The sequence below is a fragment of the Chamaea fasciata genome, unplaced genomic scaffold (genome assembly GCF_029207755.1).
Source record: "Chamaea fasciata isolate MVZ Bird 193981 ecotype frontalis unplaced genomic scaffold, bChaFas1.0.hap1 SCAF_7, whole genome shotgun sequence".
NCBI lineage: Eukaryota > Metazoa > Chordata > Aves > Passeriformes > Sylviidae > Chamaea > Chamaea fasciata.
Genome location: NW_027094092.1, coordinates 45,923,805 through 46,212,162, shown reverse-complemented (window position 1 = coordinate 46,212,162; position 288,358 = coordinate 45,923,805). Strand labels below are relative to the sequence as shown.

At 39.5% G+C, this 288,358-nt stretch overlaps 5 protein-coding genes and 1 long non-coding RNA gene across 11 annotated transcripts in view; 1 reads left to right on the top strand and 5 right to left on the bottom strand.

Annotated features, from left to right (window-relative positions):
• Positions 1 to 20,349: 20,349 nt before the first annotated feature.
• On the bottom strand, positions 20,350 to 31,901 carry CALM1 (calmodulin 1). Its single transcript, XM_066188651.1, has 6 exons — positions 31,770 to 31,901; positions 28,805 to 28,835; positions 27,694 to 27,837; positions 25,569 to 25,675; positions 23,951 to 24,086; positions 20,350 to 23,718 (listed from the first exon to the last, which is right to left on the bottom strand). The coding sequence occupies exons 1-6, from the start codon at positions 31,770 to 31,772 to the stop codon at positions 23,690 to 23,692; spliced, it is 450 nt and encodes a 149-aa protein (XP_066044748.1). The 5' UTR covers positions 31,773 to 31,901; the 3' UTR covers positions 20,350 to 23,689.
• A 31,303-nt stretch (positions 31,902 to 63,204) lies between these two features.
• Positions 63,205 to 93,314, top strand: NRDE2 (NRDE-2, necessary for RNA interference, domain containing). The gene is made up of 14 exons (XM_066188650.1): positions 63,205 to 63,422; positions 66,227 to 66,335; positions 68,396 to 68,614; positions 71,375 to 71,524; positions 73,940 to 74,402; positions 74,596 to 74,998; positions 78,572 to 78,705; positions 80,784 to 80,904; positions 82,941 to 83,116; positions 83,813 to 84,199; positions 84,559 to 85,487; positions 87,670 to 87,808; positions 90,122 to 90,193; positions 90,845 to 93,314. The coding sequence occupies exons 1-14, from the start codon at positions 63,344 to 63,346 to the stop codon at positions 90,968 to 90,970; spliced, it is 3,507 nt and encodes a 1,168-aa protein (XP_066044747.1). The 5' UTR covers positions 63,205 to 63,343; the 3' UTR covers positions 90,971 to 93,314.
• Positions 93,315 to 94,393: 1,079 nt separating this feature from the next.
• On the bottom strand, positions 94,394 to 101,671 carry PSMC1 (proteasome 26S subunit, ATPase 1). The gene is made up of 11 exons (XM_066188649.1): positions 101,593 to 101,671; positions 101,152 to 101,205; positions 100,228 to 100,324; positions 99,755 to 99,879; positions 99,099 to 99,284; positions 98,774 to 98,902; positions 98,516 to 98,612; positions 98,141 to 98,330; positions 96,955 to 97,106; positions 95,492 to 95,646; positions 94,394 to 94,718 (listed from the first exon to the last, which is right to left on the bottom strand). Exons 1-11 carry the CDS (start codon positions 101,593 to 101,595, stop codon positions 94,584 to 94,586), a joined length of 1,323 nt encoding a protein of 440 aa, XP_066044746.1. The 5' UTR covers positions 101,596 to 101,671; the 3' UTR covers positions 94,394 to 94,583.
• Positions 101,672 to 148,761: 47,090 nt separating this feature from the next.
• Positions 148,762 to 198,628, bottom strand: KCNK13 (potassium two pore domain channel subfamily K member 13). Its single transcript, XM_066188648.1, has 2 exons — positions 198,289 to 198,628; positions 148,762 to 150,522 (listed from the first exon to the last, which is right to left on the bottom strand). Exons 1-2 carry the CDS (start codon positions 198,626 to 198,628, stop codon positions 149,630 to 149,632), a joined length of 1,233 nt encoding a protein of 410 aa, XP_066044745.1. The 3' UTR covers positions 148,762 to 149,629.
• A 2,894-nt stretch (positions 198,629 to 201,522) lies between these two features.
• Positions 201,523 to 247,136, bottom strand: TDP1 (tyrosyl-DNA phosphodiesterase 1). Of its 5 annotated transcripts, none has more exons than XM_066188644.1 (16): positions 247,064 to 247,136; positions 245,607 to 246,157; positions 244,621 to 244,664; positions 243,903 to 243,958; positions 241,865 to 241,961; positions 240,743 to 240,777; positions 239,576 to 239,668; positions 237,806 to 237,976; positions 236,154 to 236,232; positions 233,202 to 233,387; positions 232,404 to 232,452; positions 229,411 to 229,477; positions 224,395 to 224,502; positions 222,789 to 222,891; positions 212,684 to 212,798; positions 201,844 to 201,998 (listed from the first exon to the last, which is right to left on the bottom strand). In XM_066188644.1, exons 2-16 carry the CDS (start codon positions 246,151 to 246,153, stop codon positions 201,925 to 201,927), a joined length of 1,824 nt encoding a protein of 607 aa, XP_066044741.1. In that variant the 5' UTR covers positions 246,154 to 246,157; positions 247,064 to 247,136; the 3' UTR covers positions 201,844 to 201,924. The 5 variants fall into 5 exon arrangements, with proteins under 5 accessions (XP_066044744.1, XP_066044741.1, XP_066044743.1 ...); XM_066188646.1 differs by lacking the exon at positions 247,064 to 247,136 and adding an exon at positions 246,927 to 247,011; XM_066188645.1 differs by lacking the exon at positions 247,064 to 247,136 and adding an exon at positions 246,912 to 247,005.
• Positions 247,137 to 286,921: 39,785 nt separating this feature from the next.
• Positions 286,922 to 288,358, bottom strand: part of LOC136291800 (uncharacterized) — an 11,602-nt gene continuing 10,165 nt past the window's right edge. The window contains exons 3-4 of one of the 2 annotated variants that reach the window (XR_010721736.1): positions 288,075 to 288,358; positions 286,922 to 287,207 (exon numbers count right to left, since the gene is read on the bottom strand). The exon at positions 288,075 to 288,358 is cut by the window's right edge and continues 432 nt beyond it. This is a non-coding gene — a long non-coding RNA (uncharacterized lncRNA). Of the gene's footprint in view, positions 287,208 to 287,983 lie in introns of those variants that run through there. The other variant, XR_010721735.1, reaches the window with a different exon arrangement.

Below are 288,358 nucleotides of genomic sequence, written 5' to 3'. Positions count from 1 at the left end.
AGTCCAGCTGATTCCAGCTGTGTGGATCCATGATACATTCTCTCACCAGAGCTGGGGGTGAAAGGAGGTAATGGGGTATTTATTTTATTTTTTTTTTTCCTAGTCAAGTAGTGCTGATCCACCGGAAAATAAAAAAAGTTCAACAGAAATATGTTTGTGTTGATGAGGCATAAGTTCAGGCAAATGTTGGCTGATTAAAAGGGTTGATATTTGAGAGTAAGACTCTGGGCAAAGTACAGCTGTCTTGATCCAGCTCTCCTGCTGTTTGGCTTGGCATGACCAGCTCTGCCCTGATACACTGCCTGCTCTGTGGATGTGGGGCTTCCAGCTATTCAGCTTCTCCATCTCACAGCTGTGATGCAAGACTGAAACCTGTGGTTTGCAGCATGGACCAGTGGTTTAACCTGTGCTGGAGCAGACATTTGATTGCAGAACAGCCTCCTTTGTGTGCTCGTGTAGACACTGGACAGCTGCAGTGTGCACAGTCTGTGGCTGGACCAGCTCCTACCACCTGGAGGGAGCAGGATCTCAGGGTGAGGCAGTGGCTTCCATGAGGAAAGTATTTCGACATGAATGCTGAAGGCTCTGATAACTGTCACATATAGCAAGAGTGTGCATTGGGACATCAAAAAGATAAAGGTGAAAGAGGAAACAAAAATGAGAGAGCTGAGCATCCAGCTGCCACAGACAGCAGTGGAGTGAGCCAGCAGGCTGGATGGGGCTCTAGAGCAACCTGGTCTAGTGAAAGGTCTTCCTGCCCACAGCAGAGAGATCAAGATGATTTTTAGGTCTCTTGAAACCTAAGCAAGCCTATGATTCTGTGATTCCATATGCCAAGTTGGACTTGTGAAATCTGCCCTTACCAAAACATTCCTTTCATCCTACAGCTGCTTATACCTTAATGCACCAAATGAGGACGTCACAAGACAAAAAATCCCATAAGCTACCTGAAAACTAGAGCTGGTGTGCAAAAAGCATTTGTTTCTTTTAGAAAAATACTGCTGCATGTGAACCATGAAGTGTATTGAGTTGGTATCAGCTGGAACAGTGAGTGAATAATAAGGAAAAAAAATAGAATTATTTGTATTAAGGAACAAAATCCCTGTTCACTATTAATATCAAGTTATGTAGTTAACTTGCATCTAATGTAGAAAAAAAGACTAAGCAGATATGGCACTTCAGGCAAAAAATATTAGACTTTAATTAAATGATGTAAACATCTCATTAAATGTCTATTTTTATAGACAATAATGAACATTACTGCCAAAGGGGCAATGGAAATAAGACAATGAATATGTTAAAAAGTATTCCTTCACAATTTTGAGTAGTAAATCTTTCCTGTGATCTAACTAGGTACAATAAGAAATCCTACTGTATTAAAATACCTCTAAGAATGTAAGAAAGCTGATCTCTGAGCAGTAATTTCTTCTCAGCTAGAAATTACACCACATATTTCCGCTTGGTTTTTTCAAAACTCCTACTCTGATTATAATGCACCATTGGAGAAGATAGCATTATTTATTTTAAGATATTTCACACCAGAAGAGCAGAAGTTTTCAAGGAAACCTTGAAATAAGTATGGACCTTTAAGCAAAAAAGACCTCCATTTTAGATGTTTTCTTTGACTTCTGCTGACTCTTTTCAGGCAGAGTAGCATACCTTTTTTCCTACGTCTTCTCACAGGCTGCATGGTGAGATTTGTACTCACCATGTTCCGTTTCACCTGTGAAATTCAGGGCACAAAGTATTTTTGCCCAAAGTCTGCCTGATACAGAGCTGGGCCTTTCAAGGTTCTGTTTCCCCATCAGTTGTGGGATAGGGTTTATCCCTCCTCATATCTGGTGTCTCCACCAAATTTGAGAAGGGCTTTGCTCCCCACCCAGGCTCTCTCCTGTCTCTTCTTCCTTTCCTAGTTTCCCTTTCCCACCCTTCCTGCTGTCCTGACATGCCACCAGATGAGGAAGCTCCCTGACTCTGCCCAGCGCAAAGCATTCCAGTCTGGACTGGACCAGGGCTCTTTCACAGCTGCTGGTACCTTTTCTCCTGCTCCATCTGCTTTCACCTTTATTTTGCTCCTCAGTTGTAGGGAACATGACTTTTGCTCTGCCTGTTTTTCCCACATCATACCCAGCACTGTTCTCTGTCAACGATTTGAGAGTTTCCAAGGAGTCAGTGACCTCTCTGCAAGCCTGAGGAGCTCCAGGAGCTGCATTTATCCCAAAGCCTTGCTGCAGGCAGCCAGATCTCCTCTCCCTGGCAGGCTGCAGCACCACCAGTTTCAGCCCTGGGTTTTGACCAGCCGTAATATTCTGTTCAGGAGGAGGCACAGCTTTGGACACAAATCTTGCACCGCTCATCCAGGAGAGCTTGCTTGTGTGGTCACTGGTTATTCACAGGAGACCCTGCCTTTGTGTCATCCCAGTGCTGCTTTTCTCTGAGGTATTGGATATATGGCATTTCTGGAGGCAAGATGCCCAGTGTGGGTGATCTAACCCTCTTCACTTCAGCCCTGGAAATCAAGATCACTTGTGGCTTGTGGTCCTGTGAGCCAGATGGTTAGCAGGCCTGTTGGATTCATTTCTTGGTGTTTCTGTACATAAATCTAACAAAATGGTTGTACCTTCCTACAGCTGGCACATGTGCCTAACGATTTGATCTTTTGCATTTTAAATATTTATTCAGTATTTAATTTACACCCCTGAGACTAATAGTGGTTCTTTAACTTAACCCTCAACTAGTTTCACTGAATCATCTCTATGACAATTCAGTGATTATCAACAAATTGGCTTTGTATATTAGCAGGGCCCCATCCTTTCTTTATTGGTATTATGGGGGTATTTTGGAAAGAACTACTGGTGATTTTTTTAAGTATTACAAGGCATTAAACTGTTGTTTCTGTCTTTGAAATTATAGATGGTCTCCATAGAGACACTGAAGTTCTACATTGCTCTCTTGAATTGCCTGAAGAAGTGGCACTTAGAATTACATTCGAAACAATGCTAATTAGCAAATGCTGAATTTTAAACAAGCTTCACAGCAAGGTTTTTGTTTGATAGGAGCAGCAAACCAGCAACCGACTGACCAAACTGACAAAGCTGAACTACAGACAACATGCTATTTAATTATTCATTAGACATTGCACAGGGTTAACTACAATAGGCACCATTCCCTTTTTGAGGAATCACCGAGCCAAGTGTAAGTGCCTTAGAAATCCAGCATAATAAAAAGAAAAAAATCAGCAAAATGAAATCTGCTTCCCAAGTTGCAAGGAGGGGACAGGCACGAACAAACCTCTGCAGCCATTTGATGAGAATGACCCAGCATATGCACGGAATGGAAATAACTTCTCAGGACCCCAATCCTGCAGACAAAGCTACCATGAGAGGGTTTGGGTGGAGGACAAAACAGACCTTGTCCATCTAGGATTAGGCCTGGATGGTGTAAGGTGAAGGAAGATGGAGCAGAGCTCCCCACAGGGCCCTCAGTCTCCCCTTTCTGCCCAGAACATGGGTGTCTTTGATTCACATGTGTGTGTGTAGGGCCATATGTCTCACAGGGGTGTGGGGGCCTTTCGAGGGCTGCCAGGGAGGTAAAACCAGACAGATATTTTAGTCACAGCAGAGGTTGGAAACTGGCAGTAGCTGAACACAGAGGCCAGATGTTGCTAGAACTCATTAACCTGGCAAGGTGCAAGTAGGGACAAAAATAAAGCTTTGGAGAAGGCTTTTATTGTAGCTAAAATCTTGCCACTTGCAGAATTAGCCATAGTCAAAGAAAATGATTGCAAGAAGGGGAAAGATTTGTGGATCCATGCAAAAGCCACAAAGTGTTGGGAAACATTTTGGGCAGACACTGATCTAGGCTCACATAGACCTATAAAAATGGAGTCTGAAAATATGTTTATTCCACTATTTGGTTTTGATCTGTGTTTTTCTCGTGTTAGTTAAAGCAAAGTCCTCGTCTGCTGCAACAAAGCCAGTGAATGAGGACAATGTTCTGCCTCTTCCAAGCCAAAGGAAACGGAAAAGGAAACACTGCTCACTGTAAGCAGCACTACCAGAACTAACCCAGGTACTGATTCAGGTGGCTGTAGTTACCTGCAATTAAATGATGCATTACGGACCAGGTAAATAATTCTGGGCCACACTTTGACAAGGTTTATGCTTGGAAGAGGATAGGAGGACTACTGGCATGCTGTGTTGTTTCTCTGGATGGTAGGGCAGCAAAAATTGCTGGCATCACAGGCAGGAAGCTCAAACAGCATGGTTGTAAGTGTAGGTCAGCGTAACTGATGACTGCAGAGAGCTCTGATCCTTAAACTGAAAAGTATTTGCAAAGGGTAACAACATGATAGTTCAGTTTCAGTAGTAATGTCGTGCAATCACTTACCATCCTGTTTCATTCTCTGTTGTGATTTTATTACTTATGTGGGAAACAGTGAGAGAATTATCATCTGGGATTATCTCTAATGATCTTGGTTTGTGGAACTAAACCTCCTTCCCTTAAAGCCTTTAATGTTTCTGTAACTCTCTCAAATGCTTCTCATACATCAGACATGGCACCACTGTTAATGAAGGATTCAGAAATGGAGAAATGAGCAAATCAGTACACCAGACTTCACCTCACAAACACATCTGTTAGCCCTCCATGCATATGTTCAGCATTGCAACAGCCATCTACCTACCACCTGCTCTGTGTGGGGACAAACACAAGTGCAAAACAGGACAACTTCAAAACAGTTCTGCTCCTTCGGCTGGGATGATGCTTTGTTTCAGGTATTTGTATTAGAGGATTATATTTTCTGAGATGAGACAAACAAGTGAGTAGGATGAAATCTCCTATCTAATCAAATGGAATAAAATGTGACTGGTAATCCCATTCCCAGCTATGGTGATACTTCATCCTACTTATTATCGCTACCTACATATGGGCTAAAACTCAGCATTATAAAATCTTTCTATCTTAAGTGGTTCACAGTCAGTAGTCAGTTATTTTCCTGCTACCACTTTGTCATATCAGCAGTAACTGCACTTGCCACGAGCATTTGAATGACCTGTCATAGGAGAGACTTGCCCTGCAAACAAGCTCTGTACTCTGCAGTCCTGTTAATAATGCCTGTACTGAACCTGACTACAAGAATGATCTCACCCTGTGTATTGTTTTCTGTGTAGTGTCCACCATTATTAAGACTGCATGTCCTAGAACCCAGAAAAAGGCTCATTTAAGGAAACAATTATTTCCCTTTTCTTTTCAGCTTGCATATTTCATTCCTGCTAGTTTTGTCAGCAGCATACAAAAGCTGGGTGCTGAAGCCTGCAGATTTCTTGTTCTCCCCTGACACTGAGTCCCACACATATCTCAGTCAGGGAGCGATTGGTCTCCTTTCATGTGTCCACTGTAGGAGTATACATAAGGGAAAGCCTGAAATAGGGCCTTTTAATTTGACAAATGGGAAGTACAAAGATTCTGGGTTGCCACTGTTGCTGGCTAAGACAGCCCCTCTCAGCAGCCTCTGGGCTGAGTTCAGCACATTTACATAGGTTTGAGTGAGCATGCAGTTTCTCCTAGTCACCAAAAGGTTCACAAATGATCATGCAAAGAGATGAAAAAAAGAACTTGTTGTTTAACTGTACCTTTCTCTCTCCATTATTTGTTACAAGCTATGTAACTACCAGCTTTTCCATGATGTGGAGCATAATCTTGAGTTAGGTCCATAATCTCGAGTAAGGTCCTGCCTCTGAGACAGCATCCGCAAGTGGATTTGCCTTGCTTGCATGAAAAGATAGTCAGACAATGTAATTGCCCCAAGTCCCCAGACTCCCGGTACTATTTCTTTTTCATGGAGAAAAAGAAAAGGCCATTTGGAGGAAGAGCTGGAGGAATGCTGTTCTGGGACTACTTGCTGAGCCTGCACTGTGCTCACTTTAAAGCAGCCTTGGTTGTGTTGCCTTGTGAAAGACATCAGCAAAGCAGTCCTGGTCCACAGGGAGCACGGAAGAGCAGGGAATGGGGGAAGGGGGCCCAGGAGGCTGAGGGCAAACACAGGTGGGGTCTGCCACAGCCAGGGTCAAGGGCTCTCAGGCTCTGAGGATTTTAAGGGTGTAAAAATTGAGACTCAGCTCCTTCCTGCAGTATTTCCCAGTCTAGGAAAGGAGGGACATAAAGTTGGACCACTGGGCGGAGTGAAATGAATAGAAATGAGAATTAAATGTTTATCAAATAGTTGTATTCACTTTAATGTGTTTTCCTGTTACCTAGAAACAAATTAGCAATTATTTCAGATCTGATACCCAAAGAATGCATCTCTGAACTGACCTGACTGGATGAGTTCTGGCTGCACCTTAATCTGCATGTGGGTTTGAGAAGATTGGTCTGTGTCCAAAAGCAATCTGAATCCCAACAGTGCTAGATGTTTTATAAGAGTGACTCTAATTGCTGAATTATACAGAAATGGGGGGAAAAAATAAAGCGTACAAAGAATTTTTTAACTGTAATAAAGCCTGTTTGATATTTCCATGTTTAGTATTGAAGTGACCCATCATGTGGATTCATCATTTCAACCTACTTTGGTCCAAGAACTATGAAGAAACAATACTTTTTGACAGAAGCTGTACTACAGTACATTAACAAAAGAGCTCACTCTCTCAGAGCTGAAGATGTCTCCTCAGACTAATGTTCAGCTCCTGTATTTTCTGGCTTTTGGTTGATTTATCCATGCAGCCATAATATCATTTTATGTTTCATTTCCTAGCTTTCTAAAGGAAACAAGAAAAATAAAAATGCAATTTAATGCACTCCACAATGACTATTTAAGCATTGCATCATCAGAAAGGCTGTCACTAACTAGTAAGTGGTCCCAATGATAAGACAGTATTACCTAGCAACTGCAGAGAAGTTATTAACCCTTTTGTAACTACTCAATCCACCACTGAGGCTGGAAATAGCTTGTAGCAAACAAATGCATATATCCAAATGCCTGCAAAAAACCCCAAAGCTCCTTCAATCTTGTGATTATGGTGTGAACATTTTTCTCTGTAATTCTGAAAAGATGCCCAGTTCCGTTCTGCAAAAGGACGTATGAGGACCACACGGCTGTGCAGGCAGAATCTTAGAGAGAAGGGAAGCATGATGAATCATTCTAGTGCTATGTGTGCAGACATAGGGTGATCAGGGTTTTTTCACTAGCCAGAAGAAGGATAACTGGTTAAAATATTACCCAGACTCTCAGGAGGTTTACAGTTACTTGAACAGGTCATGAGTCTTTGCAACGCTCCTGAACATCATCCAATGTTTTAGAGAACAAGCTATGTTCATCCTATATGCTGCAAAGCAGAAAGAGGTAGTTAGCTGTAAGCCTTAAATTTAGGTAAACTTTATGTCATGAAAGCAAAATTAAACCTAAACCCTTGTATGATTTAAATGGGAATGCGCAGATCCTGAGGGATGAAGCACCTGGGGGCTAACCTCCCAGGCTCATGTCCTCTCCTGATGAACACTCCCAGTCCCTGAGTTTGTGCAACTTCCAGAAAGCTCCTGGGATGGCTTTTACTGCAGGACTGAAATCTGAAATCCACACTGGGAAACAGAGCAAGGACCTCCACTGCAGCTGCAGTACAACAGTATGCCAGGAAACCAGCAGCAGAAGCGAGTGCTGCAGAGAGAGGGAATGTGGGAGAGGCACCAAGAACCAGGTCTGCACACTAAGGAGTAGACAGGCTCGCAGCAGGACAGCATCTCTGTGGACTGTTATCTTCTTAAGATTCAAGAGCATGTCATCTTTTCCATCTGTGGTCATGCACAAAATGTTCATGTCCAGGAGATTGCCAGACACAGAGAGAGCTCAAACCCTGATGTTTTCTGTGTGAATAAAGAGCAGAGAAAAAATGTGAGTCCTCCTGTTTCCCATGCCTCATTTGACAGGTTTCCAGTCCTCAGAGACCTCTATGGCCATATCAGCAGACTCTGTCTTCAAATACTGCCCTGTTTTTCCTTTTTGTTTGAATACATATGCATAGTAAAAACCACAACAGCCCAAGTTGTAGGGCTTTTCTTAAATTGCATGGCTTGCAGTAGCCATGAACCAAGCAAGCCAGGAGATTAAGAAAGTCTGAGGAGAGCAAGAAAAATCCAGAAAAGAGCAGCAAGAAAAATCCAGAAAAGAACATCAAGAAAAAATCCAGAAAAGAACAGCAAGAAGAGCACAGTAATTGCTTTGAGTCCCACAAAGATGGTCTGGACAAACATCAGTCTAATTGAAGCAATTCTTCAGTATTTTATTCCAAATAAATAAGCTGTCCAACTCTATTATATATGAGGTTGTGTATTTGTTCCAATGATCTTTAACTGGGTAATGGGTCTGCACTGCTTTGTGTGTTTTCATTCCAAATGACTAAAACAAGCTTTGTAAAATCTCCCTAGAAATCCATGATGTCCTGTTAAATCACTACTCCAATATGATTATAAAAAAACCTGACTCTTATTACTCTGCTAGTTTGTCATAAGCTGTAATAAAGCAGAGCAATAACTAGCCAGCACGAAAGAGTGAACATTCCCAGGAAAAGTTCAGAGAAGCAGATAGGACCTAATTTGTGTTCTGCAAAGCCTCAAGCCAGCCAGAGGCTGACAGTGTCCCTCTCGCTGACTTCATTAGAAATCTCTCAGCACCTCATAGGATTGCAGCGCACCTGGTAATATCGACCTCATCAGTGCAATTCCGAGTACTCAGTGTTCACATCAGCTGTTAACATAAGTTACAGTTGAAGGGATACAGTATTTGTAAGAGCTAATCCAAACACTAGTGAACACTTTCACTGTTTCACTGGGTCAAAAAGGGTGCACCCACTCAGCCATCCATGAAGCTATCATATCACAGCCATGTGGATCAAGCCATGTAAAATGATTTTGCAATATTTCCATATCCTAAAATACATACATACATTGAATTCACCAATCTTGTTGCCTACAAATACTACTGATGTCTAGGAATTACTAAGCCATCCACAGAGCTTTTTGAACTATCTTTAGGACCTGAGCCAAACCCCAGATCCCGAGCCTTCTTTGATGTTAGGACCACTTTTACAGAACCCAATTACAGTTGTTTCCCTTATTTTAATTTACCAATTTCTTAATAGCAACAAGATACTTATTAGACACACGTGCATTTCACTTTGAGGAGATTATTGCGCAGTTTATTTTTAAAGTTCATTTGGCCTGCAAGCTTGCATCCTCTAACATCATCCAAGTAGGCCCTGGATTTAGGGACTAGCATGGCATTGAAAAGAGGTCAGATTTTTTCCAAAATACTTGCCATTCTGCAGTTTCTGTTGTCTTTTCAACTGAGATATTACTGACTTTGAAAACCTGGTGCAAGGTATGAGTTAAACTAGATAAAATATTTTATATAACTTTATATTAACCCTAGTGTTGCACAATGAGGTGATTAGAAACTTCTCTTGGACATATCCTGGAACTTGTCCGCTTGAACATTTTGCATTTAATTTCTTTGTTAATTTTCTTTTTAAAGGAAAAAAACCCACCTATTGGTGAAGGCGTGAAGGTGATAGTCAAATTCCTCCATAACATTAATCTTGGAGAGTGACCAACCTAAATATGATTGATCCAAAATTGATGTTTCTCTTTTAATTTTATTTTCCAAGTTAAAAAGGGGTGATAAAAGGAGATCGTAATGGAAGCTGGGTTTCATTCTTGACCACAGCAGGTACTGGGAAGATCTCACCATGATTTATGTGCATATATCTTAAGTTTAATTTCCTTATCTTTTTAAATGGGTTGTGAATAATTCAGGAAATGATTGTTTGGATAACAGAGTTTGTGCACCCCTGAAGATTGAAATCTTCTAATTACCCCATAACAGCTTGGAACTCATAACACCAGGTTTGCTTATCCCACCTACCCACAGCCCAGGGCTCATCCCTATGCATGAGCCCTTTGCTATCCAGCTCCCAATTAGGTCTCAGCTTGTCCTTCAAGACATCCAACAAGCCTGACAGGGAAGATAACATCCATAAGAGGCCACTTGCCCTGGGGGAAGTCAACTGTCACTCTCAAACTTGTTCCAGCAAAAAAATTAAATATTTGGCATGTGATAATAGCGTACCTGTCATTATTGCCTCAGATCAGCCTTCAACCTCACCAGACAGAGGGTCATAAATCCTTTTGAGCTCTTCTTTTTATTTCCCAGTAAGTCCTCCTCTTTGAGCATTAGCACTTGAGCTCATTGACCAGACTACATACTCAAGAAACTCTGTTAGTTATCTAAAAAAGACAAAATGAAGACAGGCAGAAGCTGAGTTAATCACTTGGACATATGGAAATAATGTGACAATGCTGTTTATATGCAGGTAGGCAGTTCCCTAATAACATCACTGCAAAACACTCAGGGCTTTTTAACTGGGGAAAAAAAAAAAACAAAACAACCAGCCAACAAAAAACCAAAAAAACACCAACCAAAACAAAGCCAGGGACCTGCATAAGACAGCCAGAATCTGATGGATTTGATTGAAAGCTCCTCTGCTTAGTTTGCTGTGGGCATAATGAGCATGATCTGTAATTGCTACACAATATTTAAAATCTACAGCCAAATTCAAGCCAAAAAAATGGGACAACTTCTCAGTTAGGAAAGGGAGACTGGTTGGACAAAGTAAAAACAACGATTTTGCCATTTTGCCACTCTTATTGAAATGTACTGTAATAGACAGTCCTGGGTTCTTAATCTCTCTTCAAGTGCTGCAATGGAGATGACACATAGGCTTGCTTTTGGTATTTGGATCCAGGTCACCTCACAGTCTGCTCCATTTGGTAAGGCTTGAGCAAAAATAAGACTTTTTTTTTTCCTGTGGCTACTCAGAGACAGTTGGGTCCAGAACTGTGCTCTTCCAGTGCCAGGAAAACTTTCATTTCCAAGGTAGATTTACCCTGGGACCCTCCTACCCAGTTGTCCTTCTAGAATTATCCCTCGATTTAAATGACCATTCTTTTCTGGCATTTGTTTTCCTGATAATTTTTACAGACACCAATCATAAAAGTACTAATGATGTTCATGTTGATCCAGAAAGGGAAAAAGCAGGAACCACTAACTGACACGATACAAACAGCTGGGGGATGGGGAGGTTTAAATGTGTAAAATTTCCCTCTGCACATGAATATCTAATATACTGTATTTCAGGGTCAGAGGGAGATAGAAGTGTTTCATTTGGTTAACAAGAGAGAGGCCACTAATAAAGTTTAAGCCTGAATTTGCCAATTGTTTTTGATGGTTCAGGTGCCAATGTTTCATTCACAAAGCTGCGTACAGCCAGCATCCAGTCGTAAGATATTTCCTTCCCTGTATTTATATCCCAGGCAGCAGCACTGGGAGCTGCTGAGCAGAGACCAGTTTCCTCCAGTCCTTCCCACCTGCCAACATGCAAATGTTCTGTCACATTTCCCTGGGCCAGGCAGTTGGCTGGGCCAGTGAGCTGCAAGTGCCAGGCTCGGAGCAGCAATCGGATGGCCACAGGATTGGGGCCAGTGGCTGCTCTGCTCCTGTGAGCACAGGGAAGTTTTGGCTGGATGGGAAGGAATCGGCGCCATGGCTGACTTCTTTGTGAAGGACAATAAAAGCAGTGAGTGGGGACCTCACAGCAGCCTGTTTGCTTGAATAATGATATCAACAATAACAATAAATCCCCTTTTCCAGCTCAGTCCTGTGGAGCAGCCAGAACGGACTTCAAGGAAGTAATTCCCAGCAGCCAGAGCATTGTGTGGGGCTCTTGCAGCTGGTTTAGGCTGGGCTCATCAGCTGCCTGTGCTGATGGGAGCAGCAGAGTGTTTGTCATGGGCTGCTTGGCACGGGCTGCAAAACCTGCCCAGGAGGTGACTGGCACCCATCAGGAACCTGAGCCCAAGTCTCCAGCAGGCCAGCATGTGTGTCACCACAGCAATGAGTCCCTGCCCCTCCACAAATGGTGACAGTGAGGACATTGGGCCAAACCTTGCTGCTCGAGCAGCCCCTGGTCACCACTTCAACACATGGAGCCTTGGGCTCTGTTTGCAGGGTGGCCTGCAGAGCCATGTCGTTCAAAGTCACTGCTGCGTCCTCAGCCTGCTGAAAACAAGGACATCTCTTTAGCAGATGGAGTACCACCAGACCGGGAGACATAGAACACCTTGGAGAGGGAAATAGGCAACCAAAGGTAAGGTAACATTACAAGGAGGTCTCCTCTGCAGACTGAGAGCAGATATTTGCTGGCAGTAACTCAACTTGCAAGTCGCACCTGAACCGATGAACTTGGGCTGGATGTTTCTGCACTATATTCCTTTCTCTAGACCATTTCCTAAACTATTCAAAATGAGGAAAGTGCTTGCATTTGATTTTGCCACAAAGTGTTAATTTTCGACCTGCTTTGTAGTCTCTGTTCCACTAGTTTTAAAACGGGTGGGATGAAATAGAAAAATAGGGCTAGAGGTTAAAAAAGGAACTAGAAAAGAGTTTTGTCTTTTAAACCACTCATAACTGTTCCATTTATGTTTTAAGCTCTCATCTGACAGTTTTCAATCAACTAGCTCATATTCAAGCTTAGTCCCTTGCAAAGTTTTGGTCCAAAACTTCGGTCTACTAATATTTTAAAAATGGAGGAGACCTGCGTGTGGGCAATAACTGGATATAGAGGAAACACCCTAAAAATTTGTAGCCAGCTTGGAAACATGGATTGCAGCACAGAAGACAGAATCAGCTTTGAAGGCTAGGCAGAAAGCCAAGCCATCCCTAGTCATGGTTGGAACTGGAAACACAAAGGATTGCATCCCACTCCTCCCAAGTCACTCTTCCCTAAACCCTTGCTCAGCTTAATGCAGGCTGTGGCAGCTTTACCTCTGCAGCAGGGCTGCTATCATTTGTAGTAGGTTGCATCCCCAAGGCCATTTGCATGTTTCACATTTTTATCTATTTTAGATCTTCCCTCACACACTTCTGCCCCCACTTGCCTCTATTCGCTACAGGGATTCTCCCAGTGCTGGCTCTACAGAAATCTCTCATCATCCTTAGCAGAGTTCTTCTGTGTCAGTGCTTTGCCAAACACACTCATCTTTTATTACTCCCTAAGTCCATCAGTCAGGCTTTTCTACTTTTGTTTATCAGTAACACCTTTTTCCTTTTAACCCTTTCTTCTCTTTCTATAGAGAGTATAATAAAAAATTAAGTTAAACTGCAAAGCCTCATTTTATAAAAATTTGTCTGACCTAGATCACCAGAATCAAAGAAATTCTGAGCTAATGATGAATCTGCCTTGTTCAGCTAATCATGCCTAATTGCCAGAGTTCATGGGCACTGAGCTCTCAGTGCAGGAACAGAATAAAATGATCACAGAGTGGTGCTTTCATTGGTTTGTGCTGAAGAAAGTGATGGAGTTTTCTTATTTGGAAACATAAAATTGAGATGAAATTTGCTGGAAGGTGATAAATTTGCAAAATGGGTCAAATCCCAGACTGAAATATTTAACAGCAACCTATTCACTCAGCAGGAAGTATACCAAATTCGTTAGAAAATCTGCAGGTAAGAGGACTTTGCCAATCTAATAGAGTAAAACTGAAGAGATGAAATAAATTCCCAAACTAGCAGTCAACAGTGTGCAGCCAGCAATAGCCCTAAAATAATGGTTCCATTTTCTCACCAATTCAGCTGTGTGACCTAATGATGGTTCCAATTGTTATTGTATTAACTGTTCATATTAATTCAATCTAGAATTTGGTCAAGACAATACCTGGCATGTTGTAAATCACTAGAAATACCTACATTGCCGTACAAGTAGATCATATGACCTCTGGGTAGTATCTTAGGAACTAAAGGTGCACGTGAGGTTCAGTATTGTTCTAGTAATTAACAATCTGCAAACAGATAGCTTCATATTTCATCCTTGAACTAACAACATTATTTGACTTGCAGTGTGAAGTAGCTTGCATCTGATGGACATTAATTGTGAACAAGAATTTGAATTCTTCCCTGTCCTATTAAAAAGAGAAACACTAAATTACATTGCATTATTTCATGGTAAGCAATGTACTGCAAAAGCCTGAAAAAAGTACCTAGCTATATATATATTATTAGATAGTACTTTTTCATTTATACATTCTCACTAGTGGCAACGGCTTTGCTATGAAAAAGCTTTTTGCCACATCAGAGAAGGAAGGTATTTTCCCCCAAATAGAAACTACCTACTGTATGGAATCAGGTCTAATGTGTTTAAGTACAGGGTACTAAAATGACATTACTATAAATATTGCTTCATAAAACTTCAAACTACCACAATAATATCAGTGCAATCAAAATTTATGCGACTTTTTGTGCAGTCATACTTCTGCAATTGAGAGCTTCTTACTTGTACTTTTTATGTGTAGGTACTCCTGCAGTAGATTAGCAAATAGTAACTGATGTCCAAATCTAAAGCTGCCTATTAACAGACTTACCTTCAATGAGGTGAGCTTTGCAGAATAGGTAAAGTGTGTCATGACATATAGGAAGAGATGGAGATTGGGTAAGAAGGGAAGACAAAGGTGGAGGGGAGTTGGTAGAAGAGGGCTGGGAGGGATCTCTGTGTCGGTCCCTGATATCACTTTCCTCCCTGTCTCAGACTTATTCTGCACCACGTTACAGCCCTAAGTTGAGAACTCAGTGCATTGATCTCTACTGGGAACAACCCACGGGCAAAGAGAGTCTCTTATAAATATGCCATATTTTAGGTTCAAGATGGCTGAATATCAGTGGTGGATGAAGTGAATGCTTAAGTTTACATCTAGTATGATTCTGCTCGGAAATGGACAGCCAAGCTCTTCTTGAATGCAAGAAGGTATGAGAGTGGTGCAGAAGATATGAGTGGTGCACTCTATGTTTAAAAAAGCAGTAATTCTTCTGAGACAAAAGGAGTGTTTCAGGAAAGTAGTGAGGCAGAGCAGTGGACCCTCACAGCCAGCACTCATAACCAAGGCAGACTTCCAATAACTGCCTCACCCTAGACTAAGTTTCTCCAGCTTGAAGCATGAAGCAGCCTGTGCTGTATCTTTTATTTTTGCAACCACAGCTCTCTGCTGCTGTGAGTCAGGAAAGTCAGGCAAGGCTCAGATCCACACCTGCAGCCTGGGGCCTGAGGAGAGCACAGGAAAACTTTCATCTGTGCCCTGATCTGAGTTATCACCCTGCCTTAGGCAACACAGAAGATAAAGTTCTTTGGTGAGAAATCAACTAATTAGAACCAAAAGTTGTGGGAATGGAGATCTGGAAGAAGATATATCATTGGCAGCCCCCATTAGTGAGAGAAATAGATGGGCTGATGTGCTGGTTTGGGCTGGGGCAGAGTTCATTTTCTTCATAGTTGCTCATATTGTCCTCGGTTTTGGCTTTGTGACACACAAAAAAAAATACTGGTAACAAAGGGATGTTTTAGCTATCACTGAGCAACTGAGCAGTGGTTGCACAACATCAATACTTTTTTGGCCTCTCATCCCAGCCTACCAGCAAGCAGGCTGGGGATGCACAGAGACTGTGAGGGTACACAGCCAGGAGAGCCGACTTCAACTGTCCAAAAGGAACTGTGGATGCCCTATCCATGGCAGTGTTCAAAGCCAGGCTGGATGGGGCATTGAGCTACCCAGTCTAGTGGAAGAGGGGTTGGAACTAGATGATGTTTTAGGTCTCTTCCAACCCAAACCATTCTATGATATTCCATACCATATGGCATCATGCTCAGCAATAAAGTCTGGGAGGGAGAAGAAGGAAGGGGGGATGTTGTTGGAGTTATTGTGTTTGTTTTCTCAAATAATCATTATGTGGGGTGGAGCCCTGCTTTCCTAGGGATGGCTCAACACCTGCCTCCCCAGGAGGAGTAGTGAATTAATTCCTTGTTTTGCTTTATTTGTGCACATGCATGATCTTTCCTGATTGAATTCTCTATATCTCAAACCACGAATTTTCTCGTTTTTATTCTTCTGATTCTCTCCCTCATCTCACTGGGGAGGGGAGCAAGCCAGTGGCTGGTGGTGCTGAGTTCCCAACTGGAGTTAGCCCATGAGTGCAGAAATTGAAAAAGAGCAAGGACTGTGGGACAAGGAAACCTAGAAAAGTCTGAGAGGCACAAACTGGGCCTGACATGGGTAGAAAACAAAATGGAGAGGAAGGGACCAGGCAGTACCGAAGGGGTCAGAAGGTATGGGGTCATGGTTACAGGGGACAGGTGGAAAAGCTTAGGACCATTAAAGCACAGCCTCCTGCAGAGCCCTGAGTTGATCCCACAGTCCTGAATCCACCTTTCCTCTACAAATCTGCGGGCAAAGCACTTCCTCCCCATGTTGGGTTTGCTGAGGAAGCGGAAGAGCTTTGTTTGCTGTTCCTCTGCTACCTCAAGAGGTCACAGAGGAATGTGCAGAACCCAATGGCAGCAGCTCAGATGATGACTCACTGGGGTGTCACCATGATGCCACAAACCGAGTTTCCTGTGCTGGGGGCGTAGTTCTGCTTTCCCTTTTGTGGTAGTAAATTATAAGATTGGAACAGCAACAGGAAGTACAAGGTTATTCTGGAAAGCACAAAGTGCTGCAACTGAGGGGGTTTGCCACTTTAATTCCCCTACTCTCCTTTCACAAACCATCACCACCACCAGCAGCCCCTTATTTTTTGGTCCTAGCATGAAATCACTGTTTTCTTCCTTTTGTTCTCTTCGCTGCTCCTCTGGGCATGAATTGCTGTGATGCAATGAAAAAAGTGCTGCACAGTTGATATCTTTTCTTCTTTTGCATAAAAAAGGCAATGCGTAGTGAGTGACATGGGGGCTGCAAGAAGGAAGCTGACCTGCTGGGCAATGCAGGCCAGGACTGCCCTGGAAAACAGCAGCTCTTGGTCTCTGCATGGAGACCTGTGTGGGGTGGAACCAACTGCTCAGACTCAGCTGTCTACAGGCAGTTGCTTCTTCCAAGAACTTTAGATAACAACATAGGCTTCGATCCAGAGGCTTAGACTGGTTTTCAGATTTGAAAGATGCTCTTACTGACAAGGTGTCTGTACCACACATAAGGCATGATTATGATTATTACAAATGAAAATGCCTCAGATTGAACTCTCAGAAATACTGCTTTGAACTTCAGTGAACCTCAGCTCCTTTGGTTTGGTGAGGATAAAGAAAGTCCTCAATTCACTGTGTGTCCTTAAAAGAACGTAGTATTTGTGAAGCACTCAGACACCTAAGTGTCATAGGAAAAAGCATTCTGACTTTGGAGCAAGAGTTGGGTAGTGGGGAGTGACTAGGGTATGGACAGAATGTTGCATTTGAAAGGAAAGTTGCAATTTAATGTTTAATACACTGATGGAAAGATGCTGAGGGCAGTATAGAATGAGATAAGACAGTGTCATGATGTTTTGAAATCACATTTGCAATAGGCCAGTCTTGAGTTTCATGGATAACCTTAATTGTTTGGGTTTTTTAAAAAAAATGTTGAGTACTTGGTTTTGTAGCCCTAAGACCATTTTTTTTCCCCAAAAGTTTTTTCCATATGAGCAAGTGTTTAATGCAAAAAAGAATTTTAACCTGAATTACTTAAGAAATCACCTTCCTCTATAAATTAATTTGATGGAAAATAAATCAGCACAGTGCAAGACATCTCCTTTGGTACTAAAGATCTGTTTTACTTACTGACTTCATTTACTGATCGAATCTATTTGTCTTTTTAATTCAGCTGTGTAAGGTGGACAGCATCATACACACTGATTGTCAGGGCATCTGGTATATTTGTGTAGGAATTTTTATTTATTAATATCTAAAGAAATAAATGACCTACTAGGAAACACCCATCAAATTTTATGTCAAAACCCTTGAGAAACTGATTTTGTTGATGTTGCACAGAGTTTCCTAGACAGCTAAATACTCTGGGCTAAAACTTCACAGGATAGTCAGTAAAACTTTAATGAAATCATGGTCGTATTTTATTTCCTAACAGAATGTCTGGACGGAAATTATTCTTTTAAATATATTTTTTTAAAAAACTGAGAATAAGCAGAGCACGTTTGGCAAGTTCTGAACAGCAGCAGGCTGACAGCTTTTCCAGATTGTGTATCTTCAGGTAAATGTGAAGTTAGCATGGAGCACGGGGGAGCTATGGGAAGCCAGGAAAGTTGGACAAACCAAGTAACAGCACCACAGCTAAAAAAATAACCAGGGAGCCCACAATTAAATATTTCTAGCCTTTTAGACAACAAATACTTGGCAGGACAAGACTACAAAGCAGTCCCAGGCACAGGTATTCTTATTACTCTCCCTCCATCCATTTCTTTTACCATACCCTTTTTCAGAATACTTGCTACACTGACAGCAGTATTATTGTCAATCCCACTGCAAACTTGTAAAATGGGGAATGCTTTTTAATGCCTTTTTATGAATTACTCAGTTGATTCAGGTGGTTCAGTTGGTTCCTATTCAAATATTGTGTTCATTTTAAATGCTGAAAATTTTAGGGCAAGCATGACATTTGTTGAAGAATCCGGTTTTGAAATACATCATATTTAGAGATCTAGAAATAAATAATACTCAGAAATAATTTTGATTAATTTTTAGATGATTAGAATGGTTTTCATATTGTACTTCAACCACTGTTTTGGTTGTTTTTGTCAGGAAAACGCTGCACTATGAATAATTCTTTCAGTATTTCTGTGGATGCTGACTTCTAAGGCCACTGAAACGAAAGCAGCTCTTCAGAGGAGATTTGTGCAAGATTTCCCAGTCAGTGAAACTTCTATGAAAGATCAAAGCAAGAAGACAGCACAAATAAGGCTGTGGTACCCACTGCAAGGCAGATCTAGCTTTGCCGCTCACCTACAGGGATGCTGGAAAGGACAACTTGCAACCTCTTTTTGAGGGTCGCTGGTGGTAATGCTGGGAGATCTGCTTCTCAGCTTTGTTTCTCAACTTTGTACATGGTGCTGGTCTCCACAGGGATGTGGGAGAAATTTAGCCCCGTACTACAATACTACTTTTTGTATAAAGTGTTTGCAGGCTTTTCTCCTGAGGGCCAAAAGGGCTGTGCCTGTGGTCTGGAGTGTGCTCTGCTCCTGGTTACAGTCATCAGTCAGATAGAGAGCAATACACTCATTTACCTCAAGACTGTAGGAGGTTTTCTTGGAGTCTACCTAATCAATAAGTCTGCCATTTATTGGGATACTTATTCCCTTCAGTTCAAAACCCAATTTATTACTATGAAAGAAATTACCAACTCTTGCAAATACCCTGGGATACTCACTGATAGGGGCTCTTAGAAAAGATAAAATCCACTAAGTACATGAGCCTTCCTGCAAAGTTTCTATAGCCAGTATGAAGAAACTTTGGAACCCCAGTTCTTTACACAATTCGTCACGTAATTCATTACTTCACAACATTTTAAATCCAATTGTATTTGGATTTTAAAAAAAACCCCAACATCATTAATATTTTGGAAATGCAATGCTGTTAGGAAAAAATCTGCACACAACTTGATATGTCTGTCTTGCTGACTTTAAGGATCCACCCACTCTACTCAAAAATATTTGGTTTCCTAAATGTCATTCAGGAGAACCAGGGCATCAGCCTTCACTGCCTATGTTCACTTGACAGTTGTATGTTTGTGTATCAGAAGAACATCCTCTGGTTCTACCACAGTTCTATGTCAAATTTCACTTAGTAAATTGAAAAAAATTCCCAAATAACAATAAAACACCTTAACACAAACCAATCAAACACCACCACCCCCACCAATGAACAAACAAACCGACCAAACCAAAAAAAAAAAAAAAAAAAAAAAAAAGCCCAACCAAAACTATGAAATAAAAAGAACCCAAACCCTAACTGGATTGCAGCAAAACAAGTGTTCCTGTTAGTTTCATGGCAGGGGAAAAGCGAGCTGTATTAACTCTGGTATTTTTAAACCCCAAGAATGTGGTTTTAGTCTAGGATGTTGTCATCTGGGAACAAGAATGTGCACTGACATCACACACGTGCTGCAATCCAGGCCCCAGGACACAGCCTCACCCCGCTCCACAGTGCCCTGGGCAGGGCACAGGGACTGGCAGCCACAGCACTGCCCACAGATCAGCCCCACATCCTCATGTGCATCTAAGGCATCACTAAGTTGTAGGGTCCTTTCTTGAAGAGTTTCTTACAATGTCTGTGCTTCTGAAGCAGTGCAAGCATGACAAATGGTTGGGGGTTAAGAATTTTCTACATCAGTAACCCTCCCCACCCTTCACTCCAGCCCACCCCAGCAAACAGAACAAATGCCCCATAACTGGAGATGTTTCGATGCCTGAATTATTAATAAAATAAGCATGATAATGAATAATCTATGTTAAGCATTTTCTTACCCTTTATTTTTTCATTATGATCAGAAGAGGAATATGATTAACAGCAGTTTAAACTTTAGCAGTACAATTTCAGTATTAAATATAAAACTACACTGCAAGTTGATGTGTTTTAAAAATGGTTATGTATACTCTAGCCTTAAATTTATGTATCAAATACAAGTAACTCAATTGTTTCTTGCCTTGACAATTAACATATCTAACAGGTTTCAACAAGCCAGACATCCATCTTTTCCATTAAAAAAAAATAAGCAAGCACACCAACTCTTATTCATAGCAAGTGGGGGTAAAGACTCAACACTTTCCTGAGTGTTGTGCAAATAATAACAGGTTCAAGAAAGTCAATTAAATAAATGTAATGATAAACCTAAAGCTAAACTGGAGGACCTTTTGATTAACTTCATATTTCATATATTATTTGCATCAGTTGAGAGCAACATGAGTTACAGAACTTCCATGAAAACAAGCCACTTACAAGCAGGTGTTTAAGCTTGATCAGTTTATTAAAAGGATTATATGACACGGTTGCCTGCAATAGCAGGGGACTGGATCTGATGACCCAGGAAGTTCTTTCCAGTCCCATGTTTCTAAGCCATGCACCAAGTGTATCCAGCCCACACTTTCACATTTGGAAAAAGCCAAAGCCACACACACACACTCAAAGGGAAAAAAAAAATTTAAAAAATTAAAAAAGACCTTGATGACACCATTTCATTTTTCTAGTTATTCACTATGCAGAAGGGAACAGAGCTTAAGTCCTGTACAGAGGATACATTTACTCGAGGTTGATGTGGTACTGAAGTCAGTTAATAATTAGATACCTCCAGGCAGATTCAGTTACAGGGCATACCAACACTGCACACTGCCAGACAATTTCTAATCAAGCCAAGAACCTCTTGCAGGATGAGGTCTCTGCTAGCAAGCACAGAGCACACCGAGTAAGCTAAAAGCAGCTGTTCTTAGGTGAACTACCCTACCAACCATGAGTGAATGACAGATAGATGGTAAGAAGCATTTACCTACTAGACAAGATCTCTGCACACCCAGGCAGAAGTAATTAGTTCAGAGCTGCAACCATTGTTCCTACCTTGCCTGTCTGTTGAGTGCGTTCTCTTTAAAAGCTGGTCTACAGAATCAGTGCAGCCGTTCTCAAGCACTACTCTAAGGGAGCAGTTTGCAGCTGCTGTGCACGACTCTACTTTCAAACGGTAGTCAGACATTCTCATCATAGAGGCCAGTTTGCTAGGAAAGCATTCACAGCCACGGTAATAAGCCTTTACAACAAATTGCCTACATTCAGCCCATCTAACTTTTAGGCACTTGGTTAAGGTGTCTGGGTCCCTCGTCACCCAGAACTCCCCCCACCCCCCAGGGGAAAAAAAAATAAAAATCACTGAAGGCAGGTAGTCTCAATTGCCTTCTGGAGGTGTCCCTTGACCCCTCACTGAGCAAACCAAGTTCTTAACACACGCACCTCAGTTAGACAGGATGAATGGAGACTTGCCATCTCTTCCTAGAGATGGTATCAATACTCTCCAAAACCAAATGCAATCAAGCAATTATGGTTTGCAACCCATTACATTTTGAAACAAAAACTTAGTCAGTAATTATGCTGTAGTCCCTCCCTCCCAAGCGTAAAAGCCTTCCACATGGAGGCTCTGCTTAAGAAAAATAAGAAAAGAAAGAGAAGCATTCTTCTTTCAAAGAAGAGTGCACACAGCTGCTTTGCCACTCATTCATGGGGAAGCTGAAGGATCAGAGAACACTGATTCAGAGAACTGGAATGACTAAGCACTGCTAGTGCATGCAAAGCAGAAGTAACAAGATCGTTTTTAAATTAACCCTAGTCCTCTTCTCCACCCCACAAAATTCATGCAAGTGTTTGAGAAGTCAAGACATAATAGCCCCAGTTTCCAAAAAGGCTTAATTTGGTTTTTTTAAAATACATATTGTAAAATGTCCTTTTGTTTTCTTTCTGCGGGTAGATAAATGCATTTTTGGCATGTTTGAGAATCACAGATATCTATGAAGTCCATGCTGTCTAAATTCTTCTACTAGTTTTTATAACCTGTCAAAAAAACATAAGCAACCTATACATGTTTCCCCAGTATTGACATGCATGCTCAAGAGCTCTCCACTGTAGTGAAATGAGGTGTTACTTCTGTGCTGATAGTTGACGAGTCAGCATTACACGACTTTGAGACCAACTAAATTAACATTGTCGTAATATGAAAGGCAAGCACAAGTTCATTTATTTATAGCAAAGGTCTTGGGTTACAGGAGGTCAGTTCTTGCCATCTTGAAAAGATAGGGGATAACTTATTGCATACATGTGCATTATAATTTAGCAGCAAGTCATTCATAGAAACACTTCCTTCCTACTGCTTTTTTGGTTTATTATCTCAATTATATATATATATTTTAACTTTACAAAGCATTTAACACCACCTTTAAGTTAATGGTCTTTTATTGGAAAAAAAAGACTAGCATTTACAACTTGGAATGGACATAAATTGTAATATCTTGAACAGCAATGTTGATAGTTGTGCTGAAGTCCACAGGCTACTCCGCCAGCTCCAAGTCATGGTACAGAAGGTTTTAAAAATATGAGAGTCCAAAGATGCTCCCTTGGTGAAGGTTTCTTTTAAAAATTTTGTGAACGGTAACAGCCTGACACCCGTTTCACTATAGTGCAATGCAGACAATGTTAAACCAGTATTTTAACACAGACATGTCATCCATAGTTAAGATCATCCTATTTTTGGAGCACACTGCTACGTACAGGAGAACCATTCAACCTTTAGGGCATTTTTCCTTAAGTTTTGCATCCTTCAACCATTTTGCTGCATACCATCCTGAGGTATAAACCAATTTTAAAGTAAACCAGCTATGACAATTTATACTACAAATTGAACTAGAATCCACTGTTGAACAAGAGAGTGGATCCTTTAGGTTTTTTTCCTTTTAATACACATGTCTGACTGTGCTCAATTGTCAAGCTGCATGCATGAAAATCTGGCCAGCCCAAACAGTGTAATAGTCATTAGCAAATGGAACTTTTGAGTTCACTAAGTGCTTCCTTTTTTTTTTTTATTTTCAAGGTAGTACAATTATTTATCTTGTAAAACTGATGTTTAACTTTATCTTTTAGGGACAGGACCACCAACCATTACATGCAGTTTGTGGACAGAAGGTAATTTGACATTCAGTTTTGCTATACAGAAACAGAATGAATAAATGAACATTTTTTTTTTTTGCAAGAGGTAAGTAAAAGATTCAATTTGATTCTTCTAGAGGAAAAAAGGTGTAAAGGAGGTCTCTTCACTTTGCAGTCATCATCTGTACGAATTCTGAAAAGATAAAAAGTCACTGTGATTTACTGTCTCCAGCATACTTCAAGTCAAAAGTGTCTAAAACACAGCTGGCATAATAAAAGCACCTTTCACTGCATCTAAGGTTTTGTCCACAGAAGTGGATAAGCAAATAAACTAGTGTCTCGAAAATTATTAAAAATTATGCCTTATGCAACAGGCTTTCCTCAGTCTGAATAATAGTTTTGAGTCAAGACAAGCATCTTTTTACCTTCATAGTTGACTTGCCCATCCCCATCAATGTCTGCTTCTCTGATCATTTCATCTACTTCTTCATCTGTTAGCTTTTCTCCTAAGTTTGTCATAACATGGCGTAGTTCTGCTGCACTGATATAGCCATTGCCATCCTATGAGAAAAGAGTTGCACAAGACCATGAACAACAATCCTGACATTGACTAACTTGGAAACTACACCTAGGTTTCCAGTAACAGCTTCTGAAGCAGCTTTATGGCACTCAGGACAGATGTGCAGACCTGGCACACTGTGTATGTATCGTATGTACAGCAAACTGCAGTATGTATTAGTCCTACTGCCTTCTGAGGGATGCATGACACCATATCCTTCCATACAAACATTGTGCTGTAATAACAACTGCATGCCTGACTTGTAGTTGTGATAAGGTAGTTTTAATGCTTTTAAAGACTTTTCAAAAATAAACACAGAAATAAAACCAAAAAAGTTTTTGTTCAGTCTCTGCTGCTTAAACAAGGCCGAAAAGAGACCCACTTCCCCACCAGCAATAATGAAGTTGACTTTTCCTGTGTTAACACTACCTCTATAACCAGACTGCAGCAGGCCATGTCAGGCTTCTTGGATAAGACAACATATAACAAATCAAAGAAAGCATTTAAATGGTACTCATTAGGAGTTTTGAGAAGCTTTATGGTAAAAATTATAAAGAGAAGAGAAACTGACACTTCTAAGCCAGTGTCCCAATTTGCAACATCCAAACCTAAACCTCACTCAGATCCACTTCAGAAATTTCAAACACTGGAAGGATACGTTCCCTTAGAGCAGGATATGGCCATCACCAGTAGATAATCTACCTCAGTGGCTTTAAGCACTAAACTAGTCTGCAGAAATACCCCCACATTTTCAGCAAAGCACTAGAGACTGACACTTTTTTCCTATAAAAAGTAGTAGTAAAGTCATCTTCCACACATACATGTGCATTAGCTTTACAGCTGCACCAGCCACTATTCAACAATTCTTGTGTAACATCTGTCATATTCAAACAACCCAAAGAGGGGAACTCCTGTTCTAGAAAACTGACATATGCCCAGGTATTCCTAAACAAGCTCAAGCGAGCTGAGCTCTTAAGACTTCATGAAAGCAACCTCAAAGTTCACATTTTGAAAAGAGAACATGCAATACCTCGTGTCCCTCCAAATACTGATGACATCATCTTGACTTCTAAAGGTTCCACAGGGTAGTATAAAAACTTTGTGCATCCATGCCAATGTTTTCCCATTCCCATCAAAGTCAAAAGGTACAGAAAAATCCCCCTCCCCTTACCACACTCCTCAAAAACATCACCACCACCCCCACACCCCTGCCAAATAATTAGTTCTGGTAATCTCTGTTTTTAAGGAAAGGCCAAAAAGTTTTCCTCGTGGATGACCCTAAAGCTTAGACCTTGCTGTAAAAAGCAAGTATAACCAGGCTGCAACAGTCCTGGTTCTATATTCAGAACAATCTCTGCTATGTTTCCAATTCCTCTGCTTCTACTAGAGGACTCTTTTTCCTTCAAGACAAGAAGAGAGAAAACAGTAAGGAAAATACAGACATCATCATTGCTTTTGAAGAGCAGCTGTACTTTTAGCAATACCTTGTCAAAGACTCGGAATGCCTCACGGATTTCTTCCTCGCTGTCTGTGTCCTTCATTTTTCTGGCCATCATGGTTAAAAATTCAGGGAAGTCGATAGTGCCATTGCCTTAATAAAAAGAAACTTCCAAAAGTTAAACTTCCATGCTTTTCTTCATTACCAAACAAAAAAAAATCTGGCATTTTACTTAGCCAGGGACAAGACTGACAGATGCTCTATTAACTGTCCTTATAGACAAACTGATGCTCCTCTCTAAATTGCTACCACTGCCTTTTTTGCTATTACAACATGCAGCAGCCAGAGCAGCCACTCTGTTTCAGCACAAAATCAACTGCTGCCTTCTTTCAAGGACAGGCCACACCACTTGCCACCCAAGCTACAAGTAAAATGTCAGTCTGATGCTTCAACGTTAACCAATAACGAGACTTATCTTTACTTCAAATAACTCCCACAAAATTAACCTTTTAATTTCTTTATCTCTCAAATTTTGTGTCTTCCAGGAAGAACACATATTAAGCTGCCATTACAATCCTAGGTTATCTAATATTTGGGAACATCACACTTGACTACACTGTTCATAAATACTTTTTTCTTTCTAAAAATCAACTGCCTTACCAACCAAAGTTGCACACCACAAAAGCAACAAAACATTCTAGGGGGCAACAAGGATCTGCAAATTCCAGTGACACAAAAAAAGCTGACATTATTTGTTATTACTGATAAGCTTAGCTATGGGTGTTCTTACTGGTATTTTACTGCAAAACAGAAAATGCCTGCTGACATCCAGGCCTCACCCCTCAGATTAAGCTTTTCATTCAAAGCAAAGATTTCAATTTCAGGCTGCTCAAAACTAGGAAAAAAAGTGGTATGGTGAAGAAACTAGATTTGTATAGTCAGGATTCAGCTCTATATGCCAAAAAAGGCACATTAAGCATTTCACAAAACCACATTAAACAGTTCACTGTGCAACTAAGATCTATCCACTGATTTAAAGAAGCATACAAATTCACTACGAAACAAATGAAGTTTAAGAAAATTCTGGCATCCCAGGAATTCCAGCCTGAGACACACACAGTTATTTATCATCATGGCCAGCTTTATGTACCAGTAAAATATGAACACAGGTCTCACACTCAGTTTTGAAAAAAAACCTCAGTGAAGACGCAGAAGACTAGCAAAACATTCTGCTGTAACCCAAATTTAAACAGTTGGGCAGGCATACTTATCTGAATCCTCAGTCTCGTGTTTTAAATCCATCAGAGCAGCATTTGGTCTGCAGTCTAAAGCTACTATACACAAGCTCTACATACCACTGCAGACACTAAAGCTTTTCAGTTTCTGCAAAGACTTGGCAATTAAGGTCAACTTACACTTTTTTAAAGAAAATACTTTCATTAATATAGCCTGATAATACAACAACTTATACTCTTGCCAATACACTTTCACTCTTACAAAAAGGTTAGAGAAAAATCACTATCACAACCAACATAGAAAACTAAAGGCTTGACATCCCTGAGCAGGAGAAATATTTTTCATTTTTAAAACTATTAGCCTATGTGGAATTCAGAAGCACAATATGTGTTTCAGTATGGGCTTTCTGGTGTCCATTTAAAATAATTCTGTTAGCCTTGATATGGGAAAGGTTTTCTGCCTTTGATTCCAATAGCCTCTCTTTATCTATTAGGGATTTAATACATTAGATAGACTATACAGTCTCTTCCTGTTGTGCTAAACTTCCACTGAAAACACTATTCCACTCCTAACACATTTTTTGCCTTAGCCAAAACCACACATTGGTAAAGCTGTTAAAGCCAGCCTGGGCTAACAAAACACATACAGAAAAGCTGGATGGAAAGAAAGGTTAATGGCAGGTCAGGGCAAGTCAGATAGCAATAGGAAGCCTGTGACCCATAAAATATTAAAGACAAATAGCATAACTTTGTCTCTGCCCATTGCCTGTTTTCAGTCTCAAGAATACTGTTAGCATCCTTTGATATCCTGCTGAGTTAGAGTCTATCCAGCATTTTGAAACTGCTTTAAGAGCTCTATGGCATAGTCTTCCCTATGCAGCTTAGGCCCAGGTGTGGAAGTCACACATATGATCACAGCACCTTCCCAACACTTACCATCAGCATCTACCTCGTTGATCATATCCTGCAATTCTGCTTCTGTTGGATTTTGACCCAGTGACCTCATGACAGTTCCCAGTTCTTTTGTTGTGATAGTACCATCACCATCTTTGTCAAACAGGGAAAAGGCTTCCTTGAATTCTAGGGGCAGAAACAGTCCCAGTGTTTAGAGACATCATCAGCATGAGAAAACCACAGACTAAAAATGCACTCTACTGACAAAGCCTGGTACAATTCTAAGAAACATTTTCTCTTTTTATCTAACTGTCCCTTCATTGAGAGAATTAACACTCTCAAATACAAATAAAAAATTATTTACAATACCAACACATAATTTTCACAGTAAATTCAAACTTATTTCATGTGGCTATTTATTTGCATTACAACTCTGTAATTCATTTCCATGCATCTGCATCTTGCCTGAGGCACAGTTGCTCCACAAACAGCAGCTGTCTGAAATAAGTGAAAGGAGCCACTGGGTTCCCTTTACCATTAACAGGCTTCTAGAAACAAAAGCATTGTCATTTACCACTTATTTTTAAGTCAGCAGACAGTAAGAATTAGTGTCAGCCACAAATGGGGGACTGGTCTCCAGAAGGTCAAATAATGCTCCTTCTCCTGACCAGAGTGAACAACAAACAGCCTATTAAAAGATTTATTTAAAAGACACTGGCTTGTAACAATGTGCCAAAAAGCCATCTGAGGTTTATTTGTTGCCATTTCATTTGCAGTTTATCTTCACTCCATTAAAGAGTACCCAGGTCTGCTTTCGACTCCAAGTAGATAATTTGAGTCCAGCAATTAATTCTGTTTGCAAGAAATCTAGGAGAACTTGGCTCAAGTCTGAACATCTAAAAAAATATCATTATCTGTAGTCCAAGGAATAAGTCTAAATTAAGAGGCAATGAACCAGTAATCTTCCAGAATATTTCTGTCAGGTTTTTTTTAGTTTGGGATTTTTTTTTAAAGTGAGCGCTTTTCAAAAATGGTAGTACAGATTTAAAATTGTCAAAGATGTTTTTTCCACTATGCTTGAAATAATATATTTTCTTTTAGTCACAAGAGGTAGCAAAAAAAACCCCCAAGAAATTATCATCAAAACACTTACCAGCAATCTGTTCTTCAGTCAGCTGATCAGCCTACACGAAGAATAGAACATTTTAGAATACTGTTTACCTCTAGCTCTGTCAAGCCATGAGGCACTTCCTTTAAATTTCAGAAGTGATTTATCATTGCTTTCATGAAGCCACTTGCAAAGCCTGGAATTCTGTCCCTACAAGGAGACTGCACTCACCTACACCATGCAGCTGTTTCCAAAAGCATATGGCTAACTTGGTCTAAAACTGCACACGAAGAGCCCAACGCCATCCTGCAACTTGGTGAATCTGATCGGGTCCAGTGAAGGACGCAGGGCAGGCTCCTTGCAGCTGGTCAGACAGGCACAAAATCCCTGATGCCGTGTGTTTGGGGTTTCACAGCACATGCCACTCCCAGCAGTGCAGTGCCCCAGCACAGTGTGGGGGTACCACACAGGCGTGGGCTGTCGTGCCGCCCACTGCCCCAGCCCTGCCTGCCCTCCCCGCAGCAGCCTCCAGCCCTCTGCCAGCCCACACAGGGGGCTCTGCTGCCAAATTACATCTCCGTGTTATAGAGTTTTTTGTCACCTCTGACAAAGAAAATTACAGTTTTCAACCATTGTATTATTTTTCCATTCAGCCAAGCAGTTTAAGGTGCCTCATCCTGACATCCAGGGTGTTTTATATATAATTTTAAGTGACAAGAGTTAAAATACCTGCTTATGACCTTCTGTACATCAAGAGGCCACTGAATACAATACAGCACAGTGGGCAATCAAAAGGGCTTTCTGGAGCTTAACTGTGATAGCCACATCCTTCCAGAAGCCTCTCCCTATGTATGGATAGAGCATCACAAAAAGCTCTACTGTTTGGACTCAAAGCAGCTAACTAGCTCTTTATGGAAAAATATGCCTTCTCCTACTAAAGAATAAAAATAAAGAGGATTTTACATGCCTAATCACAGATACTGAAGAATACGAGGCACTAACTTGTTTCAAACACGTTTTACTGGACCATTTTTACAAATAGAACAGAGAATTTTGTAGGTCAGAGATGGCAGGCAAACCCTGCTTGTCCTAAAATTTTATAAAGTATCAACAAATACAATGGAGAATTAATTAGCTATACTGTGTTAAGCTCCTGTATATGGGAAAAGAATAGGGTTGAAAATCTGCTCTATATGTTAAAGGAAACACGCAGCTCTCATTTGTAATTAGGTGGGGGGTTTGTTTTAAGGTTTGTATGTAATGATTAAACAATTTCCCAGTGTGTTGGAGGAGGGAGAAAAGGGTAGAAACGCTAACAGCTAAGGACAGTCTTCTTTAATAAAGGAAAAAAAAAAGGAAGAAAAAAAAGCAAAAAGGTTGTGTTCAAACTCCAGCTCGACTTCCTGCACTCTTTGTGATTTTCCAGAAATTGCGAGGTTTCACTTAAAGATTATCTAAGGAATTTACATAACAGACTCACTGCCCTGCAGAACAGGAAACAGAGCCACACCTTGGCAAAAAACCTCCAGCCCACGGCACCAGCTCACTGCCCCATTAATCGGAGCTCGCTGAAGGTTTCTAAAAATCATATTTCAAATGGAAAAAAAGACCAATAAAACAAACCAAAAAAGCCCATAAAAGAAAATCTTCACACAGCCGGTGATGCCGAGGACACAACCCGACCCTACACTGCCAAGGGGTTCACCTTCCCGAGCAACAGGCTCAGCCACTATCCCCTAACCACAGCTACAGGACAAAGGTACCCAGCCAGGGCTGGAGCCATCACCCCACCCAGCCAAGTCATCAAATCCTGTCCTGGTGATGTCAGCCTTCTCCTACGGGAAGGGGAGATGGAGAGACAGAGTCGAGGAACACCCAGATTGCCAAAAAGCGATTAGAGGTCAGTCTGCAACTGTTTCTCCGCTCTCGTAGGAAGCGAAAAACCGCCGGGAAGATCCCAGCCCTTCCCCTTGCTCTCTTTTGCGCCGGCTGGCCGCGCAGCACCCGGCAGATGATGCGATGCTTTCCGGCGGGCATCGCCCGGCCGGCGGGGCGGGAAGCTCGCAGCCCGCCGGCGCAACAGGCGCCCTTCCCGGCCAGCAGCCACCCACTGCTGCAGTGCGTCCCCGTTTCCCCTCCCTCCCTCTCCAGCCGGCGGCCACACCACGTTCTCATCATTCAACCGGGAGGGCGCTCCGCGGCCAGCCTTCCCTCCCCATCGCCTTCCCTCCAGCGGGCGGCTGGGGCAGGAGCTCTTCCCCCGCAGCCCCCGGGGAGAGGGCAGGCTGCGCCCCTCCTGCCCCGAGCGCCCCATGCAGGAGCTGGGCCGCTTCCAACCGAGCAACACGCACAGCGCCCCGGTCCCCGCGGCCGGGGGGTGCGCGGGGGCCGGGAGGAAGAGGAGGAGACATGATGTAATGCAGACAGCGATGGGCTTCGCTGCCGCGGCTGCGTTTTTTTGGGGGGGGGACTGGGGGGGCGCAGTAGCTGCAGCGCGGTGCCCTCCCCCGGCCGCCCCCCCGCTCCCTGCGCAGTGCAGCTGGTGCCGGAGCCGAGCGGGATCCTCGCCCGCAAACCCGCGCCCCGCCCCGCAGCGCGCCCTGCCCGGCGCTGGGGCCGTGGCCCCGGGGAGACGCGCCCGGCCCTTTCCGCAGGGGAGGGAAGGCGAGGCGGGGCGGGAGGGCGCGGGGCCGGGGCGCCCGCACGGCAGGCCCGGGGAAAGGGGAAGGAAGCGGCGGAAGAGGAAAGACCGCAGTTCCGCGGCGATCCCGCGCAAGGCGGCGGGGGGTAGGGAGAGGAAGAGTCCGTAGCCACCAAACCGCTCACCCCGCGGAGACCCGGGGGGGAAGGGCCCCCGCGAAGCTCCCCCCACCCCCGCTCCTCTCCGGGGACAGCCCGGCTCCAGCAACCCGACCGTCCCCAGCTAAGCGAGCGCACTGCGCAGCGGCCCCTTTCGCCAGCCCAGGCACCTCGTGCCGCGCCCAACCGGTCGAACGAACGAGCCCCCTACCATGGCGCGGCGGCGGCGGGCCCGGCGGCGGCTGCTGCACGAACTGCGCGACCACGAGCGGCGGCGGCGGCTGCTGCCTCCTCCCGGCGCGGCTCACAGAGTGCTGGGGCTGTGAGCCTGCGCCGCCCGCTATATACGTGGGGCTGTATCCCTCCGCCGGAGCGGGGCCCTTTTCCCTCCTCCCCGGCGCGGTATGTGCGAGGTGACTGCGGCGGGCGGCCCTGCCCCCTCGGCGGCCCGGCCCCTCCCCCGCCGGGGCCGCTCCCGCTCCCGCGGCCGAGCGCCGCCACAGGGGCCAGGGCAGCGCGGTCCCGGCGGCCGCTCCTCTCTGTGGAGCTCTGGTGCCGGCGCAGCCCGCGGGGAGCTGCCTCGCCGCCGGGTCCCTGCCGGGTCCCCGCCGCTCTCCAGGCTGGAACCCCCCCGGAGCGAGGGCGTCTCGGCCAAGCTGGTGCTTTTTTTTTTTTATTTTCTAGACAGCGTTCCCGCCGGCGGGGCGGGCCTGCGCTCCCCCGGGGAGCCCGGAGCGGCACCTGGGAGCGAGGATGATGGCGCGGGGACGGCGGGGAAACGTTAATAAAGGACTCTTTTTTCGGTGAGAAGGCGTGTGTGACAGCGACTGTGAAATTAGAATGTTGAAGCGAGCACAGCTGCCTTTTTATTAATCATAGGGCTTTTGTCAAGTACCAAAATCCAGGCGACGGTAAAATTCAATCCAGAATCGGATGGTCTACAACTGAGGTGTCAGTTCAGCCTCTTCAGAAGCCTGCAACTGAGAGGCAGCAAAAGCATGTCCTGATGTCAAAGTGTTTTCTTCATTTCTTCCTCGTCAGCTCTGAGGATTTTGTCCACGCTGGTAATAAGCCAAAAAAATATTGTAGTATTCACACTGCACCTCCTTTAACAGCCATGGAAGCACAAATAAACATGGACCCACTTTGGAATCTAGGATTTTGGTTCCATTCTTGACAAGTTCCCTTAGATTTTGAGAATTGTTGTACGAGATATTTTCAGTTGAAGGTTTTATTTTAGATTGGGCCTTTCTCTGGATTGGGAGGCTTGCAGTATTTCCAGTGTGGTCATAATTCTGATAAATCTGCTTGCAGTATAGCACTAAATCTTTTGACATTCATTTGTCTATTCTGGTTTTGAAAAATCACGTGTACTTTCAGTGTTTGAAATAAAGACAAAATCAGTTTGGTTCTGTTTGTTTAACAGTTTCAATAGCTTTGCCACTGAAGTTACAATTTATTTGCTTGCCTTTCTGGAACACAGTGATAGGTTGGCAAGCACAACAGTTACCTGTTTGCAATGTAGAGGGATTTCTCAGCAAACAAAATAGCGCTATTTAATAACATATTAAATAGTGTCATAGTTTGGTTCCCAAACCATTCTAACATTTGTATAGCAACTACTGTATGAAATGGTGTCAGAAAACCAATTTGCAGCTGGCTGGTCTGCAAATGATAGGTTTATAGACAGCTTCCATGTTAGATGTGGAATGCCCAGCCTCCTATTTTTAATATGCCTTTTTTTTTTCTTTTTTTTTTTCTTTTTTTTTTTTTTTACTACCAAATTGTGATGCTGATTTTTTTTTTTCCCCTCTGGAAGAACATGCAAATAATTGATCTTTCATTTTCACACCAGACCAGCAATTTTAGGCTCTTGCTTTCCCAGTTTAATTTCTTTCTGGAAAGCATGGCACAATGTTTGATTGGTGTAAGCTACAAGAGTGTTTGCTTGGATAAGTGAATCTTCGAACTACCTGAGACACACAGGGATATGTGAAGAACAATGTTCATGTACAAATTGTTCAGCTTATTGTGCTGGTATTACACAGGTGAAAATCTCATTGTTAAAACACTGAATTCTACATAAATGCTGGGCTAATAAATTTGTACAATTATCTTGCAAAGAAAAGGTATTATCAGAAGAATAATCTTAACAACATTTAAATGTGACAATTTAGAATGTAGGTGCTTTATTTCAATCTCCCTAAAGTTAATTTTAAGCACATGTAGTATGTTCTTCCATTGATCCAAACCTTCACTTGTTAAAAAGTGAAGGGATTAGATTTATCTGTTGAGGAGAGACTATAAGACAAGTAATTAAAATTTATGTAGAGTCTCTTACAGACTATCAGCATTACAGCATTTGGACATATGTGATGAAACTTGAAAATGTGAAGTAGAAAGCCACTCAGTAACACTCAATGAATGTTGCCAAAGATTAACAGGGCCTTTTGAGTAGGATTGTTGGACATTTATTCCTATTTTTTTTTCTTTAACCTTTTGTGTCTACTTTTCTTAACTCTTGATGGTTCACATTAATAGTTCAATTATATTTAAAATGAAATTTGGAAATCAAGTTACTTTTAAAGTAGTTTGGAATATAGTTATCTTACTTTATTAAAAAAAAAGAAATCAGGATGATCAAGTTAGGTGCCACAGTTGAGTTCTGCAGTTGTTTCTATTTAAATTGCATCATTCTGTATTTGAAAATATTTCACAGCTCATGTTCCAAAATACCATTCTGACTAAGGGGATTTTTTTCCTAATTTGACATATGGCAACAATAAATGTAAACAAAACAGAAAACTAATCTTTTGCTGCTTATTTAATGCAAATAAAAAATCATCTAAATTGGCATCTCCCTGCTCCTTGTAAATTTGTTTTCACTCAGTCATACAGCTAGACCTTGATCAGTATTCTTTGTTCTCTTAAAATTTACATTCAGTTGTGGCCAGGCAAGAAATGTCCCTGTCATTCCAATGATATACAATGTCAAATGATTTGCCAGGATATTCTACAGCCTCATTCAAAGTCTCCTGAATCTCAGTGGGAGCTGGACTGGGTGATGGAATTACTTAGTGTTTGTGCCTGACACCAGAGAACTTAGCCATCCCATTGCCATAGAGGTTTTCTATGAACAGAGGGCTATGCAATGGCTATTAAAATGAATTTTGACTGGATAAATTTACTGTTCCAAATTACTTTACTCTCTAAGCATGCTCTTGTGGACTTGTGTTTGAACTGCAATAGTAAGAAAATATTATTTCATAAATTTGTTTATAAAATAAACAAAATGTTTGCAGTGGAAGACTTGCAACCATTCTGCCTAGTTTTACATTCCTAAATGTTGCCTTGCTGTGAAGGTAAGATTACAGTCTCACAGTTGGTCTTTGTTTTAGCAGAGACTTTACATGTCCAGTCTTTGGGAGCAGCCCAAGATGTAAGGAGGAATTCTGTTGAGAACCTGACAAAATAAAAAACCTTACTACTTACATTGAAGGTGTGCTTTTCAGCTTTGGCTGTTTGTTAACATGAGCACCGAAGAACATGGCCTCACACATATCAAGTTTTCTTATATTACATTTATGTAAGTTTAAAAAAACCCAAAAAATAAATTAAAACATTCCATAGACATCTGTCCTGAGAAAACAGATGTGAGAACACATGGACAGAAGTTTGTCATATCATTTCATGCACAGCTGGGAGGCTGATATTAGGGCAATAAGCATAGATAACCAGTTTATAATAAGTTAGAAGTACAAGAAGCCAAAACCAAGTATATATGTGCATGCAACATCTGGGCAACTGGAAAAAATTAATGATTGCTTTTCATGGGTATAATATTGCCAGTTACATGTGTGAGCTACCCAAACTAAATTTGTTGTACTGTTTTTCAAGTTAACTGGAATTCTGTTGGTATATCAATTTTTTACACTGTCTACAAAATTCTCATCATATAGGCAATGTTTTTTGGGGAGACCTATTGCCACAAAAAATTAATGATTCTAAATGCCATTGGCAGCTGTGGAAACCTAAGCAAGTATCTTTGTAAACTATAACCATCACTAAGATTGCAAATAAGTGGGTGGAACGCCATTGAAGCAAAAAGCTAGAACAGAATTTATTTTTACAAGAGATGAAAATAAAAGTTGCAGTCATGTTAACATATAAAGTTCCAGATCTTGGAGCATTTTAAAATGGGTACATACATATTCCTGTAGGTAACTATTTCTTTCCTGAGAGAGATTTAAAAAAACCCAAATTCCTCAATCATTTTCATGCTTGTGATTTTATTTACATTTGCCTCATTCCCACTGGTGTGCATCAATAATCACATACAATTAAGGATTTTCACTGAGCATTTAGTGTTTGAAGGCCCTCTATGTAACTGAATAATCAGTGGTTGTTACCTACGTTGAGTGCCTGTTGTGTTGCAAAGTTTCAGATGTTTATATGAAACTAATTTAACCATTAGTTGGAATTAAATTATTTATACATTGTAATTAAATTAGTGAGTCCTTTCTCATGCACCTGTGTAAAATGGCATGCTTGAGACCCAATAATTTGAAAAGTTTCATGGTTTAAACTTAGCATAGTTTGAGTTGGGAACCTTCAAGATCCTGTCTTAGAAAGACTTGGAAATACGGAAATTACAGACCTGCATCCACATAGTCTCACTTGTATATCTTGCAGATTAAACATCATAAAACAATTCTTTTAAACCAAAGGTTTTTTCCCTACTTTTTTTTAACATTTGCAACGTAAGATAAATGAAAAAAACCTCAAAACTTTTCCACACAGTCTTAAAACCCCCAACATTTCTTCATAGCCTTATGAAGAGTTCTCTAGAGACATTGGAATATGTGAAAACAAGATTTTTCCTTCTCAGTTTTTGCAATTGCCAGTTTCATAGAAAGGTAAACATTGGATGATTCACGATATAAACAATTTACTCACTCCATTTTTGTGTTTGTTACCGTTAGTGTTTTTACAGAAAAAAGCCAAATTGTATCCACTATTTTTCAAGAATCAAATGCAGAAGAGGAAAGGATATTTATGTATTGTGTGTTTGCTAAGTATTACATATTTTAACATAACGTTGTCAAGCATACCAAGGTCTTGGTTTTTTCACTGATAGACACACGTTTAAGAACTATATTCCCTGATGATGAAACCAGGTAATACATCTGTCAAAGGAAAGTAATATATTTTTACCATAAATATATTTAAAAATATTCTGTATAGAACAATACTTACAGGAATGGTTATTCTAATGATAGGAAAAATTCTGGTTTTAATTTTAGTAGACGGATTCCTCAAATTTTTAAGATATATAATGCAACAAACAAGTAATTTTTTTGTCAGATTCACCTTATTAGGAATATCTTGAGTTTGCATTTTATTTCTTAAGAATACGCTGTAAAAATGAGTGGGCCAAAAACTAGTTTACTTTATAAAATTTCTGCATTAGAATTGATAAAAGCTGAACAGCTGTTGCCATTAGCTACAGATTTTGAACTAATATATAGCTTATAATGCTACAATAAACAATGGTAAACAAATATCCTTCAGAATTTAAGTGCTGAAGCAAGGCTGGATATAATTTTGTTCATTCCCAGGAATGTTGCTCCTCATGTCAGTTTGTCCTGCTTAACATAGGAAAAAAAATCTTCATAGATATTTAGGATTGCATTTTTACATGATGAAAATTATTAAATGAGGTGTTTGCATTGTTTTTTATACCTCCCCTTTGACATGAGTAGTTAATTTTCACCTGAATACTCCTGTGAGGCAAATTGGGATATCAATTTTGCAACAAAAGTTCCAGATAAACTTAACAAATATAAGAATATATATGATATAGGCAGACAGGTATTTAAAATCCACAGGTATTTAAAATACCTCCTTTAAAGGCCAAGCCTCCTTTATTTAACTCCAAATGGTAATTTTGTCATAGGTCTATGTTAAATGAAATTTCTTTGGGTCAGGTGGAGCTGCCATAAGTCTTCATGCTACAGCTAATGATAAAAAATTCAAGAACTCCACATTTGCAGTTCAAGGGTGATCATAATTTTAAATCAGAACCATAATTTCTGGTACAGATTTTCAGCAATGTAAACATGCCCTAAAGTCAATAAATCCATGTTAATTTGCATGAGTTAGGGATTTATTCTTCTCTTCCCTTCCCTTCCCTCACACACTTGAATCGAGGTGTTTCAATAAGTTTGGGATAGAATCTCACCTGAGGATAAAAAGCTTCAAGATCAAAACCACCTGAGTTAATAATGGATGTCAAATACTGTCATCCAAGACACATCCAGCATTCTAATCTGCCATACTGCAAAGCTGGCCTGAGGTGGGAAGTATAGATACATCCCAAATTACAGATGGAAGCCAGCACCATTGCCAAATGACACTTCTTCCTTTGTCTTATATACAGGAAGAAAACTATGGAGTCGTTACACTTCTTTGGATAGCTATTTTATGTTTGTGAATGTATCAGTAATAAACCCTCCTCATAATGAAATAACTTCTCTAACTTATCAACAATTCTGGGGAGAAAGAACCCCTACATTTTTCAACAACCTGGAGGAGAAGATTCATTTCTAGTATAAAACTGTAAATTCCAATCTCTGTAGCCTATTGTCAGAGAGCCAGTAGACTGCCTCTCCCCTGGGAACGTTCCATGGCAGTACCTAGGAAGTCCTCTCCTGAGGGTTCATCCCTTTTAAAGTCTTTTGGTGAACAGGGACATCTGATGCCTCGAGAATATAGGTTCTGATATCCCCCTTAAGGTTTCTCTTTGATCCAGTTCTTTGTGTAGACCTTTAGGTTTTTAGTTTTGGGGACACTGGCTTATGTGAAGCTCAGACTGTTAAAATGTCTAACCCTCTGAGTATGCATCTCTATCCTAAAGCAACTCCCACCATTGTTGAAACTCCAGAAATTGTACCAAGAAAAGCCATCTTTTTTTTTGTAAACTTTAAAAGTAGAGCTGTCCCATGGGGCTTCATATTCTTCCCACATTTTTGTGAAGGTACAGTTCACATCAGCTACCTAATTAAGCCTCTGTTCTGCCTGCTTTATTCTGAGGCTATCAGCTTCTTTGGAATAAAAAATATGCCTAAAATCCAGCTGGTCCCAGGAATATAGCACTTCGTGCACACCTTTCCTGGCAAGCAGCATTGACCTTCCCCACATTATGGCTATTTGTTGTTATTTTTGTGGTAGGAGAAGTATTCTAGATGCTAATGAAGTACTTATATTTAGTAAGTGCACTGTTATGTGCTGGCTGTGAAGCTGTCAGCAGCGCTGTTAAAGAGCACAAGCCTAACACAAAGGTACACTGCACTGAGAATGGGGGGGTTTATGCTACATAGAAGGGAAGTACATTTAATGAGCTTATTTTGGTTAGCCTTTGGTTTCGTTTCGGGTCTGCCAATACTGACATCATTTTTCCAAGCAGGGAGCACCATCTAAGACTTCTCTGCATCACTATCCTCGGGGTGGGCCTGTGTGTGGGCTGATGCAGTGCTCAGCACTCCAGATCATTTCACTTTGGCAACCATTCTGCTTCTGCTGTCTCTATCTCCATATTCTATTTTGGGGCCTTACAGAGCACCAATCCACTCAACTAAAATATAACTGAAACAAGATATTCAGCATTAAATAAGCAAAAAGCAAAAGCCTCAAAATAGGCTATTTTGTTATTAATATTATGGGGTTAAATCACTTAAACGTAGATATCTTCCTACTCCTCCTCCTACATCTTTCTTTAGTTTGTCTCCTCTTGTTCTCTTAGGACGCATCGATGGCCCACAGGCTTATGCAAAAAACAATGATCTCTCTTCTGTGATGGGTCCGTGGGTGCCAAATAGTCATCTGCCTTAATTCTTGAAAAAAAAAAATGTTATGGCTAGAATTTTGTCTGTCCTGCGATCCTCGCGGTAAACCCTCAGCCACCAGTGGGGCCAGGGAGCATCCTTTAGAGAGCGGTCTCACATGGCAGAATTGTGTTTGCATGAAGACACAGCTACACCTGAACCTGCACTTCAGAGTGGTCAGCGGGTATGGCGAAGCAGGTGGATTTTAAAGCAGGTATACCTAGGGTAGGTGTTTGGAAGGATGTAGAGGAATACCTGTCCATATGCTGGGGACTTCAGCTTGCCAGAGGATCCAAGCTGTTTGGTAAGACACCAGGCTTCCCTCACGCCCGGCCCCTCGCACCTCTCCCCGGAGCCGCTCACACTGCGGCTCCTACCGGCGCTCCCGAAGGAGCTGCGGCGGCATCCGCAATTAACCGAGAGCCGCTGCCGGGCTCTCAGCTGTGCCTCTCGCAGATGCCCTTTGCCAGCTTGGCACAGGCAGCTCTGCAGCTCCTCTGGAGGCACTTTGGGATGCGTCTGAATCGAGGCTTAGGCTTGGCTCGGCTCTGGTGATTCTCCCGCTCTCCACGCAGGAACTGCTGATGGCGATTAACGTTACACCCACCAGCAAGGGCCCGGGCGACACAGCACAAACCGCTTCGCTTTCCCGGAGCCTCCCGTGGCCTCCCGAGGGACCCTGCATTCCCCCCCCCCGCTTTCCCGCAGGCAACGGGGCCGCAGCGGGAGGGCTCTGTGCCGGACTCGGCGGCCGCTCGCTGCCCGGGGGATGGCGGCTGCCCCCCGCGCGCTGCCAGGTGCTGCAGCACCAGCGAGTGCAGCGCTGGAGCGGCCGCTCCGATCCCGGCTCCCTCCGTCCCTCGGCGGGCAGCTCCCACCGGCGAGCCGCTGGCCGGCGCCGGGACCTATATGCTCTCGCGGAAGGTTACCGCTGCCTGGAACGGCGGCACCCGACGGAAGCGGTGCAAAGGCAACACTTTGTCAAGGAGCGCCTGATTGGCTAACGGGACTCTGCAATGGTTATCTGGCAAGAGTCAAGGCCTCTGATTGGTCGCGCGGTACCTGCAATGCGTCAAGTGAGGATGCTGGGGTGCGCGTGCCAGAGCGCTGCCGGGGGGCGGCCGCGGCCCCGCCGGGAACGGCCGCCTGCAGCAGGCGCTGTCCGCAGCACCGGCCGGCTCCGGGTGCTCTCGGCCCTTCCCGGCAGCATCACCAGTCCCAGCGGAAGATTTCCCGCCTCTTCGTACCGCTGCAACTTGCAGCAGTAGCAATTCCTTGGCTCATGAGCCAGAGTTGGCAGGAAGACGCTGTTTCTCAGTCTTTAGAGTAGGATTTCTACGTAAAAAAGCAGCAGAAAGACAAAGCCTCTTTTCTCAATCCTTTTCCACAACACAGGGTGCCAGAGGTGCAAAATGTGGCAGAACAAACCTGCTTATGCTGCCCTTGCACTGCCCGTGTGAGAAGCGTCCCTTGGACTGCTGCTCCGAGTGACAGCTTGAGTGGCAGCTGGGGGAGGATATGCACGGCGAAGTGATGACTGATCGCTGAAATATCTTGCTGCAACGCTGCAAAATCTTTCAACAGAAAAGAGATGCTTCTGCAAAATTAGCCCCGAACTGTGAAGCTGTGCCGAGGCACGCAAGGTTGGTCTGCACCCATGTGGGGCTGGTAGCCCCCCGGGGCCTGGCCAAAACCCATTACAGCCCTGTTGCATAAGGAGCTGCAGAGATACCAAAACCACTTGTGTGAGGGTTTTTTGTATGTCTCTAATTGAAATAAGCATAGATAAACCAGAAGCAAAGAAAGTCGTCTCTGCACCAGTAAGAAGCTTGCAGGACTGCTTTAAAAACGAGGGGGGTTTCAAAACAGCTAGAATTTCCTGGCACATCTGTGGAGCTTGATACAATAAATGTCTAAAGGTAGAAGTAGGTTACAGACACTCATTATCTAAATTCTTCAGTATTTCTGTTACTGGAGTGTTTTCATTGCTCTTTTTCAAAATCCCATTCTTGAAGAGTGAGTCAGCAAGAAGCCTGTGAATGTGTCAGGGAGCAGTGTTTTAAAAAGGTTTTGCTGCTAAGCAATTATTAAAGAGCATGTTTACATATGAAAAAATTACAAATTTGCATATGAACATAACAGCCCAATTTTTTCACTCTCGTGAAAGTTTTCTTCCTAACTACAGTTTTCAGGATCACATTCTTGATGTGCGAGTGTAGGGATTTTCAGTTAACTTCCTCGGTAATTTGTTTGCTTTGTTCCATTTGGTTACCTGGAAGTAGATCAGTTTTTAATTTAAAATTACCGTGATTTCCTTTTCAGAGCCCTGCTGAGTACAAACTGCTTTCCTGCTGGCGTGAACACTTCTTACTGTCTTTTTTCCAAAGAACTCTTCCAAAATATTAAAAACAATCTAACCACTTTTCCTCATAATCCTAGCCAAGTGGAGCAAGTGCAATGAACCCTTTATGGGAAAATTATATGCCTTTGTAATTATAATGTTTATGAGTCCAAGTTTGCTAAAGTGAAACATAAAAGTGAGACTGCAAACTCATTCTGTTTCTTACCTGGTCACTTAAAGTATGATAATGTTTTTGAAAAATTCTGGTTTGAACGTCTTAGGTTTAAAGCAGCTTGACATCTTAACAAATGGAAAGGAAATTGGTATAAAACATTGCTAAAGGCATCGCCTTGTTCTGGAGTATCTTCCAGAACAATCTAATATGACTCATGAAACAAATTTGTTGTATTAATTTACTATAATAATACTATAATGACTATACAAATAATAAAAGTATATTAATGTCAGAGAACCTGAAAAAAGCTTTTAGAAGTGACATCATCCTGTCATTCAATGGGAGATAAAAATACCAATTTCAGGGTAACAAGTCATTGTTGCCCCAAACAGTCTCCTGCAAAGCAGACTATTTAAAAGGTAACCTCAAGGGCTTTGGTGTGTTCAGGGCAGCAATATATTCTTAGAGTTAGCTTACAATGACCAAAGTTCTAGAATGAATCAATAGGAATAAAAAACAATTACGTGTTTATTAGAAAGGATTACATTGATCAAGTCATGGTAATTCCCAATCAATCAGCTCTGAGTGATGATACTTTTTTTTTTTTTTTTTTTTTAAATGGGTGCTTTATGTAGGCCGTGTCCAAAGCCATCAGAGTGTATGGCAAAGGCAATATGGAATAGTAAGCAGAGTTTGTTACAGTTTTAAATAGATCACATTCTAAACATTCTGAGTGAAAACATTCCACATCAATTTAAAGCAACCATTTAAAAAACAATGTATTTACAGCAATGCCATTACACCAACATGTGTTAAATGTATGCAGGTCTGCCATCTTATGGAGCCTGAACGGTACTGCTAAATAACAGAATGTGGAGCTACGTGTTCATATTAGGTGAACATTTTGAATTTTTCCTATACAGGTAACACGTGCTTTCTTCTAAAACTCGCACCATTTGGATGCACTCTTTCTATCTGATTCGTATATTTGTGGGATTTATGTGTGCATGCAAGTGTACGTGTGTAAACATAAATAAAGGTATTACGCTGCAAGTTCAAGCATATAAAAGCTGGGAAGAGTTGAAGTTAAAGTTGGTTGTTTACATTATATGTCAGCCTGAAACAACATAATCAAATGCAATTTTTGGGGGGAGCTCTGTCTGATCTGTCTGATCCAGCATTCAGGTTAGATGGTGCTATTTAGTGAGTGGCTATTCAGAATTTTGCTTTAGTCTCTTTTTTCTGGAATGTGACTGTGCTGTATTTGCTGCAAGCTAGTCAAGTCCTGTTCGAGAGATGCAATTATTAATTCCTCTATGGGCTTTTCTGCAGCTGTTATTATTAGAGTATAATATGAACAGTTTTGAATTAAGTTTGTACAGGCCAAAGCAGACAATCATCATGGCAATTTTCAGCCCAAGTGATTAAATTTTGGCACAGTTATTAAAGTTGTTAAAATGATGCTTGTTTGTTTGTTTTTGTTTTCTATTTTTATAAAAGCTGATGTCAGATAAACTTGATAAGTGACTTTTGGGTCAGCCAAGAACAAATGCACAAGAACACAAGAATGTTATAATTAGTACATCAAGTGTTATTATACATTATTTTCTGTTTTACTGGTGCAAAAATTATTTTTAGGTGAAAGGAATTCTTCAGCAAGACCTTATTACTTTGCTTTTGAAAAGTTTGAGGTGAGTTAGGAAAGTGGTTGATCTAAGTGGTTGCAATACAGTCAGATTCTGTAGTGGAACACTTAAGATAAGCAAATTGTCCAGCATTCACTGAAGTTTTACAGAGTTTTACCAGCTGCTGGAAAATCTAGTAGTGCCTGGAATCTAAACACAGAGGATGCCTGATTTTTCCCAGTTGTACCTGTACTACAAGACACTCTACATTATACTTTCTCCATTTAGTGTCATTTGCAAATATTCATTTCTACCCTGATATTCTTGCTGAGTAAAGACATTAGGCACAAACTGCCATTTAGATTACTGTCAACTGAATTTGATGATGTGAAGTACTGCTTACCACCACAAAGAAGTCTTAGTATACTTGGTTTTGACTACTTGAATCAGTTCATTATTGTCATATATTAATTTTTATTTGTGTTTCACCTAAAGGTTTTCCAGTTTCAGACAGATGTTAGGTAACCTTGGCATTTTGTTTGAGGAAGTTATCTTGTGTCTCAAAGGTCATGCCACATGTTACTATGTCTTAAACAGTACAAAATAAGACATCTTTTTTTTTTTTTTTTTTTTTTTTTTCTTGGTCAACAAGATGTTAACCTGTAAATCTGTAAACCACATATATGATAGCAGCCAATTTTTCCGTGTCCAAAATTTACATTATCTTTGAAGTGAATAGTTTTGAAGGTGTACAGACACACATTCAAACACATTGCCATATCCACCTCTCACTGGAGACCTGCTGCCAGATACCAGAGGAGTATTTCATACTATACAATTCTGAGCTTGAGGTGTGGTCAGGCAGGTGCATCCTCAGCATGACAGCCAGTGAGCATAATGTTTGCTAAGTTCATTGCTGGCGTGTGCATTCCAATGCAAACAATCTCCTGCTACTATAGGTATCCACATCTTTTTATGGAAGACTTTAGGAATGACAGCGAATTGGCATAAGTGTATGATTTTTATGTGAGTGGCACTCATCTGACAAATTCCTAACAACTGCAATATTTACTCCTTTGTAGCTGCATTTTACAACACTCAATAATATATTAAATAGTTTTAAGCCATCCTCCATTGAATTTGCCTCTTACCAAGTTAGGAATATAGTTTCTAAGATTTGTCTTTGACTATTTTCAATGGCTATCCAAATTTGATTGACCTATATATGCTAGTTAGTTGAAATAGAATACAAGATAAAGCCCAGCTGGCTTCTTGTGGTATGGTTTCAGAGGTTAGTAATGGGCACCACAGTGACAGATTAGTGTGTCACTAAAGGTGCCAGGTACCTTGCCAGTCTTGTATGGAAATTTGTAAAGCTGTTGGTAGCCAGTTTGCAGTTCTGGTTACCACAGCTTTCAATTCTTACAATATTGAGAATTTATTTGCTAGAATTTCTCTATTGAATAAATTCAGTGTTTGTGGTCCTACACCAATTCCACCCAGCAAAGTTTGCATGGTACCTCTTTTATTTCTGTATCCTATTGGCGTGTGTGTTTTTGTAGCCAACATAGAGAAAGATGCCATATTCAGCACAAGTCTTGTTCCATGCACCAGTTGGCTAAGTTCAGATTTATGTTCATCTCATTAATTTTGGAGCCATAATCATGGGCTCTCATCCATCATGCAGTTGCCTTAAATAAAGGAGTTCCTTTGTTAAGAGTTTGTTTTGCATGTTGTATAAGCAATTCTAGTTGCATGTAAGATACAGAATCAGGAACAAGTGGTATCTTTATTTTGTCCATTTGCATTGACTTCCTATTGATTATTAGCTGTGTTTATAGAAAAATTGCTGAATATTATCATGTTGTTCTCATTGCTTACAATTTGAGTGTAATTCTTAGGAGCCCTTAAAATATGATTGGTTGTCCTATGTGTCTGTAGTACCCACTTCATTTTTTTAATAAAATAATTTGCAATTTCCCATCCAGTATTACATATAGCTCAAGTAAGCTTAATTTTAGACTTAGGATTACTGTAGCATTATCACCTACTATCAGTTCTTGACCCAGAGCTTATCTGTGAGAAGGTATTTCCAGCCTTCAGGAAGGACCAATATAGTCTACTTGCTGAGTTTCTCAGAGTAGTTTACCTTCCTTGACATTGGCAGCCTGTTGTTCTTTTAACAGGTACTATCTCATTTAAAAAAATACCCAAACAAAACCCCCAAAACCAACACCAAACCCAAGAAAATATGTATTTACTATATGTATTGCCAGCACTTTTGCCACAGGCAATCATCTCCTTGCATCCCGTTGAAATAAATCATAACTCGCTATGTGTCTTAGCCATTCTGGTACTCACTTACTAGCCTTTCTCAGAAGGTACTTGAATGTTTTATATCTCTATCAATACAGATTCTGGGACAGTTTTGTGTCCTCCCATCCATCACGTACCTAAAACTGCAACTTCTTGACTTGGTCCCTGCCATGTAAAGTCAAAACACTACTATTTAATTCCAGAAAATGCTTGATGGAACACTAATATTTAATTCCAGTGAATGCTGGATTATAGCGTTCATTCTTTAGTGAACCATTTCCTCATGTACTCCAGTTAGAGTATGATCTGTATACTGTAAAATTGTTACTTTGATGGGAGGATCATTGATTCCAGCTGTTTAGCTAACATGGCACAGACAAAGATGGGGCCACAGTTAAAAGCTTGGGGTATGTGATAAAAGGTACATTGTCATTGTCTACCCCGAGTAGATGCAAACTGTGGTTTCTCTTGCTCTTTTATCAGGATCATAAAGACCATTTCTTGTGTAGCTGACACACCCACTCACTGAAGAGCATTTACTGTGCTGGGAACCAGGGGCTGTTATAGAGCCAGTTACTCCATGGAAAGCCCTACAGTCAATAGTTGTGTGCCATATCCTGTCTGTTTTCTTAAAACTGGACTGTTTCACAGTGAGCTTTTTCTATAGTACCAACTGTTTGACTTAATTCTGTCACAGGTTTTATGGCAGGGAGTTATGGCTCTGAGCCTTCTTTCATTGTGGTGCTTGTTTGATCAGTCTCAGCATGTGATTGACTTCCTGGATGTAAACTTTAACTTTATGGATGTTTGTTATCCATCCTAGAATACATTCCATGACAACAAAACAGAGCAGAGGCTCACAGGATTAACCCATGGGATAGGGGCAGGCATTTGGTGCAACTGGAAGCATCAAACTTTTGTCCCCAGACTGGTGTGCTGGATGTGCAGGAAGATACATGCTTTCACATCAGCCCTCTTATGTCACTTCTGCACCTATGTTCATGCATCATATACTGATGTTTTAACTTGCTTCCCTCATCTCCAGAAGAAGAAGCTGGTTTCATTTCCTCATATGCCTATGCTCCACATGTCACACTTCTGAACTTGTCTTGGTCCCAGAGTCTTGGAAAAGCTGGGTCTTAGCTAGGTTTCTGCAGTGAAGACGATGGTGCAGAGGCAAGAGCTGCTGACCCGGGCAGCAACAAAACACTGCCCATCAGCTGGCTGGTCTTAGCTGCTGGTCATACACAGCTCCAGGGGTGGAGGAGCTTCAGGTTGCAGAGAAACTGCTCTGTGCCAAAGTATCCAGTTGATACAGGAAGACTTCACAGTATGGATGGTTAGTGACCGCTTGGAACAACTTCTACAGTGGCAATTGCTCCACAGTTCCTGTATGTTCTATTTGTGGAGTATTATTAATACTCCACGAAGAGTGGCATGTTAATGTTATTAAGAGTGTTATTAATGTTGTTAATCAATAGGATTATTGATCTTGTCTGAATCAGAGACCACTTTAGTGCTTAAACCCTTGCTGTGTTTCTCAGCTTAAAGTGGTCAGAAGCTGGCCCCAAATACAAGTGAAAGGAGAAGGTGATGAAATTTTTGTGCAGAGTTGCTTTTTAAAAAAACGTAACTGCAGAGATTAAAACATAGTTGAGTTACTATGTTGAGAAAAAAATTCTATAAATTGGTGTCATTATTTATGTGCCTTATTCTTAAAATGGTTGTTATTGATAAAGTAAAATGGCAAAAAAAGTTAACTGAAATTGGCTTCCACTCTGTTTTCTTCAGCTCCAAAACAGCAGGGAGATCACAGGAAGCTCAGAAGTTGCTATGTTAAAAATACTGTTCCACATCAGACTGGAGATCAGACTGGAGATCAGACTGGGTGAGTATCTTTCTACATCTATGGCAAGATGGGTCCTTGAATGGAGTACTTGCTTCTGGTAAGAGGAATCAGTCCCTCCCCATGAAGGATTGTATTCTAAACTTTAACAGAAAAAGATTTTCTTTACTTTGAAGCCTGACTTGTTAAAAAGCTTCCAGAATTATTGTGAACAACTGCAGCTCCAGATAGTTTGGTATTCAGGTACATTTTTAGAATTTACCCAGGTCCTGACCTTGGTGGATTTCTGTAGCAATATGTTTCACCATGCAATTACTTATTGATTTGGCGAGCAGTAATCAAGCGCATTCTTTCTTCTACAAAAATGATGCAAGATTTTATGTGCCATTACAAAGGAGGAAATATTTCAGCTCTCTTGTTTTGTCTGAGAAACTGACATACAGCAAACTGCCTTCAGCTGGTTGTATCTTTTACATCAGATTATTTTAAGATGTCATTTTGGGATTTTGGTGTTAATTTGCAGTGTCAATGTGTCTTAGGGTGGATGCTTAGTGTTTTTCTGAAACATTATGTTTTCTGGGTTTTTTAATCATTCAAACCAGCTTTATCTAGTTATTTTCAGCTTTCATAATTATGTGTATTTTTTAACCTTCATGTATAAATCAATGAGTATCTTTTAGTCTAACATTTGGTTTACTTCTGTTTTACAATAGAAGCCTGTTCAGATGGCAGCAAAACAGAACCCTCAGACACAGTTGGATCTGTGCATTTGTGCTGATTCCTTGCTCAAGGGAACTCAGTTCAACATGCTGTACTGCCAGATCCATCCCTGCAGTCATTCTCTTGCCTTCAGTGGATGGCCACATGGGATTGCCGGTGCTATCTGGCTAAGCTAAGAGATTCTGTACAACTCCAAAGGGATCTGCTTGACAATATGAAAAAATGAAGTCTGAAGAGCATGCTAACTGTGTTGGGCTTTGGACAGTTCAACCATTTTGTTCAAAGTAGGGGCCATAAGAGCAACTTTCCATTCAGAGACCACAAGAAACAATTCCAACTTTGATTTACCTAGTGGGCAGTAGAAGATATTCTGCTCACCCTGGGTCCTGTGTAAGTGCAGACAGTAGGAGGGTCAAAGAGTTCAGCTGATTTTCTGAAGATTTAGAAATAATTTCAGAACTGAGGAAGTCATGGGGAAGCTGCTCTAATTCTGTCTGTGTGGCATCAGAAATGCTGGAAGGAAAATTTTTAGAATACAGCTGCCTACAAAAAGTCTGGGAACTACAGGCAAATAAATTGTTCCTATTCATGTAAATTTCTTTGTGCTCCATAAATCAACTTGGAAAAACAAGGATCATATCAAATTTCATCAATTGCTTTTCCTAACAGAAAAACCTTTAATGATGTAGAAATCTAAGCAACTCTTGGGGCTAAAAGGAATTGACACTTCTAGAGAATATAATATTCTACAAGATTACAACATAGGAACAGGCCAACACCTTGTTTGGGTTTATTTGGTATTGCTTATACAGGGCAAGCAAGACATACAGAACTGCAAGTCCTGAAGCTAACTTGTTTTTTTGAAGTTGTACACCTTATCTGAATGTATGCAAAGTATGAAAATAATTAGTTGTGAAATTTTGGTTACCCATTAAAGGCAAACTGCGATAGTGATTTTGTTAAAGTAAAATTACTTGTGCTCACTTGTAAGTGGGGTTGTTTTTCTATGGCAAATTATGTTCTTTCAAAATAATCCAAAATGGTAAGCACATTTATGGTGTAATACAAATAAAACAGAATAATTAGCTACAAAAATGCTATCCAGAATTAAAATGTACTTCCACACTGAGAAATGATCATAGTTTGTAGGAAACAACTGTGCTTGAAAACAGTGTTAGCACCTTAACAAACCACCAAGAAAGAATCACTTTATAACTTCAGTCGAATCCTCAGGGTCATGCAGCACAACTGGGCTGGAGCTGACCCAAAGATGGAACGCTTCTCAATTCCCTTCTCCTCCTAATTGTAATATTTCCCATTTTTCTTTTGCAAGTAGTACTTTATAGTGTAAATGCCTCACTGGTGGTGTCACCTACGACATTTTGGCCTTTTCATTCTGCTCCCACACTTTCCTCCAGAAACTGGCCAGGATTCTTGCTGTTGATATTTCAATGCTATATCCCCAGTTGCCTGTAGGAGAGTTTGTTGGGTCAGATATCCAAAGCAGATCCTTCCGTGCATGTGTATCGTATTCACCTGACCTAAAAGGCCTCCCAGAATCCTGCCTGCTGGGGATCATTTCCACATGAAGGCGCCTACAGCTGGCCTGAAGCCCAGCTAGGTTTGAGCTGTTCCTGAGGGGAAGCAATGTGGTGTGACTGCAGCATGCTGTCTGTCACTCCTGGTTCTGGGAACATGGTGAGGAAAAACTTCAGCTGTTTTTTCACAGAGGCCACTTAGGTTTGACAGGATTTATGATTTCTGGCTCTGTGGGAAGGTGCAAGTATTGTTTTCAAGCCAGGCACAGTCATGCAAGAGATGTTTGTACAGCCATGGGCTTCAGCTAATACCTACACTGGAGACAGGGTGGTTGGTTTTACATTTGTGGCACAGATAATCTGCCATGAAAATAATCTAATCATAGATAATTAGGAATTGGCTCAATGGGTGTTACAATCCTGCTCTTAGTTTTGATCTTGCACAGGCTGTTACTTTGCTGCTGTCCAGGCACCACTATCAGCATGAGGTATTCCTGCTTCCCTGCTCCTGTTCCCTCTTCTGCCTGTGGTATGCCAGCCATTCAGTTGTGCTAGCAACTGAATGTGCTAGTGATTATCACAATCAATAATTCTTTTTTAACTCCAGTCAGTTCCTTGACTTAGTGCTGACAACTTTTTAATGAACCTTAGTTAAGAAGCCCTGCAAGCAATTTTCTTGGCACAGCTGAGGGGCGCAGGGGTATTAAGAAGGTTTTAAACTACTACTGCCATTTTTTTATCATGAAACAGTAGCCACAGTTCAGTTGTATTTCTGTAATTTCACTAATTTTATTAACTATACCATTGTAAATTAGGAGTAATTGCAAATAAAACAATGCTTTCACGATCACCAAACATGTTTTGAGAAGGTGAAATAATTAAAAAAAAAAAGAAAAATTATGGTAGGTAGTTGGAGATTTGAGAGAAGGCTTTTTCTCCCTTGCCAATAAAATAATTTAGGAATGGCATCAATAAATAGAATTATTTGATTTCAGCAGATGAAAAACCAATTATCTCCATTTTAGTACTGAACTACCACTTAGAAAACTGCAGGGTTACAGAATTACAAATCACACACAGTATTCTCTAAATTAGAATATTTGATTGCTTTACTGAGCCACGTACCAGTGTGCACTTCATGGCTTGTTGGGAGTGAGAAGCAATAGAGCCTTAGGTTTGCCAGTCATCTTTGTCATCAACTTCAAAATACAAATAAAGGCTACAAATAAAGTTGCTGCAGGGGACCTCTGCCCCACAGCTGGGTGTGGCAGGGCCAGACATTGCAGAGAAATAAGTGACTCTCCTCCTTGGAGCTGCCTCTGTCATGCCACCCTGCTTGTGAGGGGGGAGAAATGTACAGGAATGTAATGGGAGGGAGACTGATGATCATCAGGCTTCAGAAATCCCTTCTAGGAGTGCCATCTGATGGGTCTAACTGTGGTTTTTGTTGAGAGGCTGAGAATCCTTGTGTGCAGAAAACATAATTGAAAAGGAAAAGAAATCCAAACAAAAGTAATAAATGCAGAGCAGGCACTTTGACAAGGAGTAAAGATTCCCTTTTGACAAGCAGCAGAAGTAATGACTGTCAAGCTCTTTCCTTGACAGGAAAAAAAGATGTCCGAATCTGCTGCTGGAGAAATCTCCTACCCAATCTGACTATCAAAACACAGCTGGCAACCCCAGGGAAGAAGATCCCTGAAAAACAGGGAAAAACAGCACATGAAAATGCTCTATTTCTTTTGACTTGAGAAGAACAAAGTCTATCACCAGAAAACTCTGGCTACAGCTATTAATTGACATTATTGGCATTTTCTAACTCTGGCCTTTCTTACTGCTTCCCTCCCTCCCTTTCCTCCTTAGTCTCTCCCAAGCACCTCTCCCCATCTTATCTGTGTTTCTGACAACTCACTAACTCACTGTGCTGACTATCTGAATGTCCTCCTCTCTGGGCTTGTCTGTGACTGCTAGTCCTAGTAATTTACCTTTTTCAAATAGTTATTTACTGAATAGCAATAAAAAGTAATTACTTCTAGCAGCCAAAGAAGAACCCTGATCTTAGCATTTTAAAATAGGATACTTTACAGTCAAGGTCTTAAAGTCTTCAGGGTTCATATTTCTGTAGAGGCACTCTAATACAGGGCATCCATTAACGATTATGGCTGTTCAAGAACTTCTATAATGTCAACATTGGAGTCTCTTTCCTTTCTAGTATAGTGTTCCTGGTTTTTTGCTAACAAATATGGGATACCAACTCACAAACTGAAGGTGCAGTGATGAACTTGGATGAACCTAGCAGAGCCTGCTTTATGTAGCTCTTCCTAAATGAAGGCTGCTCTGACAGTGTTTAGAGATTCCACGGTTCATATGAGGCTACTGTGTGCTCCTGCCAAAGGCTGTAACATAGTTTGGGGTGGAGTGCAGCTTCCCCTTTCAGTGTGAAGGTGCCAGAAGTTCTTGATTTAAGCATATGGTGTACTTTCTTCATTAAAACAGCAATGTGCTTAGCTCAGAAGTACTTAATTCTAAAACTCACTGGTAGCCTTTTGATAGCAGAGTTGATAGAATGCCATTTAAGTGTTATTTGGATTTGAGGGCCTTGAGCAGCCCTAAATATCAGGAATCAATGGTTGTGATTCCTAAGAAATACAGCTGCAGCATTACATTGCTTTCAGCACAAGATTGCCGCCACGATTAGCTATACTTAAGTTGTTCTGGATATACTGATGAACACTAATTTCTTCATCATTAATTAATTGCGTAAATTGTTATCTGCCTTTCTATTTACTTCTAAATGGATTTTTTTAAAATTGTTTTATATATATGTGATTTCTAGTTCAGAATGGTAACCTGATTGCTAGGCTAAATTATAGAAAGAAGAGTTCATATCTAACATGGATAATAATGAAAAGAGTAGACAAGGATTGCTTGTCAAAGCAAAGTGTATGGAATAAGAAACTGTCACTGAAGCATCTTAGAAGTTGTCCATATTTACATGACACTTCATGTAAATAAAGTTAAGTCATGAAAATAGGTGAGAACTCCTCTGTCCAAAATAACCTCATATAGCCAGATGGGTAGAAAGTATTTCGGATAATGGCTGCAGTTGAGAAAATGAACTCAGGGCTCATGAAAGCCTAACAGCTTTGAACAAAATTTATGATCTGAGAGAAAGTAATGAAGAATCTGTGGGGAATTAAAAAAGAAAGTAACATTTAATAAGTGAAGAAAGAGTATTTGGGATAGACAGTGAGATAAATGATTGGTGTACAATACCGGGTGTCTGGGAAAAGAATAGGAACAATGTACGCCTGGCCATTTGTGAGCAGATGGTCGTGTGTGGTCATGATCATCCTGAGTAGGTTTTTTTTTTTTTCATCAAAAAGGGAATAAATACGTATGGGAGACAGATATGTGCTATGAAGTTTTTGACAAAGGGTTGTCATCTGGTTTTGTGCATGTCTGGGTGTGGAATAGTGGTTGTGAAGAGAGAGAATTCTAGAGAGAGAGAAAATTCATACAGGGTCATAGCCTGAGTCAGCTTGGGAGAGCCTTCAGATCATCTTCTAGTCCAACCTCCTGCTCACATTGGAATGAAGATGGTTGCAAACATATTGATAAAAGTTGTGCATATTCATATTTGTGGTACAGACTATCAGATTTTTGAAGTACTCAGTTTTCTTGGGAATTTGTAAATTTCAAACTGCTCCACTCCTGTATGTATGTATAAAATAAGCTACAGAATATAAAATTGTATATATACTTTCACTCTTACCCTGATGCAGGGGTATGGGCATTCAAATTATTTTGGCTTAGGCTATTCTTATTCTTGCACTAAGAACTAGGTTTGAATTGCCATCATGCTTACTTTTCCTCCTAATACTTTTAATGAATGTACAACTGGTTCCAGCCTTCTGAGCCAAAATAACTGCTTTTATGCAATTTAATGGGTGGAGCAAAACACTAAGGGACAGGTAAGGTGAAAAAGAAGTGCATGAAAAAAGCACAGACATACCTTTGAGGACCTACCTGTGGTACTTTGAAGAAGAACCATAAAAATAAAATTAATTTTCTTTCTTCTCTACATGAAAATTACATTTCCAATTGCTGTTATAGAGCTTACCAAGCATACTTATCTATGCATTCTCCTCTTTTCAAGGTTATGTGGCATACTGATGCTTTTAGGGTAGAAAGGAACACCACATCAGCAGAATAACTGCAGTCCGTATGATAGGACCTTCACTGCTAGTAAGATAGAGGATTAAATTTTAATAAATATATAATTGATTAGTCCCAGTTAATACAGTATTATGACTTAGTGATGCCATCCATAATTTAGGTATATTAGGTTGGGTTTTTTATAGGCTTAATAATCTTCAGTGTGCTGAAAGAACAGTGTAATAGTTGAGGACAGCAGGATTTCAGGTCATTATACTGTATATTTTCTTTAACTGTATTTATCAACTAGCTTCAATGTCCATCATATCAGTTGTCTAGTGACAGCAATCAGCATTCTTGCAGAGAGGTGACATTGCATATAACTCAAGCATTATACAAATTGTCTGGTAATAAACTTTTCAATACCAATAATGGATATCTATGTGATATTATTTACAAATTGAAATTTTCTAGAAAACTGAGGAAAATTTACAGTCTCGTTGGCAGCTGAATTAATGTAATTTTGCAGCACAAATGGAAATTGGAGAAAGGAAAATGTATAGGCATCTCAGCTCAGTTGTTCACAAAACTTGGGGATGAGGAAGATTTCTGACAAGGTTGAAGAGAGATTAAAAAATGCAGTTGTACAGTGAAAAAAATGGGCTGCTAATGCCACTACAACTCAGCTACTTGTGCAAGTGACAACAAAAGCTTTTTTTATTTTTTTACTAGAAAAAATAATAAGCTTTCCTATTTTTTACAAACTGATGCTATTTTAGACTAATTTATGTAGGTAGGAAAGATGGGGAGGAAACTGGTTGTGTTTAAAGTAAAAACAGAACAGTCCTCTCTCCATTCCCACCTGGCTGAAAAATCCAAATGTAATGGAAGAGTAAACAAAACTGTTCTGACAAAGTTTTAAAGGACTTTTTTAGTACTATAAGAGCAAATATTGGTAAATTAGACATAGTAATTGAGGTAATAAATCAGAGGCTTAAACATGACAGAGATCTGGAATTTATCTAACACAGATACAAAAAATGTCTGGAATTTACATTCCAAGTATAAAAGAGGGATGACTAACTACCTTCACAGTCAGAGAAAAAACAAGGAAAGCTCTGCATAGAATGGAGAAGGGAAATGAATGAATCAGGAAAGCTATGATTTGGAGTCTTGGAGGTGCAGACTCAGGAAGATTTGCCAAACTTAGATCTAGTTCTAAGATCTAGTTCTTAGATCAGAACTAGATCTTGCAGAAGACTGAAACAAAAAGACTATTTAGCAATATAGGCAGCACATCACAACTAGCACATAAAGAAGGGAGAGCCCTAAAGGTTTTGTATAATCTAGTTGCATGCCCCAGCCTAATGAGTAATTTTTGCAGCTTTCAGAACAGACAAAGATGCAGAAAGGAAAGGCAAAGCAAGAAGACAATATACACAGAGTGAAAAGAACTGTGAGATGGAAGCTAATCTGGGAGAGCTCAACTTGTTCAAAGGGGTGGGGAGCATCACTGACTAGTGAAAAAACTAGGGAATTAACTTTTATGGCTTGTGGTAGAGACTTTAATCCACCTGTGGTATTGAGGTGGTGCTATATAACAAGCTTCACTTTTATTTTATAAACATTTGCTATATTTGCAGTTATTCTGTTAGTCTACAACGACACACAAAGCTTTAAAACAAAGCTTGAAATTAATGAACAGTATGGAAAGAAATGGTACATGGGATAAAATGCAGTTCAAGATTACCAGAGGTAGACTGTGAGTGTAGTTTAACAGCAGCAGAAGTTTTATGATGGAAACCTGTTAGATACAATTAATTTTTATCTCAGTAAAGCATTTGACAATGTCATACCTGTGAGACTATTAGGTGAAATAGGAAATAGCACAAGAAATGTAAGTAAGATAAAGAAGTGGCTAAAAGAGGGAAGAGGTCTGTGCTGGAAAGGGGATTATGAGACCAAAGATGGAATTCAGTGGGAGCTCCTTATACCAATATTTGACCAATATTATTTAACACAGGCAATGACACAAAAATAAGAATGTGCTAATTAATCTGGCTGATGGCAAAAACAGAGGCATTGCTCACAATGAGCCATATCAAAAATTTCAATCCTATAAAACAGGTGATCTATGGAAGTAAAGCTGAATTTAATACAGAATAGAAGGCTATGTCCTTAGGGATTAATAACAAAATTTTCTGCTATAATAGGGGGAATTCATATAAGAGAAGCAATTGTTTGGAAATGCCCTATTATAATTATGAGTTATGGTCATTATGAGCCACTAGCATGATTCAGCCAACTAAATGTTAAATGCAGGGCTGTAGAATATTTCCAGTAGATACTGAGAAGTACCACTGTGTCTTGAATACTGTGTACAATTCTAGTTCAGCATATGAACTGAGAAAAATGCAAAAAATTCAGTGGACTGCACAATGAAAATTTTAAAATTGCTTAATGGCAGAAAGGCTGAGTGGCATATGATTGCTGTCTGTGCATAGATTACATCCAGGTTAGCACCCTCATGAAGCAGGGAGCTATTTTAAGCCATAGGAAATTTCTGGCCCAGAAGCAGATGGATATAAACATAAATATAATTAAGGAGGAAGTCAGGATGTTTCTAAGCATTGGAACATTGTGGTTCTGGACCTGTCTCTCTACAGGAGTTGTTGGGAGGAAAGCCCAACAAATTTCAAAATTGAATATATGAACACATTTACATGGTGAGGTTTTCTGCAGAAAAGGCTGAACTCAGTGACTCAGACCATCCCTTCCAGACATATGCCCACAAAAGGTTAGAGACTAGGGATAAATGGCAGGATCAACTTTATTTTGGGGAAAAGTCTAATGAGAAATTAGCATGGATATTACATAAGAAATCATTAAATCCAGGGAAAATGCAGAATTGCTAAATACAATAGAAAATGGAAAATCCTGACTGTTGGTGTAGCTTATTTTTTTAAATACTGACTATGTAAGCAGGCTGCATTTTGAAAGATTCATTAGGAATATGACTCCTCCTCCAAATTAACATCTGATCCTATGCTCCCACGACACCAAAAAACCCACCTCATTACAGTAACTGGAAGCTTCACCTGTGGCTGCACAATGAAGCCCTAACGTCACCTCAAAATTATGCAGTAAGTTTAATGTTTTCTGACAAAATGGCATTTAACACTTGTTTTGATTTGAGAATAAAAGAAGTATGTCAAGTGCATTTTTCTTACAGGAGTATCTATTCCTCTGGTATTTTAAAAAGAAAGTTGGCAGGACTACAGGGTACAAAATATAAAAATAGGACAAAAATAAGGGTGGACGTGGGGTGGAGTTTTTTGTTTGTTTGGTTGATTTGGTTTACTTTTTTTTTGAGGACCACAATTCCTCGCCTCTTTTCTCTGCAAAAAGAAACTGGATAAAATTTTATGGGTCTGGATATGTACATGAAGTCCTGATCATTCTGGATTTCTTAAAATGTTCTAGTCTTCACCCTGAGAAGGCTTGTACAAAATGCTAATGGGCCTTTCTAGCAAACAAAATGCTGTGCTTATGTCTGCAAAATACCTCCTTCCTCTCCTACTGTGTTTTGTTCACAGGAAATGTACTGGGAACAATATCAAGACCCTCATTTTTTTTTTGAATCTATATAGAAATACAGACTTACATTCACATATGCATACATTAATACATAGCAGAACTTAAAATACTTTATGTATAAACACCTCATAGCCCTGTCTAGAGTATGGCTTTGATAGAGATTTTTAATATTAATTTTTTTGCTGTTTCTGTTTTGTGTAATGGAACAGTGTATACATATTTCAAACTTGCCTACAAGATCAATTTGACCATGGTTTCAATTTGAAATTCAAGGCCAGCACTGCCATGCAGCCTGAAAAAATCAAGTAAAAAAAAAATCCTTTAGCTTTTTGAAGTGTAGCATCAGAATGTGTATCTGAACTGAACCAATTGTCTTTATTACATGTGTCCATCACAAATATACCTGTAATAACTGATCTACCCAGCAAGCATTTGATAGCCCAGCAAGCTTTTCATCAGCAAAGATTTTACAGATAGGACTTGGATCAGTAAATAAACCACCAGATTTATTAAAGCATTAGAAAGATGGCCTGACAGCCTTTGTGAAAATATTAGCAAGAATGCACCAATCGACTTGTATATGCTTATTTTCTGTTTAATTATATCTGTTGAAGGAAAAATGTTTGCACCTTTCCCATGTAATTTTCCAGCCCTATTTTATTAATAATTTAAACTGCTAAGATTTTGTTCAGATATTGTTTATTACATTTTAAGAAGAAGGCAATAGAATTGCATTTTTATAATATAATTTTCGAAATGTCTGTGTAAAACACTCTAGGAAGCATATACATCCTGACCGGCAAAGTAGGTCCTTTGAGGAGAATATATGATACATTAAATGTAATAGCAGTATTATACAGTATCATCACCTAGAATACTTCTTGTACAGGTAATAGAGATAATTAAAACTGAAGAGAACATCAGTAATTGAAATTTGTTGCTAAATATGAGTTATTTCCCTTTAAAATACAAGAGAAGCCCCTTTGAAAGACAGATGTAAAATTATTATACCTTAGTATCCAACTATGTTTGGTTTTGATCTGTCAGTTTTGAGGATTTGAAGAATATAATTTAAGAAGAACTTTTTCTTAGAGGACATCTTCTTGAGCTGCCTCTCTCAAACAATGGCAAAGTGTGAGATGACAGAGAGCTCTACATCTTTTCCTCTGAGAAATGCCCCAGCCATGCCATGCCTGATGCTAGCAGCATGAATCTGGTTACTTGGGAGAGGAAGCAAGCAAGGAGGAGAGCTGGTGGAAGGACATCCAGTCTCTGGGGAGGCCTGTCCTCTCCCTCATGTAGTGAGCAGCAGATGTGAGAAGGGGGAAGGGCTGGGAAATTTAACAGCAGCTTTGCAGGGAAAGAGAGCAGAGCCAATCTCCAGCTCCCCACAGCCCTGCCCTCCCCAGCCACAGGCCCCTCCAGGCTGGGCATACTTAAGGGTTCCTGTCCCAGCCTGTCCTTGTCCCCAGGGTGGTGCCTGATTCCAGGGCTAGGGCTGCCCCTGGTGCTCCCAGTGTCCTACTCCTGACTGGGGAGCTCCTGGCCTGGCCCGGCCTGCACAACTCCTGGCCCCCCAGGAGTTGCCAGTCCACACAGCACCCTGACAACAGGGTAGAAAGAGGAAATAAAATAGCATCATTGAAGTCCCAAACATGTGATCGTCTTGCAGGAGATAATTTCTTCTGTGCTGTTCTCCTGGCAAGGCTGGCCATGGGATGGTGCTGAGGTTACAGCCCAGCAGCCACCCCTGGCAGAGCTGAAAGCAGAGTTCTTGTGTTTCTGCATGCTGAGTAGGTGTCAATAAAAAAATAGCCTTTGGTAAAATTACTGAGTAGATCTCAATACATCTGGGTAGTGCTGGCATAGACAAAAGCATTTTTAGTGAAAGAAACCTGGGGAAAGACTGGGAAAATGTAGAGTAAGGCTGGAAACTTAGCACACCATGAGAACAGGAACCTGTATTATTGGAAATCTTGTTATGCTCCACAGGTCCCACTGCAGGGAGATACAGCTATAGCCCCCTCCTTTTCCATTTGCATTTCCGTTCTCTCTCCTGGAACATGCTAAATGCATAACATGTGGTATCTTATGAAAGCCACATAAGAGTGAGCTGCATAAGCATTCTCATCATGATACAAGTGCATCATCACATGATGCTGGCAGCACTCAGTGCATCGGTGAGGTTTGAGAAGACTGATGGAGCAAAAGGCTGCAGTCCATCACGTAAGGGTTGTTCAGGGGACCCAAAGATGACACAAGTGAATACATCCAACTGTCCCTCTAGCTCTGTGGCCAGAATGGGGAGCTGAATTACTGCTTCACCTGGCACCCATTTCACAAATGTCAGATTCACAAATATCCACTACAATTTCATTTGAAATGTACACCTCATGAGAGGGCTTGTTTTTGCCCCTAAATATAATGCTATGATTTTATCAAAACATACGAAAGAACTCAAATCCTAAATCTACTGTAAACAATCACTCTCAAATCTGTTTAGGCAGTTCAGTACATTATTCATTGTAAAGCTTTTCAAAGAAGAGAATCCTTATCAAAGAAGAAAACTCCTTAAAATTGATTAATTTATAAAAAATTAACTGTACCAGATGTTAATATGTTAAATAGGTAGACACAATGTAAAAAGCAGACCAGAGTGTTCTTAAAGGACTTGTTAGTTCCTCTAATTGGTTAGTTCTTTCCTTCTTATTAACAAGGAACTCATTTTATATGCAGCTACTGTAGTTTTGTCTGTAATGTAAAAGGCTTAATGGTTTGCTTTTATTAGGATGGAACTGAAGAAACTGCTGAGTATTCCTTTACTCTAGACATCAAGAGGTCCTTTGGTCAGACTTTTTAGTATATCTTAAGGTAAAGTGTGGCTCAACTGCATTGAGGCAACCAATTTATTTAATACATTGCATACACTGCTGAAAACTACATGTCATCAGCATGGGCACTGCTCACTCAATAATACAAGGAAATGTTAAAGCAGGAGATTTCACTACAGAGCCAGCTTTACTAATGTTAAATAGTAACTACTTGTGCAATAATCTAAAAGCAACATTCACTCAAATTTAACTTCATTCTGATAATGGAAGATACTGCTTTCAATTTTGTGGTAGTATTAAATATTGGTAGTTTGGTTGGTTTGGGTTTTTCTTTGTCACAGTAACAAATGTATGGCAACAATAACACTGTTTGTTAATGTAACCTTCTCTTTAGCCATAATTTGGTGTAACTTTCAGGGACACGGCATAAATATGTGCTTAGGATTCTTATACACTCTCACTGTGGTTGTTTGACTTACTGTCAAAAAGCATATTTTGTGTATTCTCTTTGTTGAAATGCCATTAGCTACCATCACTGTGAGCAGCTCAGAGACAATGCAAAAAATGGCATTCAGCAAATAAACTGAATGCTTTTTTAATTAAATCTATTTAGTGTATCTTGTACTAGAGCATCAAAAGCTTGAAAGAGCTTTGAGTCTCACTCATAAAAGGAGAGGGAAATAATTTTACTTCTGTAGATAGGTGGTAGTTTTCCCATTGATGAAGTATGCAAAATAAACACATTTACAGTTTTCAGGAACTATCCAAATATGATGATACCAAATATTTCCATGAACAGGAGAGTTCTGTCCCAACTTTCTCAGTAGGTCAGTCTCCCAGTGTGAGCTGCATGTACACTGGGGTTTTACTCCCACTCAAAATACTGCTCTGAGTTCTGACCTGTTTTCATTTGATTTGCAGTAATGTAATAACCTGTAACCCTCTTTTAAATTTGGTTGATCCTGATCATGAGTTCTAAAACTACCTGGAGAAATTATGCCAGGCAGACAGAAAGACAACTGCAGCTTACAAAATTACATGTTTTCTGTTCTCATGATAAAGACTAAGAAGCTCATGTGGCAAGGTAATGATTTTTTAATTTTCTCTTCAAAATTGATAAGGTGCTTCTTTTAGATTTCTTCCCTATTTTCTGTATCAGTTCCAGGTAGATATATATTTCTATATATTACATACTACATTTTCTACATTCTAATGTTTTATTACAAAACTTCATAGATGATAACATACCTGAACAGAAACTTGCCTCCACATCAGTAGGTGAGTGTACATTTAATGGCAAACTTTCCAAGCTGGCAATCAGACCCCACTCGTTTGATGACTTCCAGACTACCAGTGTCCATGATCACTGTTTTGTTCTGAATCCTCTTCTCTCTGTACTTTCATACTTACCTCCTGTTGATGAATAGCATTTTATGGACGAATAATAAACTAAAGGTAGGAAACAAGGATTAAGAAATAGTTTTAGAATTTTTTTAAAGGATGAAGTCATCAACATCTAAAAAAAGGCCGCAAACGCAGTGACCACAGAGTTGACAAAGCGTGCAGATGGTGCAAAGGTATTCACAGCAACCAACTAGGAATCTGACTGAGAAAGGTCACTGAAGTATTTAAAAGATGAATTATAAAATTACCAAAAAATCAACTTGGTAGATGTGAAGCAGTGTGTATAGGGAAGCTAATCCTATCATCTACACACAGTAGTTACCTGTTATCTTTTATCACAAATGGTCTCTTGAGAGATACTGGAGCTCAGGAGAAGACAAAAGTCAACAGAGTGATCAGAAGGCATTGGAAAAGGAGCACAAAACAAACCAGACATCATAATTCCATATAATTCCCTAAATTCACTGTACACCTTAATCATTACGTGAAATTCTGGTCATCCATTAGTATTAGTGTAAGAATTAGAAAAACTAAAGAAATTCAACAAGGAAACTATTATGGAGTGACTTTAGCATACAAAGAAAAAAGGCAAACTTTTCAGTCCAGGAAGGAGAATACTGAAGTGTATTAATAAGGTATAAAATTTTGCAGAAAAAGTGAATAGGGTGGTTATTTTTTCCTCACAATGCAAGAATGAGGCATTGGCTAGAGAATAAAAAGGAAATGCTGTTTCAGACAATACATAATTAAGAAGCGGAACATCCTGTCCAAGAAAGCACAAAGTGTAAAATCATAAATAATTATTTTTCCAGTTCCTTTGCGGAGGGCAGGCTCACGGGCGCTATCAGACATGCTGGGTGACTCCCCGCTCAGGAGGCTGACTCACGGCCGACTGCAGGCTATTTGTGCCCCGTGCTGACGGTGCGAGACAGGCTGCCCGGGCACACGGCTCTCCAGGCGAACATTGGTTACCGCCACAAAGGCCGCCCGCTCCCTTACAGCATCGTCTTTTACACAGCTGAGCATTCCAGCCTCTGGAGACATCGCTCGGGTGTTCCGTCCCGGAATGCCTCATGAGGGATGAGGGTGGCGGGAAGGACGGGCTGGCTCTGGAAACGGCATCCCGTCTCTTTCCGCAGCAGTCCCCTGCTCCGGTCTCGCAGTGCGGCGGCGGAGGGCGCACGATTCTCTGTTGCCCACAGAAAGCCGCCCGCCAGCAGCGGCCCCCGCGCCGAACCTTCCTTCCCCCAGCCGCCATCTTGGGGCCGGGCGGAAGAACTACCGCTCCCAGCGCGCTCGGCGCCGCGGCGCCATCTTGCTGCCGGCGGCTGGGGCTGGTGGCGGCGGCCGAGACATGGCGCTGTTCCCGGCTTTCGCCGGGGCCGCCCAGCCCGGGGAGCCCCCCGCCGGCAGCTCCGAGGGCTCCAAGAGAGGTAAAGTCCTGGGAGGACCGTCTGTCCCTTAACAGCTCTCCAGCGGCCCTGGGCACAACGCCGCCAGCCCCGCTCCGGCCGCGCTTCGCCCCGGCGTGGAGCGGCGGCGGGGGCGGTGCTGCCGCGGGCTCGGGCCCGTCGGCCCGTCACCATCGCCCCCGAGGCTGCGGAGCGCGGCACGGCGGCTTTGCGTTTGTTGTTGGTTTTCTTTTCTTTACTTTTCTTTCTTTTTTTTCTTTTTTTTTTTTTTTTCTCTTTTTTTCCCCACTAGCTGTGGATAGCTTGAAAAGTGTTTTTTAATTCCTTGTTCATTAAGGCAAATCATAGTTGACTTTTTTGGAAGCTAACAAATGTGATTATGAATCATTGTGTCACATTGACTGCTGTAGTTGATGTCTAGCGAGTAATACTTCTGATAAAATAAATAATAATATTAAAGTAAATAACACTTTCTGGTGTAATGCTAAGCGGTGAAGTAGGTACTATGTTTATTAATTTACTGAACAGGATTTAAACCAACCCTTACTTTTGCCTGCCAGGTTCTACCACCCTTAAATCTGCCCATTCTCTAGATGCCACAGCAAAGGGAAACCGAAGAATTATTTACCTAGGCTGAATTTCTTGTATGTTTGGTCCAGTCGGTATGGTGCATTAGCTTCTTGTTCTAACCAGGTCTGCATTACCCCTGATGGCATAACAGTGGTTGGTACTCACTCTGCCAGTGCAGAGATGCTCTAGCTGCCTTTAGGACCCTTTCTGGTAATGACGCTTGGTGTAGGGAGTAGTGGACATAATAAGATCCCAAACTACAGCTTCTAGGAACAGAGGAGCTGCGCTGTCAGGCAGAGATACAGTAAAATTCTCTGGTAATAAGACTTTGGTTATATTTTAAAACTTTATGTATATAGGCTTTAAGGTTTTTATGGTAGCCTATGTTGTTTCAGGCCACTTGTCTGGAAGATCAGATTATACAGAAAAATATGTAAGACTGACTTTTGGATCCAGATTTTAGTTGTTAGCACTGCTTATGACTTAAATTTTGTCATACTGGGAGCTTTTTGTGTGAGAATTATTGACAAAGCTGGAACGTAATTTGTTTGGTTTGCGTTTTAATAGATATTGTACTTTGTTGTTGACAGTGACATTTCAACGTAAGTTGTAAAAATTAAATACTAACTCCGAACCACATTTATGGGGGTGTATATCAAATTTCACACATTCAACTTGTGAGAACTTGAGAACTTGACAGGCATCTATCTCTCGGATAGATGGTTCTTGGCTCAGACCTGTTGTGAAGCCAAAGTGCATCATACTACAGAGATCGCAGAGTATTTTGATTTTAATGTTATGTAAAACTAAGGTGCCTTTAGCAGACATTTAGGGGTGCTTCATAACTTTATTGTAAAAGTTGAAGTAATAATATATATATATAGGTCGTATTTCATGCAGCCAACCACTCTGCCTCATACTTTTGAAAACCTTCCTAAACCATTTCTAAAGTGAAAGTGCTATCTGAAACAGAAACAAACCTTACACTTCCTAAGCTTCCCAATTGCTGAGTTGCAGCAGCCTCTAGAGTGCTGCAATTTTGTATATGCTTCATTACAATTATGTTGTCAAGCTTAATTAGCGTTTGGTGGAAGATAAATTGCAAATTTATCTTTTCTCTTCATGAAGACAACGGTGGTAATAAGTAACCCTGCTGACATTAGTCAGTATATTGCACAGCATTATTTGCAGTCTGAACTATGCTGTAGGTCAGATGATGCAGTGAATTTTGCTGAAAGCAGATTTTCAGGATCCTGAGAGGCTTCGTGTAACTCTTAAAAATTGCCGCTGTAGACATGCACCGTAAAGCTTTAATTTTTCTTTCTGCCTGAGAAGGTATAAAGAGATTGTCATTGGATTGCTGCTGCTGTTGTGCTCACAAACAAATGCATATTATCAAAAAATAGGTCTTTTATATCTGCTCTGCAAAAATGGTAAACTTCTTAGACATTCCACAAGAAAAAAAGCCTCACAGGTGAAGAGATGTTAAATTCTCTTCCAGATTCTGTCAGTGTCTGATCTTATCTGGTGACTGAAATGCAGAGATTTAGATGCAGAATGCTTGATGCTGGCTAATGTATCTCAATTAGCATCTAATAGCTTTCTTTCACACTGTTGAAAGGTCTAATGATATTTCAGTGGTTAGAGAACTGAGAATCCAGTGACATGTTTTGGCCATGTATAAAACACTTGAGTATTCTTATCAGTAATCGATGTGCCTGTCAATAAAATTCTGTAAAGAATATTTTCCACAAATTCAGTAAAGTACAGTTTTGTTAGTTTGTATAAGCTTTATCACATTCATTAACTATACCTTTTGTTTAATTATGCCTTTCCGTAATTTTTTAATTTCACTTTTAAGATATGTAACTATTTCTATTCTATATTGCATACAGAAATTAATATATCATTGATATGTATTAGTAAATATATTATGATACAGTAGATTATCTTATACAGCAAATTTATACACTCTATAAGTATATAAAGTTAGAAGTTTTAAATCATAAAAATGAATGTTGGATGGATTCTTTTCTTATGTAAAGAGCTGTGTATTAAACATGGAATCTGCTTTCAGTATGAGCTAAATGCAAATTTCATGGAGAGCTTTCCAATATGCTCAGTTATTGCACATGACTTAGTGACATTTACTGTGAATTTAACTGTCTGCTGCATAGATTAACCCCCAACTTAAAAAAGCACAGCAAGCTAATTTATGTTGATCTCACTTTTTTTTTTTTTTTTTTTACCTACAGAGTTAGACTGGCTAAGTAACCCAAGCTTCTCTGCAGAAGATGCATTATTACTGCACCAGCGCACTACAGAAGTTGCCAATCTCATTCCTGAAAAATCACCATTAATAAGGTAGAGTGTACTTCAGTATCTTTTGAAATAGCCTCTTTCTTTTGTCCTGCTTATCTTTTGTTATATGAGACAAAATTCAGAAGCTAAAAGCTGCTTTTCATTCTAGTGTTCAGTATTTAAAAATGCCTGAACTGAGTCATGTGTAAAAGAATGAATAATGCTTCCATGTCTTTTAACTTAAAATAATAAGAAATTGTATGTATTGGCAATTACATCCCATTTTCTTTTTCTCAGAGCTGCATTTAAATGATTGTTATTTTGAAATGGAGAGGAAACTGAGCAATCATGATTCTTCATTAGCTTTTGAATGTCTGAAGTGACCTTGAAATACTGTAAAGATTAAGCATCATCTGTATGATTTCTCTGTGGAAACCAGAGAAATCAGCCTTTTCACAGTTGAGTTTCTTACTTTTTGAAAAACAGTTGCTGATGTGAACTAATGAAATATTATATCTATCAAGTTGAGTGTGGCTGTAGAATGTGCTGGTCAGCTGAAGTGGGTGATTATATCCTTTTGTAGAAGCGAGCTTTAGGCAGCCACGTTTGCTGAAGAACTGGTTTTAATACATCCACTGGACTGGTTGCTGTACTTGGCTTATCTACACTGTAACTAGCACTCAGTAGTGAATGCAATCAGGTTGTAGTTGTCAAGTTCAAAACCTTAGTCACTTTTAATTTGATACAAGCTGCCTTGTCTATGATGATTCTTGGTGGTCATGATAGAGGAAATCTTTATAATACCAAGCACACCTGAGTACATCTTTTTCTGTACTTAGTCTTGCATTTACATGCATTGTGTGTTTGAAGTGCTATCAATATTTTGTTTGTCAGTCATATATTCTACTATGTTTCTTCAAATATTTTTAGGACTTCCATGTCATAAAGCTAAGGATTTTGCAAGTTACTGTTAGACAGAATGACATAATAAACCCAGCATATGAATTTTATCTTTGAAAAAGGCTTTGTCAAAAAACTGTGCAGAAGAATGTTTGGGTGTTTGTTGTTTGGGGTTTTTTTTTTTGCCTATTACTTGGGTACTTGATTTAATAAAAACTAATTGGTTTTATCTCATGTCAATAAAAACTAATTGCTCCAGCCTAGTTGGTGGTTTTGAGAGAGTTTGGTTTGCAGAAGTGTGCATGTTTGTTTTAAAGAAGATGGTGCTTATTGTTATTCTTTGTTTTCTTTTTCCTTAGTGTCCTTAAAAAATGTGTCAGAGCTGTTGCTTGAGATGCCTTGTTTCTGAAATACAATATTTTCTTTTATTGACATATTAGGAATACTGAGTTGTCACTCCTTTCTTTTATTGAAAGATTCCAGAAAAAAAAAAAAAGTTAAAAAAACCTTGTGCTTTAATTAAGGGTTAGAGAAGAACTCCATTTTTCATTTGATTATTAAGTGTGGGAGATTTTGTGGTATGTACAATAATATACATATGTTTTGCTAAAACTATGTGTCCTTTGTGTGATCTCAATACCTTGGTTGTCTGTTGTACATAGTGTTGTTTATTACATTATACTGTATTATATGATAGCATTAATTGAGTAGTCATCAAAAATTGTTTCTTGATTGGTGGATTTGATTTTTTTTAATCTGGAAGTGATTTTAAAAGTGTGGTTTTGATACTTCTTATATAAGTCATAAAAAAACAGGGGAAAAAATCAGACTTTTTTATTTTGTAGGTCATAGTGAAATATTTCTCAGTCTTGTAGCTTGACCTAAGTTGTTTGGCAAAGTTAGAAAAGTTTATCTTCTTGGTCATCTTCTTCAATTTGTCAGTGTTAACAGATGGATATTTGTACAGATCACACATCAAAATGCCTTGATAATTAAAACATTGAGTGGTTGTCAGTAATTCCAGCAGCTGAAAAATATAGTTGTGATTTAATGCAGATTTATATCACTTGTGCTGTATATGTTACTGCTACCTTCTCAAAAAACACAGAGAGAATAAAGGTAAAGAGTAAAATGTTCTGAACTTTTGTGTGGTGGTATTTCGTAACAGTTTTACTGCTTAGCTGAATAGGGATATATAAACGTATATACTTTTTTCCAATCAGGACTTCTTCAAGATCTGAGTTCTCAGAGGAGAGTGATACAGATGAGAGTCTGAAACACACAAGTAAGAAAAGGAAAAAGAAAAAGAAAAAGCATCACCACAGTAAGAAGACAAAGAAGAAAACCAAAGGGGATTCCAGTAGCAGCGAATCAGATGTGGACACTAAGCACGTCAAGGACAAAGGAAGTGGCAAAAGTAGTGGAAAGGAAGCTGCAGCAAAGTATGTATATATTAACACTATGCAAGATATAAATTCATTGTATTCTTGTGCCTGTCTCTTCAACTGAAATTTTTACCACTGGTTGATCATCTTTTTCTAAGCTTTGTGTGACTAAACCTGCATTCAAAGTAAGGGAAACAGATTTAGAACCACTTCTTTAATGATATCAAAAAACTGTGACTGAAATATTCAGTGAAATGCTGTTGTACAGAGCAAAGCATGGTATGGTGGTTATGAAATAAATTTTTAAAGTAATATAGAGGCTTATGTTCAGTTTTTGTAACCATCTTGTTTCCTTTCATGGATCTTTTGTGAGGGTTTGGAGAGCTATTGCATTAAACATTCTTAATTAGTGGAAAAATCTTAGTATGTGGCTGGGTTTGCCATGTAAAGTAACTTCTTCCTCACAGAGTTAACGTTTCCCTTTTTTCATTTTAAGACAAAATTTGTTGTATGATTTAATATTTCTTTTATATCCACATATTTTGCTTCACACTTTCTGCTTGTAATATTTCTATATGAGGATTTGAACAATTGAAATTGTTTTGTTGAATCTTCTTTGTTAATTCCAGTAGCTCTAAAGTACTGTGTAATTAGTGGAGATGTCTTTTTTTATGGAACAAGAAAATAGGCATGTAGTGACTATCATGACCTTTGAGCAGCTAAAGAGGTTCTGTGAATGCAGTGAGTGTCCAGGTTTGGCATACCGAGCTGTGCTTTCCCCAGGCTGTTGGGTTTTTAACATTTTGAGGTGGCCCTGTCCAGTTGGCTGTGAGTCACCTTCTCCTGGTTCTCACCATGTTTGCTAGTTTGAGCAGCCATTTTGCCTCTCTCTGATTCCCTGGTTCCTGTATTCTCTTTGGTGTCAGCAGCTCTGGCTCTGATTCACCACGCTGCAGCTACTCCTGTGGATGGAATAAGGATGTGGTGACATTAAGGAATTGTTGTTACAGCTGATGTAGTCTGGGTAGTCCTTGAATTTCCCCCAGTTCAGTGCTTTTCTCAAGGGGGAAGGTGCAGGTTTGTGGGATGTGCCTATGCCAAGGTAACATTGTTTCCTTGTGGAAGAGTGGCAGAGGTACTGTAGATGTTGTCTGATACTTCTAGCCACACATGACTCCTCCTTTATGAGAACTTTCATTGCCTTGTGGGGGCTAAGGCTTCCTTGACAGGAAGGACAGTAAAAATTATTTGGGTGCTAAACCCATTCTGCTCAGTCCCATCACTCATCTGTGCTGGAAAGGTGCCTGGGCGTGGTTCATAAGCTGTTTGCTAAATTGGGTCAGCCAGCCGGTGCTTTGCCCAAATGAAAGTGTGGAAGTTCCTTCATGTTGTCTCTTTTTACTACTTTCCATAAATTGTTCATGCTGAGAGAATATTGAGCTTTCAAAAGACTGGTTTTGAAACCTGAACCACAAGATTGCTTTGAATGTGGAAAGTGTTGAGAAATTTCAGAAAAATTTTCAGGACTCTAAAACTCACATATTTGTACCATTGGAATTCAGATTGGAAATTCAGAGTTATCTGCAGTTCAGAGGCAGGTCTCAGTTTCCACTTAACAATCATTTGTATAACTGTAATCTTTAAACCACTTTGATACACACTGTTGTCTTGGTTTGGGAAGACAGGTATCTGCCAGGTAAAATTACAATCAGAGGCTCTTTGGCAAAGATTTGGGAAATAGGAATAGCAGTTCTTTACTAGTATGTAATACAAAGCAAACAAACACAAAAAAAACTCACCCCCCCCCCCCAAACAACTACAGCATTAATGACAAACGACAACAGTACCAAGAACCTTGAGGGCTTTGTTTCACAAAACCCAGGGCAGTTTGGTTTCGGTGTCCCTGCAGGATCCTCATAGCACCAAGCTGGAACAGTGGAAAAGTCCCGGGATGGCAGGGTGTCCCGGCAGGCAGGGGCAGGATGTCCCGGCAGGCAGGGAGGTGCTGGGTCACACTGTAGCAAGAGGAGCAGCGCCGAAGGAGCGGAAGGCGAGGCAGGGCTTGGACCAGCTCCCGCGGGTGGCAGAGAAAACTCCGGATTCAGGCCGGACCGGTGATAGTAGATTTCCCAGGACTGGATCCCTTTGGCCATAGTGAAACTCCTCCAGCCAGCAACAGCCGTTCTCTCTCTCCCCGAAAGCCGGAAAAAGAAAAGCCCAAAGCCCATAGCTGCCTCAAGCTCTGTCTTTTACCTGTGTTATCTCCCCCTTCCACCTTTGTCCACCTCTTTGTTTCGGTTAAGTACTCTCAAGTATCCAACACTTGGTCTCCTTGGTAACTTGTGGGGAAAAAATTCTTTAGAGAAAGAAGGAACAAACCTAACCCCCAACAACTGTTTTATCAAATGCATGGGTATAATTACACCTAGTCAATCCTCTTACAGATTAGCTTCTTTTTCTTGATCGTAACATCTTACCAAGACAAAAGTAAATCTTGAAAATAGTAATATGTGGCTTTTGGATTATAGTGTGCCAAGCAATTGATTGGATTGATTGGTTAAATCTGGGTATTACCTTTTATAATCATAAATTCAGTTTTTGGAAGTGCAAGGACTTTTGGTGTTTTGATTTGATGGTTCTATTAGTGTGTTTCTAGTTGATTTTTTCAAAGTATGGTGCTGACTTTGCAAGAGTTGATCACGTACAATGACCTTGAGTAAGTTGAATTATTGTGAACTACAGAAATGTAATGTTTCTTGTGTTATGTAAATGAATATGTGCACAAATGCTTAGAAAATCCTTTCTCCTTGTCTGCAGTCTAGGTAAGAAGGCATCAGATGTTCCCAGCAGTCGTTCTATTTGGCTTGATGACCTCCAGGCCCCCAGAGCAGACACCTTCCGGATAGACAAGAGACCGGACCCTGCAAACTGGGCCTACAAATCCCTGTACCGCGGGGACATAGCCAGGTGTGGAACGTCATTCTCTGTTGGTATCCAAACTGTCACAGTCACTTGAGTCTGGCTGCAGTGTTTTTACATAGAAGATGTAAAAAAGATAACTGAGTAGCTTATTTCAAAATTTAACTTGGTGTTGGGCCAGTGTCAGTGGCAAGTGATGTCTCTAGGGGTCTGTACTGGGACAAGTGCTGTCTAATGTGTTCTTCATCAATGACATGGGCAGCAGGATCAAGTGCACACTCAGTAAGTTTGACAAGACTAAGCTGAGTAGTGCAGTTAGTGCTCCTGAAGGACGGGGTGACATCCAGAGGGACCTGGACAAGCTCAGTAAGGGCGCCGTCATGAGATTTAACAATGGCAGGGTGCTGCACCTAGGTCAGGACAGGGGTCAACACAGGCTGGGGGATGAACAGATTCAGAGCAGCCCTGCCAAGAAGGACTTAGGGGTGCTGATGGATGAGAGAAATGATGAGAGTAAGTGGATGATGAGCCAGAAATATGCACTGGCAGCCCAGAAAGCCAATTGTATCCTGGGCTGCATCCAAAGCAGTGTGGGCAGCAGGGCAAGGGAGGGGATTCTGCCCCTCTGCTCTGCTCTGGTGAGACCCCACCTGAAGTGCTGCATCCAGCTCTGGAGTTCACAGCACAGGAGGGACATGGACCTGTTGGAGTGAGTCCACCACTCTCCTGATGGAGAGAAGGGCCACCAGGTTGGTCACAGGGAGCTGGAGCACCTCTCCTATGAGTAAAGGCTGAGAGAATTGGGGTTGTTCAGCCTGGAAAAGAGATGGCTCTGTCCAGTACCTGAAGGGAACCTACATGAAAGATGGAGAGGGACTTTTTATAAGGGCATGTAGTGACAGGACCTGGGGAAGTGGTTTTAAACTGAAAAGAATAGGTTTTGATTGAATATTAGGAAGAAATTCTTTACTGTGAGGGTGGTGAGGCACTGGAATAGCCTGCCCAGAGACATGGATGCCCCATCCCTGGAAATGTTCAAGGCCAGGTTGGAAGGAGCTTTGAGCAGCCTGATTTAGTGGATACTGTCTCTGCCTATGGGGTTGGAACGAGATCATCTGTAAGGCCCCTTCCAACCCAAGCCATTCTATAATTCCTGGATTAATGTTTTAAAAGGCAAAAGATGGCATGAAATAACGGGGATAACGTGCAGGATTTTCATTGTTTTTAAAAGCATTCTCTGTAGCAAAATACGGGGCCATCTGGAGGTGGCAGCATGGGGCAGATTCAAAGGTGTGTTTTTGAGGTCAGAAATCCCAGGTTGTGTTATTAATCTTCTTTGGGCAAGTGCTGGTTTTGGTCTCTATTGTTCTGTTTCTGTGTCTGAAAGGGAAGTGAAGGTATTGATTATTTTGTACTAAATCTGTCAAGAGATTTACTTACTTGAGTAGTGTGATACTCTTGTAAAAAAAAAAAAAAGCTACAAAAATCTTAGCAAACAGATTTCTTCACCCAGAGATTGTACCAAAATGTGTCTGTCCTATGCAATGCTCTATTTCATGTTAGTATAGATTAAATGCACGTTCAATGTCCTTTGTGAGTTACTGGTACTGTGATGACCCTTCAAAACATTTCCTTGCTTTAATACAGAAGCCCATCCAAAGGTGGCTGCAGTTGGCTTGTGCATTTTGTATGTACACTTCTTGATTTTCTCAGGAAAATAGTTTACTGTATATACAATAATACTGTATATAATTATTTGTGGAGGAGGGAGAATTTATGAGTTATATTTTTACAGCATTTTATGCCTTTGCAATAAAATTGCCTGGTTACAATTTGTTTCAATTTTCTATCACCTGTGGATTGTCAGCTATTTTCTGAGATGAAAAGTATTATTTTAGCACTGCATGTCACTATATCTGCCACTGAAATTACATTCTTGGTAATATTTGAAGATTATATTTTCCTGTCCTAATCCGTAAGATTATTGTGGCCTTTATGAACATGGCCTCTCTTTTTCTCTTCACACCCTCTCCGCTTTTTGGCCTATAAAATGGACAGAGGCCTAGGGATGCAGAAGGAAGTTACTGGACTGAACAACTGTTGTCTCATTTTCAGTTTAACATAATCTAATCTACGTAACCCTAAATAATGTCTGTTGTTCTTTCTCCAGGTTTGTCTATGTGGCTTAAAATGATGGAAAGGAAAAAGGGTTTTCTTCTGCTTGAGTATGACATATATTGTTGAACTCAGAGGAAGCTTAGTATGATAGTAAAAGTGTGATGGCACTGAAAGAATTTATAAGTTGAAGTCTTAAATAAGCAGAAAGTTACCAGGTTCTTAAACTTTTGAAGGTCTAGGCATACGTTATTTGGGTTAATTTGAATGAAAGTATTTCTTTTGGAAAGGAGGTGTCTTTTCTAATGTGTATTTTAGAAGATGTTTAATTGTATTTTCCCTTCCAAGGTACAAAAGGAAAGGAGAGTCCTGTCTTGGCATAGATGCAAAGAAACACTGTATAACTTGGGACAGTTCTGCATCAAAGAAGAAGCAAGCACAGAGTCGACCTGAGCGCTACTTTACAAAGAACAATGTGAAGATGCTGAACACAGATGGCATTCTTGTTTGTAATAAAAATTCTCCATCTGATCCACCTGCCTTTATACCAGTTTCCCAAGTGGAAACTGATGATTCTTCTGACACAACAGAAGTAAATCCTCTTGGTATTTATGATCCATCAACCACAGTGTGGCTACAAGGAAAAGGGTGCAAGAGTGCAGACAATGAGTCTGTAAATACACAGCAAACAATTCAAGAGCCTGGGATAAACATGAACTCCATTCTAATGTCAAAAGTGGAAGAATATAACAAGAAAGTCAGGGAAAACCCAAGAGATATTAATGCTTGGATGGAATTTATTTCCTTTCAGGTATGTACTCTAATGGGCCTTGTTGCTTGTTATAAGTAATAAATACATGAACATTATATTGTAACTTCATTTGTTTAGAACTGTTTATCTTTTGTAAGTGAAGAATGAGCTGTTAACTTCACAAATGTCAACATTCTTGTGATTCTAGTGATCGTTCTTCTTGAGGTTGTAATGATGTTTCTTTTTGGTTTAGGATAAATTGATGGGAGGAGCTAGCCCTTATGCCAGTAAGGGAGAGCAGGAATTAAGGAGAAAATCGCTCAAGTTAATCTTGGAAAAGAAACTGGCCATTTTAGAGAGGGCAATTGAAAGCAATCCAAGTAATGTTGATCTGAAACTTGCCAGGCTGAAGCTTTGCACGGAATTCTGGGAGCCACCAGCTTTGATCAAAGAATGGCAGAAGCTAATTTTTTTACATCCCAATAATCCAGAGATGTGGAAGAAATACCTTCTTTTCTGTCAAAGTCAGTTCACTACGTTTTCCGTTTCAAAGATCAACAGTCTCTATGGGAAATGTTTGACAACACTGGCAGCTGTACAGGATGGCAGCATGGTGTCCCATCCTCTGCTGCCTGGCACAGAAGAAGCTATGCTGGGTAAGGTTCTTTCTGCATGGGTAGGGTTCTTTCTGCATACTGTGGTCACATTGGTCTTCATAGGAGCTAACTGCATTAGGAACAGATTTTCCTATGCATTGCATGAAGCTTTTCTTCTCTTCAAAATGCCTGGCATCCTGATTTCTTAGCTGAGAATTAAAGCAGATGTTCCAACCAAATATGGATATAGCAGATCCTTCTCTTCCCCAGGAGAGTTTATGATACAACATCCATTAAAGTCTAATGTGCTGAGTGGTTTATAGTACAGTGTCAAGACTGCAGAATCACAGCCAACAGTCCGGAGATGTGCTTTTATAAAAAGGAGACTTATGAAAAAAATAATTATCTCTTGTTCAGAAGTTATACAACTGATTACTTTAATCCAGAAAAGAAAAGGAACATTAGAAGTCTGATGTGAAATTTTGTTGAGAATCCCAGTCTGTAAATGGAGAATTCTAAGCTGTAGTACCATGGGATCATGCCTTTTGTATTTCTTCTGTGCATACATCTACCAGTTTATAATTTGTTACATAATTACCACTGGAAGGAAAATAAGTCAGATAGTTAGGATGCTGGAGTGGATTCAGGGAAGAAATGAGTTCATGCTCAGTTCTGGCATGGTCTTTAAATTTATTTGGAACTAAAAGACTTAACCTATCCATTTCAATTTTACTTCCCTACCTTGCCGTGTCATTGTGATTATTAATCTGTGAATACATTGAGGAGGGGAAAATATTAGTGTCACCATGAATATTTTTGACTTCTTTTTTTTAATATGTTTTTAATCTAAAAGAGACTGTTATGGGGGGAGTCCATTTTTTTGTCATGCGCCTCATAGTCCAAGAAACATCTTGTTCTTATCCAGTCCCGTAATTCCTGTTGGAGCAATGATGTTATGCAATATCCAGTCTGGTCTTACAGATTGAGATGCTGAGTTACCAAATGAATTTCAGGTGTTCAGATCTCAAACGGTTTTTGGCTGATTCATCTTGGATCAAGCACTGGAAAAAGTGCTGCAAAGGAAAAATGCTCTGCTGGCCAGTGGATATTGTACAGCCTGATAGCTTCTAGTTGCTTCTACTGTCTCTGATTTCCAATATTTTAGTCACTTTGTACACTAACCACAATGAATGATTCTCAGGACAAAGGTTTTATTCAGATTCTGGTTTTGGAAACAGGAAAGTTTTTCTTTCATTTTGTTTTCCTGCACATATTTGAACATATGTGACTCATGAAATACAAACTCACGAAGCAGTTTGTAGCTGCTATGAGAATTTTTTTAAATAGAGTTCCTTTAGCAAGTTAACTGATATTAGATTAGATGTTTTTCTAAATACGTTTTTGCTGGTAATGTCCATAGGTAGCTTAAGATGAAAATGAACTCAAATTCAGGAGTGGCACAGAAACACAAGTAACTTCTTGTTGTTCTTTCTTAAGCCTATTGTGATTTGTTTATGAACAATCTCGAGTATTTTATTTTTCCTCTTCAGAATTCAAATGATAGGAATAGAGAAATTTCCACTGGGAGACTTCTTGATTTGAGGTTTCTTTATTAGTGACTCAACTGTGTAATTCTTGGGCTGACTTTTAATTGACAGTGTACTTACTAGGAAGGTTACCAAATTGTTCATTAAGGTAAATATACAGACTATTTCACAAACTAATTACGAGGTGAGTAGCACTGTAGATGTACATTAGGCTTCTATCTTCAACCTTTGACCTTTGCTAAGGACAAAGTGAAAGAGCTCTAATTTTAAACAGTGGGGGACTGTGCCATCTAGTGTTCAGCATGCGGTACTATCTCCTTGGAAATAGATGGGTGTTTTTTTAAAGTATGGAAAAATTTTAAAAAGGTAAAGCTGAATTTTAAATGGTAGATCAGCCTTTAAGTAAATCTTGGTATAAGAATTTATAATACTTTAAATTTACTAGGAACTGTAATATAAAGCAGATGAATGAAAAGTAGTCTTAATTTTTTGCTGTATAAAGGGAGTCCTGTTTTTCAAATTGTACCTACTGGTTGGGGAGAAACATCCTTATCTTCCAAGTCAGTTCAGCTGCAGTAGTGTCTTAGCATCATGGACTGAATAAAGTATGTATTCATGCTGTTTTCAGTTTTTGCCACAAAGAAAATGCTGATCTTGGCATTTCTTCAAATACCTTTTTGTTTTTTAAAATGCAGAAAATTTTACGCTGTAATTTATTTTTGGCACCAAATCCTGATGAAGCATTTTCTGCATTCAGAGTATTTTAATCAAAGTTCATCTCTGAAGCTGGGAGAGTAAGAAAGGACAATTTTTTCAGTGTCAGTTTGAGGCAGTGCTAAATTAGTTAAAATGCTTGGGAGGACTGTATTATAAACTTAATAATTGTTTTCTTGTTTAAATATCTTCAGAAATCTCAGAGTTTTTGTTAGCAGGAATAATCATTGACTTTGCAGAAAAAATTGGATTGAATGCCTAGTTTGTAGATTCTAGCTGAATTCAGGTTTTTATGTGTATACATCTGACATATGTCTAAATTCAGATAAAAGCAGTAAATCATTTCCCATGTATTAAATATAAGATGATGGTTAAGAGCAGTTGCTGCTAACCCATGTTGTTACATGTGTGTTTCTAGACACCTAAATATTTGAATTGTTAAAAACCCTCCAAAGCCAATGTGTTTAGTGAAGGAACAGTAGTATTTAAAGAACTGTTTTCCAAGCTGTCAGTGATTTGTTTAAGTGTTTATGATCTTGGGGTTTTTTGCAAGTCAATTATGATTTAAAGTAATTTGAACAGTTTTTATTAAGACTGGAGTGTAATTTGGTGTGATTGAGTATCACTGAAATGTCCTTGAGCTGCCTCATAATGGAAGCGTTTACTATACCTGTTACTTCTCCAACTCTTTTGTTGAAGACTCTCATTGCAAAATATGAAAAGAAACACTGGGACTCTGCTTCCCTTTTTAAGCTTGAGACTGAGGCTCAGTGTGCAGTAGGGATAATACAGTGGTTAGACAAATAAATTGTTGAACAGTGTTGGATAGGGCTTTTCCCTACTTCTGAGTAGTAATATTTTGACCAGAAGACTGGACTTCTCTTAACTCAGTTCTTACATAAAGGAAAAGGTAATGACAATTGGAATGAAAATGATATCTTGCCTACATATTATCAATGTAAATATCTCATGCAAAACTGAGGCAAAAAAGATTTTTCTTGTTATCACCTCCTGTGTGCATTGTGATTACACCCAGCATCTTCAAAGTGGGCTGTGACACAGTGACAGATGTTGGATACAGTGAAGTTCAGACCATTGTGTCTAACTTCCCATCAGTAAGGACAGTGCATGTATGGCATGAGTAAAAAGTCATCTCTGGCACATTTAAAGTGAGCAGTCTTAAAGTTCATTAAACTGTGACAACTTTGACATGCATTTAATCTGTTTACTCTCCATGTTTTGAATTTTGATACTATTCCGAAACAATTAGTTCTTCAGCAAGTCGTGTATGTATTTTTATTTTTGTGAGCTGTAATAAAATACTTTGCAACAAAATTTGAAATACTAAAATTTTATCTTCTTTTCTTTACAGCTATATTTATTCAACAATGCCACTTTCTGAGACAGACTGGCCATTCTGAGAAAGCAGTGTCTTTGTTTCAGGCTCTGATTGACTTCACCTTCTTTAAACCTGACAGTGTAAAAGATTTGCCAACAAGGGGACAGGTAGCAATTTCCATTTAAATGGGTGTGTGTCTTTATGTATTACAGAAAGTGCTGTACCAGAAAAATGTTGATGAATTTTTAAGGACATAGGGAAATATTTTGGATAACAGCTTACTTAGAGGTTCTTCAAGGTGATGCCTGCATTGAAAAAATGCTTGTGGGTCCTCTGGAACTATAGTAGACAAATGGCTACTTTTACTGTATATAATAGAAGTGTGATAACTAGGCGTTTAATGTATTTTTTAATAATTAAAAATGGAAACAATGGAGCCAGCTGATCAATGTCTCTGTCTCTTTAGCACTTGCCCTGCTTCTTTTCCCCCAAAATGCTCTTGTTTTGTTACTGGTGCTGGAGAGAGCTGATAGAATCTTTCCATTCAGACAGATTTTGCAAAAGCTTCTTAGGTTCTCTGTTACCTGTTTCCATTAATTTGATGGCTACATTAGGAACACTTTCATGCTTTCAAGTGCCCTTTATTTGACCCATGAGATTCTGTTCAGCTTATAATGGTAAATGTTGAAGTACTAAATCACTTTTCATCTTAATTTGTTCAGGAGAACATTGCACATACACCCCAGTAATAATAAGGAAGTTAATACTTAGATGCCAGTAGCATCATCTCACTGAACTGTTAAGTACTGCTTCTTTTTTAAGGAGTGGGAGAGAGGCCACCATTTAGGCAGCTGGGCTACTGTAGAGGTTAAAAATTGAATTTGCTTCAGTTATCTCACTGTCTTCCCCAGAAACTCAGACTCTAGTTCTTGCTCTCTCTATTAATACTGTTACCCACAAATGGAGCAACCTGACAGGTTAAAAAATAGTGATGTCTTCATAAAGAGGTAAAATTTAGAGTTCAGTCAAAGCTATCATGGAGGATTTGGTGTAGTTGCACACATACAGTATATATATAACTATACCTATTACTGTATGTATAGTTATAGTGACTGTATTACTACAACTGTGTAACTATACACATACAGTTACAGTTCCAATCATTTGAAAAACTGCTTGATTACCTGTAGTATTTAAAAAATCTTAGAACAGGATGAAAAGGAACCTTGATTCAAAAGGACCATGTTTGGGTTGGAAAGAGCAGTTCTTGAAAATGGGAAGATGCCAGATTTACAGCTGATCACACATTCTGCTGTCTTACAGAAATGTTGTGACTCAGTCTGGAATTACTTGTTTCCACGCTGTTTTCACAGTTCACTTTCTCACTTGCAGCAAATAATAAATCCACAAGAAGCAGAATTATATTTTGCAGTTTGCTGTAAGCCTGGAATTTTCTTCTGCATTAATGCTTGCTTTTTCTTGGAATAAATTTTATTGTTAATATTTGTATTAACATTCACATCTCAATGTCCAAGCCAAAGGTTGGTACACAGCAGAAGCATTTAATAGGTGAGAGATTGTCATTAGAGCTTGGGATGCACAAAGCAGAGGAGGCATTGATGAATCTAGAGATGACTGCATACTGCTAGTGACAAAGTCACTCAGACTAGAACCCTGAACTTCTGATTCACTGGAACGTGCCCTGAACTTTTAAAACCCTTAAACCTGAAAGATTAAAGTCCTTATGGATCTTTCTCCTCTTGTCTTTAGTCCGGTCATATTTATGTGCTACTGTAACATTTTGATTTGACCATAGGTGTGTGATTGCGTTATCGTTCCATTAGCCAAATTCTTCATGGTCTCATAGATGTTAGGGAGGAATGGAGTTTTGGGGTTCTGGAAGCCACAGCGTGGGGACTTGGATCTTTATCCTTGAAAGATCTATAAAGGACTGTAAGCACTAAAGTATTTTGCTTTATTTAAAGCCTGTTACCTTTTAAAACAAACTTTATTTTCATGAGAAGAGCTGATGACAGTCCTTATGTGCCACAGCCATAACTGAAGTGCACAATTGTTCCTGCTGAATCTTCAGCAGTATCTAACAGAGTCTTTAAATACAGAAATTACATCCAGATCTGTGCTTGTAGGGTCTGGGAAACCTAAGTTGACAGAGATAATGTCTGTACAACAGCAAAAACTATTTTTCTCTATGTTTTGTTTTGGTTGGTCCTGTCAAAAACAATAGGTGGAATTCTTTGAACCCTTTTGGGATAGTGGAGAACCACGACTTGGAGAAAAAGGAGCAAGAGGCTGGAAAGCATGGATGCACCAACAAGAAAAGGGTGGCTGGGTTGTTCTTAAACCTGGTATGTGTGTCTCAATATGTGTAATTGTATGGCTATGTGTTCTTCTAAACATTTTGATTAGAATGGTATAATCTGATTCTTGTCATGTTTCTGCATAGAAATTTTTAAAAATATTTACTGATACCAAGATATGTATATCATATTTCACAAGGAATAGCATGTATTGTATGTTCTATGTACAATACTGTTTATGGAACATTGTTGTCCTTCCTACAATGAGAATTAGAGGAGAAAGTGGCATATCCTCCACTTCATGTTGAAAAAGCTAGAGATGTGAGTACTTGTTGGAGATTCATGCCCATCAAAAGTGAAAGGAAGCTACTTCCCTTAAGACCCTGTCACCACATTAGTAAGGTGAGGTGGGATTATATTATTGTGTGACAGTTGTCTCAAGGATACCTAGATTTATGATTCTATTTCTAGAATCAGATTTCAGTTACTCAAGCAAAAGTATAGGTAAAATAGGAGGAAAACATTTCCTTTCTCTTTGTGATGCAGAAAATGAAGGAATTGTGTCTTCACTTGGCTGGAGTGCTTCTGGAAGAGCAGGGATGCAGAAAACACTCTCTGCTTCTTAGCCTCACCTTGTCTTGTGGTCTACAGCACTTCCTTTCATGTCAAGGGCTATTTCTCAAGCAGATACAGCTTGCAGGGGAGCAGCAGGCTGGAATGTGTCTGACCAAAGACGAGTGGTCTTCGCTTTTGCTGCTCCTGCTGTAGCAACTCTGATGAAGCAAGTTTGGGTCTGCTTTTAGTAAACAAAGGAACTGAAAAATAATTACGTGCCTCCCTTGTCCCCGGATTAAGATGGAATTTCCTTGGCCCCTAACTAAGGTCAGCAGTTTTATTTTTGATGGATCTAGACATTTTGTTCACAAACTGAGAAGAGTCAGTATAGAGAAGAGAACAACTGCCAGTCTTGGGCAGCTCCAGTATATACCAGTGCTTTCCCCATATGTGTCAGCCCCTGAAGTTCAGGTGCAATTTTCAGTTCAGTGTGTTCATTGAAAACTGTCAGGTTTCCTCAAACTTTGATTAGATTGTGGAAATGCTGTCCTTTTTGATAGAGTTGCTGACTAAAGGAGATACTATTGATCACAAAAATATAGGGAGAGTAATAATCTTGCAACCACCTGTTTGTTTTACCTGAAGTTTAAGAAGAACTGGGATTGGGAGTATTTCACCTAGTTATTGGCAGATGTCAGGATCAAGAAGTTGGAGGGGGTATGGAAATGGCTTGATTTTTATAATGCAGGCAACCATTAAATTTTGAGGGCTATTGTTTTCCTCAGCAGTAAAAAAAGAAACCTCTCTATAAGCTTTCCCTTTGCCTATAGGTGCTCACCAGTCTCTGCACAGAATTAATGTATTGCTGTCAGAGGAAAAATATGGTAATTTTATCCAATAGTCCAGAAAGATTATCATAAAAGTGGGATGTGGTTAAGCACATCCTTTTGTGTGTGTGTGTGCAACTATGTGGGTTGTTTCAACTGCACATTAATTAAAATGTTGAAAATACCACTTACTACAAAGCATCATGGCCAAACTTGTTTTGCAATGTTTAATTACATTAAAGTACCATTTTTTATGTACCGTGGTTTTCTCAAGATGTTTTATGCACACTGGTATTCATAGAGCATACTTGAAATTTTATGCCCAGGTATGAAGTGAAGAATCTAAGTTACATGAAAGGATGCCTGACTCTTGGCTGTTGCTTTCAAATTGCTGTTGATAAAAGTGGTCCACAGCTTGTCAGTGTTTTCTTTTCTCCTCTGTGAAAAAGTTTGGGTGCTGACACTGATTCACAGCTTCTAAAAGTTTGGAAGCTTCCTACCTTCCTATTCTTACAGAGTTGGTGTCAAAACCCAGAACATGATGTGGAAAATCTCAGCTGTGTCTTGTGTATTTTTTTTATTAACACTGTATTTATTTCCATTGTTCAAGTAGTTAAAGTGTATGTCATGCCTGACATTTGGATTTGGTGGGATAATTTTTCTTTAATAATTTTTTGTGTGTATATATTGATTTGATTTTAGATGATGAGGATGATGAAGAGCTAGATGAGGATCAAGAAATAAAAGATAAAACTCTTCCCAAGTGGCATATTTGGTTGGATATTGAATATTCCCGTGAGGCAAGGCACTGGTTACCTTGGAGGCCAGACAAAACCAAAAAGGAAACTGAAGAAGATTGTGAAGATCCAGAAAGACAGGTCACTGTCATATAATAGAACAAGGGGAGATGATAAGACTAGTTATCCTTTAATTTGAATTCATTGCCATATTTGTGGATATTTTAGAAGAGTAATACTTTTCTTTGTTTGGAAAAAAGGTTTTCCTTTGAAATTCAAAATTTGCCTGAGGTTTTGTGTTGAGACTTCTGGAAACCATGGGAAGCTCATGGTAAACTTTGGAAAGTCTGCTGGGAAATAGTCTGTCTTTGCTGTTCAGTGATTCCTGTCATCTGTGTGGAGAAATCTCACAGAAATATGTGTTTAAGAAGAGATGTGTATTAAATAAACAAAGGTTTCATTGCCTTCAAGTCAGATAGTTGGATATTTTTTATTCCTTGGGAAATAGGTCAAGTCAGATACTGCTTTTCAGATTACAATGTGTTAAAAGGCCTATGAATAAAGTCTTCCAGACCTTAATTTTGTAAGTTTTCTATGGAGGTCTTTGTTGTTCACAGGCAAAGAAATCAGTTGATAGCAAATTTACAGTCTGACTGGAAAAACAGATTGCTTGTTTAACTTGTCCATTTTTAATTTGGATGACATTTTGCTACCATTTAATGGTAATTCTAAATCCTATTGATTTTAAAAGGTTCTTTAATTACATAAATTACAGATTTGCTGCTTTTATTTGATTGCATAAATTAATGGAATTTGTTTTAATTTGGATTTTTTTAGGTGTTATTTGATGACCTTGGACCATCTTTAATCCGTCTTTCTAATCCAAAGCTTCAGCATCAACTATTGTACTCTTTTTTGCAATTCCTGGGAGTTCCATGTACAAGTAAACTCTTTCCTTCCAGTCTCTATATTGCCATGGATGAAAATAACATCTTTGACAGTGTGCTTTATGATGACAAACCGCTGACTTCTGTGGATTTTCCGCTTTCTGGATTCAACAGTATTGGTCATATGGATACAATGTCACGAGGCAGACATCAGATAGGCCAATACAGAGAAGGAGAGGAGTTCATACAGAATGTCTTCCATGTTCTGTCTCAGATATTTACAGGAAAGGAAAAATCTAACCTGGCCGTCTGTTGGCTACAGTATGAAATATCTAAGGTAATGAGGAGTCTGCATATAATCAATTTTGTGATGTGTGGCTTTCTTCTGTATTAATGTTTATATTGAATTTGGAAAAATCGTGATGAAAGTTGTCTCGCAGGACTAAGTTTTCAAATCAGGAAATGCCAGTTAAGATTGCACAAGGGGGAAAAAAGAAAACCAAACGCTCCTTTTCTTCAGTATATGTTAGAGAGGGCATACCTGTAGCAAGCTATTTTTTGAATTTTTGCATAAATGTTATTATATGATAATATATAATTTTATGATTCTATTATAGAAAACTGCTGTGAGGTGTTTCTTTTCTTCTTTCTGCTTCCATCCCTCTCAAAATATTCTCTGTTTATTTTTCCCTGCAGGTAATTCAGTGTCTGCAAGCAAAAAAGAAAAAGAAGCTAAAAGCACAAGGGCGAAAAAGTAAAAAATTGGCCAAGAATTTCCTTAAAGCTCCTGACAACCGAAACAACCTTTCTCTCTGGAAGCTCTATGCCTACCTAGAATGGCTGCTTGGTAACACAGATGATTCCAGGAAGGTGTTTGACACAGCTCTTTGCACAGCAGGGACAGGAGGATTGAAGAGTGCCCAGCTCTGCAGCCTCAGCCTGCTTTATGCTCAGCTGGAAGTGGAACTGCTAGAAAGTACAGAAGGAGCTGTTATGTCACGTGCTGTTCATGTATTGACCAAATTGACTGAAAATGGACCATATGTGCCCTATGGTGGGCAGGTGTTACCCATGAATGTCTTGAAAGCTCGTAAAGCATATGAGCATGCACTGCAAGATTATTTAAGTAAAACACCAGTTTCTGATCAGGATCAGGTCAAGGATACTGATCAGCTGGTTAACCTGGTTGGTTGTTATGCACTGTTCCAGTATTTGACTGTTGGGATTGATGCTGCAGTATTAATATATACACAGGCTTCAGAAAAACTTGAAGTTTCTGGTTCACAGAAATGTGAAAATACTGGAGAGAATTTTGGCATTCTAAATTTTCCCACTGCTCTTGAAGCTGTCACACTGCTGCACACAAACCTACTGAGATTCCACATGAAAATTAGTGTTTATCCTTTGAATCCCCTGCGAGAGGCACTAACGGAGGCTCTGAAACGGTATCCTAGCAACCAATCTCTTTGGAGGTCATACATCCACATCCAGAGGAAGTCTCACAGTGCCAGCAAAGCACGAAGATTTTTTGATAGTGTCACAAGGTCTACTAACTCTTTAGAGCCATGGCTGTTTGCAATCCAAGCAGAGCAGATGAGAAAAAAACTCACAGAGAAGGTCCAGAGGTAACACCTTGCAGCTCCTTACAATTATGCTGTTTGAATCTGTCTAATCACTCAACAGAGGAGAGAAAATGCTATCACAGTTCTCATTTTGCAAATGAAGAGGCTGTAGCTGGAGGCTTTTTGTTCAAGGCTGAACAGGGAGTCAGTGGCAAAATCTTGAACAGAATAAAAGCCCTGGGTGATAGCCTTATGTCCTTTCTACTGAGCCAGATTGTGTTTGAATTTGTTTGCTTGCTACTAGCATCAGGATGATACACATTTCTTTAAGGAATTTTTAAATAACTAAGCCTGCTTAGATGGCCAAGATAGACACTGTGAACTTGGAAACTGCTGCATTTTCGTATTACAGCAATAAAGAGCATAATACAGAGCTATGCTGCAGTTTCTGCCTGAGCTGGCTGCCCTACTTTACTCCTGAATCACAGAATACAGTTGTGGAAGATCTGTTTCCATAGTGAGTCCTTGAGAGTTCAGTTTTTGTATGGGGCTGTTACTAGGTAGAAGAGGCTGGAAATTCCATGAATTCACAGCAGTGTGGGCTCAGATTTTTTGCTCCTGACAAAGGAGGAAAGGGTAGGAGATACGGGGAACAAGGTATGTGTTCATTCTTAGAGCTTAGTCTCTTAACTGTTGTCTTCTTCTTGTTTGGAGCTACCTATCTACCTCTGCTACCTACAGATCTCCACTGACAACAGATTGGTTGTTTGTGTCTGTACATGGCAACAGATTTCTAGGAAACAGTTACCTGGAAGTTTTACAGAGCTGTAAGCTCACAATATTCATACTTGGTGAAGTTACATAATTGCCAGTATACTTTGAAATGATGGTGCATCCGCTTCTTTGATTGCTGCAGACTGGCAACAAGCATTCAGACATGGTAGTGACGTTCCTGAGCTGTTAGTCTGTGTCATCCTGAATTGTTATAAGAATTCTGTGGCCACCAAATGTAAAGGAGGATTGTAATTTGATTTACTGTTAATTTCAGATTAACACTATGATAGGTGTTCATTATTGTTACTTGGAACTGAAAATTTCAGAATTATTTTCTCTGTGACATTGAGTTCCTTTCCAGGTTGTTCACTGCTACCAAAGCCTTTCCTATAGATTATCTTTATAGGGGACAAGTTGGGTGTTGCAAGAGCAGAGCTGAACTACTGCAGCAGGGAGATAAGTGGCCTGTCAGTCATGCATAAAACTAATGTTTTGTGATGTTGTGACAAAATAAGAAAATGTCTGTGCTGTGTCCGACTATTTGATATTCTGGTTTGTATTTCTGCCTAAGTGCATGGCATTCAGATGAAAAAATGAACTCAAAGGGTAAAACAGGAACGTTTTTAAGTTGCTATTAGGTACAAGGCTTCAAATGTTGGACTCCATGCAGGGTAGGTTACAGAATTTTCCCTCATGACAAAGGTTAAGATGAGAGGGAAAATTACTTCAAAGACATATGAAAGAAAGACAGAGGTTAGGAGCCAAGTGTTAATGGTGAGTGGAACAAGCTGGCAGGCTAAGAGAACATGCACAGACAAGTGATGCTGCCATCATCAGTGCTCCAGTCTGTTTCTTCAAGCTCAAGCATCAAAAGTAAGCCAGTCTGTATCAGCTGTTGAAGGAAATCAGTGCTTTGGTGAAAACTACATACCTGCTTTTGTGTTCTGCCTGGAACTTAGGGGATTCGAATCTCTGGGTGAAAATTACTGTTGTAATGGTGGTTGAAATCCAGAGTTGTAATTTTGACCTTGATCAAAGACTAACATATGGCCTTACAAAAGTGAGGGGTAAATTTGAACAAACTTGCCTAGGCACCAGAAGATGTGCTGATCCAGACTTCAATTTCTTTTAAGCTGCTCTTCCAAGCTTAGAATGATAAATAATCTTGAAGGTAGGCTCTGATGTTTTAAGATCATATGATAGCGGATTATCATGTTCAAAGAGAAATGATTTTTGAACTTGGTAGATGAATTTTCACAAAACTAACTTTTTTCCTAATTTTCCAATTTAGAAATGTGTTGATTACATTAGCAAGTGCTAAAATCTGGTTTATAGGATGAATTACAAAAACCTGGCTATATACGGTGCTGTAAACAGAGACAGTGCATTGTTCTTTACCCTTTCTTACCCAGATGTGGTCCCTTGGCTTGGGTTTAAAGCGCTGTTGTTTCTTCTCTCCTCTGTGTTTCAGGGCAGATGTTGGTGAAATACATTGTACTATTCCTGAAACTGGATTAACAAATCGGATTGTAGCTCTATTTGAACATGCAGTTCAGAGTGAAAGTGGTACCCATTGTCCACTGCTATGGAGAATGTATTTGAACTTTATGGTAAGAAGATGAGTAGCAGGTTTTTTTTATTTTGTTTTACTGTATTTGGAACTCTCATAAACACAGCTGGAATACTGCTTAGAAAAATGAATACTAAATGCTTTCATGCCTCTGTGATTTGCAAGGTGATATATTTGACTTGTACTGCTCCTTGTTGTTGGGAACACTAAGGAAATGCTAATTCACATGGATTAGGAGTAATAGCTTCTGACACTATAGTCCTAATACAGATGCAGACATTGTGTCTGTCACCTTACATAGACAAAAAGTTTGTCATAAGATACAAGATGTCAAGCTGCTTTCCAGTGGAGTAGACCCCAGCATATACTGGTGCAGGAATTTGCACTTCTTATGAACTTCGAGGTTCGTATCAGATGATTTCTTCATCCCATTGTGATCCCTCTGGATGGCAACATGACCCTCGGCTCTATCAGCCTCTCCTCTCAGTTTTGTGTGGTCTGCAGGCTTGCTGAGGGTGTACACTGCACCATTAGCCACATAATTAATAAAGGTGTTAAATGAGATTGGTCCCAATAGTGTCCCCAGGGGTATTGCTAGTCACTGACCTGTAACTAGCCTTGTTCCACAGATCACCGCCCTCTGGGCCCAGACTTTGAGACAGTTTTCTCACTGTCTGTGCATCCAATTCTTTTGTCAACTGCTTATTTAGGAGGCTCTTACAGGAGACAGTATCAAAGGCCTTACTGAAATCCAGATAGACAATGTCCACTGCTCCCCCCTTACCCACCAGGCCAGTCATTTCATCGTGGCAGTTTATTGAGTCAGTCAGTCATCACTTTTAGTGAATTCACACTGTCTGCTGCTGATTTTCTTTTCACTCACGTGCCTGGAAATGGTTTCCAGGGTTAGCTGCTCTGTCACCTTCCCAAGGTACAAGGTGAGGCTTACCAGTAGGTCACTGGGTATGTCTTCTTCCCCTTCTTGAAAGCAGGAGTGATGGTTTGCTTTCTTCAGTCTTTGGATCCTTCTCCCAGTTGCTGTGATCAATCAGAGATTGTCAAGAGTGACCTCTCAGTGGTATCTGCCAGCTCCCTCAACACTTGAGGTGCAGTTCATATGCAAAATAACTGCATGGTAGGCAAAACAGCTATAGCTTCTATATCTTGCCTTCATTTTGACAGTCTTTTGAATCTAAAAAGCTGCATATAAAAGTTATATTAACTGGCATTGCGGTGTAATGCTAAAAAGCATCAACTTCATATAGTCAGCTTTGCCATCTTGGTTTCCTCGCTTCTCCAAAGTACAAATGGAAGATAAAAACGCTCAAGAGTAATAACTTTCACTCCCCAGTGTTACTCTTCTGTTCAGGTCCCCTGGTATTAAATAAGTTAGAGCGGGATCAGCAGTCAGAAGGCTCTGAATTAGAGAGGAGGCAGGGGAAGGAGAGATCTTGTTTTGTGTTTTAGAAGATTCCTTGTGTGGAACTGTTAATTGTGATCATTTCTACACAAATACACACTTGTAAATATTTTATACAGCTTTGTACATAGGAATGTACAGCTGAATTACTGTTTTTCTTTACAAACTAATAATGACACCCCAGTATGCAGAAATGCTAAATTATTATGTATTTTATCACTAGTGCTTCATTCATGGAAGATACTTTTTTCACAAGAACAACAAAGAGTATTTACTAGATGCTAGTAAGATAGAGGAAAATACTGTTACAGTGATAGCTTGGAATAACACTATTTAGAGAAGCAAAATAAATTAGAAACTTTCAGCTATAGTTATAGAAGAAATTGTGATTGTTCAGTGTTACCTAAGTTGTGTAGATTGCTCTGTTTTCTCTTTGCTGGTGAAACATGGGTTAGGTCAGTGGACAGGGATCTGGGCTGGACTGCCAGGCTCAAAGGCTTGTAGCCAGCAGCATGAACTGCTGCAGGCCAGCCACTGGTGCTGCATCCCAGGGATTGATACTGGGACCAGTGCCCTTTGACATCTTCACTAATGATCTGCATGAGGAGAGTCTGTACCATCAGCAAGTTTGCAGCTGATACAAAATCAAGAGTGGCCAAAGCATCATATTCTGCTCTTGGTCTGTCCAGGTTCCTTTGAATAGCCAAGAGTCCTTGTTCTCTTACTTGTATTACAAGTGAAGTCCTGAAACTCCTTAAAGACATTGGAAGAGTGTAACCTGACAAATTACATAGCTACCACAATGTGTAATAAAAAGGATTTCTCAGCAGAAGAACATTGAGCTTTTCAGCAATCATTTCTTTGCCTCAGAAGTAATTGTTGAGTATTTCAGCTATTACAGCACTGAAGTATGAATGTTTTTTTATCACACAGGCTTCACTAGGAAAAAAAGAAAAAAGTAAAGGATTGTTTTATAAAGCCCTTCAAAACTGTCCTTGGGCAAAGGTAAGCACAGAAAACAGGTGAACTTGTCATCATACTTTAATCTTTGAAGTTCTGTATTTGGAAAAAAAAGTTAATCCTTAGTAGTTGTAATGAGCTTTATGCAAATGAGAGGTTTCTGAGGAAGTAATGTTAGGATTTTCTGCAAATAAGAGATGCATCTTCAATGGAAACATGGTCAATAGTCAATGCTGTTTATGTTTCAGGACAGAAAGGTGTTGCATTGAGGCACAGCAGTAAGAAATCTTGTGTGTTCTAGAAATGATTTGAGTCTTGCAGACTTTTATCATGAGCATGTATCATTTTTTCATGTATCAGAAATACACAGCTACATGAAAATTTATTTATGGAATAATATATAGAAATTACTGAGAAGAACCTGCAACTCCTCAGGTAGTGTCTGTATATGCTGCAAATGCTCCAGTGCCTCTTGACCTCCATTTTATCTTTTTGGATAAAGTTACTCAGTAAGAGTTGGAAAAGATTTGATTAAACATTTACTTGGCTGTCACTGTAGGAGTACTGATTCTGTTTGTATTACTTAAAAGAATAGATACTTCTTATGTTCTTGCTACAGAGTTGTTGCTGTCTACTTCCTTTATACTGTGTTTCTTGCTAGAAAAGTAGCACAGAGAATGTTCTTGTTCTTTCCAGGTGCTCTATATGGATGCAATAGAGTATTTCCCTGATGATCTGCAAGAGACACTCGATCTCATGACTGAAAAGGAATTGAGAGTGCGGGTACCTATGGAAGAGCTGGACCTACTACTGGAGATTTAAAAGAAGACTGACAAAGCCAACAATTAGATCCATCTCTTTTCATACAGGAACTCTGTTGGGATTTGGGTACTATGTACTTGATATTTTGTTGCTGTTGTTAAACCTTTTCTATAAATTCCTATCAAAATGGAGTTCTACTACCTGCAAGTATTCTGGAATCAAGAACTGCTTTATGCCCACAATAATGGATCCATTTCTCTGAAGTATTGCTGGCACCCACAGAAGGAAACCCTCTTTAAATAGCCTCCTGTTGGAAGTTGCCTGCATTTCTTATTCTATTGTTTGAAATTACATTCCCTAGGGTTCAGTAGAGGTTCAGTACATGCCAACTATGGCTTGGTGAGCAGCACAGGAAATAAACATCTGCCAAATGGATGCTCCACTGTCCTCCAGTTGGCAGACTTCAGTAATTCCCTTCAGCGTGGTATGCCTGTGTGTATGTAACTGCCAAGTCAAACCGCCATTACATCTGTACGTATACTGTGAGTAAAAGCAAAATTTTTGTTTGAGCAGGCACCTATTTTGGTATGCTTTGACAGATAAATATTTCTGAAAAATATACCTGAATATTTGAAAATTCAAAAGCAACTTGTTTTTTATTTATTAATTTAATAGAACTCTGAGTGTATTAAAAATGAAAACATGTTCATAATGCATCTCTAAGCAGCTCACTACTAAGCATATTTTTGTAATTGATTACTTGCTTTGACTCGAATCCAGGCAATTGTTTTAAGACTAGAGGTTTGATCTGTATTTGCTTGCCATCAAGAAGGCACAGTCTTCTATGATTATTTAAAAAGTAGCTTATATTCCAGGAAACTTAGCAAGCTCCTAGAGAAGTAATATGAAATATGGTAACAATTTAAAGATACAGGTATGTTATATATTTATTTTGTAAAACAGAACATGCTGAAACATGGAAAGGATGGTTTAGCATCCCTACTCTTGAGACCGAAGGACTCAGAAACTGGGTTTTCATCTGAAACAAGTATACCTGCAGCCCCTGAATACCCAAAACTGCTTCAGACATTTTTCATGAGAAAACTAATTGTCACTAGTAGCACTAAAGCAATTGGGATCATCCAGCTGGTGAGATTCTATTACACATGAAACTATGTCTGGACCAAGATGTACAAATTCTGGCTCAGGTTTGCCACCACAATACAAGATAGATAGAACACACTTTAGTTCAGGCTGCATTTCATTTATTCCTTTCTAAAATGATTTTAAATATTGCAGGGAATATGTATAAATGGCATTACAGCACTTTTGAAGAGCCTTATAATATTGATGTAGTTGCAAATGATGCTGGTTTTGCTGTAATTGATTAGTCTTTGTGAAAAATATAGTTTATTTTTGAAATCTTTACTTTCTACAAAAATGACAGAGCTCCTGAATTGGAGGTAGAAGTTACTCTGTACCCTGAACAGTAGCATGACAAATTATGTCTGTTTGTTAATGCTTTCCCAGCACAGCAGAATGCCATTTCTTCTAAAGCCCTGAAAGGGCCACGGGGAGGGGAGAAGCTTGATTGTGCTCCTGCTTAAGAGTCACAGAGGAACCCAGGTTGAGAGGGACCTTGAAAGACCCCAGCCTTTTCTGGGACAGGGAACCTAGATGAGATTAAAGCTCTCTCTGCAGTCACATTTGAAAACTTCCAGTGATGGCAGCAATGACTTCTGGATCCGTCACTTTTCTGTTCTTCCATGCATCCTATCCCAAGTCTTTCCCTTTGCAGTTTCTCCCAAAGCAGCACTTGGGCTGCTTCCTTCCTTTTGATGGTCAGAGGCTTCCTGGAGTAAGTCCTGCCTTTTAATTCAGACCCAGTAGCTTTCCTGTCCTGTGCGGAATATACTTGCTGTTCACTTTCTCCTGGTATTTGCAACTTTTGTCTTGATTGTCAAGGTCAAAAACTTGGGCAAAAGTGGCAGCAGTTAAATTCTGCTGCAAAAGCTAAGGACTGAATTTTCAAACGTGTGTTTTTCAGTTCCTGTGGTGGCAGACAGGGTACTAGAACAGAGTCCTTGGGTTCATTTAATGCAATGCAGCTGTTCTTCAGGGAGATCTCTTCGTGGCTGTTGCTTTGAGCCAGCAGTAACAGCCACGTCCCAAATAAAAAGTGCCTTGCTTGCCACACGTGTCATAAAGCTCTTCAGCCCCTCAAGCAACAGTGAGATCAACTGCCGTGATTAGAAAGTGCTAAAAAATCCCAAGCTTTTTGTGACCTTTCCAAGGAGCCAGATCTCCTAAGGTTTGTAAGAATGGGTAATAAAACTTGTTTTCCAAGCTTCAGATGAAAAACAATTCTATTTCAGGATTTCTGTCATTCAGATTAAATAAAGGACTCCATTCATCTGTAGGGTTCATTTTTAACAATGAGCCACATACTTTTTACATAGAAGAATAAAATCTCTTGGCCCTGCTGCTGCCATTGTTGTTGGAGCACTGGCAGCGAGCAAAGGCATTGCTCTGGGTGTCACTCTTCACCATCTGTTACTGGCCCACGTTTGCTCCCACAGAAAGTTCCCAGAACAAAGACTGTACATTGCATAACTAGTCTGCATGTGGAACTTTTTTAAAAACCTTACAGATCACATGTGCAACATTTGGAAATTAATTACTTAGAAATTCTAAGAAGCCCTTCACAGAAGTGCACTACACAGGATACTTTGTGAGTAGTATATGCATGGCCACAACTGAGCCAATAGACACCTAGCCCCCACGGGAACGGAGCTGTAGGCAACAGAATTGTGTAGAGGGGAAGAATTCAGTTCTGCTGTAGAACACCAAGCATGGGACATGTAGTCAAAATTTCTCTGTGCACATCTGCTGTATGCTAGACCCTGCACCTCTAGCACTGTGCCTTATGTGTGTGCACATCCTGCTACGGGCAGCATGGGGCCCTCGATCCTCTTCTGCTGTGTTGGTTTTTTTCAGAGACATTCTCTAGCTTGGATGTTTATCTAATGAACTGGAAGCCTTTTGGGAAACACAAATTCATAAACTAATCTTACAAGTACCCTATCCAAACAGGTTGAGATGTTTAAGGTAAGATTACTAATGAGCTACTACTTCTATCTTGCTCTTAAAAGGTGCAAGTCCTAGAGCTGGGTACCTTTCCATATATTTCAGTGTTACTCAGGGTTGCATACTTGTCACTGATTTTCATGTATAAATGACTGATGACACTGAGGTTACTCAAAAATGAGACTTGTCCTAGTTGGCCCCTAAAAAAAGATTTAAGAAGGTAATCAAGACCAACAGCAATGCTAGAGCAGTTGTAAGAGGCTGCCAACCCTAAGGAGGACTAAGAGCAGGGCACCTGCATTACTGCCTGCCCAGGTGGTGTGGGTCACTGAGACAAACACTTGGGTCACCAGCACTTTTTCGTGAAAGTCAGAGAATGCAACAGACAGTTCCATGTTAATAGCAGGGCTTTGCCACCAAAACATTTATTTGAACTGTTTTATTGGGAAGTGAAGAGTTACACTGACTGAAAACCCATGACCCACCAGCTTTTAACCTGCTCATGAATGCAAAGTAGCTGTGTGGTTTTACACAAGACTCTCATCAACACAGAAAGTTCTGTATAGATCCCAAAGAGAGAGATGACTTAAAGATACAATCCCTCAGGAGTTCCCTCTTGCTTTTTATAGAGAACATTCTCTTTAGACTTTTTGAAATCTTCATTTGTTACTTTCATTCTCCGTTCCCTCAAAGCCATCAATCCAGCTTCTGTACAAATTGCCTGCAACACAAGGAAGCAAGAATAGTTACACTTTCTGTGCAACCCCTTCAAAACACACCCTCACAGGCAGCTGCATCTTCCTACTGCTCCAGTAACTGCAGAAGTGAGGAGTGTTAACAAAATCTGCATTCTTAAGTTTGACAGTGTTCTGTAGCACTGAAGCAGGCTGGATAAAGCCAGATGAGTGTGTCCAAAAGGACAGAAGCAGTGAAGAGTTACACTTGGCTGACAGGAAGGCAGCAAGGACAGTCACATCCAGCTGTGTCATCCTTCTGCAGGGAGGTGACAGTTGTGTCATGTTGGTTTAAGCTCATGAGTGTGGTAACTGTAGCAACGGCTCTATCTGCTCTAAAAAAGCAGACCAAATGGCTGAAGCTTCTTAATATACAGTTGCATTTTTATTTGCCTTGCAACGTAGTCTCTAAAAGTGCTACATATCCTGTACTATCTTAAGTAATGTTTAAGATACCTTGCACAAGATTCCACATTCTCCTTTTAGTTTCTACTTTGCTACTTTAAAATTTCATATTCAGGTAACACAGGTACATACTCTTACCAACACAACCAACCTCACAATTATGATTTTGATAATTTTCCATTTGTAAAGCAGAGTACCTGGCACTCATAAAAGGTATTTTAAAGCCATCCCACTGTCCCTCAGTGATGTAAGCACAGAAAATTGGTGAACAGTTCAAATGACAATGGTTTTGGATGCAGCAAAAATGAGATTTGATTTTTGTTTTGAAGTATAAACGATGGTGATGTGCACTGACCTTAATATCTGCACCACTGAGATCATCTTTGGCCATAATCAGCTCATCCAAAGTCACATCATCTGCCAGCGTCATCCTGCTTGTGTGAATCTGAAAGATTCGCTTCTTTGTCTTCTCATCAGGTAGAGGGAACTCTATTTTCCTATCAATACGTCCTGTACAGAAGAAAAGTTCAGCCTTAGGGTTTTTGCATGCAGCTGTTGGAAACAGCAGGAAGAACGCCTGAAGGGTTTGACTGACAGTGACTCTTAAGCTGTCCAGAGAGGGGCAATGGAACTGGTGAAGGCTCCGGAGCACAAGTCCTCTGAGGAACACCTGAAAAAATATCTGGGGGTGTTTAGTCTGGAGAAAAGGAGACTCAGGGATGACCTTATCACCCAATACAACTGTCTGAAAGGATGTTGTAGCCAGGTGGGGGTTGGTCTCTTCACCCAGCTAAAGGGTCGAGAGAAAATGGCCTGAAGATCACATGGGGAGGTTTAGATTGGATATTAGGAAAAATTCCTTCATGGAAAGGGTTGTCAAGTATTGGAACAGGTTGCCCAGGGAAGTAGTGAAGTCACCATCCCTGTAAGTGCTCAAAAGAGATGTCTAAGTGGCACTTGGGGATGTGGCTTAGTGATGGACTTAGCCATGTTAGCTTAAAGGTTGGACTCAATGACCTGAAAGGTTCTTTCCAACCTAATCAGTTCCATGAGTCTTCCTGCCACAATGAATCATATCTTGGAGTAGAAAGCAAGGTCAGACTATCTATCAGTTCTGGCATAGTATTATCTTCTCTGTACTCTAACAGCCCTGGGTTTGAGCTGAAGGGTCTAAAGCTAAATGATGACAAAACCAGACCAAACACATACCTCAGCGACTTCGTACTGTGGAGGTATTTCAGCTTATTCTTTTGAGCTCTGTGTTGTTTTCTACCTTCCAATATAACAGGCACCACAGACATACTATGCTTTGATACAGTTTTAGTGACCATTTAAGAATACTACCTGTGCCTGCTCAAGCTCAACTCCCTCACTCATCCCGCAAATGGCAGGAGTGTGCCAAATCAGTAAGGAGCAGCCTGCCTTCCTTGCACCAGGATCCAGGCTGTCTGTGGTGAGGCCTAGGCTCTCACCACCACAACACAGGTGGTGCTGCCCTGCCTTCCCCAGCTGCTGCAGCTGTGCTGCTGCTGCACACAGCTTGCTTAACAATTACTCAAAACGGTTGTGCCATCTTAATAGGAAGAATATTCAAACTGATTATGTATATGGTAAAGGAATTAACACATTTCTTCTCTTCCAAAGAATTTTCTCCTATTTAGAAGCTTGTGAATGGGTTCTAATTTCAACAGATGCGCCAGCATAGATGAGACGGTGAATAAGAACAAACTTGCAGTCTTTTTATCAACCTGTGTTTGTCAAGTTATGACAAGTCCTTTCACAAGTGGCTTAAGCATAAACAGCTGGGAAGTCCCTTACCTGGTCTAATTAAAGCTGGGTCCAGTGTTTCTATTCTGTTTGTAGCCATGATAACTTTAACATCCCCCCGGGAGTCAAACCCATCCAGCTGGTTCAGCAGCTCCAACATTGTGCGCTGGATCTCTCTCTCACCCCCTGAATTTGAGTCATACCTTTAAGAAAAAAAAAAGCACAGTCAGAAAAAGCACCAAGTAACCACCACAGAGGTATCAACAAAAGGGGGAGAGGGGTATTTTGTTAGTAAACATCCCTAAGGGATTTAAATAAAAAATGTAATGTTTATCCATATAAACAAAACATAGGTTTTCAGAATCATGTTGTGATATCTACGTAAGTAAAGAGACACTGAACTATTCTTGTAGCTGGGGAATGTAACAGCCATCATGTGAAGGAAATCTGGTTTTTTTCCATGTTTGTTATATATTTGGAATTATCTTCCCACCATACAGAATCAACAAAAAAGAGGGAAAAAAATCTTAAAAGCACATACATCCATACATAAGGCAGCAGCTGACACTTTGGGATGAGACAGAGCTTTAAAAATTCTCGTGGCACCTTGGGCTGGTGGCCATGTAATAAACATGTATGAGCACCTTTTTATTTATTTAAAAAACACTGACTACTTTAAAGACTATTTGCATTGGACAGTTCCAACAAACCTACAGAATTTTCAAAGTAAAACAGTTTGGATATGGGCTGAACAACAGTTTAGTGTGGCACAGGCAATGCTTCTCCATGACATAAACTATGTAACCTTCTGTAAAATACTCTCAGAGCAGAAGTATTTAGCCACCTACTCGAGAGGCAAACAACCAATGGATATATTCTATATCAAATATTCTGCTTTACCCTTGGATCACTAAAGCCAATTACTGGATACGGACTTGCAGTTAGAGGATCCCATATACACAGTGTCTCCTTCTGGTTTTGACACTCTCCAAGAGATGCTGCCATGCAGCAAGAGAACAAAGGTTCTCTCTGGTCACATCCATCTAGTATGAAAAGGTGTGATATATTGTGTTTCCACAGAAGTTATTTGAAGTGTTAACTTGTTACAAATGCTTACATTACATCAAAACAACTTATGCAAACGGAGTCTCAGTATAGCTGCAAAAGAAGTGTTTCCAGTAAAGCTTTTGTTACTCCAGGCAATGGCTGTGTGTGCGGTGGAGCTCAGCTACTGCACCTCTTTGTGCCGATGGCATCGATCTCGTCGATGAAGACGATGGAGGGGGCGTGCTCCTCGGCCACGCGGAACAGCTCGCGCACCAGCTTTGGCCCATCGCCCAGGTACTTCTGGATCAGCTCCGAGCCAACCACTCTCAGGAAGGTCGCTGACGTTTGGTTTGCCACTGCTTTGGCCAGTAAAGTTTTGCCTGTTTTTAGTCGGAAAGAAATACTGTAATTAGTCTGCAGAGAAGGGAAAGAGAAAGAAAGAAGTACCCTAACAAAACAGTTGTATGAAATTTCTGACAGACTTGGCAATGCTTTAAATACTAACCAAGTGTGAATTACTTTACTTGTGTTATCTCAGCACAGGTGTTACTGAGCTGTAAAATACCTGTGCCAGGTGGGCCATACAGAATGACTCCTTTGGGCGGCTTTATACCCATCTCTTCATAATATTCAGGGTGGGTGAGAGGAAGCTCCACAGACTCCTGAAGCACAAGAAACACAAACACGTTTTTATAACACTGAGGATACAGAAGGATAAAGGACAGCACTACAGGAACAGCAGCCAGTCCTGCTGTTCCCCTTCTCAGCTCCTAGCACAACAGTTACATTGCTGCCTTAACTGTAAATGAGTACAACTGAATACCTTGATTTCTTGAATTTGGTTGTCAAGGCCTCCAATGTCAGCGTACGTTTCTTGAGGAGCTTTTTCTACTTTCATCACAGTCACTAAAGGGTCTGTGTCATCCATCAGGACTCCTATCACAGCATGAACCTAATTCAAGAATTAAGAGTTGTCAAGGAAGGCAAACAGCATTTTTAATACAAGCTGAAGTCTAATCCCTATGCCCACTTATTTAGGTGTGTGAAATAAACAGCATTCTCTCTCCTGGGGTCTTCAGAAAAAAAAAGGCCAGTTAAAAACAGTACAAGAACTTGTAAGAAACTTGATTTTATAAAAAACAACTCACCTTATGATTTAGCAAAACAGAGCAGCCTGGCTCTAGCAGGTCCTTGTCCACAAAAGACAGAATACTGACATAGTGCTCTGACCCCACTGATGTGGACACAATAGCGTGGTTGTCATCAATGATCTCCTCCAAGGTACCCACAGACATCGGTGTTCCCCTCAGATCATCCACCTTGGACCTTTCTTCCTGTTGTCAAAAAGAATCCAAGAAACAATTGAACAACACAGGCAAAACCATTCTTGCACAACACTGGCTCAACAACTGAGACAGAACATAGCAGAACCAGTCTTTCCCATTGTTCTACTGCCCCAAAAAGACAGAGGTCAGTAACAAAATCCACTGTTAGTTCAGTCCTACCCTACGGACACCATTTATGTGGATGTGAATTACTAGAATCTTCTTTCTCTGTTGATGGACATCTGTGAGCTGCACTTTGACAGAGCACTAACAAACAACTCCCATGGCTTCATCCGTATTGATCCCTGCTTGGCCTAAAACAGTTTAGCCAATTAATTAGAAATTGTGATAAAACTGGTATGTTTGTATCAACTTGCACACCGGTGGTACTTTAGTTCCATTGCTTTGGTACGAAGTAGTTCACATTAACTACGAGCATTTACTGTAACATTAGAAATAACAGCTGACTCAAGCCTCACCTCTTGTTTTTCTTCCAAAGGTTTCATCTGTTCTTGATTTCTGATAAATTCTTCCTCCATTAAGAGATAATCTTTAATTCTCTCCAATTTCAACAACTTGAGTCTGCACTGTGTGTGAGGAGTCACTGTAACCAAAGCAGAATCACAGTATTTTAGAACAAGTTGGACGTGTTACCAACTAACCAGTAATTCACTACTAGAAATCCTGCTTTATTTTCCTGACTGTAATTTCTACCTCACATGTCCCACAGTAAGTCCAGGCAAAAAACAGATTTAATGTTTCCCCTGCATTTCTCCTCAGTTTTATTTCTCTCTCTCTTACCTGGGAATTCATAGGCTGCCTCTCGTTAATTAGAAACAAAATCACATTTGGCATAGTGTCAGTGACCTCCACAGAGGCAGATCTGGAGAAGAGCTCTGTACTTCCCCAAGAGCAGACAGGCCCCAGCTCTGCAGGGGAGCAGAATGCTTACCCAGGGGGAGTTTGCTGGCAGCATCTGGTCCCTTGGTCTTCTTTTTCTTTTTCCCCACTCTGGTTGGAACTGGAGGTTCATATTTCTTCTTCTTATCCTTATTCAAGAAAAGAATTCCATAAGATGAGAAAAAAATCAGGATAATAACAATGAAACAACCCACACAGGTGTGAAATGCACAGACTAAAAAAGAGCTCAATGCGCAGGACTTCATAACAAAACTTTCTCCTTATGATCTGTAGCAAGAAGCCCAAAAGAAACGTGACTCTTATTTTTTAAAAATATTCAAGAATTTCTTCTCCTGCTTATTTTACATTTCTCTTTCTAATTTAAACTTCTGCCACTTTTCAGTACCTATATGACATGCAAGGCTCAAGCCTAAAGCAAATCACAAACAAAACTAATAGATAGGACAATGAGAAAAATATGGAATCTCCACTTTCCTACTGCACTTCAATCAACAGATCAGACACATTCAGTTTCCCAGCCTAGACACTGCCTGTCGTGTACATTGTATTTTCAGCTCCAAGGGAGGCCAGGGAGGCCCCTGATGTCCCACAAGGTGAAGTACACGCCTACTACAGATAATTGTGCGATGTCACTTTCAAGCCAACAGTTCCTTAAGTGACAGCTTGAAGGCTCTCCTAACCCTGACACACTTATAGCTTTGTTTTTTTACAAAACAAGTCACTGTCAAGAAATTTCAGTTTAAGCTCCTTTTTTTTTTTGTTTATAAACAACACCTGTTTTCTCTAATGTACACCCAGAAAAGACATTCATCAGAGCCAGCAAGAGTATAATTTTACGTAGTGCCAAATACAACAATAATTTTTTTAAAATAAATTTTAAAAGCCTATAGCAGCCAGGCTCTGTAGCAGCACACCGGCATTTCATTCTGTAAGTATTTATTGGGGTTTCGGTTACCTTGTCATCCTTCTTGCTTCCACCAGGACCATGCCCACCACTCTGACTTTGACCCTAGGCAAAAGGTAAAAAAACAAACAACAGAAAACCTAAATATACGTACAGTTTTATGAATCGACAAGCCTACGGGCAATTCCACGTACAGGAATCCCCTAATTGGATTACTCCTGTCTAAACAAAGTGCTAAAATACTCCAGATCATTGTCCCAAAATAAAAAGAAGTATCCGGCCCGACCCGGCCCCACCGCCCGCGCTCCCCCGACCCGGCCCGGCCCGCGGCCTGGAGGAGCCGGCGGTGACTCCGCAAAACGCCGGGCGCCGGAGGCAGAACCCGAAGGGGCGCGGGGCCCCGGTTCGGCGGCGCAGCGGGGCCGCGCTGTGCTCCCCCCGAGGCCGCGCTCGGGGCCGGGCCGGGCCGGGCCGGGCCGGGGCCGCTCTCACCATCGCGCCGCGACCGCCCCGGAACCGCCCGACCGCCCCGCCACGGGCCGCGGCCGCGTCACTACGGGCAGCGGCGAGGGACAAGAGAGCGGGCGGCGCCGAGCGCGGGTGCCCGCAGGCGCACAGGTGCGGTGCCGGCAGCGGCCGGCGGGGGGCGCCGTGTGCCCGCGGTCTGTGTGCGAGGGCGCGGCGAGCCCGCGGGTGTGTGCGTGTGCGGGGCGCCGAGCTGAAGCGGAGGAAGAGTGGCAAACCTTCATACCTTGTGTTTAAAGTCACAGGGCTTTTTCCTCCTTCCATCTCTTGCGTCAGATAGTCAATATAAAAACATTTGCGTGTGTGCTGTGATTGTTTTTCTTGTGGCAGCACTTTAAGAACATGGGTAAAATTTTCAGGAAACCCCTCCCTCCACAAAAACATGACTTTTATACCTACACTTCTGGTTCTGCTGGTCTGTGAAATTCCTGGGGAAATGCGGTAGAAACTTGCAGTGTCTGCTTTTGACATTCCGAAAGGGAAAGCTCAGCCTGAACTCAAGCAGGTCCCCGATGCCGGACCAAAGCCACTTTCGGGTCACGCCTGTTTTACACCATTTCTTTGCACCAGAGGTGCCGTCCTTGTGCGGGGCCACAGCAGCTGCTCCGGGTCTGCCTGGCAGAACCAGAGCTCCTGCCTCCTCTGGGGGATCCTCCTCTGCTTTGGGCTGAAGGAGGATCACTATCAGCAGAAAGGTTACAGTCAAGATGAGGGCACAGTCCGAAAATACTTACAGCCTGCTCTCACCCAGTTCCCCAGCATGTAGATTATATTTACATCCATCACTGGTTTCAGTGTAGAGATCAGAGCATTTGTGAAAAGAGGCTTCAGTTTACAGCAGACTGTAGGATGTGGGATTGTTTTGCTTTGCTTTGATTTTTTTTCCCTTTCACACTTTCTCTAGAATTCTTGTCTGAGTAGGGAACTTTATTAATCATTAACGTAACTGGCTGAGCTGTGTAGAAAGGTGTGAGATTTTGATCATTTACTTTGGTTCTGTTCCATTTGCTCACAAGGGTTACTGTTGTGCACTGTGGATTTAATTTGACTTTTCTACTGTTTTTATTGTTTTATGAATCAGCTGCCTTTTTATTACAGTATCAGCTGTTCTGTAACTTTTAAGGACATTGAAATGAAATATAACAGGTATTCTTTGCTTTTATAACATTCATTTTTTGGAGTTTACAGTCTTACAGGATTGCATCTGTATTTCGTTAAACCTTACAATGTAAAGATTCTAGAATATTCTTTCCCTCACATGATTTTTCCTCCCTTTAACCTCTCTTTAGACTAAGATATACCCATATTTATTTTAAGTTATACCTGTAATTTGTAGTTCTGGTTATGATTGAGAATTTTTATCACATTTTTTCTTTGGAAAGCCTTATTTTAGTGTAGCTTTGCAAACATTTTAACTGTGAGGATTATGGCATAAACTGGCTTAAATGGTAGGGGTGTAGGATGAATGTAAAAGCTGAACTTTCCATTTGTAAGCTGACAGGACAAATCTGTGACAGCCTATGTGGTTTTGTAGTATTAATAAACATTAGAAAATTATATATGGGAGCAACTGTAAAAGGATGTTGACAAGATTGTCTCCCAGCTCATTCACTTAAAGACATACCGTGGAACAGCTGTGGCAGAAAACATGAACTGCAGAAGGGGAAATCTGTGTTTGGGGTGATCTGGTTAATGGCTTTCATTTCTTGGGGTGAATAGTGCTGGCAAACTGGAAGTGAAATTAAAACACAGTTCTGTAACCTGACTTCTTGCCTTAACTTTACACATCCAGAATTTTGGTTTGGTTGCAGAGTACAGATAATGTCAAATTAGGAACTTTAAGCAATAAATATTGTATAAACAATAAAAATGATCCAAGTGCCTCTGATTTCTAGGGTTATGCTTACTAGGAAAAAAAACCAAAGGAGTGAGCAGGGGTAACAGGAAGGAACACAGAGTCCTTGTTTGTTAAAGATGAATATAGCCTCAGGGGCATCAAAAAACTCTTCATATCAAAAAGTACCAACACTTTTTCCATGAGGGTGGGGGTTTGTGCTTTGTTTTTAGTTAGTGTTTTCTACTCCTCTTCTTTATTCTGCAGTAAGCTTACTGCTGATCTTTTAGGCATATTGTAAAGCCCCCAGCTCTGTTCCCAGGCCTTTGAGGAGGAAGAGGGCAGCTGAGGGCTGGGGGAATATTGGGCTTGGGATTAGTAAATAGCAAAGAAGTTTATTTTTCCTTTGCACATGCAGGAAATTACTAGGATTGCTTATGCTGTTGATGTTAATTTGTCTTTCTTAGTATATGTCTAGCTTCCTAGAGCTTTTTGAGTTTGCATAAAATGAAATAAATCTACAGATTAGAAAAATATTAATCTTGCTATTGCAGCTACATATAATGGGTTGCATTTTCAAAAGCTGCAATTTAGACTCCCTCTTTTCATAAATGGGCTTTGAACTTACAACACCTTCAATAAAGGAATAAAAATGCAAGGTTTTAAGGACCATTGGTATTTATTTTTTTAAGTGTGCATGTGTCAAAGTACCAATTTAACCATTAAGCTTCTCTGCTGCTGACAAGTTTTTCAAACAGTTTAGAAGTGGAAGGTATTCTAAAACCTACTAATTGGCAAGTAACAATGTGAAGGATAATTATTAGCAGAATACTAATTCTTGTGGGCTCCTCATAGAAACAACTCAGCAAAGATTCTCTCCCAAACTCAGAACAAGGCTTCTCATCTTTTGGAAAAGTCTTTTACTTTACATTGTCCATCCATGGAACTATGGGCATGACTATTTAAAATTAAGGTGCTCAAATAAGTGCCTGATATCATGCAACACGATTGCTTCCTCCTTCTCCCATCACCAAGACTCAAATATGGTTTTAAAAATAGGAATGTCACCTTCACCTCCACTGTTTTTCCTGAAAAAGTGACATTTGAGCCAGTTCATTTTCAAAAGGGAGTGGAAGCCCTAACTACATCAATGGCTGTTAGCTCAAACCCCTCTGATGTGAATTATTGGGTACTCACAAAGATGACATCCCTTAGAAAAGATTCACCTGATGGTTCATGACTTGAATCATCAGTCATAAGTTCTCTGGCCTTCCCTGACATGTTGTGTTTCTCAGCTGTAAGGGGCTGTGGTCCTCATGCCTTCCTGTTGTTCTGTGCCTTTCTCCCAGCGTGGATGACAGCAGCTTCAGACACCTCTGCAGTGACTCTGCTGTGTCCCTAAGGTGCAAAGAGCTCTCACCCTGCCTTTTTTCTTTGTGATGGCCAGGCTGCCACCCAAGGGAAGAGAGGAAACAGAAAATGAAGGCACCTTGCTAATTCCTCGTTTCACTGGAGAGCCCAGAAGGATGCTCATCTTTAGTGCGGCTTCATGGCTGTGGTTAGTACCAAGCAGCTGTAGCAGAGAAGGTAAGGGCTGCAGCCATGAGCTTACCCCTCTAAAACAGCAATGCATGTTCCCACCACTGGTGGCACCAAAAACTCCAGTGAGACTCTTCAGCTACTCAAATTGAAGCAATTACCGAAGTGGACAGATTCTACTGTGCATTGGAAAGTACATGCTAAAATAGAGGAGTCCGTACGCTCTTACTTCCTAAACAATTTGAAAATGACATTTTCTGTGTGCCTAAAAAATTCTGGATTAACTTCATGTTCTTGGATATGCTGTCCTCCATTTACACAATCTGAGTTGGCATTTATTATATTCCTAAACATATTTATGCATAGTTTACTGTTGTAAAATTTTATTTCTTGGCAGCAACCACATTAAAGGAACATTTAGGTATACTAAAAATTAACTGTCTTGGCAGCATTAACTACAGACTGGCTTTGAAGCTTTGATTACTACAATATTGTTTAGAACAAGGTCATATATGAAAGATTGCTGAGACCCTTCTTTAAAAGTAGCTGATGCACTTAATTTTAACAATAACTAGTTTAAGAGGTTGCTATTTAAATTTGGGGTACACTGTAACATTTTCTGTGAAAACAGAATTAAGTGTTTTTCATCCACATGGAAAGGCAATATCTTACTGGACACATGAACCTTAACTCTCCAAAGAAAGGGAGAGCTATGAAGGGTAACTTAGGAGACTGTTAAGTATCACAAACCACCTAAAGAGATTGTATAAAAACAGTAGTAGGGCTGCACGTGTTTCTTTGGTTTTCTTGGCCTTACAAGTTGTGTGACGCTGTGCCATTGGGTGACCATGTACTGGTCTCTGGAAGGCTGCAGGGTTGGGCAGACGGAAGCAGGAACGACTGTTCTCTAAACACGGAGCTTATGCACGGGGTGGATGAGGCCGGTGTCATCACTCAGAGTAACTTCCACACTGCACTGTATAAACCTGTTCCTTGTTATCTGCTGGCTCTTCTCCAAGAGCTACAAGTACAAGTATTTTTTGTCATTTTAACATATTTATTTATCACTTTAGATGTAAATTAGTTGGGGTTGTGGTTTGGTGGTGAAGGTGGCCTCATAATCTTGCAGGCAGGGCTGGTAGCGGAAAGAGACTGTCTCAGTCTTACCATCCAACAGCTGAAGTGAAGCTACTTCTCCCCTCCTGTGAGAAGTATCAGAGACACCTCATTCACCTGGTGGCAAATACATTCCCATAAGTGATGGCAAAGTTTGGCCCAAAGGATTCCAAGGAGTAAGAGCAGAACAAGAGCAAAGTGGAATCCTAAACCCAATGGAAAGTGAGTGTAAGAAGAAAATACCTTTCTCACTGTGCAGAGGTTAGCAAAATACCAGATAGTGTGGTTTATTGGTTCTCTTATTTTGGTAAGAGAAGATCCTGTCGTACTTCAGCAGTGAGCACAGAATTATGTTGCTATGGTGACTTCTTGTTGCATGGCAGGAAAATGTAATAAGAAATTAATTTTTCCGTGAAGTCTAACATATTAGCTGGTCCAAATTCTGTAGAGTTTTTGGTAGCTTTAGGAAAGCTGGAACAAAAAACCATATGATAAGAAACTTACTGTATTTGGGGCGAAGAGAAAAAGAGAAGCAATCAAATATGGAATTCTCATCTAAATGAAATACAGAGTTCATCACCCGGCTGGTTAATGGTTGCGATGTTGAAATGATACCATCACCCAGTGCTCTTCAGAGTCAACCCATTGATACACTAATAGCAGAGGACGGTTTTAACAAACTGAACATTTCTTCAGTAATTACATCAACATTCAGATAAATTAGTTGGATTCGCTTTGCAGGACTCAATCAAATGATGAAGAGATAGTGAAATAATTTTTTTGTAAAGAGAAAAACATGAAAGAGGCTTTTCCTTTCTTTTCAGAGAAAGCAGTATTTCTCAAGACCCAAATGCTTTCTAAACATTTTACTGACTACTACTTAGGCTGTGAGTCTGAAATTCCTAGACAGTAATAAATGTTTGCCAAATCTGTGTGCTCCATTGTTTTATTAACTGCTAATGTTTCGTATGTTTTCTGTCATGAAAGGCCAGAGTTGTTATAATTACTCATCTAATGATGCAAGTGTTCCTGCTTTGCAGGGAAGTCATTATGCCTGCTCCAGGTCCTCTCCTCACAGTGCAGTGCAGAGGCAGGCCAGAGGGCAGAGCACATCCACACAAATACACCAGCAAAGCCTTCATTAAAGACAGGAGTTTCGAGGAGAGTCTTGAAGTCAGAAAGCATTCAGGAACAGTCCCAAAGCTCACTGAGGTGGATGGAAAGAAAGGCTGAATCTAACAATGAAAATTGTAAGTGGGCTGAATGCACTGGAGTATTAAAGGGAGCGGAAATTGGAAAGAAGGGAGAGAACTATCATCAGTGTAGGGGAATGGGAAGTAATTGCCTGAGACATCAGAAAAACAAGGTAACCTAGGAGCCATTAGCTTCACCACCTTGCCACTGGAACTGAAGATATGCTGGCTTTAATTACTCCTCCCTGAAGTACTGGTTCTGCATTAATCTGTTGACTATAATGTAATGGCTCCTCTGTCATTTCCTGCAGCACTGTAATCTAATACTGCACAAGTGTCTCACCATGTTCACATTCTCTGTTGAGTAATTGTGGCTTTGATTTCATGATGCATAGTCTGTTCAATCAGCCTGTAATTGCAGCACTATCTGGAAGTATTGTTGATATATCTATGTAATTATGTTTATTGTTAATAATGCAAATTGAATCTGTTGAGTTAGTCAAGTCAGTCATTCTCAAGAAGCAGTTTCTACAGATGATTTCTTTAGCTGCTGAGGAGCAGGGTTTTTTAGTTCTCCTTCACTCTTTCACAGAAAATACACTCTTATTGAAAGATAAGAACCACAGCCCCTTCATGGAAGTGTCAGCATGTACTGTAGAGGTTATGCAGAAATCTTGTCTATCCAAAACATCTGGAGAATTTAGTCCAATGCATGTGGTACTGGCATGTGGAGTGACAAATGAGAAATGCAGGAATCCCTGTTTGCTTTGGATATTGCTTCCTATGAGCTTTTCTAATAATTGGCAGGGTGATGAATTTCGGAGTACTTGAAGATGCTAGTCTTGTCTGGAAAAACATAGGAGCCATGCAGGTTCTGCGGCTCTGAAGCTGTATTTTATCTTCTGCAAACACGTCTGTTAAAAAACTTTGTCCCTGCCTGATACAGATTTCTTTCACTCCCTGTCTCGCTAAAGTCAGACCTGGCAAAGGTTTTCAGATATATGTTTATAGTTGATTAAATTGTCTGTATTCCCTGCTGTAAATACAGCTCTCTGTATTTGTTTCCTTTAAGTTACTCAAATGTTACATCTATCAGGATAATATACTTAATATTCCATTCAAGGCCAGGTTGGAGGAGGCCCTTAGCAACCTAATGTAGCGAATGGCATCCCTGCTCACAACAGGGGGGTTGAAATTAAATGATTTTAAGATCATTTCTATCCCAAAAGTTCTATGATTCAATGGTTATAGTGTGAAATGTTTAGACTGTCTGCTTCCTAGTAGTATGTGGCGCATCATTTCCTCCTGTTGAAACCTGCTTTCTTGGGAATTTTTTTGTTAAAAGGAATTACTCATTTTGTGGTCTTTTTATCTCAGGATGCTCCTTTTGTAAATGAAGAATTGGTCATACAGTATGAATAACACTTGAAAATGGTCTCTTGAGCACATTTAATTGAGACTGAATATAGCACTGTTGCAATAAAATAAATTCAGTTCTGCATCCAGCAGCTGGGAACATTGCATTTTACATTATACAGTCACAGAGTTCTTCCCCCTTTTCTGCATTTAGATGGCTCTTGGAAACCATTTGTTGGTCCTGCATTGTTATTCTGGGCAACTGTATTGCCTGTGGCTCTGTAAACTCCCTGAAAACAACCCTGAGTTCAGCTGTTTACATAACGACTGTGGAGTTTTCTTAGGAAATACCCTCTGAACAGGCAAATCTCATGTGGTCCCTCCGACTGACTTGAAACATCACATTCTTATGTGATGCCAAAAGTGCACAAGACTGTCAAAGATGGAGCATTCAAGGGGTAGTGTTATTTTATGTACACACAGCTGGTAATCACCCTCAAGGCAGTCTCCCTCCATCCTCCTGCCTCACCACTGGCCAGCTGGGTGGAGTTGGCCCTGGCTATGCAGCCGCTCTGCAGAGTCTTGATGGCAGCTGTGGGGCAAGGTTATTGAAAAGGTTACAGAAAGCAATCAAGGGGAACCTACCAAATTTACTATTGGTTCCTTAGCATCACTGTCAACATTTTTATACTTCATCTTCTGTCTTCTGCTTAAGCTTTAAAGTTTCAGAGTATTTACAGAGACTTCAGGGTATTTTACCAACCAGTCCAGGCTTCTGGCTATTCAGACTGGAGCATAGTTACTACATGGTAAATTGGCAACACTTCCAAGTTGGTGTTATTTCAATTCAATGGGAAGTCTCACTGTTTCCCTGGAAGGTAGCCAAGAGCCCTCTCCCATTATTTTGGCTTCCACTCTTAGTCCACCTCCCCTCTGCTCTGCTCTGCTCTGGGAGGAGAACTTTGTAAAGACATGAAATGGTTTCCTTCTCTATAATATGAATGACAAAAAAACCCCTTTTTTTTTTCTACGTTTACATTTTCTTGGTAATAAGACACTGTTTGCCTTTTTTGCTTAACATAAGCACTATTACTCTGGAGAAACAACTGAGGCTTTGAAAGTGAGTATCCCAACAAAGGTGAAACCCCCCTGCCTGGGCCTGGGCAAATGCAAACCATTATCTACAAAGTGATTTTAGAAGAGAAGTAGGGCACTCCTCTGAAACCTAGACAGCAGTGGTGTCATCGCAGAAAGCTGGTGAGTGTCAGGAATCAGCTGTGATCAAGGAAGGTGAAAACTCTATTTATTTTGGTCCTGCTCTATTCCTTAAAGATGCCATGATTCTTCTCTAGCAGGTAGTACATAACATGTCTTAAACACTGCCCAACACTGTGAATCTTGTTTTGGAGAGTCTGGCTTTTTCTAGGCATGTCCCGCAGCCAAGTGAAGGTCATGATTTCCAAGAGGTGGCAAGAAGGAATTAACAATCATGTGATTCCAGAGGACTTTGGTGGATTTCTGATGCCCAATTTGACATTTAGTCATTTGAGAATCTAAATTTATGGCCTTACTCTCTATAGTAACTACAAACTCTCCTGTACTAGTATGAACTGCAGCCAGGCAGATGAGAAGCAGGCATGGTACTATAAGTAATTATGTTATGTAGAAGTCTTAGTATTAAATATCTGTTCTTCAGACAGAAAAATCTGTAGCATGTATAGTCATGGTGTTTTCTCTTATGCTAGATTCCAAGCTATGAACATGCTGTCTTTAAGATATAAGGAAATCAAAACGCTACCTATAAGATATCAGGAAATTAAAATGAATCTGACTCATTGCCTTGTGAGAAGCCTGTCTCTCTTCTTATTAACTAACTTCAGTCTGGGTCTCCCCAAGATATTTGGAGCAGCTGATCTGTCTTTCACCTTGTGACTGGGTTATTTGGCTGTATTCCAACAGGATAAATGGAATCAAAACAAATGGTACACTAATGATGCTTTTGTACAGTGAAAGGGACCAATATCAATCATGGCTTGTGTGGACTCCAGTGAAAGTTTTCAAACTGTTCAACATCATAAGGAAGACAAACTAGAAGCAGGAATCTCTTGAGTGGGTGGATTTGCTAGCCTAACCAGATGCATTTTTCAGAGGTCCTACTGCCTGTTAAAAAGTGATTGGCTGTGTAATTACGGATATGATTAGGAATATTAGATCAACAGGCTGACAGTGACCACGGCAGCCAAATTTTAGTCTCTGGCAGAAATGAGATTAACAATTGAGAGGTTCTTTCATGGAGACTAACCAGATTTCCTGAGAACATAAGCATTTTATATTAAGGTTTTCCAATGAAAAGGCCACAAGACTTCCTGAAATAGCAGTTTGTTTCATTGTCTACCTCTGAACAGGTCAATGCTCCCATCAGTTTGTTCTATAGACCACTGACTGTGTGTGGAATAGACACCTGGTTTGATGAGCAACCCAAACATGGCAGGGAAGGCAGCAAAGCTGGATCACTGCTAGGTGAGGTGTCTCATCTGAATCTGAGGCAGTGTGGGTTCTGGACAAGCTGTGGGAGGCTGATGGGCTGTTTGCAGGCTGTTCAGGGCAGAAGGTAGGTTTGAATTGCAGAGTCAGAAGTCACTGATTTCCACACCAAACAAGCAAAGGTTTTGGCTGAAGGCAGTGCAGCCCCCAGGCAGGCAGCCAGCACCACTCTCTTGAGTCTGCATGTTCATAGCACTGGGTACCTTCTGTTCCTGACAGTTTGCAGTGTCCGCTCTACCCCTCAAGGAGGCTAAATCCACTGTAAGAAGCTTTTCTCAGACGTTTCTGCTGCCTCCTCATGGTAATTTTTCTGTGGGAGCTGCAGATAATCCAACCCCATGCTAACAATTGCTCACTGCAGGGCTTGTGTGTAACATTCACAGCACTTCCAACCCCAAATCCCAAAGCCATGCTGTAAACACTGAAATGAGAACTGCAGTACTTTCCATGATTTTTAGAAAACATTTTAATGGTTCCTCTGGCCACAGCTTTATGACTTTACAGAGTGCACCAGGACCTTGTGTTCCAGCTTTGCTTTGCGACCATGACAGAGTACTTTATTTTATAAAAGCTGAGATTCTCCCCGATGGCAGTGACACAGGGGCTGGGAATTCCATGGAAAGTGTTCAATATGCTCAATGCATCAATAAAATCATGGTGTTTACAAATCTCACGAATATTGATGATCAGACCTTACAAGGCAATGATGCACTTGTTTAGGTAAAGGGCAACAACAGGTGACTCAATGAAAAGAGAGGCAGGGGAGCAGAGTTGCTGCCTGGCTGCTAGCTGAAGTGCAAAGGGATTTCAGCTGATTGCTGACACCTATAGCCAGAGAAGGTATTTCTGTAAGACTAAAGTAAGAGTCTGGAGGAGATGTATAACAATGAACAGAAAAAAATGGGAGCATCATTTAATTTTCATCACTAGCTTGTGGTGGCAGGAGCACTGGAAATTCACTGTTTACATGAACTCCAAATAAAAAGGAGCGTTGGGCTGGCAGAGGTCTGATATGTATCCAATTAACATAAAACCAGCAGGAATGTAATGTCTTTGTGCTCTCAAATTCCTTGGAGGAGGCAAAAATTGCTGTGAGAACCCTTAACCATTTACTTGCTTTAACGTCCTGAGTTTGTAAACAAAATGATTCCTCCCTTGGTAAAAGAGATGCAGTTTTGGTTCTGGGCTGAGATATTCTCACAATGCTTCATGTCCCACAGAGTCAACCTAGCCAGGCTTCCCGGTGACCCAGAGCTACTGGGGGGTTCCTGCATTCACTGCTGGCAGCTGAAAGCATCACACAGAAAGGATCAGGAGGCCTTTTTTCCTTCTTCTTTCCATTCTCCATGCATCATATGAGTCTCAGCATACCCACTGACTGAAGATTTCTATACAAACAAAAGACAGCCTGGATTTCATACCTACTTGTGTGACCTGAGGATATAATTCCAAACAGACAGAAGTTCAGTTTTCATGACTCTATCTCTCTTAATCCTTTACCCTCAGCTCAGGTGGTGGTCAAGCATCTCAGCAGCAAAATATCATGAGGTAGGAGCATCAGCCCCAGATGAACTAGGAATAAACAACTCACTTCCCAAAACAGTGTCAGAGGAACAACCAGGTGCTGAAATTATCTAGACTCAGGAGCTGTCTGGAAACATGTAGTGACCAGCCCAGAGGGAAAATCACAGACTGGTGTCACCCATGTGCTCCCAGCTCTCCAGAACAGACAAGTAATAAGGAGGAATGGAATCATACACAGTAGCACCTACAATGTGCCAGGAAGCTCCCTACACATGCTATTCAACAATAGACATAGATACAGTTGAACCACTTGACATATTGATTTAATTTTGAATGGGGGAACTACTAAGAAAAAGAAGATATGAGAATTTCTTCTCTTGTGGTTTGTAGCAACTGATTATTATAGCAACTCACTGTGAGCATGTGAGCTCTTTGGTACCTTTTTGGTCATCTTCATGTTACCTCTGCTGTAGCAAAGAAGTTCGCAAGTCCTTTGCCTACACAGCTAACTGAAAATTAACTTCCGCCTCTCCAAGCAAGAATGCAACACTCAGGATCAGAACTGGGTTTGGTCATTAGGCTAATTCAACTCTGTAAAAGTAAGTTTGCATCAGGGCTGACTGTAAGAGTCTGCCTGAAGTATAGGCAGTGGCCAGAGCTAAGAGCTCTGGTGGAAGTCCAGAAGCAGCAATAATACAAATACCAGAAGTTTTCTCACTAACAATTGGAGTTCTGTTAGAGGTCTGTAATTCTTTCAGTTAAGCTTAAGTGCGTGGGGAACAGAAGCATTTCATGCTGCTTGACAATTATGTCATTGAGCAGCTATTGTTACAATTAGCCTTAATAGAAATTTTTTCTGCCTTTAGCTCAGCTATTCATTTCCTATCTAGTTACAAGTCATATTTCCTCTTTGCTACAAATCCCTTGCTATTTTATCCTTATAAAGAGTTAGTCTAAATTTTTACACACTTACTGCTATATATCTAAGAAGTAAATTGCTTCAGAAATTCCCTTAGGGCAGTTTGTTAAGCAAAGCTCATTAATTTACTTGCCTGGATTGCCTACACATTTCTCTGCAGCGGGGAGTGCAGGTGCAAGCAAACACTGGTGACTGCCCTTTACAATCTAACCCTTTCCCTTGCTGGCACTGCTAAGTGAAACCTGCTCCCTTAACTCGCCAGAGTCTGCTCAAAGCAGGGCCGTGCTTCTTTCTCCTGGGTCGGCAGCTCCAGCACCCATCTGACCCGAGTCAGGAATGGCTAGGGTTCAGCTGCCTCTGTCCCCAAGATTTTTAGTCTTAGAGTCAAGCAAAACTTTATCTTGTGCATCAGAATGAAAGAGCTATCAAGCGGATAACATATTTCAACAACTTCAAAGTGCTGGAAGGGGCTGTTTGGGTCACGAAGCCCAGTTCCTATGACCTCAGGCAGCCACACAATAGAATGCTCCAAAGCACCCTCTCTGTGCTATAGCTCTAGCCTGGAAATATTTCCCCATTTCCTGTTATAAATACAACCTCTTTTGTACCCACTACCAAAAGTACACAAGAGTGTAACATGCCACAGCAAAAAGGCACAGGAGATATGGAGAGAGTCACCATCACCCCAGCCGCAGTGGGTCTTCAGAGGGTGAACATGCCAATTTGATCTAGAAACTGATGGCAGCTCATCTCTCCTTCAATCTGGGTTTTTCTCTGCAGATTCTTCCTTTTGTCACTTGGCGACAGGGAATTACAATGAATTCTGTATGCCTGTAAATTGGATGGTTTTGTTCCTGTGCTGCCATCTTTGTGCCTACGTTTCCAAGCTGTCAAACAGCTTTGTAACCAAGCATTTCTGATTGCAAATTCCAGATTGTTTACTTACACTTGATTTGATTTCTCACACAAAGTTAGAAACCATGTTGGCAAATGAGACAACAGGGCTGTGTTGCTAATTAGTGTCCTGCCAATTTATAATATTTTACCAAGCCTGAGCTCCAAGCATGCAGTCACATGCTACACTCTGCTCTAAATTTGCTTAAAATATAAATGGAAACTACAGTGATTCTTTTACAAAAAAGGCAAGTTAAAATTAAAAAGAATGTCAAAGATGCTCTGAAGCCTTTTGTTCCATTTAACAACATAGAATTCCTGTTGATTCATCTGGCATTTATGAAGCATGTCCTAGCCACAGCATGGAGAGAATCTGAAGTCTGTCAAGAGGGAACTGGTCTGTTGAAGGACCAAATGATGTCCAGAAGAGTATCAGCCCCATGTTACACAGCAGTGCAAGCAAACCTCTGGGGCACCTGTTGCCTAGGCAGTGGAGGCTGGTCTTTCAGCAGAGGCTGTGCTAGAATGATGTGGTCGGTGTGCAGAGGGCAGAGACACTCCAGGGAACAGGAGTGTCTGTAGAAACACTCACCCAGAGGAAACTGGAAGGCAATGATGAAGTACAACGAGCCAGAGGTGACATTCCCAGTCTTTCAGCTGCCTTCCTGCTTTAAACATTAGTCCTGCAAAGACCAGCCTGAGCTTCCCAGGGAATACACTTCTTGCCATAGCTGGGGTCAGGGCAGTCACCAATCTCTCTGCTGCAGCTAGTTGTCTTCTCATTAGGATGGAAAGAACAAGTGTGGTAAAACAAGGGCTTTTATGTTTTGTTGACCCCTAAATTTGCAGCAGCTGCTCCTACTGTCCTCGAGGTACTTGGAGTTAGAGATGCAACCAGAAGGGATACCTCATTCCATTATTTGGAGCAGCAACCTCCAAGCCTTCAGTGTGGAGTGAGGCATGAAGGAAGGAGCCTGCCACAGGAGAGCAGCTCCCAGGATTTTGAAGTACGAGATGCCAGTTCATCTGCCTGTCCATGGGAGGTGTGAGTGGTTTAGTGTTAAATGCAGTGAACAACCTTACATCTTTTTTATACCTCTAGAAATCACTCTGAGAAGTTGGCACAGGTGAATCCTCTCATGTGTACGTGCCTCCACTGCTCAGGGTGCCAGCTGGGGAAAGCATTTGGATTTGAAACATCTAGCAAGGACTGCACTGCCTCACAAAACTGTGACAGCAGCATGCTGTGAACATCCTGCACTCCAGGTCCCCAGCTGCTCTGCAACATCTGTTAATTCTCACAACATGATACGGTGTTGATTTTGATTTTTTTGTTTTTCCAGGAAAAACTAACATGAAGAATAGGTGACTGATCCCAGAAAGACTGTTTCGATGTGTATAATTTTACCCCGTTTATAGATAACCTTGTTAAGGACTGAAGGAAATTTCACATACTGGTGCGGAGCCGAGGAGGTGTGGACAACAAAAACTGATATCAGCAAAACAACAAACTGGTACCAGCAGGGCACAACCACTTCCCCAGAGTGCAGCAACATTGCCGTTGGTACCTGATGGTGTCATCCATTGGCACAGTGTGGAGAACGGAGGCTTTTAGAGAGAGGATTTCCCTGCTCCAAGGCAAAAGCACTCACACAGATAGCTAAAAAGAGCATTCATGTCAATCTGATGCCATTATGTTTAATGGAGCTAAATGTGTGACTTCTGCAAAAACAAAACACTCCTACAGCAGAAGGAGGAGAGAGAGACACACACATTTTACATTATAGCAGCCCCATGGGAATGAGAATAAAGGCTATAGATGCTGTGAGCCTAATCACACAGCTGTGGTTATTTTGTTCATTGCAAAACATGGGATTGATATTTACATAAATTCTCTGGGAAAGCTGTGTAAAGGCAGAATGTCTGGCTTCCTGGCTAGCATGGCCTATCAGGCACAAGTGTCCCTGGCTCCCTATTCTCTGCTTTGTGATTTCTCTTTGCTTCCAAAGTCATGCCACTACAGAAGTTTTATTATCATGACGAAGGCTTGGTAAAATTAAACGTCGAGCAGAACTTTCAGCTTCTCTCCTAAAATTTCAAAATTTTAAAAATGGATTGGTTAATAAATTGTTGCTTGTACTCTCTGGCCACACAACATCTCACAGTGGAGTAATGGTTAACCCACTAAAGGGTATTGAGCCAACACTGACCCCCTGGTCCCAGTTTTTGTCTCAACCTTTCTTCATGGGGTCAGACTTGCTAGCATGAGCAACAGTTAGATCCACAAAGGATTTATGTGCCTAAATTACCACAAAAGACCAAGGGAGAAAGTCTGAGATGTTAAACACAGTTGCTGCCCAGCCCTGGAGGTGCCTGGGAGAAGCTTCATTGTTATGTCCTCAGAGAGAGTCTGCGTAAGGAGCTGCATTTTGGCTGAGCACTTGGCTTACACTGTAGGGCATTTAGCTGCTGCAGCTGTTTCTCCTGCAGGTGTTCCTGGAGCATACCATGATTGGGCTGGGGATAGAGTGGGCCTGGGAGGAGTAGGGCCTCTCAGCTACCCCTCTTCCAAGCATGGCAGAATGTAGCACTTTGAACACATTCTATTAACACTGGTTTGCCTTGGATGTCAGGCATCTCTTTTTCGGTCTACTCCCAAAAGCTTAAAAAGTATCTGTACTCATTGAGGAGATGGTAAGAACATCCTCTCATAAAAGTTATACAAAATCCCAGTGTTTATGATGTGCAGATTATGGATATGCTGCGAGCTCTCTGGATCAAGGTTCCATTCATACCCCAGTTGTGGCCTTGTTTTAGAACCATGTACTTGGGCAGATGAGTAGTGATGATGGTACAGGGCAGGAAACATCCTAAGCTAAATGCAAAATAGATTTTAACTCCCAGACGTCTTCCAGAGTTGGATATCTGGAATCAAACCAAAAGATTGGACAATTTCTGAAGAAAATAATGTATCTGCCATCTGGTTTTGTAACACGGCCCACTGCAATCACTCTTTCCTCAGTGCATGTTTTCATTGTACCATTCATGCAAATTTTGGAACAAGAGATGACAATGTAACTGCTAGTCAGTTTTTTCCCCTCTCTTTTGCTATAATTATGGGTCTCTGTTCAGTTCCTTATTACTTAAGAAGTCTTTGGTTTTATATGACTATTAAATTGACTCAATTACTTTCCAATCTTCAGTTTCTCCACTTCTCCCCAGGGTGGGAAACTGTTCAAATAGTTTTACAGTACAAAATTCACTGAAGGTCTGACTATAGATAAGGTTCTCATCAGTGTGTTGCATCTACCACTTGAGGCTCACTCACTTCAATAACCAACAGGAAAATGAAGAATTTTGAATTTAAATGTCATTTTGATCCCAGTTCAACCAAGAAGTGGGGGGCTGGTTATTCAACAGCAGTGGTTAAACAGCCTTGCAGGCTGGGCAGCTGGTGTGGAAAGGCACATGCCCCAGTATATTCCCTGGTAACCTGCCTGCTCTGCACTGTGAAGGAATAACTGTGATGCTCATGTCATGGGAGCAAACCTGGGAGTGGACTACCAGATGTCCTACCCAACCCTGCAACTCTTCCCTTTGGATCAAAGAGGACAAACACCCAAGTTTTCTTCTGAGAGGATAAGCAATTTTTTTCTTTGGTTTTTCTTTTTTTCTGTTTTGGGTTTTGTTGTTGTTGGTTTGGGTTTTGGTTTGGTTGGTTGGTTTGTTTTGTTGTTTGTTTGGTGTTTTGGGGGGGTGTGTGTTGTTGGTTTGGGACGGTTTTGTTTTGTTTGGGGTTTTTTTTTTTTGGGGGGGGGGGGCTTGGGGTTTTATTTCTGTCATTAATACAAAGCTTCATCTTCTTTTTTTCCTCAGGGAGCTCCTCACTCAACCTTGACCAGAGATGCTGTATCAGTATAGCGTTATACCAATCAACTTGCATTTGATGACTCCTGCTCTTGAGATCATGGGTAAATGCTCTATCAAGAAAGAAAACAGTACTTTCCCCCCCCCCTCCCTTGTTAATTAATTAATGGTATGAGTTATCATGGGTATAAAAGCAGAACATTAACTGACATGAAGACCTATTGAAACATTTAATCTGTATAATGACCTAGGTGAGTCAGTGATTTTATCCCTTGAGATCTCAGCTTGACCTTTCTTGTCAAGTTCAGTCACCTCCAAGGATCATAGTGTGCTTTGTCTGGGAACTTGTTTCTCTCATGGGGGGCACCTGTGCTTTAAAGATCACAGTAAAATGCAGAAAATATACAATTAACGTACTTCATCCTGGGCCAGATCCTGCAAGGACACCATATGCTCCCACAGCTTGCTGAGATTCTCATTTTTTAAAACTTTCAGCAAAATCATATAGCAGCTGCAAATTTAGGGAATAAAAGGTCTTATCATTTGGACTCCACTGTGAACTTTTTGCAGGTCTTGACATGATTGGTCTGACTTAACTCCCCTGGTTGGATGATTCACATCAAAAAGAGAGGAGCCCTGGCACAGTGCCACTGCCAATGCAGTAAGATATATTTGGGATTTACTGGTTAAGATCAAAGTGCTCTGACTTCTGTTTGGTTACAGTCAACACACCAGTGAGGTGAAGGTCCTATAGATCAAAACAGCCCCTTCTGGAGGGCTTTCGGTTTTGTCCTGGGTCTTCCCAAACCGTCAACACCAAAGTAGCAGCTGCTATGAGAAGAGTTTGTACATCCCATGCTTCAACAACTAAGTACATTGATTCCTGAGTGAAATGGACTCAGCTGTTGATTCATGCAGTCTTTATTACTGGGTTTCTTCCTGAAGAGGCTTCATTTCCTACTCTCTTCAGGTCTATTTATTAGTCTTAAGAATCTCAAAGTCTTCAAATTGCCAGGCAAAAGCACAAGAACACACTGGAATGGAGTAGAGGTTAATATACTCTCTCAAAAATTATACTAATTTGTGAAGAAAACTTGTAATTGCTTTCAAGTCCATAAATACAGATCAAAAGCCCTTAATGCACAGCTGCAATATGTAAATGCTGTTTGCCACTGGTACTTTCCTTTTGTACACCTCATTGCATCCTACAAAAGCAAGCTACTGCAAACTATTATAGAGGTGGGGAAAGTGAATTACAGCCTTTCCAAATCCCTGCTTAGAACCAGCATTATCCAAGCAAAGTCCAGGCTTCATAAACCCATATTTGTAATGCATGAAGTACTAATCACACATAGAAAAGCAGTAGAGTTGTGCTCCAAGCCACAGATTTCCCAGCTCAGTTTGGTGCTTACTCTACTGATTTCCCAAGCCTTTGGTGCATTGGTGAGTTTGTGTGGGGAGGTGTGCTGGAAGGTGGGGGTTTGCACCTTCCCATTACTCCTTCCTTCACCATGGCCCTGGCTCCCACACGTTGTTTTAGTGAGGTCCTGCTGAGATTCCTGCTGCTCTAAGTGAATAGATTCTTTTCCCCAGTGCTTGGAGTGTGATAAGAGTCCTCCCTTCTTCTGGCAGCACGCTGTTGTTCAGTTTAAGTGATCTTGTCAAGCTGTCTCAGTCACAAATATGCCCAAACAGAGACTCTAAGAAGAGGATCCTAAAGATTATAAAATGAGACCTGGTGACTGATTATGTATTCATTGAAAAAAAATTTGAACATCTCTGCTTAAAGAACATCCAGTATTATTGGTATTGCAGGAAATAATTGCCCAGACAGGCCCAGTGGTTTGGATCAATGCAACAGCCATTACATCCCTGGGAACACTCTGTAATTATTCTATATTTAAAGAGTGGATAGAGTCTCAACCCCCCATCATCCTGATCAAAGCTACCTGCATATAATGAGGTCTCTCAAAGTCTTTCTTTCCCTACCATATGTGCTACCAGCAAGCTTTGTATTCCCATTTCTTGCAAGCCCAAGCATGCTTGGCTCTCTTGGCATCAAATAACAGGATACAGCTGCTGTACTCTGGCCTCTCCAGGGAACCCACATGAGGGGATGGTAGTCTCACATCCTTCACCAGTGCTGCACCATCCAGCTCCTGCTGCCTTTGTCACTGCACTTCACTCTACCAAACCCATGTCACCGGCCAGCTCCATTCCCCTTCTCACACAACACAGAAGTTCCTGTACTTTTTTGGACAATCAAACCCATTTTTGTTCTTACAGTATGTTTTTGGAGAGGTCTTCCTCAGCTAAGAGCCAAAAGGGATTGTGGCACTTGCTCATGATGCAGAGCCTTTGGCACACCGAGGGTTCTCTGAGGAACTGGCAGTGCTGGTAAGAGTGATAGATTTCTCCCTCCCTGCACTGAGCCCTTTGGTGCAAGTCACCCTGCTTGTGTCTCAACACAAAGACCACAGCAGAAAAGGTGATAATGCTGCTGCTGCTATCACCCTTTCATCTTTCCGGGCAGAAGGAAAGAGAGTAAGAAGCAAAGCAAATACAGCTTTTGCTGTGCCTTACCGAGGAAGCTGTCATCAGTGTAGGGCATTTGGGTGTATTTGTCTGAGGACAAGACCTCCCCTTTTCCAAATTGCCATAGAATAAATTACCTGTACTGAACAAGGGACCGTGGAGGCTTTTCTCACAAAGGGAAGACTTGCTTCTTCCCAAGCACACATAGCTTTTACCTGCATCACCTAATTAGCTTCCTGCAATCCAGTCTGCATTGCTTCAGAACCTGATATATCCCATATCCGACCAAGTCATTCCTGTTTCTATGTCATGCTTCAATTGCACCAGTTTGCAGGAAGTATTTGGATGTTAAATTTGATTTAAGCCATTATGTTTCATTTTTATTGAGACTCTTTGACTCACCATTTATTTAGCTGCTTCAGTTGCTTGTATGGCAGGTTGCCCATTGCCAAGGCATCTGAGAACCTCATCACCAGTTTAAAAATCAGCAGACTGACAAGCCCCAAATCCTGAGAGACTGGGCCAGATTTTACAGGGGATGATTTGTCTTTCAGTTGATAAGTTCCAGCTGCTGATATTGGGAGGTTTAGTCCTCTGCATTGATAGCACAAGTGCCTCAGCCAGCCTCAGTCATTTTAGGTGATACAGAACTAATGTCTTAACTAGTTGATCCCTGATGTGAAAGGGCCTGGCCCTGTTTATTGGTAATGTCAGGAAGGCTGTGTAGTCTCTCTAGTTCCACTGATAGCCCTTGACATCACTGAGAACAGCGTAGCAGCTCTGTGCCATTTTCTTGATCCTTGGTATTAAGATTAGGAATCAAGACTAAGTGGGACGGTTCTTGTGATTGAGCAGTATGTCTGGGAGCTGCCTAGAGGAGCAAGGATGGTGCATTCCTTAGAGCCTCAGAAGTCCTAAGTTAGCAAGTAGGTTGTGGGAGATCCTGGGGTTGCTTTCCAATTATCCTGATGACAGTCCCTCTAAACAGCCCTGTTGAGAGGCAGAAACATTTCACTAGGCTGTAAAATGTGTGAACAGCAGACAAGACTTACGACGTGTTATGTATGAGCAGTGAAGTTGTTTTAGTAGTTACAAACATTGTCAGATACAATGAATAACTGAAATTTTCCAAACTTAGGGTATTTTTAAAAGCTGTCCTTAGAAAGCCTCAGAACCATTACAAGGAACTGCAAAGCCAAATCAGGGACTTGGGAGAAGCTTCACAAAGCTTTAATGTTAACAATTAGCTGTTAATGTTAGCTTCACATAGCAATTAATGCCAATTTTAGACAACTATATAAAAACTTTAGATTCTCAGAATGAATGTCCTGTTAGTACCCAGGGCTTGAGGACATATTAAACAGGTGTAGCAAACACACAGCCCCTGGGCATGTGGACAACAACCAAGGGCTGCATGGCATGCAGCATCTTCAGAACTGTCTGACCCACACTGCTGGCAGGACCTTCATCCAACAAGCCTAGAGCAATGCAGCATCACAGGCCTGGGAAAAGGTAGTGCCATCCTTTATGGGCAATGCTTATGGCAATCTCCGTGAAGTTTTTTTACATCCTATGAGACTGTGCTTAACATTAGCTATAAAGCATACAGGAATATCAGCACCTAAATTGTCATACACTCTTGAGGCATTGCAGGCTGATTCCTGTTCTCACCAGCTGCTGTGATGGCTACATCAAAGCTGCAGCCCTGTATTGGGGCCATGATGTCAGCTTGAGGCTGTTCCTGCATAGCTTCCTGACCCCATGAAATCACAGAATCAATTAGGTTGGAAAAAACCTCTGATATCATCAAGTACAACCCACGACTGAACAAAACCATGTCAACTGAACATGGTACTGAGTGGTACTAGTGCCAAATCCAGTCTTTCCTTAAACACTTCCAGGGACAGTGAGTTCACCGCCTCCCTGGGCAGCCCATTTCAATATCCTCCTAATGTGCAACCTAAACCTTTCCTGGCATAGCTTAAGACTGCGTCCTCCTGTCCTGTTGCCTGGCAAAAGAGATTGACCCCCTACTGGCTACACCCTCCCTTCAGGGAGATGTCATAGGACATGCACTCTAGAACCTTCACCAGCTGTTACCCTTCTCTGGACTCAATCCAGCACCTCAATTTCCTTCTTGAATTGACAGGTCCAGAACTAGAAGCAGTACTCAACATGAGACCTGACCAGTACCAAGTACCAGGAAAAGATCACTGTCCTGATCCTAGTGGCCACATTATTGCTGGCACAGGCCAGAATGCCACTGGCCTTCTTGGCCACCTGGGCACTGCTGGCTCATGTCCAGCTGTTTTCAACCAGCATCCCCAGGTTCTTTTCCACCAGGCAGCTTTCCAGCTGCTCTGCCCCAGCCTGTAGTGCTGTGTGGGCTAGTTGTGACTCTGGGGCAGAACCTGACACTTGGCCTCGTTGAACCTCATACAATTGGTTTTGGGCCATCCATCCAGCCTGTTCAGATCCCTTGGCAGACCCTTCCTACTCTCCAGAACAATACTTCCACACAAATCAAACTTTTAAAACAAGGCTGACAAATGCATTGGGGCTGTGTGAGAGAAATTTGCGAACTGGTATTTGCATCTATGTCTCTCCAACCAGCTCTGAGCCCAGACAAGAGGCTGTCCTCTCTTCACACACCATTTCATCCCCAAGAGCCATTGTCATAGTGGAAAAAAAGTAAACAGGGCACCTGAAGTTCAGGATATGGGTCTTACAAGTCACATAAATTCATAGCCCAAATGACCACTGATGTACAAATCTGATGAACTGTATAAATACCTGCATCGATATTTTACATTATTTGGCCCTCAATTGCCTGCTTAGTGCCAAAACACTTGTCACAAACTCTGGCTTCTTTCGTGCCCCTTTTTTTACATAACAGTATTTAAAATACAAAGGAACAAGATGTTTTAAAACCGTTTATATTACTAATTGAAGCATCATTAATATTAAATTTGTGCAGAATAATGAAGGAGAGCAGAAACTAATCCTGATTTTGAATAAACTAGTTTCTTAACACCTTCAGCTGTGAAGGGAAAAAACAATTCTTTCTGTTCTATAACTTTTGATAGTGTTTTGTTCAAAATCCAATTCAGTCGCAGTTACATCCAGGCATGGAGTTGCTGGCTCCCTCCCAGGAAGGGCTGGTATAATTGGGCTGCAGGGGAAGGGTGTGCTCTTTCTTACCTTTTGTTCTTTCACCAGCTCTCCCTAGGGTAGCAGTATAATTTTTTTCCCTATGTCTTAGCTCAAAGATATTAAAGTTACCACAGGGAAAAATAATTTTATTGGACAAACAATAAATAAGTAAAGTGATTTTCTGTCTCTGGACCTGCCTACTTGCCTTCCTTAAATTAATAGCTTCTCAACTGAAATCCCAATACTTCCTAGTGTAAAAACGATCCACCCTGTTTATTTACATCTAACGGTGAATAGCTCCGTTAGTAGGCTCAAAAGGAAATCATTGTAAGTACCATCTGCAGCTGGAGAAAGGTTGCCCGAGGGCTCTCAGAAAGTCTTTCCTGCCTTTATCGTTCTGAGTCACACAACGTGCCCGAGGCAGCTGGAACATGTCTGGCAGTGGCAGAGCAGACAGGGCAGTGTTCCCTGAGCCAGGAGAGTCAGGCTGCAATTCACTCGTTGTATGGCCCGGGTCAAAGTACCTCTTGCCCTACCTCTTCCATGGGTTGCCTGCTGGTGGGACACAGCGTTTGTGAGCAGCGGCTGGATGCAGCAGAATGAGCAACAATGCCTCCTGAAACCAGGCCCGCCTTACCTGTCAGAGCTGGAGGTGGCCTCTCCATATCTTGGAGGTGTTCACTAACCAAACACTGCTTCATGAAGTGAGACTGGGGAGAACTTTCAAGTGTGCTCTAGTCATTAAAGGGCACTGGCCCTAAAAGCGAGTTTAAAAAATCCAGAAAGTTTCTCAGAACTGCACAGAACACAGATAATTAACTAATTATTTTCTAGCCATCTTTATTCACTTTAAGGTAGTCTTTCTAAGCTGTGTATTAATCTACCTTATGGTGAAAGTTTAGATAAGAATGTCAGCAGAAGATTTGACTTTCAAGTTCTCCACTGTAAGCTGAGTTGATAAAACGGACCAGCTTTGGTATGCACAAACAGTCAGTCCCATTTTGGCTGGATTTGTTGATGCTTTTATTAATGTAACTGCATCTCATCTAGGCTGTTCTGTTTTCGTGTAAGTAGGAAAGTCTGGGATAATACTCTGTTCAGAGAAAATAACACTTATCCTTGGTGTAACCTGCAATTATTTTTATTAGGCAACCTGTGAGGAACTTGGACAAGAGAACATACCTGTGTCCTAATATTCTAACAAACAAATCAGAGAAGCGGCATTACATTGTAAATCCTCACTTTTTGTGCTTTGGAGTGTCTTTTAAAGGAGAATATTTAATGCAAGTTTCATTTTAAAATACATAACTGAATGTCTACTGGAGCTGCTAAGACAAGCACAGAACTATTAGTAATTCTAGGTTCTCTGGTCATGATTTTTCTCCTGATTCAGGTGCATTAGGCCACAATTTTTTATTTTATACTAGTGTTGGGAGAGTTCAATAGCTCCAACCAGAGTCCTTTCTTTCAAATAAAAATCCAAACTTTCCATGAGTATTTATAGAAAATTTCTATAAAGACAAGCAAAGAGCAGGCCCACTTCTCAGTTCCAAGCAGATGAAGCATACCTGCATGGGTATGCTAGCCACAAATTGTGGCAAAGAAGTGTAATTTCTTTCTTCAAGAGGGGCCTTTCTAGCCAAGGGAGAAGAGGTAGAAACTATACACCTTTGCAAAGCACTGATGCCATCTTTCCACAATATTTTAATGAATAAGGAAATGTGGCCCAAATTAGACTGTTTGCAGGTGAATAAGAACTGACTGAAAACAGTTAGAGACATGGTTCACCACCAAAATGCAGGAAGAGACTTGGTATAATTCCAAATTTTCACCCGTGAAGAGGTCAGAGTTAATACACTGTGAAGTGTTCTGCACACTATTAGCATTACATGCACAGTCCTTGTGCAGTATAAACTGGGCAATCCAAAACCATACTGGGATACTGTTATATAATCTCCTCTAATTTAAAGATATTTGAGTAGGTTCTAAATCTGTAAGTTTAGAGAATCCAATTACATAAAATATTAGCCATTTTTAAAGCCACAGCGAGAAAAGTTAGGTTAATTTTTTTCCATTTTATCAGTTAGCTACTTGTGAGGCTTTGCAATCATTGACCTGACCTCATAATTTTTCTAATTGCTGTAATCACTCCTAACACCTGATACACACATTTTCTTGTATTGAAAGAAAAGTATAAAATAATAGTCTTAGAATTATTTCTGAAATGCAGGTCTGTTCTGTTTGAGCAACTGCTACCTTTACTCTCTGCAAGGCAGAAAGCCTCATGATGCTCTTTCCAGAGAACATGGGATTAGGGAGACACAGCCTGACCCCTCTCAATGCTTCTGCCCTCAGGTCATGGCTGTTTCTGCCATACACTCCTTAGAAATATTCTGTGACATCTGTAGCACTCCTCCCAGAGCTCCCCTACACTGCAGAGCTCCTGATTGTGACTGGTACACAGCAGACAGTTTGGGAACCCGTGTGTAAAATTAAGGAGGAGAAGTCCAGAGTAACAACCTGCAACACTGATGATGCTCATTAACACTCCTCACTTATGATTTTGCCTACAGTAAACTATGACACACTGCCAACATGGGACTAAATTTTAATGAACAAGTGCCAAAATCTCCCCCTTCCCTCATGCTAAAACTGGAAAGCTGAAATGATAAGCAATAAGTTGGTGGGACTCAGGGGAAACATACCACTGTATGTCTTTCCCAAGGACTGTCACAGGAGCTTAAATTCTTCTCGTTCGACTTCACATTAGTCATCTGCTGATTTCATTACCCATGAACAAAATCTGGAACAGCATGTCTTGTTGGAGTAGAAATATAAGGAGGCTTTAGAGCACAGAACAAATAATGCTGAACTGCAAATATTTTTACAAAGAATTAGACCAGGAGCCAAAGCTGAGGAAACTTCCTTGCAAACGAGATGGCAGGCTGACCCAGCACACCAGTGTTGTGAGTGACACAACTTCCAAAGCTGTGGTACCTTGGAGTGTCTCACACTACAGTGCCAGCCTTTCAGCCCCTAAATTACCCACACAGTGTGTCTGTGTGCATGCTTTTCTGTAATTCTTGACAGTGCTCAAAAGCTACCTATTTTGGTAGCTATTATTACTTCAGCATAACACCAAAGAGGGCAAAAGAGGTTCTGTAGCAGGTTACATACAGGTTGCTCCAAGAGCAATAAACACCTTAACATCCCTCTAAATGGGTCACCTGCACCCTTTTTCTGTTTGTGGAACAATGTCCTACTGTTGTTACCTAATGTATGACTGTGCCAAACAGCTTTGTAATGAAAAGTTTTTAAAAAACATTCAGGCTGAAGATTTTGCAGGGTCAAGTCCCATTATCCTCAGAGTGCATGCCCAGAGAGCACCCTGGGCTTCTCATCAGAACACTGTAGGCACTGTTCCCAACCATAAACAAGGATCTTTTTTTCTCTTCTCAAATACTGTGTTGGCAGTTCTCATCAGGAAACCTGACCAGTGGGAAGTGTATAAACATCAAAATCAAGTTCTAGCTTTCCTTAGACACTTGCAAGGTTACATCAATCAGTATATTGCTGATTCATGTACACATGAATCTAATTGTTTCATGCTCACCATTCTATTCATTTTAGGCTTAAGCTGGGACAGAATGGGAACATGCAGAAAAGACTGTTTCAAAGCAATAAATCTGTCCTTTCCATGAAGGCTGTGCATCTAGTATACTATGAGAAGTCAGAAAGCAATAACTGAAATACACAGTACTGTCAGACATCTTAAAATAAAATTATTAATAATTTAGTCAGAGTTCATAAAACTTAGGTAGTTTTTTTTATATGAAGGATGCCTTGGAAAAAACCAGTGAAATATCTTTGTTCTTTTTACTCCTGCTGCTATCAATTATTAAGTAGTAACCATATGTCATCTTTGTTACCAGCTTGGGGAAGAGCTTAGCTAAAAGGGATATAGGTGTTTACACAGGTGTAATAGAAAAACACTTATTGGAAATGTTTGAAACATTCCAGTTCTAGGAGCACAAGCCTTATTTTGCACTGTTTTTCTCCTATGTGCATTGTGTAGATGTTTAAAATGTTCTGCTCAACCCATGAAACTCATACAAGGTTTACACAAAGAACAAAGTGAAACAGTAACATCCATCTGAACACGACAATTTCATATTAGATGGGGCAATATTCTAAGCAATGTGCACTGTACTCTTCCTGGAAATAAGCTACTTTTTAAAGGAAAGACATTAAAGAGATGGCTCCCAGATAAACAAATTATTTAGTAATTACTGATTTGTAGAATTCAGTCACTCTTCTCTAAGGCATCTTGCACTGGTTACTGCCAGACACAGATATGATACACCATTCACCTGTATTCCAGTATTGTATTCTTTTCTCCCCATGAAGATAAAATAAAGTCCTAGTTGTTTATTCAGGAATTTTTTTAAGGGGAGGTCACTATATGAAATGAGACAAGGAGTTAGAGTAATTATGGGTTTTAAGTTTTTGTTTCAAGATGCTCCGTGCTATCTCTTTACTACAAATGCATTAAAGTTATGATAGAAATAGTTTAACTACACTTCAGGGAATAAAAACTATCACTACATCCAAAGAATTTCCACCACTAAAGGCATTGGAAACTGGATTTTAAGTAGCGCAGAAGAAAATTTTGATAAAATTTTCCTCTGCAAGTCTTGACATTCTTTAAAATACAAAAAGGCATTATTTTAAGAAAGAGACTGACATGACAACAGATTTTGAAGCCAGACATGCGTCTGTTGGAGTTGGATGGGATCATCATGCCCAGGATGCCTTTATACAGCTTAATTGAGTAGCAACAGAAGCAAAGCTGTGACAGGCACCAGCACTAACTGCACAAGCCTGCCAGAAAACTTTAATATTAACTCTTGCATCTAGGGCATGCCACAATGTTTACACTGAAATTGTCATTCAGTCTCACCTGGCTGAGTGGGAAGGGGATTGCTACAGTGACCATAATCACAGAACTGATAGAAGACCTCAGGATCAGTGAACTGCAGCCCTTAAAGCATGATTCCATCACGTCCAGGAGTGAATGAAAGAAAAGACAAAGCACAGGCAAAATGTAAATCAGCTTTTTTTCTACCGTTCAGTAACTAGCTGAAGAACAATTCACGAAGAAGTGGCTGTTCTGGAAGATCAGAGGCCTGAGATGTCCCCTCTGTTGGAGCTTCACCTAATTTCCAGAAGACAGCCTACTCTAGATTCAACATTTTTCTCCCTTTCTTTTATTGCAGCTGTATTTAAAAGTGTCTATATATGAAAAATGGGTTATCAGCAATATACTCCTTGGGTAAAGGAAGAAATCAATTTGAACACTTGGGACACAGGTGCAAAATGAAGTTAAACCTCTTTCAAGAACCGTATATTGCACACATAAGAACTATAAGCTACTATCAAGGCTAGCAGTAAAAAATTTGGTGGTTTTTATTACTTACTTGTGACCATTTGGTCAACATCTGATTTTTATAATTAAGACAATTAAAACGGTATTTTTTCCTTGTCAATGTACTGTTCTGTTAAGCTTGCATTATCTCAGAAGATAATTAAGGGAAAAAGTAAGTATCAAGCCCTAGATCACTGTGACACCAGGAGCTGACTCTGAGCAGAGGCAGGATCAGGAAGAGTATTCCCACCCAGAAGGAGATGTGTGGGCAGAGCACAAACACAGCAGCAGAAGTGCTCAAGTGGCCTATGAAGCTGGTGGGGTTGAAGGCTACAAATGACAAATGTTGCCAGCGCAATACAAATTAGAGGTGGGAATATGACATTCAAGTCTGGCTTAGCAACCTCCTAGTTCATACAGGGAAGGGATATAGAAAGGACTGGGAACATGTTGAGGATACAACTGGACTAAAGGCCTACTGCAGGAATGGTCAGTAGTTGGCAAGGCCAGGTAAGGTTTGAAATGTTGGCACAAGTGTAGAACAGTTGAAGGAGAGGAGATGGCACACCTATTGATTGGAACAAACTGGAACTGAAGAAGTCAGCTTTTTCACCACAGTTAGCAGAAAAATGTGTGTCCAGCTGACATCACAGAAGAAATAATATTGATCAGTAAATGAGACCTTCAAACTTGTAGTTCCAAGTTTCCTGGGTTAACCATAGACAGTCTAGCACTCACCACCATAGCTCAGCTGCCTCTATATGAACACATATTTGAAGATCCAGTTACTTAATGGAACATCCATAAGGGAGAAGCAGCAGTTTTCTTCTGAAGTGTTTGTCTGAGGAGTGCAGAACACAAGTGAGTGATATAGTAAGAGTAGAAAATACCACCCTCCCCTTATCTCCTTATGAGTTCCATTTTGTATTTATCAGAGCCAAGGTGCTCTCTGAAGGCTTGTGTCCTTTTCTCTAGGTTCAGATAATTTTCCCCATGAAAACATTCAGTTGAGCCACTTGAGACTGATGAGAATTCTGAGTCTTTTCAGGAAGAGATGTAGCTGCTATAATTGGTTAACAGAAATTGCAGAGTCTTACTTTGAAAAGCAAAGACAGTTTAGGCTGCTGGGAAGAAAAATAATTTCTATAGCTCACTGGCTTCAATATAGCTTTGACTTTTCCTTGTTTCATGATCAGAAGAGGTGGCCTGAAAAGACCTAGAGATGTTAACCAGTCCCTGTCTTTGCCGCAACATTTGCACTAGTGCAATGATTAGCACAGAGCCACTTTTCTGTTTCAAGTTCTGATTCTTGCCAACATGACCTTTAATTTTAATGTCTTAGAAGCATTTTCCTATTAACTCTCCACATCCCTACACCCATAACCTTGTCTAACATTCCCACTCACAGTCCATATTCAGTGAGTCTGCTAGAAGTGGAGTTCGATTTAATTTCCCTCAGTCTGATCATTTTGTTGGCTTGAATGATTCCCTACCAAATAGGACCACAGGTCACTCCAGAGAAACACCACTATGACGCAAATGCAAAACATTAACACACTTTATCCAAGTGTGGATGTAACTCATTACTGCCCATGCTTAAATTTGATGCCTCACTTCCTGAGAGGAGTGAGGTAAAGTGCTAAAGAGCCATTATTCTCAGAATTCTGAGATTCATTCATCAAGATAACACCCAGTGACAAGCAAAGATAAATGTCTTTATTAAAAACACTGGAGAACCACCTGTACTGTGGTGCTTTTTAAAGCAGGTGCTAGTCTAAATACTCTTGCAAGAAGCAGAATATCTAAAAATAACCTTGCAGCTTTGTGACATATTCTCAGAATTTTAGGACCATTATAGATCAAAGCTATTTTTAAAACATGGGTAGTAAAAGTAGTGCAACATTAGGGATAGTTGTGTACAAAAAGTGTCTGATTATACTTTTACTGGCCAGATGTCATTCTTTAATATTCTATTAATATTCTATTAATATTCTTTTGATATTGGAAACTGTATTTGAACTTGCTCTTATATTTTTGCTGCATGTGGAATAGCTCAACTTTGTGCTATATTGCTGGAGCTGGAGCAAAGTTAACTCCTACTGCTCGCGCGAAAGGTAAGTCCCCGATGACTGTGACATCCATGGCGATGAGCACAAAATGGGTGGACATCGATTTTTTAAAAAGCTTACAGGTAAGTGACACTGTCATCACTTTTCCTACTACAGATACTTCTATTACTTCTATCTTCAGGACTTGAAATTATAAAGTAATTTTAAGTACTTTTACCATCAAATTTGTGCGCTACCAAATCATTAAGAGGTAAAGAATTCTCAGAGTTGGGAAGAGAGATACATAGTAAAATCAGTGGATGAGTGAAAAAAATATTATCCACAGTGAACTTATTAAAATTCGTTTAGAGCTAATATAAAGTACACAGACACATGCAAGACATATAATCACGAAATTTTCAAATGCAGTTTAGTTGAATATGTCTCTGAGACATATCTCAATTATTTCTCTCACACAGTCTGGTCTGTGAGCTTATACTGGAGATTTCAGTTCAGCCTCATTTCCTGGAATATGAGAAATCTTATATATTGCTGCTGTTTAATCTATTTAGTATTCTCGTAAGCTTTGGCTATCATCCCAGGAAAAGCACATAGATAAGGAAGACATTTGCAAAATAAAGGTGAAACCTTGGAGGAGTTAATTCAAATAAGCTAAATGGGACTATTTTCTGCCAGAATCTTAGAAAATTCAGTTGCATAAATTCAAGGAATTTTAACATATAGAAATTGTTTTTACTGTAGGTATGACTACCACTTTCAAATAAATCCACTGCTTGTTGTTAATTAGCTGTCTGGACAACAATAGCAATGAAAACACAACCCATAAACACATTATCAGATTGCCTGTACATTCTGCATAGGCAGAATGCCTGGGCACTTTGTGTTTTGGTTCTTGGTTCACAATAAACTCCAGACTGCCAGGTCTTTATTCTGGTGTTTTCCCTACTGCAGTCATTCTTGAACCTTCTTACCTGCACATCCTCCAGATCTCCTCAGCATTGTTCTTTTTCCAGTTACTTTTTTCTGGAGGGCAAACAAAAATAGCCATATTTTTGAACTGTGTGCATATAGAATTGCAAAGATGTGCACACCAAAATGGCATAGACATTAACTGGCAACTCCAACGAAAAGTGCTAAACTTTTGTCTAAGGCAAAAGACTTGAGGTAAAATCCTGTAACTCAAGATAACTTTTTCTTGTAGCTGTTCCCAGAGGAAACAGAATGAAGGAGTCTGTATTTTCAGCAAGTAAAGAATGGAAAGGAGAAACATGTTTCCTTATTCTTTTTGAGGTCATATGTCCCATCATAAATTCCATTTAAATAGGCTACAAGAACCCTGGTGTAATAATCAGGGAGAAATGGAACCTTCAATCATCTCCTTTTCAATCAAACATAATAATTTGGAAGCAGAAGACTGAAGTACAGGAATATATGAAAACTCATTCTGCTCCTGGATATTAGATAACTAATTCATAAGGGTGCCACATCTGCTATATGCAGGAGGAAGAGGGAGCATCATAAAGGCAGAGGAAACTGCCAGCATATTAAGTAGCAAATTTCCATGGATGTCCTTAGATTTCTATCAATCTACATATGTAGACTTCCTCTGAGCACAGCTTCTGACATTCAGATCAAAAATTATGGTCAACAGAGGTAAATGACACTACTTGCATTTATTTTCATCAGCAACAAGTGGTTTTAAATTATCAGTGTCATGGACATGCAATGAAAACCTCTGAGACAATCAGAAGTAACAGGAAGTAAACAGTAAATTGTGGGAGTCTAAAAAGTAAAAAAGAGGACAGCTTTAGAAGGGAGTGTGTGAAACTTGACACAAACAATTCTCCCCTCAGATGCTCTCAGTGTTGGTATAAAAAGCATCTAATCAAAAGTTAGTTTAATGTACCTGACTACTCCTTGGAGTAGGAATAAGGCTTTCAGGCATGATGAGAGTAACCATATCAACTAGAAAACATATAAACTGAACAAAAAAACATCCAAAACTTGCCTCACTACTTCATTAGGACTTTACTAATAAGCACTAAGAGAAATCAGTCAACCAATAAATGTCAGAAGCAACACTTTGAATTGAAAAAAATGGCAGAACTTGTGATTATTGCAACTGAAGACTGAGATTCTTCAAACTCACAAACTGAAATTAACAAAAAAAAACCAACAGCAAAAGAGGTTGCTGACTAAAGGAATATAGGTTAGAATGCAAACAAATGAAGAGTACAAAATTCATAGCATAGCCTCTTCTATTCTCTTCCATTCTCATGGCAGTGCCCTGGCTTTTATCTGCAGATCCAATCGTTTGGACAGGCTTTCAATTCTGACCGTTTAGTTGACTGGACTGGATGAAGACCCAGCATCTGGAAGGCTGGATACTAAACTTGGGGTCTGAACATATCAAAAGGAGTAAAAGGGCAGAGTATGAATCTTCAAAACCTGTAGCTTCCCAAAAGCTCCTCTAGTCTCCTTAGCACTGACATAAAGGAAAGGCAATATCAAGCAGCTACAAGCCAGATTTATGTAACCAAAGCTCTTAACATCAAACGAGCCTGATGCTCTAGGCAAAGTGTAGCATTGTGGCAGGACTGTAAAATGCTGCCACCTTCTCAAAGTGTCTCCTTCAGAATCTGCTCAGAGCAGGCCACAGGAACAGCCATTTCAAGTCCATGCACGCACACACGCCTCAGCAGAGGAAAGACAGGAAGGGCCTCCTGTATGATATTTTCCAGCAAGGTTTATTCCAGCACACCAAAGGGATCAGGGATAGAAGACACAGACCATGGCTGCCCAGGGGCTAACTATGGGGTCAGTGGCCGATGACCTGAGGGCACAGGGGCAGTGCAAAGGGCAAGGCAACCTATAGAGGGGCATGAGGGATGAACAGTTGGGGAGGGCAGGGTCAAGTGACCAATGAAGGAAGCAATCCAGGTTAGATTTGCAGTAGTTCTGCAAGACCCCCATGAAGAAAGTCTTTTTCAGCCTAGGCAGGGAACTCTATAGAAAATCTTTCCAGGGCAAAGCCTGGAAGTTTCCATGAGGGGATTTTTAGGGTTCCCACAGTAAAGCACAACACATTCCTCGCAGAGCAGCTGGTGATTGGTATTGATTGCACTGGAAATGAGGAACAGGGAGAGTAAAACGAAAATAATACTAATTTCAAGGGTACTGACAGTCAATGAGCAAAGAACAAAAATATTCACACTGACATTTACGTGTGTTTGTCCTGTTTCAGCTTGGTAAGTACCTACCAGGCCTGCTATATTATCAATCCATCATGCCACAGACAGTGTGTTACAGTCAGGATTAAAATTGTGCTTTTTTTTTTTTCACCTAACACAGCAGTCCTTCACCACCCCAACTATTCACTAAAATACATCACATAGAACTTTAGGCCCTAGAACAAACTCTTTTGGTTAAAAGCCCTGCAAAAAGTCCATGGAAGCATCCTTAACAGACCTTTCCCCCACCACTTTGCTTAATTTTTCTTTCAAATAATTTGATTTTTTTTTGCCACTGACTAACTGGAGAAATGTTCTATACTGTAATTTTTGTAAGATATAACCTAAAGAAAGCAGATCATGTCCCTGTGACTGAGACACTAACCTGGGGTGTAGTAGACTGCTCTTTAGAAGAACAAAAACTAGGTCTGATCATTTGCTTCCAACAGAAATTTCAATCTAAATACTTGTTGTCTGTTTACACTAAGCCAATGCCAGCATTTTCCTGCAGGACTTATATTAAGCAAAGCAGGAGGAGAGTAAATCCAGTTACCAAGAACCTGTAAAACATAACCCCCAGGTTATGCTCCGAGAAAAACATAATCATTTACTGCCCATGTGGAACATGACTTCTCCCCTCACTCACCACTGACAGTGCTTGTCAGGAGCACGAACTCAGACACAAGAATAGCTTTGGAAAAAATAGAACTGGAGACATAAAAATAATCTAAATTATAGAGAGAGTTTCAGTGAGCAGAAGCATCTGCCTTTGGGCAGACAGCACACACGGAGCCTACGCGTGGGTGCGATGCCTCAAATCACAAGGGACGAATGTCTCAATCAGCCATTTGCCGAGACCATGGGAGGGCTCAGACAAGCTCCTTACGCACTCCAAAAGGGTGTTTGGAAGAAACCCCCACGTGTTTCCTAAAGTCTGCTGGATTGTGGTGTTAAGCAGGTGGTCATTTTGGCCAGTGTTACCTGAAAAAAGACTTAATCTGCACACGTGATAACATCACTGCCTTTTATTGAAAAAAAAAAAAAAGTCAGTATCTTAATTTTTTAATAACTTACAAGCCATTTCTGGACAAGAAAATAAAGGGATTGCATGCTATTAATACTCTCATAGCTTCTCTGTTTGCTGGAGACAAATCTGGTGATGATACTGCTTTTATAGGGTCAGACTTTACATTTATGGCTTTCAGTATGCTGCACCAATCTTCCTAAAAGCTGCTTGATAACTTAATATTTGTCAATGAGAAAATGTTATCAAAGGAATAGGTAATTCGAGAAATAGTGGAAAAATCACTTTGAAGTATTTGAATCTCATAAAATGTGAGTTTTCGGTGATATGTCATGACACTTGCCTATCTTTGTGAAACGCTAGCCTAATCTCTGATGCTAAGCTTATGTACCAATTCCCAGTCTCTGCATAAAACAAATAGCCATTAAATCAGAGTAAGATGATTGAATACAACATGTAAATTCAATCTAAAATGCTCATACAGCTGCATATATTAGTCATACTGTATTCGTTTCCTCACAGGTCTTTTTAATATAAATATCCTTCTACATTGTTCTCCTATTACTATTCTAATTTCTGCAATAATCAGAAATGTGGGCACTCGGGAAAGCTTTGAGAAGAGCAGGACATTATTTTAATGGGAAAGGGCTGGCCTAATATTTAGACCCTTCAGTGGCAAAGGCCAAATAATTCTTTGGTGTAAATCTGCTAGTTTTCCCACACCTCAGAACTCTCTCTGCTTCACCCTTAAACAGCTCACACCATTTAGCAAAGCTGGAAACAAACGTGGCAGTTTGCATCTAACTGCAACAAACCTGTTGCTTTTCTGAGCAGTCATCAGAAGAGTAGAGAACTTTTAAATGTATGCCATGGTTGCAATATATGAACATATATTTTGCTTTTTCAACAAATATTCTGTTATGGGATCCATACTGCTCTTACCACAGATATATTGCTAGAGTATACCAGCTAGGCTGGTGTATTTGAGCTTGTGTACCTGAGCACTTTAGTAGCATGGGAAAGGTGTTTGGGATAACTGTAGAGGCTTTGGTTATGAATCCTTAATGTCAAGAGCTAAAGAGAAAACCTTCACGTGCACTTTTTATTAAAAATTATATTTTGCAGGAGAAGGCAATTTTTGTTTAACATTATCTGCCTGGAAGAATGGAAGTCAGCAGCATTATTTTATATCAGATAACACACTTATTACTTCTGAGGACATTAATTTAAAAAATCTACTGCATTTTTACATGATCATTGTGCTGCTCTAACTAAACACAGTCTTAAAAGTGCCTTTTCCCTTTTATTTGCCTTTATTAGTAATTTTTTTTTACCCAATTCAATAGTTTTTGATGCTTTCAGTGAAGATAAATGGGTTTCAATATTTATCTGTTCTGTTTCATTCTACACAAGGTAATTTGGTCATTTTGCTGGACACCTTGGGGCCTGAGTGAGACATGTGAACCTTACTTCTGTTGCACCTGCACAGGAGGGAGCAGCTGCCCTCCTGGGCACCCAGTGGAGCTCATCCTGAAGGTCTGGCTTTTCTCAGTTATGCCCTCTGCCCCTTGCTTTTCCTCTTCTTCCCAGTCATAGTAAAAGCAAGACTTACACTTATTTTCCTGTTTCAGATGTGAAAATAGTCCTGACTTCTTATTTTCCTATGTCTATGCCTTGGACTCATTTAGGGATCTCAAATTTGAATGTTTTTTAATAGCTTTTCCTTGGACTTTATTTTTTTACCTTTGTAACCAACCTTTTGTCAAACCATTACAATAACAACCAGGATAAGGACATATATATGATCTATACAGCATAATAACACATCTTCTTTATACAGCATAACTTGTTATTTCTTTTTCAGCTGCTTTGCACCTTGTGCAGATGTCATTAAGCTGCCTTTGGAGATACAGGCCATAACTTCTTTACTTGCCTCTATAAATATCATTCATCTCATGCAATTTAACATTTTCCCTTTAAAAAAGGATTTATTCAAGTGGTTTGTGGTATTACATTTGTTAATACCACTGTTTCTGCAGTGTCTCAGTTTTTTCTTTTGTTCTATGAATGTGAAATGCTGTTCTTTGTTCAGGTTTTCTACCGACCCTGAAATATTCTGATATTCTCTCTTGAAATACTGTGATTCTAATTAGTTTTTAGACTATTTGTCCTGGCAGCTGGACTGAGTCAGATCAGATTCTTTTCCCTTCACAATACCTATTTGGTATCAGAGATGTGTCATGGTTACAGTGCCCTGCTTAAAATTTTTGGTGGTCATGAGCTCAGAATGCAACTTTGTAAGCATTTGAACCTCTTGGTTATTTCCAAACACATTAGATACAGGAGCAGAAATTGAAAAGATACTAAATTTCTGTAAATTTTGTGAAGACAAGTGCCTAGAAGAGGAGTGTGCCTGAGGAAAGGGCAGGACCAGCTGTCACCTGGCCTGTTAGCAGCCTGGCCAGCCACCACCAGCTGAGGGTGTGCTGGCCAGGGGACAGGGCAATGCAGGAGTCAGGCATTAAAAATGGGGAAAACAGGATATCACAGTGGGTTTGCTGCGCTACAGAAAGATGCTAAATCTGTCTGAGTGCTGGATATTGGATATCCAGTGAGGTATTTGATTAGGCTGTCATTGTGAACAGGAAGAAAGGAGATGGAGAACCAGCTCCAGGAACATGCAGGGGTCTCAGCACCCAAATTGCTGGCAGGACAGTGAAATGTCTGTCACAGAGTGGGCAGATGGCCCAAGGCACAGCCTTGTCTGTTACCATGGGGGGTGGCTGGGGGGTACTTTGGAGTGTGGTGCCAGGGAACCCCATGGGACAGGTGGCTGCCTGGCTGGAAAGCCTGCTCCTTGGGAAAATCAGGGCTGGATAACCATGAAAACAAGTTGCAAGGGTGGGGAAAACCCTTGCAGCCCTCATGGGATGGGTTTGGCATGCCTTGGAAACCTCCAGGTGTGAAAGGGTCCCAGCTCTCTTTGCAGAGAGGGAAGCATGTGGTGGCTGCTTTCCTTTGAAGGAGGCATTTGGGGTGGCACGGGCACATTCCCCACTTTCTGTGGAGCTGTGGTGTAAGGGACTGTTGAAGTGGGCTGGTGATGGAAACATAGCTGCTGTTTTATGGCGACCAATGGAACTTGGCTGAAAATGCCTCTATTTTCAAGCACCTAAATTATCTATATATTCTGGAAATTTTATTTGAGAGGAATCTGGTCTGTTTAAAATATCCAAGTCCTTTTCTTCCCTTTGAAAGGATACCCTGTTCCTGCAATAATAACTCAAACACTTTGATTATCATGCATTGTCCTGCTGCAGTTTACCACTACAATAGGATTACCATGCATTTGCTTACACATTTCTTAAAAACCAGGTCTAAAATTTTCCACTTTACATGCCATCAGAAAGGGGACCAGTGTTTCAAGAAATCCCAATGTGAATCTAGTCTTTGATGTCCAGTGTCACTTCCTATATGTTAGTAAGGAGGAGTATGTTTAGTCAAATCTCATCACTTTCCTTTCTGTGGTCCTGTTCTGCAGAGTCTCTATTGAGAGTTAGCGTTATTGTCCTATATTTGCCTCCACAGGCCCAATTTAGGTCTGTGCTGGAAATTGCTTACTGTGGTTATTGCTCTTGCCAAACAGTCATGGTACAACTCCTCTCATGAGCCCATTCAAGGTTTATCAAAATCAACAGAGTGATGACTCTACTGTACTGACCTATTTCATACAAAGGTGATTTTGTATGTTTAATGTGTAACCCTCTCCAGGGTTCAGAGAGGGAGCAGCATAACTTCCCCCCAGCAAGCCTTAGCTCAAGCTTTCCTGCAAGAAGGATTTGCTTATGATGGGTACCTGATGGGAACACAAAGAACATTTAACACCTTATTTTTTCTGTCAGAAGAGCATTTGTTTGGACCATAAGCCAAGATGCCTTAAACTAATGAATAATAAACTCCCTCACATTCAGCACATTCATTATAAATCCACAAGGTTTGTTTGGGAATCAAAGCATGGAAGTTTCTATCATCTGCTGGTCACACGGTTCTATTCCTGCTGTCCTTAAGGAGATCAGCAGCCTGACACATGAAAGAAGAATGTTCTTGAAAAACCTTTTTGTCACACACACAAAAATAGTTATTTTGTGATTCAGTACCCATAGCCAGTAAAGTTAAATATGTCTAGCATAATTCCACTTCAAATAGGATTTGATGTGTAAACTTAAATTAAAATAATATTTATGGAAAAGTATTCCATGCTGATGTTTGACTTCTTTTAAAAATGGATTTGAATCAACAGAACGGAAATACATGCTGTGTTTTACCCGTGTGTTGGGGGTTAGGATTTTTCCTTTTGTTTCTCTCTCATGGAATTTTGTCCCATCTGTTGCTAAGAAACAATAACTGCCAATACTTAAGAGAACAAAATTGTGGCTGGGAGGAAGAGGAGGGGGAAGGTGTAGCTGGTTACTTTCTTACCTGGGGGTTTTTTTCATAGGCAGAGTGGCAAAGATACCACGAGATTTTGGCCACGTCGTGACGGGCTGGGCTCAGCTCCTTTTCCTCTCTTGCTTTTGGCATCAGAGGAGGCACAGATAGTCTGTGGCCGCTGCCCAGAGGATTCGCTGCCGCTATGGACCTTTTGTCGTCCCATTGCTTCTCCTACCATGGGTGAGCCTTTGCTCATTAGAGCAGCTGTTGAACTGGGACCTTAGTAACACCCATTCTGACTGGGAGGGACCCTCACCATCTATTCAGGTGCCTCAGGGGAAAAACCCAGGACCCTGACCCTCTCCCCCTTCCCAGAGGACACGTCTCCCCAGCTGCTATGGAGGAGCCCAGCTGACACTGCCAAGCTCCGCTGCTTTCTGCTGCTGTCTCAGGCTTTTTCACTGCATTCCAACCCATACCCCCTGCCTGCCTGCTCCTGCTACAGCTGCAGAGTCTCTGAATACATTTCCTTTGCTACTCCGGGGTCTGCTCATCCAGCCGCTGTTCCGTGGTTCCCACTGCAGCCCATTTGGGCACCCAGCCCGCCCGCCATTGCCGCGTGAGGGAGGCCGGCCTCGCGCCCCAGCGCCCCCTGCAGGCGCGGGGGAATCACCGCACCGGCCGTGCCTGGCCAGGAGCCAGCAGCGCCCCTGCTGGCTGTGACCGGAACTGCACCGCGGGGGAAGTGCCTGCGGCCAAGAGATTTTTACTGGTTTGGTTTGTTGTTGGCTGCAACAGTTGTTGTTTGCCTTGTTACATACATATATAGTAAAGAACTGTTATTCCTTTCCCCATACCTTTGCCTGAAAGACCCTTAATTTCAAAGCTGTAATAATTTGGAGGGAAGGGGGTCATATTTTTCCATTTCAAAGGAGATTCCCACCTTCCTTGGCAGATACCTGTCTTTCAAACCAAGACATGTGTAAAAGTCAACCCAAGTCCTTCCAGGTATTGCCAAAGTTCTTCTGTATTTTTCAGACTGAATTCTTCCTGGCGATCTTTCTATTAGTTTCATCTATTTCTATAACTCTGGGGACACAAATATTTCATAATATGCAACTGTAAAAGGACAGAGTGAAGTTTTATGTTGGAGACTTGGCAAACCAAGATTTACTTTTGTATAATTTTAAAATTTAACCACTTTTCCATCAACTAATCAGTTGTGCAAATTCCCTTGGGATCTGAAACCTAAATCTTTTTTGGCTCATATCGGACAGCCTGGAATAAAAATATTGCAATTGCAGCTTACTGTCATTTACACTCCATGAAACAAACACAAAATGAGTGTAAAATTGATTGGGAAACAGTGTTCAGACAACAGTAGGTACAGACCAATAGTTTTGTTTCAAATAGGAAGAAAATATCAACTGGGTTTTGCAAAAACACTGGGCCCATGTTTTTATTACTAACTTGGGTAATGGAATACAGGACACAGTTTTAGGTCTGAAGATGATTCCAGGCAGTCAGGGTGGCAAAGATGCTGAAGGACTAGGATTTGAGTCAATATGGATATAGGAAAGAGATCTGAAAAAAACAGAAGCAATTCAATAACAGTTCATGAAAGATGGTACATCAGAATAATCACCCACATAACTGGAGGCACTATAGTTTAGGTAATAGTTTTGAAAAAAAGAATTTGACATTGATATCACATGAAAAAGTGAAGATGAATCAACAGTGTTTTAAAATAGCAAGCACCAGTCCATAAACAGGAACAGGATAGATAGGTAAGATGAGGAAAATAATCATGCTGCTCCATGCTCTATTAACAAGATATTTTCTCTGTCAGTGTATCTCATTTTGAGCACTGTACTTGAAAAGAAAAGTGACCAAGAGATGAAGCACAATCTGGAGCATAGTAGAGCAATGGTGGAAAATGTCACATAAGGAAGGGATATTTCTAGCCTGAGATAGTAAAGACTGAGATGAGATACTGTAAAAAATATCTTACTTTCTAAAAGGAAGGGAATATTCTGTTCTCCATATTCAGCAAGGCTCAAATGCAAACAATGTGCCTCAGCTGTAGCAAGGGAGAGTTCAATTAAGCATCAGGGAAAATGTTTAAAATTAAGATGCTCTGCAATAGGTTTGCAATAGGTTGCTGGGACAACTGTGAAATCTCTAACACTGGAAATTCATTAGAAGCATGACAAAGTTCTCCATTTTCTTATCATGGGCTGTGGTTTGTGGATTCTAGTTCTTGTTATTGCACAGACCTATTACATGGTGCTAAACAAGGACCAAATCTTCTGCAAATAGGATGAAACTTTTCTGTAGTTTTGGTTGTTCATGCACTGACCCTTAAAGCTTGAGGCATCCAAAGAAGGTAAAAGAGCAAAAAGCAGAGATTGAACCACGAATCAAGAAGTTAAAATCCTGGCAGATTAAAGGGATCTTTTTTTTAGAGATGCTAAAATATCGCAACACTTGCTGTTTACCCTTTGCATTTGTGCTACAATCTGAGGAGGTGTAAGCTCTGTTTGACACCTTCTCAGCTGATGGGGTATTCAGAACTCTCTGTGCCTTGTTTGCTTTTCCTCCTGACTTGCTTTGTGTGGTATATGTACCATGGTATATTTGGCTAACAGAAGAATTTGATGAACTAAGAAAAAAGATAATGTAAAGGAAAAAAAAAAAGAGGGAGAAGGGTCCTGCAGGTGTGGACTGAGAGCAAAAAGCTGAGGGAAGGAACAAGTTGACACAAGCAGTCAGCACAGAAAAAAATCTACCCTTGCAAAAACAAAACTGCAGGAATTTTCATGGAAAATGTGTTCTTTATTAGAGTTTATTCAGCTGAGGAAATGAATGACCACTAAACAATTCTTAGAGATAACAATCTGGGTACCTTCAATTTTAAATTTGTCTTCTTTACAAGTAGATTATTATTTTGTAGACCAAAAAAGGGTTCCTGGGCAATGATTTATTGCAGAACACAGCACTGCATGAGTAGAATTAGCATTTGCACAGTTGGTGGTAAAAGCAAAGCGAAAGAGTAGTCACATTTCTTTGGATTATTTTGTAAAGTGAAATTAATTCTTGTGCAAAATGCCAGAAAAAGAATCCAGAAGCAAGGTCTCCATTGATTTCAGTAGAGCAGAATCCATTCCTGAGTGAGAATGTAGCCAAATTCAATGTGTAGAGCCAAAGTGCCATGGGCTGCTTGCCAAAGAGTAATACCCCTGCCTAGGAGCCTAGGGCAGACAGACTGACCTTCTCACTCTCTGCCATCTCGAATAAGACTGCCAACAATAATGATACCTAGGGATCAAACTACCCATCTGCTATGTATGAGGCTGAGAAAAGCAGCTGTCTGGATTCTATTTACTAAGAAATGTATTTAACTTCGAGCTAAGTATTTGCCCCAGTGCAATAGTTCAGAGGAAGGTCTGTCACTTTCTCTTGGTGGGGGTGTTGTTCATTACTTCATGCAAGAAGGGCACTGTCAGTACACTGTGAAGAAGCATCACCCAGCAAGTTACAGATATGTTTACTGAGATGGGCAGGAACTATCTAGGCCTGCTATGGAAAAGGGTGACAGGAAGGCTATCCAGAGGCATCTTCCATAGTAAATTATTTTGTGAATCTCTGAACTGGTGGTTCTGGACAGCATTCTCTCCTTCTAGTTCTGGCCCTGGGCACTACGTGCAGACCACAGGACACCCAGAGGCTAATGGTCAGCAATTGCTGCTGCTGCAGCGCTAAGAACTCTTCTGAACACTACTCAGTGTCTCCCTGACCATTGCAGAGATGAGAACAGTGATGATTCCACCCTTCTGAATGCTAAGAAACTTAAAACAGCACCCACTGCTTAGACCAGCAGCTCATTGCCTCATTTAAACAGATGAACAAATACAACTTTAAAGTTCTTTAATTTGAGCTGTGACTACTCACTAATAAAACCAAACCTCTTTGGTGAGCTGGACAAATTACCCCGAGGTAAAGCTGAGTTAGGATAAAGAGGATTTCTGCAGCTCCAAGCAATACATGTAAAGGTTATGTAAGGTCATTTTCATTTTTCTTCATGAGCGTCTTTTTTTAAAGATGTCAAAAAGCAAGGTTAAGTTTTCTCAGATAAGACAAGCAGAAAACACAGACAATGTTCTATGGCTTCAAAAGGGGAAATAGCTTTGAAAACCATTTTGAAAGATAACATTTGTGAAAACTAAGCCAATCTTGCCCCTGTGAGAGCTTCTGCATGTACCTAATAGAAAATCCATTTGAGTGCAGAAATTGCATTCTTGCTTGGAAAGAGTTGATTCTGCCTTTCATCAAACTTCCCCTTTATAGAAAGCTAGGCAACCTGTGGAAAATATTTCATTTAAAACATATCTCACCATTGTGCCTCTCAAAATCTTTGCAAATTTATATTTATTCAATAATCACAAATAATTTCAAATAATGACAACTGAAGGCACATATCAGAGTGAAACTGTAAAAAAACCCCAAAACATAGTGTTTGTATGTTGTTTTTAGAGTTACTTATGGTCTTAAAAGTCTGCAGTGATGTGGTTTTTGTCTGGTTTGACATAAAACAGCTCTATAAACACAGACTATATCAAAAAGCTTCTGACTGCTTGGGCATGAAGTGACATTCTTTGTATTCACAGTTTCTCTTAAATCTAATAAAAAAATAAGACTTTGTTGGTCCACCTTGATGAGAAATGGCTTTAATTTTCCGAGTCAAATGTGGTTTTTTTTAAGCAATAAGCAGAGTATTGTGAAAATATTGTTGCCAATAGATGTTTGGAAAATAAGGGGTAGGGAAGGGATTGTATTTTTATTTCCTGGATTAAGTAAAAAACTACTGTGAACATTCTCAAGCAGACACATTGTACTTGTGTATTTGGCAGTATTTTCTGCCCAGGGGAAAGAAAACACTTGGTGATTCTCCACAGCTTGTACATGAAATTAGATAAAATAACTTTACTACTTCTTGAAGAATCTAAGAAAGTGCTGTTAGCCCAGTGTCAATAGCCTAAATTAAAAACCAGAAGATTCCAACTGTATTGCTTGGAAATGCTGACCCCTCTCTAGGCTAGGGCTCACTGAGCTTCTGTTCCCAGCGTGGGGACATCAGGGGGTCACACAAACAGTTCCACTTCCACAGCTGTTGGAGAGGAGTCATTCAAGCAACTTAATACCCTCCACCTCCAGAGAAACTTTATTCAAATAATATGTTATTCAAGAAGCTCTTTTCCCAACCTGACCTCTTTCTCTTGATCAGTTCTGTCAGACAAATGGAGCTGGTTCATTTTTTATGCCTATCCCAACCCTCTCTTTGTTCTTCAATTTGTAAATGTGTCAGATATAATTAAAACTGACAGAAGCCAAGATTAAATCAAACAAAATGTAAACATTGTTTGTGTTATTTGCTCGATGCAAAGCTTTCACCATAAAATGCTTTTAGATAAATTAATTCAGCTGTTAGAGTGCTGCAGCACTGAAGCTCTGTTCCAACTGTTTGAACTTTTCAGGGACACTGTCGGGTCATCTTACATTCAAAACCTAATAACATGGCTGGGGCACTGAAATTGCCTAAGGGAATCCAGGTACCTGACTTCAACTGAAAGTCGTTGTGTGGTGGGAAGTTGACTTCCAGTAGGAATTAAATGCCTTTGAAGAGTCTATTCATGTCCTTGCAAAATGAGGCCCATGTCCATGGAGATAAATGAATGTAGCTGCTTTCACACCTACCTACCAGCAAAATGCAAACATTTTACAAAACCTAAACTAGCAAGAAAACCCTAAGAGCTACCTCTACTTTTATTTGATTGTATTTTGGTTAGCACTAGATATTTCCTTTCAATGTAAAATAATTATACTGTTCAATAATGTTACTATTAAGTTGTGGCATAACTACAAGGTTAAATTTCAGCAGATTACTCCATTAAGGATTTTCAGTTTCAGCCTGGTAGGCTGCAACCTGCAGTTTAACCCACTGATTTTAGTGGTGCTCCTGACCTTTTAAAGTGCAGATTGAGAATCTCAATGCTTTTCCCTCAAGCATTTTTGCCTTAAAAACCTCACTCCCTTATTTCAATAGCCACCATGAAAATTCATGGCAGACAGCAGAGGAACTCAGTACTTTTGAAAACAGGTTTCTGTGTTGACAACTGAGATTTTAGTGTTAAGCAATATGGCATTAAAATTTACACTGCTTTGAAAATAGATCCCTGATTATCTCCTATAATTCCTCATTGAAACTTTAAAACGTAATGCAAGAAATATGATATTATCTGTATTTTTATTGTAATTTACTTTTCACACAGGATGGGCATTTGTCACTCCTGTGTTAAGTTCGGCTCTTTCTTTGGTATGTGCACATCTGTATCTCAACTTGTTTTGCAAACTTAATATCTTGATACTACATTATGAACAGAGCTTTTGGGGATTTCTCTCTTCAGTGCCTTTAGAAAAACAACTGTTGTAGTACCATGGGACTGTAGTCAGAATTTTCTCTCTCTGATCTTAAAAGTCCTATTTATCTGCAGATATTCTCTAAGAATTCTACAGTCTCCTTGGCAAAGTTACCTCATTCAGTGCTGAGTGCAGCTGCATTAAGGGGAACTCAATGACAAAGTCAGAGGTCTTTTAGGGACAGGATGACATCATGGTACAAGATGGCACAGGAACAGAATATGCTGGTTCTTCATCTCTGATAATTGACATCTGAATAGAGATGATTATTGCAGCTATTACCTCGTTATCTTCAGTGGACATGGAATCCAACCACAAAACCAGTGGAGAGATCTTGCTCTGGGCAGGCTTGAGTCATGAGGAAGGCGGTGACTGAGTGAGCAGAAGGTCAGGGCTGATCAAAGAAAACAGAGCTAGTGTACACCAAAGATCCCTCGCGGCCTTGTCAGGTCTCTTTGATAAAGACTATTTATTAATCCCTTGCTTTCATAACCACAGATGCTTTCAGACCTATTAAAAATAGATGACAAAGATTCCTCTGTGGTGGTGGGAAACCAAGGCTGGTAAACAGAAAGAATGGAACAGAGAACACAACTATCTCATGTCTTGAAACCATCTGAAGACCCTCTTAATGTTTGCTGAAGCAATGGGGTAAATCCTATACTATTTCTGCTGGTTGGCAGAGGAATACATTGGTAGCAATGCGGTCTTAGGGTTACACACAGTGAACAGAGGTGTTTCTGAATGAATTTGGAAAGAAGGCTTCAGAGCAGTACTTCTCTGTTATTATAGCCAAGTATTTTTATTCAGTGAGATTGAGACAAAGAAGGCCTTGGGATTAAAAAAAAAAAAAAAAAAAAAAAGGAAAAAAGAAAAAAAGTGTAACAGTGTAATGGCTTCTGGGTACTATAATTGCATCTGAAATAACTTAGTGGCAATTTTTGCTAATACATACCCCCCCCTCCCCGCCCCAAACCAAACAAAACTGCTTTTCTCACAGAAGTTAGGGTTTGGAAGCTGATTCAGAATTTACATGGATGCAAATATGATAGGATACTGTTAAGACTATTCCATTGCTGCACAGATGAGTTGACAGATATCAAAATTTGGACTGATGACTTCAGCTTTAAGTTTTCCTTTTAACAAAGAATGGCAGGATTTGACTTTATATCAGGATTTTTACCCCCAATAATGTCAAAAGATCTTGCAATTTTTCACTATTTAAGTACATTTGTTGAATATCTGGGGTTTGTGTTTTATATGAAAGGATTCCAAGCTTTTGTTTTCAAATTCAAATATTGATAAAATGATTATAAAAATGTTATTCTACAATATTAGAAACCTAAGTAAAAGAACTTTAGGCCAGAAAAAGGCTATGATATTAATTCCTAATACAAATTAAACTGAAGAGGCTATCTGCATTGTTCCATAGGAGAGAACAACATAATGATGTTGCAGTATTCTGAAAGGCTTCCAGCTGTGAGAAAACATTTAGTCCTGATGTCTACACTATTCTTTCCAGGAGATGAGGTCCTTTGTGACCAATTCTGCTTATTTACACTCTCATATATTGTTTAGCTTTACTGTGCTGCATGTTTAAAGGAGAATCAGGAATTCAGCCCAGTCTTCCTTAAATTCTTGCTAGATTTTATGTTAATTTAATCCGTTATTTCTCTAGCTACCTAATACAAAGGATGATTTCACTGTCATTAAAGATCACTTCTTTTCCTGTTCTCATGATCATCTCGCTGTTATTATTCTTCTCATTGAAATTTCCTTTCTAGTCATAATGAACACTTAGAGCATTTCATTGAGTAAAACAAGGAATTCAAACACTTTCTATTTCCCTAATCAAGACCCTGTCATTATTATCACTGAAAGCCAGAAGAATGACAGAGTTACACAAAAGAGAAAAAGGACACTGCCAACGTGATTCTGTGATCACAGTAATTTATAATAACACTCTGGATGCTGGCATGGCAATCTAATTGCATACTAAAGCCTGTTGTGTAAACTCAGTTACTAGTTGCATTACACAATGCTGATGCTTCAGTCACAATTGAAGAAACTATGAACAGAATTTGGAAAGTCTTTGATTCCTACTGTGGAATAATTCATACCACTCATCTGTATGTCAATTTTCAATTTAATTTGGCATTTTTGAAACAGAAAGCCACAGTCATTCAATTCTAGAAGAAAAAATATCCTTAGGGGAAAAAAATCATGTTTTGCAAATGAAGAAAAGAAAACAGAAGTAGGATAATTTTTTATTCTATCACTTTTGACAGTATCCTCTTATAGGAAAGACTAAATAAATTCTAAAGGCAAAATTCTCTCCCCATTCACATTACAATAGCTCCAGAATATACCTACCAACTTTCATACTATTTTCCATTAAATTAGATCTGCAGTATCACAAAGGCTGATTCATCTTTTGGTCTTAGATAAGTCACTTCCAGGAAACAGGCATGATAAGAGTAAAACAGAAAGCTCCAAACAATCTCTGAATTAAGAATGTGTTCAGTAGACACACTTAGTTTCCTCCCATCCCACAGATTTCTTATCCTGAAATCTGTGTGTCACATAATGGAGAAGAACAGGACATGGAAATTTAATCTGAAGGCTAAATTAAAATCTTCCTGCAGTAACCTGCTTGAGGAGCAGAAAGATGGAGAAGAAGGAAGGCCGGGACTGGTACAAAAACATTAAGTAACAGCCCCCCAAAAAGTAAAGAGGTCTTCCATCAGGAGGTATGCTCTTCACATCATCCCCCCCTCTGGTGGTGCTCTCTCCCTAGCTATTTTACTTGATTCACGTTGCTTCAGTACCTGTTGAAATGGTTCACACTGTTTTGCTGTTATTACTGCTACTATTTTACCTATCCACACTTGTCTCTGCCAGTCTGTTATTCATAATTGCTAGGGCTCCAACCCCACCAGAGAATCCATTTTGCTTCGAATTAGAGCTCATTTGCCTTGGATACCCATTAGCAGTTTCTGACAGCTGTTTCTGCATGATGGCCAGTGAGACTTTATTGGAGGCCAGGAAGTCTTTCATGGAGATCATCTCTCCTGACAGACGGCGTCCATCTGTGTCACTCTCATTGACAGCATCAGTCTCGATGGAGATGTTTCTCCGGCTGCGCACATTTCCTGGCATTACCACATTCCTCCGTGAACGAAATAATCTTCTTTGGCATCTGTGGCAGCACTTGCAGGCCAACTTCTTTAATATCCAGTTTATGGACTGCTTGATGACAATAGAGATCACATTAAATAAGGAGTAGATGCAGCACACCCCCATGAGTATGAAGACAAAGTTGCCAAAGCGGTAAAGGCCTTGGCTCTCATACCTGATGTTCTGGCTACTGACCAGATCACCAAAACCAATGGTGCTGAAGGCCACAAAGCAGAAGTAAAGTGAGTCAAAGTAACTCCACCCTTCAATTGGTGTGTACATCGCAGAGGCACAGCAGGAAATGATGAGGGATGCTACACATAAAATCAGCATAACGTAGTACACAGAGGGCTTCCAGCCTGCCAGGCTGTCCACCTCAGAGGTCCCCGAGCCCCGCCGGCCATTGTGAGGGAGAACCCCTTTCCTCCTCAGCTGTCTTTCGTGGCAGGACTTCATGACGTAAGCTATGACAGTGATCAAGCGCTCCAGGAACAGGTTAAAGAACAAAATGGTCCCTGCACATCCTATAAGGCCGTAAAAGATCAGAAAAATTTTGCCTCCAACGGTGGCTGGGGTGGTCATACCAAATCCTGGAAGACAAAAAAGAACAGGTGAAAAAAATAAACCTGTACTTTTCCTCAAGTGCAAGACCAATGAACTGGTAGCAAATTCTTGTGGTACAGCTCAGCTTTGAGAAAAAATACATTCTCCCCAGATGTTACCCACTTGTGCTTGACTATGTCTGAGCTGTAAGGGTAAGGAACACATGCCAGCATTTCCTCCAGAATTAGAATGAAACAAAAAGCAGAACAAAACACATGGACAGGAAAAGAGTTTAGAGGAGGTCTGAATTTTGGTCTGGTTGCTAGGTTCACTCTTTCTCTCTTTGTGCTTTGGATTGCTTCCAGGCTTTGGGGTTATCACAGCTTGTTTCTTCTGTCTGATGCTTTTCTGCACCATGGCTCTGTCCCAGGGGTGGCTCTTGCCTTCCAGAGATCCATCTGCACCAAATCTTTGGAACACAAAGTGAAATTTCTCTGAGGCTCACTTGACTCCTGGTGTTGGTGCAGTGGCATATCACCCAGCACTCAGCACCCACTGTAGCCTGGCTGTGGAGGCCCAGGCTGGAAAAACACACCAGATGATATAGCCCCTGACAGGGTCATCAGCCCCTCATGAGTGTCCCAGTAGGAGTTGAAGATGCCCTGCATCTGGCTTGGCTGTCTGTCACTCATTATCAACCCCTTTTAAAATCAGTATTGCTGAAGTTTTTCTATTTCTCTGTGTCTCACTCCACAGCTCAAGTCTGCATGTGGATGTCACCAAAAGTGTCCTCTGGTCTGACGCCCTGTCATGGGATTTCTCAGATTAGAGGTACTTTCAGTCTACTCTCAAATATTTCCCATCCTAAAGCCTGAAAATAGTAATTTTGTTTTGGTTAAAGCTGTTGATAAGACAATCTTGCTTTAATAAGGTGTCACTAAAGAATAAAAAGATGTCCAGAACATCATTGAGCAAATTGGAGTTACATTCATGACAAATCTTTGCTGGTGTTTTACCAGGATTATGAAAGGACAACATAACTGACCAACTAAACAGAAACATTTTTGTTGACAGGACAGAAAAATCACAGGAGACACTGGGTTTTTTTCTCTCTCTTTATGAGATGCCAATTACGAAATAAAGACATTAGGCTCTGAGAAATAAAGGGAAATGTAGTCAGTACGATACTCTTGTACTTCAAAGACAAGATAAGATCAATGTGAAAAGACTGAATTTCCAACAGTGCCAAACTGCACCCATCTTCCCTTCACTGCCAACCTGCTGCCAGCACAGATTCCTCTCTAACACTGGCCCTGCCTCGCATGTGAAGTGTCAGCCCTCATCCTCACCCCTCCAGCTCGAGTGCCTCTAACAACAGCTCCAAGCATGGGCTCTCCAGGGTCACTGCACTTTTGCCTGCATCTACAATCAAACATCAAGTGGTCCTACAGGAGGCTCCCGCCTTATTAAATTTCTGTGCCGGAGAGAGCTGGACTGCAGCTCTGTGGTGTGGAAAACGACATGACAAGTGACAAACCACAGACAAAATGTTCTTCACTACAACAACTTTTTCTTGTTGCCTTTGGCACACAAATATTTCCTCTTGCTTTCCACCCTCCCTTTCTGTTCCATGTCTTGATCCCTCTATAATTCTAGCTTTAATGCTTATTTTCGGTGCAGGCTGGCTTATATGCAAGTCATGACCTCCACCCTGTGGACAGACACAAAAAAAACAATGGACAAGAGGAATCTCTGCAGCTGCTGAGATCTGCCCACAGAATCTGTGGGGAGGGAAGTGAGGGGTTGCCATGCCCCTGCCCCACCCTATTCCTTGGAAAAGGGAAGCAGCTGTAGGCTGGGCAGAGATGGAAAGGTGGGGAGCCCCTGGCACAGGGTGAACAGCATTTAGGGACTGGCAGGCATCTCCTACAGCATAAAGCAAACACCCTGGAAAGAGAAATGCAGTTAAGGCTAACACTCCCAGGGCAATTTTATGCCTTTGGGCTGCTTCCCACAGGTCCTTCTCAGGATCCTGCCGCTGGCATCATGGCCAGAGCCTGAACTCCTCGGGTTGTTTCTTTAGCTGACTGGATTTTGTTGCTGGGTTTGTTCTGTGACCCACTAGCAAAGGCTTTACAAAAGCACTCAATAGGCATTCCAGGGAATCATGGTGGACTATGAATAAATGACTTAGTGAGCAATTAGAGCACCAATGAGACCCATAGAGCACAACAGCAAAAGAGCAAGAAGTTGCATTGCAGATTGGGAAGCAAATACAGAGTGAAATGATGAAATTATACAAAAGAGGAAATAAAAGCAGTGGCTGACACTTGGAGACTATTCAAAAACACAAAATTGCTTCTTGTGATGAAGAAAAAAAAAAGGACACAACTGCAGGGAAAAGTGCCAGTGATTTTATGGTATGAGAGAATGCTGATTAAGTTTAGTGAATTTTATTTTACAAGTTGGGTGACATTTCTTGAAAGTACTGTTTCAAGTAGCAATTGAGATTATAGTTAATCAAGTGGAAATCAGATCATTCTGGCTTGGGAAAATAGAATGTTTTTAAGGTACTAAAAAGTGTTTCAATCAATTTGTTAGACATGTCTGCAGATAAGGCATAGGATTATCACCACTGATAGAAATGCATGACAAATCTTAACTTTACCAGCCCAGCAATGAAGGCAGCATTCTTGGTAAAACTTTCAGGATCCTATTTCGAAATCAGTATAATACTGATTTGCCTGTGTCCCATGATCCATTGACTTCTATAAATTAGTGTGGTCTTTCTTTATATTCAGCTGAGCTGAGCAAGTACATTCCTTATACTTCAGTTTTCCTCCAAATATTGTGGTCTGGTTTTTTTCACCTATTGCTTAAACAAGAATTCTGGGGGTTTGGTTTTTTTTTTTTTTTTTTTTTTTTTTTTTTTTTTTGTTTGTTTTTTGTTTTTGTTTTTTTTTTTTTTTTTGTTTTTTTTTTTTTTTTTGTTTTTGTGAATATTCATATTAATTCCAAATTTCTCTGTAGCAGATCTACTTTTTTAGAAGTTGGAAGAAATTCAAACTCCAAGTAGAGTCAGCAAAATTTTTCTAAACATTGCATAACTCCTATGGGAAACAAATTTTTGGATTTTGTTTTGGCAGCAAAATTTCTATTATGAAGTCTGGTACTGCAAAGCACTCTAAAATTCACCTGTGTGTTCAGGTTATATTTTTTGGATATTCCAAAAGTACACACTTACATAAAAAAGCAACTAAAAAGGGAAATCACATTGACAGTATAATATAATCATGCTTCATTATTTCTTGAAGCAAGTACTGGGTCTAAATGTAGAAAACTGAGCGTATGTAATTCTTATCAATAGCCAGTTTGAAAAGAAGGACTAAGGTCCAACAGGAAGTTCTCCTAAAGCAGCATCCTCTGACAGCAAACAGTGAAGCAAATATTAATCTTAATCTAACAGTAAAAAGATTATATTGAAATCTAACAAGAGGAAACAGACATCAACTGCATATTCCAGGCCAATATTAGGTAATTTCATCTTTTCTGTTGCAAATTGCTCCAGTGCTACCAACTGTTGTAAGTGTTTCTCATGGGTCTTTTCCCACACTCATCTCCCTCTGCTTGGTGATATATGGTCTGGTATTTTGTGTTTTAATTCTGGATGTCCTGACATTCATAGGTTACATTAATTAAAACTTCAGTTTTCATTTTCTGGTGCACCTGGTGCCATGAAAAAGTATGAGAAATAGTTCATCAGTCCTAATCCCTCATGAATGAAGCCTGAGCACCCCATACAGCATGTGTATAGGGAGACTGGGGCAGACATAGATTTCACAGTTAATTTTAGATCATGCAATTGGGTCTTTCTATTGTTTTGAAAAATATCTCTCTTTTCTGAGAGGTCTCGTTTCCTTTCTGAATATGTCCAGTTCCTGCTCCTGCCCTTCCCACAAAGAGGAAGTAGGTAGAAAGCAGGTGCAACACTGCAGCAACAATGAGTCATTCATTGTGCTGTTAGAAATTTAAATACCAACACAAAGCAGCATTCCAGTTTAGCCTACAATGAAAGTTCTTTGTGATGTTGTGTCTGTATTCCTAATGTATTTTATATTTATTTCTTTTTCTCTGTCATTTCGGTTTAGACACTTACTGGGCCAATGATGAATTTCCACTGGAAATAGATAGACAATGGATCATAATTGAGGTTCATGATAGGTGTGAACCAAACTAAACAGGACAAAGACTTTCAACAGCAGTGAAAAAAATCAAGAAAATAGTAATCAGTAAAGAGAAATACAGGAAGTCTTAGATACCTGCAAAGATGTTGACCATCCTTTTTTCAATTTACACATTCTGTACTGAACTATCTACATAAGGATGTTTTATGCTTCTAAAAGAGACAGAAAAAATAACTCTTAACGGAAGCTGTACTTCAAAGACTTCCTTGAGAAAATGTCCTATTCTTCACACTGTTCCAACAGTGTACAGACACCAATATTTTGGCAAAATTCACTTGTGCCATGATAACCTCCTCTGGTGCTCTCTGAGCAGGATAAGTACTCCTAACAAAACTACTGCTGGAGTAATTCTCACCTGTAGAGACTCTTGTAGGAAGTTAAAGGACTCTCAAATCTTGTCACATTGCTGCCCTCATGACACTGCTATGTCACCAAGCTTGTAAAAGTGTCCTGTTCCAGAAAGAAAGGACATTAAGTCCTTCTTTCCAAAAAGAGAAGAAAAAGACTCATTTCTGTGAAGACTTCCACTGTATGAGAGGACACGTCAATGGAAGCAGGCATGGTCACAACTACCTGATGGTGACAAACCTGTACTTAGGTCTAATTTCTGATATGAAAAAATATGTTTAGTGTCATTGATTTTGCTAAGTCTATGCAGAAAAACACACGCACACACACACACACACACACACACACACGCATGCATGCATGCAGACACCTCTGATTTCTCATCAGTGGAAGATTAGCATCTGAATTGTGTGGCTGTCTGGTGAGATATACATCCATGCATTTCAACATCATCATTCATAATATCAACATCCTGATCTTGTCTCTTATGAGGAAGGGAGAATGAGCTAGCCATGAAACTTTCCTTTAATGCAACAATTATTTGAAAAGGAATATATTATTGAGACAGTCTGGGGTGTGGTATCATTTATTTAATTGCCAACGCTGTTTTCATGTCCAGATGGTGAAGTGGGGGGGAAAGGCTCAGCCTGCCCAGGGGGGCAGGAATACATGGCTATAACAGCATTCCTGTGTGCTCTCTGCTCTTCTGTTTCTGGATTTGTCTGCCTGAGCAACCTCTGCACCTCTTGCCCAGCATATCCAGCCTTCCAGGGCTGTAAAACCTGGAAATGTCTCCAGAGCTGAGTCATAACTGCAGAATGCTATGATGAGTGCTCAGCTGCTTGATGACCTGGGACCTCCCCTGAGGGCTGCTGCTGTTGCTTCCATCTGTGCCAGCGTGCACCTGCTATGTCATGCACAGGCAGGATGAGAGGGATGTAACCTTCTGCAGACCTCCTGGCAGGGTTCAGTCCATTCCAAAAGGACAAACACAGATGCTGGAACTAATAGTGTAGGATGTCTTGATGAAACAACACATGTATGGGATCTTTTTCCTTCTCAAACTTGTTTGGAGACTCACCACACCTGACAGACAGCACTCTTGGCACTTTCAATGAGGCTGAAGGGCTGGTTGTAGATAGTGATTTGAGGATTGCATGGATGCTGTGTTTGTTCTGTGCTATCACTGGGACAGAAGACTTGTGTAAGACATTGGGCATGATATTTCTTGCCTTCTGAGAAAAGGCTTCTGTAAACCCAACGCTGCGACACAGACGTAGGTTAATGTCACAGCAAGTGTGTGAATGGGACTTCAAGGTTAGAAATAGCAAAACCTTGGGCTTACACTGCTTTACTCTGGAAGGTATAAGAAAAACTGGGTTTGTGTTGGTGTGTGAAGCAATGTCTCTATTTAACACAGCAAAGTTCAGCTCACAGAGAGTCATTGTTAAACCCTGTCTGGAGAGCTGGATGCCTGTTACTGCCCTTCGCTCACTTCACATATGGAAATGCATGTTCTGCCTTGAACAGAAACCTACCTTAAGAAAAGCTTCCAATGTTAAGTAATCGAAAAGACATAAGTATAAGGAATGCTAAAGGGACAACTTTAAACAAACAGTGTCATCAAAAATCAGTTTTAATACCTTGAGGTGTCTGTTGACACCTCTGTTATCATGTCTGTGTAGTCCTTCAAGAACACATGACTGTAATTTTCCTTATTGCAAGATTAAACTATTGCATTAGATAATTTATGCAAACCTTGCCATTCTGTTTTATATAATTAAGGTTGTATTTTGTTTAAAATTCATACCAGGTCTTCTATAAGAAATGTACACAGCCTTATTACAGCTGCTGTGTGATCACAAATCCAGTGTATAAATGTTTTATGGCCACCTTCAGGTTTCTGTTTATAATTTTTATGCTGTTTCTGATGCTGGAGATGCTAGGCTTAGTGCCTTTCCCCTAGAAACCCCTAGAAAGATTTGTACCTCTGTACAACTTTTGTGTTACTATGGGGTAAAAAAAAGTACAGTTTTGAAATACCTTATTACTATTTTCAAACTTCATAATTTGCTGAACAGTCATTTAAAGGTTTTTATTTAGCTTTAAAACATATCTAATTTATCTAATTAAAAACATTAAAACATTTATCTAATTAAATAATATATATTGATTATTAAATACAATTTTTGTTTTTAATATTCAATCACATTTTCTTTTTAGTATGTTGTATGAAAAGGCACTTGTGGCTCCACGTGCTTGGCTCCAAGATAACCTGAAATCCTGTGCTCAAGTGTGCTTAACAGCTTCTGCCTTGGTATGGGTATAGTAGTATTGACAAGTGGTAGTTCTGTGGACAAGATTCGTGTAAATTCGTGTATATATATGTATACACACGCAAGACTGAAAAATATACAAAATTACATGTGAGTCAGATACATATACATATATAGAAATCTTCTTGTTGTTGAATATAAACATTTCTGTTGAACAGTCTACCTCACTAAAAAATAGCAGTTACTTCAAACCATAATCATCTTGGCAGAATAATAGTTTATCTGAATCATGAATCTAATTAACACTGTTTCAAGGGTTTGTTTGCAGTCATTCAGTCTGTGTAAACATAATAACCCCAACAAACATAGAATAGGAACATAATACTGTGTACTCATTAAGGCATAAGTTCATCTACTCTAAAATTTGCCTTTTTAAATCGTACAAAGCTGCCTGTATTTCAAGAATTTTCAAAAGTTAGTTTAAACTCGCTTTTTGTTACTTTACTGCTGGCGTATACAGCTTTTCTCTGGAATAAAGCTTTAGCATGTCTTCTCATTTAGGGGTAAAACTACGGGGAATAAGGCCAGGCTTTTGGCACCCTCAGGGTGGTGCCTGCTTGAATCCTCTTGGTAACCTGAGCTTGAGGACATACAGTTAGGGGCATCTCAGTGGACAGGATTTTGTAGAATTAAAGCTGTTCCCTGGCTTTATATACCAACAATTTTAAGCAACAATGTCACTTGTGATTCAACTAAAGTAAAAATGCCTCAGCTGTGAGTATTAAGCTCAAAAAAGTGAAGTAAAGAAAAAATATCTGCAATATTACAGACTGTAAGGAAGCTGGGCACAGGTAAGAACTTATTTTTGGTAAGCTGAAGAAACAGTATAGGTGCAGGTGTGTTTGTGTGCTCTTACTTTTTCCTAACCAATTTCAAGCCTTATCTAGATGTCAGAGAGCAAGTTTGGTAGCCATTGCTACCAGGACCACCATGTGCCAAGGGCCTCAGCATCGCTACTTACCAGGAAACAAAAACCTCACCCAGAAAACTAGGTTGGCCTGATGCTTGGATCCATCAAACTAAAGGACAGATCAAAAGACCGTGGCATAAAAGACAGTACAGATACTGCTTAAGTTTCTTGGAGACTGACAGAAAGCCCCAAAAAGCTAAGAATAAAGGAAAAAAGTCATAGTACTCAAGCAGGTGCTGCAGGGACTACAAATATGAGGCAAAGCCCATGAAGTCACACCATATAGAAAAGGCGATTGGTATTGTGTGTAAAAAGGATTTTGAAACATTCCATATGAAAGCAGAAGCACATATTATTATTGTAATTAAATTTAAAAAAAACCTGGCAGATCATGACGGACAACATTATCAGAGATTTCAGTGAATATTCATCACTGGACAACTGGTGATAGAGAAATGAAAAATCTGAGAGTGGTTAAGATGAACATATTATGATAAACTTCAACTTTGGTTTTAGTAACTCTGAATTTCTTATCTGTTAATCTGTGTCACAAAGCCAAGAGTTATGAAGGGGGGCCAAAGGCTATTTCTCTTTTTCTTTACATTTTGAAAGCGAACATTTATTCTGGGGTGGGGGGCACAGATAGATGTACACTTGGGGGAAAAAAATCTGAGTTTCTCAAGCAATCATAGAGTTACAGAATAGTCTAGGTTGGAAGGGGCCTGCTAAGGTCATCTCATCCAACCCTCTGTCGTGGGCAGGGACAGCTTCTGCTACACCAGGTTGCTCAGTCTGAATAATGCTGGGCTTCTCCAAAGACTATGTCACTTACCAAAAAAAGTTTTTTGGCACCAGGTGCAAAAATGTCAAGACAAACTTAAGATCCCATAACGATGGCAAAGAAATCAAAGATATGTGACAACAGTTGAAAGCACAGTGAATTTTGGCTCAGTGAAAAGAGTAAGTCATGGCTGAAACCTTATGCTGGCTTCTATCCACACAACAGCAAGGTGCGTACCTTTGTTTTTGAAATGTCTGGCTTTTTCAAAATGTAAAAGGACTGGCAAAGTCCCTGGCTCATGGATGCCCTAAATCTAATGCATGTGTCCCTTCCTGTGAGGCCAGAGACGCTCTTTTAGTGACAGCTCTAGTGGCAAATGTCTGTAAGAGAAGCATAAATTCAGTGATCAAGTCTACTCACATGATTTTAACAGGTCCAAACATTTATGTAAAACAGGACCCATTTGTAAAATATGACAGGGAGGTTCAACACTCTGCTACTCCAAATCCTCCACAGTAACTTTGGCTTGCTGTCAAATTGTTGTGCCATTGCAAATATAAAAACACCCACAACACAATACCTATTTCAAGGGCTGAATCTCTTCTCACCTATCTGGGTGATGATCAGTCCTGCTCTCTGTGCATCAGGCACATTCAAAGCCTCAGCATTTGCATTACCCACGCAAACAGTTAAGCAAGGACAAGACAGGCATGCAGAGGCGGAGAGAACTGAATGAGATTATAGCAAGATGTTAAGGAGTAGTTAGAAGCTACAGAGCTAGGCATTTTCTGGTATAACTGAACAAGTGATGTACTATGGGCATCCCAAAATCAGACAGCGGCTAAGGTTTGAAGCGACCTCTGGAGACTGGCCAGTCCAGCTCCCTTGCTCAGCAGGGTCTCCCTTGCATGGTAGGTGCCCAGTCAGATGGGAATTCATCTAAAGGATAACAGGAATCTCTGGCTTTCCAGTCAGATATTTTTAGACTTGTGGAAATAAAAAATCATACTTTAATGATGTGTGGAAACAGAAGTGTTCATATATGCAAAGATAAAACTGCAATGAATCCTTTCAGAGGTAAAATTGTGAAACTGTTTCCGAAACACTTTTGATTAAAGGTTAAATTGCCCATAATAGCTTTTGACATCTTTATTTAAATTATTTATTTCAATAAACATTTTTTTACTTTCCCTCTGCTTTATGAGATTTTCCTATGCAAGTGGGTTAACTGAATTAACAGCTTTTTTTTGGTGAGCAATCACTGCACTGTTGTAGGAAGTGTGAGCCATTCTAGAGGAGCTCTCCTCTCTGCTCAGAGGTATCTGAAGCTACTATTTCCAACAAAATATTTGAGAGCCTCCAGGGAGAGTGAGCTCTTCTCTGATGACAATCCCTGAATGGAAATGATAAGGCTGAAAAATGTAAGTGTAAAAACTTTGTGCGTGAAATGCTTGGTTGAACTTTGAAGAGCTTACATGCACTCCGGAGTGCAACATAGTGTGCTGTTCATTTTCTTGAAGCCTGAAGGCTGCGTCCTGGCCTTCATGCTAAGGAACAGGGATTTCAGAAAGGCCTGTCTTTTCAAACATTAGTGTTTAAAAAAGGAGACACATTTTAAAATGCACTAAGAGAAATTTATCACAAGAATCATCCCAGAAATTACAGATTATTTTGGAAGTCAGCTTTTCCCAGATTTTAGGAAGCTGTTAAACCTGGAAGCGGGAAGGTTCAGTGGTTGGCAGCTTATGTACAACAGTCAGCTTTGTTAATACCCTTTTCACACATGTGACATGGTTTACTTGACACTGTTAATGCTGATCAGTTAAATAACTAAATTTGACTTGTTTTTCACACTCTGCTTATGAAAATAGTGAAGCTGAGAAAGCTTTTACTAAATATGTTTATCCAAAAACACAGTAGTATCACCTGTTTAATTCATTGAGCATTCTTCCAGAGGAGGAAAAAAAGTGCCCAATTTACTCCAAATACAAATACAAATACAAATACTCCGAATACAAATACTCCAAATACAATCTACTTTTAGAAAAAGCAAGTTTAGAAGTAAGAAAAAGTGAATTTTAAAACCCGTGAAAAAATGACAAAGTCCTGGCTCTTTCTACAGGTTTTGAAGATGCCACCTGTACTCGTAATAGGTTTAAAGGCTTTCAGCCTCATAGTTGACAGTACTTCTTCCCCAGCTGAACAGCCTATTTTGCTTTGGAAAAGAAGCACATAATTAAATAACAGGATTTCTTAGGACTCTAAGTGTCCCGTGGATAACTGTGTGAAAAGAAATCTGAAAGTTTTGAGGCCATTTATCAAGTTCTTTTTGCACTAAAAGGACTCTGTGCCATCTTTTGTCTCTCTATAATGGCTTCCTGGGAGCTAAGTCCAAAACAGTTTGCCATACATGAAAAGGCAAAAGTGCTTTGATACAGCATATAATGTACATGCTGAAAAATAGGTACAAAACCTGTGCCACAAAGGATTCTCTTCTAAAATAAAAAGCCTGTTAGTGAAGTACTTGAAGAGACGGAGTCTATCAGACTTGTGAAAGAAAGGTTTTTGAACTACACAGAAAAAATTGCCCAGCCAGGAGCTGAAGAAATTAATGCTTTCAAATTTACAGCAACTTTTCTAACAAGTAGAGAAATAAGTCACATTCTCCAAAGGAGTTTTAAATGAAGAGGAAAAGATTATGGTTTTATGTGGAGTTTTCAAAAAAATCTCAACACATATGATGAAGAATGATGTAGACAGAGAAAAAGCAACCCTGTTTCAGCAGCATAGGCAGACCACAGCCACCAAACTCTCACAAGTGCAAAATATAGGAAAAAAACCCTAAAAACAAAAACACACCAGACTGTTGTCAGGTGTATAATATGACTTAAGCATATATTAACATTAGAATGTTGAATGACCAAACTAACTGGTCTAGTACAAATGTATTTTGTGAAATAACAAAAGGACCAAAAAATTAGCTAGTAATTATTCCAAAGTACTTGGCTTCATCAAAGCTATTAGAGCTCCTCAGGTGCTGATAGTTTAATGAAAACTATAGTTGACCTGGTCATGTCATATTTTGCTGTGTGCTGTGTTGCTGCCTTCCAGGATCTTTGGGAACGCATGAAAATCTGTATCACACATACTGGATTTGACAAAACCCACCACTGCCCTTTCCTTTCTGGCCTTCTATGAAATGAAAATTGGCTTAAGTACTTTTTGCTCAGTGTAATTACAAGTGTGTGTATATATATGTGTATAGATATATTTTTATATATATTTAACGCTTGACTTTGAATAAAATTTTGCTTTTAAAGTGTCACAATGAATGTTTCGTTAAAAGTGGTTAAAGAAAAACTAGCAAAAAAACCCCCAAACCAGCCACCTGCTATTTTGTAGTCCCAAGAGTGATGTTTTCCTTACAAACATGACAGTAACATTCTTTACCAGATGTGTGTCTGGGCTTGCTAAAACGTGTTTTTATATAATTTTGACGTGTTTATGGCTTTATGATTTGTCTTTTTCAAAATGCATTGCTAATAGTTCTCCTCACCGAAGAACTGGAATGACAAGCTTTAGGCAATTCAAATGACCACTTGAAAGGTGGGTCTGTGCAAACTTCGTGAAGTTCAACAAGGCTCAGTGCAATGTCCTGCACACAGGTCAGGAGGATCCCAAGCACAAATACAGCCTGGACAGAGAGTGGATTGAGATTAACCCTGGGGAGAAAGACCCGGTGGTGTTTGTGGATGTAAAGCTCAACACGACCCAGTGATGTGTGCTTGCAGTCCAGAAAGGCAACCAGATCCTGGGCTGCATCAAAACCAGCCTAACCCAGCAGGCTGAGGGAGGTGCTTTTGCCTCTCTGCTCTTGTGAAACCCCACCTGGACTGCTGTGTCCAGCTCTGTGGTCCCCACACAAGAAACACAAGGACCTGCTGGAATGGGCCCAGAGGAGAGCCATTAAGATGGTCACAGGGCTGGAGCACCTGTTCCATGAAGACAGGATGAGAGAGTTGGGGTGGTTCAGCCTGGAGAAGAGAAGGTTCTGGGGAGCCCTTACAGCACCTCCCACTACCTAACGGAGCTTACAAGAAAGCTGGAGAGGGACTTTTCAAAAGGGAATATAGGGATAGGACATGGAGGAAAGGTCTCAAACTGAAGGACAGCAGGTTTATATTAGATATTAGGAAGAAATGCCTTACTATAAGGGTGGTAAGACACGGGACAGGTTGTCCAGAGAAGTTGTGGACTCCCCATTCCTGAAAGTGTTCAGGGCCAGGCTGATTGCTTTGAGCAACCTCGTCTGGTGAATACTGTCCCTGCCCATGGCAGGGGGTTTGGAACTAAGTGATCTCTAAGATAATTTCCAACCCAAACCATCCAGTGATTCTGTGAAGTGATAAATCCTTGTGGTTAAGAAATAAAGAATCCAATGTTGTCCATGATTAAAAAGCATTTTAGAGTATCTAGTGCAAAATCAAACATAAAATCTATCCTTGTTTGAACATTTAATGACTATTCTGGTAAAGCATGCATAGTTCAGGGAAAGAAGAATGCAGATGTTTTGACGAGTGAATAGCAAATTAAACCCCATCCATCTCCGTGAACATGCACTGACAGATAAGGATATTAAGACATCCTGCCACCCAAAAAAAGTTTTCTCTTGTGTAAGATCTGTTATTATCCATGTAACACTGACAATAAGGTGTCACCAGACAGAAGATCTGAAGGTACTTGATATAATATATACTTAATATAATTTTTGGCTAGCAATGGCAACTGTTTCATGTGCATGTTATAGCCAATTTATGTTCTCTTCCTTCTGTCCTCTAATCTGCAGTTTTCAATATCATGACCTTTTCAACATCAATGTCAAGAGTCATCCACAAGACTCACAATTGACAACATAATGCTTGAAGCTGAAGATGTCTTAGCAGACCTTCTACTGAAGACATAACTTACAAAAACCCTGACACATGGACTCAAGAAGTACCTCAGGAACTGGTCCAGCTACTTGACCATCTGTGAGTCATTACCACATACCCCACAAAGTATTTGGCAGTGCAGAAGGCCTAGCAATACCTTCACCTCCTTCCCAAATCCTGGTATGGGTGCAGCCTGTAGATTATCCTGTTTAGTTAGATCTTCACTGAGCAGGTGAGCTTATTGGAAATCATATTAATTTCCATTTCCAAGTCTAGTAAATCTGTCTTGAAAAAGACCTGCTGTTGGACAAAGGGTCCACAAACAGAGAAGATGCCTTCTAACACCCATATACAATGATTGTGGATGCTGAGGGCGTGCAAGGGGAATACACTGATGGCTTTTACCAGGCTTGCATCCCCAAATGGCATCACCTCCTGCTGCTGTTGGAATGGCTAGGGGACTAAGGGGACCATTGATCTGGCTTAGCTGGGAAATTTTTTAGTTTTTATGGGAACCCTGCTTCCCTGCTTGCTCTGCTAGGATTTGCAGGTTATTCCAGCTGTGCTGTACATTCTGTCCTTCCTCCCTTTCATCTTCTCCTTTCATATTTCTATTGTATTTCTTAGCAAAAATTCAAGCTCAGAAAATCTTTTTTACCTTGTTTCATTACCTAATAAAGCATGTATATTAGAAAATAGCTACTATGAAACTTCTTAGAAACATCTCATTAATCAGCTTCCAGCATTTCATAGAGATTAAGCATGACATACTTACTAACACAAGAAAAATCACAGACATGAGGGAGGCTGGGCTGACATCATGCACATGGTTGAATTTTGGGTATCTCATCCCAAACAAGTTTTGATGTAAGAACCAAAGTGTTCTCATAAAATTGTTAAGGGATATTAGGAAACCAGATTTACTTTACTGTGTGTCAATTTAAATTTAAGAACAAGATTCTGTGGCTAAAAATATATAGTTTGAATGGCAAATTACTGTATTTTCTCCATACATTATTCAGGTACATATTTCTCTTCAACACAAAATAATCATGATTTGCATGTATTTCAGTTTTTATTAAAAATTCAATTATGAAAACACACAGTGCTTGGTAGATTACCTCCTACATGTCTTGCCACAGCTGAGGCCTTGGAGCTTGTGGGGAAGAGGATGTGCAGTTCTCCCAATCTTGTCTTTCTACAAAACATTCACAGTTTCAGTTCCAGACTTTGCCATTTTTACCTTGGATCCACTGTGTCTGAGGAGATCTCTGATGATTCAGGCAAAGACACCATTTGCTTTACAGCCCATTCAGCATAGTCACAATGGACTGATGTGAGCAGGTGTGAGGAAATGACAGATTTATTCCAGTGCTGTAGGAGTAAGCACATCCTAACAGAGTCTGCTCAAGGATCAGTCTTCCTCAACACAACGATAACAACTGAGTGAGTGCAGATGTCTTTAAAAATGAAACATGCTTTACTGCTTTGGCTTGTAAAATGCGAAAATTTTAAAACTTCTGCATTCCCCATTTTAAACAACCCTTTGCAGCAGTGTTGTCTTTGGAGTGAGCCAATGCATATGGTGCTCCCTGTACTGATCCCTGAGACCTAGGTCAGGCACACAAACAATTTGACAGGCTGAACAAATTTAAAACTTTAAACCATGGGTTCACTGCTTTGAGTAGGAAGGTATTTTATAAGTAAGCTTTTATACCCACTGCACTGGCTAAGGAAAATATAGGTTCCCACTAGTTTCCATAAGCTTCTCTTTCAAGATTTACACACCTAGTATGTATTTTCAAAGTCTCTCTAAAATCCAAGCTTTGCATGACTAATAGCAATTCACATTCAGTTTGAGAAGCAATAATATACTTCTATTTCACCATGTCTATTAGAGATCTGCCACACACACTTCTTTTCTAATTAGTATTTGGTCATGAGAACAGCAATAGTTGTAAGAACAGTAATAATATAACTCCCTCCTATTAAGATAAATTAAGGGTAATGTGCACCAGACAAGAAAATGGAGGCATTATTACCATTGACGTGGGGCAGGCTTGAGGATTTTGAAGCTTCAATGCCCAGGTTTGAGCTGCACCACTATTCTGAGTAACAATGTACCAACTTCAGCTGTTCTTAATCAGAGACCTTGCCACATACAGCCTTGTTAATTACTGTTGCAGTTCTGCTGTTTGGTTAAATGAAACTTGTGTAATCTGATGGGTCAAAAGCTACGGATCTGTGGTTTTACAAGAACAAGAGTATGTTGGGGATGAAGGAAGAAAATAAAGACAATGGATAAGGAGCTTGGCGTGAGGATAAATGACCTGATATAGAGTGCAGATCTGAGTCCAAACATCCCAACAGCAACATTGAAAGAGACTGGGATTTGAACCTCTGGGAACGGACTTGAGTGATACTGGTTCTGTATCACCATCACACACCTTGTGCCAAATCCTTTATACTTTTAGGTGATGGCAAATTTGAGTGCAGAATTCCAGTGGATCTCACTGTTAGTGGATCCCACCTACCAAGTTTTGCTTGAGCCCCCTTGCTGTAGTTATGCCAGCATCACCACATAAATGCAGAAGTTGCCAGCTACACTGATAAAAAAACCATAGTTTTCTCAATTTACACTGAAATTTGATAAGGATTTGTCTCAGTGGCAATGGCAGCAGAAGCAGCTCTTGCCCACTTAGTCCTGGCACTGGCTTTCTTGTGCCAGTGCAGCAGTAGCCCCCCATTGATCTAAAGGAGACATTAAAAATCATAGAATGATTTGGGTTGGAAGGGACCTTAAAGACTACCTCATTCCAATCCACCCCCCCCCCCATGGCCAGGGACACCTTTCACTAGACTGGGTTACTCAGAGCCTCATCCAACCTGGCCTTGAACACTTCCTGGGATGGACCATCCAGTCTCTGGGCAACCTGTTACAGTGCTTCACCACCCTCACAGTAAAGAATTTCTTCCTAATACCTAATCTAAACCTACTCTCTTCCCATTTAAAAAGGAACCTTTGTCAGAGTATTTTTAACCAGCTCAGTCTTGATCCAGCTAATTGCACAATCCCACAAGAAGCAGGCAGATGTGAGAGAGGAGATGGTTCTGGATGTGGAAGGGATTTGGGACAATGGGGAGCAGCACTAACCCTGACATCAGGGATAGTATGTTTCCACCAGAACAGCTCCTAGTAGGTAAGTGATTCATCAAATGCATTTGGTGTTGGATATGCTGCCCTCTCATTCCAGGAAACTGTGGTTTTCTGGAGGTTTGTTTCCTTCAGTCCTGCTTACCAGGGGAGGCCCAGGGAGCTGAGTTCTCCCAGTGCTGCTGCTGGCACTGTTGTCCTCCAGGGGAGATGACAGCTCTGGGGGCCTTTTCAAATGGGTGTTGCTATGGGCAACTGCATATAGGAGAACATAGGCAGAGGCTGAGAAACCCAGGGGGATGGAGCACAGTCGAAGCAACAGCCCAGCAGGAACAGCTCTCAGAGCAGGTTGTAAATGCTGATAAAACATTATCTCAAGCAGTCTTTGGCAATTCCAAAAAAACTACAGCCAATGTAGCAGAAGTCTAAAAGTTATTTTATTGCTTCTGGAAGTACACGTGAGTTTTCACCCTTCCTAAAATGAAGGCAGTAAGGATAGGGAGCAGATGGAGACGTGCAGAGGCACAGCAAAGCAGTCAGCTCTGCACCTTCCTCTGCTTTCTTCTCTCCTCTTGTGAAAGATAAGGAGAAGCGGACATCTGCCAATTTACTACCTCTACTACCTTCCTCACATCTAACAGGGTGCCTTTTTTTTTTTTTTTTTTTTTTTTTTTTTTTTTTTTTTTTTTTTCCTTTGGTAACCATTAGGGAAATTCACATTTAGGTTCTTTTAGAGAAATTTAGTTTCTCTTGCAGAGTGTGTGACAGGCATTTGTACAAGCCAGTTCAACCTGAACAGTTCAGCTGTCCAGGAAAAGAGCAGGTTACCCTTCCATGCAACCCTCTGCTGAAGAAAAATTTTCATTCCTTCCATTACCACAGAAAGTAGCAGAAACAGATGCTATACATCTGACTTTAAAAGCTGACTTCTATCTCTAGTTCTTTTCTAGCTGTATTTAGGAGTGTAAATGGACAGGTCCATGCATGCCACCATGCCTCAGCTTTGTAATCTTTCCATGGCTATAGGAGTGAGCCAGAAAGCTCTGTGAAAGCAAGGTAACAGGTATGTATATCAATGTTACTGCTGGAAACCTGTGACAGTGTTTTTCCTCTGTGTCCTCAGTTTGCCTTTTCCTGCTATCCTGGTCTCTCCTGTAGATACTGGTGCAGGGAACCAGGAGTGCAATACTGCTGCTTCCATCTCAAAGGCCACCTGGACAATCAGGTAATTGATTTTTCTTATTTTAATATTCCATCCCCTTGCTGCTTCCTTTCTTTTCCCAGATCCAAGATAAAGCTTAGATTAGTTTGCTTGCCTGTTTTATTTTTCCTTAGGCACTTCACTGACAGAAGTGCAGGCAGTTCAGGAGGAGGGGGAGGAACATTACACAAATAGTCTTTTCCTTTGTGACACACTTGTTCAGATTAGACTCCATCCACCTCTGCTTAATATGATGGCAGCTCAGCTAAATCAACCTTTTTTTCAAGTATGGCAAATTACTCTCTTTTAAACGCAAACCCAAGTAAGACTAAAGTCTCCTGGGATCCTATTCAGCCAAACCTTATTCATGTGCAGCTTTGAGTTTCATGCTTTATTAATTTATTTCTAAGACAAGAATTGACTGCAAAGATTAACAAGAACTTCTCCTGAAATTTGCAAGAAGGTCTTTAATATCATATCATATCATATCATATCATATCATATCATATCATATCATCATATCATATCATATATCATATCATATATAATATCATATCATATATCATATAATTTAATATCATATCATTCTCATATCATATAATTTATTTTATTCTTCTATTTCCCAGAGGATGGAATAAAGCTCTCTGAAGAAGTTATAGTTAAATAGTCATTGAGAGTTTAGATTTCATTGCCATTTTTTCAATAAGGGATGATTTTATCCAAGCCAAAATTCAATAAATCGAACTAAATCACATCAGGAACTGTCACATCTTCAGGTCTCCAAACATTTCCCATCATCATTAAACAGACACAGTGAAAGTCTGCTAGCAGCTCATAGAAACCTGAGACAGCTTCTAAGCAGACGTGATTCTACCTGAAGATAACATTCAACTTTCCTGCTCCTGTTTTTTTCTCTTCTCACATTTGATACAGGCATAATTTGCTAGAAATCAACAATCTCACATTATTCACATTATTTTAAGCTTCTCCTCCCTGCTATTTATGTGCAGGTAAACCAACTGGAACGTTGCAAGGGATAATTACAGCTTCATACACAAAATACGGAACAGAACAAGATTTCACTTCAAAGCAGATGCACAGCACATGCACATCCACAGATGAAATGCTGTGTTTAGCATACTAGATAAAATGCAATATTGACACCAATAATTAAGAAATAATTGCTAACCTTTCCCTCTGTGGAACAAGTGAACAGTTCCATCAATGCAAGCTTGGTCTTGCCAATTTAAAGTAACAAGATGCAGAAAATTGCCACATTTACTCTTCATAGAAAGTTAAGTATCTCTTCATGGGCAGTGGATACTTTTGAGTTCTTTGCACACATTCTAAAATTTCTCCTTTTCTGACAAAACTTTCTTCCTGCCTTCCAGGATGAATCCCACTGAGTGTCAACAAGCAATATTGTACTGCTCTGAAGGGATGCTTCGTTTTAGCTTGACAGATAGAAATTATAGCCTTTCAATGGAATATGCACAGATGGTGTGAGGCTTATGCCTTGAAAAATGTGAAGACAGGAAACATGAACTTCAGCTCTTTTAGAAAGAAAAGCAGTTGTTGATGGCATGTGCAGATAAGAAGAGAGTGTGCAACGTGCGCAGTGAGGCTGAGTCTCAAATACACACTCCCTTGAGCTTCTCACCAAAATGTGAATGACTGAAAATATTGTCACTACTTTTAAAAACTTGCATATTTGCTTAGTTTATCCTATGGTGAGATAGGCTTGAAGCCATGACAAATTGCAGGGCACGGGTCTTCACTTCGAGAACTGAATCAACCAATGGATCTGACACTCTCTTTCAGTGACACAGAAGCCCGATCTCTGCTTTTTTGCTTTTTTTTTTTTTTTTTTTTTTTTTTTTTTTTTTTAATGGTTTAAACCAATCCTGATAGAGTTATAACTGGTTCTCTCAGAGATAACATTTTTGTCTACAGTACAAATCAAAACCAACTCAAGCATTTATTTTTCTTCTTCATTGTTAATTACACAGTCATAGACTACTGAAAGTGAGAAAAACAACAAGAAGAAAGCATTTCAGTAATTGCCATCTGTGGTTCTTTGGAGGATTTTTTTAGTTAATTTGCAGCTAGTGAAAGCCAGTGAGTTCTGCTTTTACACCTGGGCAAATTCCTGGGTAGCAATATAAAATACCATAATATTTTGTCTGCAAACACTAAAAAAAAAGTGATGATTTAAAAATATTCCATTAAATAATCATCATGTCTGCTACAATAATGTGTTTATCAGCAGATGGAGTGGTAATTAAAGGCTAGGGTAAAACATTAGACTAACATTCTTTCTACTATTTAGACTTCTGTTATAGAAGCTGGAGTCAAATACCTGCCACAGAGCACCTTCTCATGTAGTTTGATGCCTAGAATGCAGAGAAATATTGGAGGAGTCAGTTTTGCCCCTATGTATCAGATGAAATCCAGAAAACGTGACAAATAAAAAAGCAAAAAACTGTTCATATTTGAAAGGAAACACGTTATATAAGATGGGAGATTATGTTTAAAACAACAAAACTGTTGAGATTAGGAAGAGTAATAGTCATTTACTTGGAATTATATCAATATACTTGCTGTCAATACTTCTTGACATGGGAAAGTAATGATGTTTTCAGCAGGAAAAAAAAAAAACCCTCTTCATAAGTTCTAAATGAATGAATCTCTGTCAATGCTGATGGACAAATTCTGCCATAACTCCAACAGCTGAAATGAACAAGACACTGAAAATCTAAGCTGGTCAAATGATACAAACCCAACTGCTAGACTGGCTGTATCTAAAATCACATTTCTGTTTCTCCTGCAGGCACAAAAGGATCACAGCCCCCTGCTTTTTCATAAATTAGAATGACCTCTATACTTTCCTTAGAAAACAAATCTCATGGTACCCTATTATTTCCATAACTTTTTCCTAAAAATTTTATCTTTTCTCTCTACTCTTTGTATATAGCTTGAAGCAAGAAAGACAAAGCATAAAGGGAGAGAAACCAGGTCTCTCTAACATATTTCAGGTGTCCTAATAAAGAAAAAAAGAAGATAAAGTGGAAAAAAAACCAAGCAAAGAAGTAGGATATTAAAGACAATCTGTCATAACAAATGTTTCAGTGGCCCCCTTTACTTACTCCCAAACCAGGTGAAGCACAGAATTTCCAAAATATTTCCTAATAATTTTAAATCTGCGTAGGGTAACTTAAAAACCCATTCCACTGGGTTAAGTGTACAAAAGCCCTGAAGTCTGGAGTAAAAGCTTGGCTTGGCTGAACTCAATGGCAAAAAAATCACTTTGAAAACTGCAGAAGCTAATGAAATTATGATTCACAAGGCTTTCACACTGGTATTTGCTTGTACTTTTCATAACTCATAAAAGCAAATAGTATATTCCATTGGAAAGGAAATGGAATGTATGTTCCATTGTGATTAAACTGACTCTCATTGAAGCTGTATTAGATAATTGCCTAATTTGGCAGAAGTTCAGAACTAAGACATAGGAGAAGCAAAGTGCATCAGCTAGTGGCAAAACTTTGACTCCCCTTTCTTTTAACAACTTGCAGCACTAATTCTTTCAGTAAACAGACATACCAGGAATATAAAACAAGTGCTTATCAGAAAAGCACATTAAAGTAGCAAAAGCAACAAAACACTGCAATTCATAGCATCTAACAAATTGATCCCATTGGCATAAGGCATCTGCACGGCCGACCTCTACTTGTCTTCCCATGGTCAAGTTACCCAACATGAGACTGCACATACACTTCCACAGCTAAAGCTGCCCTGGGCTGCTGCTGTGGGGGCACAAAGGATGTACTGCAAAAGGCCATGAACAGCAATGGCATCACATCTTCCTGGCCTTTCCCGCATTTCCAGACTCCGTCGCACGGCAGCATGTTAACCCTGCAGCCCAGTACAGGTTTGTTGGCTGCTTCAAGCAGCAGCCCCCACCATTGTGTGCTGTTCCCCATGTCAGCACCACCTCAGGACTTCTGCACTTCTAAAAGACGCCCAGGACTGATAGTCAGACACTCTGCCTGCTACACAGTACAAGGAAATATGCACCAGGGCCTCACGTCACCAGCTGGAAAAGATTGTAAATGGCATGATATAAAGGCAAAAGCATGTTTTTAGAATTCCATTCACTTCACCACTTCAGTGTTACTGTTTGGTTTCTCAGGGAATACAAATATGGCATTATGGTGTTTGTATGCCCAACATGGAGTTTCCCATCTCTGAAAATAACCAGGTAACTAGTCTTTGTAAAGGGAAGGACTGCTGCCAGTTGCCTATAAGACAATATGTCTATATCAATTAGAGAGCAGTGTCCCTAAATCGTACCTATTTACATAGCTTATAAAATGATTAACACTATTTGTATATTTTCTCACTCGCTGTGCATGGATGCTCACAGAGGAAAATTTTACAGTAGCCAGAGTTTGTCTATGCTATGTCACCTCTTTCTTATGCCTTTGTAACTCCATTATAAAAAATCTGTTTACACTGGGGAACACAATGATGAGTCAGACACCAAGATAGAAAATTTAGTGACATATAAATGTGCTGTCAACAACAGATGTAAAACTTTGCACAAATGACTCAGTATCTAGAAAACAAAATAAATATTATCTCATAAGGTTGACAAAAATTTGAGGAAAACACCAAAATCCCCAAACCATTTCAATAGCCTAGTTGAGTAATAAGCTACATAGTATTTCACCTACATTACTTTTATATTACATAGAAAGATATGAAAAGATTTAATATTCTGAAAGCTACATGTTGGACATATCTTTTCTGTTAAAATAAGGTTACATGGTATTCCTGAATTTAAAATAGGATTCTTATTATATCAAGATTTCTAACTCAATGAAGTTATTAAATTGGCTAAAATGTAACATGCAGTAGGATCTGCATAACATCTAACAAAATATCCCTCACTGACTCATAACATAATCAAAAATCTTTTCCTGTGCAAGAACTACATCTTACTAGAAGAGATGCAACATAGCTGCCTCTTCTGCTTATGGCTGAGCATGTCAGTTCTCTCAGCATCTGCAATTGTAGTCCACCTCACACTCTGCTTGGCACAGTAAAAACTTGTAAGGAAATAATAGGAAAATATTCACAAAAAATTTTAATTGACTTGCACATAACCTAACAGACAATACATGTAGATGGGCACTTAACACTAAGCATCCTCTAGACGACTGGTGATTCAGAACCACAATCTGATAACTACGGATTAATAGAATTTCCAAAGTTTTCCCTGATATATATCTTACACTTGTTTTGCTTTTTCATGTTAACTAAATCCACTCCTCCCATAAGGTTGTTCTCAAATACCTGTAGATTGTCACCAGTTTATCTTGTTCTATCAAATATTTACAGGCTGTTACATAACTGACTCTCATCACGCAAATAATATTTGTCTTTTTAAAATCCTGTCATCTATTCACACCTTGACCTGCTGGAAATTAGTGTAGCTGTCCCTTAAACTCTCTTTATTTGGTAAATTTTTGTTTACAATAAGAAAAAAAATAGTCAAAAAGCTCTGTGTGTTTACCCAGATGAAGTCATGAGAAAGCACTTCAGGCCCCCAAAAGTCTCCTCAACTCTGGCCAGGTGTGAGAAACTGGTTGTGGCTGGTTGAGGTGGGGCGTTACCCCAGCCCATCGCCCACCCTCTGTCACCATTCGTCTCTCCTCTGCCTGGCTCTGGACAGGGATGGTGGCAGATGATCTGTTTGCCCCACTGCCAAACCCTGTGCAGCCCTCTGGAATCCAAACAAGCTTCTACGAGGCTTCAAGGAGCATCAACCCGAGGGTTTTCTAGGGAGGCTCTGTGCTAGAGAGGCAGCACAAGAGCGGGCACTACCCCACTACCTAAATAAGGAAGGCAGAGTTCCCAACTGCAGACATGTGCAGAGCACGGAGAAGGACATCTTTCCTCTAGCTCCTTGTCACCTTCACAAAATTCAGTGAACTGACTAAGCAATAACTGAGTTTTCTGGTTTCTAGAAGTACAGTGGAAGTACATAACTTGACTTGCAAAAGACAATTGTATTTTCCTGGCCACTAAAGCATTTATCATGAGGACATGCCATTAGTGCTTCTAGTGATTGTGACTCAGAGAGGGAAGGGAACTGTTGGGTTCTATTTTAAAGGAAATACCTACTTAGCAAAGTGTGGGCTTATTTTTAAAGTCTGCAAAAGTCACTTTGATTCTTCAGAGCTCTTTAAAATTACTGGGATGTGTGTAATATTCATACCTACAATAATCGCATGAAGATATTTGTTAGGAAACTCATGCTTAATAAATACTGTTATTTGCTCTAAAACTCAATTTCCATTGATGTTCATGTTCTGAACAACGATCTATTAGAGTTAACTCAGGGCAGCTCTAACAAGCACTTAAGAGAAAAGTCTGTATGTAGATCCCTGTTAAAGCTTGTGGTAACTCTCAAAAATCCAGAGTTTCAGTGGCAAACAGTTAGCAGTAAATTTATCCTTCCAAATAGCCTGTGTTATAGAGTAAATGGAATTTTTCAGGGTTTTTTTCTGACGAAGACAGACTGAATTAAAACTTTATTTCTAAGCATCTATTCCAAACCACCATTCATATTTACGTGCTACAATGACTAACAAGGGCTACTTAGACTGTAGCCTTTCTGATTTCATTATATATTCTGGCCATGGGAAAAAAATTGAAGGCATATCAAATGCTAAAATTGCAATAATACAAAGTATAGAGAGGCTGAGTTAATTTTATCACTAGCAATTTTGCTGTTACTGTGGGAAGTGTGAAAGCATTCCCATTATTTAAGGCAGGAGTTTGCAGTGTTACAAGTCCTCATCTCAGAGATACATAAACCTTTTTTTCATATATTAATTACTTCTTCTATCCACCTTTGACTTTTCCCTTGTGGAAAAACATTGCCAGCCCATGGCGTCATCAGTTGCAGCCTTCAAGACAGTTTCAACACAGCACTTGGGTCTGATTCTGTCAAAAACTGCATATATGAACTGGCTCTGCTCCTGATTTTATCCTTGGCCAGGGAGACCACGATTGGACCTTGAATTTTGCCAAAAGAATAGTTCAGTAAAGAGTCTCCCTGAAGAAACAAAAGTCATCAGCACCTGGGGTAAAAAAAAGAAGCGGCATAAACTATAAAACTATTTTAATGCATCAGTGTATGAATGTCTCTTAACTAGCAAATGCTTTCTTCATCAAACTATGCTCAGCCATTCCCCAAGAGTTTAAGTCAAACTCCATGCTTCATCTTCCAGGAGAACATTCACAAAATACTTTCCCCCTAATTTTCTGGTGCACTTGCTCATTTTCAGTGGACAACTTCACATTCTTTCTGTCTTTTTATTGTCTTTAGTTTCCAAGTGATTAAGTGGGTAATCCCTAAAAAGCAAGCAGCAAAGCCATCACAACAGGTAAGGAGCAAATCTCCTAATGCTCCGATTTGTCTCCTGACCTGTTGTTTAAGGGCATGCTGTGGAAAAAAAAAGCTTCATCCTTGCATGGGAATATGTGGGATGACAAGCTCATGAGGGTGAGCACTTTTCTCCTGATTTCTTTTAACCTTGGCAGAATACCACAAATTATTTCTATTTGTTAGAGAGCTTCTCAGGAAAGCAGGGAAAAGTAACACCAGCGGACCATTAATCCCACTGCCGTAAAGGCTGAGGGCTCAAATCAACAGCATTTATGCATGTTTTAAAACATGAAGAATGTGTGTAGAACAGCTACATGTTCACCCCTCACAAATACATCATAAACACCATATACACATACATATGTGTACTATCTTATGTATCTCTTACATATTATGCCTTAAAATCATACAAGCATTTTACTCCTGCTACATTTCTGTAAGGCCAGAAGGCAGTAAGTGCATCTCCTCATGCTGAGATATTAAGCCAGTGTTTCTTCTATTCATGCATGGTTGCTGTGGAAGTGGGATGTAAAGATTCTGCAGCATTTAAAAGGTGTGGGGATGCTGCTGCCCTACCCATATCCCCACCTTCCTGTCTGCCAAGGCACTCATCACTTTCACTCTGAGAAGGGTATGCCCCAAATATCAATGTAGTATGAGATCAAATTTGGAAATACAGGAAGATCAGCAGGAAAACATCACTTCAGAGATAACTAAACACTAATTTTCTGCTACTGCTGGCAAATCATTCCTGACTTACATAAATGAGAACTCTAAGGTGACTGAAACTCAGATTATAGCATAGTCCACTTTAATGTTCAACACCATCTGTAACAAATTGACAACAACATCTTGGCTGTCACATCTGCTTAAGTGTGAGAATTAATTTTAGGGTCTAGAATCTTGCACTGATATAATCAAGTCCATATAGTCCAAAAGGGAAATTTTATTCTATTTTTCTACTTAAAATACCTTATTAGGGGAGGGATCTTTGCAAGATGACACTATATAGTAAAGATTTCAATCAAGTCACCCCTGCTCAGTCAAGCATTATCTGGCAAGTGTAGCTTGCTGATTTCTTGGCATGTTTCCCATTCCAAAGCACTGAGCCAATCTCAAGATATTTCAGGACTAAGTACAAAACCCCACAACTGACACAACTGGATGCATCAGTATGAAAATATTAAGTTACCCATTCTTTAAATACATTTCTTTCCTTCCAGATACATCCGTATTTTTAAGAACGAAGCACCACTTCTCAAGGAATATATCCAGTAATGCAGGGTTTGGGATAAAGAAAAAATACATAATCCAAACTCATGTAGCCAAGAAACTGAGATATTTCCTTTTCTCCTTATCTATTATAAACTGACTAGCAAGAAATAAAAGTGTTGCTGAGTTCTCAAATTCAGGACTTTCTAGGCGTAGGTAATTATCATCAGGCTCTAATCTAAGAAAATAGACTCGTGACTCGAAATACACTTAGTTCCCAGCGACAATCAGAGAGGTGGCACTGCCTCTATAAGAGAGGAACTAAATTCACCATTAACAGTAAATTTCATGTCCCAATGTCCTAAGCAAAAACATTACTATTGTAAAATTGCAATCTCCATTTTTCCGTAATGGCAGAGCAACTAATTTCATTGCAATAAGCCTCCTGAAGTGAAGACAGAAGTCTTATAATGATTTGCATTTCAATATGGAAACAAGAACCTGAGAGCTGCAAACTCAGCTTCATACACTCATATTATTAGCACTGCATTAGCAGTGATCTTTTCCTAGCAACTGACAAAATTACAAGGACAGCAGGCTTTCTTCCCTGTGCCTGCAATACTGTTCTTTCTAGCTGGTTTGTTATGTTTCTTCTAAATAGTGGTTTAGAAAATACACTATATTTTTAAAACTATAAATAAACCTGGGTGAATGGGTGTATTTTTTCCATTCTTTAAATTTCAGGGTTTATTATTTGTCATGGACTTTCCCTACTGGATACTGAAAGCTCTGATAATTTATGAGCCCAAGGTTTATACTGGGGGATGGAAGAGTGAAAATCTCCCCCACAGAATTTCCCTCAGCTGACACAAAGGCTGCTTTCTCTGCTAACTCTTTTCTTACAACTGCTGAGGAAGATCCATCATGCTCTTGATTTTCATTAAATGTGATCATGAGCAATGTGTAACAGTGAAAGATGATTCACTGGATTTTATGGAGGGGAGAAACACAGCTGTTCCATTTTTGTGCAGCAAGGTTTTTCATAGTCCCATAACAATGAGGAGAAATGGAATATTTCAGCAGAAAAAAAAATGAAGGTTACAATAAGGATGCCATATACTAGTTTCTAAAAATTAAAGTTTCATCTCAGTGATTTTTATAGAAGATTTCAGTTTTGTCTTACCCATTTCCGCTTCCAGCTCAGAAGTTGCTCAAGTTTTAATCCAAGTATGTGTGACTATCCAGTCTATATCCTTCCTTCTTATTCTTTCTGTTCTAGTGTATTTAGATGATTATTATTTACAAATCAAAAACAATTTTAGACAAAGATCGTGGTTTCCCTGCCTAATTCTGTCATGAGAAGCCCTCTATAATTCTGTTGAACCTATGTGTGTACATTTACATACTACATGTGAATACAAAACTATTATTTTCATGCCTAGCTTTGTATTACAAAAAAGTAATTACACCCACTTCAGAAATCTAAAGAAAAGCTTGGCATAGGAAAATCCATTACTGAGGGCATCCAAGAAAAAAAAAAAAAGGCAGCATATCTGTAGTATTACTTGGGCTTTGCCATAAAATGGAGCTTATGGGTCCACTTGCCCCCATCTCTTTGATTATCTGTCAGTTATACTCTGCTTCAGTAATTTTTGGAATTGTTGATCAGTCTCTGTCAAATCTCCAAGATAATTATGATCCTACACATCTTCTGACAATATGAGTTTAGGTGACAGACAGAGATACTAATTCATGTCGTTCTAAAACAAGAGCAGTCTGATAAAACTTCTATATATTATGTCTGACAGAGATCAGCATATTCACATTGCCTAGCATTTAGCAATTTAACTTCATAAGACACAGCACGTGCTGACTTTTGTTAAATGAAGGGGATCAGAAGATACTTAAGAGTTTCTGTAGAGTGGGTTGGCTGAAGGAATGAAAGGAATAAATCAAAGAAAACTCAGTTCAAGTAAAAATTAAATATGAAAAGAAATCTGATCAAAGTGATAAAATCTAAATCAAGTTTCAGTAGAACCTCACAAACACCAGGCCATTTGGAATGTTAACACATCCACAGTCCAGCTGAAATATAAGTTACAACCCTGCTTTCTTTCCTGGGAGTATTACCAGATGTGTGAGTGCATCAGGTACAGATAAAACTAAAATCACCCCTAAACTCAACTCCTCTACATGGACTTGACACCCATCCCTGATCTCTGTATGACTTTGATCAAGTACACACATTTTGATGTTCAATAGAGATGAACATCATGTCCTGTATTTAGATGTCCTGCATTTTGATTGCTTAACAAACACAGAAGTCAGCTACATGGTTTATATGGTTTCTACATGAAAACATCCTATCTGAAAACAGGAAAATCTCATATCAAGTACTGATAAATTTGAGGAAAAAATCGACTGTTTGGTTCATTTTTATGTACTATTTCACTTTTTTGTGTGGGTATGTAAATGAATGCAGGTCTTCTACACCATGATGTGTCAAACACACATTCACACAGAGGTGTCGGAACAGCCTGGGCAGCCCTTCTCTGTAGCTTCAGAAAGGAAGCAATCTGTAAGATTAGAAATCTTCATTTCTAAGTGCTGATGCACTGAAAGTAGTAGTTTCTGCCCAAGACTAAGCCAATTACAGGCCTGCACCTGCAGATCACCACAGTTTATAGGCATGGTGGCCTTGGCACTTTGGCTCCTGGTGACACATTCAGGCACCCTTGGCAGTGTGCTGCCTTGTGACATAAGGGCAGAAAGGCTCTCAGTTTAGACTTCACACTTCAGGCATAGACTTTGACTAATGACCATGAAACTGTTACTGCCATGGTTCATTATGTTATGTCATGGGGGACAATGAGGGTTTTTCCAGCAAAATGCTCTTAATTCAATGAAACTAAACTGGTATCAGTTGCAATACAGAAAGGTTCAAAGGAGATAATCTCTCAAACGCTGCAGGGTTGTTATTCTAATTGCTAATTTGTGCATGTTTTGACAGTAATCACTGAACTCTGTGATGGTCCCAGAGGTTCCCATGGCACTGCTATAAGAAGTTTTGGCAGATTTTGCAGTCCTGGGATCAACACTAGAAGAATTTACTCAAGAACATATACTGGGGTTTTTCCTTTACTTCACACATCAGAACTGCAAACCTATATATTTTTGTCACAGTACCTTGAAAATTTTAAATGTAAAATTAAATAGACACTAAAGACATGAAATCTAATAAATAGCTACTTTTTCTCCTGAGATTGAGGTTTTACAGAACACTTCACTTCTTCTTTTTCACTTTGCTGTAAAAAATGCCAGTATGAAGAAAATGAGCGATACTTCATTGTTCTATGAAGAAATTAATGAAGAAGAAGAGGCAAAGAAGAAATTTTAATTACATTTGTGTTTTGTGTGTAATTACAGAAGGAAAAATGAAAACTCATTTCTGCTGAGAGCTGTTTATATGTTTTACTTACCCCAAGTAAGAAAACAAGTAGTTCTGTTGCTTCAGGGCCACTACTAAGGATGCACAAGAATAAGCATTTGCATAAATTTGGACTGTATTTGAGACTGCATTTCATTGTTCCCCCACAAAGTACCCAAAGTGCCTAAATATCAGTTGCTGTGAATAAGCTACAGCAATTCAGCCAGACTATCCAAATCTTGCATGCTAGGAGTCACGTAGAGAGATGTCTAAACCCTCTTTTATCCCTGACTTATGTTTGTTGACTTTACTAGGCACTAGCAATTATGAATTCTGCTCAAAATCACTAGCGGTGTTGCCTGATTCTATTGTATTGCAAGGACTGAAACAATCAAACACCTGAGAAGCCAGAAGCTTCAACTCTAAGTCCTACTTGGCCACAGGGAGCCTTCAAGCATTGTTTTCGTACCCCAGAGCTGTACCTAAACCAACCAACTTGAACACAAGGCTGGGACTGAGCCGTTTCCGTTCCTTCTTAGGGAACCTGTGCCATGGTGCCAACTTAACAGGAGAAGACATGGAGCATGGACATAGAGCTGCCAGGGAAGGTAATGATTGTGTGGGCTTCTCTTTCATTTTACCAGTACAGCCAAGTTCTGACACTGACTGTAACCACTTACAAATGCTGGTATGGGGTCATCTTTCATCCCTGCCCTAGGAAAATTAGGTTCTTCACATGAATCTGCTTCTAGAAAAACCATTCCTGTCAGCTCCCTAGCTTATTCCACAAGACAACTTGCTCAGGTAAAAGGCTGAGGGGAGCTTCTCCAGACCTCCCTCCTAGAAAAGCACTCCTCAGGGAAGCCGAGATCCAGTTCAACACAGCCTATAATCCTCAGTTCTGCCTGTGTTGTCATCAGGGGCAAGGCAGTGCTCAGGAAAAATGAACAAATAAACAAGAGGAGGGGGAAAAAGGAAGATTGACACAACAACCACACAAAGTCTGTGGTTGTTGAAAGCAATTTTATATAAAGTGAGAAAACCATTCATAGCAGTATCTGTTGAACTTCTGCTGACTTCAGACACCAGAGCTTTACTGAATCCTGAAACTAAAAACAAGACCTAGGAAGGCTCTGAGAGGGATATGTTTCTCTGGAAAACTAATGTCAAACACAACATTGTTCATTTTAGAAATAAACTTCTGAAATTAAAAGCCCTACTGCTATTGCTGCTATTTGACACAAACTGAATTTCACTATTTTAGAAAACAAAACCTAGCCAGTTCATGTTATTTCTGAATCTGTTCTCTATGTCTGAGACTCTTTTTGTTCTACATTGCTTAGTTTTGTAGTGTCTTGCATAGATTTACTTTTTTGGATTTCCTCTGAAAGGGCAAGTGTTAAAGACAGTACACAGCTATAAAATCAGTAGTCATATGCTCCAAAAATATTTGTCATTCTTTTGATATGACTGTTATTCCTAGTACTTAAAAGCTGTCTTTGATGTAATTGAGGCTTTTACTCCTCTCTATCTATAGGGCTTTTGATCACCTCCTAATTAATGAAGTAATGACAACCAATTACATTTATATCTAACACAAAGCATATTGTTCAAGTTTGTCATTACCACTTTCCTTTTGTGCATGCTAACACAATGTCGTAACCTTAACATTTTCTGCCTCATTGCAGCTGGGAAAATTCATTAGTAAAGTTATTTATTCCATTTTTACATTTTTATTAACTGTCAATTGTACATGAAGAGATTAAATGTCTGCGTAACTCCTGACTCTCATGATGCTTCTTTCAAGCCAAGTAAAGCTACTTCTTTCATTTTAACATTTTTATTAACTGGCAATTATATATGAAGAGATGAAATGTCTGCATAACTCATGACTCCCAGGATGATTCTTACAAGCCAAGTTTACAAAATACTTAAAATGTATCAGGATCCTATTGTTTTGCTCTGGATAGAGCCTCATTAAAGCTATGGAAGGGAGCTACACACCTCTCTGCAGGTCTGCATGAATGTTTTACCACTGTTTTGAATTATCTGGTCTGAGTTAGAGCTCTGCAAGAACACAAGCCTCAGAAACAGTGGGGAAGGCTAACTTCACTTTCTTATATTCATGCTGATTAGCACTGCTGGGTTTTTTGCCAATGAAAATTTGAATTTGGTTCTGTATTAAAGGCAGAGGTTTCTGACATCCTCTATGAAACAAAAAAGTTTGTTTGCTTTCTCTGGATTTAAGTAGGATTCTCTTGGCCACCATAGATGAACTTCACCAGGCAGAACAAACTGACTTTTTACCAAGTCCCATAATAGTGAACGTGAAGAAAAGCCCATGTTGCCAGTGTCTTGATTAATTTCTAATTTTAAAAATAAAGTGTCTTTGAAAAATGAAAAACAATAAGAGAACAAACAAAGTTACTTATAATTGTTTCTGTGTAGTAGAATAAACTAGGAATTTTCTAACAAAACATTTTTTTATGGGCTATAACAAAGCTTCAAAGCCAAGTGATTCACAGAAACATTTTGGTTTAGACATATTTTTCCCAAAACAGAAACAGGATTCTGACAATTGAGCAGCCATCATCCTTAGTGGTCTTATAAAGTGCCCTGGTTTTCTTGCATGTGGCTTAGGGACAGCCCCAATCTGTGGCTTGTCCAGTCACAAGTAACTCATAACCCCAACACAAGTCTGTCACGGAGCCAAAGGTTCACGATAACCCAACTGTGCTGGCAGTTCTCAGACACACAGCACTTCTCAGGCTCCCTTTGGCATGGGGAGAAACTATCCTTTTCCCAGGAAAAGATCCTCAACTGTCCCAATACTAGAAAGGTTCCAGAACCACTCTCTTTTTCAGATTCAGCAAGTGTAGTCCTTGGAGCACTCAGCGGTGTGCAGGATCCCTGGCAATACATAACTCTCTGCCCCATACTGCTTTGAAAAATGACGGAAAAACACATATTCCTGCAGATAACTTTTTGTGTATGATCTGTAGAAACTTTTGGACTCTCTCTGTGAATGGTATCTTGAACCTGAACTAGCTCCATGAGGGCACCTGTTTCCTGTGACTCCTTTGAGGACAGTGCTATTGCAAACTGCCCTGCAGCACTCTGAGCACCAACACCGTGCCCTGGAATAGTTGCAGAGTTGAGGACTTCACTGGGCCAGTTACCAATGATTAGCCAGCTCCTTCCTCAGTAACTTGAGTGTCTGCTTTGTAAACAGCTCTGTACTTTGGTCTATATCATGCAGTAGTACTTCAGAAATTAAGTCACAGATATCCTGCAGCCTAATTTACCATTGAAGGGCAGACAAAATGATGACAAAATTTTTGGATTTACAAGAGATAAAAAGTAATACTCTTTATTCCAGGTCAGAAGATTAAATTCAGCTGGTGTCAGGAGGAGACTGCCCCACAATACCCATCTCTTTGTAGCTGGTTACCTGCATCCATGGTTTTGGCATTATAGTGGAATAAAGGGCCAGGGCCACTAGGCATTACATGGAAAATAAGACTTGCACAACAGAGCTGAAGAATAAGGAAGAAAATATTTTTGCCAAAACCAAATACTTCTTCAGCCACAAAAGGCATTATCCTGAGGCAGTGGAGGAATAGTAGGCTGGATACTGAGAGCCAGTAAGACAGATCCCATATCCCTGATCACAGAAGACTCTTACAGAGACAGTATTATATAAATGCATCTACATACTGCTTTGCTCAGGGCAGCTTCCTTCTCACAAATCCCAGGCATCAATCAAGGCATGAGGGTTCTGTTTTTCCAGTTATACAGTTTGGACACAGCTCCAGTTAGTAGACAGAGGGTGAGGAGAGGGAAAGGCAACTGCATTTCCAACCAAGATGCTATTTAACATGAAAGGTAAATAAATGATGTGATTTTAATGTTTCAGCCCAATCAGGAGTCTTCCCCGTTGTGGATACTCATTGTTTTGCTGTAAATTCATAGGCCTTTACATTTATTCCTTTCTTCCACAGCTATTTTACCTTACAGCATGTTCTGAGAAGTGCTTATGGAAGTCAGAGCAGCACTTCTGCTCACCCATATTTCTTGCTTTCATTTCTCTTTATGCTAAGGTGCTAATTATCTGTCAATTCAAAAATATCTCAAACTAATACTTAAATGTATTTCACTTTTTTCTTTTTTTAATTACTCATTATGTCAGGAGTTGACATGATTTTGTCAAGATTGCAAACACTTGCCAATGCTTCCCTTTTAATCTGCTGGGGAGGTAATTCTAGGTATGAGACTGTTGTAACTCACAGCTCCAGCAGCAAATAAACACAGAAAAATGAGCTGGTATTTTTGTATGTTTTTGAGATGCTAGATTTAGACTACTCCCTATTACTTTGATTCTTGTGAAACATGTTCTGTCGTGGAAAAAATTATCTGTTTGCAATTAAAGTGCTGTTGATATTGGTCAGGGAAAGAAAAAAATATGAAGAAACACTACTTTAAGTAATTTATTTTAACCAGCCACTTGACTTACCCTAGTATGGACAGTTACAACCCAGATGATCAGAGAGATTGCTCTACTGCAAGGGAATTTTCTCCAGAGCAGCGGAGTGGGGTGTGGATATGAGTATGTATGGGTGTCTGTGGGTGTGTGTGAATGACAGCAGGATCACCCCAGGGATCCCACTGAATCAGAGCAGTTTTGAATTCCAGCTAGGATTGCACAAGAGACTGACAAAGGATGACACAAAAATATGCAGAATCAGTGATAGTTAACACACACGTGTCCTTTCTTCATCAGCTTTAGTGACTGTCTAAATACCAATCTGGCTGTCTCAGAGTAAAGTGACTTCTTAGCCCGGAGGAGAATTTTCTGCCATCAAGATAGATCCTACCAGTGGCACTCATGGTGTAGCTGTAGCAACGTGAGTTGTATCTCTGCAACAAGGATTGTGCAGAAATCTGCATCATTTTCTCCATCCTTAGGAAGGTTCCCAGTACATTTGCCAGGAGCACAGGAGAAGGTTCTGAGCAGGAATGCCAAGTTGAAGCTGAGACAAGAGGGAAATGATATATATAGAGAGATCATGAGCAGGAATGCCAAGTTGAAGCTGAGACAAGAGGGAAATGATATATATAGAGAGATCATTTTCACCCTAAATATATGTTTCTGGATCATGTTAGTTCCTTGTTCAAGAAATTCTTACAACAGCCATAGGATGGGTCTCTCCCCTATCCATACACATAGATAAAGTTTTAAGTTCAGAGCTCTTGTTTATAATGTAATCTTAATGCCAATTTTAAACCTTTGCCAATTTTAAGCCTCTGCCACAGCCAAAGAAAACACGACCTGCACCTACTCCAAGTGATGATATTTTCTGCAAATGCTCTAAGGGATTGAAACACTTCCCACTGAAATGGTGAGAAGAAGAACAGACATTTCCTGTGTGAAATAAATGAACAGACATCTTTAATGAATGGATCCTTTCATTATGTTAAAGGTCTTTTCCTCTTTAGGAAGTTAGCAACAAAGACTCAAGCTCAAGGTCATTAATAAAGAAATTAAATGTTGAAGGAGTGAGCACCTGTGCAATGCCCTAATTGTTACCTGTAAGGAACAAAATCTATCTTAGGACTGATTAGAGAATCACAGGATCATTTTGGTTGGAAAATGATTGAGTCGAACTGTTAACCAAACATTGCCCAGGGCACCACTAAACCATTAAAGCAAGTAGTCCAGGAAGGCAGATGGTTTGGGAGCATAGCTTCATTGTTGAAAGGCAAATGTCCACATTAACATGCTCTTTATCCAGTCCTATGTCTTCAAAATATCTGAAGCACCTGTGAATGAGGGACAAAGACATTTAACCTGGATAATATTCAGTGGCACTAAAAGACGTCTAGATCACTTCAGTTTGAGCAAGGTGTAGTGAGTACTTGTGCTGCTGCTGTAGTTCAGCAGATGACTCTGTGATACTCATCCTTAACACTTGCCTGCCTACTGGCCCATTACAGGGAGGTCCTTTTTGTCTGCAGTTGCCTTGATCACCTCTACTGGCTCTTCCCTCCTAACTTCTGCCAGCTTGCTGCCCAGGCATCTGCTTAAAAACAGTGATGATACCTAGATGACTGCAGCTCTGCCTTTAATGTGGACAGAAGACTGAAAGTAGGATTTACATATTCTTTTATGATGGGATATTTAGGTTGATGAGCTTCAGTGATGATAGAAAAAAACTTTAGGAAGAGCAAATACATGAACTAGCAATAATGGATGATATTGGATTTTTTTATTTAATGGGAACTAAATTAAAAGTGCGACTTTGTTACAAAACACGATTGTAAAATCACCTAGTAAACAAAGCAGATCTGTGTGTATTTTGTGTCATCCTAATGTCTTCTTCAGGGCAAGAAGGCTCTTCAGACAGGTTGTATGAAACAGTATTTATCCCTTTGAATGCTGGTAAGATTAAAAAAATCTTAAAATTATATGCAATAAACTCAGCGCAACAATGTTCCAAGATAAGACATAGACTTGAAAGACTAAATAAAATCTTGCTTCCAAACTCAGTATTTTGTCCTTGATTTGAGTAGTGAGACACTTTACAATCCGTATAGAAGTACAGTGCAATAAAAGGCTTTTAAAGTGATTGAAAGTTCACCCACTTTGTTACTTACATGCTCAGTTTTAAACACATCAGGAAAATGGTTCAAAAGTTTCTACAATTAAACCTCATCCAGTTAATTTCTTTTTCCTGAATCAGCTCTTGTGGCAGGAGATAATTCATTCTAGGGAAGCAATAGAGAAAAAAAAATCTCTAGTAGGAACATTTCTCCTTATAAAAGGACAATTTGCAAAGAATTTTTTAATGCAGCTTCAGCTGCATAAATTACAAAACATTTAGTACTTTGTTATGACAAGCCTATTACCTGCTGCCTTCTATTGTTCTGCTCTTTTGGATTCCAGACAAAGAAATTGGAAGGAACAAATGTAGGAACATTGAAACTGTCACTAATGGTCCTCAAGAGTAACTAAAGACACCCGTGAGTAAACACTGTATTTCTTTTTGTAATACTTCAATACTATAACTTCAGAAAGTTGTACATCCTGGGGTGTCAGAGAACAGTCAGAACACAGTATCGAGCAAAACATGGTGAAAATTCCTTTTATGCACCTTTACCTGGAGGATCAACATTCAATTATGGGCAAGGCTAAAGTTTACAGCTTGTCTGAAAGGCAGCATCTCCTTCAGCACAAGGATGTTTAAATTTGTGGTGAAAGAGGAGGAAATGGCCAGTACTGCTCCCTGGAACACGCAGACAGTCTTAAGAACCTTCTCATTAAGCCAGAATCCAAACTTGGACCTGCTGACTTGATAAACTAGGAATATTGCAGCCTGATAGGGATGAGGCAGACTCTAGCTCTTTGAGCAGATGAGAATTTCTATTTAAAGCATTATACATGAAAAATGAAAGGAAGAAGAGCAGCCTGTATAATAAAATTAACTCCTACTTAGAAAAATAAGAGAAACTGGCCATTACAAAATACTTTTCTTACAACAAACGGCAAAACAGTGCCAGTGCATAGCATACAGGGAACGGAAAAAAGATGTGATGTAGGAAGACTACAAAAGGAAAATATATTAGAAAAAGGAATTACTCTGCCGTATGAAAGAAAAGTTGCATATATAGAGCAGATTTTACCCCAAACAGCACTATCCTATTTATATCTTTATGGAAATAACTTCAGAACAAAATATTTCTGCCTCTATCTGGATAGTAATACTTCTTTATTTTCCATGCCATTAATGGAACATGCTCATTTTGCTCTAAGTTGTATAAAATTTTTGAGCTTAACTATATAAATAACTTTATGTGTGTGCATTATGGTATGGAATTCAGTATTGTGCCTGTTTGGTAGGCACTATCCTCTACCAGAGAGACTCAACAAAGTTCAGCTGCCCCTACAGGCAGGTACGAATAAGAGAATCACTAGCACAAATGTGCATGAGGAACAGTCTATTTTAGCAAGAAGGCTGGACAGCTGTTGCTGTGAAATTCTGACCAATTTCCGCAAAGAGTCTTGAGGAAAAGTACAAAATGGATCTAAATACATGCTTAAAATAGGAAACTGGTATTTTTTAAGTCTGTACCTGCCTTTAGTATTTTTAAACTCTGTGTTTTGCTCGGTTTGAAGTTTTTTTACAATGTTACATTTTTACACTGAAGGAATGTATGCTTTCCACTTCTTTTAGTATTCTAATAACTGATAACTACCAGATTTTCAGCAGAACCACTTTCTGTTAAAAACAGTCACATTTAAAATGGACATTTTAGTTTTGTTAGGATAAAATCACATTCAGGGTCTTACTAATATTCTCACTGAGAACAAAACCACCTCAAACTCAAAACAGGTTTGAAGTTGCAAAAAGCCTGGGCTATATTTGAAATCAACAGCACCTACTGATATATTGAATTTTCACTTGTCAAGAAGTCTGAAACGCTTCCACAAGCCATATTCAGGCTTCAGTGGTGGTAGTGTGAAATCAATGGAACACTGAATTCTCACGAATGCTATAAAAATCTCCATGTTATAATACTAAATATTTTACCCATTAATTTTAATTATAAAATAATATCTCACTATTTAGCTACAAAAGTTTTTGGTTTTTTTTTCATTTTTAATATTGAAGCAATTCTGATTTTAAGTATTCTTAATGTGCTGAAAAAGCTTTAATACAGGAACTGCTGGTATACCAGTCACCTGAATCTTTAACAGCAGAAACAATTCTACTGGAAAAAAGTACTGTCCATGAGTAAACATAAATAGTACCAAAGTCTTTATCTTCAGTATTTTATATCCTGACCAAATTATTCTAAAACCAGTTAAAACAGTCAAAGACAGTCAGCTAACACTGGGATTTAAGTTTGTAAGTCTTACCCCAGTATTTATGATATAATTTAGAACAAATTTCTCCCTCTTTGTATATATGGGTTAATCCAACTCAAAATAATTATTTTATATTAATAACTATATTATATGCCATTATTTAAACTGACTAGTTAATTATCACTTAAGTCAATATAGTCTCTTTTTTTTCTTTCACCAGCCTTACTACTCTGCCTACCCAGACCCTCTTTGTCCATAGAATTCATCCATGGGACAAATTGAGACTGCTCCCTTAACCAGCAAGTAATTTGTTTAAGTAAGTGTTTTTCTTTTCTCCATGCAACTTATCCTACTTCATGGCATGTCTAATCTTCTCAGCCCTGATTAGGCTTCTGCTTCCAATTAAAAAAGCAAGTTTTCCTCCAGGAAATAGGAAAATTGTGTCACCACTCTAGTCAGAAAACCCTCACATGCTAAGCACTACAGTTCATAGAACTGATCTCCAGCTCAGCCTGCAGCAGGCTGCCCAGGAAACTTTTGGCTTGGAAATTCAGAGATCCCTTAGAAGCAAGTATGAGGCAGAAGTGGTAGGATTATAGCAGGGCTACCAGTTCACGAGGTGAGTAGGCTGGAGAGTGGCCTGGCTGGGGAATGGATGCATTCTCCAGTTGGCCCATCTGGAGCAAGGCAACGCCTCCTGGAGCTTTCCTTGGCCCGGTGTTTGTATGCCCAGTCTGACAGGGAGCTGCAAAGGCCCTGATCTCCTCCCCTTTCTGCCAGGGGCTGCAGTGCAATAGCCTGGGGATGAAGGCTCCTTCCCATGTCCATCCAGAGAACTGGCAACTTTTCGTTCAGACACACAGGGTTCCTACATGGCCCCTGCTGCATGCCACCGGAAGGACTACATTCAATTTTCAGCAGTGTTCTGTACAGAAAATGGACATGCTCTTTGTCTCCAAGTCATCCCAGTATTTCAAACACAAGGAGAAGTAGGTACAGCTGCCAGAACAGAGACTTTCAGCAAAGTACTTAACTCCTTCCAGGACCAAGTTCTTCAAAGTAATATTCTGTTTATTTTTAGCTGTTTTTCTTAATGACTCTTTTTCCATCCAGGTTTGTTGTTTAGTTGTTTTTTTTCTCATCCCAACAGTAAAGATACTGTTATGCCTAATTTCAGTCCTTTAACTAAGTAAGTACTTTTCAGTCCATGATCAGTTCTATTTTGGGCTGGTTTAAAGTTTATTTAATTTGAGACATATACCAAACAGGGTAGCATAATTGCACACCTGAAGGCCTGCTTGATCCTAATATTAGAATTTTGTTTTATTTCCTGAAGGTTAAAAAAAAAATCTAAGAAGTCCAGTGTAAATTTGTCAAAAAATCCTTTTTATCTGCACTCTAAAAATACAAGTAAAAAACGGCACAGAACAAGACTTTGTATGCAGTGTGATTAACACCTTGCCTTTTTTTGTTTGTTTGTTTTTTGAGGATAGCAGGAATAATGAACACACATTATCACAGAACCTGGGGAAAAAAGCCCTGGCAGAGGCAGAAAAAGGTCATCTCATCCATTCACTGCACACTGAGGTAATTAAGGATTCTGCATAATTCCTGTGGGGTGTCTGGTTAACCTGAGCATGAAACGACTCTGGTGATGAAGTCTCTGTCATTCCTAGGCAGACTGCATACTTGCTTCACTTCATTTAGAAAACTTTTTCTCATATACAGTCTGAATCCTCTTTGTTGCAGCTTAAGCCCATTCGTTTTTATTTCTTCCTGTCGTCATTCCTTTTTTAAAGACTAGCAAAATGTTTGTCATTTTAACTTGCCTGGAATTTCAAACTCTTCTATGAGTTGCCAAAGTGCTCATTACTGCTTTAGTAATTTCTTTGAATATTCTGGAATGCAGTTGAGTTAGCTTAAATTATTTAAAAAGATCTGACAGATTTAGGGATTGTAACCTGTCCTTTTACTTTCCCCTTTCTTACAAGTGTTAATTGTACCACACAACAGTTCAGAGTTGACCTTTTCAGAAAACTGATACAGAAAAAGCCATTACACATTTCAGCCTTCTTGGAATCATCTGTTGAGAGCTCTTCCTCTTTTCTATACAGCAGACCAATGTTTTTCTTAGTCTTTCCCATCACTATTGTCCTGATGAATCAGTTCACATTACCCATGACACTCCTTGCTAATAGCATAATTTTGTATCTGTTCCTGTATTTCCATTTTATTCCTTTTATTTGTCTTCACTGAGCTAATTTTCTATACATTTTCTGTATACTTCCTTCTTGTGACAGAAATTAACTTAAAATTTATAGATTTACCTTTTACTATAGTTCCTGTCCTCCTTCTGTATTTCACATTTGGATCCCTTGAGCCAGCATCATTCGTATCTTTTGCCCAGGAAACTGATAGTCCCCCTTAAATAATTTTTCTTTAGTTTTCATTCCTCTGAGATTCCAAACTGCAAAGCTGTTTTTAAAGTTTGCTCTCAAAATCCCCTGGTCGTCTGTACTTCTTCCTTTCCCTCTAAATCTCATTTAAATGAGAGAGAGAGAGAGAACCTGTGGCAGAGAAGTTGCAGTTATTATTGCCAGCAGTGGCAGGCTGATCTGGTTCTGTTGCTGCCTGGGTGTCCATCTGTAGACTGATAGGGTGGGATTTATTTCACCAAAATTTCAACACTATTAGTAGAAGTATAAATCTTTGCACTTGACACATCAGCTATTTTATTCTAGTCAGGGAAGGGGCACATTAGGACATATAAATGAATGTAATTTATTTTAGATATCTTCTGCAAAGCTGGATGATTTGCACTAACAGAAGTAAGAAAATTTACATGTGAGACTGCACCTGGCCTTTCCCCTAACCTTGTGGATTACAACCATATGGCTCAACTTTTATTTTAACCAGTGTCCAAGAGAGAACATGCTAGGCTATCACACGTGCACCTTTTTTTTAGATCTTGCTTTTATAAGCAAGATTTCAAGGTTGCTTTAATTTTATACTTCCTTTCTGACATGATTTGTTTTAAGTTTTCTACATTGTTCTGCATATAGCAGAGACTGGTGACAATCCTATCATTATAACCAATGTTCTCCTTTTCACAGATGTGTCATATATTATGGAAAGCTTCTGGTAAAGTTAGAGTAAACCATCTACTTGAGCATGTCTTTCAAAGGTAGGCAATATTTTAATTAATTAACAGATGCAATCCAAGACTGGTGGCAATTACAACTTCTGTGAGTTGCCAGCTACATGGTAGTCTCTGTAAGGCAAGTAAATGACCTCAGTTTACCTGCAGCTTCCCTAAAAAGCCTTTTGCTCTAGAGATGACTTTCTTGCTCCATTTTTGGCCCAACGGCTAAAGAAGGTGATTTTGAATTATTAGAGTTGTTTGCAGCATGTGTGCAGTTTTGGGCACCACAATATGGAAAAGACATTAAGCTGTTAGAGAGCATCTAAATATGAATATCACGAAGGGCCTTGAGGGGAACTATATGAGGAGTAACCGAGGCCACTTGGTCTGTTCAGCCTGAAAGAGACTGAGGGGAGAACCCACTGCAGTTACAACTTCCTTGTGAAGGGAAGGGGAAGGTCAGGCACTGATCTCTTCACTCTCATGACCAGTGACTGGACTGAGGGAATGGCCTGAAGTTGTGTCAGGGGAGAGTTAGGTTGGATATCAGAAAAAGGTTCTTTACCCAGAGGGTGGTTGGGCACTGCAACAGGCTCCCCAGGGAAGTGGTCACAGCACAAGCCTGACAAAGTCCAGTAAGTGTTTGGACAATGCTCTCAGACACATGGTGTGACTCTTGGGGCTGTCCTGTGCAGTGTCAGGAGTCGGATTTGATGATCCTTATGGATCCCTTTCAGCACAAGACATTCTACAATTCTATGATTCTAAACACTTCAGACATTGTACTGTCAGGTAAGGGCAGATTGTCTGGTCTCTGTGACACCAGGACTGAGCTTGGCCATGGCCCCAAGTGGAGCATTTAGTGCAGCTGCCACTCTTTGCTCAGTCTATACACAGGAAAGACAGGGTGATCTCAAGGCTAGAAGCAGTAGTCCAGCTATCTGGGTTTAACAATCTTGGTGGTTTGCTAGGCATTATCAAACACACTTTTCTTTTACACAGCTGTAACTCTACTTAGCAGGAACTGCACTGACAGGTGAAAATGAGGAAACAGGCACTTTTTAACACTTTTCAGAATCCTTTCCTTCACTCCATCACATGGCTGTAACGTGGACACCGTGGTTGTTTCACCCTATACAGACTTTTCCATTAGCAAACAACACTTCCATGAGCAACCCTTTCTAGGAGACTGCTTAAAGATGCTATGACTCCTTCTATCCCTTCTGTACAATACACCATGTGGTTCATTCATTGGTGTCTATGGTAAAAATTCCAGTCTTCACTCCAGGCAATTTTACCTTTTGGGCCTCAGGAAATGTATCAGTTGATAAACTTCTTTTCTCACCTTGTGCCAAGACTTTACACCTCCAGCCCAATTTGCTGCAACTTTTTGCAGAGAGGAAGGAAACAAATTCTGACAATTTCTCCAGAAAAATCGCATTTTGTGAAGATGATATAATTTCCTTCTTTGCCTCACTGCTCACACAATTCACACAGAGAAAACAAGAAGCAACAGGAGCAAATTGGAATACAGGAAATTCCATTTGAATAGGAGAAAAAGACCCTCTTTTAATGTGAGGTTGGTCAAACACTGGCACAAGTTGTCCTGAGAGATTGTGGAGTCTCCACCAAGAGAGAGACCCAAACTCCCAACAGGATGCAGCCCTGAGCAGTTGACTGTCACTGACCCTGCTTGGAGTGTGGGGGTTGGACCAGACAATCTCCAGAGATCCCCTCCAACTTCCAGCGGCCTGTGAAAAGCGCAGGAATATCATAAGTCAGTTTGAGAAGCTGCTTCATGTTATGTGTTTTTAACAGGATACATTTTATTCCAGTTCCCTGCTTCTTGGAGGCACTACTGTGCCGAGGCACTACTATGCCAAGGCACCACAGAAGTCCTTGGACATCAGAGCACCTGATGATGACTGTGACCCTACAGTGTAATGCTGCTGAACACCCAGAGCCTAACTACTTCTGTATGTCTCTGTATAAAACACATAAACATCCACTGAAGTGCAAGTTGGGACTTAGATCTTGTTTTATTTTCAGGTCTGCAGATACTTTATTAGCCTATGCAAAGTGGAATAGTTTCAACAGAAAACATTGAGAGTCCCACCTTAAAATTATTCCCCAGACTGGTGGACAGGGCACTCGGATGAGACACGGGAATTGCTTCAAGTTCTGACTGAGAAGGAAGTTGTTTTGATCTCACATCCTGAGATATTACTACTACCACTTGATTTCTAGGCAAAAGGGACACTACATTATGTGGCAAAGGGTTGACTGAAAGCAAAGTGAGCTTTTGGAAGAGCCCACTGGACATGTGTGGATTAGTTAGGCACCTCTCTTAAGGGGATTGAGAGGTTTTGACAGCATCTAATTCCTTGGGATCACTTCTTGGACAGTCTAGGAAGTCTCCTATTTGGGCAGGTATTCGTGGTTATGTTCTTTCATTCCTAATGTTTCTGCTTACTGCAAAGGAGACCTTAGTACTGGGTCACACTGGACATCACTGTGCAAAAGATGCATCAAGATTAGGGGTTACAGGCTGAGCACTGATAGCAATAAACACTTCTGCGGAACAAACCCTTCAATTCCTGATCTGAGAAATTAATTATTTTTCACAAGTTCAGTTCTGTTTAGCTTTGTATTTTCTTGACAAATGAAAATAGGCTGGTTATGTTTCATTTTGACCTCCTGACTTGATACATTGATACCATGTTCCAAAATCCATGTGACAAACATTTTATGTAAATCTTAATTAAAAAGACAACATTATTCCCTTAGTTACTGCAAAACTCTCTACTTTCCTCTGAAATATGTGATAGTATTGCTTTCTAGCTGAAGTACAGGAGCAGTTGATGCTACAAGTAATGTTTGAGTGAAGCTTTAGCAGTAAATCAAAATGGCTAGGTTCAGCTTATTTACTGTAGAATAAACAAATTTATTCTGGTGGAGTAGCAAAATAATTCCTATTATGCAAAAGAAAAAAAATACATAAAGTTTACAAAAGAAATAAAATTAATGTTTTTAGCAACTTACCTGCTAAATACAAAGCTTCTACACCAGCACATAGTACTGAGTGTAGAAGGTGAGCTGATATTAAGAATACGTCCTAAGCACCTATTCCTGAAAAACTGTTTTTAACCGAAGACACCAAATTTTGTTTAGCTGTAGGAATGTACACAGCCACCAGAAGTATAGACTGAAAAGCACGAAATAAGCCTTCATACCTTCTTCAGAACTAGCAAGGCTGCAGCTAGAGTAATACATTAATATTGGGACACTGTACTAGGGCATGAAAGAAGACATGGACCATTTGGAAAGGGCTGAGAAGAGAGACAAGATATTGATTTTAAAGGTGTAAAACAAAATCTATTGTTAGGATACCAATACGGTTGATACAAATGTGGTTGCAGAGCCTGCAGGAGAACATTCCTGAGTGGCACATCTGAGGAGACCTGAGAATGTCTGGAGAGCCCAGCCTGCAGCACAAGCTAAGTTAAAGCATTGCAATGCATAGTCAGTCCCACAAAGCAGAAGTTCTACTGAGAAGATTGAAAAAGAGACATGCCATCGATATGATGGAAGAGTGCAATGATGCTGACTAGATTAACAAAGAATGATGCAATTCATAAAACACACTGAGAAAGTGCCATCACTGATAAGACTGGGAACAGCAATGTCAGGTCAAAAGAAAGGATATTATGTCAACTGCCATAGTCTACAGACCATACATAGTCAGAATGGAAACGGAGTCTTGGGGATATTTCTGCAGAAACATTAAGGAAGCTGTAAAATGTGGGCGGGCAATGGAAATCAGTAAGTCATAGAAATCACCAAAGAAGTCCGTGGATAAGTGGATACTTGTGTTTCTGATCATCTGCAGTTAACAGGACACAGATATGCTTCTCTCCTTAACAATCTTATTTAAATAAAGCATACATTAATGTAGAAATACTGGGATCAGTAACACTTGTGAGAAGTAACTGTATCACTGCAAAAGGGGTTACAACACTGTGGTTTCCTGAATTGAGAGAAGGCTGAAGGGACACACACAGGCAACGGTCTTTCAGTACCTAAGAGATCATTCTCTGAGTACAAAGGATGGCAAGTCACTGAACTGCAGTAAGGCAGACATCAGGAAAACCTCAGGGTAATAATGCACAAGGCTGGATTCCTTGTTGAAGCTGTGGAATCTTCAACAGTGCAGGTTTGAAATGGCATCTTGGACAAACATCAGGAAAAAAAAGTTCCACAGAAGTGACCTCCTCTAGGCATAGAGGCAAAGCAGGTGGACTTTTGAGATCTGGTCCAACCTGATCTGATCTTTTTACTACCATTTTATGGCTGTAGGAAATGTTAGCATAAACTCTGCTTATTTATTTTGATCATACAAGAGGCACACTTCAAGGGAGATGTTATAATGGCAAACAAATGACAACAATCCACAAAAATTGGCTTAATAATGTTATAAATTACTTTAAATTGCCAGTTCAGCAGAACACTGAAGCACAGTTCTTGGGTCTTAAAAACTTTAGGTCTGAGGACACAAACCACTCAAATCTTGAAGCCCTGAGGAAATACAAAACTAGCCCAATGACACCTTTAACAACAGAATATCCCCAGACTTAAAAAAACTCAGTATTAGAGAGGGGTGTGCTGTAGGACAGGGCAAACTCTTATACATCCCACATAAAGCAAGGTATCTCTAATCTCCTCTTCAGAAAAAAAAAAAAAAAACCAAACCAAAAAAACCCAACAAAACCCTAAACCCTGTTAATGGAGATTTCTTGAAGAATTTTAAATAACCACACCTTAATGTACATTTCATTCATGGAGAGAGACTGATGTGAATTGGCTATACCATTACTAAGATTTAGTGATCCCATTTGTCACAGTGATAACTGCATAGATTGCCTGTCTTTAACTAAAGAAAGCTCCCTTCCTCCGAGGCTTTTAGCTGTCTGCAGATGCCTAAATGAAGCCTTTCTGTAGACACCCATGGTCTCCCTGGGGTGCTTATGTCAGTTCCTGGTGCTATCCCTTTTCATCTTAATGTACACCTGTCAGACTGCTTGGAATTTCTATTCAGTATCACCTTCCCCTAAAGGCTTCTTCAGTCTGAATAAACTTGGATTTATTCTCAAGTGAAATAAACTGTGCCCACCGACTTGATGGTTCTGCCTTGAAAAGCCTGAAGGAGCAAAAAGCCGAGTGGTTTGAAACCCAGTCTTTCCAAGTAGTACACTTTGCAGCTGGACACCACAAACTCTATTTAATGGTTACTGTTAAGATCAGACGATCCTCAGAAAGGGCCTTTCTGAGCGTACAGCCTATGAAACCGCCAGATCTAAGATTTTCTATAACATTTCCCAGAATTTAAAGACATACGGAATTGTTTAAAGCTTTTGGCTTTGGATGCGACTGGTCTCTCACAAAGTCTACCACCGTATCCCGAGGACAAGTTGAACCGCGCAGGCAAATGACACCGGCGAAGAGCATCCTTGTGTCCGCTGCCCTGCCTGCTCGCAGCTCGGTCCCCGGCGCCGGCCGCGCCGCCCGGTGCTTCTGGGGCGCTCCCCGAGCTGAGCGCTTCCCGCGAGAGGCGCGCCCGCGGCAGCGGCTCTTTGACGGAAAGAAGGCAAAAAAAGGAGCAGCGAAGACGCAGGACCGTGCCCGAACACCGACACGAGCCCGCTGTGAGCCCGCGAGCCGGCGAGGAGGAGAGGAGCAGCGCATCCCCGGGCCCCCAGCCCTGGCCCCGCCGCCGCCCCGGTGCCCGCCCGTCCCGCCGCTCACCGATGGTAGAAACGACGGTGCCCACGAAGTAGAAAGCACCGGTGAAATCCCATCGGGGCCGGATGTCATCGACGCGGATGCCGGCCACGCTCGCCTCTTCGTATTCCCGGAGGAAGTGCCGGAGCTCCGCACGGCTGAGGTTGTGGCGCCGGGTGAAGTTCTCCAGGCGTTCCTCCCAGCGCTCCTTAGCCTCCCGCTCCGTGGGCAGCTCGATGGCCGAGAAGACGGCGGCGCCGCACAGCATATACAGCACGATCAGCACCGCCAGCAGGAGGAACCGCGCGTTGTCCGCGTTGAGGCGACCCGCGCTGGAGCAGCAGCAGGCGCCGCGACACGCCATCCTCCGCCCGCGGGACCGGGCTGCCGCGCCGCCACGCTACGTCGGGGCCCTGCCGGGCATCACGGCGCCGCCCGCCAGCTGTACGCGGGGCCGCGGGGCTCAAGGCGCCGCCGAGTCCGGCGGCGGCGAGCGGCGCTCCCGGGAGCCGGCGGGCACCTTCGCCCCGGGGGCAGGGCGCGGCCCCGGCACGGCCCGGCGGCGGACGCGCTTCGGGCTGCCGAGCATCCTGCGGGCGAGGGAACCGCTCGTCCCGTCCCGTCTCGCAGAGCCCCTCAGCCCCAAGGCCCGCCGCGCGGGACTCCGGTCCCCGCCAGTTTCATATCCCCTTCCTGCCCCCGCCCCGAGCACGTCGGAGCGGGGCGCAGGGACAGGCACCGCCAGGCGCCTCCTGCCCGCTGGGGGGGGGGCGAGGCGGGACCGGCGGCAGCTCGCCCCCCGCCCACCCTCTTCGCCATGGGGCTCCGCCGCCCGGTGCACCGGGCCGCCCGCACCACGGTCTCGGGGGAGCCGCGGACCGGGCCGGGCCGGGCCCGCGGGGGCAGCTCCCCTCAGCAGCGGCGCGGCCGCCGCCCTCGAAGCTCAGCGCCGGCAGCGGGCAGGGCGGGCTGGCAGAGGGCGGCTGCCCCGCGGCCGCTGCTCCAGCCCTCAGAGGGGCGGGGGGCTGCCCTCCTTCCCGCCCTCAGGTACCCGTCCCGGGCTGTGGGGCCGAGGAGCGCCCGAAGAAACGGGGCCTCTTAGAGAGACCGGGCATGGAACCCGTCAGTCGATACGCCCTCCATCAAAGCCATGAAGATTAGCCTCCTTCCTCAAAAGAGCGCATCTCCTTCTCTACAGGTCTGGTTACCCACTGCCTTCCCTTGCACTTCTGTCCTCCAGCGCATGGTAGTCGAAGGGAAATTGTGTAGGGAAGACAGAAGCAGCCTCCTCCAGCTACAACGTGGTTTTAAAATGCATTATTTGCAGGTTCAAACAGCAGAGCTCTCGGTCCAAACCTTCTGAAAATACCATTCTCACTACAAGAAGATAAAGCTAAACTCAGCAATATCTGGTAGTTGCTACCGAGCTGAATTCGACTTTTAAATAATTGGGGGCTGAAATTCAGCTCTGCTAAACATAGTATACAAGCACATTCTTTCCAGGGAAGGACAACTTACATGTATTTTTCAGAAAGCCGGTTAGTAAACTGTAATATCCACTTCCCTTCTCCTCCCACCCCACAATTTTCTAATAATTGTGTTGCAGTCAAAATGCAATGGGAATGATCACTAAGATCTTAGAAATCTCCCTTAATTGCAGATAATTGTACACCCCGTGTAAGAGCCACTGATTGCCTCACAGCCTGACGTATATTTGAGTATTGGCCTGAGGCCCAAGGGTGCACTGTGGGCAGTTCCAATACCAGTGTTTGAGAAGGATCATCACCTGAGTGGCAACAACTGCTAGAGCAGTAGGCACAGGGAAAAATAAGTCCTTTTCTTATGTTGCCCAGTAAACCAGCAGCAAGGGATGAATGGGAGTCATGTTTATTTTTTTCCTATTTGTTGTTATTCATAGGTGATACACCATGCTGCAGGTTTTTATTCCCTCTTTATTAGTCTTTAGCATAGACTTTAGCATGGAAATTAAAATTAGGAGTAATACTGGAAGACATTAAATAGCCATAAATAGGAAGATGAGATGCCAGCCAAACTAACCAGACTGTGCCAAGTGCTAAAGGTAAACACATGCTTCCATAAAAAAATGCTGGTGTATCTTTAAATTTATTGGCAGTTCCTAATAGAGGAAAAAACCTAACAAACTCCAACCTACATTTCCCTGCTTTGACAGTCTTTGCTGATCAGAAGGAAAACAGAACTCAATCACTGCACTCTCAACCAGCAAAGGCAGCAGAACTGAGTGAGAACCCTCTGTCCACACCAATGGCTCCATCCATCAAGGGTGGCTTGGAATAGCACAGTTGGAAAAAGAGCCTTTAGGCTCCTTGCAACCATGACATCAATGTGATTTCCCAAAGGAATATGAACAATAACACTATTCATATTACAGAAAAGTTTTTTATGGAAAGAGTGATAAAGTACTGGAATGGTCTGCACAGGGAGGTAGTGGAGTCACCATCCCTGGATGTGTTTTTTAAAAAACTAGATGTGGTACTCAGTGCCATGACTTAGTTGAGATGTAAGGGCATGGGTTGGACTCGGTGATCTTCAAGGTCTCTTCCAACCTAGTGATTCTGTGATTTAAGATCATTTAGCCCACACATTAACAAAATACTACCAAGTCTACCACTAACCCATATCACTAAGTGTTAACATCCACACATCTTTTAATACCTCCAGGGATGGTGACTCCACCACTGACACAGGCAGTCTGTTCCAATGCCTGACAACCCTCAGTGAAGAATGTTCCCCTAATATCCAATCTAAACCTTCCCTGGTGAAACCTAAGGCTCCTCGTGTCCCCTTGCTTGTTGCCTGGGAGAAGAGGCTGATTCCCACCTGGCTATAACCTCCTTGCAGGTAATTGTAGAGAGCTGTAAGACTCCTTTCCCCCATGCTAAATATTCTTAGCTCCTCCAGTTACTCCTCAGAAGACTTGTGCTCCAGACCCTCCACCAGCTCCACTGCCCTTCTCTGGACATGTTCCAGCCCCTCAATGTCTTTCATGTCATGAGGGGCCCAAAACTGGACACAGCACTCAAGGTGTGGCCTCACCAGTGCTGAGTACAGGTGGACAAACACTGCCCTAGTCCTGTTGGCCACACTATTTTTGATACAAGCAACGTGTTCCATTAATGGGATGCTGTTGATTTTTTAAAACACCTGGTAGTACATTTGCAAGATAGAAGTTCCAAACCAATCTGAAATGTACACATTTAGAAGACAGAACAAAGGATATATTAACAAGATTGCCTTTATTTTAATTTGAATTTTACACATAATAACTTTTATTCCAGCTACTGGGGTCAACTGACAGTCTCACAGAACAGTAACTTTTAAATTAATTACAGCAAAAAAAAATGCAGAGACTCTCTGAGAACAGTTGTCATATTGAAAACCATATTAGGAACCACAGTAAAAAAAAAGCATATAAAAAGGTATTCAAAAAAGCAGGTTCACTTTTAATAATATGGTTATAGTTTCTCCAAGAATCTCTCCCTTATAAATGTTTTAATGTTTCAACTACAAATTAGCCATTATAGCAGACATTATAGCTTACAGAACTGAACAAGCAATTTTTGCAAGTAGCACGGTAGGCTCAGTGTCAGCAATAGGAACATCACAGAATACTGGAAACATTTATGATGGAACCCACATATTTCCATGTGTATCAGGGGCATCAGTGTAAGGAATATTCCAAATCCACGGCTGATCTGTAAACCAAAACAAAGACATATGTATGACAAATTAATTTATCAAATGCGAAATTTGGTTCTCTTCCTCTTTTCCCTTCGGAGGAAGAAAAAGGTCAAAATTCCCATTGATTTTCAGATAATATCATGTGCAATTTCAGTTTAGTGGAAATATTTTTTTAAACTGTAAGATACAGAGTTTTCAACAGGCTTTGCTTTCCCCCCAGATATTATTTTAAATATAGTTATAACCCAACATACTTACCAGCTGTATAAGAATTGCATTTCAGACAAGATACAAGTACAGTAATGTAGCCAAATTTGGTTTGGCTTAGCGCCAGCAAGTTTTGTGCTGCATCTCTCTTAAACCAATTGAATTATAAATAAGCACTGTAACATATTACTATTTTTTCACAGGGACAGTCAGAATTCAGTACCTAAGAATGACACTGCCTGACCTCTGAAAAGTTCACATTTACCTCTCACTTCTTGAAACATTACACCTTCAGATGAGCAACAGGTTTGCACCACACAGTTGCCTCCCTTCCACTTCTCAGAATAAAGAAGCTCCTTCCACTCTTGGGAAAGAGAAAAGGCAATACACCAGGAGTTAACTGCTAGCTCTGCAACATGCTCTATGCTCTTCCTCCTACCATACATGTGGCAGAAATGCAGCTGTTCTATGAATCCAAGGTATCATTCTACTTCTTGCAGGCTACTCCTACTGAAATAGAGAAAAATCCTTTTACCCTTTTTTCTGTTGAGTTTTCTCAATTAAGAAATTTATATAAATCTAGCCTGCTTCTTCTCTCCATGTACAAAATGAGCCCTGAAGGAATACAATGACATTAAACTGTAACATGCATAGATTAAACTGAATTGGACCAAGGATGACAGGAATAGCTACTGATTGAGATGACTTTTATCCAATTTTAAATTTAGAGGATCCAATGACAACTCTGACAATATAGGAAGTGAGAATTACTGTAGCAAGGAGAGTAAGAAAGTGACAAAAACAGTAATGAAGGGTTATATAAATTACACAACAGCACACTGACAAGTACCACAGCAATTAAACATGGAGCAGAGGGACAATTGCTACTAAGCACTCATTATTATTTGATACTAGAGTGTCCTTAATTCTCATACTGTAGTTCCATATGTTGCAATAAAACGTATCCCAGCTATACAAATGTTTTAAAACATGTCTGTTTACAGAAGGAAGAGAGCAGTAGGGTAGTTGGTTGGTATTTTGCTACAGTGGACAGGATTTAAAGCATATAAAAAATAAAAGGCATCAGAAACCAGAAGAAACTATAGCACTTAACTCACAGTGCACGGCCAAGAAAGCTCTCTGGGTTTCTGGCTCAACTGCAGGATATCTAGACTTCGAGTCATCTCTTAAAAAGAAAAAAAAAGTAGCACTAATATTTCCCCAAGCTTGTTTTATCAGTCTCCTGCTGGAGAGCCATGTGTACCTTCTGTATTTTAGGTGAATACCTTACCAGATTAGTAAACATTAACAGTTTAAAAAATGGGTACAGAATAAAGCAAATGTTGGAAAAAGCATTGAGGATTTCAAACATACATTCAGATTTGAACACTGACCTCTATCTAAGACATCAGAATAAATCCAGTCCCACTCAAGTACTGGAATCTGTCACTCAACAGTACATTATGCAGCTTAGACCTATCCCTCTTCCCTACTTCCTTACCATCTGGCAGTGACTCTGCTTAATTCAGCAGAACATGCAGGCAGAGGAAAACTTAAGATGTACAGAAATAACTTCAGACACCCCCTTAAAGCATGCTGAGAGGCCTCAATACCTAATTTAGTTCTTTCTAATTGTAGCTATCTAAATAAAATTTGCTCAAGGTAGCTATTATTGTACTTGGAACTTTGTTCCGTTATTGGGATGCTGTTGATTTTCTAAAACAACTGCCAGTATTTTAGTAAGTCGTGTATAGAACTATTGCTGATACAAATTATAATTCAGTTATTTATAAAATGTCAGGTTCAATTTAAAGTCACTCATCACTTTTAATAGGATCTATATCAGCAAGAGAAAGACAATGACTGTGCACAAATACCATATGATGGTAGCTGCTTATCGTCGCACATGAAAATGACTGCCAAGCTTCTCAAAGTTAATTCTTTTGATCTTCTTGTGGGGAGGAAACAAAAGCCTCATTAAATAATTTTTAAAGTGTCCTTAACATACCTACTTTCCATACATTTCAAGATCAGTGCTTAATTTCTGATATCTCTGCACCTCAACTGGAGTTAGTGTTATCTACTAGGCCGGTACCACAGCTTTGCTCTTGCCTCATTTACAAGCTGCAGAACTCCAACAGTAGACTCAGCACCCAGTAAAATAAATGGGGCCATTCAAGTCACATTGCTACATAAACATTATCTGAAAGCTCAGGTGGGGCATTATTTCAGTTATACTCTGATTTTTGAATATTCTCTCACAACTGAACAGACAACCACTTTTTACTTAAAGGTAGAGAGGCTCTGGAGAACAAGAAAAGTTCTTTTTGAGTAACACCTGAGTATCACTCAAAGAATCCACGCTGGCAGGCCACCTCAAGCCTTCATGTTCTCTAAAATATGACAGATGGCAGTACAGTCAAAAGCAGGAACATGCAATTGAATAGTAAAGTATAAAACACAATGAAAGCACCTTTGTGATACTTTTCCTACAGGTGTCTTTTGCACTGTGAGTGGAGATCTGGATGAGAGAATTCCTGGTTGATTTCTAAATCCAGAGACTGGATTCTTACCTCTCCCTCACTGAAAAAGGTAGCTTCAAAGCAACAAGAATTCACATATATAGAAAGGTTACAAATAACCAGACTTCGTCAACTCATTCTACATATACATGGCAAACACACTCCCTGCTGCATGAATCTGGAAAGTTCTTCCTTAATGAGTTGCAAAAAGTGCACACTACACTTCAGTCTCTCTTGTCCCCTCCCTCTGGATGAGCATGGCATTTTGAAAAGGAACTAATCTTGTTCCTCTCGATGCAAAAATCATACTTAAAGATCTCAAGAAGGAGGAAAGGCAGATGGGGAATAGATGTGGGATCTGTATGAATATTCACAAACGAAATGATGATTTCTGAAGGCCTGGACAATGACCACTTGTTTAGGAAAAAAAAAAAAAAGAGGAAAAAAAAACAACCCAGCACTGCAGTTTTAAACACAGGATTTGCTTATGATGAAGAAAAACAAAAAAGTATTTTGCATTTTCTGAGACCTCTCCCAAACTGTTATTAAAAAAAATTTGATATACTTATGATTTAGAAGTTTCAAGTTCCCTCCACAAAACAGATGATTTCCTCAGTCAGTAAACTGTGTAATATCTAAATCACAAATGAAGTGAAATTCCTCAACCACAGCAAGCAACTTGTAACAGTAAGAGAAGTAATAGCAATATTGCAACTGAGATGTGATGATGGCAGCTCAATGAGAACATAATGTTATACAACAGAATCACAGTACTCGTTTAAAAGGTTCTACAAGAAAATAGAAATCTGAGTACTATTAAAGACACAAATTTTATTTATAATGATATCTTGGTAAGTAAGATAGGCTATTGTGTGCATGATTCCCAAATACCAGAGTGGATAATTTTCAGCTCCCCTTCTAAGGAACTCAAACCATACTGCTGGCCTATAGGTTTTATCTTAGTATCATCAATACATTGAACTTTGCAATAGTCTTTTTTATCATGACAGCCTGAATCTTAACGACAGAGGCCTTCAAGAGATTGATGTATCTATATGATTTATTTATCTAGATACTGAGTAGTACTGTCAGCTACCAGAATTTTTTTTTAAATTCTTTAAATGTTTTGCCCTAAGTTACATCTCTTGCCCACAAATGGCCATCTGCTGTTCAGTTGACTATTGGAGGTGATCAACTGCAATTGCTCAAAACAGCAATGTGAAGAGAGTTAATAATGTACATGTTGCACACAACAAATGTTATCTGCTAAAAATTAATGAGGTCCCTTGTCACATCAGAATAGGAACGATCTTATTCTTTATTTTAAAACTGCCAGATGTAAAATATGCATGTTATTCCCTGAAGCAAGGAAAACATGCAAGCTATATATATATCTCATACATAATATAACTCTTTTGTGCTGGTAATTTAAAGAATTTGTGAAGAAATAGTCTAAAGGACTACTAGTGCAAATGCCCAGGTAAAAGTCCTCTGTGCAACCTTAACTCTGGTCTGTCAGGATGTCATACTGTTCATTTCCTCACACTTCAACTACAAATATTGCACTCTGCACAAGATGGCTGACATCACATATAAATTCCAAAACTAGACTGGGAATCGTGTATCTACCCTGAAAAAGAATACCCAAATCAAACTGCATTTTAAAAATCTTGAATTGACCAACCATTGAAGCAAAGACCATATGGTGAATTTGCCATCTCACGGGAGTGCTCTCATCTAATAGTCTAAAGCACATCTCCCTTATCCAGGCATAATCTTTGAGCTCAAAGAAGTTGGCTAGTAACATGTGGCAAATCAGATAGTCCTTCTGGTCTTCAAGTCTGCAATCCGATCATAACATTACACAGAAGTGGCCAAACTAAATAGTGACTCTGTAACTCAAGTTTCTTGCTCGTGCAAAGTTAACTTCTTCATGATCGTTATAAACAGCTGGGAGAACAAGTGTACTCAAATGTTACACTTGGACTCTGGGAGGTCCTCTGAGGCAGTGTCTGATGTCAAGCTGCATTATGGGAGCTTCAATCTCAAACTGCAGGTTTGCCAGTCAATAGTAATGCTTTTGGTTCTGCTGAGGAAGGAAACTGAGACCAACACGAATGAGATTGGTTCCAACCCTGGTTTCCTCATCCTGGGCTATGATTTACAATAACAATATACACTTGTTGCTTGAAAAATTGAAAACTAAATGTCTAAACCTACTCTGATTTATATTTACCATTGCTCCAAATGTTAAATAAGTAAAATGTTTTCTGTTCAATGTATTAGAATCACTAGAAACTGGACCAGCTTCTAGTTGCCACCTGCTAAGAAGAAAGGATATTCTCTTAGACTTTGTACCATACTAGGCACACTGAAAGTACTTGAAGTACTCTAAAAATTAATACAGGATGTTGCTAGTCTAGTTCTTTCAAACCCTAGAAAGTACACAGGTTTCAAGCAGCTATGCAACATTAATTAGAAAAAAAAAAGGTGGTTATTGAAAAATATAAGTTACTTTCCCAGAAGTCTACTATCTTAATTCTTCAAAAACATTTTAACTACTTGACAGAGAAAGTAGTGCAGAGCATTCGAGGACTTAGAAAAAGAAAGTGAGAGAAAGGTAGAGACCACATACAGTGACATTTTCCCTGAACTTATACAACCTCCTGAGGATACAGCAGATCCCTGTGAGGGAACTCAGAGTACCAAAGAATTCCTATAGCTTTGCTGGACAAAACACTGATCTCTTTTTTTAAGCACTGTGCCACTAGCACAAAGCAGGATAAATGAAAATTCTTTCAACTCTTTAGGTAACAGGTTAAACACAAATACACCTAAGCCTATCAGAGCTGGAGGCAAATATGCCATGAAGTCTTTCTTCCTTTTATCCAGCACAACACATTATCTGTAATAAATGAGATGCAGTGTTACTATGGTTTCCTGAAATCACTATAAATATTTATCAAATGTAATTTCACCATACTCCCTATTCCCACTCATCAGACAAAATATCAAGCACTGAGTATCTGAAGTTACAAGAAAAAGGTCAATTTGCTTTTCCATGTAAGTGTGGCAATGGAACATTGAACAGTGAGCAGGGCCCCTCATAAGGGAGAGAGCTATTCTTGTGAGATATGTTAAAGATCCTTTTGTGCATGCTTAACAAAATCACAGCTGTCAGAGGTTGAAAACTTCAGCTAGAGGACTAATGAATTAAGTGGACTGTCAATTTGTGCACAATGCCTGAACTTATATTAAAGCTAATTTTCATCTCATTTCCCCACTATTTTCCCAGCCTCCTCACCATTTTTCCAGCATGAGATTTGACAGCTTTTAGCCCCCAGTTACCAAGGGTAAAATATATTTTCTCACTGGAACATAATGAAATACATCTTAATAGATTTTTACAAGATGTGAGAATTGTTCAGGAAAGAAATCTTCAACAAAGGGCAAAACAACTAAGGTAATTAATGTAATTGGCACGTATAGAGACTAATGCGTAGCTTCACTTTAGATTAATCTCAACTGAGTTGGAACCTGTCTTATTTTCTTGCATACATATTTATTTTCTCTATACTGTTAATTAACTAATAGCTTATTTCTTTGATCTCTATATATACACTTAAGAGAAAATTAAATGAGAAACAACTTGTTTATTAGAATGCATTTACCCCAACCCCTATTTTATAGGGTTCTCTTCCACAGGGTTTAAGTTACAGAGGATTTTGAACTAAGAGTTCAGAAAAAGCTTTTATAAATTCCTGCTTGTAACCCAGTCACAACTCAAAGAATGGCTGATGGATCTATTTTTAGTTCATTCCCTTTTCAATAGTGCTTAAGAGTTCTGCAACAAATACTCATGATTAATAAATCTAAAATCTGGCAGAATAATAACACAGAGAATTGTTTCATTTGCTGAAGTCTTCCTACAAAAAGCAAAAAACAGAGCCAATTAAACAGAAATCTCATCACACTTACCCAGAACTAGAAAGTTAAGTGCAACTCACTAGGAAAAACACCAAATGAAATAGCCCAAAACTGTGTAGCAACAATATATTTTACAATACAGATAAACTAGAGATTCATTATTCATTGAGCTAATTGATTATATAATCATTTTCTAGCTATTTTAGGTCGAAACATATTTTCCCAATCATTATAGTGTTTGCTGGTAGCTTTGATTGGGTGGTTGGGTTGTTTTCAATCACTCTATGTAGTCAAAATAAGCTACTTAAAATATTCTGGTATGATTTCTCTCACAGATACCTTATAAACTCCCCACCACAACTTCAAGTGCCTATTCTGTTTCCAGCTATGGTTTGAGACTCAGGTAAATTTTATTCTTTCTTCAGGGAGATCAAATGACTCTGGCTGGCAGAAGCAGGTAGGGTTGACCTGTTCACGTATTGCACAACATGTCTCTGTGCAAGTCTGAAATACAGCTGGAAACTAAATGAAAGCAATGGCAAGATTTTAAATATCTGTCATATTATAATTTTAAATATTATGATTTCCCTACTGGTGACATCTTAACGCACATCAATGAACCCTTCAATGAGTACAGCTTAGCCTATGACTATGTTTCAGTGAGGGACAATCCATCTCTCTAGGAGAGAAAACAGTACAAATCCAAGAAGTTACCTGTCTCACAATGATCTCAACTTACACTCCTTAGAAATCTTTGGAGGAAAAATAGGAAGAAAATCTTTATGACTCTTTCTCCAAGTCATTCTATATTTCTGTTTTGCCTAAAACTTGGGTTTTAGAATGAAACCCACTGACTAGTGAGGCAAACCAGGCAAAGTAGGACAAGACATCTTTATCTTTTCCCTCCCTGTTATACTGGTGCAAGAAAAGAAGGACAGAGGCCAAATTATTTCAATACTACTGAAGTTAATGGACTTTAAAAGCTTGTGGATCAACCTCATGAATTATTATGACTGAGACAAATTATTTACATCATTTACTGGTAAGTTTATAATTGTATGTCCTGAGATGCATTTATTTCACTGTAACTGTTCTCATGGTGAAGTCCCGTCCAATAGGATAAACACCAATTAGTATGACAGAAAGTCTTTGTGACTGAATGACAAAGAATCTCTGCAATTAAATTATTTTCACAAGCTAGAAAACTCCTTTTCTTTCATTTTGTTACATTATATGATAATAGACTCCTCTAAGTATATCTAATCCATTATTAGAATTTGTTTAAATACAGGAAAAAACAACATTTTTAAAAATTTTGCAATCTTCCAAGTAGAACTTTATGGCAAATGCATGGCTCTGCTCCTGACCATCTCTTCACTATTCTGCCCACTTTTCCTTTCTCCTGCCCCTAATAGGATTTTTCTGATTATTTGAAAGTGACATGTACTTTGTTTTCCCATAGTTAGAGAATCTGAGTTCATGGAAAATCCCCCAGAGCCTTTTCTCCTTCAATTATAAGGATCAGTCACTATGGTTTCTTTGGGGAAAGGATAATTACTTGCATTTTTGCTTCTCAAGACTTTATTAAAATAAATCTATTTATATCACACTCCAGAGAGTTTGGGAGTTGACAACTGTATTGTTAAGGACAGATTATTTTATGAGTCCATCCCTCAAGATGGGAATTCTTTCAACATCTTTTCCAACAGGAGGCTGACAAACTGAAACAGAATATTCAGGAAAGGGATGTGAAACAGCATAGGCAGCTGGCTTCATTTCCACTGCCAAAGCCTAGACAACCTCAAATCTGACATCTGTGCATATCACCAGAAGTAGCTAAGACCCAAAATCAGAACTACAGTCAAACCAGTTCTCCAGAGAAACAAGTTTTCCATACAGGAAGTGAAAAAAGTTATTTGGAAAAAAATCCTTTACATTTAGTTGAAATATGCATAAAATTCACTGACAATGGGTTAGATGTTGGAATTAAACCAAGGACAATATCAACTATACAAGTATATTTATGCACAAGGAAGATAGTATATGAAATATTTGAGAACACACATGAATTCTATTAATCTTTGTTTTAAAATCTCCAAAAATTTAAGTATGACCTCTTAGAAAAATCTTCCTAAACCCACCAGTCTGAGTATTGGTTAACATATCCCAGAGCACAACAGGCAGTTGATGTAGTTGTAGTGTACTCTTACCCTGTCATTAGCCGATAAGGCCAGCACAATCCCTGCCTCCGTTCCCTGACACAGCAGTAATAGTACTCAGTGCGTTTTATACCAAACCAAACAGTCTAACAGTTTGTGTCATCATTTCTACACTGGACCAGTATTTCTTCTCTGGGAAAAAAAACACCTGAGAGGCCTTTTTGATAAGGAGTAAGCTCTTTGAGCAGAACAATCCATCTTTCCAGAGGATACAGAACATGCATCATACCAAGGAGGTGAATGCCTGGCTGGGTAGCTGTTTTTAAGGTTTGGACTTGTATGACCACGGGTCTACTGGTGAGAAGCCAGGCTTGTGGGAAGCTGAAGGGATTCACCTGCCTAAGTGGGGCATGTGTCTCTTTGCCAACAAGCTGGCCAGAACTTCAGGCAAGGGCTTTAGTCCAGATGTAGTAGTGGAAGAGGATGGAGTTTTGAGCAGCACATAAGAAGCCAAGGGTTGCTGCTGCAGTAGGAACCAACAGGAAAATACCTGTGAAATGCTGCAAAGCCCTTAGGGCTTGTTCCTCTAAAAAAGTGACATGGCTCTACACCAATGCACACAGATGGATAGCAAACAGAAGCTAGGAGCCACTGTACAGCTAGAAAGATCTGATCAGTGCCACTGAGACTTGGAGGACTGAATCACGTGGAACTTAAATCAACGGCGACAAACTGTGCAGAAGGAAGGAAAACCAGGGGCTTTCCGCTGTCTAGAAAAAAGTGGATCAACTGCACAGAGCAGTGTCTGAAAAGCAGTGATGAGTGAAAGCGTACAGGTAAAAAAACAGGTCAAGCCAACAGAGTAAGCCTCAGGGTTGGTGTTTACTACAGGTCACCTAATGTAGAATATGCTGGTGAAGCCATCTTACTTAGCTATAGGAAGAAGCATCAAGCTCACAGTCTCCTCCTGCAGCAGAGCTTCAATCACCCTGTGCCTTCACTTTTATTTACTATGTAAGACGCTATTGTAAAGCCTGTTGATTTCTTAGCTTTTAAATGTTCTTTCTCCCCACATCATTCATTAGCTCAAAGGTTTACTGAAACATTTGAGTTTCTATAAACTGTGTTGCTCCTACTTCAAGCTCTGTTCTGATGCTGTCTTTCTTAGATCAAGGCTTCTCAAAAAGGAAGTTAGTTACAATCTTTTGACATTTGTTTCAAGGACAAAAATATAAAATTTACTGTTCCCAAATATTTCAGGTTGCACGTCAACATGATCCTCCATACATTTTTATATTTTTCAGCCATCACCACACACTTACCACTTTCCTGATTTGCACGTTCTAGAGATGATCTCAGAAACTGAGACAGTTGAGATTTTGTACAACTCTTCAAGTGTTATGAAATATAGAATGGAGCAAAAGCAACTCTTCTTTTTTCTGATTTACAGCAATTCTTTCATATTTACACTACAGTACTTTTCACATTCCACTTCCAGAGGAGTTTTTAGCTCATGCCTCCTCTCTTCCAAACACTCCCTTTTCAACACTCCTTCCCCTATTAGCTCTGCAAAAAACCTTTTTGATTCCATAAAGAATATCTATTTTCTTAATGCATATAAGAATCACAAAAGAGGAATAAGAACTAGCATTGAAGTTATTGATACAAAACCTAAACAATAAAAAATATTAGAATAAAGAACCTTACAGTTGCTTTCTTTGAAGTCACAAGCAGAACATGGAACTGTTACCAAATCACAATCACACCACAAAAAAGTTTAAATAAATCTTTGGAACACAGCAGTATTCAACTGACTCAGAGTTACTCAATTAGCTTGCTTCATGTAGAATACAAGCCTACTTTTCTTCTGAAGTCACACCTTACCTTTGCTTCCATACTGTTCTGGTGGCAGGTCATATGGTACAGGAAAATACGTTGCTGAATCTTTCTTTTCTGAAAGCTTTTTCTGCCCTACATGAAAGTAACCTTTGTCCAATCCCTATGAAAGAAGGGAAACATACAGAAGAAAAGATTTATCAGTTTCTGGGGAAAAAGATAAACTAAATCTACAATATAATCTTTCTCAGTGAGCTATTTTAATCAACAAAACCTTTTACCTCCTTTACTGAGATTAAATACTTCATGAAGCACTTTCGTATCTTAAAAACTCAGCTTCTCTTACTTCTGTTATTTCAGCTCTTCTCTTTTTATTACATCCATTGGCTTGGCCCCACATGTGGGTCCATATTTGATATATTCTTCTTTCTCAGGCCCTTACACATATACCATTTTATTTCCATGTTAACTAGGTGAACTCCTTCAGTGTTTAATATTTAACTAAAGTGAAAAGTTCCAAAAATTTCTCTTTGCTGCTTAGTTTCATTCTGACCACATTAATTGGATACTCAGTATGTTTCATGGACTACACCAGAAATCACTTTTTGTTATAGAAGCAAGTCTTCAAATCTGTGCTTTTCAGACATCTTGGGTAACATCATCCACAGACACAAAAAATTAAATAAAGATTTGAAACTGCTTGCACAAAAGCTTCACAGACTACACTTATATTAGAATGACAGCATTACTGTCAAACAAGGTTAAGGACTATAAAAAGAAAAAATGCAACACAGTACAAAGGCAGAGACTTAAAGTGATTCAAGTAACTTGGGCAGACAGTATTGCTTAGCTACTTCTCCAGAGAAATTGAATCCCAACTGTAGCGAGTTACACAAAAGTAGAATCTCTTAGTTCTGAGATTTCAAATAGCTTACTGTCAATCAAGTACAGCTTGATTACAACAGACTAGAAATTTAAAGGCTATCAAGTTTTTTTAATTTATTTATAAAATATTATTGACAGCTATTTTTCTTTCTAAAAATCATAGAATAGTTTGGGTTGGAAAGGATCTTCAAAGGTCATCTACTTCAATCCCTGTACACTGGACAGGGACATCTCCCACTAGAAGCTGGTTGCTCAGAGACCCATTCAATCTGATCCTGAATGTTCCCAGGGATGGGGTATCTATCACCCCTCAGGGAAACCTGTGCCAATGTTTCACTACCCTCACAGTAAAGAATTTCTTTCTTAGATCTAGCCTAAATATACCCTCTTCTAGTTTAGAACCCTTGTCCTGTCCCTACAGTTCCTATTAAAAAGTCTGTCCCCTTTCTTACAAGCCCCTTTAGGTACTAAAAGGCTGCAATAAAGTTTCCTTGGAGCCTTCTCTTCTCCAGCCTGAACAACCCCAAGCTCTGTCTTTCCTCATAGGAGAGGTGCTCCAGATCTGACCATTTCTGTGTCTCTTCTCTGGACTCAGGTCCCTTCCTGTGCTGGGACCCCAGAGCCAGATGCAGCTCTGCAGGTGGGGTCTCAGCAGAAGAGAGGAGTAGAATCCCCTCCCTTGCCCTGCTGCCCAGGCTGCTTTGGATGCAGCCCAGGACACAATTGGCTTTCTGGGCTGCCAGTGCACATTGCCAGCTCAAGTCCAAATATTAACTTATACTTTATTCAAGCTCTATGGTCTTCCAGTCTGAGTTTTACAGCATTACTGTCTTAGGATAGTACAAACATCCCAATTACTTCTAAAAAATCCCGTGGTATTCAAACACACACACTGTCTGAATGGAGAGTCTCATCTATATACAATACTGCAAGTCTTTCTTCAGTGAAGTTTTACACCATCAAATGTTATGGAGAAAGCAACATCCACATGACCACACAAAGCATGGGAATGAATGCAGCCTGCTGCCTTTTTCTTTAATATTCCAGAAGAATAGTAACCTAGAAAAAGGAGAGCTGCCGAAGACAATGTCAGACAGCAGTTCTAACAAGTCAGTTCAAGAATCTCCTTTAGAATATAGATGCATCTTTTGTCTCATGACCCAAAGTAAGAGCAAACTATAGGTTATGATGTAAGAAACACTACATATTATTTCAAGGACTAGGCAAAAGTCACTGTGTTTAAATGAAAGAACAGAGGAAACAAACGAAGTCTGTACTAAGGACTGTGTGAAAGAATCCATTTTGAACTTCCCTTTCTTATACCCTTTAAGTCAGATATTTTGGTAAGTCTTCATTAAAAACCAGGCTACAGCATTTTGTGGAGCTTAGCCTCGATGTAACAACAAACCAATGCAAATATGCAAGATTATTTTTAAAAGCTCATAAACATCTAAGGGTTTGAAAATTACTGGAAAAAATCATAATTACTTAGACAAAATGCAACAATCAAGTTGTATAGCCTTACTTCCAATGAATTTGAATCACTCAGGGATTGCTAGAAATTTCATGTAAAAATGCAAATAACCATACTTCTGTTTGTAGTGGAAAGAACATGAAATATGCCAGGGATTCTATAGCTCACCAACAACAGGAACTGTGTAAGTGGTGGTGGTGCCAAGAGATTTTTTTTTCATAACTCACAGAGTCAGGCTGCAGTTGGTGGGAGGGTCTGGGCGGTATGTATTCCCAGATACTACTCACAAGATGACATTTAAATTGTCATAAATGTATGTGACATCTGTGAGGTTTGATTACCCAGACATCCCGTGAGCTTCTCTTCTACATCATCTATGGAAGAAATGTGGAACAGCAGAGAAGGTTTCTCTGCTGTATTGTGAGATGGTTCTTATGCTACAACAAACTTCATTTGCGTGATCAACAGCACCAAAATTACAAAGTTGCTGCTTGGCACCACCTGAGTTGGACATTTGTGAAACAAAAGTGTTTTAACACAACCTACTTTCGCCTCTACCTACAAAGTAAGCAAAGTAAGGACATTTTTCATCTGGTTTTTTTTGGTGTTTTTTGTTTGTTTGTTTGTTTTGTTTTTTCTTTTTTTTTTGTTTGTTTTTTGGGTTTTTTGTTGGGGTTTTTTTTTCTCATTATCCATTGTTTTCTTCAATCTAGCAATATTTTTGTTTCTGTTAAATTTCTTCTACACTCCATGCCCTGTTGTTTCTTCAGCATCTTTCTTTTCAGGCATTTTGCTTCCCTCTCTTTTTCTACAACTTTGCTTTTCTCTTCTTCTTCCTTAGTACTCAGCAATTTTATTTTCCTATCCTCTGAAAGACTCTGATGCTGTCCTCCAAGGCTGCTTGACTGCACCAGTTCGTCCCAAAACTGTTTTATTTGTCCATCAGAATTTAACCTATAGAGATCTTCCACTCAGGAAATATTCATCTATGAAAAGACATTTAGTTTTCCTCAAAACACCCTGGAGTAAGAGTCTAGTTTGTGGAATACATTCTTTAACAAGGCTCTCTGAGGAGATTCACATGCTTTTAAAAATAACTCATGTGTCTATCTTCACACAGAAATTGAAGTAAGTCACACACTTTGTTTTGAGTATTTCCTGAATGTTGACAGCTCTCATTGCTGTTTCCAAAAAACAAACCAGCAGGATCTTGCCTAAAATAATTTTGTCTGACTTGTAAATTTTCCTCAGCCATATTCTATTCTTTCAGAATATTTTCCTATGCAGCTTTATTTTGCTCTTTGCTGCTTACAGCAATACATTTTGAAATGTTAATAAATACATATCTCAACTGGGAAAGCTTTTTTTTGTACTTATAAAGCTTTAGGTGCTGATATGGCCTCTATTAGTGCCTTAGCATCTCACATTGAAAAAGCAGTCATTGGGAAGAATGGAAAAAAGAAGTTTAACAGCTTTTAAAATACTGCCTTCCAGTTTTTGAGGTTTTTTCCCCAAACACAAAGCAGTTCACAGGCTATTAAAAAAATCACATATGATAAAGGTAGGAATTGGTAGCCCTATTTAAGTGGGAATTAAGACTGATACTATCACAGCATTTTGATCCTACCAAAGTAACTTTTAACAGGAGACAAATGATTATCCCACAGGATGATTATAGGACTATTGTTTCCAATGCCAGTAAACAGAAGAATAGTCTTATCTGGCAAAATTACTAAAAAACTTGGTAGTTTGGGCAGCAAAGAATTAAGGATGCACACAAACTTTACAGCGGCCAGCAGAATACACAGCAAAATCCTTCCTCAACACTGGGCACAATTATTCAAAAGAGAGCTTTATTCAACCATACCAGAAGATTTTTTTTTTTTTTAAGAAACCCACACTGATAAACTCAGGTACCTAAACCCAAAGTTTCTTGGTTTGGAAAGTGTGTGTCTGGGTGTCTTTAACACTGGAATCTGAAAACTTTGTGGCAGTTCTGTGAACACTTAAAGCAAGGCTTAACATCCTAAAGTCTACATATAAAATCTTGGTTTATTTACGTTGTATTAGCTTTCCCACTCCCCTCTACATTACATGGGTTGAAAGACTTCAACTAAAACTAGAAAAAACCAAAGAAGAAAGTGGTACTACATGGCCTTGGAAGTCGGTGTTACAGTCAAAGAGCTTAACCGACTTGATTTTGGTTCTGCTCTAAGTTGAGCTATTACTGAAGGTGCCTGCCTCAGTTATTTGAACTCAGCAAAAATTTTACCTGTTCAGTTCTGAAAAATCACATGCACAATGATGGCTGCTCTCTAATCCAGATTCAGTTCATACACCCAGCCTCAGAGTCAATTACAAAACAGTACTTCACCAGTGAGTATTCACCATCAAATACAGCACTTCAGAATCTGAAATACTGTTGTTAGTTGTCTGAGTTTGATTATCTAGATATAGTTGTAGAATTTGATAGCACTAGGTAAGAAATTATGGGTGAGTTTTTGGTTTAATAGCATCTGTTATATTTCTCTGAGCTTGTACTTCTAAAAGCTGACTGAGCCAGCAACACATTCAACAAACCTCTAAAAAGATTTAAGTATTTCACAAATTTTTATACTATTTTACAGGTCAAGCTCAATTTATCTTAGCATCTTATCAGACACAGAAGCTGTGAGGAAGAACCATTTACTTAAAAGGCTTTCCATTAGTCACTTCCAAGACTTTTCAGACAAACTAATTACTGGAACATGCCGTCCAGAACTCCATGCTTTTTGGTCACTGCGCTCTCACTACATGTTTTACCTGTTAAAGATGCACTTTATCTCAGCCTCTGGAAAGGAATCCCCAGCAGCTGAAAGAGCAAGTTGAAAAAGAGAGTGTACATGTAGGAAGTGAGAAATAGAGATGGAGATAGAAAGGGAAATGTAGTTCAAACACAGGACAATCTTTCTTATAAGCATTATTTTTTACTCAATAGAAGCTTGTGATCTAATGCCAGCATCAGCTGATTTTTCCCTAAACACTAAAACTGTAAATGATAACAGCTGCTGCTATACTGAGAACAACCATTCAACATAATTCTGAGAGTCTGTATTAGCACACCAAGCCAAGACCCAACCTCAAAGCATAATTCTGGAAGCATTTTTTAAAAAAAGACAAAAACTGGCAATCAGCTGATAGCAAGTGAGGAACGATCCACTTCCAAATTTGTATTCAGCAGAAAATAGAAGGCACAAACTGCAGAGCCAGAGGCGCTCTTAAGATAAGTGACATTAAGTGTGTGCTATGCAAATACACTACGGTAGTGTGGCCAAGTAGTCTCAGGTACTGGATTAAGGCTCCTATCTCTTCTGGGACATGGGTTCAACTTCCATCACTGCCAGGGATATTTTAACGGTTGGATTACATGATCTTTAAGATCTTTTTCCAGCCTAAATAATTCTGTGATGCTAAGTCATAGAATCAGTCTAAACCACCAGAATACGTGTCATGAACTTTACGATAAAACTGCATGAAATAACCTAAAGAAACAGAACGATCAGAAACTGCCAGTATTAAATCAGCATTCTGATAGCTAGAGCATGGTAAGTCCCTTGAGGCCTAGGAAAGCTCAGTTATGTTTCAAAGCACTTCATGTAGTTTATACTTTGCTTTTATATATAGTTTATACTCTACTTTTATAACTTCTGTTGTAAACAAACTTTTCAGTTTCTAAAAATTTTAGTCTATTCCCACTCCTCTTGTTATCTTCATTTAAAATTACTCTGCCACATAGCATTCTAAAACCACAGTGAACCAGTGTGACAAGCAGACTAAGTTATCAAAGAAGCACTTTTTATGCAGAGTTAACTGCAGGGCATATGCATAAGAAATTCATCAACTAAGCAATGCAACTTGAATATCAGATGACTGCATGTACATAAGCCCAGTATCAGTATTTGTCTGACTACCTCCTTGTTACCAAGAGTCTCTGCAGGCACTTCTCAGAGAAGAAAGAAAAGCAGCTGCAGTCTCCCTCCCTGCTTTGCTCCCATATACACCATATCATGTGACTAATCAGGTGATTTGTTCTCTTCTGGATGCCAGTCTTCACAATTAATTGTCAATATATAGGAAACTGGGAGAAAAAGAACTTTCTCTTCCAAAATACATATTGTTACATTTTCTCGCAAGTTTTAAAAGAGTTTCAATTAAGTTGCACTCTGAGAGGTCTGAATAACATAAGACTATCTTGTGCACACTGACAAGTTTTAGTACAGCCATCTAAAAGCTGTAGAAATGATAGAAAGCATAGGAGCTTTCTATAATTCACAAAGACAAGAGAGGTGAGGGCTGTAGAGAGAAAGCATTGTATTCACACCATGGTTAGCTAATGTTACACACCACTTTGTAAAAATACAGCAGGCCAAACAGACTCAGTGAGGAGAACCTTGAGAACATCATTGTGTAATAGTCTTATATCTGGGTCTAGAGATTTCTCTAGAATCTTCTTTTTAAGTACAACCTTTGTCCCTCTACTTACCACCCTTCCAACCCAAATTATACAGAGGAAAAAAAAATTGAGAAAAATTGATAAAAAAATCTCCCCCCTAGGAACAACTGAGCAGGATAAGAACTCTTCAATCTAGATAAAGGTGTCTGGAAAGAAAGGTATGAAAAGGATGACTAGTGATCACATGGTTCTTGCATCTTTCAATGCAAGAAGAAAAAAACCTTCAAATGAGTAACTTTCGGAACACTGCTTCATGTGACAGTATTACATTGTGGAACTCAGCCAGAGCAGAATGTGACTGCCAAAAGCCTACAGACATTTAAGAGAAGACAGGAGATGCTCACTGAATAGGCCTCTAAGTCGTGAAATACAGAGGGACAAACTACTACATAAATGCCCGGCCATTATACTTTTCCACAAGCATCTGCTTTTGACCACTGAGTTTTGAGATGCTCCTTTGATATGATAAAGTAAAGCCTTCTACTACCCCAACAATGGCTATTTTAAAGTAACCAGAGTGACAAAAAGGGAAAGATCTGGAAGCTTGGCTGTACTTCATTACGGCACACCATGCTTTTCTTACCCAGATCCATTTTTTCCTATTTTCTATCCAAAACTTAATGGACCGTTCATTCTCCATAAGCTCTGGTTCCAAAACCAGGCCGAAAGAAGGTTACCTCAAAATGATCTCCCCACTCACCTTTCTGCCCCTTGAATTTGTCCTTCCTACTTCTTCCTTGCCATTAGCCCTCACCTGATCATGTTGAGCTGGTTCATGGAACGACTTTGGAAACCTGTCGTGTTTTGTTTCAGCCAGTCTGAGCTGGTTTAAGGGATAAAGAATCCACGGAGCACTCATGCCAGTACAACTAACGGAGTGAAGACAGCCAGAAAGTTGTGGTCAGTGGTTCTATACCCAGCTGGAGGCTGGTGACAAGCAATGTCCCTCAGTGCTGCCTTGGGACTGGTGCTCTTCAGCACCTTCACCAATAACACAGACTGAGTGCTCCCTCAGCAAGCCTATCTATGACATCAAGCTGAGTGGTGCAGTTGACACACCTGAAGCATGGGATGCAATCCACAGGAAGCTAGACAAGCTCAAGAAATGGGCCCACAAGAACCTCAACAGCTTCAACAACATCAAGAACAAGGTGCTGTACCTTGGTCAGGGCAATCCCAGACAGGAGCACAGACTGAGAGAAGCCACTGAGAGCAGCCCTGTGGAGGAGGACTTGGGGTACAGGCCAGACAGGACCTAGCAATGTGCACTTGCAGCCCAGAAAGCCAGTTGTGTCCTGGACTGCATCCAAAGCAGTGTGGGCAGCAGGGCAAGGGAGGGGGTTTTGCTCCTCTGCTCTGCTCTGATGAGACCCCACCTGAAGTGCTGCATCCAGCTCTGGAGTTCCCAGCATGGACCTGTTAGAGCAAGCCCACACAAGGGCCACAAAGATCATCAGAGGGCAGGAGCACCTCTCCTACAAAGACACACTGAGAAAGCTGGGGTTGAGAAAGCCTGGAAGAGAGACAGCTTCTCATTTCAGCCCTCCAGCACTTAAAAGGAGTCTATAAAAAAGCAGATAGAGAGAATCCTGTGTTGAATGCAAGATTCAAGATAGAATGCAAGCCAAATGTTTCTCACGAGGGTTTGAGGGAGGGGGTAGTAGTGGGAAGTGGGAGAGGGTTTTGTTATTACAATGGGGTTTTTTAAGTGAAAAGTTTGCAGACTGGCAAAATATAAGACAGGTATGGTCATTCTTGGCAAAAAGACTAATTCAGACATTCCTGATTTTCTACCCATTTGAAGTATGCACAGAAAAGCCAGTTAGAACAAGAACACTCAAATTATGTTACCTGACAGTGTCATCTGGTGATCAGTTACGTTTATACAAAACCCATCTTTTACTAGGTAAAAATATACCAGTACCATAAATTCTTTCCTTGGCAACACCTGGAGATAGCCAACTGGAAGTAGGACTAGCCAACTTCCAAGAGCATTAATTTATCCCTTTCAGGCCAGTTGCTGTTAAAAGTCAAATTTTTGCATAACTTTGTTCGCCCAATGCTTCATTATTCTGTTACTAATAGTTGTTTACACAAATGGTGTTTCCTTTTTTTTTTTTTTAGAGCTCATCGATATAAAAAACAAAGCTTCCTACTATAAGAAGCTGTAGGAATTTTCTTGTTTCACTCTCTGATAAATACATTTTCTTCCACATCAACCATGCTGGAGAAAAACATCTCTAAGGTTTATGATATCAGAGACCTCACTACTATACAAACTCACTATAAATGTCAAGAGTGAGATACAGGAGTTCTTTAGCTGCAGTCAGAAACCATCCATTTTAATATGTAATCTCAGGAGACAACAATTATCCAGTTATGGTAGGCAAACATTTTTACAATGTCATAATATTAGTAAATATTCATTTGGGACTACATTATTAATCAGCAGAAATAACAGAACATTATGTCATCATCTGTGAATGTTATCTAGGAAATAAATACTCTTCATCAGCAAAATATTTCTAAGGACTTTTAGCATACAAATACTTTTTCAGAGAAACTTGCAGTTTCTTCCCTGGAAAGAATAAATTTCACACAGGAAGAAGTTTGAATGGTTTGAATGGTAATCACAGACTAACTGCTGTTGAGAACATTTTGGCACTATCAGCTCACCAGAGAGAAGAAAGAATCAGCCATGTAACAAAAAACTTGCATCTCCCCCAGTCAGGTAATAGACAAAATCCAACCTAAACAAAGAAGAGAAGCTTTTTTTCTTAAATACAATGTACAGTTAAGGACTTTCTTCCACAGGATTTTGTAGAGGGCTAAATACCAGCAAGTATAGTTCAATAAGGAACTTGATATTAAGAGACAGTCACATGACTGCAAATGCATTTCAGAGAATGAGCAAGAACAGCAACTGGTGCAACATTAGGAATAGTTTCTCACGTTACAACGCACACACCTTACTTCAATGTGAATATGCACTTACAGCCTAGTTTTAAAAAGCACAAAAGAAGAGATTTGATCATCCTTTCCAGTAACACTTAGAATATATGTTACAATTTTAAAGTTTTATTGCCTGTCAGTAAGATGAAAAAAGTCACAGCAATACCAAATCCATACCTGCTGTGTAGGAAAACAAGACTCTATGAGTACCTGACTAATTCCATTTCCTATTAACTTTCTAATCTGGAAATGCAGAACCTATTGATCAGATTATTTAGTTATGCTTGTATTCACAAATATTTGCAGATTTTGGTCATATCCTAGGATTTGTGCTTGAACTGTGAACTTACAAATGCTGAAGGCAAGAAAAGAACTCCAAGTTCATAAGAACGGATCATCAGTTGGCTGCCATTTTTCTCCAGAGCTCCCCAAGCTGCTTTAGATAGATTGGCACTGCGAAGAGAAACAAAGCATATTAGTGAGGCACAATCTTCAGGGCAGAAAACATTTGTTTAAATAACAGTGTAGCAACGTCCTTCTATCAGGAGAACTTAAATTCAATGAGAATAGTCCTCTCACAAAAAGTGACTTGGTTGTTATTCCTTACTGCTATTTTTACAGCACAGTGGGAGCAACAGAGACAATACGTATAAAGGCATTCATACAACACATGTGGATAATTATACAAGCCTATTTCTGTCATACAGATCTACAAGACAAATTCAGCCTTTTGAATCTTCTCTGCACATTTCAGAAAAGAATTTGGTACTGGTAAATAGCTTCAATTTGATGACTTATAAAGATTAAAGGCTATGACTAGTTTCAGTACAGAGTGGGTTCGCATTTTAGTACACAGTGTTAAACAGTATCTTTTGCTCTTGGCCTTTTGTTCTTTGATCTATTTATGAAAACAAATACTCAAAGAGGTTTGGATTCAATTTGCTATTCAGCACCACGCTGTAGTTAATCTTTCATCACTACCTAGTACAAAGTAGATCAGTTTGGGAGTCAAAAAATATATGCAATTCTGTTGTCAAAACCTACTTCTACAGCACAATGCAAAATTTACACATTTCAACTGATGGACATACTGGATGCTGTTTGGTAACAGTGGAACAGAAGAAATATGAGAAGAAAAAAAAGCAACCATGAATTTCTGTATTAGGTGAAGTGAGCACATTTAAATGACTTAAAACCTTTCAAAAAGCACATTAATCACTACCACTGTTATAGCCAACAGTATCAGTGAGTGATGAAAGTTGAAGAGACCAAATATAAAAAGAAAAAAAAATTCAAGTAACTGAGCATTTAAGAGTAAGGACAGATCATAATCTGTACAACATAGGGTTGCATAAAAATCAGTTTTGGCAAAACTGAAATACATCTGTATTTTTTGCTCACAGCAAGACATTCTCCCTTCAAGTTAAGTCGAGGAGTTTCTCACTTCCTCTTTTCACTTCTTTAACAACTAAACAACAGAAATATAAAGCTTATGCTTCAAGGCAGACTGCTAAACAACTCAATCTGACAGAAGATCAGATTCCAAAATCTAGGTACCCGTTTTATAACACTAGAGCAGCCCAACAATAATTTCAGCCAACCCAAACTCTACCTATTTTGTAGAGACCAGCACATTCCTACCATACCACAGCATACCTTAAAGAAAATTAACCCAAGATTTAAAAATATTTATCACTTTAGTTGGTGTTGAATCCCAAAACTGGTAGTCACAACTCAGATGACTTCAATGTGATTATCAACAGTTCCTGACATAATCATTTCAATCTGCAGCCTCAGATGGGGCAATGCAGTGGAGAAACATTAAATATAGACAAATTCATATCACTAATTGAAGCATTATGAAGGCTATGGAAGTAACTCAGCTGGGCGTGCAGCTGACAAAAAAACCCCATATATAAAGTTCTTAAGTGAGAGCTGTACTGGTTAGATGTTTACCTTGTTACCAAGAACCATGCAATCTTCTGGAAGTCAGGAGAGAGTCTCATGTATGTCTTAATGTGAGGTATAGCATGAGTTCGACCTGTGACTTCTGCTGACCATTTGCTAGAAAAGCAAAAGGAATTCTTTTCATACAGAGTTTTATTCTGAGGTCTAAAAAATACTTGCCATACTACAGCACCATGATTTCAGGAATACTACTTATACTTGTCACACTCAATACTTATTTCTCCTAGAGAAAATCTTAAACTACTACATTTAACTGAACTGTTAACAATTCTATTAGTAGTCAAAAGGGCAGGGGTTTTTCCTCACAATCAACCCAAAGAGATATTCTCCTCAGTGTGTCAGGTTCTCCTTAACAAGTTTTTTTCAGTTTCCTCCATTCCAGATAGCACTCAAGGAACTAAGTCTAAACTTCTGGCCAATACATCTTCTTTGAAGACTATCAATGATTATGACTTCAAGCAACTGAATCTGGCACCAAACTAAACATCACAGAATTCCCCAAGTTTATTACAATTTATTATCCATGACATAAGGGCAGAGAGCAACTGGTAGATTGTTGCTGCTACTCTTCCTCTTTCCCTTTCTGTGCCTCTAAGCCACTGAGAAATTTGAGGGTTTAGGAGAGTAGAGGTCATATCTATGTGTATATTAAAAAACTACTTTAAAATAACAAGCCATTGCTGGATTAATTCAGTAAAGTTACAGAACTAAACTGTAAGCAAGCAGTAAATAAATGTATGTAACTGAAGGTATGTAGTCACGGCATTAAGCACTTTATGTTCACAGCTGTTAGTCCTCACCCAAATTCAGGAAGAAAACTTCTTAATACACCCTCCTTCACCCAAAGATACTTCTTCCCCCAGATTTGAAGGAAGTCTTTGGTTTCAGTTGTCACAATCCTGTTTCCCTAACTTAGCATTCTCCTCTAATAGACAAATCAAAAAGAATCAATTAACTCTGAAAAACTTAAGTGCACTGTGTTCCTCTAAAAGCCTGAGCACACTGACTCAGAAGGGCTGGAATTATTTACCTATGTTGACTTTCAGGACTAACACTAACATACAGTGCACTTAAAATTAAGAGGCTTTGTATTTCATGGGTGAGGAGTTAGTTACTTTAACAACCCTATCTTCCCCTATGAAGGAAAAAAAACCTCTTAGAGTTGGTCCTGTATACTTAAAGGGCAAGAGCTGAAACACTCTGCATGTTTGATGCAAACTAGACTTCTCTATATTTTGATGCAAGCTGCATCAAAGACTGTTTCTATAGGGCAGATTAAGATAAATATGATACAGAATTAGCTGACTAAACTTATCTTTCCCTATAAGCTCCACACTTTGCATACATACCGACTGTAAGGCTGAATCCTGACTGTAAGGCTGAAGCTGGTTAACAGCTTTTCTCTCACAACTGACAGTTTAGGCAAGCATCTAAGTTTACGGGACAAAAGTAACTAGGTAACTCAAAATTGTAAAAAGGAAAAAAACAGGAAAAATAGTAGAACTGGGACTTTAAAATTGATTTTTGTTAGATTTACCTCACTGCTTTACTCTGGGACAAACTTCTCCCCTCACCACTAACTGCAGTTATTTTGAGATACTATCTCAGTCTGCTGCCTTTTTGCCTCCTTATCTTAGACAGATACAAGTAGTGTGCCTTAGCAAGAGTAATACCACTTCTCCTCTATCTATTACCGACAGTACTCTAACTGCAGTTTGATTTCATCAAAAGTGATTGAAACTCCTATTTCAGAAAGTTAAAATCAGAAAGGGGAACATATATTTTGGCCATGTTTTTCCTAGTAGGACAGCACAAACATGTAAGGATTAAAAGGGGAAAATGCGTGCTAGTTTTGGCTGGGATAGAGTTCATTTTCTTCATATTGGCTGGTATAAAGGCTATGTTTGGATTTGTGCTGGAAACAGCACAAACACACAGATATTTCAGCTGTCACCTACACACAGCCTTTTCTGCCTCTCACACCACCCCACCCACAAACAGGCTGGGAGGGGACGGGCAGGACAGCTGACTCCAGCTGACCAAAGGGACACCCCAGACCATACACCATTATGCTCAGCACATGAAGCTGAGGGAAGAATGGGGTGATGGGGAGGTCATTCAGAGTGATGGCCTTTATCTTCCCAAGTAACCATTAGACACCAAAGAGCACTACTTACCTGGGGATGACTGAACACCTGCCTGCCCATGGGGTGTGGTGAACGAATGAATTTTGCTTTTCTTGTATGAGCAGCTTTTGCTCTATTAATAAACTGTCTTTATTACAACCCACAAGTTTTCCCATCTTACTCTTAGGATTCTCTCCCCTATCCCACTACAGGGGTGGGAAGGACAGTGGGAGAGCCCAAGTAAGGGCCCATGTGATGCTGAGCTGCAGGCCAGGACTAAACCATCACAAAGTCCTGGAAATTTAACTGTACAGACATACCCAATTCATAAACAGAAACAGGAACAACTAATTTTCTACAATACCACCCCTTTCAGTATTTAGTTCTCTTACTTCAAATATTTACTTCAAATCTATCCTAAGATACTGGCAACAAAGGCTGACTAGAATTAGAACAACTAGTACCATTAGTTTCAATCTAAGAGAACACTACATTCTCTGTGTAGATGTTCTCTCTCTCATCTTTTAGGATTTTAGGGGAAACAACACTGTACTTCTGCAAACTGAGAAGAAAACTCAAAACTTACTCAAAACTTTATAAATCTAATGAACATGCAAAGCTCTAATGCAACAATCACCACGGACTTGCCAGGCATATGTCAAACAAAGTCCTGTCAAACCAATTTCTTCCACTCTTTGAAAATAAAAATTTGACAAAGTAACTGCACAAACATATGGCACACAGTATTAAAAGCAAATCAATTAAAAGGAACATTAAAATACAATACTTTATCTACTATTTAAGCTGACTGAATGTTTTGAAAACAGCAATTAACAAAAATTATTAATCATCGCAAATCTGTCCTCATAAATTAGTAATACTGGAAGGAAAAACAAGTAATAATACCAGAGAGAAAACTCTGAAAATGACCCTGTTTACAAAATAGCTAATCCAACAAAGCAGTCTAGTAATCATTTGCTACAATCAGGGACGTAAAAAAATATTAAGTTTAGTTACACTATTTTTTAAAAAAAAATTACAGTTCAGAGCTGTATTATAGCTTAAACACATTCAGTCGGCAGAAGAGAGAAAAAAGGCCCAGAGACATTATAAAAGTTACACGCTTGGGGCAGACATCGTGCCTCTTCAGTTAAGAGGCAACAGGACACCATTTTGCAACTCCATCTCTCCCTACTTGCAAAAAGGAGTTACTCATTCTCCTTTACTGTAAGCATAGAAGATTTGGGTTTTTTTCCTTGCAGCTCTGGTAGAATCCCTAGTTTCCTGCTGGTTTCATACAGTTTTCCAGTATGAAGAAGAATTTTCTGAATTCCCCTAACTCCTTCACTGCCTAAAGATTTGTATTATAGTAAGCCTTTCAAAAAGCTCATCTTATATTTACATCTATTGAAACCTGCTGTTTTCTGTGTGTCCCAGGTTCTACAGATAAAAAGCTGCTGTCTTCTGCCGTATGGTAAGAGTTTACATGCAGGCTCTCCTCAAGGGCTACTGTCCTGCATTACTACAGGGTCAGGGCCTCCATCTGGGTAGTTACTACAGAGCAATTATGCAGGGCCACTGCTATCTGCAGCCAATTTGACAGATGAACTTGAAACAGCCCTTTTGCTGCCAGAGCAGGTCCCTGTATGGCCAAGGAGACAGGTATATGAGCATTTTCTCATTGAAAAGGAATAAATCAGTGAATTATATCATGATTAAGTAACATTCTGTGTACTAAATAAGAGACTAACTGAAAAAGGTTACATCTTTTTTCTAGTAAGATTCTCATGAGGTATGACTACAGACACTGAATTAAGACTGCACAAACACCCCCAGATTTATGATTTTTTTTTTTTTTACTTTTTGAATCACGACTGAACAATTTTGAAAGCTTCAAGTTGACTGCAGTTTTCTTCCTTTGCTGAATGTGTTCAGACGACACAGTTTAAAGGCAGGACACAAAGCCTCACGTGCTTTCTGCCTGAGTTCCATTCCTTAGACATTGACCAGCAAGGTTCACAACAGCAATCACCCTCACTCTAGAATGGAGGATGCTTTCTGCCACTAGCAATTATATTTCAGTCCCCCGAATATATACCCAGCTGAACACAATCTTACTTGGTAAATTTTCTTACCAGAGCAACTTTCACCCAGAAGAGTTAAAAGTTTCTGATGAAAGGAATGGGAAGTTGTGGTCTTGTAAGAGGTTACAAGTTCTATTAATTTTTTTATCTTTGCAAAACAACTTTTCCCATTGTTCTCTAAACATGCATAAGTTTTTAATGATTCAGCCTGAGGGAGACATCTGGCAAGGAACGTGCCAGACTGTTAGAATTCAGCACAACTAGTAGCACATGGAAACAGAAATTCTTAATAGAAAATGTCAGGCATCTTTAACAAAAGATATTGCCAGAAGGGACTGAGAATTTTTGCAGCAGGACTGCTGCACTTAGAAGAAAAAAATACAGCAACCATCAAAAAAATCCTTCCTAGTCCTGTTGTGGCTCAGTTGAAATTCCATTAATACAGAGGCACAAGTGGGGAAAGTGAAATACAACTGGAAGTTAAAAAAAAAAAAAGGAGTAACATTATTCCTGTTCAGAGCAGAAAACATCATATAAAAGTTAACAGAAACCTAAGTCCAGTAGCAACATTATCCCATATAATCTTTATATGTAAACAGCATATTTTCTACTAACTGTTGGCGATAAGACCCAGCTGATAAGGAACTAAAGGCCTTTATTTAAAGGAATTTAAGAATATGATACATGTAACTACTTCCACTTATTTGCTTTTAACAGTCAAGTATTACTGCACTCACTTTAAACATACAGTTTGAAAAAAAAAAGCAACAAACAAAGAATTGAGTTCTACTTACTGAAAATAGGAATGCAACCACAGCTGTTTCTGTGCTGTCTGTATACTGTATGGAAGTGAGCCACCAGCTTAAGGAAAAAAAAATAGAACACGTACATTTACTTTTTGAAAGATATTCTAAAAGTAACAAGCATCTTGGGGAATAAACTGTCCCACCTTCATGAATTACTTTCAAGAAATTGTTAAATGCTCCAGTAGTATAAAATGGTATATACTTGCTGGGTTTTTTTCCATTCTTATAATTTAGTAAGTTCCTAAACACTACACAGCACATTTACACTAGGAAAAACAGAAACTGCATATAGGGAGAACTATGGATAGTTTTTTAATATAATACTACTTGATATCAATGGATTGTAACCACTACCCATACAAACTAGAGGAAATAAACCAAGCAGCCTTCAGAAGAAAGAATAAACCTTCCAAATCCCAAACAATGTTATTTTAAAAAGCAAAAACTTCTATGATGAAATTATATTCGCACTGATTTGGCCTTTGGCTAATGCACATTGTGATTTCTGGAAATGGATTTAAGAAGAATCAGCCAGGCACACTGAATTACATTCATGTTGTGTAGTAAAAGCATGATGTAAATCCTACTGTATTCAACATGTCCTAGAATACACCAAAAGAACCCATTACAAAAGCTTTACTACTCTCAGGAATGCACTAACTGCAGGAGTCCACAGGACTGTTCATTTGCACAAACACAGAGCCATGTAATTCACCAAGTTATTTCACAACAGGAAAGAAATTACAGTAAGAAGTCACAGGGCTGTAGATAACCAGATGCATTTAAAGACATTGTAATTCAATTCTGGGAACCACAGACACCTATAAATTCTCTGGCTGCAATTTCTACATATGTCCAAACACTAACCAGAGGAAAGACACTTCTGAAAACATTCATGCTAGCTCCATGTTCAAGACCCACCAGCTGCTGAATTCAAAAGCTACTCTAACGTCTAGGAGCATAGGTGTCCAGCTTGGAACAGAAACACTTTTAATGATTCAACAAAGCCAAAGAATCACTGAACCACTGAAGCTGAAAGCACCCTCTGGAGATCATCTAGAATAACTCCATGCTCAAAGCAGGGTTGAACAGAGCACACTTTCCAGTACAGTATCTTGTCAGCTTTTGAGAATGTTCAAAAACAAAGACTCTACAGCCTCTGTGAGCAACCTATTCCATTTAAATATCAGAAAACAATTTTGCTGTAAGGATAAATTGAGATACAGGAGATTCCCATGTACATACATTGCCTTTTGTTCTTTCCCTGGTCACCACGCAAAGCATCTGCCTCTACATTGCATCTTTCTGTAATTTATATTTATATACACTGATAAGATTTCCCAGGAAAGCATTCTTCTCCAAGTTCCGAGACTTATCCAGCTCTCTCGGCCTCTCCTATCAGATGCTCCAATCCCTTATTCATCTTTGTGGCCTTCTGCAGTACTTTGGTTCAGCAGGTCCATATCTGTACTGTACTGCAAAGTCAACAACTGGACACAGCACTCTAGAAGTGGTCTTACCGGTGCCAAATAGAGAGGAGAGATCACTTCCTGGCAATGTACTTCCTAACACAGCCCAGAATTCTGCTGGCCTTCTTGCTACAAGGGTGCATCGCTAGTTCAGCTTAGCGAGCAGCAGCACTTCCTGGTCTCCTTCTGCAAAGCTGTTCACCCCTGGTTAACCCCCAGCTTGCACTCGTGCCCAGGGTTACTCTTGCCCCAGAGCTCAGTACTTTGTACTCCCGGAGGTAGCACTGCAAGAGGCTGCTGTCTGCCCATTTCTGCAGCCTGCACAGTTCCTCTGACTGACTGCAGGATCATCCAATACATCAACCACTCCTCTGCAGTCCGCATTATTTGGAAGCTCCCTACAGGTGTACTATGCCCCACCATCCAGGTCACTGAGGAAGACATTAATGCAATATCTCAGTACCAGTGTTTGGCACATGCCACCACTAGTGGCTGACCTCCTGCTGGCCTTTGTGCCAACGCCCACAGCCTCTGAGGCCTGGCAGCTCAGCCAGTTTGCAGCCTGCCCCACTTTCTTCTCATCAGCCTGTACTTAATCACATTGTTGTAATGATGTTAGAGAAGACAGTGTTTAAAGACAAAGGTAAGCTAAACAGCATCTAAGGGCACTCCTCATTCATTAAGCCACTTATCATAGAAGGACATCAGGTTAATTAGGCATAATTTCTCCTTTAAAAATCTATGCTGACTATGCCAAGACACCTTCTTTTTTTCATAATATGTTTGGAAATATTTACAAGATTCCTTGCTCCATCACCTTCCAAGGGGTTGAGGTGAGGCTGGCAGGCCTATAGGTCCCCAGATCCTCCTTCTTACCCTTCCTACAGACAGGAAAAAATTCTTTTCTTTCAGTCTTCATGAATCTCTTCCAATTGCCTTGACCTTTTGAAGACTTGTTTTTGAGTAACAAAAGCTTTCCTGTATCAGAATATTACAGTACCCACTCCTGTTTCAGGTTGGCTGGGGCTATGCTTTTACAAACACAACTTAATGAAAAACACGTGAATAATGAACAGAACAGCTGTATATTACAATATTAAACAAGAAATACCAATAACATCTTAGCCTCCATTGTATCTGATGCGCAGAATGACACTGCAATCAAAACAGAAGGAGAACTTGACATACCCAAACCTGAATTTTCTGCCAAAATGAAATTATGACTGGAGTAGGAGCAGTAGGCAAGAGCTGTTGTTTTCCTATACAGTGACATATGAACATGGCTAGGACAGACAAAAGTTACACACCAATGCCCACAAAACCTTTTCTATTCAATCACATCAGGAGACCTGGAGTCAGAGCTCAGCAAAAGCAGGAAGATTCTACTGCCACTTATTCTATCACATTCTCAACCAGATGAGAATTTCATATTCATTTAACATCAGCCCCTAAAGTGATTTTGTAGGACATTATGACCACAAAAAGCAAATAAACAGGGATTCATCTGCTTACCAGGATAGCCTTCTAGACTTTGCCTCACATTGTTCACAGTGGGATAAATCTTCATGGAGGTAGAACAAAAAGTAATATTAATAACACAGCTCTAAATAGACAAGCTGTCAATTTTCAAACACCTTAAAGAAAACTTGAGAAAAAAATATTAAAAGCTTCGTTTTTCAGAATTAATAAGTTTACACTGCAGCTTACAACTACAATTGTGCCAATAACACAGAAAGTCTAATATTTTTACCACTCTTACAGAGCAAACCAAAATTAGCTAGTAAGTCTCAAGTAATACTGCTTGAGCCACTTCCACAGCAGCCAAAGCTAGTTCTTAACATTATTTTAGTCTCACACCTCAAATATGAGATATGAGTATGCAAGGGCAATTAGCACATGGTAAAGGCATAGTTTGACCATCATTTTTCCTTAATTTAACAAGCTCCTGCCACAAACTTTTCTGCTCCTCCCTTTAATTGTGCTAATAACCAAAGGTATTAATGACTAAGGATTCAGTTACATCTCAGTAGGAAAAACAGCTGCATCTACAAAACCCAATGGAAGACAAGCTATATAATGAGAAGATAATTTTGATGGGATGATATATAATCTAGTGTCATGCAGATGGAAATTATGGTACATTTTTATAGCAAACCATGCACAACTAAACAGCTTTAAGTGGCACATATATAATTTCATGTTGAAAACTCCATTACTGTCTTCCAAAAGTTAAAAGCAAACCGATGACTAAGATTTCCAAAACAAATGAGTAAGTGTTAAATACAGGTCAGCAGCATCTGAAAGACGTACCAAATGAATCGGGACATCACATTTACGGAAAGTTGTCACACTGCTGCCTGCAGCCACCAGGCTCTCCTGGAACTCTGAGCACAGCCACTTGGACCCATCAGCTCCCATTGAACCGATGCTTGAGAACTGTCCAACAAGAGGCCAGGATTCCTGGGCTGGTATTGACACAGCATGCTCCTTCAAAAGCTGATGAGGGAAATTAAAACACTGTTAGACTTCAACATGAAAGGAATACCTTAATCAGTTTGTTATCACTTTTGATAAAATAAATCCTCTACAATTCACTGCTGATAATGAAGGGGATTAACATTCGTACTACATATTTAACTTTGCAATAAAAAAAAAATCAGGCTTTCCAAATAAACTCACTTCAAGAGAAGATTAAACACACAAGTTTTATCCAAAAGCACCAAAGCCAACCATTAAATAATGGATTCAAAGAATGTTAGCAGCTCTTTCTAAAAACATGAAACATTAGCTTCAGAAGTCACAATAAATAAAACAGCTAAATATTTTTTTATATTTGGTGGTTGTTGGCCATGAAATTCCTCTTGTATCCTAAAGCCATGACACCCAGTTACAATAGAAGCCTACAATAAGAGGGGAAAAAAGAACAATTGAAGAGAAAATCGAAATAATCCTTTTAGGAGTTCTTCAGCTGTTAATGGAATTTAAAGCCACATTAAAAACAGATGGATATAGACAGATGTTAAATTGTATGTAGTTGCCACCTTTACCCCACTCAAGAGCAAAAACACAATCTAATGGCTTCAGTCATCAATGTAGTATCATCAGGTCTATCTGCATTATCACTAAAAACCTTTTTACATCACAGAAACATTTGCCACAAGATCATCTTTCTCCCTTACAAGCTTTTTCTGTTTTACTTTTTCTTCATTCTATGTCTAACTAGGCAAAAACCATCAGACAACGTGAACCAGAAACGACAAGCTCTTAATGAGCAAAGGGATAAGAGTAACCGCATGTTGAAAAGCAATGCGATACATAAATATTCTGTGTGTCACAGGAGCTTGCCACAGACAGCATTAGAATTTTATATAAAGTTCATGACAGTACTTGAAATAATGCCACTTCAGCAGGAGGTGCAGGTTAAAAAGTCTGCAATTATGAGAAGCATTTAATAGATGACATTAAACACCTCATCAACTTAAAAAAAAAAAAAAAAAAGAGGGGTCTCTATATACTTGATATATGCAATCTTGAAGATTCACCATTATGGCTTACCTAAATAAACATAAGACCTCAAAAGGCAAGAGACTTCAACTATTAACATAATACTGTCATACTCACACCTAATCATATCCTTAAGTCCCACATCTACACATCTGTTAAATATCTTCAAGGATGGTGACTCCACCACTTCCCTGGGCAGCCTGTTCCAATACTTGACTGACTTTGAAGGAATTTTTCTTAATATCTAAATTATACCTCCACTGGCACAACTTGAGGCCAGTTCCTCTTGTTGTATCACTTGTTACTGGGGAGAAGAAACCAACCCCCATTCAGCTACAACCTCCTTTCAAACAGCTGTACAGAGCAATAAGGTCTTCCTGAGCCCTTTTTTCTCCTGGCTGAACACCTCCAACTCCCTGAGCTGATCCTCATCAGAACCATGCTCCAGGCCCTTCACCAGCTCTGCTGCCCTTCTCTGGACACATTCCAGCACCTCAATGTCTTTCTTGTCATAAGGGGCCCAAAACTGGACACAACACTCAAGGTGTGGCCTCACCAATGCTGAGTACAGGGGGAAAATCACTGCCCTGGTCCTGCTGGCCACACTATTGCTGACACTGGCCAGGATGCCACTGGCTGCCTTAGCCAGACACTGGCTCATATCCAGCTGCTGTCAACCAGCATCCAGGTCCTTTTCCACCAGGCAGATTTCCAGACACTCTGCCCCCAGCCCGCAGTGCTGCATGGGGTTGCTGTGACTCAAATGCAGCACCCAGCAAACGGCCTTGTTGAACCTCACACAGCTGGTCTCCACCCATTGATCCAGCCTGTCCAGATCCCTCTGTAGAACCTTCCCACCCTCCACCAGATCAACACTCCCCTCCAGCTTAGTGGGGACAGCTGTGACTGTCTGCCAGCTGAATTCAGCACTCTCTGAAATCAGCCACCCAGCCAATTTTCTACCCAGCAATGAGTGCACCCATTCAGACCAGGAAGAGACAGTTTCTCTAGGAGAACTCTGTATGAAGCAGTGTCCAAGATTTTACTAATGTTTTGCTAGACAACATCCACAGCCTTTCCCTCACCCACTAGGCTGTCACAGAAGGAGATCAGGTTAGCCAAGCAGGACCCACCTTTCATACTCATGCTGATTCGGCCTAATGACGTGGATATCCAGTCAACTGAGATCTCCCCAGTTGGCCAGAAGAGCTGTTAAGTGATTGAAAGTGGCTCAATGAGCACTTCTGCCAGCTCCCTCAGTGGATCCCATTTGGTCCCATGGAGTTGTGTACATTTCAGTGTTGCAGCAGATCATTGACCAGTTCCCCTTGGGTTTTTGGGGTTTCATTCTGCTCTCTGGCCCTGTCTTCCAGCTTGGGGAGATGGATACATAGAGAACAAGTCCTGCTGCTAAAGACAGAGGCAAAGAGGGCATCAAGCACCTCAGCCTTTACCTCATCCTTTCCCACTACGTCTCCCCCTGCATCCAATAAATGATGAAGATTCTCATTAGTCTCCTTTTGTTGCTAATGTACTTATAAAAACATTTTTATTGTCTTTTTTATCAGTATTCAGACAAAGTTAAATTCTAAATTGCAAGCTTATCCGTGTTATTACTAACTTCAACTGTAACCATGTATTAAAAGACTGATAATGACAGCTGAAAAATTGGAAGGAACTGAAGAATTCTCTCCAAAATTCTATTTATATTTTAAAGGATATTAACAAAAAAAGGTTTTGATAAAAAAGTTTTGATACCTTTCTGAGCCTAAGATGGCCCCACTTCTCTTTATCACTGCCTTGGTATCGGCCAGGAGTAGAACCAAGCAGATACACTCTAAAAAAAGAAAGAAACAACAGAATTTTGTAGATCTCAAGTGCTTTGGCTTGTAAAGTAGCAAGGTATTAAAGTAAAACTTAACAGCAAGATTGAACACTCAAGGGCAACCAGAAAGATTTAATGTCTCTCATGGGATTTATAACACACAGAAAAGTGGATTTTCAGCTGTATAATCTATTATCAGTATCCTCTATGGCTATCATGCATCACCAGGCTGTTCTGCAGCAGAGACAAGAACTACATCTTTTCGAGTGTACAAAAATGCAGAAGAAGATAACATTAGCAATACACACAAAGAGCTCGTTTGGCACAAAACTGGGCAAGTAATTTTGAGTAAAGCCAATCCACTGCTACATCCAAATCAGCAGATTCAGGTATGAGTTTTCATTTGGGCACCTAATAGTTCGGATGCAAAGTACAGCTTTTTCAACACTTCCTAATAATGGGTTTAGTAACCTATTTGACTTTGCCCTGAAAACAGGGAAGAGACCTGCCTAAAGTCACAACAACAAACAGATGTTTTAAGAAGCTGTTCTCTACTGCATAAATCTCATGCCTAAATTTATGCATGACTTAATGCCCCCTGCAGCACATCAAATGGCAATCCTTATCCTAATGAGGGACTTTCCTAGCCCATACATAAACTCCTATCAGATAGGGCTCAAATTATCTGTTTAAACTCAAGCTGATGATCAAAGCAATCAGAGCAGCTGTGAGCTCACCTGATTATAAAACACATACATTTTTTACTCCCTCCAATCTTTTAAGACTCCATGTAAAGATAAAAGCACTTTTTTATGTATAAACTAGACAAGGTTTCATTCTCTATTTCCACCACAGTCTACGACCATTTTCAGCTTATCTTTTCAGCTATCTTTGTTCAGATTATAAAACAGCAATTAAGTTGCCAGGGAGATTTACACTTTCTGAAGTAAATGCTCATATTTAAGTGGAACTACTTATTTGAAGTAAACTAAGCATCGTGAACTTTTTCTAAATAATACCAGCAATGTGATATTAGAGAAGACTATTCCAAGACCAGTTAGACACAACATTGCCCACCAAAACCAATCCATGCCTGTTACAGGCAAAATTCTATCAATATTTATGCAGATTAAACTCTGCCTTACAAACAGAAGCCTATTCTGAATAAAAACACCATTTCAGTAACCTTTTCTTATATGATCACTCTTACATGACAAACCCCATACAACACAGTGTTTTTTCTACTGGTAACATTACTGGAGTAATACTTGAGGCAGACTGGCTCAAACTAAACCAAGTCCTTATTACTTTATAACTACCTTCTGTGAAGTTGCTGCTGGTGCACCTCTTTTTCTTCTTTTAAAATGCATGCTTATAAAACAAGAATTTGGTCAATTTGACATAATCTACATAAGAGAATTTTTTAAAACTGCATAGAGTCATGTTTGAACTCTCAAGCCTGAAAGAAGATTACATTACAAAACAAGCACAAGGTCTAACAGATCCTAACACAGATATTTAAATTTTAGGAAAAAAAAAGGAACCCCAGATGTGCAAGCTACAAAAAACTTAAGATTATACATACCTTGTTTCTGATAAATCATGTTCTTGAATCAGATCTATCCATTCCTTGAGCGCAGTAGAATTGTAAGCTGTCAAGTAACTTATTAGGTCAGATTTAAAATTAGTTGCAGATTCACCAGCAGAACCAGATCCTGCCTTAGGTAGCCTTGGATATAAAGGGCTTAGCCATATTCTTAAGAGAAAAAAAGAGAAAAATCAGCCATATAAACAAGCACACCCCACATTAATAATATATGGGTTTACTATGTGAGTAAAGCACATCTGAAAGTCCTAAACAAATACGTGACAGATTCATTGTGATACTAACTATAGATATCTTGTCTTTACATCTACAGAATCAGCTCATTCTTGAAATCATAAAAGTAGTACTTTCAAAGGTAAACAACATTCTCATAATTTATCCACAGATACATTTACAGCTTCACCACTGTTAAACTGGTCAGGCTCAGATTTAGCAACCATCAGTCCTTTCATCAACATTTTCTATAGGAATATAACACTGCAATGTGTTCTGCTAAACTACTGGTTTGTGCAACTGTATAGAAAACCAGCAATTAAAGCACCTGAAAGGTTTATATAGTTTGAAGAGTAGCCCACAATAATAGGTTGCCTCTCAAGAACCTCCATCAGAGTAAAATAGGATGGGCACCACGCAGGAAAACGTTCAGCATTTCTTTCCAGTCACACATGATTGCAGCCATGGGAACCAAAGATTTTGCATTACCAACTTTACAGTGTGCTGATACTATCCTTTGAAATTCAGAATTACCATATTGTGATACTGCATAACACTGCAGTATACAAAAGCTAAAAAAGAAAACTATTTCTCATATTTGACAAGTAGGGGAACTTGTTAAGCATCCCAATAGGTATTTTTATGCCTTCTTAGCTTTCTGAAAAGCTAACTGCCATAAGATACTTAAGCCATTCATAAGGTTTAAAGGCAAAAAAAATCAGTGGCTATTTTTGCCGCTGAAAGAGCTTGTCTCAGACAAATAATGTCTTAAAACCTTGCTGTATTTAATGGCAGCAAAATGGATGTCAAAGTGACAGTAACCTCTGAAAAGCAACTTTCCATTAGTTTGAAGAAATTTTATACCCTGGTTTATTGTGGTCATCTAACTAAAAAAATGCTTCCATAAAAATAGCCAAAAAACTGAAGAGGTTGAGAAGCCTTATATTAACATGCCACTTAATCCTGTTTGTGCTCTCAGTAAAACTATGTCCTAAGCTGGTCATTAAGTTTAAAAACTTCTACCAAAAAATAAAACAGGAAAAAAAATTCTTCCCAAGAAAGGATACTGGGCAAATACTAGGTCATCTACTGTATTATGGAACCAGTAATGCCCAGCATTTATCAGACTACATTCTAGATACGGTCACAACAAAATCAGAACATTTGCACATCCACATTATTCTTGCAGCATTAAGATAATTTTTAAATAGCTGCTTCAGATCTATATAAATGGTATTTTATAGCTACTAAGTTAGTCATAAAGAGCACAGCATAATAAAATTTTGTATCAGTTAGACTAATTTTAAGCTATCAGTCAACTGGGCACATCATTTTATTTACAGGAGAAAGCAAGAAGAGTTCAGACTTAGACAGCTGCCAGCATTCTAAGTCCCATTTTTAAAATTTTTGTTTTAGACTAGCTCTATCTTAAGAGTGTAAGGCTTGCAACACTAGATCACCTAATATCCCATCTCCAGCAGTTGCAAATACCTATGGAAAGTATTAAACATTCACAGGCTGGGGATTGCTGCTTACCCCTGAGTTTTCTGGTGCCAATCTTCAGCAATAAGATTGGATGTATGTATCACAACTCGAAGACCTTCTTCATATAGCAACAACATCATTTTCCTTTAAAAAAAGATATATAACTCTTCATCTATTTCAAGTACACTGAGAGTAGGAGATAAATTAGCAATTCATTAAAAAGCTCCAGGGTAATTATTTTCAAAAATTTCTTCTGCATCATGCAAGCACTTAGACTTCAATCCATGTGCATGTCAAGCTCACATGGCAGTCATTAGACTATCCCCATATATTTTATTCCTGAGTATAGCTTAACATCTCACACAACTAATTACCCACAACAAAGTGAATACTTGCAGAACACTTCTCACATTTGCACAGTTCTTTGGATAAACTTATCTCTTTGCAGAGCCAGGAAAAGAACTAAGGAGCACTGAAAGGCCTTTACTTATAGCTAAATTTATTAAAACCTACTTACCTCCTCTTAAACTGACTTTCACTTTAAAAGAAGGCATGTATATAGCTAAACATTTTGATGGCAAAAAGTTATTTGTTTATCATAACTATTAAGCTACAGCACAAGTTAATTTTAAAACTAGTAACTACACATCTGTATCTTTTGTAAAAAAAATTCCTCAAATTTTCATAACTAAGTTTTCATTAGCTGTGTAAAGACAGCGTATCGATGTGGTCTCAAAGGATGAGATCTGAAACCCAAACCGAACCCATAAGATCTTTGCTAAAACATAAGATCTGTTCTTATCTGTAGATTTCTATCTACAAAACTAATTTTGTGATACTTCTATTATATCCAATTCAAGTTTTTTTCTTTCAGAAGACCCCCAGATTTGCTAGTTATTTTCAGATCCTCCATATGAACTGAAAAACATGATCAGTAAGTCAGTGTCAGCCCTGCCTATGACTGATTTAGTCTGCATTACAGTTTTGGTATTAAGGCATGAGTTAAGAGCCAGGACCTGCAGTCCATCTGTCTTAGACCAGTCCAATTTCAATTGTTTTACTTGCACATTCATATCTACTCAATAGCTCATTTGTCTCATTAAACTAGAACAATCCTAACATCTCTAAACAGATGATGTTTATGGAAGCTTTAAGACTCAACAATATCTATGAAATCCAGTTTTGCTGCAGGCCTTTCTGCTTCATAGTGTTACTTACGTATGGTGAGTTCCAAATGCAATATCCAGTTTAGCCTACAAAATTAAAAGTTGATCATTAAAAATTACTATAGTGCATTGCTTCTTATTTTGTTGAATTTCACTGCTCTCTAGTGGACAGATCACAAAGTACACTATCTATCTTCTCAATAATTCTAATGCACTCTCCATTGTCCACAAGCTAGATTTTAAATGGTAATGCAACTCTTGCTGGAACTGTTCCAGAATTTGTGCCTCTCTTACTAGCAGCATTTTCAGAAATAGTCAGCAGAAATAACTCAAGGCTCCTGTGGGACACCAAGCTGAACAGAAGCCAGCAATGTGCACTTGCATGAAGGATGACTAACAGGGTCCCAGCCTGCATGAGGAGTGCTGCCAGCAGCACAAGGAAAGGGATGGATCCCCACTGCTGAACACCAGTGAGGACACACCTGCAGTATCGGGTCCACATTCAACAGGAAACACAGGATTACCAGACTCTTTCAGAGAGAATAAAATTCCAAGATCATTCTCTTCCTGACAAAGAGCATGGTGACCCCATGATCATTGATATACTTCACCGGGCAAAATCTTGAAACACTGGTAAGTAGCCATACCTCCTCAAGCCACTGGCTTCATCACTTAGGGACAGCAAAACAGTGAAGACAGCATTAGAGATAAAATGGCATGTGCCAGGAAGAGTGCTCACAGCAATTTTAACAGTATTATGGAGATTATTTGTATCAGCATTTTCTTGTGTAAAATGTATTTGGAAATAATTACTCTCTGATGAAATTTAAGATTACTGTGACACTAGAACTAAGTTCTGTGCTTTACACAAAAATAATGCTTCCTTTTCAGCCATTGTAAGAACTTGAATGCAACATGTTAGCGAAGAAGGTGAGCAGCTCTTCTGTGAGCCCTGTGACATTTCTGTGGGCAGCTGTTCTGTACAAACTTTCATGGGTGAAGCCTATCATAATCACACCTGACTAGGATCACCCTTCCCATGTTCCTGGTACGGATATTCCTCAAAGGGTAACAAGCAAATTCCCACATAAAGTGTGTCTTTTCATCAGTAACAAGACTTTGAGTGTAAGAAATGGCTTAACTTCAACCAAAGGATGATACAAAGGTTAATCACCTGACAAAAGCTAATATTCTCATAAGGCTGTGCTTGTGCCATTAGTTCAGCTTTGGATTCTCTCTTCTCGCCGTGAACTATCAGCAATGGCTTCTTCCTTAAACAAAAGGAGATTACCATTAAAACATCAAGTGAATCAGCAATTAGCCTAAACCATTCCTTCACATAGCTATGACATCTGGGCTCTAAGTCTGATAGCCCAGCAGAAAGAAGGCACTGCAATCAATATGCCTTATTAACTAAGTCAAAATAGCAGTAACTACAAAAGAACCTCTAAAGAACACACACTGGAAAATTTTAACAGAGAAAAAAAAAGGGAATCAGAAAGTGTGGAGTAAAGCAGACACCAAAATAAAAACTCTTAATACCAGATCATGAAAGAAACTCTTGTCCCTATAGCTGGAAACAGACAAATGCAAGTTCTCAAAAGCACTAATATACACAGTGTGGATCCAAGACAATTTAGTAATTATTACCTTACAGAGAAGATGGAAGATTGATAGGGAAAAGGAGAGGGTCTATTCTGGCAGTAATTTGGTGTTCACTTCCTAAAACTAAACTTCTGATTCTGCCAACCAGATCTCAACTATAGGGAGGTGTGTTGCCTCTCTGGAGTCCAGGTACAGGATACCACCAAGAAAACTCCCAGCCTGGCTCAGCCCACTGATTATTATGGGATTTTCAAGTGAGTAGCAACAAAGTCCCAACAAGACTGCAGACAAGCAAGAGGGACCTCAGGGCCTTGGGACAACTGGTCAAGACATCCGGAGCACAAGTAGTGTTCTCTTCTCTCCTGCCAGTTACAGGGAATGACTGGACAGGATGGAGATAAGTACAGGGAGTACAAGCAGCCAAACACATAACCACAAGACAGGACTATAGGGCATCCCTTTGCATTTCCACTGGGATACTGGCACACCCAAATACTTCTATAAAGCACCTGCCGACCATAGTACAGGGAACAAACAGGAGGAACTGGAGATCGGTGTGCAGTCACAGGGCTTTGATCTCATTGCAATTACAGAGACACGGTAGAATAGCTCACACAACTGGAATATTGTCATGAAGGGCTACATCCTGTTCAGGAAAGACAGGAAGATGCAGTAGTGGAGTTGCCCTTTACATGAGGCAACACTCAGAACACATCAATCAAGATGTTATGGGTCAGGATAAAAGAGCAGACAAGTAAGAGCGACACTGTTGTGGGTGTCTGCTGCCTGCCATCTGATCAGCAGGACTAAGTGGATGGCCTTCTACAGCAGCAGTACAAGCAGCCTCAGACCCTGGTTCTTGTGGGGGACTAACTATCCTGACATGTGATGGAGAAGCAACACAGCAAAGCATAAACAGTACAGGAAGTTCCTTGAAAGCATTGATGACAGCTTTCTGACACCTGCAGTGGAGGATCTCACAAGGAATGGTATGCTGCTCAACCCAGTGTGCTCCCTTCCAACCTTACACACACTGAGATTCTGTGAACTCTGGTTTTACTGCATTTCCAAAAAAAAGAAAAAAAAAAAAAAAGAAAAAAAAAAAGGGGGCACAGGAGTTTGCATTATCAGAAAGGAATTTCAAGCAAACAAGAACTGCTTTCATGACAATACCCATCAACTTAGTATATGATATCTATAAAATCATCCTGATCCTTTTCACACAGTTTTCTTGTGCCCTTCCTATATTCTCTCCTTTCCCTTGACTCCGTAAACTGTATGTCAAAAAACTTCTTGTTCTGTCTTTACAGGTCATTTACTGCCGTGTCATTGTGGCCCACAATGGGACTTCCTTAGTGTTAACTACCAAAAACCAGAAAACGGCTATCCTGAACTCTGACCATTTACCAGTCTTGAAAAGAGTCAAGAAATTAGAGAACCAGAACTGTGGAATAAGAGTAAAAAGAAAAGTAAGAGTCTATGCACATCCAATTCGTAACAAGCATCTGCGCTGCAAAGAAGTCTTTATCATTCACTTATAACGGGACCTTGCATGAACAGAAATTATCTGGAAATTTCATCATTTCACCTGTGTAAAATAAACATACCTGAATTCCTGCGGGTATTGTCTTACAAGCCATCCCACATCTATACAGTAGTTAAACTTGTATGTAAGAAAAAGAAAATAGACTCATTAAAAAGAAAAAAAACAGCTAGATCAATGAACTACAGCAAAAAAGCTTTCTATGTAAAGTCATCACACATTACTACTTACATCAAAAATAACATATTCTAAAAATAGGTGTATTTTTGACTTTCACATCCTTCCTTTCGTTTCTCTTCAACAACTTAAGAATGAATTTAAGTTTCTCATAAGTGTTCATTAGTGCTCACAAAATTTAACATCCAGGAAAAAAAAAAATCACATGCATATAATGTAAAAGCTTAGGTTCAAGGATCATCTCTTTGCCATGGGTTTATATCATGAACCATAGCAAAACCTCCTAGGCAATAACAGATATCATTCCTAGATTGCAAGGCATTCTTTTTTCAAAAAAACTCATTTATACGAACAAAAATACACACTTGTCAGTTGCACATTCTTGAAAACCAGGAGAAAGTAGTCTTATAATTGCCTGAATTCTACAGCAGAACATAGGATGGTGTTTATATTTCAATAAATTGTTCAACAGCTGAAAACATTTAGAATGCCCTCTCTATTTTAACAAGGGTTATCAGCTACATGGCACAAGCATGGATTATCAAGTTTAAGATTAATGAAGTGAAACAAGCAAGTGAAATCAGTTTGGCAAACAGGAAACTCACCTGGGCAGAAGATATGAGAGTTCCAAAAAGAGGAGACAAAATATCTATTAAAAACATTAAAGCATAAATAAATAAAAGACTTCAAGTAAACATTCTGCATCTTGAACAGCTTGATAATTACACAGGACAAGGGCCAGACTGTTCATAGACCTGGTGTAACAGGCATTCACAAGTTTACTGTTCCAAGTATTCAAGTCATGATTCTCCTGTGAATTACTGAGGATCAAATGCTTATAAAAATTAATAATGCCTTCAGAGCAGAAAACAAGTTTTAAAAGCTGACCAGGAAAAAGTCCAACATCATATTAAGGAACATTAAACTACTCTCTCCCCTATTGAGTGGGCTTGAACAACTGTGGCAGTTGGTTTCTGGTTCTGTCTTGTGATGTATCAGATCTTATTTCTAACTACTGGGATGTTTACAGGTGCACAGAGCTCTTCCACCTTATATCAAAGTACATCAAAGACTCCACTCCATCTTGACTGATGGACAGCTCTCTCCCAGCTGAATCTAAACGAATCCATGAAACCCCAGACACAGAACTTCAGAAGTACCACATGCAGCAATAGTGAATTACTAGGTCCAAACCACGCAGCAGCATGAAGGCAAATGCAAACAACTACTCAGGGAGTTATGCATGCAAGAAAAGCAGCCGTTTAAGTGCCACAAAGACAAGTGGTTTTCCCCGGATTAGCTCACAGGGAAAGCAGCAGTAAGAAGCAGCACGACTTGCCTTGGCTAAACAAACATTCTTGCAGCCTAACTCAAGTTACAACAAAGTATCAGCAAATAATGCTTTATACACTGTACTTCTAAAAGAGAAAGGTCCAAATAACAGAACCAATTTCTACAAACCTGCACATTCAGAATATTAAGCCTCAGCGACACCAAGAAATACATGCATTTAAAAATACCCACAAACTAAAAATAAGCATTCTCTTGCTTTCCCCCAAAAGCCCTCTTCTAGTTGAAGCCATTTGTTCACCTTTTATGTGCAGGGCTCCAGAATTATAGTTCTGTTCAATTCCACTGACTTTAGTGAGAAAAAACCTGAAAGGATTGCCTCCAGTCACCAAATCCCAGGTATCTTGGTCTTCACTAGGCGTTGTATAATACTCCTCTTCTTTCACATTCTCTGAGAGTTTGTCATCTTTGCAAAAGCTCAAAGGATGTTCTTTGGGCACATCGTTTTTTTCTTCTTTCACTGTTTCTTCGTGGGCATGCTTTTGCTGATCTTCAGGCTCTTCATCACTGCTGGAAAGACACCAACCTGAGCCTTCCTGGCTTGGTCTCTGTTTTACTGGTGGAGGTGCTTCTGTAGAAAGACTTTTATCAGTGTGCTTCAGGGGAGAAGCTTTTCTCTTGTGAGCAGCTTTCCTAGCTTCAGAACACGGATACTGTGGTCCGCTTGTTCTACCACATGCAGCATCCGACAGTGAAGATGTACATGGCTTTTCACTGTCAGAATTTTCCTCGGCACTTTCATCACTGCTAGATACCGTCCATTTACCGTGTGCGCCTTCCTGAAGCATGTTCCTAGGGATGAAAAAACACCAAACAAAAATTGTACGATTTTGTTACGCTCAAGTCCGTCTCCCTTCCTAGTTCCCATTTGTTTATTACTAAGGAACTGTGCTTTGGTATTTAGCAGAATCTCCGAGAAATTTCAGTGTCAAAGGCTTGTTTCTGTGCCCGGGAAACAAAGAAACACGTGCAATGGGGGCAACTATCAAAAGGGAAGCAGCAAATGGAGAAACCTGCACATGGAAAACGAGCTAAGATAGAGGCACCTATGGGAAAGCGTCACAAAAATCAGAGGTGCGATTTGCACGATACAGGTATTTGCCCACGGCTGAGCGATCCAGCGCGCTCTGCGGAGCGGATCCAGGAGCACGGGGCCGAGCAGGGGCGGTGCTTTCCGGCAGCCTCCGCGGGAACACTCCGGGAGCGCGGCCTCGCTCCGCCACCCCCGTGCCCCCAGCGAGCCCCTCCGCCGCGCCTCCCCCCGAAACCCCGGCGGCAAACCCGGCCACCGCCGCCCCCACCGCCGCCGAGGGCCGTGCGCCCGCAGCTCCCGCCGCGGCCCCACAGCGAAGGCAGCGCCCGCGGCCGGGGGAGGCGCCGCGCGGGCCACGGAGCCCCGGCAGCCGCTCCGGCCCCGCAGCCCGGCGGGCCGCCCGCCGCCACTCGCTCACCAAGCCGCCACTCGCTCACCAAGCCGCCACTCGCTCACCAAGCCGCCACTCGCTCACCAAGCCGCCACTCGCTCACCAAGCCGCCACTCGCTCACCAAGCCGCCACTCGCCTGGCGCGCCGGCAGCGCCCGCGATGGGGAGCGAGAGCAGGCCCCGGCCCCGGCCCCGGCCCGCCCTCTCCGGCGCGGCCCCGCCCCGCCCCGCCCGCCGAGCCGGTGGCGGGCGGCCGCCGTGAGGAGGTGGCTACCGGGCTACAGGCGGCGCGTCGCAGGGAGCCGGGTTGTTCTAACGAGCCTTCGTTTGACCTTAATATTAGTTATGGGCAGGTGCGGAATTTGCATAATGGTTCGTTCGGCGCGGTGTTAATTACTGTGTCTGAAGTGCCCCGCTAATGAGATAACTGCGTGAGGACTTCGGCAAGGAGTGGGAGGAAAATCAGGTGTAAAATTAATCAGCGGCCCGCATCAAAGCGCGCTTGGGCTGCTGCAGTGAGCTGAGCGCTCGGTTCTCGTTACTCTAATTTATTGTAAGCTTGTGGCTGCAGTTAAATTCCGGAATTGCCAGCACACAATGAAACCGGCAGGCTATTCTTGGAAAAGCGTTCCTGAAAATTCAGCTGGTTTGTGTGATTTTCTTATTGCTTGTCCATGGTGTTGTGTATAACGCTTTTTTCCTGAAATGCTTCATGGATAAACCCTTCGCTCCTGTAGGCTAGGGTACTGTTTTATCAACCCTTGATGAAGGTGTTCTGTGGGAAAAGCTCTTGGGAGCGTTGGATGGTTTTGTACGTTATGTGTGTACTCTCTAAGTATAGGCTCTGGAAATGCCTTTTTGTTTTCCGCAAGTACTTCAGAAAATTTGGTGGCTTCTGACTATGCTTTCATCACGCTCTCTCTTCATAGTTCCTGTCTGTATGGTGACTTAACTGAGAATCTTATCTGGTGTTCTTCAAGAAAAAAATTGTGGTCTGGTAGAAGCAAATTTCATGTGATTTGTTTCCTAGAAGTCTGTACTATGTATTCTAAGTGTGTGAAAAGCTTTTTCATCAAAAGCACTTGAAATGTGGCAGTATGAAAAATTTTATTTTAACCTAAAACCCCCAAACTAAATGGACTCAGCCCATTTTCAATTTTACTGGAACAGGGGAGATGAATAGAGGTGATTCAACAAGTGTCTCTTTTATTTTTCCTTTAACAGTTACACAAAATAAAAAATCCTAGGTTAGGTTTATTGGTTTTCAAAGCAAATCACTCTCTTTCTGTAGGTTTTTGAAGCATGCAATGTAGACAGCAAAGGCTATTTAAGCAGAGAAGACTCTACGGTTGGTCTAGTAATATTTTTTTGCTAGAAACCCTCAAAGGTACATAGTTTTTCATTTATGTTCTGAAGATCCAGCTTATAGATGTCTCACTGTTGAGAACACTGCGTACTGATTGGTCTGCACTAAGTGGAGTGGATTGCTGTAGGTGTGGTAAACAGAAATACTAAACTACAAATCCTAAAAGTAATTTTCTACTTTGCAGGTATTCTTTTGAAAAGAAAATAATCAAACCCCTGTTTTTTCTGCTGAAGACTGTGATGAGTAGAAGGTTGTATTCTATTTCATATGTGTACAAGACAAAGTAAATGACTTACTGAGCTTGTTATTGGTTTTTATTAGTGGTACATTCAATTTCTTTATTCAGTGGTTTCAGTAAATACGAAACTGCTGCATGTCCCAAAAAAACCCCATGTATTCTCAAAAATATATCTGGTTTTAGTTTCAAGTAATGGTTAGACATTTTTAGCCATGACTTCTCAAATGTAAATCTACAGAAATCTTGAGAAAGAAAGATTAATTGAAGGAAATAATGTGTTTCCATACTTACAGGAAAATACAGGATATATTGTATGGCTTGATGTAGTTTTGGAAGTCATATTTTTACTCAAGTAAGTACAAGTGAATTAAGAAAGAGCATGAAGAGCACGAAAGATTTCAGAATACACACAATGTGTCTGTGAGTGACTTTCTCATGGCATGTCAGTAAATGAGGCCAATCTACTCTAAAGTGTATTTTATATATAAAGTATAGAAAGGATGGATCATCTTTCTTCTCTAGCTCGAGCAATCCTCTTCCCCAATGACCACTTGGGAATAATTATTGGTTTTTTAATTAAACACATGTTTTACAAAAACTGGCTTGACAAGATTTGAAACAGTATTGTGTCTATGATAATTTAGAGTAAAACCCACAAAAAAGTTTTAGTAAACTATGAAAGTAGTAATTTTTGATGCATTTCAGCTGTGGATAAACATTTTCTCAATGAACTATGGCCAGATCTAAAAATGCTTAAGGCTTCTAACATGAGTCTTAATTGCTGAATTATGAATCTCAAAATGCTCTGCTTCTTCCTTATCTATCTTCTCCTAGCTATTTTTACTATATAAAAATTAAGTGTTCTGTCAAATTCCCTGGATCTTTCTTCCAGCAGAAGTACTCAAAACATGCTAAAGGCATTTCAACAAGAGTAGGCTCTGTGCATGAGTCACTGATGGAATCTCCTTGGAAAGAGAGTAGAAGTAGAGGACTCCTGGGAGGACAGGAGATGCAGGTTGAATTTTTTCTTCCTGAGAAGGTGCCAAGTCACACCTGCTGTGCCTTTAGGCACTACCGTGACCACCTGTTAGACCATTTTGTCTGTGCAGCTGCGCAGAAATTAATTAAGAAACCTTTGTTGTAGGACTGATTCTGTCATCTAGTGGTTTTGCTAGCTCCTTAAGTAGGCCCAATTCCAGCAACTGTTGCCCTTTACCCAATTACTGCTCATTGTGAAGATCCCTAAAAGGTCCCTGGGGAGGCAGATAATTTTTTTTTTCTTTGTGGCTTCTGCTAGCTTGCATTAGGTAAGGTTTGTAGCACAGGCACTTGTTTTGCTTTTGCTGATAACTAGGTCCTGTGTGTGTTCCTTTGTTATGTGCGTGTGGTTTTTAATCCAATTCTGAGAAACACAACTTCTCTGTGCACCAGAGAGGAACCAAATGCAGATGTTGCATTCCCAAAAGTTGATTGTTAGGATCCAGTTCTTGAGCATGTTGTTGTGCATATTGCTTTGTTGTCAAAATTCACAAAATCCTAGGCTATAGGAACAGCCCTTCCATTTTTTTGGAAACTATTAAGAACAGCCCTGGCAAGGAGAGTCCTTTCAATTGCTTTTGCAAGACATGGGAAATAGTGTGCACATATTATTTCTTAAGGTGAAACTGTTTTTCGACTGCACTACATGCTTACATCTTTTTTTCTGTAGAAATGCCAATTGCTTAGCATCATCAACTGCAATCAAACAACTGAATTTTTAGTAGATAGTTGCTGCAATTTTTTTGGTCATGTTTGCGTTTATTCTGTAAATTAAAAGTTATACTAACTTTATCCACTAGATGTCGTGAATGAACTCTTCACTGGAAAAGGTGAGCTCTAGGAATTTGAATCACATTCCTATTCCACTTGATTTTTCTAAATAATTTGGTATAACAATGCTATATTGTTAGTAAAATATTATTTTAGTGTGGTTATTAATAGAAATTTTGAACTTTATGTAATTTTAATGTTAAAATTAAACCTTCTGAGGCGAATAACTGGGAAAAATATAAACAGGTAAAACTCATGGTTGAACTGATACTGTATGTGTATTTGCATATAAATGCTGTCGTTTCTGGGAACTAGCAACGTTGTAGGGATCACATCTATGTGATTATTTTTTTCTTTCTCTGACAGTTTGGTTCAGTGATCCTCTTTTCCCCAAAATTATTTGAAGTCATCTAAAATATATCAACGAACATTCAGCTAACTAGCTGCTAGCATTTAATCTTCCAAAGAAAAAGGGGACTGCAGGAATTGTAGTCATTAAAATACATCATTTCCCAAGCTGAAGTTTCCTTCCTGGTTTAGATCTAGGTAAAAGCATTCTCTACACTGTTCCTGGGATGCCAGGCCCCCAATGTCCAGTATCTTCCTTGACCCAACGCTGTATGTTCACGGGAGGACACCAGCAGGTTGACAGCTGCTGCTGAGCAAGATGCCATCCGCAGGACACCCTGGCATCCAGAGCAGGGAAGGGCAGTCTGAGCTCAAGGCTGCTTCCAGCTGCTTTCCTGGCACATCTTATCAAAGCTTTCTGAGCAGGACTACCTAGTCTGTTTATATACCTGATGTGGTCATGGGGAAAGTGCTGCAGACCAGGTGGAACATACAGCCTTAGCTTAAGTGGTCTCATCATGTTTGACTTGTCCTTTCTCCAGAGTGGAATAAGCTTAGGTTGCTCTGAAATCTGCTCACATGTGGTCTCCCCTCAGGTGGCTGTCTTAGTGCTGCAGCTATGTGCACTCTTATACTCTGATTACACAGATGTGAGGATTTAGACTCATGAGCACTCAGTCATGTCAAAAAACTATATAAATATAGCTCAAAGTGGACCTCCGTGCTTTACTTGGCTGTAGACTCCCTTTATATTCCTTACATTGTTCAAAGGTGTTTTGCAGAGATCTCTTGGTCACCTCCTAAATCAGCTCTGAAAAATCTTTTTTTTTTATTGTTTTCATCATGCAATTTAGCTTATTGATTTTGTACTATTAATGAACCTTGGTAACAAACTAATATTAGTGAGTATTTGTGAATCTTGGAAATTTGCTAATTTTGCTAATGCTCCAGTGTTCCTGTCAGATAAAGTTGTAAGGTAAGAATCTATTGAAGGAAATATATAGTCCGTAAAATAAAATGGGTTTCAGAAAAACTGTAGAAGCATAAATGATGCAAATATTTTTTGCATTTCTCCTCATTTTTTCTTTATTTTTATTCAAGTTTTTATTTTAGACAGATTTACCAAATTAATTTTGATCAAGCTAGTCTTCAGTAAATATGGTTTCCAATCTGAATTTTAAAACAGAAATTTCTTTCATTGTTTAGAGGAAATAACTCACATGGGTGCTGATGCTCCAGAAGTTAGATTTGAATATTGCGGTTCCTTTGTGTGTAAAGAACTCAAATTTTTATAAAGTTAAGCATCTTTGTTTAAACATACTGAGTTTGAGATTTTGGTACTGATTAGGACTCTAGTAGGATTATATATATACTTCTTTTTTGGCTCAAAAGGTGGATTTATTTTAATTAGAATGAAATATTTTCTTACTTAAATGCCATAGTTGCTACTGTTGTACAATATGTATGAATCATGAAGCTGGTGAAGGGTCTGGAGAGTCAGTCATAGAAAGAACATCTGAGGGAACTGGGGTTTAACCTGGAGAAGAAGAAGCTATGGGAAGACCTTATCATTCTCTACAACCACCTGAAAGGAGGTTATAGCGAGGTGGGGATCAGTCTCTTCTCCCAACAACCAGCAAGAGTCCAAAAGGAAATGGCCTCAAGTTGCACCAGAGGAGGTTTAGACTGAATATTGGGAAAAATTCCTTCACTAAAAGATCTGTGAAGCATTGGCACAGGCTGCCTGGGGAAGTGGTGGAGATTGTGGAGGTATTTAACATACATGTAGATGGATTTTACACACATGTAGGGACATGGTTTAGAGGTGAACGAGGCAGTGCTGGGTTAACGCTTTGCCTAAAAGATCTTAAGGGTCTTTTCCAACCTGAATGGTGCTACGATTCTAATCTTTGGTTCTATAAATGAGCTGACCATGGCTATTAAAGAGATTTCTTATAGTTTTGTAATACTTTTAGTGCTTTTGTGTTACGTTTAGCTTGAATTTATTCTTGCCACTCAAAGTGGTATTTCTTAATAGCAACATTATATTGATTAATGACAGAGAAAAGTATTTAGTAATTTTTAGTGTTCAAGCTGGTAAGTGATGAGAATTTCTATGAGTTTTTTGAAAATGATACACTATTAACTTGGGAAAATACTGGAGTCCCACCATAATTCAATAAGTAAGCTTCTCATTTATATAGTTCTGCTTGGGTTTTGTTGTCCTTGACGTTACCAATTACACTCAAACTTCTGTTTGTGGGGTCATGTGGCAAGTCTTATTGGATAAATTATTCATATAAAAATGAAGTGGCAAAAAACTGAGGCTGCTTTTATTGATAAATACCATCTTTCCTTTTGCCACGTAGCTCCACAGGTATTTGTATCGATATATTTGAAAGGCATTATGGAAGCTGATTCTGTTTATTCTAGTGTTGATGCCAGAACACATGCTTATTAAGCCACACCCTTACTTGTGAATCTTTAATTTAGGCAACAAATATAAAATAAAGATTGTTTGGTGATTTGGGTTTTTTTTTTTCCACGAGAAAAACCACATGAATGTCTGAAACTGAAATAGTGAACTAAGATATAAAGATAGATCATGGATTTGTTAATACCTAATGGATTTTATAGTTTTTAAGATATCCTTTTTGTGTGTTGACATAGCTTTACAGCCTGTTCTAGTAGCACATGAATTGGCAGCTCTCCAAATCAATGAATAGGCGGGGCTCTATTATAGGAGTCATTCTATAAAAGGAAAATTGTATACTATAATTTTCTGGGCCCTTATATTACTCTGAAAGAGAAGGAATAAATGGATGGAAAGCTTATACTGCTTTTTATCGTTTCACTTCCATAGTTATCCAATTGAATGGAAAGCTGCTCATGCAGGCAGGTTCAGCATGTTTGGGCAGCCTCTGTTATTATAGAAATGGTGCATGTACAGAACCAGCAGTTGGAAGTAGCAAGAGTGTGTAATCCTGGAAACTGAGATGGTAATAGTTCTTAATATGTGATTTTCCAATAAGTAAGCAGAGAGGCACTGAAGATCTATACACTGATACACAGATCTGAATTGAGACAGCAGGTGGAGCTGAAGGAGTTGTGCTTTTGAACCACTGCAGAAAGAAGAGAATATGAATGAATCAAAAGAAAAAGAAGTGCAGAGCTTTTGTTATGTTATGAGATAAAAGAAAAATTCCTGTAGGATGGAATCACCTTGCCTTCTCAAAAAACTAATTTGTTTAAAATGAACATAAGCCATATATCGGAAATTATGAGAAAAGAGTATTCATCTGTGTTTACATATTGAGCTGAAGTGGGATCCCTTTTCAAAAAAAAAAAAAAGCATCTGCTGAATTTTTGTGTCAGGATTTTTGCATGTTTTATGGAGAGACCTTAACTTTTGGGGGTCAGATTTTTGTTTCTTAATTGTTATGTTTTACTTTGATTTTAGAAGAAATGGTCAGTTAAGAGCTTACAAACTAGATTTACATTTTAATTACTTTAATTGTCGTTCATTAGAGAGGTAAGATAAATGCACAGGTAAAGACTTTCTCATAGCATACAGAAGGAATAAACAATTCAGTTTTGCACTCAATTATGTTATGGGTTTCACAGGAATCTGTAGCTGGGGTTATACATTATTTCAGACTTTGCTTCTGGGAATGATGCCAGATAGATTGTTTATGCAGCATGGATCTTTATCCATGGCATGCAAATGTTATTGGCTTAGAAGAGTCCAGGTTTCTCTCCAGTGTAAAGAAACATGCGATGACAAGTAACAAGAGAATAGTAGACAGAAGCATTATACTCAAGTATAGAAAATATGTGAGAAAAATTAAACTATATTAAAATGTTTTCATGATTACGCTCTAACTTTAAAGGTTATTATTTCAGTTTTATTTTTATTTATATAATTAAAATTATTCATAATGAGTAGACCTTAGTCGTACATATTTTTAAGGGGAAAAATGAAACGGGCTTTTTTTTTCCGGGAGATTTATTTAATATTACATTTTTCTAGGTCCATTATTTGAAAAGTTTGTCAAATCTTTTGAGCGCAAAGAAGGTTGCACAGTTATACAGTAATGAAACAAGTAAACATTTGCAGCTCTTGATATGCCACATAAGGATTTTTTCTTCTTAAATATTTGAAATATTAATTTAATTCTGAAGTAATTAAAACAGAACACCTGAAGGAAATAAAAAGACGAGATGTCCTGGATGCAGCAAAGTTAAATAAAGCAGTACTAGACTAATGACAATGGTGTTGATGTGACACCATCACATATAAAGTCAGGGTCAGTGGACTTGTGGTATTCTAGCTGTGTTCTGTAGCGGTGTCTGTGGTAGTAGGAGCTCGTCCAGCTGTTAAAGGAAATCTCTGGCCATTCACCCCACTTCTTTGCTGTTACTGCCTCTTGTTATCTCTCTATGACTCGTATTTCCCCGCTCATTTATGCCACAGACTTTACCTATTTCCTTGCTTGTGGCAATAGATCTTTTTTACTTCTCATAACAGACTGGGGAAGGGAAGCCAAAGCAACAAGGGGTTTTTTCTCATTTTCGCTGGGAAGTAGATGTGGAGATTCTTTCTCATTCCTGTTAAACAACAGAGGATGTCACATCACCAAACTGAAAAAGGGAAAACTTTATTGGGAACCTCTGAGCTGATGGATTTTCAGATCCTCTGCCTTTTTCTTCCTGATCTTAGACAGGACTATGGTCCTTGGAAAGAGGGAAAGTGAAACATATGGCCGATCAGATGTTGGGATGATCTGATAAGCATGCATTCAGCTTTTTGCCATGAACTAAAAGTAGCTTTTCAAGTGTTATTTTTAGTGAGTTATTTCAAAGGACTTAACTGTTTCAAGCACCATGCTTTTGTTAGCCTTGCTGTCTGCTGAACACAGTCTACAGTAGCCTTGTTTCAGATGCTTTATTTTCCAGATGACTCTGGAAGTGAATTCATAACCTAAGTGATTGATCAGCTGATATTGCTCTGATATAATGCATTCAGCAGGATTAAACTGAACAAATAATTTCAATAAGTGCATTGTAACATTTGTGAAAAAAAATTTTTGAAACGGTGTTCAAAATACCTAAGCTGTCAATGAAAAGGGTAGATTTGAAAAGTAATTTTTAATGTCTTATAGGCTATATTTTCAAAGCTTTGCAAACTTGAAACTTTCAATTTGTTTGTTCAGTTTTTCAAAATGTCTACTTTTAAAATGAAAATTTAAATAAGAGAGTTGTAGACGTAGGCACATTACTTTTGAACAGAGTTCATAGTGGCAAAAGGCAATAGACAGAATAAAATCTGTTTTAAATTGTTCATCTTTATATTTTAGCCTTTCTAAAACATTTTGCTAATGCAGTAACTTAGAGTGTATCATCATTTCAGAACTGGAATTGATTAGCTTACATGCAAACATTGTATTAAGTAATTTTAAAAAAAGCCATGAATTACCTTATTTTTCTCTCGCCTAATCTTGATCTAAAAAATAGAGGATTTTTGGATTTTGAAGACTTCAAGAGAGCTTTCAATTCAATTTCTCCTACATTATCTGAAAAAATCATATTTGAAGCCACCAGGTAAGATTAACAAATTGATCCATATTCCTGGGTAGCGGTCTTTTTGTTGTTTCAGTTAATGAAATTATTAGATTCTATCATACCGCTGAAGATAAAAGCTTCAGCACCATTACTGTTTCAGTGCCTTTATTAATAAAGATTATACACAAATTAATGTGTAAATAATGTAATAATTGATATAAATTTTATAAATAGGATTTTACAAAATAATAACTAAATAATAAATATTAACAGGTACAGAAGGTAATTTGTTGCCTGTGCTGTTTCTTTAAAAGTTGTGTTGGTTTTGCATTGATTGAAGAAAAGCTGTGGCAAAACCAATTAGTGACTAGATTTGAATAGTGAAACTTAAAACTATTTGCTTTTACATTTTCCTCCTGTATTCAGGAAATCAGTGTTCAAGAGCTGTCTCAGAAAAATTTAGTTAAACGGGAGTGCATATTGCAGACTAATAGGGGTGAGATTTCTTGCAAGGTGAGATTGGCTCAGAAGTATGGATGTTGAGCTTTATTTAGGGAAACAGAGCTAAGACTTTTGTCCTAAATTGATCTGCACAATTTGATTATGAATATGAAAAAAAGCCATAAGAAATATTTTGGACATAGATATTTGTCAGAAGTTTCATGCATTAGTGACATAGAATCTTTCTTACAATAGATTGTTGTAGCAAATGAAGCATATATATTTTCATATTTGTAGGTATGTTTCTTGTTCTTCTCTCTTTTTACCACAGAGATAAAAATTAAATTTTGTGACTGGACATAATTTAAAAATATTTATTTTATGTTAAATAAAATAATGTATAATACTTAGAAGATCTTTACAGTTTTTAAATGTGATGGCTGATCAAATGTGAATTCTAAAATTATCTGTGTATTAGCAATTAATACAGCACACAGGGATCAGGTCTGCAGTGCAAGAAATTTATGATGGGGACCCAATATCTGTATTGAGGGGGTTACTTGGCCTAATTCTAGTCTGGTCAACAGACTGAATGATTCCTAGAGGGTGGAGTCCATTGGGTGCATGCCAGGAGTATATCTTTAGTTTAATTTCATCTGGAATAAATGCAGTTTGTATACTGTGAGCACTGTGGTGTTCTCCATAGTAGTCACTGATGAAGACTGGGAAATTCAACTTAAAAAACCAAGTCAAAAGTAAAACATAGGTAAATACTGAGACAAGGGGAAAAAGCTTCCTTAGTATATTTTAGAGGTCTGTGATATTGTTAAATGAAAAGGTGCTTTTATGTTTATTTACAAAAAATTCTCCTTGGTGGAAATGCTGTCTTCAAACCTTGTCAGCTACCAGTGCTGTCAATTTGGAATTCATCCTTGCATGCCTTATTTTCTTATACTTTAAATTAGGTAAAATGTTGCAGAATTAGCAAAGTCTGTGGCTAGTGTCACAAATGCAGGAATGGAAGGGAAGGAGGAAAAAGTTAAAGGCACATTCATAATACTTAGCTTGTCTACTTCCATACAGAGCAGGGAATTTTCTGCTATGGAGTCTCAACATATTCTCTGAGATGTAAAATTGAAAACAAGTGTATTCAAGCTATGCAGAACACAAGGAAGATATAATACCAGTAAATGATTTGCATGAAGAATGAAGGGCCCCACCAGAGTCATTTAGCTTTCAGAAAAAGTAGACTTGATTTGTAGGTATTCAAAATGCTCATAATAAGGGCATCTGTACATGTTGAACTAATTTTCACAAACTTGAGGCTTGAAAATGGAATCCTTTTATTTATCATTCATGTATATGCATTATTAATATAAAGAAATCTTTAAATGTTCAATATGATATAGCAAGAAAGAATAATGGATTATTCTGGATTATTCTTCTAACCTACCTGTAAAGGGCTGTTATGCTCAAAATCCTTATATGGCTACAAAGGAGACCCACCTGATAACTAAAGCCATTATTTATCTTTACTATATACTAAAATCTTAGCAATCTAATAAAAGAATTATTTTTAGTACATATTTAATAATTGAAAAAAAAAGAGAAGGATAAAAAGTACTATGCAGCAAAATGTTTCAATGCAGTTAATTATGTTATGCACCTCCTACTACCTATCACTTTCTCTGTAGTTACTCTCAATCTTCCATTGTCCCTATCAGTCCTCAAGCTGACAGGTTCAGGGCAGGCATGGTAGAGTGAATTACTATTATCCCAACTTGTTCACCAGAAGGAGTATAATATTCATGTTTTCTTCTCTCTCTAACATCTACTTTGGGTTATTTAAATATGGTTGCCCACCCAGTTTAGACCTTCTTTCTTCTGAGGTCTGCAAGCCCATGTTGCATCCTAATCTCCAATATATGGCACATATTATATATTTGAGACATTTCTTCTTTGCTCTGTCACCTGTAAAAATATTTTTGTCCAGTTCCTGTGTCTGCATGTCTTTAACTGACCATAAGTGAGTTTTTCAGTCCTCCATTGTTAGCCTGTGCCCTGTATCTTAACATCTGATGCCTTTACTACTCCATGTGCCATGTCTTTATATCTGCTGTCATGCCAGGCCTATATTTCTCTACGTAAATGTATCATTTTACATAGAAGACATTCTTGTTACTACTATCTGTATGAAGCTGTGTTTATTCTGTATAAAGTTAAGGAGAACAAATTAGACATAGCCACCTGGTCCTTGAAAGAACTGTGGCAACAGATAAAGCAAGTAAAATCTCCGGGGCAGGTCAAACAAGTTCAGACAAAGCCTGATAAACCTCAGTCCTTGCCAACTCACTGCAGAGTTTGTGGCCTGTTACTAGTGGTGGCTGTACTGAATTTACTGAAATCTCTAGAGGACCGTGTCTAATCTCATATCATACTGATAAAATAATATTTAGTGTAGATGTGCTTTCTCCTCAGGGGTTGTTTTCTTACAAATGTCAGTAATACACTACGCACAGCTGTTGCTGAAGTTTGGAGAATGTGGACAGGTTTTCAGTTTATATTTGATTGTATTAACTGACTGTAATCTTGCCTGAACAGTAGAGTAACATTTTTTTTCTGATCTAATATTGCAGTCATATTCAACAAAATGATCAAGGGTTTATTGTGCACCTGATGTGCACCTGATTAGAATGCCATTGTACCATAAAAAAATTCAGCGTTTGTGAACAGGAGTTGCAGAAGTGGCTGCTAAGGTACATGGTATGTTCTTTCATCGGGGGGTTCTCTATAATGGGTAGCACACAGGAGAACCACTTTATACTAGTGCTGCTGATCTTCATGTAGCTGCATGTATATGAAGTGTGTCAAGTCCTTTGCAACAATTATTTGTGATAAATAGCCGTCTGTAAGTGAACATGTCGTCTTTTAAAGTGGGATTCAAATACTTGAAAAACTGCTTTTAAGTACTGTTTTCTTTTCTTGTTATGAATGTAGTATTTGAATTATACACTCTTATTAATTACAGATGCTGCTAAAATATTTGTCCTAGCTCCGACATTTGCTCGGAGAAATAGTTTATTTTTATGGTAAAGCCTCAGAGCATGATAATGGGAATAGTAACAGAAGTAAGCTGAAAACCACCCCCATGTGGACGTGGATGAACCTTTAAATGATGAAAAATTTCTTAGAAACCGAAAGTGGACAGAAAATTCCCATACAGTTTTTAAAGCTAGCAAGCATAACTCAGATCTTAAGGAAGAAAAGAAGGCATTCATGGTCGGCTTTTTATGCTACTGTGCCTTTAGATTGATAGTATCTCACAGTAGAAGTATATTAGTACTTTTGTATGTATTGGTACTTTCCATACAAAAGAATGACCTAATTGTCTCATATTTCTTTCATGTAATTATCAAGTAATGAGAAAATAACCTGTTTTTCAGAGCCACCCCATGGAAGAAATCTTATGCTCTTTTATGCAAGTTTGATTTATAGACATGTACTGCAGAGCACAGTGAATATGAGACATTCATCTTCCTATGGCTAGTTGCTATGGAAACATAGTACACAGTACAATGTCATTCCAGCTCTGGTGATGCCTGCAGTAGTTTATTCCTTTGTTGTTCTTGTTTCTTAAGCAACTGTCTTGCAGCCTTTCATATTATCGCACTTCATCACCTATACAAGTCTTTTTCCTTATCTCTTGAGGACCATATCTAATAGAAAAGATCCATTTTTTCTCTACCTGTGCGTGTCAGTGTATTTTTTTATTTTTTTTTCGGTCATGGGTTAAAAGCTTGTCCCATGCCCAAAAATAATATACCATGGCCCTAACATTGGTAAAATCAGAATGTAAGGGACCTGTCTCAGCGTCTTGATTTACCATTTCCTGTCAGGGGCTAGACTCAACAATGATTTTCTCTAACCAGCATCCCACCCAAGGAAGACAGAAAGAAAAATTAATCGGACTCTTCTACCTGTCCTTAGCTGGTATTTGTGGACAAAAATCCAACAGCTGTCTTAAAATACCCACCCTGTTTCACCCTTGTGAGGGAGGAATTTGGGATTTAAAAAGAGATCCTCATAATTTACCTAAAAAAATACTAAGGGTTTTATGGGGAACAAGAGTCAAATTGAATCTTTATTGTATTACGAGGCTGTACCCTAACACAAGTTCCTTTTTGAGGCAATATCTGTTTCATAATTCATTGCACAGGGAACCAACGCATTAATTGTGTATGTGTTCCAGGTTCTGCATAAGTGGGGTGATACTTTGCAAGAAAACATTTTAAGTTAACACCTATAGATAGGTGTTATATATCTTTTGGGTAGTAGTACTAATGAGTTTTGTTTTGCTTTTCCTATCTCTAACTCTGTTGCCGATTCTTTCATCCAATTACTTAACAACCTACTTTGCTATTTGTGGTGGGTTGACCCGAGCCAGTGACTCACTGACTGTCCCCACAGTGGGGTGGAGGAGAGAATCAGAAGAGCGAGAGCAGGAAAACTCGTGGGTTGTGATGAGGACACTTTAATGAGTGAGGCAAAGCTGTGCATGGAAGCAAAGCAGAATACAGAATTTATTCACTACTTCTCATCAGCAGGCAGATGTTTAGCTACTTCCTGGAAAGCAGCACAGCTAATCATTACTTGGGGAGATGAAGTCCATAACCACCAACTTCCCTTCCTTCCTTGTCTGTTCTCCAGACTTTAATTGCTGAGCATGTCAAAGAATCATAGAATGGTTGAAGATGGAAGGGACCTTTAAGCATCATCTAGTTCAACTCCCTGGACATGGACAGGGACACCTTCCACTAGACCAGGTTGGTCAAAGCCTTGAGCATTTCCAGGTGTGGGGCATCCACAACTTCTCTGAGCAACCTGTTCCAGTGTCTCACAACCCTCACTGTAAAAATTCTTTCTTGCAGCAGATGTAAATCTACCCTCTTAATAGTTAAAACTATTGCCCCTATCCTGTCACTACTACTATAGATAAATCTGACACAAATTGATCCTAACAAAAATTTTAAATAGAATTTTTAGTGGTTATAACCCAAATCTGTCTGTTATCCCAATCCTACAGAAAATTTATTAAAAAATCTGAACTTTTTTGCTTATCACTTTTTCTGAAGAAAATTTTGCATAAGTACAGGTATGTATTTTTTCAGGTTTGAAAGCAAAACTTAGCATGCGAATGTTATACATTGTGCCACACACACATTTATTCCTTCTAAATAGTTCAACATACATTTTTCTAATTTGAGAAAAATTATTATGTGAAATAAATACTTCAATATTTTAAGTTATTAATTTAAATTAAGTTCATATTTAAATTTAAAATCTGTGCTTTTTCTATATTTGAGGGTATGTCCAAACAAGTATTTAAAATTATGTTAGCAAATTTAAATACGGCACGGGTTCCTACCTCTTAGTTGTCACTCCTGCCTTTCACACTGACCTTCTTTCATTGGTCCTTGAGGTTCAGAGTAAATTATTTTAACAGAGACCATTCTTATATATCCTGAATCCTTTTTATTTTGTATTGCTGCAAGTAGGGATATGCACATGGTCAGTCACCATGATACATTCATAGTAATACAACTTATTAAAATACGTTAATACCATAGGAAGCGCTTAGCTGGTCATATCCTCAGGACTCTTCTTTCAAGCTATTTTCCTTCAGATTTGATAAAACTGTGACATATAATAAAACTATTAGAATGTGCAGCAGCTATAAAACAGACATCAAAGATTATTTTTTTTATTATGATTAACATCTGTGGTGATAGGAGTGTACCTGCCAACATGCCTCAAATGTAAATCAGTTCTTTTAGCAATAGCTTATATTTATTCAGTTTGGTGGTGTTTTTACAGGGACTACCCACACAGATGTTGATGATTTTTTACTTGCATTGGATGATAGAAAATGGAAAAAAGACTGACCCAACCAAACTCATTTGAAATAAATGATTAAACAGCCATTAGATGATAGCAGTTCATGCTCATTTTCATCCAAAGCTGAACCTTTACCCTGAATGGAAAATTATTACTTAAGCTCTTTCAGAGCATACATTTTATAAAATGCAGATTTTTCTCCAGAATTAAGAACGAAAGATTTATTTTCAATATAAACTGCATCTTCTATTTGAATTGCAATTTGTGATGTATGCTGATAGACTGAAAACCTGATCCATCACCTCTAGGAAGCCCGCTGCAGGGTTTGACCACTCTTGGTAAAGAATGCCCAGTCTAAAGTCCCCTGATGGAGCTTCGAACCATTCAAATGTCCTGTCACTGGATCACAAGGAGAAGGGGTCAGCACCTCCCTCTCCATTTCCCATCCTCAGAGAGCAATGACGTCATCCCTCAGCCTCCCTTTCTCCAAACCAGACAAGCCCAAAGTCCTTAGCTGCTCCTTACAAGGATATTGCTTCCAGCTTTTTTGTCCTCCTCTGGACACATTCAAGGATCTTCACATCATTCTAAATTGTGAGGCCCAGGACCACCACTGAGTACAGTGGGATAACCATCTCTACTGAGCAGCTGTTTGTGCTGGGTTTGATGCACCCCAGCACGGAGCTCACCCTCCTGGCTGCCTGGGCATGTGGCTGACTCACACTGAGCTGCTGCCAGCCAGCATGCCCACATCCCTCTCTGCAGGGCTGGGCTCCAGCCACTCTTCTCCCAGTCTCTACTAGTGCCTGGCCCTACTCTGTCCTAGTGCAGAATTTGGCCTGTTGACATGTTAAATTTCTTCCCATCAGTCATTGTCCAAAGCCTCAAACTATCTAGATCCCTCTGCCAATGTCTTCTGTTCCTCAAGAGAGTCAACAGCACCTCCCAGTTTGGTATCATCAGTAAACCTGCTAATGGTGCATTCAGCTCTTACATCCAGATCATTGATGAATATATTGAACAGACCTGGCCCTAGAATTGAACCTGAGGCACACCACTGGTGACCAGGCACTAGCCAGCTGCAGCCCCATCTACTACAACCCTTCGAGCTCAGCCCTTCAACACCTTCACTCAGTACACAATGTAACTGCTCATTCTAAATTGTGAATTCCACAGTTGGATAATTTGTCTGGAAGGAAGCTGTGAGGGACAGTATAAAAGGCCTTATTAAAATCCAGAAAAGCTACATCCACTAGCTCCCCTTCATCCGCTAGGTGGGTGACTGTATCATAGAGGGATATCAAATTGTTTAAACAAGACTTTTCCCTTGTGAACTTACACTGACTGTGCCTGATGATTGTGATATTCTTTAAATACCTTTCAATATCACCCATGTGATGATCTCAATAATTTTGCCAAGGACTGAGGTTAGACCTAGTGTAGTTTCCTTCACATTTGCTCACAGCCTTTTTATAGATAGGAATAACATGGGCTAGCATTCAGCCAGCAGGGACCTCCTCAGACTCCCAAGATCCTTGGCAGATGCCAGAGTGGGGTCCTGCCATAACATCTGTCAGTTTCTTTAGAACTTTGGGAGGAATCCCATCAGGTCACATGTACCTGTGAACATTCAGCCAATACAACAGCTCCCTTATAATTTTCATGTCCACAAATGGAAAGTCACTGTTCCCACACTCGTGGTCGTTCGGCGCAAGGGCCTGAGCAGCCCGAGGTCCACTAGTGTTATTAAAGACTGAGGCAAAACCGCACAGCGAATACAGTAGAATAATATAGTACAAATAGTATGAATAATATAAATAGCAATAACTCCTTTGCAGTAGCAGAGGAGTGTTTGCGAAGTCCCAGGTCCCTTTACAGTAGAAAAAAAAAAAAAAGACAAAAATAAGAATGAGCCAGTATATGGCATAATAAAAGAACAGTCTTAAGTCAAATAGTTAACTAGTTTTCTTTGCATTCAGATTTTTTTCTCTTCTCTTGCAGTCTCTGCTGCATTTTGAGAAAATGAATCAGCATCAGAAATGTAAAATAATTAAAAAGGGGATACTGTAATACTACATTCTAACAAAACTTAACTGGTAGTTTAAAAAACACCTGATGACAGCACTTGTTTTTAACGTGACAAACTAAGTTATTATTTCATTTAAGAAACTAAAGTCACAACATGTACTCTTTTGTCCTGGGTTGAAGTATACTCTATCACCATCTTCATGAACTGTTGAAACCAGGTGAGGCAGTGCTCCCTGCCTCCTCCACTCTGGCTTATCTTCTGTTAATGGGCCCATCAGCACCTTTGCCACACGACTCACAGATAACCCCCTCCTGGGCTACCTCCTGTTAATGGGCCCATCAGGCCTTATCACATGACTCACCATCCCATTGTGAGATGCTCCGCCCAGAGGGAGAAACCAAGCATTCCAACCTGGATATAAGCTGAGACTCTGAACACCAGAGGGGTGCTTACCCACTGGATTCCCAGAGGACCTGTACTACCAGACCTTTCTACAGGATCACTGCTTCAGGAAGACCACCTCATCTGGACTGCTTCCATCACTCTGCTCAGGTTGTATTCTGACTCTGTCAGTGGTCTTTTGTATTATTGCATCTATTTTATTTTACTTTCTTTTTTTCCTATTAAATTGTATCTCTGACTTGGAGCCTCTCATTTGTTTTGCTTTCAAACCATTACATCTTTATAACACAGCTGCATGCTGTCCCTTCATCCTAAGTATTTTGTTTAAATTAACAATGTTATTAGTCGTGTTTAAATGATATATGTGCCCTTGGCAATCCTTGTATTCCTGAACTAAACAAAATTTATTAAAACATTCCTGTTTCAACTTTACAAAAAATTTTGTGGGATTTTTAACTGTCTTCTTATGAGGCTTATAGAATAATGGGTGTCCTCTAACTGATACCTGTGGATCTTACAGGCTGGTTTCAGTGAGAGCTGAGATCAAAGAAATAATTTCATTTCTGAAAGCTTTATAAAAATAGGTGAGCAAAGAGGAAGAGAGAGATGCTGCAAGTGCCCCGATGGAGGATAGGGATGTTATATGAGTTAATGAATCTTAGCAAGCACCACAGAGTCTCAATGGAAGGAAGACCTCATGAAGACCCAACTATGGAGAAGCATTAGACAAAGATTTCATCATACTCTATACTTTGTCAGTCATAACATACAAACATACAAGGAGTCAGAAATTGCTAGTTCAGCTATCCCCAGAATTGTTTGATATGATCTATAACTTTCTTTTCTTGTAATATTTCCCTCAAAATTTTAAAAAGCATAATGCCATAAATTCTAAATGTTTAAGACAATATCTGAATTTTTAAAATTTATCCTCCGATTTTTTCCTCCAAATCTCTTATACCTTGTGCAAATTCTCTTGAAGTAAACTTATGGTCAAGAGAAGATTCCCTTTTAATCATGGATTCCTAGAAAAAATAAGATTACATTTGTGCTTGAGCACATTCTTCATCTTTTTTTCAGCTTTTTGGTACATTGATGAGGAGTCTTCAGTATGTGATGATGCACCATGACAAGAGGCAGTGTGTAAACATTGTTTCGGGGAAAATTCTGGCTGGATGTGAGAAAAAAAATCTTCATTGTTGAGAATAGCCCCACTCTAGATTTCCTTCTCTCAGATGGGGTCAGATTTCTTCAATGTGTTTATACACAGCAGTCATTGTAGGAAAAGTAACTTGTAGGTAAACTTGATTCACACTAAATTCTCTATTCGTTTGCAAAGAAGATCTTTATGGCAATTTCTCGCCCCATTGGTCTTTGGTTTGTAATGTCTTAAAATTTTTTCTTCTTCATCTTATCCCACCCTGTCCCTATGAATTCACAACTATTTTTTATGATATTTATTTCTTTGTCCATTTTGGCTATTAAACAGGAAGAGGAAAAAACTTGTTATAGAGTGAAGTGCTCAATAATTATTCTTTATTTGGAACATCTGATGATGCCCACTGTGATAGGCAGGTAATAGGGGAGGAAGTTAGTTACTCATCAGATATCCTGTTGTTATTGCTATGTTGCTGTTGAAAAACATTCTTTTTCCCTAGTTCCTCAAAATTCCATTTCAGTCAGGAACTGTCCCTGTTCAGGTTCTGTATCCTACAATTGAACAACAGCTGAAATTGTATTCTCTGCATAGATCCTTCTAAATCAATTCTTTTTGTTTATTTATTTTCAGACCTTGCCAATGCTGTTGAAGGTTTAAGTTTCCAATTCTATCATCACATGCTATGGCATGGGAATAATCTGATATGGCCTCGTTACTTAAATTTTGACCCAGATTGAATCTAAGAAGACAAAATGAACATTTTGTGAAAATCTGACATGCCTCTAATATTCTGGGTCCTCTGTCAGGACTACTAGGCATGACATAATCTTTTTTCATGATATGGGATCTGCCTTGTATATACTGTATAAGTATTGCAGGTGTATTCCTGCAATATATACCTGTGTTTAACAAACTCTAAATGTTGACAAATTCATTCAATAATTTGGATCTGTTGGGGTTTTTTTTTCTCTTTCAGGATGTTTTTCTCTAAGATAATAATAAAGTACCAATAGGCTTAGAGCTTTAAGGCACTTTGATGATACCCAGACTGTTGGTTAGCTTAGAAACAGAGATTCCCCTCTTTTTTTCCTTCTCCAGTTCCAACTGGCTGCTAACAATCTAGAATTCACCGAGACTTCCTTGATAAATAGGGTTGTGCGTTTTATCCATTTTGGAGTCTCTTGTACCAGTCCAAGTATTTTCTTTATAGAATTTGTTTATAGAATTACAAGAATAATTGGTTTGGAAAATTTAAACAAATTTCAAAAAAACCAAAGTTTTACTTGTCATGTTTAAATCAATTGCTTGATTGACTGTTGAAACCCTTTTGTCGGAATTTGTAGAAGTAGAAGGCATTAGAATATGTGTGCACTGTTCAAGCAGTAGAGAACAGCCCTGGGTTTGCTCATACACATGCAGAAGTTGTATTTCTACATTCAAAAATGCATACAGAGACAAATTCAGATCTTACTATCAAGACAATCAAATACTTCATATTGGCAAATGGCCTGCAGAAACAGGTAAAAAAAATATTTCAAGTTCTTCATGATTCAAAGTCTTATTCTCCAAGCTATTTATGGGTATTGCTGAAAGCAAGCCAATTCCCATATTCAGAATGCTGTTCTGCTGTTGAGAAAGCAATCAGTGATCTCTGTAATTTAACTAGTAAGTACATTTACCAAAGCAAAATCATGATTTTTTTGGGAAGTACCTTGTATTAAGAATTTTTATTTTTTATTTTTAGCATATTCTTAGTCAGTCTGTCTACTGTGTTATGTGTGTGCCTTTATCTCCTGATTATAAACTCCTAGTACTGTGTAATCTCATTTGGAATCAAATAATTCTAGGAAATGAGCAAATTAACAGCCCTTGTTTTCTTGACAGATAGCTTTGATTTGTCTTGTCTACTGCAACTAACTGTGTGTCTTGCTTAATCTAATAAATACTAAGATGTTTGTCTTACACATCTAAATCACAAACTTGGCAGCAGATCTCTTCTTCCTTCTATTGGTTTTTATCTGCTGGGTTTTTCTCCCCTGAGTAACATTAATATGGTATATGCACTACAGTGCCAAATGCAATGTTAATTCTTTACCTAAGTTAGGGAATGTAAATACATAGTGGCATTGTCTTCTGCTTATGCATGAATGCATATAATACACTAAGACTAGAATTTTTGATCGTGAGTGTTAGTACCATTTAAGGACCTAATAGATTTTAAAATATTGATATTAATTTTATAGTGAAAAATAATAATTCTAAAAAAAAAGTAGCATTTTACTGTAATTTTAAAGGGCCTGTTATGGTCTATCTGAAAGAAAGAGAATGTCTACTCTTTGTTCTTTTCCTCCTGGCTTTTTATGTTGGAAGGTTATTGCATTCTTCAGGCAAACGTTTTCATGCTGACAAACTGCTTCATAAACACTTCAAATGGAGTCATGTCTGCAGTCATCTAGCAAAATGGTCAGTGAGGAGTCAAAGATGCATCTCAATAACAAGACTTAATTAACTTAATTTCTTCTCTGGCCCTCACCTTAGTGTTCTTTTTTCTATTTATTTTGGTAAATGTGTGCTATGCTTATTTTCATGGATGTAATTAGCACAGCCATACTGTTTTACAGACTCATTCCTCTGCTTCTCATGCATTTAAAATCCTTACTGTTTGGGACTGCAGGATTTTCACCATCAGCCCTCTCTCATAGTGAATTTCCTTTTGCTTTTGCTTTTGCTGATGTCTGTCACTTAGAAGAGAGTAAGCAATAGTCACACCTCACGTATATGCCTACTGATAACTCAGGAGGGTATGAATTCTAGTAGCTTCTGAAGTGGCTAATATTGTCAGTACTCAAAGATCATTGATTTCCCCTGAGCAGTGTCTGTAGTTAGACTTTAATGAATTTGGAAAATGCTGTTCTTACATGTTAACAGTTCTTCATAGTAATGGCTTGTAATAGTGGATATTTTTGTGTTTTATCTCGCTTTATACTTGCACTTCTAGGAGTGGAATACCTACACTGAAAATAGCTTCTTCCTATTCTTTTGTTAATTTAGTTTTTGGTAACTACAAATTCTAATTTAAGTCCAGAACTCAATAATTAATGTCAAAGAATATGGTGACAATGCCATAAAACTTTATCAAAAGGTTTTTATGAAACTTGATTAGGATTTTTTTTTTACTGGCATAAATTAAAATGATATTATCTTGCTGAACTGAATGCATAATGAAGCCTACGGAGGCACTTATATGCATTTATTGCTTATTTAGTGCATGTCTTATTTCATTTTCAAATTTTCATGAACTTTCAGTGTAACAAGATATTGTGTACAGCCTCCCAGTCTCATGTGATCTCCTTCATAGTCTTGTGGCTTGATAACTGTCATGGTTTAATTCCAGCTGGAAACTAAGTACCCCACAGCTGCTTGGTCACTCCACCCCCACTGGGGAGGTGAATAAGAACAGTTTGATTATTGAAACAAAGTAAAATAATTATAACAATGATAAAAAGGAGAAAAAGAGGAATAACAGCAGAGAGGAACAAATGATGCTCAATACCATCACTCACCAGCCACTGAGAGATGCTAAGCCTGTTCCCCAGCAATGATTGGCCCCTCCCAGCCAACTCCACCAGTTTATGTACTGGGCATGATGCTCTATGGTATGGAGTGTCCCTTTTGCTAGTTCAGGTCCTCTGTCCTGGCCATGCTCCCTCCTGGCTTCTTGAGCACCTGCTCACTGTCAGAGCACAGGAAACTAAAAAGTCCTTGACTTAGGGCAAGCACTGCACAGCAACAACTAAAGCATCAGTGTGTTATCAACATGATTCTCATACTGAATCCAAAACACTGTATCAGCTACTAGGAAAAAATTATCTCTGCCAAAACCAAGCCAATAGTATGAGGCCTTTTTAGATGTTACAGAAAATATTGTCAACGATTGCAGCTTTAATAGGGAATTATGAAGCATTCTTGATAGTTTTTAAGTTCATTTAGATTAAGTGATTTGAAACTTCTGAAAATTCAGGAAAATCCATGGTGGCAGATGTCCAGCCACATCCAGCTGTGATTTACCTTTGGTGACCAGAGGAATATGAAACCTTTGATTTGGTTGGGTTGATTGCTGAGGCTGGTGCTGCCAAACCATGTTCCCATATGAATGGTATCATGTGTTAGAGAAAATCTTGGGCAAAATTGTTGTATCGATGGAATTTCTGGTTTCTACTACCTTCCTCCTGAGCCCTTTTAATGTTTTAATGCTTCTTAGTCCCAGGAAGATGTGTATAAAGTAGAACAAGGGTTTTTGAATAAATAGAAAAACTTGGTTGAGATGTAGTTCTGTGCCAAAGAATAAAGCTTTCTTCTTTGTGTCAAAAGAGTGATTCGAGACTGACATATCATATGACCGCAATTTATTAAAGATCTTGTGCATTGCCTGTGGATGGTGCCATTTGGCGTACTTTCACAGAGGGGTACAGAATACTTCTGTCAGTGCTTGAATATGGTATTGATTTAAGAGGTCAATCTTTATTGTATTATTCAGTGCCAAGTTAAAGGCAAAGTTAAAACCCCTGTGAAGGGACTGTGTATGTGCTGACATGTAGAAGAAAGACTTAAGAGCAGGTAGCTGAAGCAAATTGCAACATGCTCCCTACTCTGGAGTAGGGAGACACCTTGGCTTTTCATTCTGTATGGTGGTTTTTGATTAATACTATTTTTACTTTCACTGTATACAATTCTGGTTTTCTAAGGAAGTAATTTTAACGCATTCACACTTTCTGCCTATCCTGTCTTAATTATTTTTAACACATTGTCCAATTTCAACCAAACTAGACACAAATAAAAGCTAAACCTTCCTAAGTTTCTATAATTCAGCAACATGTTTTGTTTTCCAGCTGAGGCAGAAATTCAGTCTGAGAAAAGCAAATTATCTGTTAAGCCTGTATTTACTCATTTCTTGCATGTCTATTATTTTTAAACGTAGCTAAAGCTTCAATCAATTACGGCATATAGTGTCTCTTACTCAGCCAAACAACAAGGAAAAAGAAAAGGGGGAGAAGCATGGAGAGAACCAGAAATATTGTAAAGTGAGGCATCACTGAGGAATCAGGTTATTGTGGTAGGTAGATGAAGTAAGTCTGTGGAAGGCTAGATTCATTATTTCTCCACTCATTAAACATCTTGTTTCTGCTCCTCTAAGTAATCTTTTTTCAAGAAGAGAAAATTGGATTGTTGCTGACAGCATCTGTTATTGGCAAGGCTAATTTCTTAGGACCTTATTAACCCCCTTCTAGCCTGCTATAACCCTGAGTGGCTTTTGAAGAGAATTTATAAAAATATTCCATGACTCTGAAAGAATGTCAGAGAACAAAAACGAATAGAGTTACAGGAGAGGTGACTGAATTTCTTTCATATTCTGTAATAGTTTATGGCCAAGATTTTTCAGTTTTTAGTGTTAATATGAATGTTTGAAAGTAGACAACTGTGATGTCTCTACAGGAAGTCTTAACAATCTTCCAGAGAAAGCTTACTGAAGTTAACCTGTTTGCTTGCTATTCTGTGTATCTTAAAAGAAACATATGGTACCAAAGTCTTCTGTTTCCTAATGGATGAAGCAATTGGTTCACCCAAAACATCCTGTATTTTAACTCCTACATTGCTCCTGTGTCTTTACATCAGATTTACTCTACTCTATCGCCATGACCCTGCCATATTTAGGAAACAAGATCCATCTTGGGTACCTCCTCATGGTGTCTTCTGCCCTTCCTGCAGGTCTATTTTTGAAGGTTTTTCTCTATTTTGTATTCTTGACTTTGCACCTGTGTCCAAGTTAACAGATACATTTCTTCATACAGAATACATTTCTTCATACAGAATATTTTGTGCATTATCTTTCCTTTTAATTAAATAGAGATAAAAATCAAAGAAATACCATCAACGCTATGTACTATATTACACTGGTTGTTTAGGAATTCCTTTTAAAATTCTCTAGGTATTCTTAGGCAAGTTACTCTGAACAAGGTGTGAAAAAAAGTGGAAATAACAGCAGGATGGAACGGGGTAAAATACTGGAAAAGAATGACTCAAACAGGAAGTGGAATGTGTTCAAAGAGAAATGAATGTATATCCTAATGTTATTCATGTTGCTTAGCAACAGGCAGTATAAGTGTGGATGAACAAGTGAGTACAAAAAGTAATTAAAGGAAAAAGGCGTGTGCATGGCATGGTATGGATAATAACCACAAAGACAAAAAAGATGAGAAAAGCAAGGATGGAGAAAAAAAACAGATTTAAAGAATGTTGAGAGAAATATTGAAACTTTTTTTATTCTTTGTAGACAGATTTTTTTTCCCTATAACATTAGCTAGAAAAAAATCGGCAGCAACTTCCTCTGTAATATTGCCTCACTATAATATAGCTTACTCTAAGGAAAAGCAAATCTGAAAATGTGAATTGACTATAAAAAAATGTAAAACACTCCCACAAAATAAGAAATGGAAAACATGATAAAATTTTATTTGGCAACATAGAATTATCACAGAGTTTTAATTACTTCAGTTACTTAGGGAATGAGCATTTGAAATAATATCATTCTTTTTTATCAAGAATCCAATTTGCCTGTCTCTGAATCACTTCTCCAAAGAGTGTGTCCATGAATTTTCTTCTAAAGCCTTATTTCCTAATGCTTAGATAAAATGTTTTATAGTACAGCTGTTCACTTAGCTGTCTTCAAATATGGTTAAGAATTTTTTATAAAAGGTTTATCAAATATTAGCCTTTTTTCTTCTTGGTAAACATTAGTGGAAGATAGAGTATTTTTTAATCAAAGGTAAAATAGGATATAGTTGTGGAGAGGCTGATCAGTGGAAACTTCATAAAAAATGCCTGATTATTATATAGTACTTCTCATCAGCACATCACAAATCTCTTTGTATAAGAAAGAGTGTCATTCTTTCATTTCATAGAAGTAAAATGTGGTGATCTCATGGTAAAATATCTGTCATCTTTTAAGTGTTCTTTAGATGAAGAAAGTATTTTTTTTGCCTTGGTTTTTTTCTCTTTGCTCTTGTTTGCAGATTTGGAAGGTGTAGGGATGTTATGCTATGAATGTTGAAACAAAGCTTCTCCATATTTAAGGATCATAAAAGCTCTTAGACTTGGGAGCTAGCTTTCAGCTTTGCTGGATATATTGAGAGAATGGCCAAATGTCAGCACTGACATAGATGTAAATAATATTTTCTATAGAAAACTTGGTGCAGTTGGAAAACCTGAAGGTTTTCAGATGTAACAGCTTTTATTGAGGTCAGAAAGCCAAGCCTTTATCAGTCCTGTGTATAAATTCAATCTTTATCTGAATTTGTACCAGAATTCATCAGTTGCAAATGAGTATCTAGTTGCTCTGGCTGTGCTACCAAACCTTATCCATCTCACACTCATGTTGTTGCCTAGAGAAACAGCAAGCAGAAAGTGTTCTGCCATAATGACTGACTAGTTTGGATTTGACTTTTGATCTTGACTTTTCAATCTTTCTTTAAATCTTGTACAAATACATATTCTGATTAGATGAATCAGTGATGCACTCCTGACTGAGTTCCATTGATTTTAACAGCTGCACCAGTACTTCAGCATAGGCTGAATCAAGAATCAATTGGTTAACAAATGCTGCTCTGAACTTTAAGAAACATTAAGAAACACAGGTGAGATTCCATTTTCACAGGTGCAAAATAAAATACCCAGACTTTTTGCTTAGGTTTAAGGTAAAAAATCTGTAAAGTATTAGTTCTTATAGAGTTGACAAGAGGAATTTACACTGAAAGCACTTCCAAATCCTCACATTCTCTTTCATTTGACTTCCTTGATAATATATTTTTTTTAATAGTAAAAATCTCTCCAAAAATAACAAACATCCTGTTGTTGAAACTAACCTGAAAAGAAAGAAATTCCTTAAAAGTATGCTTGTTAAAGCAAGCATAGCCATGTGCTTTGCTTGGAGGGAATAATCAATCTTGTGATAATTGCAGCTTATAAAAGTCTTTACCAAAGACAGAACAAGTAGAACTGTGATGCTTCTGTGTGCATTCCTGGACCCATGTGGTGGCTAATTTTTCTGCTGTTGAATAGCAAAGTAGCCTATGAAGTTTTGGGTTTTGAATGGGAATCCAATTTTATATTATTCCTTGAGGGTGATTTCAGTATAGTATTATCTTAAAGAACTCTACCATGTACATAGTATACCAGGTTGGAAGAGACTTCAAGGATCATCTGGTCCAACCTTTATTGGCAAAAGCATAGTCCAGGTAACTTGTTCCAACACCCTATCTGGATCTTTTAAGTGTCCATCACTGGGGAATCCACCACTTCCTTGGGAAGATTATTCCAAGGGCTGATTTTTCTCATTGTGCAAAAATTCCTTTTTGTGACCAATTGGAATCTCCTTAGAAGTAATTTGTACCCATTACCCCTCATGTTTTCTATGTAATTCCTTGTCAAAAGAGAGTCTCCATCTTGTTTGCAGCTGTCCTCTGTCTACTGGAAGATGATAGTAAGGTCTCCTCTTAGCCTTCTTTTCTCAAGTCTGAGCAAGCATGGTTATCTCAGCCTTTCCTCATGTGGCCAGCAGTTCCAGTAGCAGGAGGCAAGTAATTAATTCATTTTGCATTTAGAAACACTTGTCATTGGTCAGATTAATTTATTAATCTCTGTGGTAACCCTCAGACAGCTTATATGGGTGTGTGTAAGAGTGTACCTAGCTACTAAACACATGCATAGGCATGGTTCGCCGTTCTCAGAGAATGTCTTCAGGATGCTCCTCAGGCCCTTTTTGCAGGCTCACAGGATGATGTAGACATATAGCCAAGACCTCTCCTAGCAGCGGCACTGTAAAAGATGCTAGTGAGACAGTCCAGTGAGATGCAAATGTATCATTTCTAGGTCTGGGTCAAAACCAACCATCTGCTTTAAATTCAAGGTCACATACCAACAATGAAGCATAAGTGCCCTTGAGAGTTTCTATCTCATGTAACTCAAAAGGAATGACACTTAATTATGGTTTTAATAATGCTCTTTGGTTAACAAGTTTCTGAAGTGTCTGGTATTCATATTTGGCTCAAAACTGAGCTTTCTGGACCATTATAAACTACCATTAGTATGTTTTATAAGTTACAGGAAAGACCATGCTTTTTACAGCTACCATTTAGAGGCAATATAAACTCTGATAGTATATCCAGGTTCTTCACATTGTTATATTCTCAAATGGAATTCTACCAAAACTGAGAGAAATGAGAAGGAAAATAAATATGGGGTTTCATTCTCATTTGACAGATCAAAAACTGAGTAACAGAAATGAGACATACAGAAGATAACACATAAAATCTGTAGGTGAAACATAAACTGAACACAGAGTTTATGAGTGTTGATAGATATAGGGAGCCCAAAGTCATTCTCTTTTTCTTGGACAGGTCCTTTTTCCTCCTGTTTAACCAGCCATTACAACATCCATTTTCAAAGACGTTCAGTATCATGGTTCTATTACTCAGCGTGCATGGGTCTATGTCCTTTAGTGAAAGGAAACAAATTCAGAACTACTGCATGGTTCCTGCCTTCTTTTTGAAATAATTACATGGGGGTTTGTATTTTGCCTCACATTCTGTGTGTGCCTCACCTTCATTAACTCTACTCAGAAAGCAAAGCAAAGTACAAACTGAAATTACTGCACCATAGCTGCTAAAATTAGACATTTTGCAGTTTTGTCTTTGGAGACCTGATACTAACCTGCAGTTAGTCTTGCTACAGAGTTACATAAAGGTGGGCACTGAAAAAAACCTTGAAACATTGCAGACCAGCCGAAAAGGAAATAATTACCCATTTTTATGCTAACATTGAAGAAGAAGTAGAGCTAAAGCCAGCTGCCTTCTCCTTCCATCATCTTCTCTCTACAGCAATTAGTAATAAAACACAGTTCTCTCCAGAGAGTCCTGAGTCTTAAAACATATGTTGGCAGGGTTATAGGTGATATGGTAATTATTTAAAGATGAATCAATTATGGACATTGAAGCTGTAAGCAGCATGTTTCGTATTTCAGAATTTTCCCAATTTTCATTATAACAATTGGTCACATAATGCCCATGATATGAGTAGATTCCAGAGTTTTTTAACAAGAAGTAAAACTGTGATAACTTGATCTTTGAGCTCTAGAGGTCAAAAATGTAACCTTTTTGTAGAGCTCATTAAAATGAACATGATAGTTGTGTGCAACCATATAAGAAGTTCAGGGACTCTGTCAGTAAAAAGAATTTCTTTAACTAGAATCCCCTACCTGCCCTGTGTGTGTATTTTTTCATGGTTACCTGACAGTACTAATTATCTTACCCACATCTCTTCTTTCATAAAGATACATAATCAGTAGCAGGAGTTCTGCAAGATACTTAAGAAAAATATGGAGCCTGAAGCAGTTTCTTTTACATATACTGGGTATGGCTGAGGATCTTAAGTTTAATATGTGAAATTTCTTGTCCACATAAACCCATTAGTATCTTGAATTTATGACTTTTTTTTTTTTCTTTAAAATAAAAGTTTTGGTAAAATAAGTGCTGGGAATGTTAAGGTGACCCAGAAGCAGTACAATTGAATTCTTTAAGTGGTTAAAACTGTATACTCTTTATAGACTCTGCTGATCCTGGTAACAGCTTGAAATTCTGTGCTCCAGTTTTGAAAATTAAAAACATAATGTTATTAAAGGTCAGAAGAAGGTGTTTCAAAACCATGTTCCTAGTATACACTCCTTAGACACTAGTGATATATAAAACCTTACTGGATAATAGTTTAAATTGAGTAATATTTTATTGTAGGAATAACAGAACTATTAGGATTGGAAGGGACCTCTGGAGATCTAATCCAACCAAGGCACTGTCACCTAGAGCAGGAACTCATCCAAGTGGGCTCTGAATGTCTCCAGAGAGGAAGACTCCATAGCCTCCTAGGCAGCTGCTCCAGTGCTTTGCCACACTCAATGGAAGCAAGTTTTTCCTTGTCTTGGGGTGGAACTTCTTGTGTTTTAGTTTATGGCCATTGCTCCTTGTCCTGTCACTGGGCACCACTGAAAAGAGTCTGGCAGCAACCTCTTGGCACCCACCTTTGAGATTTTCCATGCATTATTGAGATTCCCTCTCTGTCTTCTCTTCTCCATGCTAATCAGTCTCTCCTCATTAGAGAGATGCTCCAGACCCCTCATCATCTTTGTGGCCCCTTCTGGACCCTCTCCAGTAGCTCCTTGTGTTTGCTGTACTGAGGAGCCCAGAACTGGGCTGTGGATGCAGCACTGCAGGTGTGGCCTCACTAGGGCTGAGTAGAAGGGTAGGATCAGCTCCCTTCAGCTGCTGGCCACGCTCTTCCCAATGCAACCCAGGATATCATTGACCTTCCTGGCTGCAAGTGCACTTCTGGCTTATAGTCAGCTTGTGTCATACAAATCAAGGAAAAATAATTCACAGCTCTTGTTTCTTTGTAATCAGATTAAATATTCAAAAGTAATTCCATAATCTCAAATTATACACATCACGGCATCTCTGTCTCTTAGATACTCAAGATTTTGCATGAGCATAGGTAGATCTCATAAATATATGATCATGCAGAGAGAGCATATCTAAAATTAGATGAAATTATGTTTTATTTAACTGAATTGTTTACAATAGGTATAGTTCCACTATGTTCTGTTCTACACTGCCTGTTTCTTGTGCTTCAAGCCTAGGCTGATGGCACCCATTGTCACAGTAAGAAAAGAATCCCTTTTTGTGCTGATTTTATCACTTGATTCCTGTGTTTTCCTGGCTTTTACCCACTAGTTTCTTTGCTGAGACTGCACATAGAGCTATTGTAAGTGGTAGGTTTTTGGCAGAGGCATGAACTTGTAAGAAACTAGACTAACACTGTAAGTGGGTAATAATTGGTTACATGGTTTTAAGATTTTTAAAGAACATAGATAAGATCTGGTAAATTAAAGGTGGAGTCCTCTGTCCAATTATAAATCTCTTTGAACAGAGCCTAGTTTCTCCAAATATAGTTGTTCGAAGTACTTACTAGTATGAAGAGTAAGAAAAAGAAGGCAGAAATCCCATATTTTGTTGCATTTTTTAAGTTTCTTTGATCAAATTTATGTTATACATAGCAGTTTCAGAGTGTTTTGCTTTTGGAGCAGATTCTATTTAATATGAACACATTAAAGTTGTTACATATGAAGAAACGTGCAAGGCTAATTCCATCACAATTATTAATTCCTATTGAATTTGTGCGACAGGTTTTCATCCAAAGACATGAAATGGAATCACTTCTCTTCTCAGTAATGTCTCTTTTGATAAGCTTGGGAAGCTTTTTCCAATTTTTTTTTGTTTTAATTTTAATTTCTATGACCGTTTCTAGTGCTTTCAAGGTCACCTGACAAGCGGGTCTTTCATGCTGGAAATCATGATTAGTGGAGGCAAAACGAGCATGTTCTCAACAGGATCTCTTACGTGTTTTTTTGGACTTTCTTTTACCAGAAATGAAAATGATGTTCCATAAGATACTTCCTTTTTGGTGCAAGTTCCACTTAGATATTTCATTATGTGAGTCTAGATTCATAAAAGAATCTTACATATTTCTACTATGTAGTTGCAATTATTTTGTCTAGTCTATACAACCTTTTAGTCTCTTCCTGTTCTTCTATTTAATTTTATTTACTTACTCCCATAGATACTGAGATTTGACAGGATTTTTTTCCTAAAATTTAATTCCAGCTATTCTTTTATTTTCGTAGTGAGTAGTCTGTCAAAAGTTCCAAACAGCTAAGAATATATGCCTTCAAAAGTAGATTTGCCTGGCCTGTTCAAAGGCAAGAGGCTCCTCACCACACTCACCATACCCCATTTATAAAAATATATCCATAAAACAGGCCCATTTCACTATTGCCACATTCTGTTTCTTCCTTGACTGGACATTTCTCTAAGCACATGAGTTTGTAAAAGACAAGCAATGGATTTATGTACTATAATGCCTAGAATAGTCTATTTAAATGCTTTTCCCAAAAACCTGTCTCATCAGTGGTTTAAAAGAGGAAGCATGCAGTTCTCCAGCATTCCTAAAATTCTTATGGAAAATATTGCTTCGCTAAAATTGTTGTTTACAATAAAATCAGTGAACTCATGTTTCTGGTGAAGCACAGCTATTTGCATATAGAAAGACTGGTTATGGTTTATATAGATATTCTACAGTTTGATTTTCTTCCTGAAGAAGCTGTCAATATTAATATCCCCAGAATTTACATAAACAGGATACAGGAGTTCTGACTCTTATCCCTACATGTGTAATCTTGATTATATTTTCTGTTATTTCAAATGTGTATGCCAAAGTAATGTTGAAGTGTTCGTTTTATTTGTACAGATACAACTCTGAAAAGCAAAGCTGGAATTCAGTTTTTGATATATTAGTAACCTGAAATTACGTATGTTATCAAATCTTATGAGGATTAGAACATAATTCATTGCCAATAGCTCACTGCTTTTCCTCTTCTTGAAACTGTTTTTTTTTTTACATATTCTGTTACACACATGAAATATATTTTTCAGTGTGTGTGATTCTTCCAACATGCTGCTTTCCATGCCTTCCTCTTATTTACATCCAAAGTTTTCCCTGGCTTGGGTGTATCAGCCATTTTTGACTAGGTTGGGGGATTTTTTTCACTTAGTTGAAAACGCAAGCAACCTGTTTCCCTTGGAAAACATATTTAGTGAAATTACAGTCTTGTTTGCCATATGGTGCATCATACAGATGGATGATTATTATGCAAATCTTTTGATTAGTGAGTTTCTGCCATTCTAGGAATCATTTGCTTTATGTGTGTTGGCTTTGTACACAATGAGTTCCATTCTTAGGATGATCTGGGACTGTGCCAAATCTTTGATAGTTTTTTACAACTTTATACCTTTTTCTTGTATTTATGGTTTGTTCTATTTTCTTTGTTCATCAGGCAAAAGAAGTAACTTTTACTTCAATTTACCATATGAGAGATATAATGCAAGAAACATCATGCCATGCTGAATGAAATCACTAGCAAAATTTGCATCTTTCTGTCATAGACTCTGCCTCCATGGTTATAGGCATGTGAGACCGATGAGGGGAGTAGTCAAATAAATATTTCATTTTGTTTGCAACCAGAATCTAACCTCATGATTCCTACTAGCTTTTCTCCAATAAGCAAGTTTTGTAGTTGAACTCTGGACAGTTTGATATACAGTGCTAATAGTCTGGGTTTTGTTCATTTCTACATGGTTCAGAAAGATTCTGTGTAGGAATTGTATCTTCAGTTTTTCATCTATGACCATGGAATTGTATGTGAGAAGAAAATGTTACTTTTTGTAGCTAGGCCTGCAGCTAAACCTACTGTTAAATTTAGATTTCTTAGTTACAAGGGGCTAAGGTCTGTGAGGGCTGGAATGCATTCAGTACATATTAAAGTAAGTCCCTTACTAACTTAATCTACTCTGTACTGCAATTTGTTATAGCTCATGGAAAAAATCAGTTTTTCCCACTGTCTCAAGCAGCTATAATATTAATAAAAATTAAAAAGCATTCCTAAATGATATAATTGATTTGCATGGACAGGAGTATCTGATTTCTTATTTCTTGTGAGAGGTGAAAATTAGCCCTTAATACAGCAGAGACCCAGGGAGGTATGAGTGGTGATCTGGGCTCTCCCATGGAATGGTAAACTGTTTGTCACAGGATGTGTTCCAGGAGTGGATTTTTGTAAGTTAGGCTAATCCTTTATCTTTGTCACAAAACTTTCTTACGAGTCTCCTAAACTGAAATTTAGGTTTTTAAATGTTTTATTCCTTGCAATATATTGATGTTGTGGAAATATTTGAGACATAAACAGTATAAAATGATACTGTTATAACTCAACAATATAAAATGTAAAGTGATATTCCTTAACTATACAATTCAAGGTTATAGTGAGGGAGATGGTTACCAAGAGTAAAACAGTATTTTATGATCAAAGCCATTGCCTTTCATCCATTTATCTAAATCAGCTCATTAAAACATTTAATGAATATATAGATACCTATCCCATGGAAAGCAGCTCTTATTTCTTCAAAGCTTGCTGAAAATAAAGCAATTTTATCTAAGATAAAAACCAAAATTGACTAGCTGTAAAGCCAAACTGTTTAATTTACTTCATCAGAGGCATTATTGGTTGGAAATTTCTGGGCCTAGATGGTTAGAACAAGCCATTTTAGTTTTAAATATCACTTATCTATTAATTATCTGTCTTTAACCAGTTGAATTTTAGATTTTTTCAAACCACTGCAAGGTAAAAGAATAATTCCATTGTTGTCAGACAGGGAATCATTTGAAACACTATGTTACTGCATTTTGAAAAAATGGGTGTAGGCCATCATACTTATGTGAAATAATACTCAATTCAGTTCTGAAAATGTGTTTAAATACCTGGTAATATAAATAATGGAAGTGTTACAGAAATGGGTTCTATTTTGAGAGACTATAAAACCTTCTTTGGACCTTCTTTTTCAGTCTTATTTTGTGCGTCAAGAATTTTGTCACTTAAATCTGGATATTTATCACTTTTCTCTCTCTCTTGAATTTTTCACTGCCTCCAAATAAGGTATATGCTTTAATAAGGACCTTCTAAATATCCTATCCAAACACTAAGCATATAGAGCAACAACTGATAAACAAAGAAACCAAATCTCTTGCTAAAAGGTTCAATACCAAAACACTTGGAATTCAGAGAATTTCTTCAATATAGAAGAACACAGGCTGAATGACTTTCTTAGCAGATGAGAGTCTCAGTTTCTTCTCTGAGACTTTTAGATCATGGTTCCTTATCCCTCCTGATTGCAAATCTCTGTTCTGCAGTCAGTTTCTCTTGAATCCTCATGACAGTTCTATCCGTGAGTGTTGTGACCCTCAATTCTGGCATGGCACGTGCCCTACGTTCACATATTACAGCACTACTCTAGTTCCTGACAAGGCTTACCTTGAATACCGTGTTGTGACTGTTCAGTGTGTAGTCAGGATTGCAAGGAATTCCGTTAGTAACTGAGAATTTCCCCAGCATTAAGATCCTCATGATAATATCCTTCATCAGAATCTTCTGAGAGGGAGGAAGGGAGGAAGGGAGGAAGGGAGGAAGGGAGGGAGGAAGGGAGGGAGGAAGGGAGGGAGGGAGGAAGGAAGGAAGGAAGGAAGGAAGGAAGGAAGGAAGGAAGGAAGGAAGGAAGGAAGGAAGGAAGGAAGGAAGGAAGGAAGGAAGGAAGGAAGGAAGGAAGGAAGGAAGGAAGGAAGGAAGGAAGGAAGGAAGGAAGGAAGGAAGGAAGGAAGGAAGGAAGGAAGGAAGGAAATATATTTTCTTTAGCAGCATTGAAGATTTAAGCAATAGTCTGGAAAGATGAATACTAATTTAGAGAAAGGAAAAAATTCAAGAATGATAATGGGAATTTGGCTGCAAATGCCACTTTATAAACGGAAGAGAACCAGGTTGCATATTTCTCAAACTATGATGAAATTTTAAACTGATTTATTTTTTATTAGTTTGCATATTTGCTTTCTGGACCATTCATACATGAGAAAGATTGTTTTTGTTTCTCTAAAATAATTCATACAAAAAATTATTATTTAAGCAATGCTATCTGCACAGAAGTACTTAATAAGTACTGGAAGTATTGGAAAATATGGTAAACTTGGGACCTGTGAACAACTTACTAATCAGTAAGGTCACAGTAAAAAACTAACAGTGTTTTTTTATATATATCTTAGTGTGTATATGAATTTAGTTTCATTGTTCTCTTTCATAGTTATCAGGTTAAATGGGATTGTGATGCCACTATCACTAAAGTTTCAATAGGCAGAACTTTTCCTTCGATACAAACAAATTTATTGCTTCATTGGTTTCCATAATAAAAATGTGAGGATCTACAAATTAAAAGCATGACTTGCCTCTATAAAAAAAATGGTTGGATGGAATGAAGGTAAATACCATTTACTACAAATGTATAATGTTAATCTTGCATAATTACCCACCTGAATTCATACACAGCTATACGCTTTCCAGCGCTTCAATGTTTTGTTCTATTGGACTGATCGTCTTTGAAAGCGTAATTTCTAAAGCACTAAATGCACTATGTTCTGCACAAATGTATAAAGCTGGTCAGATGCAAGGAACAAAATTACTTTTGTAGAATGAAGGTAAGCAAACATTTTTCCTTCAAACGTGCCACCGCTATTGTCACATACTAACAAAATTAAAATTCAAATGTAATTTCTTCATAGAAATTGAGAATTAGTATCTTTATTAGTTCTAGTAAGAGTTGAAAAACTCAAATATAGTTGAACTTTTAACATCCAGACCATTATTTCTTGTTGTTTTTCATTATAGCTAAGTGTTTTATGTACTATAGCTCTGTAGATGGACACTTGAAAGAAGTTTCAGTGGTGGTGTCCAAATGTGCTAAAATCTAGCATGTGGTACTTTTCTTTTCAAATTTTTTTTAAACTCCCTTCTATCTCACTTTAACTTAAATTATTATCTTGAATTTCATGTTTTGTATATGTGTGTGTGTGTATAAAACTGAATTTATTAAATAAAAGAAACAAGATTTGAAGAACTTGTATGCCTGAAATCTGGCCTGATTTATCCAGCTGTCTGATGATAGATACTATCTTTTCCCATGAAGTTTTCAGGTTTTGGACTATGTCAGTTGGGACAATATTTCACTTATCATAACTGGTATCCTGAAACTAAGAAGTTCTTTGTCTTACAGCAACAGGATGTTGGAGTTCCAAATTAAAAAACTATCTACTCATTTGAAAATGCAGGAGAAACTATTCTTCTACAAACATGACATTGCCTTCATAACGTGTCTAACTTCCCAGGGAGAATTAGGCAGCCTAGCCATTCTATATTTACATATACTGCCTTTCAAGCAGCTGATCAGCAATGAAGAAAAAAATCAGAGTGCACAAAAGCTGCATTAATTTTCTATGAATATCTTCCCTTTTGTCATTAAAAACGAGCAGTTTCTTCTGTGTTTGCAAGAAACCTGCCTCTGGAATTCAGAAACTTAGTTTTCTTGCATTTTTAATGCTAAGATTAGGCTAATTCAGGCTATTGAGTTATGAATTACCTTAGTGTTGAGTGTCATATTTTTCTTAGGAACTTTTATATCCTCAGGCTATGATCCGAGTACCTTCCAGCCTCTCCTAATGTGTATTATGAGAGAGGTTTGGGGAGGGAAGGGTTGCATTCTCTCTGTGTTGTAAACAAAGTTGAAACAGAAAATAGATGAAATGGCTTGGCCGGTGTCACACATGGAACAAATAGAAGCACTAGAAACTGAGCACAGACCTCCAGTTCTAGACTAGACCATCTGTTTTCGAGCCATATTTCTTCTTTATGATTCTGTCTATGATCAGTTATTAAATTCATATATCAGTTTTTTAAATGGAATGACACATTCCACTGTTCATGCAGTGCCTTTCCAATTCTATGATTTCCTTTGAGAAACAGAAATTTAACTTGTTTACAGAGAAACTACAAACCTTCATGGGAAAGAATATAGTATTTATGTCTAAATAGTAAAATAGACATTAATTACCACTCTGCTTTCATTTGATTTTCTCTTTTGCTTATAGGGCTGTTGACAATTGTTTGCAGTATTTCAGCATAAAATAAACAGTTGTATTTGATCAAAGAGACTTTTTGTCATTGAGAAAACCAAATTCTAATGAAGAAACATAATTATAAATAAATTTATGTATAAGCTAATCATACAATATAGTAGAAGATTTAAAAAGTTTTCTAAAACATTGATCATTTGTATATGTCCCACCCTTAAGGGTATGGGAGCACCTAAGATTAGTAGATGCTCATGTTTGAAAGGAATGACGAAAGTCAGAGGGTCTGCAAAAGCTCACAAAGTTTTATTGGTAAATTACACGCAGCATAGAATTTTAGTCCCTGACCTCATGTATTAGGACATGGCAGTGGGTTTTGGATTAAGAGCTAAGGGGAAAAAAAAAAGGGGGGGGGGGGGGGAGAGGGAGACAGAGGAATAAAAGGAGGAGAGAGAAAGAGGGAAAGAAGGAGTGGAAGAAGAAAGGAAGAGAGGAAATCACCAGCCCTGGCTCCAGTGTTATCCAGCTGGTGGGATGTCCAGGGTCTTGGGGGGCACCACCCAGGCTTGGTGGGGATGCCTTTTTAGAGACAGGTTTTCCCTGTCCTGGAGAGAGGTTTCTTGTTTTCTTTTAGACCTGTTTGGAAATGGTCTGAGGGCTTCAGGGCTCTTGTGTGGTCTTGATCTCCCCCCACTGCCCATGCCCACTTCTTGATCTCATTCCTGTGCTTGCACTGGACTGTGTTGTTCTTATCTCCAGGAACAGGGATATTTGCCCCGGAGAAATGCTGCCCTGCCTCCACAGAGCCCCTTCTCCAGCCACACCTTGTTCTTTCCCACAATAATTCTTGGTTATTATCAACAATTCTTGGTTGTTATTACCAACAGCCCATGGTTGGCTTCACAGCCAAACAGTAATCGGCATTTGGGACACGCACATCAGCCTCTTGTCTTCTGGGCTTCTACACCATTGCAGGTTGTCTTGCCTCGTTTTTCACATCATCTTTTTACATCCACACTGCTAAATAATGGGATCTCATTACTTTCCTTGGGACTTTTGGGCATGTGTACCTAACTGCTATTATCTATTTAAATTGGTTTTTACCTGGCCTTGGCAGATGTAGAAGGGGAAGCAGCACACTTAAATTCAGAAAGGGACTTTAGGATGGAAAAAAACATGTTTCTTTCCACAAAGATGCTAGAAATCCTCTGTGGACATTTTACTTTTTGCTCCATGCAAGCTTCCATGTTGATAAGAGCTTTGGGCACCCTCAGGATTAGGACTATGTCTATGTCTGGAAAACAGAAGAATACACATATGAGACTTGAATAGTAGGATGGCATCTTATTAAATCCTGCATTTTTAATATAAATTTATTAACTAAAAGGGGGAGAATAACAAAGTTACTGCTCAGTAGTGAATGTCATATAATATATGCTGGTTGAGACTGTATGAGTCGATCAAGATATCTAATGGAAATTTCAGTGCAAAGGAAATTGTTAGCCCAATGGGAGATGAACACCATTACCTACAGAATTAGCGTTTATATATAGCCAAGGAAAAGGTTTGCAATAGTCATGTGCATTCTCAATTCTAAATTAATTCAGCAACTCTCAAGGAGATTACCTCCATACCATCATAGATGTGTCATTTAATATTTCTGCTTGTATTCAGCAATATCAGAAACGTGGAGATGTTGGGAAGTAAAATAAGCAAGAAAAAACCTATGTTGGAATATTTGTAGTACAGTGTTGTAAATTGTTGTTATTCCTTTCCTGTGGTTGCTCCATGTGATTCAGTGGAAACTGATGGTCTCATCTCTTTTCTTTTAAGAATTATTTGCAGGGAATGATTCATCCCACCTATTCTAGATGCCTGTCACAGAATGGGATCATTCCCTCTCAGAAAGTTCCTCTCCCTCTCTTTACTGGCTAGATAAAACTGAGATAACTGGTTTCAGCTAGACAGAGTTTTTTGATGACAAGTTAGGCCACACAAATTTTATCCTTGACATGAAAGAACTTTGTTTTTAATGGAACAATTACAGAAATAGGCAAAAATTATTATAGATAAGGGCAAACTTGCATGTAAGAAGAACTTGGAAAGATTTGGATCAGTCATCTTAAATAAGAGATGAATAAGAACAGGCACGATTAAACGAAACAAAAGAGAGGATGTTAAAAAAGTCAAGGAACTCCAAAGTAGTACTTATCTTCTGTTTTAATAAACTACAAACACTTCGTGAAAAAAAAATGCAATGAGGCTTGCACAAACACAGAAGATGTTGTATAAATTCTAAATTCAGTAGTAGTTAAAAAGGGCTCAGGTCTTTTACTCCTATAAGTACAAGAAGTTATACTAAGTAGATTTTTACTTAGGTGAGAAAATAGGAATACTTAGAGTATAGGGGAGCCACATACCAATGAGCACTGGGAAGACCAGTCCTCTCTAAACGCCTGTGTCCATTCTTAGAACTATTGACATGATCCAGTATATTTTCTTGAAGTATCTGCCATTGGTAACGGTCAAAGGTTGGATACAAGCTAAAAGAGTGATTTGATCTAGTGTGCCAATTTTTGTATGTATGTTCTTTGTTTCAAATGTGAATACATAAGGTTAAAGGGAAAGCTAGTTCATTTCAGATGCCATGCAAATGGATTAGGTTTTGCATTGAATCCTCTTCTGGTGTTAGAGGGTGCAGTTGTACCAGAACATCTGTCCATAAAGTGTGAAGTAGCTTTCTACAGATTGCAGTAGGAATGCATGAATTTTGGAAAACTCTGAAGCGCCAGTGGAAACTTATACTGAGTCTAATCAGATTCTGGTTTTGAAAACATCATCTTGTTATTTTTTACTCTTTCCTACTACCTTTCTTAGCTATTACAGTCATAGTTATTAAAAGCCAAATACATAACAAATTACAAAATCTCATATGAATGCCGATGTTTTAAAAAGAGGTCTTGTGGGGATTTTACTTTTTCTACTAGTGCATGTAATAAAATGGTCACATTCCTCCTTTTTTTTAATAAAGCAAAAGTTCTGTGTCTGAAGCCCAGAACTGAATCTTTAAAATAGCATTACAGTTCATGCATAGTTTAAGAAATCAGTTATGTAAATCTGAAGGTAGAAGATGCAGTGTGATAGGTCTACCAAGTGAAGTATTAATGGAAATCTATTATAATTGTGTTTCTGTGCTTCAGTCGAAAGGTATGTACTAATTCTAGCTGCTGTTAACACATGGCAGTATTAAGAACCTGAACTCTATGATGTTTACTATTTCCTTAATGTAGCACAGTAACTGATAATAGTTCCTATTTTTTTCAATTGGTTTTATTTTGTTCTTTAAGGAAACTGTGTTATGGTTTGAAAAGGATACCATCTGTTGAATGTTGTCCTCCTTAGATCACGTACACCATCATAACAAAGAAGTTGTATTAGTTATAAATATTTGGTAACCTGTATACAAAGCAGATCTTAGAAGTCAAGCTAAATCAAATATTGCTGTGCTAGTTGCTTTAGTGGCATTTTTACGAGTTTTCTTCAAACTGGTCTTTTAACTGCAGGCAAATCTGATTAAAGTGCAATGTTAGTTCTGTGTTTATTCAACCACTAAGGAGCATCTGGTTAAAACATAACATTGCACAGTAGTAGACAAGTTTC

Excerpts from the sequence above, each read along its gene's own strand:
- NRDE2 (XM_066188650.1), top strand. The coding sequence starts at position 63,344 with ATGGCGCTGTTCCCGGCTTTCGCCGGGGCCGCCCAGCCCGGGGAGCCC. Across the intron at positions 66,336-68,395 it reads GAAAAATCACCATTAATAAG|GACTTCTTCAAGATCTGAGT; the intron begins GTAGAGTGTACT and ends TTTTCCAATCAG. Across the intron at positions 85,488-87,669 it reads CTCACAGAGAAGGTCCAGAG|GGCAGATGTTGGTGAAATAC; the intron begins GTAACACCTTGC and ends TCTGTGTTTCAG.
- TDP1 (XM_066188644.1), bottom strand. The coding sequence starts at position 246,153 with ATGCTTCAGGAAGGCGCACACGGTAAATGGACGGTATCTAGCAGTGAT. Across the intron at positions 241,962-243,902 it reads CAATACCCGCAGGAATTCAG|GAAGAAGCCATTGCTGATAG; the intron begins GTATGTTTATTT and ends CTTTTGTTTAAG. Across the intron at positions 237,977-239,575 it reads TGGCACCAGAAAACTCAGGG|AATATGGCTAAGCCCTTTAT; the intron begins GTAAGCAGCAAT and ends TTTTCTCTTAAG.
- CALM1 (XM_066188651.1), bottom strand. Across the intron at positions 27,838-28,804 it reads GACTGAAGAACAGATTGCTG|AATTCAAGGAAGCCTTTTCC; the intron begins GTAAGTGTTTTG and ends TTCTGCCCCTAG. Across the intron at positions 24,087-25,568 it reads CATTCCGAGTCTTTGACAAG|GATGGCAATGGCTATATCAG; the intron begins GTATTGCTAAAA and ends CTTTTCTCATAG.
- PSMC1 (XM_066188649.1), bottom strand. Across the intron at positions 99,285-99,754 it reads CTTTGGAAGAAAAACAAGAG|GAAGAAAGGTCCAAGGTGGA; the intron begins GTGAGGCTTGAG and ends TTTTGACAACAG. Across the intron at positions 98,903-99,098 it reads CTGTTTTGCTAAATCATAAG|GTTCATGCTGTGATAGGAGT; the intron begins GTGAGTTGTTTT and ends TTCTTGAATTAG.
- KCNK13 (XM_066188648.1), bottom strand. The coding sequence starts at position 198,628 with ATGGCGTGTCGCGGCGCCTGCTGCTGCTCCAGCGCGGGTCGCCTCAAC. Across the intron at positions 150,523-198,288 it reads CACCGTCGTTTCTACCATCG|GATTTGGTATGACCACCCCA; the intron begins GTGAGCGGCGGG and ends TTTGTCTTCCAG.